The following is a 288,358-nucleotide window of genomic DNA, read 5'->3' on the forward strand; positions in this document are numbered from 1 at the left end:
GTAACGTCTGCAAAACAAAGTAAATACACGTAGCATTGCTTTATAGACACACAGAAGCCGTAAGTAAGAAGCAAAATCTAATGTTCTACAATAACTAAGGAAAGGCCGAGATAAAGATATAATAATTATAATCATAAAAACGCCGTGGGGCCTATTTACTACGGACAACTGACAGAGGGAAATGTCACTTTAAATTGCACCTGTGTGCGTCTGTGTACAGCGCTACCCTCAAACTTCACAATTTGCGCCATCCGCATCAATCATTTTCATTATGAATGATTTTTTGACGCACAGGTGTGCGTACCGATGTAAATGGTATGTGCTCAAAACAAATGTTTGCATTGTGTTAAAATCATGCACCGGGGAGAAACTTCGCGTGAAGCCCTAAAACGCCTGTTCACGGTGTCAGCGCAGAATTAAGTTGGTACGTTTCACCCAAAAGTGGATTTGACGTTGCACAGATGGTCCATTATATAGGTTGGCAACATTTTAACAGCTCTCGGTATAAATAAAAAATATGCATAATTTCTGATTTAATTTAATTTGTCGCAATCAGGCATTCCACATCACACAACACGTCCAAATTAATTTTAAACAACGATCTGTCATATGCATGAAGTCACATTCTGACCTTCAATCATTCAATGTGCTTTTTATGATAATGTGTCCTACTTTGTAGCAATAAAATAGTGACACAATAACAGCTATTGTAATGATTGTATTGTTGAGTAAATATAATCTTGGTACGGGGGCCCCTGTATGGTTTGGGAGAATGCTGCTACTACACCAAAAGTTAGAAATGCTCAAGGCAACGCTCCAGAATAAAGTAAAGGAATGAGTGTTCAGACCGTCAGAGCAAAGTATACCTCACACAGAGGGGGAAACAAAGTAGACCTCACACAGAGGGGGAAACAAAGTATACCTCACACAGAGGGGGAAACAAAGTATACCTCACACAGAGGGGGAAACAAAGTATACCTCACACAGGGGGGAAACAAAGTATACCTCACACAGGGGGGGAAACAAAGTATACCTCACACAGAGGGGGAAACAAAGTATACCTCACACAGAGGGAAACAAAATATACCTCACACACAGGGGGAAACAAAGTATACCTCACACAGGGGGGGAAACAAAGTATACCTCACACAGAGGGGGAAACAAAGTATACCTCACACAGGGGGGGAAACAAAGTATACCTCACACAGAGGGAAACAAAGTATACCTCACACAGAGGGGGAAACAAAGTATACCTCACACAGAGGGGGAAACAAAGTATACCTCACACAGAGGGGGAGACAAAGTATACCTCACACAGGGGGGGAAACAAAGTATACCTCACACAGAGGGGGAAACAAAGTATACCTCACACAGAGGGGGAAACAAAGTATACCTCACACAGAGGGGGAAACAAAGTATACCTCACACACAGGGGGAAACAAAGTATACCTCACACAGAGGGGGAAACAAAGTATACCTCACACAGAGGGGGAAACAAAGTATACCTCACACAGAGGGGGAAACAAAGTATACCTCACACAGAGGGGGAAGCAAAGTATACCTCACACAGGGGGGGAAACAAAGTATACCTCATACACAGGGGGAAACAAAGTATACCTCACACAGAGGGGGAAACAAAGTATACCTCACACAGAGGGGGAAACAAAGTATACCTCACACAGAGGGGGAAACAAAGTATACCTCACACAGGGGGAAACAAAGTATACCTCACACAGAGGGGGAAACAAAGTATACCTCACACAGAGGGGGAAGCAAAGTATACCTCACACAGAGGGGGAAGCAAAGTATACCTCACACAGAGGGGGAAACAAAGTATACCTCACACAGAGGGGGAAACAAAGTATACCTCACACAGAGGGGGAAACAAAGTATACCTCACACAGAGGGGGAAACAAAGTATACCTCACACAGAGGGGGAAACAAAGTATACCTCACACAGAGGGGGAAACAAAGTATACCTCATACAGAGGGGGAAACAAAGTATACCTCACACAGAGGAAAACAACGTATACCTCACACAGAGCGGGAAACAACGTATACCTCACACAGAGGGGGAAACAAAGTATACCTCACAAAGAGGGGGAAACAAAGTATACCTCACACAGAGGGAAACAAAATATACCTCACACACAGGGGGAAACAAAGTATACCTCACACAGGGGGGGAAACAAAGTATACCTCACACAGAGGGGGAAACAAAGTATACCTCACACAGGGGGGGAAACAAAGTATACCTCACACAGGGGGAAACAAAGTATACCTCACACAGAGGGGGAAACAAAGTATACCTCACACAGGGGGGAAATAAAGTATACCTCACACAGAGGGGGAGACAAAGTATACCTCACACAGAGGGGGAAACAAAGTATACCTCACACAGAGGGGGAAACAAAGTATACCTCACACAGAGGGGGAAACAAAGTATACCTCACACAGGGGGGGAAACAAAGTATACCTCACACAGGGGGGGAAACAAAGTATACCTCACACAGAGGGGGAAACAAAGTATACCTCACACAGAGGGGGAAACAAAGTATACCTCACACAGAGGGGGAGACAAAGTATACCTCACACAGAGGGGGAGACAAAGTATACCTCACACAGGGGGGGGAAACAAAGTATACCTCACACAGAGGGGGAAACAAAGTATACCTCACACAGAGGGGGAAACAAAGTATACCTCACACAGAGGGGGAAACAAAGTATACCTCACACAGAGGGGGAAACAAAGTATACCTCACACAGAGGGGGAGACAAAGTATACCTCACACAGAGGGGGAAACAAAGTATACCTCACACAGAGGGGGAAACAAAGTATACCTCACACAGAGGGGGAGACAAAGTATACCTCACACAGGGGGGGAAACAAAGTATACCTCACACAGAGGGGGAAACAAAGTATACCTCACACAGAGGGGGAAACAAAGTATACTTCACACAGAGGGGGAAACAAAGTATACCTCACACAGAGGGGGAGACAAAGTATACCTCACACAGAGGGGGAAACAATGTATACCTCACACAGAGGGGGAAGCAAAGTATACCTCACACAGCGGGGGAAACAAAGTATACCTCACACAGAGGGGGAAACAAAGTATACCTCACACAGCGGAAGAGATGGGGGTCTGTAAACAGCTGGAGGATCTTACACAAATGTAAAGGAACAAGCTATGATTTGTGGGGTTACCAGAAACCTTCATCTTAACAAAAACTTTATTATAGAGGTACAAAAATCAAGCAACAAGAAGCACATATTACTGCTATAAAGGGGATTCTTTCTCCTTACCGCTTGTGGTGCATTTGCATGTCAAAAGATACATGTGCAATCCTGTCTTTCCCCATTATCTCTTAGCAAACAGTGCTTCCACTGCAGCAAGGAGTTCTGGGAATTGACATGCAAATGAGGACAGAGTCACCTTTTGCTTCTTATCCATTTTAACATGGACTCCTATAAGCTAATGCGTGCCGCATTAGGCCACGCTTATCTCGACGGTGACAGCGACGCAATGTTGCATCAAAACAAATGTATTGACGCCGTTGCGTGCGCTTATAGTAGGAGCGGCGCGACGCCTTGGTCGCGATCGCTGGAAGTCACTTCAATCGGATTTTTCCAGCGATCGCACCGTGATGTCAGCGTCGCCGGCACTATAAGCGCGGCCTTTCAGCACAGCCTGGGTTAAATAAGTGCATGGCCACTAACGCTACTCACAGACAGCTGTTTCGACCTTTTCGGTCTCGCGCGGTTGGTGACACTGGCTTTGCAATTTGAAGCCGAGATAGGTTTCCATCCTGGAACCCTATAAACTCATGCCTGCTGTATAGCACAGCTTTTTAGCACGGCATGGGTTAAAGAACACTGACAATGTTGTAGCATTATACAGTTACCCACCTTCCCACACCGAGCTGTTACTCAGGTGTGAAGGACACCTGCACCAAGTCTCCCAGGAGGTTGCCCTGAGATAAGATGAATCATCCAGTCAGGAGATAAGAAGCGTATGGTACAGAAGCTGTCCCAGTGCAGCTGTTCATCTCCAGTTTATTCATTCTTATCCCGGGAGGCGGCCGGATGCATTTTGAGGAACTATGCAGGTAATTGAACTCAATCTAGGGGTTTTCTTTCAGGTTACTGGGTAATAAAAAATGCAGCTCCCCAACTTTCTTTGATTTCCCAATTTTTCCTGCTAATATAGAGGTTCTCAACTCCAGTCCTCAAGGGCCACCAACAGGTCAGGCTTTCAAGATATCCCTGCTTCAGCACAGAGGGCTCAATCAGATGCTCAGTCGAAGACTAAACCACTAGCCGCTGATTGTGCCCCCTGTGCTGAAGAGCTACCTGTGCTGTCTTCGACTGTGCCACTGATTTAGCCACCTGTGCTGAAGCAGGGATATCCAGAAAAGCTGACCTGTTGGTGGCTCTTGAGGACTGGAGTTGGCCATCCCCGTGCTAACAGATATAGGAAAAATATAGGAAAAATACTACTTTTCATGATTCATCAATATAGGTTATATAGATGTTATAATGAACAGGAAACAGTTAGTGTCAGGTGACATTGCGGTAAGAAGGAAGGTGTTTCAGGGGGTTACATTATGAAACATATTTAGAAAAATAAACTAAAAAAAGGGGCTTTGCTTGAGAAAAAAAGATGACTTTGTGTCTCGTTGTCTCACACTTGTGTATCCCGATTTAAATGTCCTCAAAATTAAACAAAAAAGTATGGCTGTATTATCCGACATCGGAACCGCTTATCCGACGCTCACCACCACGGATTAACACGGACCCGCAATCCGACGGCCCGTTATCTGCCGGATACGGGAGGACCACCTGTATGTACGTACGTATGTCTTTATTTATATAACGGTAAGATAGATGGTCCAAGGCACTACGGATTTTCAAAAGATTTATTGCGTCCAAACAGCACGACGTTTCGACCTACTCAGAGGTCTTTCTCCAGTGACTGGCATACCATATAAAAAGTGCCCAATATATAGTCCCACAAATTAAAGCAAACAATCACCCCCCGGTCACCCACGTGAATCCACTAGAACTCTTATCTCCTTCCGCATTCCAAACAGTGCTCGTGTCCGCTCCGGTCATGGTGATGTCATCACGTCGTTACGTTCACGTTCTTCCGTGTGTCCTGATTGGCTCCGAAATCCCGCGAGTGTTCGTCATCAATGATGTCATCGTGGGCGTGGAGATACGCATCCCCGTCGCTGCAGGGCCTGGTCCCGCTGGCATCCTCACGTCACCGCGCCTGGTCCTGAGTTCACGCGCACGTGCATCATCACCGACGTCATCAGTGGGCGTGTCGGTCCGGTATTCATCCCTCATCCATCGCGCCATGTGAGATCCATCTTCGCTCTTGCGCAAGAACTTTGCGCCTGAGAGCGCTTCCTCCTGTCTCCTCACTAGGGATAGCGGAGGAGGGATAGTGCCACGGTTTGTGCTGGTGTGGGGGTCATACGATGCGGATTGTCACATAAGGGAGATATGGAGAAAATCAGCGTGGAATCAACAGTAGTGCTATTAATCCCCTAGGTGCATATATACAATAAAATAAATTAAGTAAAATGGGAAGGCTAGTTCTAATAAATGACCAACCTTATCACAATAGAGGGAGAAAAAAGAAGAGGATGGAGGTCAGCAGGAGCAGCAGCTAGTAGGTGAATCTACACAATATCAAATTATCTAGTGCCCAAAAAACAATTCAGGGACAAAAAAATAATTAAGGCCTGTAGGGAATACTGTGTTCAGTGTGAACATCCAGAACGCTTCTTTTTTTAATAAAGCTAAACGGTATCCTTTTCAGAACCTGGTAGTGTCTTGTGTATTTGATCTATTCCCATTACTTTGAGAGAGGCTACTGTACATTATGCTTAAATTCAGTGCAGTGTTTTATAAGAGCGGTTTCCTCTTTTTTTGCCCCCAATTTTGCTCCTATGTTCGATGAACCTAGTTTTCAACATCCTGTTTGTCTTTCCCACATAAACTAGCCCGCAAGGGCATTTCGTAGTGTATACAGCGTTAATGGAAGTACATGTGATTCTGCTTTTCATCATGTGCTTCTGCCCATTCCTGGGGTGATAGAATACATCACCGATATTAAGGCTGTTGCAGACTGTGCAGCCAAAGCACTCGGGTTTCGGGTTACTGATAACATGTGAGGTGGTGTAATGCTTTTTGTTACCCGCAGAAATGAGGATGTCCTTTACATTTTGTCCCCTTTCATATGCAAATCTGGGCATGTCCTTACAGATGGTACCAAATGATTCCTCCATCTGGAGCACTCTCCAGTGTCTACGGATGCTATTTTTTGATGAACCCGCTGGCTGCCGTGTATTTACTAACAAAACTAATCCTCTCCGGAAGTTTCCTTTCCTGTATTGTGTTGGGTTCTCTTTTGAAGGCTTCCTCTACCGTAGAGCACCTATGACCTCGTTTTATGAATCTGTGCTTAATATCACTCAATGTCTCCTCGACATTATCAGGCCTGTCGACTATCCTAGTCGCTCTAATTTTCTGTGACTAGGGTAGTATTTTGATTAGAGGGTCTGGGTGAAAACGTAATGCATGCAGTGCGAAATTCCTGTCCGTGGGCTTACGGTGCAGATCTGTGTGCAGATGTTGTCCGTCACAAGAGACAAGCACAAAGTAATGGGAATAGATCAAATACACAAGACACTTCCAGGTTCTGAAAAGGATATAGCTTTATTTAAAAAAAGAAGCGTTCTGGATGTTTACACTGGACACAGTATTCTCTTGAGCAGCGGTGGGCAAAGTGGGGGGGGCAGGAAATCTTTCTGGGGGGGCACGGGCGGTTGCAGTGGCCCCGCGCTCTTCCCCACGGCATTTAAATTAAATGCCGGGCATCGCGTGAGGCCTCTGCAACGCTATACTTACCTTGACTCTGTCGGCGTCACTCGTGTCCATGGCAACGTGGTGGGTCGCGTGCCGTGACGTCACACGCGTCAAATGACGCTGCGGGTCAAGTGACGTGATGTCACATGACCCCGCGGCGTCATTTGACGCCGCTTCAAGGCAAGGGAGGGGGCGCGAGCACCAGCGGAAGAAAGGCAGAGCGGTGCAGCTGCAAAAGTTTGCGCCCCCCTCCCCTACAGGCCTTAATGATTTTTTTGTCCCTGAATTGTTTTTTGGGCACTAGATAATTTGATATTGTGTAGATTCACCTACTAGCTGCTGCTGCTGCAGCTGCTGCTGACCTCCATCCTGCTTTTCCTCTTCTTTTTTCTCCCTCTATTGTGATAAGGTTGGTCATTTATTAGAACTAGCCTTCCCATTTTACTTAATTTATTTTATTGTATATATGCACCTAGGGGATTAATAGCACTACTGTTGATTCCACACTGATTTTCTCCATCTCTCCCTTATGTGACAATCCGCATCGTATGACCCCCACACCAGCACAAACCGTGGCACAATCCCTCCTCCGCGATCCCTAGTGAGGAGACAGGAGGAAGCGCTCTCAAGCGCATAGTTCTTGCGCAAGCGCGAAGATGGATTTCACATGGCGCGATGGATGAGGGATGCATACCGGACCGACACGCCCACTGATGACGTCGGTGATGATGCACGTGCGCGTGAACTCAGGACCAGGCGCGGTGACGTGGGGATGCCAGCGGGACCAGGCCTTGCAGCGACGGGGATGCGTATCTCCACGCTCACGATGACATCATTGATGACGAACACTCGCGGGATTTCGGAGCCAATCAGGACACACGGAAGAACGTGAACGTAACGACGTAATGATGTCACCAATACCGGAGCGGATACGAGGACTGTTTGGAATGCGGAAGGAGATAAGAGTTCTAGTGGATTCACGTGGGTGATCGGGGGGTGATTGTTTGCTTTAATTTGTGGGACTATATATTGGACAGCTTTTTATATGGTATGCCAGTCACTGGAGAAAGACCTCTGAGTAGATCGAAACGTCGTGCTGTTTGGACGCAATAAATCTTTTGAAAATCCGTAGTACCCTGGATCATCTATCTTATCTCTATGCTCAGGATTTCCTTAGACAGGTTTTCCCTGAACCAGGAGCACCGGTACAAAATTGCAAGTATCTTGCCCCTTTTTGATTTCTATTCGGTGTGAGCACTGTTATATCTTGTTTATTTATATAGCACCATTAATGTACATACAGTAGGGCTTCACAGTAGTAATACATGTGACATTCATATAAATAACAAATAATACAAATAACAGAACATGGGAATAACTGCTTCAGACATAAACATTAACATTTAGGAAGAGGAGTCCCTGCTCCGAAGAGCTTACAATCTAATTGGTAGGTAGGAAGACCGTACAGAGACAGTAGGAGAGAGTTCTGGTAAGTGCGTCTGCAGGGGAAGCTTTATGTATCAGGTGTACAGTATTAGCCGCGGAGCTACTCGTATGCTTCATTAAGCAGATGTGTTTTAAGGTGGGTCTTAAAGGTAGATAGAGTGAGTGCTAGTTGGATATTGAGGGGGAGGGCATTCCAGAGGTGTGGGGCAGTTAGTGAGAAAGGTTTAAGGCGGGAGAGGGCTTTAGATACAAAGGGGGTAGAGAGAAGACATCCTTGAGCGGAACACAAGAGTCAGAATGGTGCATAGCGAGAAATTAGGGCTGAGATGTAAGGAGGGGCAGAAGAGTGTAAAGCTTTAATTTTGGTTTACCTTGATGTGGTATGCAGGCTTATGACGCTTTGGCCAGAGGGTTTAACTAAATAACCAAGTAATTATTATTATTATTATTATTGAAGTATTTAAACTTTATACTTATTACTTTATATGTTTTGTCAATTGGATGTAGCATTGGGCACCCCTGTCTTTTGTTTTATACATTTGCCACACTCAGTAGCACTCTTTTTGACATAAATATATATTCAAGGTGTGGTGGGTGTGGGAGTTTGAGCTAGCTGGGAATGTGTGTGTTAATCCCAAAAGAATGTAACAATGTATTGTATTTAACCATAACACACTTAAAACATATTTAAAAACAGAATAGCGGGACCCCAAAATAGACACGGTGGAAGTGCATGAATAACTCTATAAAGGCATGGGTCTAACCTCAGCACTAATTGAAAGCTGATGCAGCAGAGGCACAGGTGAGAGACCAGGGAAACAGATTCCCTGAATCATCAAGACCGGCGGGTCAGAGAAATAGAACCCAAAGGACAGAACTAACAATAAATCTGGCTAGATATCTCAGGCAGACACATATACTGTACAGAAAAATGTCATCATGGATCAGACTCTGAAAGGTATAATGCACCGGAGTCAGGAAAAAAAAAGCTGACATTAGATAGTCCGTGACCAAAATCCAGAGAATAAGCACAAAAAACACCTTAATAGGTGGATAGATATAGTGAAAAATCCAGTTATTATGGAGATAATGCACATCAATATATACAATGGTCGTCCAACCACACACGGGAGGGGAGAAAGGGATGTATACTTATCCCCCGTGATGAGCGTGTGCAGTATAGTCCAATGAAGGATCGAGTCAGATCACGAGGAGGAACTAGGCCAAAGTTTCCCCCTCGTTCCAGCAGGAGCAGAGTAGCACAGCCAGAAGAGATGTAAGTCCTTAGGTCAATAATAAAGCACAAACACTTAGATAAAGTCTCGGGGTCCCGCTTCAACTCCCACTCTACACGTGTTTCGCCTTGTGGCTTCTTCACGGAGTGAGGAGTCAGCAGTGTAAGGACTACGGACTTGCTCGCGGGGTGCCAACGGACCGCACTCCTTACCTGACGCGCGCTGCGCGCATGCGCACCAGGATGGCATCATCCGACGCCGCTGACTTAGGCTCTGCCTCCGGATCATGCCGCGTGCTACCTGTGCGTGGTGCTTGCACGTGACACGTGCGCCACGCCCCCAAGCTCTGTGTCAACATTCTTTAGCTGCACAAACAGCTACACCTGCTCGTTGAGCCCTGGACCTATCACAGCTGCCGTGGAGGCCACGCCCCCGCCCACCCCCATGGGGGTTGGCTGATCCAGCCTATATATGCTCACCAATGTCACAAAAATATTGGCTGAGCATAGATTCTTGTTACCTGTGTTCACCCTTGCTGTTCCTGCCTTGTTCCTGTCCTGTTGCATTGTCCCAGTTTTGATCTTCTGTGTACTGAATCGGCTTGCTTTGACTACTCCGAAAAAAGAGCGTTTGCCTGAAACGCGTCAGAGTGGTTTTACCTGGCATTCCCTCATATATGCCATAATTAAAGTTTATTTTTAACCTCTACTTTGGTGTTTAGCCTCAATTTTTCAACAGCTGTGCTCCGCTTCTATCCTTGGATTACTTTATCTCTCGCTTCTATCCTTGGATTACTTTATCTCTGACTCCTCGCTCCTCTCTAATCCTGACCTCGGCATTGTACCTCGACCACTCTCCACTCTCCAACCCTGACCGTCGGCAAAAGTACCTTCTACGCTCCGGATATCTCCTACGTTGAACTAGGCAAGTATAGACTACTCTGATCTCTATATCCCTGACCTGGCTGCCAAGACAAACCTACACTCCGGACGTGGCCCCCGTGCCTGTGGCTGGTGTTTGTTACTACTCCCATTTCAGTACCAGGCTCTCGTCTTGTTTGTGGTGAGCACAGCGTGACAAGCAGGAGACATGTTGCTATTTACAGGAAACCAGTTGATTGAGTTTCGCGCGCTCTCAGCATAAGCAGAATTGCTATTCGCTGCCTTAGCGCGTCATGGGGGCGTGGCTAGTCAGCTGCTGGCCACATTAGTGCCTACAGCCGATCAAGGAGACCTCTCAGCAGCCCATCCAATCACTGCCTACATGTCGTCATGGGGGTGTGACTGACAGCCAGCTGATCTCTTTAGTGCAGGAGAACCGGGGGGTGGAGACCACTCACGGCACGCTATCGGCATTGGTAGTGTGTCCAAACACGGCATGTTATCATAGGAGCGTTGCTAATACCCGGCTGATCTCTTCAGTGCAGGGAAACGATTGCGTTGACCTCTAGCACCCGCATCATTGTTATGCCAACATCAGCAGCACACACGGCACGGTCGCAGACAGCAGGGCCCATCACATGAAATGCAGGCTGATGATATTACTGTGGTCCCACAGATCCTGTTCTAAAGCGTCGCCTTCTTGAAACAGTGGGGCCAGAGCAAGTTCAAAGCTGGAGCATCACTAGACCGCAAAAGCATTTTCCCCATGCAAATACAAAACAGAAAAAACAGAAACATAGTAAAGACATGATAAAAGCATACAGTATGAATGGTATTTATGACACTAAGAAAGGGGGCATATAACAAAGTATCTAACCTCTCCTTTGTAAATGATAATCCAGAGTCTTATGGAAATTTGCCTGGACATTGATCTATCAGAGGAAACCACAATAATGGTATAACAAATATTTCACAATAGTCAAAACTTTAGAGAAACATGGCAAAGCCTACGGAATCGTCCAGCCCCTTGGGTACCATAGTCCGAAGCTGAATGATCCCCCTGGTTTCTCTCTGTAGAGGGGCCTTTTCCAGATCCCCACCTCTGATAACCAAAGATATTTTATCTATTGCCATGGCCACCAATAAACTGGGGTGCATGTCATGTTTCTGCAAAAAGTGCCATGCAACAGTTATGATCTTTTTAAATGCATCTAGGTCCTTTTGTGCATTGCGTATGTTCCTGCCATGTTCCAATACTCCTAATCTAACCTCCCTGGTAGTTATCCCTACATAAATCAACGGATCATTGCGGCTGCAGGGGCTCACTGGTAAGCGTGAGCGCGCCTCAGCACGGGTCAGCGCCTAAGCACTGACCATGCCCGAGGCCTTAGGCTTGGTCCCTGCTGGCTACTGCAGCGCCCGCTATGGCGGATGCTGCAGGGACACGAGCCGCCCCTCAATGAGGCCAGGCCCGCTGCGAGGGGTGGACGCCGCGCTGCGCTGACAGTTTTTCCAGGAGAGTAGAAAATTGAGTTCACTACTAGCGACAGAACGCTAGGCCACGCCCCCCAGCGGTTCAGCCAATGAGGGTGAACCTGCTAGGTGACGTCATGGCCGCGCCCCCTGTCACTCCCCAGTCACGCCCCCCTGTCTTTCCACCTGCAGCTCACTGCTGACCGGGGAACTCGGCTGCACGCGCCTCCAGCCTGGTAGGCGCGCAGACAGCGGGGCCGTAACCTTACCGTTAATACTATGTGAAAATCCCCTGGCTACACTAGATTTACCGTAACCTCTATTGTAAAACCTTTCCTTCATCTCTATGGCCCTTTGGTCAAATAATTCAATGGTTCGTTTTAACCTCAACAACTCACTTGTAGGTATTCCTGAGATCTGATGTTTAGGGTGAGAACTAACGGCATGCAATATAGCATTAGTAGAGGTGTCTTTGTGGAGAATATCAGTGACCACATGGCCAGACTTTACAAAGCCAATCTTAAGGTCTAAAAAATCGACAGAGTCATGACTCCATTTAAAAGTCAGTCTAATGTTACGGTTGTTATGGTTGAGGACATCAATGAAACCCTCAAACTCCATGGCACTGCCCTGCCACAGTATGAGGATGTCGTCGATGTACCTCAACCACAACAGAATATGACCTGTTACAACAGAGTTGCTCTCCGCAAAGACAACTTCATGTTCTCCATCCTAGGATGATGAGGGCGCACATGTCGCCCCCATTGCTGTTCACAGTATAACATGGGTTAAAATCCTGGCAATTGGTGTATGTTTTTTTGAAGTAGACATGGGTATTTTTGTTAAATCACCTTCAGTGTTACTTAGTGACAAGGACATTGGGAACCTGGGAAGTATTTTACTTTATTTAGCTCCTCTTATAGGTTGAGTTGACCTCTCTCTTCAATTACCCTTCACCTGACACCTGCCATTGGCATTTGAGAAAGGCCCTTGAGGCCGGAACGTCATTTATCATTGGCACCCAATAAATTTTCTAAGCAGAAATCCGCAGTGCCCAGGTTTTTCCTTCCTGACATTATAGTGCTGGCAGAGACATGGAGACACAGAATGGACATTTTCCTGTAAGAATAAGACATTTATGAGAGTTTGGCAATTACATTGATAAGTTATTTATAGAAGGGATATCCTTAAAACCTGACCTGTTGGGGGGAGGGGGGTCTTGAGGACTAGAGTTGAGAACCCCTGCACTATTGTATAATCATATTAGATTGACATGGCACTGTCCTCTCCCCTTTCTTCACACCTCTCTTTAGATTATCCACCATCCCCCAAAATGTACAGGGAATTAAAAAAACAGTGATTGGTATTTGTTAGTTTATTTTATCGTTCTCAGGACATCCCCCTGTGCATTACAACAGGGACATGGAATATGGGAAAAATACATGCATAGAAGATTCCCCCCCATACTGTAAAAGATCTTGCAATGGGTAGTGACATCGGAAATCAGAGACGCAATGTATCTGGTTGCAGCTCCGTACAGATAGTATTGAGAGGATGAAAAGGCTGGACAGCCTTTTATTCCTGAGCATATAAAAATAAGGTGTTCAGTGTGAGATGGGCAGGCAAATTATTGGAGATAAGGAAAAAGCAGAGGTAAACTAATTCTTTGTTTTTACCAGGGAAGAATCAATTGCAATAGGAGTGATGCAGGAGGAATCTACAAGCTCTATATTAATGAACAATTGGTTAACTGAGGAAGAAGTTCATACTTGAAGGTTTAGTACGAGGTCATATTCAGGAATACCTAATGGGAAACAAAAGTATTAGTAATGGACAGCATGGATTTAGGAAGGATAGATCATGCCAAACTATCCTTATTAGTTTCTTTGAGGAGGTAAGTAGGAATTGAGACCAGAGTAATGCAGTTGATGTGGTCTACTTAGATTTTGTAAAGGCTTTTCATACAGTTCCACACAAGAGGTTAGTGTACAAACTAAAGCAAATTGGACTCAGTAAAAATATTTGTACCTGGATTGAAAACTGGTTGAAGGATAGACACCAAAGAGTTGTCGTTAATGGAACCTTTTCAGGTTGGGCTAAAGTTGTGAGTGGAGTACCTTAAAGATTGGTACTGGGACCCCTGCTTTTTAACTTGTTTATTAATGAACTTCAGGTTGGCAGAGAGAGCAAAGTCTCCATCTTTGCTGATGATACTAAATTGGTAGTAGAATCAGAGCAGTATGTAATTTCTCTTCAGGCCTGGGACATAGTGGTGTGAGCAAGGCTGAGCCGTGCTGAGCCACGCTCACACTCGGCACTGAGCCCCTGCAGCCGCAATGAGAGCGGCTTTAGCAGGGGCTCACGCACGCTTGCGGAAGCGTGTGTCACACCAAGTTTTCAGATTTTCCTGCTTGCCGGAGCGCAGGGCCGGTCACGTGAGCGGTTCGCCCAATGAGGGCGAACCAACTCCGTGACATCACTGACCCGCCCCCGGACAGCGCGCTGCGTAAGGCCAGGGAAAGCACCGCTTTCCCTGAGCCTCAGCGTGCCTCCACACTGTTTTAAATGACTATGTCCCAGTCCTCAGAAGGACTTGGAGAGACTGGAAACGTGGGCAGGTAAATGACAGATGAGGTTTAATACAGATAAATGTAAGGTTATGCATTTGGGAACCAAGAAGAAACAGGCAATTTACAAATTAAATAGGGATAAATTAGGAGAATCCTTCATGGAAAAGAATTTAGGAGTGTTTGTAGAAAGCAGTTTTAGCAATAGTGCCCAAAGTCATGCAGTAGCTGCAAATGCAAAACAGATCTGATCTTGCATTAAACGGGGAATGGATGGGATGCACGTAAACATAATTACAATTTAGGGCACCACTCCATAGAAAATAAATGATGGAACTAGAGAGTGCAGAAAAGAGCCACCAAATTAATAAAGGGGATGGATAATCTGATTTATGAGGAAAGACTAGCTAAATTTAGATTTGTTTACATTACAAAAGTAGCATCTAAGAGGGGATATGATAACTATATACAAATACAATACAATGAGATTTCAAAAGAACTATTCATCCCACGGGCAGTACAAACGACCTAGCGTCATCCCTTAAGATTGGAGGAAAGGAGATTTCACCAGCCACAAAGGAAAGGGTTCTTTACAGTAAGGGCAGTTACACTGTGGGATTCATTACCCATGGAGACTGTGATGGCAGATACAATAGATATTTTCAAAAAAAGGTTGGACATCTTTTTAGAAAGGAAAGGTATACAGGGATATATCTAATAAGTAAACATGGGAAGGATGTTGATCCAGGGTGTAATCCGATTGCCAATTCTTGGAGTCAAGAAGGAATGTATTTTTCCCCTTATGAGATATCACTGGATCTTTTTTCACTGGGGTTTTGTGTTTGCCTTCCTCTGGATCAATATAATGTGAGTATGGCTAAAGTATCTGTCATCTAAATTTAGCCTAGATTGATCTTGATGGATATGTCTTTTTTCAATCTCATCTACTATGTAACTATGTAACTATCAAGCTGTGATGTGACTGCAGGCTTGCTGATATCTTGTGTGTTCTAAAATGAGATAAATGTTCTTCTTTCCCTGGCTCTAGTATCCATACCACAAAAGAATGTTTGGTTTAGATAAAGACTACTACCCAAAAACCCCTATTCAATAAGCTAAGATTCTAGTTGCATTCATTTGAATGGATCTGAACTCTTTTCCTGCCGAAGATGCATATCAAATAGGGGCTTTAAAGACTCAATGCAGCCTCCTTTATTACAACATGTATAGGTATTATACTTTTAAATTACATATAATAAAGTAGAGTACAGCACATGCTTTGTCCCTGATAGTATCTCCAACAGGTTAGGTTGCCTACATAAGTAGCCAGCAGTATTGTATCTACTGATGATATAGAATACTGTGTTATAATGCAGAATATCACAGTTTCCATAGGATTCAATGGATTCATAATGCGCCAGAGGGAGCAATGCCCTTTTCTACATCTGTATGTAATTTTCTTTGCATCCCTAAAATAGAAATAGCATCACGCCCCTGGAATGCCCATTTGATGCATAGGTTGGTAAACGGGTATCTGTGTTGATATGTTCACCTCTGACGTGTTTACTCTGCTTCAGGACGGGATTAATGTTGTTTCATGGTTTTCTTTGGATTCTCCGCAGACTGGTCGTCCCAAACAAAGGCTATTCCTCTCTAGATCAGAGTCCAGATGAGAAACCCCTGGTAGCCCTGGACACAGACAGGTAACGAGACAGAAGGCTTGCTAACTATTTGCCTATTTATTTATCTGTTGACCTAACTATTGTCCCGAAACACGATAACACTCATCAAAGTGTACTTTAAGGAATGCACCAACCTTGATCTGAAGGTATGTTTAGTGATGAACCTTAAGATCAGGAGATCCTAGCCGGCTGCTCCTATTGGTTAAAGTTTTAAACCTTCAGCTAATTTAAATCAGACAGAAGAGGTATGCCTAAGGGCTGTATTTTAACACACACTTCATCCAGTGCTCACTTATTCTCACAGAGCTTCCTCCAGTATTCATTTGAACTTTCCATATATATAATACATATAATTTTGACACGTTGTCCAAGAAAACCATTATTGATCCTGTTGCACACTTATATTACATTTCTTTGGAATGTGTACTCGCTACGCCTCTATATACACAATATCAGTCTCGTTGGGTTAATCAGAGGTGCGATTCATGTTAATTGAAGAATACCCCCTTCCCCGAAAAAGTAGTAGCAGCAGAATTTCAATGGGAACACAATGTCCTTTCAAAGAATTTATTACCAAACGGCCGTCATCCCGGCTTCCATAGAGTCCCATATTTACTGAGTGTGGCTCAGCCGTACGGTTCGACGCCATCACTGCATGTTTTTGTGCATTAGCCCATGTTAACGGGGGTAATAACACCTGCTACATCTGTAGCGCAGCACAAGACTAGAGAATTAAGGCAGCCTTCTGACTGCTTATAACAGGAGTGGCCAACTCCCGGGCCACCAACAGGTCAGGTCTTAAGGATATCCCTGCTTCAGCACAGGTGGCTCAATCTATGGCTCAGTCAAAAAGACTGAGCCACCTGTGCTGAAGCAGGGATATCCTTAAGACCTGACCTACTGGTGGCTCTTGGTGTTGGCCACCCCTGGCTTACTGTATAATGATATTTCCATTCTTTCTTTTACCAGCGATGATGACTTTGATATGTCCAGGTACTCGTCCTCGGGATATTCCTCGGCCGAGGTGAGTCAATGGCTTGAGCCAAAGCAAACACTGGGGGCGGTTCTTGTTAACCTTTTCTTAAAGACCAACTGCACGTCTTGGCAATTGCACATAATATAAGGATGAAACTGTGTCAAGCCTAAATTCAAACCACACGTCCCACCCCCAACCCCTCCACCTCCACCCCCAAAAACCCTCCCCAAACCCCACACACACCCCAATTCCCCCACGCACACCCCACCCCCCACACACAGACCCCCACCCTTCCCCACACAAACCATTCCCCACCTCACCATACACACAGGAAGATTAAAATATAGACGCTATTGCGTCCCAAAATAAGAACTTTGCACCTACATTTTGCCTTGGATGCATAGAGCCCCAGGTCATTAATCCCCCTTCTGAAATCGCATAAATAAACCCAAGAGATGGAAGTCCCCACAATCAGCATCTTATATGTGGTGGCGGTAAGGTGCGTGCGAGCCCCTCGCTGCCCGTATAATGTAACCTTTCAGCTTGCGAATGCATTCAAAAATAAAATAAGACACATTTGTCTGAAAGGTACAATTCCGATTTTAGTGCCCTTTGAAAAGACAAATGACACTTTCACGTTTTGTAGCCGGGCCTTTCCCTTTCACTCGCCCATAAATGTCAGCTCATCCCCGGGGCTCTGCACAAGCCACTTTGAAGGCTCCTTTTGATGAAGGCTCCCGGGACGACGCCTTTGCTATGATGGATGGACGGGCTGGTGCGGTGTGACTGAGATTTTATTCTCGATGTTTAGGGCTTTGTGCGGACAGTTTGTTTCCAAAAAGGATCACGTTTTGTACAATGCAGCTCGAATTTTCTTTTTATAGGTGTAGACCAGGAGTTTTGCCAACTCCAGTCCTCAAGGGCCACCAACAGGTCAGGTTTTCAAGATATCCCTGCTTCAGCAGAAGAGGCTCAATCACTCATTGAGCCCCCTGTGCTGAAGAGCCACCTGTGCTGTCTTCAACTGAGCCACCTGTGCTGAAGCAGGGATATCCTGAAAACCTGACCTGTTGGGTTGCCACCTTCTACTAAAGGCTAACCCAGAGATCACATTTTTAAATGTAGCGCTTGCCTTCGTCGGCGACGTCTCCTGGCATCCTTACGACATCTTCCCGTCATCTTCCGCTGCAACCCGTCAATATGGCTCCCATGACAACGGGATGCTACGTGACGTCGCACAGCGTCCAGTTGCCATGACACCAGGACGCCTTATGGCGCCGAGACGTCACAAAGCGTCCTGTTGTCATGAGAACAGGCGTCACGTCACACGGGGACGTCACGTAGCGGTCCCGTCGTCGTGGCAACGCGGCACCATGTAACGCCGCACAGCCATATTGACAGGGGAGGATGCTGGGAGACGCCGCTGCCGTTCGTCTCCACCCGGAGGTTTACAAGGTAAGCCCGTAGCCCGGAGATACGTGGCCAAAACCCATAGTCTGCAGGTCAAACCCAGAGTGGTGGCAACCCCGGTGGCCCTTGAGGACTGGAGTTCGCCTCCCCTGCTGTAGCCCTTCTTAAAAATATATGTTTTAAAAATGGGGGGAATACACAAAAAATAGAGAGTGTTGTAGCGCCAAAGCAGCTATTAAACTGGAAGCCAGGTGTACAGATGTGTGTGGGACATAATGGGATATGTGGCAGTATAGGAAGCACAGCGAGGAAGCCAGTCCCAAACCTGTCTGTAAGATCGCCACGGCTATGAACGGCTTGTAGAAAAGGCGGTGTAAGGTGTAGTTAAATAGTATTTGTACCGGAACATATCATTACAAAACACCACAAAGTAACAGGTCGCAGGCGCTGCCGGTTTCTTACCGCGGAAGTAAAAGCTGGAAATAGGGTGGTCACGGTATTCAGCAACGCTGGGGTTACACATTCTCGTATAACCCCCTCTATAATTCCTCCTATTACCCTGTAACTCCCTGTGCTGATCTCTCACTGCCCTCCTCTCACCACAGCAACCCCTCCCCCCACCTCACCTCTAAGGCCTCGGGCATGGTCAGCGCTTGTGTGCTGACCCGTGCTGAGGCGTGCTGCTGCTCGGCACTGAGCCCCTGCAGCCGCAATGAGAGCGGCTTTAGCAGGGGCTCGCGCACGCGTCCGCACGCTTGGGGAAGCGTGTGTCTGATGCAGGTTTGAAATTTGGCGCTCGCCGGAGCGCAGGGCCGGTCACGTGAGCGGTTCGCCCAATGAGGGCGAACCAGCTCCGTGACGTCACTGGCCCGCCCCCAGACCCGCCCCCGACACGCCCACGGACGACGCGCTGTGGAAGGCCAGGGAAACACCGCTTTCCCTGAGCCTCAGCGCGCCTCAGCCCGGATCAAAGCACTATGTCCCAAGCCTAACTCTCCATCTCTCCCACACCCCCCAACTCGCACTCTCTTCCTCAGCCCACCTCTTACTCCCCCACACCCCACCTCTCACCACAGCAACCCCTCCCCCACACCTTACCTCTCACTCTTCTTCTCACCCCTCCCCTCACTCTACTGCTTCCTCCGTGGGCTCTACCTGCGGTACGGGGTCCATCCAGGAACCTGGCGCCGTAAGAGGGGAACACCCAGGCGGCCGATACGGGAAGTTGGACCCAACTTACGACAGGGCTCAACTACCGTTTCAGTGAGCCAGCCGACCCCCCTCCGCCGCAGCCAGACAGTGGGAGTAGCGACGGGGGAACGCAAGGGAGGTCCTTGTGGGCGGCATGCAGAAACGCTTTGTAAATATGGCTCTTAATCCTAGGAAAGTTTTGGGTGTCAATTTCTCTCCTTGTCCACAGCAGATAAATCAAGACTTGAACATCCAGTTGCTAAAGGACGGATACCGGTTAGACGAGATTCCGGACGACGAAGACCTGGACCTGATACCCCCAAAGTCCATCAACCCCACCTGCATGTGCTGCCAAGCCAACTCCTCCACCACCTGCCACATCCAGTAATGAGGAGGGCGCCGCTGATTTGTGCTTTCCACGATAACTGTAAAACTTAACAGCCATTGCTTCCTCCTATGGTAGGACATGCACCTATTTGTGTTCATGGAGCCAGGAGAAACCAAAAAAAAAAAATTATAATAATCCATTCTTTTTTTTTTTTATTTGGTCTGCTAGGCGAGATTTGTATTTATTTTATCGGGGAAAGGAATGGATGCACCCATAGGAGCCTGGGTTGATGGGGTGGCCTGGTCTGGGAACGGGTGTTGATGCTGCAGACAGGCAATCAAATGAAGCTAGTTATATGGAGGGCAGAGCTGTCCACCTCATCTAAGATCTAAGCCAGAAGATGGGTTGAGTACGGTGGTCCATGGGTAGTAAGAAGAGTTTGCCAAGGCCCCGTCTAGTCTTTAGAAGAGAGGGATCGTCGAAACCATGCTACAGTATGTAGGACACGCATGCGTTCCCCCCCCTGCTTTCATTCATTTAGAAGGAACACAAAGGATGTGTTTGCAGAGCAGTTGTTTTAGCACCGGATGGAAATTCTTCATTGTATGAGGAGCGTGAAATGAAACCAGCAATATAATTTGATGTCTTGTATGTATCCCGAAGCACACGGTGAATATGCGCATCTTCCATATGTCACGTTCCTTGTCATGCGTTCCACATCCACTGGCACCTGTCACTCCATGTGCAGATGGAATAGTCCAGGGGGGCTCAACTCCAGGCCTCCAGCCCCCCCCCCCCCCCCCCAAACAGTTCTGGGTTTTCAAGATATCGCTGCTTCGGCACAGGTGGCTCAATCAGTCCCTGTTTCAGCACAGGTGGCTCAATCAGAGGCTCAGCCACCCGTGCTGAAGCTGGGATATCCTAAGAGCCAGACCTGCTGGGGGAGCTTGAGGACTGGAGTTGATCACCTTGGAATACCCCAATATGCTTTCCCTCGGCTTTGTAAAACATACTGGACACCTAACAAGCTCCTATTAAACCCCCAAAATACCCACAACATATATATAAGCATATGAGTGTCAGAGGAGTGCTACTGAGCATGGCAATATGCATTAAAACCAGAGACATAACATAAAACACAGACAAAGCTCAGTTTTTAGCACATCTAGTGAGACTCATACACGGTACAGTGCCTAAATATATATGGATAAATATCTAATAAGTAAATGGTCTTTTAGTTTGACATTTTTGGCCAAAATTGTTGTAAGCCCCTGAGCCAACGCCAAGGCAGACCACATATCAGCGTTAGGGACCCCTGATATGTGGTCTGCCTTGGCGTTGGCTCAGGGGCTTACAACAATTTTGGCCAAAAATGTCAAACTAAAAGACCATTTACTTATTAGATATTTATCCATATATATTTAGGCACTGTACCGTGTATGAGTCTCACTAGATGTGCTAAAAACTGAGCTTTGTCTGTGTTTTATGTTATGTCTCTGGTTTTAATCCTCGGCTTTGTAATGTAGACCTTCACGAGGGGGAAACAGTGTAATATACTATTGGGCAAACCAGTGTAAAAAAAAAACACAGCACTATATTTATCATAACAAGAGGATCCCATTATAAGCAATACCAGTTATTCCTTTGTGACTGTATGTCGGCCGAAATATTTCCCACTGTTTTTGCCTCCGTTTTGCAGCCAGGATACTGTAGTAATTGACCCCTAAAGTTACTTAGTAGGTTAGTTATCAAAGTCTTTCCGCTGCGAAACAGAGGCAAAACATTATGAAATAAAAGCACCGTCATTATCACAGAAATAACCTGTTCCCCTGTAAATAGGACATTTTCCTCCGTGCAATCCAGTCTGGGGCTGTTTCCTGCAACGTTTCGGCCCCAGTTTGTTCCTGAGAAATGTAGATAAATAACCTTTGTAGCGTTAGCAATGTAACACCTTTAGTGGCGGCTGAGCTTGCATCTTACTACGGGTCTCTGTCTGACCCTGAAGGGTTACGTTGTACCAGGTGCAGCGGGTTAGGACTTTTTCACTTGCAAGGAAAACCTGGGGTGGCCAACTGCAGTACTGAAGGGTTACCAACAGGACAGGTTTTTAGTATATCCCTGCTTCAGCACAGGTGGCACAGTCAAAGACTGAGCCACTGATTGAGCCACCTGTGTTGAAGAGAGACCTGTGCTGTCTTCGACTGAGCCACTGATTAAGCCACCTCTGCTGAAGCAGGGATATCCTCACCTGTTGGTAGCCCTTGAAGACTGGAGTTGGCTACCCCTGATATACACTGACTAACATCAGTATGAAAGAGCAGTGTCATCGGCTTTCATGGGTCAACACACTGTCCACTCAACAACACCCAGAGAATCGCAGCGCAGAGCGGGTATAAGGAAAAGGGCCACTTTTGGTTTCTTCTGTCTCCATGCTTAGCGTCCATCTTTTACAAGGGAAGAGAACGAGCAGAGATTATAGCAGTGAATGTGTGTCTGCTGGAAGAGCAGCCCGCTCACTGCCCACGTTCACTCTTCTTCTCCTCCGATGCTTTGCCGGCTCTTATCACGGCTCCGATCTCTCACTTTAGCTTGTATTAAATACGTTGTGAAGCTGACGCCCGTTTGCTTGGGAACACATATGCCCCGTTCAGATGAATGGAGTTTAAATGTTCCGGGTAAGACGGCGTCACTGGATGTTGAACGGGGGACCCTGGGTTCTTGCATGTTGAATGTGTGTGGTTAGGTGCTGAAGGGGGTGGGGGGGGGGAAGGTGGAGGTGAAAGTGGGAATTTAAACTCTATGACGGATATATATCATTGTCATCTTCATCATGTAAGGCAAATATGCAGCTGCAATGTTATAAAAAAAAAACAGTCAAACTATTGCAAATCAGTCTCAAAACTGCCATTTAAGACAGTGCCGAGTATGACATTGAACATACTGAGACATTAGTAGAGATTTCTGTGACTGGAACTCACGCCCGACACTTCCTAACCCAAACCGAGACACCTACATAAAGCTAATGCTGAGAGTGGTAACGTGAGTGCAGCACAGACTGAGCCTTATGAGGCCACGTGAAGCCTTCACTCCACGTTTAACATCTGTTTCCTCTAGCAGAAAATATGTGAGCACACTGTACCATTATACAGTACAGCGCATAGGAGGAGGAGATCAGCATTACGTCCTCATCCCACATACTGAACGATGACCATGCACCTCTCTCCATGTTCGCTTCAGCGCTGACGAAGGAATGAAGGGGAAGCCATTTTCTCTTTTTAAATTGTTGTAGCAATAGAAATATTTCTGCCTTGAGGTACAGTAGGAGACGTGTTAAAATGTACTGATATTCAAAAACACTGTATATTATTATTATTCATTATTTATTTATATGATACCAATATTCAGCAGCATGGTGCAGTAGGGGTGGAAAAGAATAACCATATGATTAGCGCACAAATATACTGTACACTGTGACAGTAGATAAGGAGACCACGGCACAAAGGAGCTGCCTGGTTGGTGGGGTGAACCGGGAGCGGTACTGGCATGGTTGGACCTTGCCGCAGAGACCCTCATTACGTGGTTTCTGCCTCACACCTCCTCATGAAGCAGTGAACACGAGCGAAGGGGAGTGTCACTTTACAGAATGGCTGCGGCTAATGTCGTGGGAATGTGTCTGGCCAGGCTGAGCACGGCGTAGCCGGAACGAGGAATAGATTCCGCTTAGCAATGACTGGATCTGTAACCTTATCTGTTCCTGGCAGGGTGGTTACTGCGAGTGGTGGGAGTGCGATGCTAGCGCAGGGGACTGAGCCACCTGTGCTGAAGCAGGGATATCCCTAATACGTGGCCCTTGAGCAATGGAGTTGGCCGCCCCTGTGCTAGTGTATTCAGAATACAGTAGCACAACTTGTTTTTTCTTTCCTTATTACAGATCTGTAACTCCGTTTACCTTGTTTCAATGTTATATAATCCTTTAAAAAAAATGAGGTAAAAAAAAAGAAGCTCTTTCTTGCCATTATATACGATACCACTACTTTTAAAGTCACTTTAATGTCTGATTACGTATACCTTTCACATCAAGGCAATATAGAAACAGGCCTTATAGAGGACACATGACTTTGCTGTGGAGAGTAACAGTATGTGATGTCTGTATGTATGTTATGTACTGTATATTTAGAGATGCAAGATGACAATAGATGAGTATCAGATAGTACTGTATATTAAGTCGATTAATTGTACCTACTCACTGTAATACCATATATCCTACCGGATCCCCCATTGTTACTCCCTCATACACCCAACCTTCTCCACTTCTCATCCTCTACTGTTTCAGTAAAGAGCTTCTTCAAATCTCCTTCTCAATCCAACTGTCTGAGGCTACAAAGCATCCCCCATCCTTCTGTCTACCTTTATTTATAACCCCAGTGTATCTGGAAGTCTCCACCACAACCACACTCCGTCATTTCCTTCTGTGGCTTTTGATGGAAAGACACTGTTGCTTTCTAATGGTACTGTGGGACCTTTGCGATTCCAGGAGAGGATCCATTGCCGTGTGAGAACCTGCCAGGTTTTATCGTCAGGTTAAATTCTGTATGGTGAAGGATGTTCCACCTTCTGCCTCTACCTTCTTTGCGGTGTTTATCATGCCTCCCTCTCCAGCACTGTCCTGCGTGGGTGGGCCTTTTCTCTATTCATACCCCCCACCATCCAATGGGAAGCGGAGAGGGAAGAAAGGTCAAAGTTTTAATAAAGCCGCCAGTGTTCAACTACGGTCTAACTTTTCTACAAACACCCACCATTCCTTATGAACACACACACATTGGATGTTTGGCCTTGACTCGATCTGAGAGTGCAGCTGCCCCTCTTCTGTTCTTCTGTTTTTCGTACCAGCGGTGGCCTCCTTTAGTTAAACACACTTCATGCCATGCAGTCCTGTCTGATTGGGGGGGAACACTTGTTAGCTGAGTAACCTGCGTAGTGTTCTGACATCTTCAGCTAAGACAGTGTATTCTTTGCAATCAATGATACCTGTTTATTGGATTAACCTAACCATACAGCATAGATGTTGTACTGTGTAAGGCCGTGCCTATAGTGCCGTCGACGGCGACACGGCGGGTGACGTCACCCGTCGCCACCCGCGAAAGTTATGTTTTGCCGGGCGGCGGCGCGGGATTCTGGCAATTTCATTTGTTCAAGGGCCGTCACATGATGTGACAGCCCTTGAAAAATCAAATTTGGCAGCTACCAGTTTCCGCAACGGCGCCGTCGCTTTCTCGCCGTCGCACGCACTATAAGCGCACGCGGCGGCAGCAATGTATGTGTTTTCGGGCGACGTCGCCATACGCGCGGCCTAAGAGTAGGTGTTTTGAGATCGCTATACCATTGGCCTCACTTATAGGAGTTGTACATGGGATCTGTTCCAGTTATGACTTGGCAACTGATCACTTTGTGGATGATGTGATATTAGCTTTTTGACCCCTGGAAAGCCACAGGACACTGCATTGTGTCAGCAAGCAATTCCATCTTGTTTCTGGCGACCCATGCAAAGATGCATCCAAGCTGCCCGCCCAATCACAGCCTGGCTCAGCCCATGTAGCCAGTGTCCTCATGTTCTCTAAAGGCATCTCTGTAATAGAAGGTTGGTGCATCAGGGAGAAGCAGAGCAACGTTGGGTCCCCAGATCCTCAATAAGGCATTTTTGTTTTACTTGGTTGCTTGAAATAAAAGCAGCAAAGTCGAATATGTTATCAAGAGCAAACAAAGCCAGATAAAGATGACAAGTCCCAGTTCTTTCCAGCAACCCCTTCCATGAGGAGTCGGTAGAGGGATCATGTCTAGATGAGGTTAGGACATGGCAGGGAGTGAGTGTTGAGATATTCCTCAACTGTAGCCATGTTTAAGAGGCAGCACAAAATATCATTGTACGTCAGTAATTCTCTGGAATTAAAAGTACACAGCATATTGAATTAGGGCCTAAAAATCCAATCCCCATTGATAATCTGAGTGTGTGTCCTCAGGTGATCCATAGCTGTAACAATTACCACACTTGTCAACCTTACTAAAAGGTGATGTGTAAGTGGCACTGCTGTTGCAACACATCACAGCGAATGTGAGTGTCACTGAAAGTACAAGCATTTCCTTATTCACATCACAAGTACTGTAGCTCGCCTGCTGTCTGGGTACTGCTGCCTCCAACACACAAAGATGCCTATTCATCTATTGAAGCCTCATTGATCTTGTGCTTAGAATGTGCAGCTCTGCTTACCAAGCAGAACACTCACCAGCTACAATTCCCAGGCGGAATTCTGTATCTCCAAGAGTTCCAGATGGGTGAACCCCGCCTAATGAGTCTGGCTGTTGCAGCCACTTTTTCTGCAGGTGAATGTACACTACAATAAGATCTTTCGAAGCCAGGTAGCAGTAGGAATGAACGCTGGAAATGAATGATTAAAAAGGAAAGGAGAAATCGGACAAAGGAACCGCGCAGCAGCAGCAGAATAACCAAGCTACTTATTTCACACCTGGAATCAAACGTGCACTGAGAAAGACAAAGGGAATCAGAAAATAATGTCAGTGCAGTCTCCTCCAATAATGCCCCTACTCAATATGCTATCAAGTTCTCATCACTTAAAGGGATCTGGAATTTGCCAAGCAAGGGGGGCGTCTGTGCATCAAATGTGAGTGCAATTCATGTTACGATGCAATCTTTTATTCCAATCACCTTTTGTCTTTTTCAGGAATTGCTCAATATGATATTTTTTTTTCTTTGGGTTTATTACTTTTTGGAAGACAAATGTAGCGAGGCTGACCGTCTCCGGTGCCGCGGCTGGAAAACCGGGACGCAGCTGCTCCGGAGACGGTGTCTGCCGCGTACATGCTTCCGTGTCAGCCCCACCTCCCCCCCCCCAAACAGTATGTAATTTACATAGCAATCAATGGAGGCCATGTTCACTTATCTCTGGGACTTTATACTTCAGGCTCTCTGTCTCAGGAATTGCCGACATTATCCCCAAAATAAATTTGACTAGAGCAGGACGACTTGTTTTGAGTAGAGTCCTACAAAGATCAAATTCTATTTTGGAGGTGGGTTGCGTTAACCCATTCTGTTCTTGAATGCCGCAGGCACCAGTGCTATGAGATTGCTAGTGTATAACTTAGCCGGGTCAGGAACAGATGAGGACGTTCTCATGCTATCTTCTGATAGGAAGCCTGGCTCCCTGGGGGCTGTTGAATTAATCTGCCGCTGGTCTGGGAACAATACAAGGGCCATGTGTGTCCCAATCCTTGTGCCACTCCCAAAACAGCAACAAGGCAGTAAAAGGTTAAGGGGGATAGTGGTGATACCCCATGAGACCAGCACCAGAAGACACCTTACAGCCTGTTTAATGTAAATGGTAAGATGTCTTCTTGCTCTGAATGGTGTTGTATAGAATAGCACCACCAAGTGGGGAGGGTGAGTAGAGCAGCAGTGTTTATGCAGAAATGCACTTGGGATCATATTTACTAAGATTTCACTTGTGGTAAACGGAGACTTCCAACTGGCTGATAGCTCTCCTGAAAAAAAGAGAGCAAAAATGCCAGATAAAGCTGGCGATTCACGAGTGTTGACAGTTCTTGTCCGGCGACCCCTTTCCCGATGAGTTGGTTGAGCGTTCATATCTAGATGCAGTTAGGACACTGCAGTGAGTGAGTGTTGAGGCAGCACAAAATTCCTGGTACATCAGTAATTCTCTGGCATTAAAATTGCACAGCTTGTTTTGTCCATACCCAGCGCCTTCTCACGCTTAGACCAGCGGTTCCCAATCCTTTCACATTGTGTACCCCCTGCTAGAAAATATTAGTTCTGCAAACCCCAATTAACAAATCTTATTGCCGACTCATCAGACTACCGCTAACAAAACTGACCGATCCCAGGCAGTGTAGTATCCTGAGCTCGGGCGGGGGAACACGCACTTAATAATCCCCCAAACTGTGTGACCGATCCCAGACAGTATATAGTATCCTGAGCTCCGGCGGGGAACACGTGCTTAATAATCCCCCAAACTGTGTGACTATTCCCAGACAGTATAGTGAGTATAGTGTCCTGAGCGCGTGGGGGAACACACACTTCATAATCCCCCAAACTGTGTGACTGTTCCCATGCAGTATAGTGTCCTTAGCGTGTGGGGATAACAGGTGCTGAATAATCCCCCAAACTGTGTGACTGATCCCAGACAGTATAGTGTCCTGAGCGCGTGGGGGTAACACGTGCTGAATAATCCCCCAATCTGTGTGACCGATCCCAGACAGTATCGTATCCTGAGCTCCGGCGGGGAACACGTGCTTAATAATCCCCCAAACTGTGTGACTGATCCCAGACAGTATACAGTATAGTGTCCTGAGCTCGTGGGGGGGGGAGGAGGAGGGAACACACGCTTAATAACCCCCCAAACTGCATTTAGCCCTTCTCTGGTGAGTGGGCCTGCAACACATTGCAAGCGTTCCCCGTATACTGCCCAGAACTGAAGGGTATGACGTTTTCGAACAGCTGACCGTTACTGCTCACTTGTTCTTAACAAGAGCAATGGGGGGTGGTTAGTGCTGCTGCTTAGTAAATATGGCTCCTCATGGACAATTCTTGTAGGCTGTATGGTATCGTCCAGTGCAGAAGGAGCCTTTTGGGTTGGCACTTCTAAATAAATAAGACCCTGAATGTCTGAATGAAATCCTCATTGTCACACTGTCACCAGATGGCTCCCAGACACCAGGGATAAACTCAGTCGGGCCGGTATGTTTTTCCCCCCGTAGATATTATTTTAATGAACCTTGCAGTGCTTACAATATGGTTTTTCCTAATGGAAGCAGAGCGGTTCCCCGGAGGCCTGAAGCCATCTGCTAGTGTTAAATCTACAAAATTAAAATCGTTATCTTCAATCCACTATTCTGTTGGCATTTGCTAGCTGTAATAATCACAGCAAGACGCGTCGGGGACTGGATTAAAAAACGATCTTTCTGAGTTGTAATAGGCAAAGAAGCCTACGAGTCAAGGCAACAATCTGAGTTATTGTTACGTTGCTGCTAATAGAGAGAATTCAACCCTAAACCTCTGTATTACTGTATTAGGATCATTTGCACCCTCAGGCTACAATGTTATACTGTATATCTGATAATGAATCTGTCATTGGCACTCTGTTTGTAATTTTCACAAGCACCCCTGACAAGTTTAAAGGAGGCGTAAGCTATCAGTTATCCCGATTACTGATTTGGGTCAAATATCAGACATATGATCATTACTTGTAGTCTTCTTGGATATCCAGGTCCTGGGTTGTCATCATGAATTAGATCTAGATAGAGAATATAACTACTTATTATATAATTGTGTGTGTGTGTGTGTGTGTGTATGTATATATATATATATATATATATATATATATATATATATATATATATATATATATACAGTACATGGTATAACTTGAAACTGGTGACCATCTGCTGTCCTAGGTATAGTGTACTAACTGGCATTAAATACTTGTTAAAGTCAGGTAGAAAACCTGAAGGTTTCTGCTTATCTCAGATTTGCGGGTTATACAACGCAAGACAAATAGGAAACAAATATTTTTTATTCTTTCATTGTTATTTTAGAAATCCTAACAAGTTTTACATTCATTTAAGGGTACCATTTTTTTTTTGTTGCTCCAGTAGAAAGTACTAAGTGCAATGGAAGAAGCAGTTGTAGATGTAGGTGTAGAAACTACCTAGAATATGTGGCTTGCGTTGCCAGTCTGCAATAAGGCACGGTGAGCAGCCATGTCCTGAACCCTAGTGCACGGGTAACACGTGCTGGTTACTAGCTCATGTAAGAGACTGGGCTGTGTCACGTTACAATATGAAATACGTTTTCCCTCTTTGAGCACCGCTTCTGCCCGATGTTTTTATTCAATAATGTTACGTTGAAAAATACAAACTTGCCTTATAAATCGGGCCCGCCCACTTTGCGAGCCAATCAGCAGTCAGATATGTGAGGTAGGAGGGTAAAACTGAGGACGCTCCACCTTGGGGGCTTGAGGCAGCCATGTTGCTTGTGGCAGGAAGGAGAGAGAGAGAACACTGTTTTTCTTTCCAGCAACTGTTGAAATGAAAGGGCCGCCTTATATTCAGGGCCGCCCTATAATCGGGCAGATACAGTATTCTGTAAACATGTGCACCCTTTACCAATGCATATATAAATGCCTGTACGTCGGTCCCTGTGCTGTTCGGATCACTCAGATCTCTGGGCGGACTGTTTGCACCCTGTTTGTTAAAGCAGTGAGCACCCTGTAAAAGGTTTTATACATTTGTCTTTATTTTTTTTTAAACAGGAGATCACTCCCCCAAGTAGTCTTGCCACCAGGAGGTGCACTTTCAGGAAATAGTTATCTCCATCATTCCGTCACATTGGGGGGTGCTTTAAAATAGTTTTAGACAAAAGCAATGGAGGTTGCTACGTTGGACTGTCTCTTATCTTTTCCCTGCACCTATGATGTTAAAGAGCTGGCATCGTCATGGAACGTATGATGTTCACGGAACGCCAAACTATTTTTGGGTGTGAGTAGGACCTTCGAGTTTCAGCTGCCATCAGAACTGAAGACCACAACTCGTGGATAGGTGTAGGGCCTTATTTTGGCTTCACTGGTTAACCTGTGGACACGCTGGCTCTGAAAGCTCATGAGATATTCCGGGCTGACGTTGGAGGCTGGTGCATATGCAGAATTATATGAATGAACATTTTTTTTTTTACAAATTTTGTAATATAATATAAATGAGAAACATCAAGTTCCTTGTCAATTTATAGCTCCACATGCACCTTAATAAAACTCACTACCTGTGCACACAAGCTGTCTTCTAATTCATTACAGCAGGTGAATTATGCACATTCAATTGATGTTTTGTTCCCAAATGTCAATTACAGCAGGTTTCGAGACATAGAAGCAAAATTAGTGTCTGAATAAAATTAAGCAGTGGAAATCACATTTTGTGGTGTAGATGTCATAGCTGTGATTAATTGTAATCCCCGCCTTGTTCTGCAGAGCACGTATTCTGCACGTCGATAATTAGCTGGCTATTAATGAGCGGGTCATTTCCACATACCTGTGTGGCTATCTGTACATTTCTGTCTCACTGCTGCATTGCCAGTTACCCACGCCTCTTCTCTTCCCCTCTCCCCATATGTGCGTTAGCTGTTAATACCCGGTGGGATTAGGTCTCTTCCATTCCTGAGTTATATCCCAGTTCTGCCACTTCAGGCATTTTTTTGTGCCACATGTAATCTCTTATCTGGTGATTTGATTTCAGCGCAAACGTTTCTGATTCCGTAGCTCCTGGTGCCCGGGGAAAACGTTTTCTGTAGAGATAGCGAATTAGATTGTGTATGTGCTGTTCCTGGCAATGACATATTGTATATACGTGTGTGAGTGAGAGAGCGAAAACGCGGACTAAGGATTCTTTGAACACTATTTCCATCGCAGAAATAAAACAACTAACTTGTTCTACACACCGTAACATTATTATAGCCTAGTTACAATCTCAACATGATCAGCTTTGCTGCAGGGCTAGTGGCATTGCTTGTTGCATCCAGGACACTGGTAATACCATCTTTACATTGCTGTGGGTTGCTAAATATAGTATATATGTTCAATTGACATTGGGGGTTAATGATTAAACTGTGATAGTGCCATTAGAGGACTATCATGTAGAAACTACTTGCATTTACTGAATAACCCTCAGTGATTCCAAAGACCAGTCTTTTCTCTAAGTCTGTTTAGAAGAGACCAGGAGGGAGAGGTGGAAGAAGGCTTAGTCTAGTTTCAAACTTCAAACACAGTAATCCACAGTGAGTTCCGGAGTACCAGCGCCAGGATTTAGATGAGTAGAAACTTCCATACAAAGATGGACTAGGAACCACTTGCATTATAACTAGAAATAACTATGCCTCCTGGAAGTCCTGGTTTAGCGCCTGTGGGATTCAGTGTTTGGTAACACAAACATAAACATGAAAAAGGTAAAAAAATAAAAAAAAGAGCCTTGAGATGCAAAAATGGCTGAAGTCACTTTTACATCTCAGGAGGTCCAAACTGTCTAGTCACAGGGACTAGGGACAATAGCCCACCTTTCATATTCCAGGATTTTCTACATTTGTGTTAGTGTTGACCTTGTCGCATGCTTAAAGTCTACGGTTTCAGGTCCCATAATATGGTCAGATAATGCACTAACTGAGGCTACTCTGTTCCTTTCTGACCTCCCTTGTATCTCCCGTTAGTAGAGGCTAAATAATTCATTCAGGAGTGTTCCAGAAATGTTTACAGAACTTTCTGATGCTATTAAGGATTATTTCACCTTTAAAGCAATTCCAGATTTTTAAGCCTGTATATATCTGTCCTCTGGGGAACCAATATATATCTGTGACGAGGGTTCACATCATTGGCATAGCCTCATCGAGAGACACAGAGAGCCAAAGAACTACATGTACAAGAGCAATTCCATGAGTGCTCTCCTCTGCACCGCTTTTTCCAGGTCATCAAAAAAAAGACCCTAGAACACGAACTTTGGCTAAAATTTTCTCATGGATCTTAAATCAGTATGCTGTATCACAACAGCTGCAATACAAACAGGCCCAGACATTTTGAACCCGATTGACCTACACAATGGAGCCAGACAAGGTTGCCCTTTCTCCAATCTTGTTTTCATAGAAGTCTTGGCTATCCAAACTCACTACAACCACAACATTATGGGCATTGGTGCTGGTTCAGACTCAAGCTACTGTGGACCAGTGTGTTTTTAACCTTAACCTGGTTTAGGAACCCTATAATTATATTGTGAAATTCTGTGGAACCCCAACCCTCTCTAATATCGTGTACGTATGAGAACAGATGCATTCTAAGGAATCCCAACCCTCTCTAATAGCGTGTCTGATATCAGAAGCATTGTAAGGAACCCCAACCTTCCCAATTAGCGTGTCTGGGATCAGATGCATTGTAAGGAACCCCAACCCTCTCTAATAGCACGTCTGAGATCAGATGCATTTAGAGGAACCCCAACCCTCTCTAATAGCGCGTCTGAGATCAGATGCATTGTAAGGAACCCCAACCCTCTCTAATAGCGCGTCTGAGATCAGATGCATTGTAAGGAACCCCAACCTTCTCTCATAGCGCGTCTGAGATCAGATGCATTGTAAGGGACCCCAACCCGCTCTAATAGCACGTCTGAGATCAGATGCATTGTAAGGAACCCCAACCCTCTCTAATAGCGCGTCTGAGATCAGATGCATTGTAAGGAACCCCACCCCTCTCTAATAGTGCGTCTGAGATCAGATGCATTGTAAATTCTTCTGTATTTGGTACAATTTTTCAATGACCTGAAAATTTCAGGGAACCCTTTAGGGATGTCTGGGGAACCCAAGGGCTCCTAGTAACCGCTGTTGGAAAACACTAGATATTCTGCTCACAATCTCCAATCCGCGAACATGTTCAATTATCCCCAATTATTAATCTCGCTTGCTGGAGCAATCTGTAGGGAGCCTATGTACATAAGTTTACAAATTTGCGTTGGGTCAAAAATGTCAGTGCTTCAAAGTAATACAAACCGTCATCATGTGTGCGCGTTGTATGTTCAATGACTTCATACATGACGAATCATTTGCTGTTTGAAATGATTTCTGACTGATCGCCTCATGTTGAAAACCTGATTGAAACAATTGAAATGAAAACAGAATGAAGTGTATTTTTTTTAAATTATAACTAGTATTAGTAAATGTAAATTATTAGTGCAATATTATTTATTATAGCTATACTGTGAAAATAATATTTTATTATCCTATATAACATATTTATGTTACAGGAAATACATGTTTTGGTTGATACATAGCGATGGCCCTGAGAAGGAATATGGTGCTCTAATACAGGGGTATGCAAACTTTCTGTGCTGCGCCACCCCTGCCTGCCAGCCCCCGTGCTCGCCCCCCTCCCCCCATACCTAATATCCATCTTCAAGTGACGTGCAGGATCATGTGACCACCGCGGCGTCATTTGACGCGCTTTGCTATGGCGACGCGCCCGTCATGACCCCGCGGCGGCAAAAATGTTGCCATGGCGACGCATCGCCAAAGATAAGGTAGGAGATGTCCGCGCCTCCCCAGAATAATCTTGCGCCCCCCCGCCCCGCTTTGCGCACCCCTGCTCTAATACATTGCAACTTCTTTCTTTTTAGGGCGTACTCGAAGTTGAACATGGCGGACCATTTTGCCCTAAAAAAAGCCATTTGCGGTGTACTGTATAGAATATATATGCCCCTATTCAACTTTATCATGAATATTCCCTGGGTTTGGTTTACATCTTGCCAACTCTGTCCTCAATCTGCCCAACATCTCACAAGTTATAGAAGACCTTTTGGTATGAATAAAGGCAAATCCAATCAAATCGGACTTCTCGGCCATTGTGAATGGCAACGTTAATCTCCTTATGACCTGAAGGGCCTAATGTCTTTGCTGTACTGCACATTGGCACTTGTGTCATTGCATAATTGGAAACGGACCTTGGGCAGACCCGCTCAATGAAGGGCTGGGAGATGGAATCTAAATGTTCTGTTTGTGTCTTGGTTAAGGAGAATTCATACAAGCTAATTTGCAATGGTACCTTATTTCTGAAAGACTCCACTCAATTTAAGACATACATTCCATCTCTGTTGGGGGAATGATCCAAAAATGTTCCACTTTGACGTAAAATCCCTACTCTACCTCTAAGGTAATACGTAGGCCTATGTCTCGATCCCAAAACAGCGCTAGTGGGTTTGCCCAAGACAGGCCTTCATTATTCTGAAGACAAACTTCAATATCACATCATACTGGCCACCAGGTGTGTTATTTTGGCCTCCTGAAGGAACCCAGATCCTCCTTCCCTTTGTCAGATCAGTTCCAGAATCTGGTTTGTCATGACTAGGTTAAAAAAAAAATCATACGTATTTTAACTCCTGGTCATGTCGTTACTATTCCAGCGATCACATTTCTTCGATCTCTTCCTCTCACTTCACTCAATGGAATTGAGAAGGTCTTCATTTCCATTAAAGTCCCGACCACGTCTTTCACTGGGATGGCTAGTTACCATATGATGTTTAGGGAACGTCATGTGATATTCCGAGGGTTAAAGGGACACGTCGAGAGAGGGAGAGTGAGACCAAGTTAGGAGTAGGTCCGTTGGTCTATATTCTCTTTCCCTCATTCGCTTAACCTTAGGAGGAAATTATACATTTATTACATCCAAAATGCACACATGCCTGGCGGTTCGGTCCCCAGGGGGACCTTCTTCAGGGGTCCCCAGGGGACCGTTGGGCTTGTGTGCACTTTGGATGTAATAAAGGTATCTTTTGCCTTAGGGTGGTGCCGGTAATATAGCCTAGATCACTTGTGATCTTATTCTGACTATTGTATCCCTTATCTCTGTTACCGTGCACCGCGACTTGTTGATATATCTGTAACCTTAGGAGGTGAGATTTTTGGCTGTGACACTCCAGCCGATATGCAGTCTCACAGTATAATGAAGAGTGCGTGAATATGTCACTTTGATGGTGTGTTTCATTTGCATGTCACACGGAATTGTAAAGCCAGAAACAAATTGTGGCTGGAAAGGCCATTTTCGCTGGCTTTGGACAGGCGATCACTGCATAATGAATTTAGCGGGATTCAATTCTGAGCAAAAACAGACTCATATGGACAAGAACATAATCATTACTTTTTACAACACTGTGATCCATTCCGTTCTTCTCTCTTGTACAACAATACTACAATATGTAGGAAGTGTGGTTTGTGTGTGCAGCGCACAGCCAAAGGGAAGATAGCAGGTCTGGCAAAAAAATCTTTATTGAAGTGTCATAAAAACGGAAGGCTGCAACCTTCTACGCGTTTCGTGCACTCAGATGCACTTTATCAAGAAGTGAAGTGATAAAGTGCATCTGAGTGCACGAAACGCGTAGAAGGTTGCAGCCTTCCGTTTTTATGACACTTCAATAAAGATTTTTTTGCCAGACCTGCTATCTTCCCTTTGGCTGTGCGCTGCACACACAAACCTCATATTGGACTCTTCCTACTGGAACAGCAGCACGCCTATGGAGAGAAGGACTGGTGACACAGAGTTGTGAGTATACTCACGGGGGCCAGCCCAATGAGGTAAGGGGGGGTGTCTCCGTGCATCCACCCCTGCCTTCAGGGTATTTGGAGCCCCATATGCTTAAGGCTTTATCCTATTGATTTCCCAGTATACCTTTCTCTCCTATCATTACCTACGCATATGTCTCTGTGCTTGAGCACCATATACTAACTACAATATGTAGGAAGTGAGCAGAAAGTATATACCTTCATCAGGGATACCATGTTAGATTTGGGCAATAAAAATTAGCAATGCAGGGTTTTGAAAGCATCTGTAGCTTTGTTCCTACGGTACCTTCTCCTCTCATCGCCTCCCAGCTTCTCCTCTCATCACCTCCCAGCTTCTCCTCTCATCACCTCCCAGCATCTCCTCTCATCACCTCCCATTCCTCTCATCACCTCCCAGCTTCTCCTCTCATCACCTCCCAGCTTCTCCTCTCATCACCTCCCAGCTTCTCCTCTCATCACCTCCCAGCTTCTCCTCTCATCACCTCCCAGCTTCTCCTCTCATCACCTCCCAGCTTCTCCTCTCATCACCTCCCAGCTTCTCCTCTCATCACCTCCCAGCTTCTCCTCTCAACACCTCCCAGCTTCTCCTCTCATCACCTCCCAGCTTCTCCTCTCATCACCTACAGCTTCTCCTCTCATCACCTCCTAGCTTCTCCTCTCATCACCTCCTAGCTTCTCCTCTCATCACCTCCCAGCTTCTCTCCCAGCTGCTCAGACAATACGGGGATGGGGTCATGTATCAGTCGCCGTGTATGTTTGTGGCTGTCAATCTAGCACATTTGGTCACGGTCATTTTGCCGCGACAAAATCTCTGCTGGCGTCTATCCATTACTTGCCGCGCCACACTGACCTCTAGCCACCAAGGTAAGTCCCTAACCTTACCCTAAAACCCTAATCTTAACCCCTATCACTAACGCTAACCCCTACCCTAAACACCTTACCCTAAACATCTTACCCTGACCCCGTACCCTAATCCCCTACCCTAAACACCTTACCCTGACCCCTTACCTTAAACACCTTACCCTGACCCCTTATCCTAAACACCTTACCCTGACCCCTTACCTTAAACACCTTACCCTGACCCCTTACCTTAAACACCTTACCCTGACCCCTTACCCTAATCCCCTACCCTAAAAAGCTTAACACCTTACCCTCATCCCTTACCCAAAAAGCTTAACCCTTTACCCTAAAACACCTTACCCTAATCCCCTACCCTAAAAAAACGTAACCCCTTACCCTGCACCCCCTTATTCTAGTACCCCTACCGTAGCCTCTAAATTAACCCTTAAATGAACTTACCTTGGCGAAGCGGGCGACGACTGAGTGTCCAGCGGCGGAGGGCCCCTACGCGGCTGATCGCCGGCAGAGACGACGGATTACCCTGGCTGCAAAGTGCACCCAGCGTTACCGCAGTGTATGTACAGTAGGGAGGAGACGCTCATTATTGGGTATACAGTTGTGTGAAAAAGAAAGTACACCCTCTTTGAATTCTATGGTTTTACATATCAGGACATAATAACAATCATCTGTTCCTTAGCAGATCTTAAAATTAGGTAAATACAACCTCAGATGAACAACAACACATGACATATTACACTGTGTCATGATTTATTTAACAGAAATAAATCCAAAATGGAGACGCCATGTGTGAAAAACTAAGTACACCTTATGATTCAATAGCTTGTAGAACCATCTTTAGCAGCAATAACTCAATAACTTGAAGTAATCGTTTTCTGTATGACTTTATCAGTCTCTCACATCGTTGTGGAGGAATTTTGGCCCACTCTTCTTTACAACATTGCTTCAGTTCATTGAGGTTTGTGGGCATTTGTTTATGCACAGCTCTCTTAAGGTCCAGCCACAGCATTTCAATCGGGTTGAAGTCTGGACTTTGACTGGGCCATTGCAACACCTTGATTCTTTTCTTTTTCAGCCATTCTGTTGTTGATTTGCTAGTGTGCTTGGGATCATTGTCCTGTTGCATGACCCAATTTCGGCCAAGCTTTAGCTGTCGGACAGATGGCCTCACATTTGACTCTAGAATACTTTTGTATACAGAGGAGTTCATGGTCGACTCAATGACTTCAAGGTTCCCAGGTCCTGTGGCTGCAAAACAAGCCCAAATCATCACCCCTCCACCACCGTGCTTGACAGTTGGTATGAGGTGTTTGTGCTGATATGCTGTGTTTGGTTTTCGCCAAACATGGCGCTGTGCATTATGGCCAAATATCTCCACTTTGGTCTCGTCTGTCCAAAGGACATTGTTCCAGAAGTCTTGTGGTTTGTTCAGATGTAACTTTGCAAACCTAAGCCGTGCTGCCATGTTCTTTTTAGAGAGAAGAGGCTTTCTCCTGGTAACCCTTCCAAACAAACCATACTTGTTCAGTCTTTTTCTAATTGTACTGTCATGAACTTTAACATTTAACATGCTAACTGAGGCCTGTAGAGTCTAAGATGTAACTCTTGTTTTTTTTTGCGATTTCTCTGAGCATTGCACGTCTGACCTTGGGGTGAATTTGCTGGGACGTCCACTCCTGGGAAGATTGGCAACTGTCTTGAATGTTTTCCACTTTTGAATAATCTTTCTCACTGTAGAATGATGGACTTTAAATTGTTTGGAAATTGCCTTATAACCCTTCCCAGATTGATAGGCAGCAACAGTTGCTTCTCTAAGATCATTGCTGATGTCTTTCCTCCTTGGCATTGTGTTAACACACCTGAATGCTCCAGAACAGCAAACTGCTAAAACTTTGGCTTTTATAGAGGTGGTCACACTTGCTGATGATCAATTAATGAAGAGCATTTGATTAGCAGCACCTGTCTGCTACTTAGCATCTTAATTCCTATGGAAGCACTAAGGGTGTACTTAGTTTTTCACACATGGATTCTCCATTTTGGCTTTATTTTTGTTAAATAAATCATGACACGGTGTAATATGTCATGTGTTGTTGTTCATCTGAGGTTGTATTTACCTAATTTTAAGACCTGCTAAGGATTGTTATTATGTCCTTATATGTAAAACCATGGAATTCAAAGAGGGTGTACTTTCTTTTTCACACCACTGTGTGTAAGCACACAACACCATTTTTTTTTTATTGCGTTGTTTCAGCTTTAAAATTGAAAGACAAATATATCGGTCAGGGTTGCAATTTTATCAGGATACCAATAAACCTGGCTTGTGCCATCGGGGTGTTATTGTGCTCAAATAAATGGCCTTTTTTCTAAGACTCGTGAAACCAATTTTTGAGGGTTTTTTTTACGGGAAAGCTAAGCGTTTAATGACTCTCGTGCTGCAATGAATCAGACTGGTATCTCACGTCATGTGACCGCGATAGAAAAGTGCGGCCCGTCTCTCCTGGGACTAGGAATACGTGGAAACCCATTGTTTGTGGCGCGAGTAGAAAAGCCACACACAACCGTAGTGGCTTCATTAAAGCAGATATGGCGCGGCGGTTATTTCCTGGGAAAATCCAGCACACACGTGGCGCCCGGCGTGGGGTAGTATTTGGGAATAAAGTGTTTTCTGCACACTCACAAAGTAATAGCGGCGGCTGAAGTGGCTTACATAAAAAGTACCCCAAGTCTAGTCATATTTATGAGCAGGACTGGTCCGGGATGGAGTCGGGCGGCCTCTCTCTGACTTATGCTGCAACCGCCATGTTATTAACCGCGTTGCAACAGTATGGAAAGGGTTTGAACAGTTTCTCTTAAAGCAGGGGCGGCCAACGCCAGTCCTCAAAGGCCACCAACAGGCCAGGTATTGGGGATGTCCCTGCTTCAGCAAAGGAGACTGAGACACTGATTGAGCCGTCTGGGCTGAAGCAGGGATATCCTGAAAACCTGACCTGTTGGTGGCCCTTGAGGGCAGGAGCTGGCCATCCCTGTCTTAAAGGGACAGTCCTATTTTGCAATGGGTATTGTGTCTGCAATACCCAGAGCCCTCAGCAATATTACACAACTCTAAGGGCTGGTTATTCTACGTGTCTGAGCCGGATTTAGGAAAACTTTCGTGAGAACAGCTCAATGACAAATATATCAGAAAACCTATTGCATGCTGCTTGTACAGTACCCAGCCCATCCCAGTTAAGTTGCGGTTAGGAAATCACGGTGGCCATTTTTAATATGCCCCAGAGAAAGTATCTTTGCATACATATTTCTCCAAGACGGAAAATTATTAAAAAGTTTTACAATGCGTCAGCGTCTTGAGTGGAAATTCTTGTGGGGGTTGGTGTAAAAGCAGAGCTTGAAGCGGCTTACAAAAAGTAGTGGTACTGTGTGTAATTTACAAAATAATATATGTTTAATAACTATTGGCTGCAGTTTTTAGGGGGTTGTATTTTAGAAAGAGTTCAGCTATAAAAAAAAACCGGAAGGCCTGTGGGGCACTTAAATAAATATACATTTTCTTCAACACGCAGAAGTGTACATTTGTGAATAAAAAAAAAAGTACTGTAATAGTACTCTGGTCTTTAATAAATAAATAAATAAAAGTAGTGGTAACTGTGTCCCCTAGTAGCATCAGTCTACGACCTAGTAACATAGGTCTGGCGTTGGTGGTGACCCACCCCTGCTGCCGCCATGTGAAAATAATACATGAAAAACAGACGCTACTGCTCTTAACTCCAATGCACCTATAGCACAGGGGTGGGCAACTCCGGTCCTGGCGGGCCACCAACAGGTCAGGTTTTAAGGCTATCCCTGCTTTAGCACAGGTGGCTCAATCAGTGGCTCAGTCAAAGATTAGGCCACCTGTGCTGAAGCAGGGATATCCTTAAAAGCTGACCTGCTGGTGCCCGTCAGGACTGGAGTTGGCCGCCCCCGGCCTAGAGTATTGTTATCACGTAACGTGCAAACACCGCAGTTGGAATGACATACTGTAGCACCGATGTTTGTAACGCCTGACCAGGGCCTTCTTCAGGGTCGGGACTGGGTAATAACATTATTTGCATTTGAAAATAAAAATCACACTTTTGAGCCCATTCACACGTCTCCGACAGATCCGCCGCCCTGTATTCCCCATTATCTCTTAGCACGGGTGCGCAAACTGCCCTGCGCCCCCCTGACTGCTCTCACCCAGTGCTCACGCCCCCAATCCCCCATTACCTTCTCTAGAGCGTCAAATGACACCTTGGGTTCATGTCACGTCACCCCACGGCGTAATTTGAGGCCGCGTTGCCATGATGACACAGCGTCAAACGACGCTGCGGGTCATTTGACGTCGCGTGACCCACGCAGCGTCATTTGACAGCATGTTGCCATGGCGACGCATCGCCGAAGCCATTTTGAGTCAAGCTAAGAGAGAGTTACATAGGCCTCGCGCTGTCCCGCGTAATTTAATTTAAATGCTTTGGGGAAGAACGCAAGGCCTATGTAACTCCCCCCCCCCCAAAAAAAAATCTCACGCCCCCCCAGTCTGCACACCCCTGTCTTAGCATACAATGCTTACACTGCAGCAAAGGATTCTGGGTAATAACATTTGTATTTGAACTAACTGCAGTGGCTCATGTTCTCCTTTGGATTTAACAGGAGATGTGAGAGATCGTGCAACTCGTACAAAGCCCATTTGTATGACTGACTGCCTGGGGTGTGGGCAAAGAAGAAAGAATTCATATCTAAAGTACAATAAATAATTCAGCTTTCAATACAGAAATGTGGTAGAGAACGCATGTGTTCCCTCCCTGTGAGTATTCCCTCCCTGTGAGTATTCCCTCCCTGTGAGTATTCCCTCCCTGTGAGTATTCCAGCCCTGTGAGTATTCCCTCCCTGTGAGTATTCCAGCCCTGTGAGTATTCCAGCCCTGTGAGTATTCCAGCCCTGTGAGTATTCCAGCCCTGTGAGTATTCCCTCCCTGTGAGTATTCCAGCCCTGTGAGTATTCCCTCCCTGTGAGTATTCCAGCCCTGTGAGTATTCCCTCCCTGTGAGTATTCCAGCCCTGTGAGTATTCCCTCCCTGTGAGTATTCCAGCCCTGTGAGTATTCCAGCCCTGTGAGTATTCCAGCCCTGTGAGTATTCCCTCCCTGTGAGTATTCCAGCCCTGTGAGTATTCCCTCCCTGTGAGTATTCCCTCCCTGTGAGTATTCCAGCCCTGTGAGTATTCCAGCCCTGTGAGTATTCCAGCCCTGTGAGTATTCCCTCCCTGTGAGTATTCCAGCCCTGTGAGTATTCCAGCCCTGTGAGTATTCCAGCCCTGTGAGTATTCCAGCCCTGTGAGTATTCCAGCCCTGTGAGTATTCCAGCCCTGTGAGTATTCCAGCCCTGTGAGTATTCCAGCCCTGTGAGTATTCCCTCCCTGTGAGTATTCCCTCCCTGTGAGTATTCCAGCCCTGTGAGTATTCCAGCCCTGTGAGTATTCCAGCCCTGTGAGTATTCCAGCCCTGTGAGTATTCCCTCCCTGTGAGTATTCCAGCCCTGTGAGTATTCCCTCCCTGTGAGTATTCCCTCCCTGTGAGTATTCCCTCCCTGTGAGTATTCCAGCCCTGTTCCTAATAATTACATTTTCACTCTATGGATTGTTGTTATTGTTGATTCGTTAAAAAAAAAGCGGGTGTGAAATTCGGTTTCCCTGAGTTCCCCATCCAAAATAACACTGCACATACTGTATTTGGCAATTGATTATGACAACCAGCTAAATACAACGTTTTCAACGTGGTGTAATATTGGCACAAAGAAAAAAGAGTCACCAGATTTGTCATAAAGGAAATAAATAAATAATACTTGGCTTTCCATGTGATCTTTGGTGATGAAGGTGCGGCATTTTTTATTTCTTCTGTACCAATTGTTAAATACTGTACCACGTATAGGAATTGGGTAAAGATGGCGGATTCCGGCGCAACTGCGGATGACTGACTCAGAGAGGCTGCTGGGATACTTCAACAACTTTATTATTCTCCTGAGGGGGAGAATGCGGTGTTAGCCCTTGTGTGTTTGGACTAATAAAGTTGTTGAAGTATCCCAGCAGCCTCTCTGAGTCAGTCATCCGCAGTTGCGCCGGAATCCGCCATCTTTACCCGATTTTCTTCTGACGGTGGCACGCAGGAGTAGCTGAGGTGAGCAGGCCCCAGACCGGAGATGCAGGTGAGGTAAGCAACCAACAAACCCCCTGCACCGGTCAATTCCGTGGCCCAGCGGAGCTCCCTCATGCGCTACCCCAGTGACTGACAGCCATACAGTTTGCCACACTGCATACGGAAGCGCAGGACAGATCTCCACAAACTTTGCACGTATAGGAATTGCCTGCAGGTAGGGAGCTTTTGGCTCAACCGGGGGCGGCCCATTCTCCTACAGGGCTGTAAAGTATCATACATCATTTGGGGTCATATTCACTGGGAAACACCTTAAGGCTAGGGGTGGCCAACTCCAGTCCTCGAGGGCCACCAACAGGCCTGGTATTAGGGATATCCCTGCTTCAGCACAGGTGGTCCAAGGAAAGACGGATACATTCATTTTATAAACATTGTCAGAAAAGGTCATTATACATTGTAGTACCAAATCAAAAATGCGTTCATACAAATACATTCCATGTCTGGTCAGTAAATACCATTTCTACAATCACCTATGTAAATACCTTAGAAGAAGAAGAGAGAGCAATAGAGAGAAGAAAACAAAAATAAAGAGAAACATTATCATATTCCAGAGGGATAGAGGCAGGAGAGACTGTCGGCACCCAAAGCATTTTTTAAGTTGTGTATCTGCGTTAGCCTTTACCACCTCTGCTGGAAGGCGGTTCCTGGCATCCTTTACTGCTTTAGTGAGCCAGATAAAGTACTCCCAGTAATATAGCACCCAGTATATCTCGCCTGATGAATAAGTCTCCGGAGATTGTACTGCAGACCAAGCTCTAGTTTCCATGAGTTCCGTGTGTCGCTTAATGGCTCTTGTGAGGGTCTTTATTCCTCGGGCTTGGCAGGAGCAGGACCGCTGGTACGACGCTGAATCAGGGGTTTCCCTCCCATCCCGCGAAGAGTCTGCCCTCTCGCTCAGCCATATCATATGTAACATATTGTAAAGTTAGGATGTAAAACACGGGGTGGCCAACTCCAGTCCTCAAGGGCCCCCAACAGGTCAGATTTTCTGGATATCCCTGCTTCAGCACAGGTGGCTCAATCAGTGGATCAGTCGAAGACAGCACAGGTGGCTCTTCGGCACAAGGGGCTCAATCAGTGGCTCAGTCTCTGACTGAGCCACTGATTGAACCCCCTGTGCTGAAGCAGGGATATCCTGAAAACCTGACCTGTTGGTGGCCCTTGAGGACTGAAGTTGGCCACCCCTGATGTAAATGATGTGGGAGCCCGGCGTCACACATCCGTTTGGGTATTTATTTCCACCCTTCACGCTTCTGCCTACACCCGTTCAATTCTCGTTTTGCTTTCCTATGAATAACACGTGGCACATTGCTGTATTTCAGTTACCATAATGTAAGATACTGCCTTAACCCATCCACGGCCAGAGGGGTGGCAGGCCCCTCTGACTCTGAAGGGGTTAACCCTTCTTTACCCATGGTGCAACATATTCCTAATACGCATTTACAGAACTCTATGGCATAGAAGAGGTTAATTGACTCGTTTTTATTTTTTACTCTTTTATGTATTAATTTATTTGAAAACAAGGTGTGTGCGTGTGTGTGTGTGTTTGTTCTTCCCTTCGGAATATGAAAACATGTATGATATTTTTTTAACATTTCCATTGCAGTATTTATCAATGTTACTGGTGTGTGTAGTGTAACATAATAATATTAAAGCATACCTACAACACCGTGTGTAGCGGCTTCTTTTATTGCACGCGGTTTTCTACTCTGCATTCATTCCGTGAGCGTCACTGGCAAGGCGAGGGGACCGTTTGGAATCGGTTCTAAGGAGTGACACAGCTTCAGCAGATCACAGCAGATCACAACTTTTACGGAATTTAACGGCAACATCCGGGCCATAACTATGGTCTTTCTTTTATTTATATAGCCCCAGCAATATATACAGCACTTTATAAAGCAGTCAGAAGTATAACTCAGATAGTGCATCAAGGGAAAAAGCACACGGTAGAAATATTCGCCCCGGCAGATCACACTCTAAGTCCGGGATCTTCAAATTGTGACCCCTGAATGCCCTTGATGTGGTCCTTGGACTCTCGGCTCCGGCTAATTTAACTCTAGTTTCTTAGGAAGGGAAATGCAATTTTTCCCACTAAAACGCACGTGTAAGTCAGGGTCATGTAAAGATATATTGTACAGATGTTATAAATGCTGGCAAAATGTTAAAATATCATTGTTATGTATCTAAACTGACATTTACAATAAGCCTGTGGCCCTTCTGCTGCTTGCTGTTTTCTGATCTGGCCCTTTGCAGAACTAGTAGAAGAGCCGTGTTAAGTGGGGAGACTTCCGGAGACCGTGGGAAGCTAAGTGCAGTCAATGACCGTGCCAGATCGTGGCGCTCGGTCAGTGCCTCTGTGTGTGTGTAGGGAGTACAGGCGATTGAAATGCTTTGTTCGGAAGGTGTGTGTTTAGTTTTGAGGGTGAAAATAAGAACGACCAACCCTGGGCGAGACTTAGCGGTCCATCGAATACCAGAGACTCCGCGGTGAGAGCATCACCCACTGTCTCCAGATGTGGCCATGCTGATAGTATCCACCTATTGACTTTCTGACCAAGAATTGGTCAAGTCCTCGGTTAAAGATATTCATTTTATTTGTTGCCGCAACTTCCAGTATTAGCGAGACCCAGCGGTGAAGGAAAGTGCTGTTTTCCACGGTACTGTATATCCGATCATATATCCGATCATATCACGCCTGCTACTGTACATCTGTGTACTGTACTGTATGTCTTCTCATGGAAGCTGGGGACAGTCCAGCATAGTAGGCCTATAACACATACAGTATACAGTGTAGTGTATGTGTCTCCCGTACAAAGTTTTAATCATTCTTAAAATAACATCCCCATTTAGTTACATAGTTACATAGTAGATGAGGTTGAAAAAAGATTTCCGTCCATCAAGTTCAACCTCTGCTAAATTTAGACAACGGATATTTTATCCTATATCTATACTTGTTTCCTGTCTTAAAATGAACGTTTGTATTTTCCTTGGATCTGTGTAATTCTAATGTTACCTGGTAATGATTGTTCTTTACATTTATCTCTTTGGTTAATGAAGACAGTATAATTAGTTTAAACAAAACAACCGAAGTACAGAAAAAAGTCTGGATAAGCGATGTACTGTACTTTGTAAACTGTTGTATGTACAGAGTTTTTAACACAAAAGGAGGTTAGGAAAGAGATATGTATCTGGAGGCGCCTAGAATGACAATTAATACAAAAAGGATATATGAAAACCAAGCCTGTTGGCTGATGGAATGTAGCTCCTCACGATGTGCTTTAAAAGAAGAAAAAAGCACAACACATAGCGTAATACTGTTGACAATGGGACAAACAACACTTAAGACAACATATAACAGCTGAGAAACAGTTATGTGAAATTACACAATAAAAGCATTTAATAACAATTAATAATATTCATAATACACATGGACATATAATAATATGGACAGATTAAAATGAATTAATGATATAAGTACTCCGCAGCACCGATGGTGACATTTGCAATGCCCACTCACCAGATGGAATAAGTAAGCAGGCAGTGGATAATTTTGAGAGTATCCCCTCTCGATTCGGTAAGCTGCTTCCTTTTGGCTGGCGTCTCCGTTGATGCGTGTGTGTTGGTCTGCATGCAGGATCTCCCGCGGCACGCTGGGAAGGACGCCCTGATGGTTAGGAACGGCAAAAGCTGATTCAGCTCTCCATCAGAAACAGCATGCTAGCTGATTAGCAGCAAACACAGATTCGGCAAATGCGTGGAGGGAAATCACCAAAGGCTATGGTGCAGGAGTACTAGAATCGCCACCCTACGCGTTTCGAAAGCGCTCTGCTTTCTTCCTCAGGGGTATGTGAAGTAAAAAGTCCAACAAAGTCCTTTAAATAAAGAGTCTATAATTATATGAATTAATTTCACCTGCAGTCTGATGCACATGCGCAATGGACAAGTGAAGTAGTTCCTAGGCATGATTATGCAATCAGGCACATACATGCGCAATGAAATGTTCATGTTGATACTAGAAAGTGCTGCTGCAAGTCTGTATACTCAGCTGATACACGGAACAGACATACTAAGAGCTAAGACATGACAGAATGATACTACAAACTACAATAAACATCTAGTGACTATCATGAAATATGAATATAATGTGACTATTTAAGAAATAGATATAAATGAAAATTGCTAAATCCTAAAAATATTCTAATGTGTTAAACAGACATAATAGTGCTATTAATATAGGCTTAGTGAATGCAAAATATAATAAATTAATTTACATATCAATTACAATTGTAGAAATAACAAAAAACTGTGCTCAATATCATACAGATTGTTTTTACACAAATAATATGACATATAAAAAATGTTTTTTTTATATATGTGTAGGGGAGCCTGATGTTAGAAACCAATACATGGACAATTAGATAATATTGACAATATACATGCTGACTATATTGATGCTATATATTTCTATCCTACCAAGAAGGCTTTCAAATCAAATTCCACATTTAAGCCCATTGGGGATAGAGTACGTAATTCATAGATCCAATAGGATTCTCTTCTCCCCAATAGGCTCAAAGTATTGCCTCCTCTCCAGTGTGGAATAATGCTTTCTATTGCGATGCATTTCAAACCGTTTGGATCTCGATTGTGCACTTGAAGAAAATGATTGGACACATTATGTGTAACTAAACCAATTTTAATGTTGTATATATGTTCATACAAACGTCTTTTAATAGCTCTAGTGGTCATACCCACATACTGCAGACCACATGGACATTCAAGTAAATAAATAACAAAGGAGCTGCTGCACGTGATGTGTTGCTTAATTTTATAATTTTTTTGAGTGTTGTTTGATGCAAATTCAGATTTTTTGATGCTGTATTTACATGCCGTACATCTATTACATATGAAGTATCCCCTACAGAATGCCATTCTACGATGGATAGGTTGCAGTGATGGACAGCTAGGTGCCAGTCTTTGCCCTATATTGGGGGCTTTGGTGAATATAATGTGTGGATACTCGGGTAAAATACCCTCTAGTTCTTTATCCTTTTTTAATATTGGCCAATATTTTCTAAGGGTTTTGCGTATATTTGGGGCCATTTGATTAAATTGAGTTATAAATGACAGATTGCCTGTTTTATTAATATTTTTATATTTCAAAAGACTGGTTCTGTCCATCGCTGCAACCTCTGTAATGGTTCTATCTAGATCCTGTGGGGAATATTTCCTCTCAATAAATTTGTTTTTGAGATCTTCAACTTGGATTTTAAATGTGTCTGGATGCGAACTGTTTCTTTTCAGTCGAATAAATTGGCCTTTTGGTATATTTTTGACCCATGTGGGATTATGGTGACTTTGTGCATGCAAATAATTATTGGATTGAACTGGTTTAAAATATGTGCTAGTGTGAATACAGTCATCAACGATCGTTATCTCTAAATCTAAATATTCTATTTTATTGGGACTAGTGACAAATGTGAATTTCAAATTATTATTATTATTCATATATAACTGAAAATCTGCTAACTGTGCTAATGTGCCTGACCAAATAAAAATAATATCGTCTATGTAGCGCCGCCACAGTACCAAGTTTGCACCATAAGGACAACTGGACCACATGTGTTGTTCCTCCCAGTTGCCCATAAATAAATTAGCATAGCTAGGTGCAAACTTGGTACCCATGGCGGTGCCACATACCTGTAAATAATAAGATTTATCAAAGTGGAAAAAATTGTGACAAAGAATAAATTTAATCCCTAAAATTAGAAAATCCTTATATTCTTTAGAAATAGACGGGTCATTATTCAAGGTACTCAAGACTGATTCGCATCCTTGTTCATGGTTGATTATTGTATATAAAGAATTAACGTCAGCTGTAACAAAAAAATAATGAGGTTGCCATTGAATGTCCTGGAGGGTCTGCAGTATGTGGGTAGTGTCCCGTAGATACGAAGGTAATTGTACCACATATTTTTGAAGCTGTCTGTCAATGTACTGAGATAAATGTGATGTTAAGGACTGAATGCCCGAAATGATTGGGCGACCAGGGGGAAAATTTATGTTTTTATGTATTTTGGGTATTATGTAGAAAATAGGTAATTTGGGGTAAATATTGTAAAGAAAATCAAATTCTTGTTGGGTGATTAACTGTTGGTCTAAACCTGATGTTAAATAATTGAATAATTTCTGTTGATACTGTGTAGTAGTGTTTGAGGGGAGGAGTTGGTAAGTGGACCTGTCACCTACTGCTGCGACACACTTTATTCGAGCAAATACCCAGTATGTACCTGGCAGATACCTGGAATGCGCCGCTCCTCACCTCTGACAAGCCCCGTTGCGTTTGCCTTCCCAGCCTGGGTTCATGCCTGGCTGATGGGCGGCTGATCTGTTAAATGATAATGATTAGGATTTAATAGGCTGCAATGCTTCGCGTGTCTACCAGATGGCATAAATTCATGAATTGTAATGCAGTATATATATATATACTGTGCAGTATTGCAGCCAGCGGGAATAAAATGCTTCAATCCCTGCCTGGAAAATAACTCAATGCACTCGGGCAGAAAACAGTCACAAACCTCAATACACCCGGGTTTACCCGAATTCGTGGGACTAGCCGAGCTCGAATAAAGTGTGTCGCCAGTGTAAAATTCTCAGTGACTCATTGATGTAATAGGATTTGTCCATAATGACCAGCCCCCCCCCCCCCCTTTGTCTGCCGGTTTTATGATTATGTTATCATTTTCCTCAAGTGCACGTAACGTCAGTTTTTCATCTTTACTGAGATTGTCTGTTTTGATTTTAAAATTACGGCTTAGGGTCTCTAGGTCATCAGTGACCATTTGGGCAAATGTGTCCACAAAGGGGCCACTTACAAACTTGGGAAAGAAGGTAGAGGGATTCCTGAAGGTGGATGTACTGGCAGTTATTGGTAAGTTGGTATTAGTGTCAATTTTAGATAAAGCATCTCTTTGAAAATATTTCTTAAGACAAGGAGGTTAGGTAATGATTGTAAAAAAAACAAAAAATAAATAAATCATTTGGTTGCTATGCAGGCATTACAAGTAAAAAACAGATTTAAAAAACACTTCTATCTGACTTGTGTAGCCAGATATCACCTGGGCTACTAATTTCCCTGCCTAACACATAAGCTCTGGTACCAGCGCAGGCAGTGTTAGGGTTAAATCTATGCCCTGCTGCAGTAAGCAGCTCCCATGAGTGACAGGGGGTGTGTGTCTAAGGCCTAGACACAGTCCACACCGGGGCTAAGGCCTGGAACCCTCCCCTGGTAACAAAAAGGGGCTGCAGCTCCAAATTTAGAGTGTTAGAAGTGTGGAGCCAGGGCTCTGGTCAGGGGAGTGGGAGCATATACCCATACTCCATCAGGGAGCATGGGAGGCATGCGGAGACTCCTGGGGCCACAAGCCCTGGGTTGTCTCCAGGGACACAGAGAAGAACGTGTATGCTGTTTGCTGTGCTGTGATGTGCTCTCAATAAAGACCCAAGTTATGTTTTACTCCTCCTGAGGCTGCAGTCTTTCAGGGGGAGGGAAAGAGGCTTTCGGCAGGGACTGCACCTATCTCTGATAGGCCCCGTGGGAATGGAGGCGCTGCATCGGAGAAGATAAAGGAGCTACAGATCCAAAAGCCTGTCCTGTCTATCCCCACTAACATGGGCGGAAGCTCGGGCCCTTCTGTAAACCTGCTGGTGAGCACCACAACACCAGGTAGCAGCGAATCTCCCTTAGGCTAGGGCCCCGCTGCACGCGGGAGAGCCATGCACGGGAGGGGGGAGAGGGAGAGCCATCCACGGGAGGGGGGAGAGGGAGAGCTATGCACGGGAGGGGGGAAGAGGGAGAGCTATGCACGGGAGGGGGGGGGAGAGGGAGAGCTATGCACGGGAGGGGGGAGGAGAGGGAGAGCTATGCACAGGAGGGGGGAGAGGGAGAGCTATGCACGGGAGGGGGGAGAGGGAGAGCTATGCACGGGAGGGGGGGGAGAGGGAGAGCTATGCACGGATGGGGGGGAGAGGGAGAGCTATGCATGGGAGGGGGAGAAGAGGGAGAGCCATGCACAGGAGGGGGGGTGGGGAGAGCTATGCATGGGAGGGGGGGAGAGGGAGAGCTATGGAGGGGGGGGGGAGAGGGAGAGCTATGCACGGGAGGGGGGCGAGAGCTATGCATGGGAGGGGGGGAGAGGGAGAGCTATGCACGGGAGGGGAGAGCTATGCACGGGAGGGGGGGGGAGAGGGAGAGCTATGCATGGGAGGGGGGAGAGGGAGAGCTATGCACAGGAGGGGGGGGGGGAGAGGGAGAGCTATGCATGGGAGGGGGGAGAGGGAGAGCTATGCACGGCTGCTTAACTAACAGACTTCCCTCCCGTAGCCCCTTCCGTCCGTCCTCATTGGCTGACTCGTGCACCACGTGACGCGTCAGACCTGCAGAACACAAGCCGCTGGTAGCTCTGGCAGGCTGACGCGTCACAGCACGCAGTAAGCCCTGTCAGAAGGAGGCAGCGGGGACAAGCACACATCAGGTAAGGGGCTGGTGGCCGCGCGTGCCGCCGACCGCAGCGGGCCCTCAGCTTCAGGGAGGGGAACACCGATTATACTTGTTTAAAAATGGTGTTCGTGAACTGTATTTAATATAGTAAACGTGAATAATATGAGTTGCCTTTGATCCTGGGAGGCGCTATCTGTGAAGTCACAAAGTATTTTGGAACAGAGAACTCAAAAATATTCACTCATATGTTTAAAAATAAATATATATATATATCAGCTTCTTGATTAAAAGTCTATGAGCTATCGGCCATGAATTGCCCAGTAACATCACACTAAATAATTCTGTAACTCCCCTTCCACAGTTTCGAAGAGTGTCACGTTGACATCAGATACCTCTATAATGTACGTGCTCAGTCTCTCAGCCATGTAGAAGGTGCGGGGCAAGTGTTGGCTGGGCGTGGGTGAAAGTGTAGCATAGAAATTGGTGCCAGGAACTGTTATAAAACAAAGTGTGTTTATTGAACATTGTCCATAAACACTTCACATAGATATGCACAGATAACATGAAACAATACATGTGGCAAATAAAACCTTGGGGAATCATCGTCTAGTAGGTTCAGGTCCCATCCAGACGAGGTACTTATCTTGTTACCCGTTGTAAGAGGAGGAAGTGGAAACGTCTCACATCGAAGACTGTGATGCATTAAGAACCTTCAATATTGGTCAATTCAACGTGCTCGGGTTACAGTGGTACAACCCTACAAGAACCATGCTGCATACGTCACCCATGAGTATATAGCACCCTGATCCTATAGCATAGAGGTGTACATTCTTTTTCCCCTGTGCCCCCTGCCTGCACTCCCCCCCCCCTGCTCACGCCCCCCTCCTTACCATGTCTCCGGTGTCAAATAGCGCCATGTTGCCATGGCAATGCAATGTGATTCACTTGGACCCTTTGATGTCGATTGGGCATAAGACTATTTTCTGGAAGAACCCCATCCCCTTTGGAAGCTCTTCATGAGTGAAACGCGTGGGGTGTATCTCCATGCGAAGAAAGGCCCTTGAGGCCGAAACGTCAACTATTGGCTAATAAATTTTCTATGCAGAAATCCGCAGTGCCCAGGTTTTTTCCTTTCATACATGATATTGGGAGTACCTAGCAGAGATTCCTGAACAAGGAGCACCGGTATTTATATCTTTTTTTCCCTTGGGGAGTGCAGCATTACCCTTCAAACCGTGTGTATCACCATGAGAACCTTTGGACTGCACAGATGACAGCGAGAGTTCCATCCCAGCCCCCAGCAGTGATGTCATTGTCCGGAAGTGCCATTGTGTATGTTACAGCGCAGTTCCAGTGATTCGTTTTTAGACCATACTGGTCTTACTGTCTATTTTCCTGCTCAGTCTGTGAGTTAATTACGACTTACATGCTTTTATATTATAAAACAATATTGTACTATGTTTGTCTCTTTCTACTTTCATTTACTGAGAGTTGCAACCGTTCCTGCACATTTGAAGGTCCATTGAACTTGAGTGTTCACATATGAAATTATACTGTACAGAGCTTTCCAAAGCACACTGGTCTCCAAAGTACACTCGAAGAAGAGACCTGTGAGGGTTTGAAAGCTCAGTACACTACGTTTTCTCCTATGAAGTTTGTCTATTAAAAAGGTACCACAACCTAAAACAAAGGGAAATAAATAGTAGAAAAATAGGTTATACAATGAAGTTAGAACAGCCTCTGTTCTGGCCCAGGCTCACTGTAGGTAATGAGTAGGCTCAGGCAGTTAAAATGTGTCCCTTTTAAATGCACACAGACTCCTATTTTCTTTAACTTTATTGGAGGGGGGTTAACAGAAACATAAAAAAAACTTGCAGCTAGTATTTGTAAGAGGAAGGTAGAAAATGATTGCCTTGTTCTGGGATAACAGTGAGAAGGTGTAGTACTCACAAGGCTGTAGGTTCCAAAAGGAAGCATGCTTGCCTGGCCAAGCAGGAAATAAGGCACACGCTACACCAGCTTAGCAGGGGAGAGGAGGGGCAGCCCAACTCACTAAGGTATTACAGGGGAGCTGCCAAGGCAACAGGCTGAGAAGCCAAACGGGAAAGTTACTGTACATTTGTAACAAGTTAAGACTGGGGAATGACATCAGCCTCAGAACAGAGAAAATATGCAAACTTTTTCCAGGACAAATCCAAAAAGATGTAACGCACCGCCAAAGAGTGTGGGTCAAAAAGTAGGTAAAACATAAATCTTTTATTGGTCCATAAAAAACAGAAGTGTAGACCTCCTACATGTTTTGTGCGTATACTGTAGCACTTTATCAAGGAGTATCCCAACACACAAAACTCCATCCCTTTTAAAGTACATTATTATGCAACCCCTCGAAACAGTGCTGTGGATTTATATGGACAATCATTATCAGTGATATTATGCAGATCCGGCACTAGAGCGCTTATACCACTTAAACATTTTCATATATGGTTCCAGGACAGCCTCATAGCAGAAGTACTGTAGTGGAGGTGGATGGAGTTAGGGAATTCAAAAATGCTTGTTGACAGACACCAGGTTACCATTCACTGTCAGAGGTATTAAAAATACCCCCTTAAAGTTTCACAAAAATGTATTACTAATTGGGATTGTTGGTCAAAATCACCGCCCAGCTCCATGAGAAAGAGATACCAGTAAGAAATACAGCAACACAGCCATTTTGTAAGACTAGGTTGTATTAGGAATGAAAAAATGTCCAACAAGATGGTCTCCTAGGGAGGCGCCATGAGGAATATGAAATTATAAATACAAGCAGTTTATTAAAGTGTACAGAAAGCTAAAAGATTCACTCCTTACTGTAAGTTACTGACAAGCACAACATCCAATAGAGAATAAGTGGAAATGACACTAGAATAAATACACACACACAAAAACAGGACAGGCACTCCTATGTTCATTGGTTATATTGTACGTTATTTACAATAATGCTTTTCTGAGATGACCGCTTTAAAATAAATTATATAAAAATAAATAAAATGCAAAATTCTGTATACTTTTGTAGTGCTTCCTTTTTTTATGTTTACCTCGAAAACAAATAAAATATGTTTGAGGCTTGCTGTACTGTGGCAGTTTTGCAATCTACATTAAAACAGACAGTGTGATTTACTGCAGTCAAACTCCTCAGGTCTTCTCACCAAGCTACCCAAGGGGGTAACCAACCTCGCACTCCTACCACTGGGAAATGAGATGGGCAAATGTGCTCTACAGCACAAAATTGGTCTCCGTAATTGCCCCGTGTAAAGTATTCCCCTTGCCTTGCCTGTACAGTATATTACAATGATATTTATTTTCCAGTCAACCAGCTATCAGTGATAAATTAAACTGTTGAGCCATAGACTGAACAATGCTGGGAATGTCTGAATCTATCATTTTTATGTCGATACAAACTGACTCTTTCTGTACACAACAGGCAGATCAAATTGAAGTTCATTTGCTATAACGTTTGTCAGTGTCTCTCCCTTTCTGCTTGGAGATCCCCTGCTGCCAATTTCTTTTTTAGAAATGTGGTCTCACAGCCCATATGCTGTCTCCTTGTAGACATGCTACAGATGCGCTCATTTTATGCGAGGCGTCCTGATGGCGACCTTCTGGATATCTTTACCAGAAATGGGCTTTGTAAACTTCTGTGACCGCAGCCTTCTCAGGGGTACCCCAGGGGCACCAAGAACTGCAGACAGGTTCGGTGAGTATCAAGGAATCTTTATTGCGAGTGCACAAGGAGATGACACGTTAGCAAGCGGCTTCAGCATAATCTGGGGTGGGGTAGTACCAACCCCAGTATTTATAGCCTTGGTTACAGAAGATAAGGCTGCACTGCCCTATTATAATCTATAAACTCTACATATGCGTTATTTGAGCTTGGTTAGCATAAAATACCTCCCTCCCATGATAGTTGTTTTTACCAAAGTTAAGTTTCAATTTCTTTAGGAAGCACATGATATTCTGAAATAGTCTCAGAGCAAACCTTGCCCACTCATGCATTCTGTCATACAAAAATGGTACAATAACAAATTACGTCAGGGTACTGATAAATTGTATCGCAATAATCCTGGGTGTTAAGCCACAGGCACAGCCTTGGAACTTCTATTGTTTTTTTTTTTTTTATAACTTGTATTTTATTGTGAACAAATGCATGGTATACAGAGTGAACATTATATGCATGCACAATATAAAATAGCACATGTAATGTGTGCTTTGGATCACATATATGAGAATCGCACAACTTTTCGAGCCCTACTCGGTCGTGCGAGTGCAGGTGAACAAATAATAAATAATAATAATGAAAAAAAAAAAAAAAAAAAAAAAAAAAAAAAAGGGGAGGGAAGGGTTGGGGGGGTAGAAGGGAAAGGGGGGGAGGTAAAGGTGGTTGGTAGGGAAGGATATAACAAGGCTAGTTTTTCTTGAAGCATAGATGGCCCATGAGTTGTAAGGCTATAACTAGGGCTTTATTCAGCTTTAAGTAGTTGATCCCATTGTGTGTGTGGGGGTAGTTATTTTACTCTCCTGTAGGAGAACGCATTTCTTACTATTAAAGCCAAATTGTGTCACGCTCTACCCCAGGGATGTCTGTCTGTGCTAACCAAGGGGTCCAGACTTTTAGAAAGTTATCGCCAGTATCATTAACTAAACTTGTTAATTTTTCCATCTGGCAGATAAACCAAATACGATTCCGAATCTTTGGGATAATTGGAATATCGGGGCGTTTCCATAGTGCTGCAATCTCACACCGTGTGGCTATTGCAAAATGAGCAATTAATTTGTTATGTGACTTTGATAGATCCTTTAAAGGTCTGTTTAATAGAAACAGCCAAGGGTCAGGGGGAATAGAGAGGTCAAAAATCTTCTGAATCCAATTTCTAATTTTTTCCCAGATTTGGGTTATCAATGGGCAAGACCACAGCATATGTAACAGATCAGCTGTTCCTCCACATTGTTTGGGGCACAATGGGGAGGACCCTGGTATGTATTTCGATAATTTTAGTGGGGTGAGGTACCATCTCATAAGAACTTTATATGCGTTCTCCTTCAGTGTGGTGCATATGGAACTTTTGGCAGTGGCTAGAAATATGGAGTCCCAATCCTCATCATCTAGGGATTCCCCTAAATCTATCTCCCATTGGTTCTGGAATGAAGGTGTTTGCTGTTTAGATCTAGCAGATTCGACTACCTCTCCATAGATCATAGATATAAGTCCCTTAGTGTCGGTTTCTGCCCGGCAGAGCTTTTCGAATTTCGTCAGGGGAGGGTACGGGGCAAATTTGTTATAGAATGCTCTAATCTGGAGGTATTTATAGAATTCTGAGTGGGGCAAATCTTTTTCTAATCTGATATGGTCGAATGTTTTAATTTTCAGATTATATCCTTCCATATCCTTGATTCTATTGTATCCTTTTAGTTTCCAGATTGAACTATTTGTACCAATTAGGCCAGGTGCAAAACATGGGTTATTCCAAATGGGGGACATCAGAGAACGTCCTGATGTGAGTGAGTTTTTTATGTTTGTTGCTTCCCAAACCGATATGGAGTTGGTCAATGAGGTGAGCGGTAGGGCAGCGGTTTTCCTCGCTTTTTTAGGTAGCCAAATCAGGTTGCTAAGCTCTAATGGAGAGCAAGCAGAACTTTCCAATTCCACCCATCTTTTCAATTTAGGGTCTGAATGCCATTGTATAATTTGACTTAATTGAGCCGCTTTGTAATATGATAACAGGCAGGGTACCGCTAAGCCACCTGCTAAGGTAGGTCTTTTCATATTTAGTTTATTAACTCTCGGTTTTTTTCCTCCCCAGATAAAGTTAGATATTGCAGACTGAAGTGAGAGTATATCCTTCAGTTTGAGTGGCACAGGCAATGTCTGGAAGAGGTATAGGATACGGGGAAGTAGATTCATTTTAACGCTATGTATCCTACCTATCCAAGAAATCTTCTTGGAAGACCATCTGATAAGGTCTTGTTTTAATGTCCAAATCAGGTTGGGATAGTTTGCATTATAGATGCTTTTTGCATCTTTGGTGATGTGGATCCCTAGGTATTTTATAGATTTCATTTGCCAATTAAATTTAAAATTTAGTTTCAGTAGTTTCTCCGTATGTCTAGGGAGATTGATATTCAAAGCTTCGGATTTGGATTGGTTTATTTTGAACCCAGAGACCTTAGAAAATTTGTCTAGTAGGTCAAATAGGTTAGGTAGTGAAGTGAGGGGTTTTGAAATGATTAGTAGGATATCGTCTGCGTACAGGGCCGCTTTATGTGATTGGGAATAAGCGTTTAACCCTGAGATGTCCGAATTATCTCTAATGCGTGCCGCCAGGGGTTCTATACATAGGGCGAACAGGAGGGGAGATAATGGGCATCCCTGTCTTGTGCCACTTTGAATTTGGAATGGGAGTGAGGGGAAGCCCTGATGTATAACCCTGGCGGTTGGGCCCGAGTACAGCGACATAATCGCTCCACTCAACCGATCCCCAAAGCCAAATGCTGCTAGCGTCTCTTGAAGATATGGCCAGTCTATCCTATCAAAAGCTTTTTCTGCGTCCAGACTTAATAACATGGTTTGAGCATTATTTTTGTTTGCCAATTCTAGCAGATCAATAAATCGTCGAGTGTTATCCGCTGCCTGCCTCCCTTTGATGAAGCCGACCTGATCTGGATGTATTAGTCTGGGTAGGATTAGACTTAATCTGTTGGCCAACAATTTAGCATATATCTTTATATCGGTATTGATTAAGGAAATTGGCCTGTAGCTTTTACAGTTCAGCGGATCCTTGCCAGGTTTATATATTAATGATATAGACGCCCGCAGCATATCTCCGGGGATAGGTGCTCCTGCTAATATAGCATTGAACATGTGGAGCAGCCGAGGGGCAAGTAAGATAGAGAACTTCTTATAATATAGCCCCGAGAAACCATCTGGTCCTGGCGCTTTTGATGGTTTAAGTTCTTTAATGGCTTGTGACACCTCTTCTAATGTGAAGTCGGCGCCCAGAGCCTTTCTGTCCTGCTCTGTCAATCTCTCCAGTTTTGAGCTAGCTAAGAAATCTCTTAATGCTTTGCTCGTATTGTTATTATGTGCCACTTTCCTTCCGTCATATAAGGAACCATAAAATGAACCGAATTCTTCTACTATCTTTTTGGGATTGGCTGTTTGTATGCCCGATTTTAAGCGTATAGCTTGGATGTTAAACTTAGATTGCCTATCTTTTAGCGCTCGAGCTAGCATCGTATCCGGCCTGTTAGCTTTTTCGTAAAACTTCCTCTTGGACCAACTTAGAGAATTATCTGCCCTGGAAGTCAATAACATATTCAATTCTATATTTGTATCTTTTAGATCCCTTGTTGTTTGTGGATCAGGGTTGGTTTTGTGGTTTGAGAGAAGAGAATGTAGTTTGGTTTGGAGTGTTTTGATTTTGGAATCTCTTTCTCGTTTTCTCTTAGCTGTGATACTGATTAATATGCCCCTTAAGGTTGCTTTATGAGCCTCCCAGAGAATCATATGGGATTCCACAGAGCCTGTGTTTATCTCAAAAAATTGAGCTATTTCTTGATCTATAACATCACAAATTTCAGGTATCTTAAGAATAGATTCGTTAAGTTTCCAGTTTGCACCTGGTCGATTGGCCCGGATATTGTTGCACCTTAGCTCTATTGGTGCATGGTCGGACCATGAAATATCATGGATCTCTGAATGAGTGACCATAGGAACCAGATGGCACGAGATAAAGAGGTAATCAATGCTACTATATGAGGTATGCGGTTGGGAATAAAAAGTATAATCTCTGGTAGATGGGTGGAGTTCTCTCCATATATCCACTAACTGGGTATCTTTTAGGCCTTTGTGAAGGGCGAATTGCGTCTTTTTATTGTCAGAGACTCCTCCTCCTGATCTATCTAATGCCGAATGCATTGTAATATTACAATCTCCTGCTACTATGATGCATCCTTTAGCTACTGAGTTTAGTATTTTGAAAAACTTTTCAAAGAAAATTGCATCTTGTATGCAGGGGGCGTATAGTGAAGCCAATGTGATAGGCTGTTCATGGATCGTTCCAATTACAATAATAAAGCGGCCTTCAGCGTCTTTTTTAATTGTCTGGGCGATAAATGGGACACTGTTACTGAACAGGATGGCTACTCCTCTTTTTTTGGCTGAGGCTGAGGCGGTGAAATATTGGGAGAAGCTCTTATCTAAGAATTTAGGTGGATTTTTGTTACTGAAGTGTGTCTCTTGTAGGAGCAACACATCCGCCTGTTTTCTCTTATAGTCCGTAAAAGCTCATTTTCTTTTGATTGGACTATTAAAGCCTTTTACATTGTGAGATATTAGTGTTAACGCCATGTGTTGTAGTAAAAGAGGTAACTAGTGTAACAACTCATATACTCACTTTTAGCTATATCACCGGTGAATCTGTCTGTTGTGTTTGTAGTTCTCATGCCATATAGACCCGTCTGCAGGGCTCCGAATGTCCTTAGGAGGGGAGGGAAGGGGAAGGAGAGGGGATAGGGAGACAGAACAGGGGAAGAGACAGGAGGGATATCACAGGGAAGGGAAAAAAAAGTAAAAAGTAAACAGAAAACAAGGGCATACCACGGGAGCCCCCGAGGATAGCCCCTGCGCCCAGAGGATAGGTCTTTTGGTTCCACCAAATGGGTGGGCCAAACTCCTGTATTGGAGACAGACCTCTCTGGGTCTTGTGGTCGGTCCACAACAATTGGGGACCGAAAAAAGGAACACATGCGCGACGCCGGGGATACTCCCCCCGGCACAATTTCCATATATTTATTATCTTGTTAATTGCGACAGATAAAACTGGGTGTTATAAATGCCAAATAGAAATAGAAACCTTAAAATAAACAGGAACCATAGAACAGAGAATCGTTACAGCTGTAACTTTAGCCGTATGTAATAACAACTTTTGTGATAAATAATAGACTGACCTAAATAACTTCTAAGAACTGCCTGACAAGTGGGACAGGGAAGACATATGATATGATATGATATGACAAACAAGACATATGATCTACAAGACAAATAAGCTATATGAGACAGATATATAGGGCATATAATATAGGTATGGTGCTAACGTTTCTGTGATTTAAATAAACGTGTCTAAATCCCTTACTATGTACAGAGAATTAAATATATTAGCTGTGAAATTGATCATCTAAAGTTTATATGAGACATAACAAAATTACTTATCTCTTGAGTAATGTTTGGGGTGTAATAACTATATAGATATTACGCCAGAAACTGAAAGCCTCTAAATCCTAATAATATATCAGCTTAACCAACTGTCTTTTAACTAAACCTTCCCTAACGTAGGTATATTGATGGTAGGGATAGAACTGCTACTCATACTGGTAAAGGAAAATAGGAGATAATAGTATACAGTATATATAGCCCCATATACATATACATATATGCCGTCTTCATCATGTAGTACAAAGTACGGCGCATATTAGTACAACGCATAGTATATGTAGTCCCTATGGTATATAATATATAGTATATACTGTGTATGATACATAGAACATAGTGCATAGCTTACAGTATATGACAGTATATATAAAGCGCTTTATACGCGATGTAATATATATTTCAGTATATCACATGTATATATCAACCATATATCAACCATATATATATATATCAATGTAACATATGCATGCAGCATGCAACAATGCAACATATATGTAATAATATAATATCACACATACCACATACACACATCACACAACACACCTACATATATATACAACATAACATGCAATATGTTTATACTATTATTATTATTATTATTATCCTTACATTATTATATATGTATAATGCAACAACGCAATAGTGCAACAATGCAATATATACATATAATGCAATACAAATATGCAACACATGCATCATGCAACACATACATGCAATACATACATGCAATACATGCAACACTTACACATATACACACAACATAACATGTAATATGTTTATATTATTATTATTATTATTATTATCATTATTACATCACTGCATATGTACAATGCAATACCGCAATACACATATGCAATAAAACTAAACATATGAACTTACATGTATACAGATGCCTACAGAAGCTTTTAGGAACATATATACAACAGTACCTACATATATAGTATACAGCACCTTGGCCATAGTGTACAATGTATGTATGTTTTTATTAACTGTGTGCTGGTTTATGAGACTTTATTTATTTATTTTACCCAAGGTGTAAGGTGAATGGGAACGAGTCAAGTATGGGACTAAAGGGATAATATGGGACACTGGATGGAACTAATTAAATGTTGTTCATTAAGTCTATTGTAAGTCTCCGGAGGTGCTGCATCTCAGAGTGTGCAGCCTCCTGTGATGTGTCCCGTCTGTGCCAGAAATACCCGCACTTCAGGAAGTAAACCAGATCTCGCGAGAGGGAGGTGCCCGGCGATGACGTCAGATCACTCGCGCGGGAAAAAGCCATTCTGTTTCCCGCTCGGCTTGGAGAAGGATCGTGAGAAGATGGCTGCCGTTCTGAAGTTGTCGACAGAGCTGCTCCGCGATCCCGTCCCTCTCCCTTGGTCTTGGAAAGGTCGTCCTCGTGTCAGATGGAGAGTGAGATGTGTGTTTGAGTCTTAGAAGGTTTAAGGGAGGTTTCATATGGAACACAGCTGCCTGGGACGGACTCAGTCAGTGTCTGGAGTCGCGGGTGCCTCTGCGCCATTCTTGGAACGGGTTGAGCCAGCTTTGTTCCTGGTGGGAGCGGGGCCATTCGGGTTAGTTGGCGGGGGGTGAGACGGATTTTGGTGAGATCTTGGAACGCCGATTTTTGCTAGGAAGCTCTCCTCGTCTTCTGGACTCCTCAGAGTATGTGCCACGCCATTTTTAATAGAAAGTAAAGCGCAGGGGAATAACCACCTGTATTTAATGTTATTGTCTCTGAGTATTTTTGTGACGTGAGCCAGAGCCTTTCTTTTAGTAAGGGTAGCAGGGGCAAGGTCCTGGTAGACCTGGAGTTTGACTCCTTCGAACTCCAGAGACCTTGCTTCTCTGGCAATCCTGCACACCTCTTCTTTGGTGCGATAGTGATGAAAACGGGCCACAATATCTCTGGGGGGATCGCTTTGTTGAGGCTTCCTTCGTAAAGCCCTGTGGCACCTGTCTAAACGTATTTCATATTCTGGTTTGTCAGGGAAGAGATTTTCTAGCCAGTTATTCGTGAAGTCTTCTGGGTCCAGGACGCTTTCAGGGACCCCCCGCAGTCTAATATTACACCGTCTGTCACGGTTTTCTGCATCTTCTGCTTTATCTTCAAGCAGTTTAATCCGATCATTTAGTATGGAAACTTGATCTTGTGTTTGCGATATGGCCGCTGATGTTTCTTCCGTGGTTGTTTCTAGGGTGGCCGTTCGCTCACCCAATGCGTCTACATCCTTCCTGATGACCCAGAGTTCTGTTTTAAAGAATGTTTGCATTTTGGAGCAAAACTCTTTTAAATCTTTGCATCGGACCATCTCTTCGTCTCTGTCCTCCTCAGCAGTTGGATCGATTTCGGGATCCATGTTATTAGCCCGCGCGGGAGATTCCGGCTTGTCCGGTGGGGTCACCCCCTTTCTCTTGAAATATGTGGAGACCGGCTGGCTCCTGGTCCGCGCTGCTTTGCTGGATGCCATCTGTGGGTGTTAATGTTTATTATGCTGTGTGCTGAGCCTTGATATATTCGTTTCTGCCGCTTTTATTTAAATTATAAGTGCCGGTGGGAGCGGAGCTCAAGAGTTAGTACTCCATTCTCCTCCACGTCGCGCATGCGCTCTCCGGAACTTCTATTGTAAGCGAAACTCATACTTACCCACAAACACTTATCCCACGTCCACATAAAACAGAAGAGACAAAATGGATGACCATCAACCCCAGACCCTCTTTCTTCTTTATAGTCCCCCCTGTCCATAATTCTTTCACACGTGACTCGTGTAGTATGGGAAAGGATAAGAGGGGGTGGGAGAAGGTGACCAACTGAGCTGTCCAGGAGTATAGGGGGAAGAGGGGAGCGTCCGACTGAGTTAGCTGGGCGGGCAGGACTATTTTTATCATGTTAAAAACTCCGGCACCTGGGAGGGCAGGAGAAAGAAGGGAAGAGAGGAAATTGGCTGCTGACTAAGCTACAGTAGCCAGGAGGCAAAGGGACCGGGTAGGTGGGAATATATTCAACACATGAAGGGCATTGTAGGCCTCATCCACAAGGAAAGGGTAGTGATAGTTTGTGAATGAGGATCTATTATGGGACAAGGAAACACATCCATTCCTAGCCTCCCATGAAACACTCATTCATTCCCCGCATTACACTATCACTCACAACCCAAACACACAAGCAGAATTGTAGCACGTCCTCTTTCTTTCACATCAGGTGCTGGTTTCTACTCTTGGTGAGAAACGCCAGATTCCCTCCTTCAGAAGAACAACTACCAGATAAACCACACACACCGGAGAAACCCTTTGTGATTCAGCCAGATGAAGATTAGAATTTATATGAAACACATCATTTATTAACCTTTACAGAGCCCTTCTGACGTACGCCATAGGCACTTGCTTGTTTTCTAGGTGGTGATCGGGCTGACTGTTCTGATTTAGAAGCCAGCCTGACTGATGTGAGAGTGGCATCCTCTGCCCTTCCATTACCAGCATCCGGGCGCCGATCGCAGTATGTGACCGCTCCGTGAGCGCTACCGGACCCCAGCACTCTGAAGGTTAAGAATCAATTCAAAATTGTCAATTGAATGCAGCCCACCCAACGGTGTTTCACTTTGCCCTTCAGCTGGGAATCCCCCCTCACCCTCTGTGTGGTTCATTGGTACAGTAAACTTGAATGATTTGCATAGGCGCCACAATACCTTAATATTCAACAGTGTATTTGAAAATAATAATAATATTAAAAGAAATAATTCAAGAAATGAAAAATATATATATGAAATATTACACAATGGGATACTTCTCAACCTTACCAGGGAAATGTGCTATGATTTCCCACAAAAGCAGTTATGGTTTGGAGTTGGAAGGGAGCGATCCAATTGGGTACACCTCATAAGAATGAAAAACGTGAAAAACCACTGATGCAATTTGTAATCTTAAAATCAATAGTTGATTACAAACAACTTGTCTATATAGAAATGAGTTACTTATCCAAAAGTTATGTTAATAATAAAGTACAACCAGGAGGTATGTGGGTAGTTGTTCTTCCTTTCTGATGTGTGATGGCACCACTCTGCTTTCACATAAGGAGACTGTTCCAGCGATTCAGCTCCCAACAGGGTATATGGAAAAACAGAAGACACAAAACGGCCCAATAGTGCAGATTGCAATTCACTTGATTTATGTAAAAAAGAGGTAAGAGATGTACTCACACTAAGTACAAGGGTTCTGTACACATAATGGTTTCTTTAGCATGTAAATGCTCACTGTCTTTGCGGTGTATGCTCCCGGGTCTTCTCCCCCTCTCCTCGCTGTGCCGACGGCGGTGGCGTGTGACGTCACGTCCTGTTCGCGGGTAACCGCATCCGATGGAAATGGATGGCAACCAGCAATGCTGAGGGGTCTGCGGGAGCGTCCTAGCTTTCGGCGTCTTCTCTTGGAGGCAGCTGCTGCAAACTCGTTGGCTCTACGCGTTTCGCTGTGGTGCACAGCTTCGTCAGGAGCAATAAATGACTAGTGTGGGTGTCATGTATTTATATGATGATCTCTAATTACTTTACTAGTGCGTCCAATCTAATTTAAAGGTTACACAATTTAACCCACAGGATTGCCTTTACAAAGGCACAATTCTTTCTGTGGTCCAAAAATAAGAAAAATAAAAAAATAAAATAAATAAAATAAAATAAGATGGAAATGGTTTCATTTATAGTACTCTTAAGTACAGTTAAAACATGATAAAATAAACTTTATTTAATAACATATAAAACTAAAAACTAGCAACAAAAAAAATTTAGCAACAAGAAAATTGTGGAGTCTGCTTTGTTTAGTATAAAAACCCTCTATTAGTAATATCTATTCAATCATATTAAAAGTTGTTCTTGGTAAAGGTAAATCTCGTTAGATAATAATGCCATAAGAAAAATATATGTAGTAAGGTGCATATTGGAAGAAAAGAGAGAAACAGAGAGAGGTTATCAGTTTCATTAGTACCATCATATCTATATATAAAAAACGTTATATTATCAAAATCATAATTTTATTAAAAATTGGCAAGGTCAGGATAAGCTCTACTAGCTTAATATTCTAAAATAATATTGTATAAAGTATATATAATTGATATAATTTACGAAAAATTTAGAAAATCTACTCGATATAATTTATATCTCTAAATTTCCAATTTGTATAAAAAATACTTATCACACGACACACATTGATAAGAAAGTGCAATAGACGCAATATGATAATATAATCACAGGCGGTGACACACTGATAGAGATACATTGCCACTGTACTGTATGTCATGGGCACATCCTGACACACACTCACACAAAATACAAAACCTTGGGTTGCCTCTGGAGTTTAAGAGGAAGACTCCAATAATCTGAAGGATAAAGCAGGAGTGGAGGGCGAGCAAAGAGGGAAGGGGAGACTGGGGCCATGGAAGAGAATGATGCATGTGACAGAGAGCGCTGATGGAGGGAGAAGAGGGCAGAGAGGAAGAGGGAAGTCAGGGTCATAAAAAGGAAAGGGTGTGAGGTAAAGGGTACAACTACCAGTCACCAGCACATGAGATTATTTGTGCACCTAATGCAGTGCATTACATATTACTATTATTATCGCTTATTTGTAATGCATACTGTATTCTGGGACACCAGTCATTTCTTGATCAGAGGTTAATTGACGCTTATTGCAGGCCCATATCCTATGTCTCTGTTGTACACTCAACCATTGTAGAACGGAGGCATTTTTATGTGTCAGGTCAGGGCAGCTAACTGGTTTGAGCTTCTCTTCAAGGTATTATTGTCTGCTCTGACCGTAACCTGGACAAACGGCCACATGCAGCACTTATCATCTGAGATCAGACTCCAAAAGACTGTTCATGGTTCAACAAAGTATCCGGCCGCTCCTTCTCTTATCGTGCACCCCAAAACTGGAACAACCTACCGGAGACTCTCACATCCACCACCAGTGTAAGTTCTTTCAAAACTAAAGCTGTCTCACATTTTAATCTGGTCTGTAATTGTTACATATGCCTATAATATACATCTTCTTAACTGTGCATGCAATGTATTGTATATAATGTGTACCCTGTTCATTTATGTAACTGTATTTGTAACCATGTATTATTTGTCATTTTAACTCTGTGCCCAGGACATACGTGAAAACGAGAGGCAACTCTCAATGTATTACTTCCTGGTAAAACATTTTATAAATAAATAAACACCTGAGAATAGAGCCCATGGTTTAAAGGACATAGGTGGAGCTGCTGTGCCAATAGGTTACATCTGCAATCTCAGAAAATACATGGGAAAAGTTGGCATGAACGAGGAGGGATAGAAGAATACTGTACCTTCCTACCAAAAACTCTCCTCAAATAGATTGTTCTGGGAAAGAAATGGGGCCTTTTTTTTATAGCAGAAATAACATTGAAAGAAAGTGAACACAGAGTAAAATAAGGTTTAAAATTAGAAACATGAAGTGCCTTTCCACCCAAAGATTAATCAGACGGTGTAATTATCTCCGAGGGTGTGCTGCGGATCATTAGGAGGATTTAAGAATACATTTGTTCAGTTTCTTAAGGAAAGTTAAGTGTCAAGTTATTAAAATCTGAAGGCTACGCAAAGTGTATCTATAAATAAATAAGTACTCTACAAGAACATTAAACGTAGTAACTAAGCAAAGAGAAACATTACATTTGTTCTTGAGTTTTACTGATCATTGATTCTCAGATTAAATTGGCTATTCTATGGGGGGGGGGGTATTATGTTTGTTATGTGTATGTAACACCCTTTCCCCCACCTAAGGGAGATTTGGTGCTCACCTGTCAGCTCACAAGAGACCTGTGCCTCCGCTCTTGGCGAGCTTGGGGTGCATGGTGCAGCGCCTCCACCCATGAGGATCCCAGCATTGGTGGGCTGTCTCCTCACGGGAACATGTACAGTAATAACACAACCACACAGCAGTAATAAACAGTATTCTTTACCGTCAGGTCCACTCCTGATGTAGATACAGCAATACACAATAACAGTAACAATAACCCCTCCCTTTCCTTGAGGGGCCCAACCGTACCCGATCCCTTGGGCACTGGCATACCGAAGTGTCCCACATAAGATCCCTTGCCAAATGTATTTGTGACGGCAGCGCTGCCCTCCCCGGTGTATGGTGGTGCACGTTGGTACCTTCCTGGTTATAAAACAAAGAACAAAAAAAGCCCAAATGCCACTTCCAATATGACAAAAAAACACAGTAAAATACTTAGATATTCTCTTGAAAAAGGGTCATTTAGTTTAACCCTTTGGCCAAAGCGTCGTAAGCCTGCGAGCCACATCAAGGCAGACCCTGCTCACAGGTCCTAACACTACCAGATAAAATACTAATACACCTATACTACGATTCAAATTCTCATTTACCTCTATTATCAGGGAGAAAGACCAACATTGGATCTATATCCAGTAAAAGGAAAGAGACCTGCTCACTAGGGCAGTGGGGAGGGCTGAGCTTGACACCTGGGAGGGAGGGGACCAATAACTTCCAACAAGTGGCATTGGGCTTTTTTTGTTCTTTGTTTTATGCATCTGCCACGCTCAGTAGCACTCCCTTTTGACACTTATATACAGCACCGGCATCTTTTATTCGAACACTTCCCGCACGGCAGGATGCGTGCGGGAAGCGTGGTGACGCGGCTTGTTGCGGCGCACTGTGACGTCACTGTCACGTGACGCGCCCGGCTTCCCCGGCTTTTCCGACACCCCTCGAGTGTAAATTGAGGTAAGCGGGGGTGCGGGGAAGCAGAGGGGCAGAGCAGGAGCCGGGTTCGGGGTCAGGAAGGGGGGCGAAAATGCGCCCGAAGGGGAAGGGGGGTGCGTGGTGAAACCGCGGCGGCGCACGGTCTTGACTGGCGCCACCCGGAGTAGACCCCGGCATGCCGCCGGCATTACATAGAATAAAAGCTGCCGGTACTGTACATATATATTTTTGTGGGGGCTCAGGGGTTCCCAAAATGAGCTTCTTGGGGTTCTGTGTGTTGTTTAACTTATTGTCAGCTGGTTCCCCTGCTTCACACTCAGTGCCAGAGTCAGTGTCTTTACTCCCCGAGCCGCTCCTTCATGGCATTCGCCTTATGTGCTTTTATATGTGTAGCCCTTTTTGTGAACCGGCCGACCCACCCAATCCCACATTGGCCCCTCGTGGTCTAACCGGTCCCTTTCCCTGTAACACACCTGCTCTAAGGGACTACTGGTACTGCATAACCTGTGTGGCTCCAGGAGATCTGAGCCTCCGCTAGCTGGGAGCCTGGGGAAAAACCCTTACCCTTACTTGGTGCAGCGCCTCCACTTACCCAGGATCCCCCGTGAGGAAAGATAGCCCTGAGTAAGAAATACAATAACACACAGATACGATAACCAATAACTAACACTTTACTTAACACACATATAACACATTACATAACATCACATAACCAGATGCTCTACCCGCATCACCTCAACCCAATATCTGGTATCCCCACCCAGTGTCCTGTGATCACCCCACACCCAATGTCTCGTACTCCTACGAAAGGTCGTGGGTGACTGCGCAGTCACTATATTAAGCTAGGGCCCAGTTGGTGCACTTTATAATATTGAAGATACCTTCCGAGCACTCCGATGCTCGGGACCGCAACTTTCTTCTCAAAGGGTCAGACGTCCGTCTGATCCTTTCCAGGTACTCTGCCGGTGGACCCCAACGAGGGTCCCACCGCTCAACGGGAACTGCAACCGGACCACGGCAACACCAACCGCGTGGGAACAGCAACCGCCGCTATCCCTATCACTAACCACTGCTAGAGCGACAGCAACCCTAACCTAGGGCCTGTCCCTGAGGAACCGCAACCTGGGATGGCTTGGGGAAAACTCCTAGGGCCTGTGGACAATAACCTGCCCCCCTTCCCCTAGCTACCCAGTCCTAACTGTAACTGCTAATCCTAGCAGCCTAACACACCTGCAGCCAACACTCAGCTTACACTGTCAGCCTGCAGGGATTCACACCGTGCACACACACTGCACGCACTGCGCACAGCACATGCAGCGACACACACCCAGACAGCTGCAATCACACACAGCCACCCGGATCCCGCAGCAATCCCACTGCTAGCACACCGTGCCTCTTTGACAGTGCCCACAGCACTACCCGCTGCGACACTACCAAACCAGCACCTTCCACACTCAAGGGTCACCTCCCTAGCTAAGGCGTCCCTCTTCAGTTGCCCCCTACCCTTTACCCGGGAATTGGGGCCTGCCTGGGAATCTAGGGAGAACCCTTACCTGATGCAGGAGCCACGAGCTCCCTGCACCCTTCCTACTCCTTCCTCTGCTTCTTCCTGACTGCTGTTGCAAAGCCCGGGAAATGTATCTCTTTTCCCGGGCTGAGCTTCCTTCAGCCCTATTGGCCACTAGGGAGCACCTGACCTCTGCCTCCCTAAGCCTCCTGGGAATTGTAGTTCCCAGGGGCTGCCTAATGCATTGGGGCCGCGTGCGCGCTTCCCTCGCGCATGCGCGAACCCCTAATGGCCGCCTCACTCTCTCTACTGCCTTCCCTACTCTCGCGCGACCTCTCCCTATCCCTGGAGTCCCATCGCGCGCTTCCGCCCAACTGCGCATGCGCGAACTAACGCGCAATGGCGGCGCCCTCTGCCTAAGCCGCCCAGCCGGTGGCAACGCGATCGCGGCCTTAGCGACGGCCCGATCGCGTCCCCGGCAACCAGCCTGCACCGCTATGCCCCGCGCTGCTCCCTGCTCTGGCCCCCACCCTCGCGAAGTGCCGGCGGGTCCGTCGCAGCCTCCGGCGGCACCCGCTACCGCACGGCACTCGCGGAGGGGGGCCAGAAAGTGAAAATATACCTCGGGGCTACATATGTATATACTAATTGTATTATTATACCGTACCTCTATGTATTCTATGGAGGGCTTTGAAAGTTGTTGACGTTATCAAAACACACATACTGTACATACAGGACCATGCGAGAACAAAGTGCAAGTTTTAACACCTAAACCAGGCTGGTGTTATGGCTATTTTGCTAATTGATATAATGACAGCTGTATACACAGCCAAGCTGAGCGCATACAATGTGAAGGAGGAAATACATTTAAAAAAAATGTAAAATAACAATATTACCATATTTCCTCGATTCTGAGACACTTTTTTCCACATTTTTATGTTTCTGAAATGGGGGTGCGTCTTACAATCGATGTCAAAAGAAACTTGCCAGTCCATTATTGAGAGTTACAATATTATGAGTTCCAAATACCATGCATTTGTCATCATACATAACTCTGTGCCCAGGACATACTTGAAAACGAGCGGTAACTCTCAATGTATTACTTTATACCTGTTAGCTGCATGCTGTAAGGGGTTAATCTGTGGGCTTGTGACCCCTACCCATGTTAATCTATGATGGGCAGGAGAAGGGTGGTGACTCATGGCCTGTGTAAGCCTATCAGGGATAGGTATAGACCCTGAGCCCGCCCATTCTATCCTAACTAGGGGAATGCCAAATTTAGTATCAGTCCTGTTCCTGCTCTGGAGGAGTCTCTCCCATGGTGGGATGAGCGTGCTCAACCTCAGCCTAAGACCAGGGGCCATCACCATCCAGAGGTCTGGGACCTTTGCAACTCTGCATCGCTGTAAGGAGATCTGCAGTGGATGCCTGCCATACAATAAAGACCCTTGTTATCACTCCTGTCTAAGTATCAGTCCTTGAGCAGGAGGGAGAAGTATGCAATAGTGGGGGCTGACTTCTGGACACCCTGGAACCCACTACTGCTGGAGGCGCTAACACCAGTAAGAAGAACTCAGAGAAGAACCTAAGCCTGTCCTGATCTCCTACCATCACAGATCAGACTCAGCTCTCCTGACCCTAACAGGTATCGCACCACACACACACACAGGTAGCAGAGGCTGTGTATCTCCCAGAGTGTGGGGGAAACAGTACTATATGTATACATATTTATATTGGGCATAATGAGTACATCTTTTCTTCAGAATGCTTTAAAGCAATTACAAATACTGTACAATGTCACGGGAGACCAATGCTTTTAACACTAAAATACCTGGATCCTTTGATTGAGCAAAGCAAGAGATAAAATAAATTGTAATTTATTTACACAATGAACATACACAGCTTGATTTACAATTACAACAAAATAAAATACACTTACTAGTTCTGATGTTGAGTCTTGTTACAAGATGGATCTTTCACTGCATGATAAATCTTAGGTGAATCTGTTACATGATGGAACTTAGATGGAACTGATCCCTGATGGGCTGCACATATTATTATAGGGCTAAAACTCCCTATGCCTAACCTGGCCAGCCAATCTCTGCATGGGAATAAATGATCCCACCTATCCTGGAGTTTGCTAGTCCTGTGTAGCCTGTCACTTGTTGCTTCAGCATAGCAACTGGGCATGTGCGACAAATGCCATCTTTTCCCCACTTGTCACTTAGCATATGTGACCCTGCCCTCTTCCCTGGTGACAGTTTGTCTGCTTTGGGCCGGACATCTGGACATCTGCTAAGATGGAGGTGTTTGCATCTGCCCCTCCCCACTTAAAACTTTACTTGGCTAACTCTTTTCAACTACAGGCTTTTTCCTGACAGTGGAACCGAATCAGCGGGGTGGCTTAGAAGTCTGAGTTATATATGCATTGCTCACCTCACAGGAATCTCCTGTTCTACACGTCTAAGCACAGTACTTACAACGTAAGTGTTATCTCCTGTTCCGGACGCCTGAATGAAAATCCCCTTATGTCTATAATGTTAAAACAGTTAAACTAGGGGAACTTTAATTCATCAATTTTTATAAGGCTTTATAAAAATTGCGTGATAACCTTTTTAATGATTTTACTCCAGCAGCACTCACAGCAAATCTCGATCCTAGCCGAAGTTAGCTAAACGCTGTGCGCTGTGCTGTAAGCTGCTGCTTTTTAAAACCCTTTTTTCCTTTGCGCGGTTTACAGGGAAACATTGTTCCAATAACCCATACATTTAAAACATAATATGATTCTCGTCACCTTATCCCTGGTGGGAGACGCACAGACGGGTCATGTGACTGCATTAGCTGTATATAACTAAGACCCTTCCTGCATTTGCAGGAACTGCATTGCCATGATATAGTGAGCCATTTAAAGTGAGCTTTTTAAGTGAGAAGTTATAGTTAGACTATAGTTTGACTAGAGGTGACTGGGGACGGCATCTTTCTGCAAACTCTTTTACTCACGACAACAAACGGTAAGCTATTCAGATCACACTATTATCCCATGCTTGCTAACCTGCATATTTTAACCCCCCACCCCTTTACAACTTATTTCACTGCAGCCTCTCCCAAAACTGAGTGCACAATACACTGAAACCCTGAACTGACTCTAGCATTGCAATGCACCAAAACATTTGACAAGGAACAGGCACACCCCTGCTGTTTAGTCTGCACACACTCACTTTGTTCACAACAGCTCCTTGCAGCACTGCCTACCTCTGGCATCATGAACCTGCTATGTATTTTAACTTTTTTCTTTCTCCTGGCCTCATGGAGATGTTACTCCCTTTATACACTACAAACTCCTCCATCCTGGCCCACACCCAACATCACCATACACCCTGGACTACTCAAAAGCCTTGCACTATCTACTGAATGTTGGTGGAGAACTCTAAAAAGCAGCACACCAACCACTGCTCACTCTAATAGCTTACACAACAAATTTACAACCTACAAACAACTACCCAAATTCCTACTTGTACTGTTACTCTCTTTAGCAGGTGATATTGAACCTAACCCAGGTCCTCCCATTTCAGCTCTGTCCCATGCCCCTGAGAATCCCACCTTTAAATTCCAAAAAGGGCTATCTGTCGCCCATATAAATATCCGGAGCCTGCTGCCCAAACTGGACGAACTAAGGGCATGGTGCCTTATGCATAAACCCAAAGCCATCATTCTTACAGAAACATGGCTATCCCCTAAAACCCCTGATGCAAATATCGCCATCCAGGGATACTCCATTTTTAGGAGAGATAGGTCAAAGAGAGGAGGAGGGGTGTTATTTTATATTGCAGACACCTTACAATTTACAATGTTAAATTGCCCCCCAAGACCATCCTCTTTTGAAATTCTAGTTGGCAAAATCTGCCTCCCCTTTTCTAAGCCAATCTTACTTGCTGGCATCTACCGCCCCCCTAAAGCCCCTCTACAATCCCTGACTGATATCACCCAATTTCTTGGCTCCATTTCCTCTCTGAATGAGAAGAGTGAGCTGCTAGTTCTTGGAGATTTCAACTTCAATTGGCTTGACCCTAAAAACCACAAAATCCAGATACAACTGAAGTCACTTAACCTATCGCAACTCATTTCCCAACCCACACGGATAAACCTGAAATCGCATAACCATTCCTTGCTAGACTGGATTCTCTCCTCAAACCCCAGCAGAATCCAATCCTCTGGCATCCTTCCTGACATTTTCAGTGACCATGCAATAGTGTACTGTGTAAGGAAAATTAAAACGCCCCAATCAAGCCCTAAAGTTCTCCTCACTAGAACATTTAAAAACTTTAACCCACAACAGTTTCTGGATGACCTTACCAACTGCCCATGGCACAGAATCGATTTAATTCCCGACCCTGATTCTGCGCTTGACTATTTCCAATCAGAGTTCTTAAAACTCTGCGATACCCATGCTCCACTACGCAAAATAAGGGTACGGGGGGCCCACCTTCCATGGGTTACAACTGACCTTATTGCACTCTACCAGCTCAGGGATACCTTGTGGAAAAGCTACAAAGTAACTGGCACTACCAAGGATCTCAATCACTACAGATGCATGCGGAACATGTGCACAAGGCAAACAAGCCATGCAAAAGCACAATATTACTCTGACAATCTCCACCAAAATACAACAAACCCAGCTAACTTCTGGAAGGTTATCAACAATATATTCCAGCCTCCTAACCATCAACAACCAAGTAATATCACTAAGGGGGATATTACTCTGACAGACCCCACTGACATTGCAAATGCATTCAATGATTATTTTGTGGGGTGCGCCACTAACTTATTAGCAAAACTCAGCCCAAACCACAAACCTGAATCTCATCCTGGGAGAACCCCTATAGTCCCACCGCCCTCCCAACACTGCCCACAATTTTCAATTTGGCCCAGTATCTGAAGAGGAGATTATACAAGCGCTCCTCAAACTAAAACTAAGCAGCCAATGTGGACCCGACTTACTACAATCTAGGTTCCTACGACTTGGTGCCCCAGACATTGCCAAACCAATTGCGTCCATAGTCAACTCTATCCTGTCTGCAGGCCATATCCCTAAGACCTGGAAAACTGCCAGAGTTGTCCCAATCTTCAAAAGTGGGGACAAAAACACTGTCTCAAACTACAGGCCAATCTCACTTCTCCCAATTCTATCCAAAGTCATGGAAAAATGTGTCCACTCCCAATAAAGCGATTTCTATACCAAGACAAATTTCCCTACCCAATTCCAATCTGGGTTTCGTCCCAAACACTCCACCGTAACTACCCTGCTAAAAGTTTGCAATGAAATCCAGTGTGGAATGGAACGGGGACAACTCACTGGTGCAGTATTCCTAGATTTTGCAAAGACTTTTGACACAGTTGATCATGCTTTCCTGCTCCAAAAACTCCAGAGCTCTGGAATAGGGAAGCTTGCTTTAAACTGGTTTCAGTCCTACCTATCAGGAACATCCCAACATGTGTCCATCTCAGGCTCTAACTCCAACCCCCTGGAAATCACCTGTGGTGTCCCGCAAGGCTCTGTTCTGGGGCCCCTACTCTTCTCAGTGTTCATTAATGATCTTCCCACAGCTTATAAGGGAGCCTCAATACACATGTATGCAGACGACACAATCCTATATGCACACAGCCATAGCCTCTCTAACCTTCAACACATACTTCAGTCTGACTTTTTGAGACTCGAAAACTGGATTTCCCAAAACAAACTGTTTTTAAACACTGACAAGACTGTAACAATGGTATTCGGGACCAAGACTAAATTTTTAAAGCTTCCAGTGACTGAGCTCCTGATTAGAACCAACGCTAACACCACCCTAACCCATGTCACTAGTTTTAATTACCTGGGCTTATGGTTTGACTCCCACTTAACATTCGGGATGCACATTGATATCCTGACAACCAAGACCTATGCCAAACTAGGGGCACTTTACAGGAACAAATCCTCCCTAAGTCTCCTGGTCAGAAAGCGTATCGCACAGCAGATGCTAATGCCAATTATTGACTATGGAGACATAGTATACGGCTCGGCACCTCAAACCCACCTTAGCAAACTTGACACCCTCTACAATTCAATTTGTCGTTTTGTTCTCCAATGCAACTACAACACATCACTGCGAAATGCTCAAAGAACTAGATTGGTCATCACTCGAGTCTAGGCGCAAAGTTCACCTTTCCTGTCTTGCCTTTATATTCTTCATGGGCAAGCTACCCAGCTACCTGAACAAGCTCCTCACCCCTACCACATGCAGCACCTATCACCTGAGATCAGACTCCAAAAGACTATTCATGGTCCCAAGGCTCAACAAAGTATCCGGACGTTCCTCCTTCTCCTATCGTGCACCCCAAAACTGGAACAACCTACCAAAGACTCTCACATCCACCACCAGTTTAAGTTCTTTCAAATCTAAGGCTGTCTCACATTTTAATCTGGTCTGTAACTGTTTCATACACCCATAATATATATTTTCTTTAACTGTGCACGCAATGTCTTGTATATAATGTATACCCTGTTCATTTATGTTACTGTACTTGTAACCATGTATTATTTGTTTTCCTCTGTGCCCAGGACATACTTGAAAACGAGAGGTAACTCCCAATGTATTACTTCCTGGTAAAACATTTTATAAATAAATAAATAAATAATACAATTACAGTATTGCAGCCATCACTGGGTCACAGAGCTGACACTCTACACTTTAAATTAAAACACCTATAACTCTCTTCACCTTATACTTGGTGCGAGATGTACTGAACCCCACACTGGTTTCTGGGGTTTGGGCATATACCGGGACCTGTAATGTAATTCAGTTCCCTGCCCGTTCTTACTGTCCTGGTCTGAGCTGAAGCAGAGAGATTTGGCGGTGAACTGCAAACTGCTTTCTAGGGAGGATTTTATCCAGTGGCCTGTGTTCCTCATGTCCTCAGGAATCTGTGGAGATTCCTGAGTGCATGTTTCGGGGTAACCCACAACACTGGCCCCCTTCTACCCAAACACACCCTGACAACATTTTACGGTAAAATCACCCCTGAAACTCACGCCCTGCACATCTCCGCTGGTCAGCACCCCTGAAACTCACGCCCTGCACATCTCCGCTGGTCAGCACTCCTGGAACTCATGCCCTGCACATCTCCGCTGGCCAGCACTCCTGAAACTCACGCCCTGCACATCTCTGCTGGTCAGCACTCCTGGAACTCACGCCCTGCACATCTCCGCTGGTCAGCACTCCTGGAACTCATGCCCTGCACATCTCCGCTGGTCAGCACTCCTGAAACTCACGCCCTGCACATCTCCGCTGGTCAGCACTCCTGAAACTCACGCCCTGCACATCTCCGCTGGTCAGCACTCCTGAAACTCACGCCCTGCACATCTCCGCTGGTCAGCACTCCTGGAACTCACGCCCTGCACATCTCCGCTGGCCAGCACTCCTGAAACTCACGCCCTGCACATCTCCGCTGGTCAGCACTCCTGGAACTCACGCCCTGCACATCTCCGCTGGTCAGCACTCCTGGAACTCACGCCCTGCACATCTCCGCTGGCCAGCACTCCTGAAACTCACGCCCTGCACATCTCCGCTGGTCAGCACTCCTGGAACTCACGCCCTGCACATCTCCGCTGGTCAGCACTCCTGGAACTCACGCCCTGCACATCTCCGCTGGCCAGCACTCCTGAAACTCATGCCCTGCACATCTCCGCTGGTCAGCACTCCTGGAACTCACGCCCTGCACATCTCCGCTGGTCAGCACTCCTGGAACTCACGCCCTGCACATCTCTGCTGGTCAGCACTCCTGAAACTCACGCCCTGCACATCTCCGCTGGTCAGCACTCCTGAAACTCACGCCCTGCACATCTCCGCTGGTCAGCACTCCTGAAACTCACGCCCTGCACATCTCCGCTGGTCAGCACTCCTGAAACTCACGCCCTGCACATCTCCGCTGGTCAGCACTCCTGGAACTCACGCCCTGCACATCTCCGCTGGCCAGCACTCCTGAAACTCACGCCCTGCACATCTCCGCTGGCCGGCACTCCTGAAACTCACGCCCTGCACATCTCCGCTGGTCGGCACTCCTGGAACTCACGCCCTGCACATCTCCGCTGGCCAGCACTCCTGAAACTCATGCCCTGCACATCTCCGCTGGTCAGCACTCCTGGAACTCACGCCCTGCACATCTCCGCTGGTCAGCACTCCTGGAACTCACGCCCTGCACATCTCTGCTGGTCAGCACTCCTGAAACTCACGCCCTGCACATCTCCGCTGGTCAGCACTCCTGAAACTCACGCCCTGCACATCTCCGCTGGTCAGCACTCCTGAAACTCACGCCCTGCACATCTCCGCTGGTCAGCACTCCTGAAACTCACGCCCTGCACATCTCCGCTGGTCAGCACTCCTGGAACTCACGCCCTGCACATCTCCGCTGGCCAGCACTCCTGAAACTCACGCCCTGCACATCTCCGCTGGCCAGCACTCCTGAAACTCACGCCCTGCACATCTCCGCTGGTCAGCACTCCTGAAACTCACGCCCTGCACATCTCCGCTGGTCAGCACTCCTGAAACTCACGCCCTGCACATCTCCGCTGGTCAGCACTCCTGAAACTCACGCCCTGCACATCTCCGCTGGTCAGCACTCCTGAAACTCACGCCCTGCACATCTCCGCTGGTCAGCACTCCTGAAACTCACGCCCTGCACATCTCCGCTGGTCAGCACTCCTGGAACTCACGCCCTGCACATCTCCGCTGGTCAGCACTCCTGGAACTCACGCCCTGCACATCTCTGCTGGTCAGCACTCCTGGAACTCACGCCCTGCACATCTCCGCTGGCCAGCACTCCTGAAACTCACGCCCTGCACATCTCCGCTGGCCAGCACTCCTGAAACTCACGCCCTGCACATCTCCGCTGGTCGGCACTCCTGGAACTCACGCCCTGCACATCTCCGCTGGCCAGCACTCCTGAAACTCATGCCCTGCACATCTCCGCTGGTCAGCACTCCTGGAACTCACGCCCTGCACATCTCCGCTGGTCAGCACTCCTGGAACTCACGCCCTGCACATCTCTGCTGGTCAGCACTCCTGAAACTCACGCCCTGCACATCTCCGCTGGTCAGCACTCCTGAAACTCACGCCCTGCACATCTCCGCTGGTCAGCACTCCTGAAACTCATGCCCTGCACATCTCCGCTGGTCAGCACTCCTGGAACTCACGCCCTGCACATCTCCGCTGGTCAGCACTCCTGGAACTCACGCCCTGCACATCTCTGCTGGTCAGCACTCCTGGAACTCACGCCCTGCACATCTCCGCTGGCCAGCACTCCTGAAACTCACGCCCTGCACATCTCCGCTGGCCAGCACTCCTGAAACTCACGCCCTGCACATCTCCGCTGGTCGGCACTCCTGGAACTCACGCCCTGCACATCTCCGCTGGCCAGCACTCCTGAAACTCATGCCCTGCACATCTCCGCTGGTCAGCACTCCTGGAACTCACGCCCTGCACATCTCCGCTGGTCAGCACTCCTGGAACTCACGCCCTGCACATCTCTGCTGGTCAGCACTCCTGAAACTCACGCCCTGCACATCTCTGCTGGTCAGCACTCCTGGAACTCACGCCCTGCACATCTCTGCTGGTCAGCACTCCTGAAACTCACGCCCTGCACATCTCCGCTGGCCAGCACTCCTGAAACTCACGCCCTGCACATCTCCGCTGGTCGGCACTCCTGGAACTCACGCCCTGCACATCTCCGCTGGTCAGCACTCCTGAAACTCACGCCCTGCACATCTCCGCTGGTCAGCACTCCTGAAACTCACGCCCTGCACATCTCCGCTGGTCAGCACTCCTGGAACTCACGCCCTGCACATCTCCGCTGGCCAGCACTCCTGAAACTCACGCCCTGCACATCTCCGCTGGCCAGCACTCCTGAAACTCACGCCCTGCACATCTCCGCTGGTCGGCACTCCTGGAACTCACGCCCTGCACATCTCCGCTGGCCAGCACTCCTGAAACTCATGCCCTGCACATCTCCGCTGGTCAGCACTCCTGGAACTCACGCCCTGCACATCTCCGCTGGTCAGCACTCCTGGAACTCACGCCCTGCACATCTCTGCTGGTCAGCACTCCTGAAACTCACGCCCTGCACATCTCCGCTGGTCAGCACTCCTGAAACTCACGCCCTGCACATCTCCGCTGGTCAGCACTCCTGAAACTCACGCCCTGCACATCTCCGCTGGTCAGCACTCCTGAAACTCACGCCCTGCACATCTCCGCTGGTCAGCACTCCTGGAACTCACGCCCTGCACATCTCTGCTGGCCAGCACTCCTGAAACTCACGCCCTGCACATCTCCGCTGGCCAGCACTCCTGAAACTCACGCCCTGCACATCTCCGCTGGTCAGCACTCCTGAAACTCACGCCCTGCACATCTCCGCTGGTCAGCACTCCTGAAACTCACGCCCTGCACATCTCCGCTGGTCAGCACTCCTGAAACTCACGCCCTGCACATCTCCGCTGGTCAGCACTCCTGAAACTCACACCCTGCACATCTCCGCTGGTCAGCACTCCTGAAACTCATGCCCTGCACATCTCCGCTGGTCAGCACTCCTGGAACTCACGCCCTGCACATCTCCGCTGGTCAGCACTCCTGGAACTCACGCCCTGCACATCTCTGCTGGTCAGCACTCCTGGAACTCACGCCCTGCACATCTCCGCTGGCCAGCACTCCTGAAACTCACGCCCTGCACATCTCCGCTGGCCAGCACTCCTGAAACTCACGCCCTGCACATCTCCGCTGGTCGGCACTCCTGGAACTCACGCCCTGCACATCTCCGCTGGCCAGCACTCCTGAAACTCATGCCCTGCACATCTCCGCTGGTCAGCACTCCTGGAACTCACGCCCTGCACATCTCCGCTGGTCAGCACTCCTGGAACTCACGCCCTGCACATCTCTGCTGGTCAGCACTCCTGAAACTCACGCCCTGCACATCTCCGCTGGTCAGCACTCCTGAAACTCACGCCCTGCACATCTCCGCTGGTCAGCACTCCTGAAACTCACGCCCTGCACATCTCCACTGGTCAGCACTCCTGAAACTCACGCCCTGCACATCTCCGCTGGTCAGCACTCCTGGAACTCACGCCCTGCACATCTCCGCTGGCCAGCACTCCTGAAACTCACGCCCTGCACATCTCCGCTGGCCAGCACTCCTGAAACTCACGCCCTGCACATCTCCGCTGGTCAGCACTCCTGAAACTCACGCCCTGCACATCTCCGCTGGTCAGCACTCCTGAAACTCACGCCCTGCACATCTCCGCTGGTCAGCACTCCTGAAACTCACGCCCTGCACATCTCCGCTGGTCAGCACTCCTGAAACTCACGCCCTGCACATCTCCGCTGGTCAGCACTCCTGAAACTCACGCCCTGCACATCTCCGCTGGTCAGCACTCCTGGAACTCACGCCCTGCACATCTCCGCTGGTCAGCACTCCTGGAACTCACGCCCTGCACATCTCCGCTGGTCAGCACTCCTGGAACTCACGCCCTGCACATCTCCGCTGGCCAGCACTCCTGAAACTCACGCCCTGCACATCTCCGCTGGTCAGCACTCCTGAAACTCACGCCCTGCACATCTCCGCTGGTCAGCACTCCTGAAACTCACGCCCTGCACATCTCCGCTGGTCAGCACTCCTGAAACTCACGCCCTGCACATCTCCGCTGGTCAGCACTCCTGAAACTCACGCCCTGCACATCTCCGCTGGTCAGCACTCCTGAAACTCACGCCCTGCACATCTCCGCTGGTCAGCACTCCTGAAACTCACGCCCTGCACATCTCCGCTGGTCAGCACTCCTGAAACTCACGCCCTGCACATCTCCGCTGGTCAGCACTCCTGAAACTCATGCCCTGCACATCTCCGCTGGTCAGCACTCCTGGAACTCACGCCCTGCACATCTCCGCTGGTCAGCACTCCTGGAACTCACGCCCTGCACATCTCTGCTGGTCAGCACTCCTGGAACTCACGCCCTGCACATCTCCGCTGGTCAGCACTCCTGGAACTCACGCCATGCACATCTCCGCTGGTCAGCACTCCTGGAACTCACGCCCTGCACATCTCCGCTGGTCAGCACCCCTGAAACTCACGCCCTGCACATCTCCGCTGGTCAGCACCCCTGAAACTCACGCCCTGCACATCTCCGCTGGTCGGCACTCCTGGAACTCACGCCCTGCACATCTCCGCTGGTCGGCACTCCTGGAACTCACGCCCTGCACATCTCCGCTGGTCGGCACTCCTGAAACTCACGCCCTGCACATCTCCGCTGGTCAGCACCCCTAAAACTCACGCCCTGCACATCTCCGCTGGTCAGCACCCCTGAAACTCACGCCCTGCACATCTCCGCTGGTCAGCACTCCTGAAACGGTAAAAATACACATTCATCTTTATTACACATGCAGTTACATGCCATGATTGGGTTGAAGAGCTGACAATCACAATTCCCCCATATGGCTCAGGGGCACCCAGCCGGGCCAAATACCTTTATTAAACCGTCACATACAAATTGAAAGAAACCGAAAGAACCAACCACATCTTGGTCCATCCTTTCCAGACGGTCGTGGTTATTTGCTATAATTTACAGTATCAGCGCTTTATAAGAACACAAATCAGCCTAATAATAATGTGCGGTGTATATATATATATATACATTATAATATACTGCATTATAACATGCTGGTGTAACCCATATCCTCCCCCCCAATCGCAGATAGGGTGTATATGAGGGGATCTATATGCATTACCCAGCGTGGTGCTTTACCTGTTAGGCTCACAGGAGGCCTAAGCCTCTGCCACGGAGAGCCTGGGGCATGTATGACACAATATGAATAACCTCGTACTTGGTGCAGCGCCTCCACCTGCGATGGCTCCCACCAGAGGGGGAGTGGTTCCTCACAGGACACTATATATATCACTCCACACACAGTATGTAAAACAACCAATGACTTTACTTGTGAGCATAGGAAACGTACTTTTGCATATAATAACAGGTGTCCCTCCCTAGAGGAGACACTAACTACTGCGTCTCGCAGGACGCTACCTCCACCTCCACCGGATGATCCCACCCAGTGTCCAGCAACCCCACACCGTATTACCCCACCCTCAAGTGAGAGAGATATGTGTGACTGCGCAGCCACTATGTCCCTTGTGAATGTGATATGACTCGTTGGTGCACTTGCAGATTACCTATCGGCCACTCCAGTGCCCGGGCCTGCCAAGGAACTTCACAAAGGATCCTGATGTCGACTTTACACAGGAACTACCGTCCGGGGCGATCCCACCCGGATGGCTGATGCAGCGAAGGTCTGAGCCCAAACTTCTGGACGGACGCGCAGCGTTTGCTGGGCCCCTAACTGACTCTAGATAGTAAGTGGCAGGGTCCCTAACCTGGGGGCTGTCCCTGACACAACTCACACTACTGGGTGACTCAGGTCACTGACTCCTGCACCCTACCTCCTTCCCCTAGCTTCTCCTGGCGCCAACTAACGTGCTCCTCCAAACCCCGCGAAATGTATATCTTTTGGTCTGCAGGGCAATCCTTCAGCCCTATTGGCTCCCTGGCGTCACATGGGGCGCTGCTGGGGCTCATGGGACTTGAAGTCCCTTCCAAGAGCCCTCTGCTAACTGGCTGTCTCTCGCGCGCTATCACTGCGCATGAGCAATGTCCCTGGCTTGCCGCCGCATGCGGGGACTCCCTGCGCATGCGCAACCACATAAGGAATGGCGTCGCCCTGCACGGGGAGCCGCCGAGAGCCCTAGCGACGCGCCCGCGGCCCTGACTACCAGCCGCTCGCGTCCCCGGCAACCTCCGCTCCGGTTCCCGTCTGCCCCTCATCCTGGCAATCGCCGACGGGTCCGCCATTGGGCTCGGCGGCACCCGCGATCGCCAGCCTAGGGAGGGAGGGCGACGGGCAGAGGGGGACCTGGCTACATCGGTTTGAAAGAAATATAATAATTGAATTATTATTGTTAGACTATGTAATAAAAACCCTATGACAGTGAACAAACAAACATAGCATATTATAAATATTCTGCCTATAATGTGATTGTGTTACATGGTTATATTATGGGGGGTGACACAGGCTCATTTAGACAGAGATGATTAGCATTGTCAGCTTCAGACAGATTAGACAGCTGGTGTCAGTAGAGCAGTGAGACAGTGACCACGCAGACGGACTTTCAGATTTATGCTGCCGCAGATAGTGCGGTCTGAGCACTCAGCAGTTGAGCGATGCTGAGGTCTCGCAGTGGGTCTGACGAGGTCACTGCTGGTGGCACCTTCTCTGCCCTGATGATGGTGGAGACCCTGCTGGTGATAATTCTCTTTCCAGCACCTATGACGTCTCTGGAGTTTACAGTTTACCGCATGCAGCAGTACAGCCTGCTGGGCCAACCTCATGGTGAGTGCACCCAGAAATAGGACTTGTTATAGAAGCTAAAGCAGACGCCCGCTAAACTCATCAGATAGAAAATGTTGTCTCCTTTTGTTTTACTGATTGAAAGCAGCAAGAACAATGTCCAAAAGGATCCGGTGCTCAGACACAGCAAGATCTGTGTATAAATGAGTAGCATAAAGTCCAGAACCCCATTTCAAGAGAATCCATGTAGTGCACATAGGATAACTATTTTTTGGGGACGAATAGTGCCTAATGGTGTATAGAAGAGATCAACACAGATGAAGAAAATGTTACAATAAATATCTCCCATATTATGGTATTTAGAATTTGTCACACATAGCTCAATGTGGTATCAGAAAAGGAGTAACTCGCACATATTCCGGAGTGCCCATTGTCTGTCCTTGTAATCTGCCTGGAGGTCCTCAGGTGTGCAGAATCCGCTGTGATAGAGATCAGTGGTACAGAGGGGTGGAGCTGCGGAGCGCTACCAGTATCCAGCAAGGTATAACAAGCAATGATCCAGAAGGAACTCCCATAAAAAGATATTTACTGGATCACATGAAAGCGCATTGTGTGTGAAACGCGTAGGTGCGTTATTTTACCTCTCTTGGGGTCACATGTGATCCAATAAATATCTTTTTATGGGAGACCCCTCTGGATCATTGCTTTTTTATACCTTGCTGAACACGGGTGGTGCTTCTCAGCTCTACGCCTCTGTACCGCTGATTTACCGATGGGAAGTCTTTTCTCTGTTTTGTTTTATTTAATTTTAAGCAATACCTTTTTGAATAATTTAGTTGCATTTTAAAGATTTCCGTTTCTAAATGTTTGCTTTCCAGGGAAGTTAAAATGGCTGCTGCGACTAATGCCTATTGTACCGCAGGCCTCTCCAGCAGCAAAAGGGTTAAGTCAGTGGAGGTTGCTGTGGTAATAGCAGCACAATAATAAACAGGTAGAATACACAGGGGGAACGTTTTTTGTTGTTGATGAAATACTACAAATAGATCAGCACCACTAGAACAATTAATATATATTATTTCATGTAGTAACAAGGAGGGAGAGGGAGGAGGGGGTATGATACCTATTATTGGACCAACAAGAAGTTGATAGGTTACCAGCTTTCGAAGCTCTCAGTGGGTAACCCGAGGAAGGGCCCTGAGAGGTGGGAAAGCTTGTAACATCTCAACTACTTGTTGGGCCAATAATAGGTATCATGCCCCCTACTCGCTCTCCCTCCTTTGTTATATAGCTCAGCCTCCGGCCGCTATTTCTTCTCTTGGGCCCTAACAGTTTAACTCCTGCTAGGGACAGGCACTAGAAGGGTTAATTCCTCATGAAGGCCTAGTTTTCTATTACAGCTTTTGATATACTTACTGTATCCAAGGGCGGGCCTAGCAACAACCTGAGAGTGTCAGCCTGGTGGGAGGATACTGGCTTGGTCACAGGCCATTAATGTGATGACTGTCAGTATCAGACCTGCCCTGTTATGGGACAGGGTTACAAGCCTAACCCCCAGGGTATATACTGACACTCTCCCAGAAGTCAGAGTCTCTGCCCTTCCCCTGTGGAGTGGGTACCATCAACCCTGTATCCCATCAAGGGATACAAGAGGAGTACAGGAGGGAGCCTAGATGGGCCTAAAGCCTTAAGGTGACTTTCAGGGGAATCATGGAAGCTGTGACTTCTGCTGTAAGACAATAAAGAATCATGGAACCATCTAATAGTGTGGCTTACTGTCTGGGCCATAAAAGAAGCATGGACCATCCTGGGGCTCCAGGATCCTCGGTGACTGGAGGCACTGCCAACAGAGAATAAGCACCCTGAAAGCCTGTCCTGATTCTCCGCACACCACCGCGGAGCAACTCAGAGCCTCCTGTACTACCAACAGGTATGCACCTCACCAGGAATACACAGGTAGCGACCCAAATCTCACATAGGGTGAGGGAAAAGGTGCTACAGTTACTACCTGGAAGAAAGGACCAACACGACTACCTACCCACCTTTGCTCTATATTATTACTTCATTTTGAAACTCTTTTCTTTATTTGGTAGAAGAATGTGGAATATAATTGAGAAAAGAGAATATTTGCCTAAGCAGCGCTGTTTCAAGGAGTAATGAATCCAGGTCGGAGGTTACATTAAATACCTCCTCTAACATGAAGTCATGATTATAAACAACGGAGTCTAATAAAATACATAGTAATGATCCCTTATATTTAGATATAAAATACATATAATGTCTGTTACCCTGAATTCTACCATGTATATATAATACATGACATATACCGTAATCACTATTATAGGCTAAAGAAGTAACATTCCGGGCATTATTGAAATCCCTGCCCTCTGATTGGTTAAAATTCCAGGCATTATTCATTCAGTAATGCCTGGAATTTTTGGCACTTTGCCAATTAAGCTTTCAGAGATGCAGGGGCGCGCACACACACAGCTCGGCAGCATACTGTATGCAGGCCCTCTTTTACAGCACATGCAGGCTCTCTCTCACAGCACATGCAGGCTCTCTCACAGCACATGCAGGCTCTCTCTCACAGCACATGCAGGCTCTCTCTCACAGCACATGCAGGCTCTCTCTCACAGCACATGCAGACTGTCTCACAGCACATGCAGGCTCTCTCTCACAGCACATGCAGGCGCACTCTCACAGCACATGCAGGCTCTCTCTCACAGCACATGCAGGCACTCTCACAGCACATGCAGGCTCTCTCTCACAGCACATGCAGGCTCACTCTCACAGCACATGCAGGCTCTCTCTCACAGCACATGCAGGCTCTCTCTCACAGCACATGCAGGCTCTCTCTCACAGCACATGCAGGCTCTCTCTCACAGCCTCATCTCTCTCTCTTCCCCTCCTCACTTCTCTCTCTTCCCCCCTCACCTCTCTCTTATTCCCCCTCACCTCTCTCTCTTCACCCCTCATCTCTCTCTTCACCACTCACCCTTCTCTCTTCACCCCCTCGCCTCTCTCTTCCCCCCTCACCTCTCACTTCCCCCCTCACCTCTATCTCTTCCCCTCCCCTCCTCACCTCTCTCTCTTCCCCCCTCACCTCTCTCTTATTCCCCCCTCACCTCTCTCTCTTCACCCCTCACCTCTCTCTTCACCCCTCACCTCTCCCTCTTCACCCCTCACCTCTCTCTCTTCACCCCTTACATCTCTCTTCACCCCTCACCTCTCTTCCCCCTCACCTCTCTTTCCCCCACTCACCTCTCTCTCTCCCCCCAGCTTTCTCTCTCCCCCCTCACCTCCTCACCTCTCTCTTCCCGTCCTCACCTCTCCCTCTTCCCCCCTCACCTCTCTCTTATTCCCCCCTCACCTCTCTCTTCCCCCCTTACCTTTCTCTTCTCCCCCTCCCCTCTCTCTCTCTTCACCCCTCACCTCTCTTCCCCCCTAACCTCTCGCTCCTCCTCCTCACCTCTCTCTCTTCACCCTCATTTCTCTCTCCCACCCTCACCTCTCTCTCCCCCAGCTCTCTCTCCCCCCTCACCTCTCTCTCTTCCCTCCCTCACCTCTCTCTTCCCCCCTAACCTCTCTTCCCCCCTCACCTCTCTCTGTACCCCCCTCACCTCTCTCTCTCCCCCCTCACCTCTCTCTCTTCCCCCCTCACCTCTCTCTTCCCACCTCACCTCTCTCTCCCCCCTAACCTCTCTTTTCCCCCTCACTTCTCTCCTCTAACCTCTCTCTTCCCCCCTAACCTTCTTCCCCCTCACCTCTCTTCCCCCTTCACCTCTCTCTTCCCCCCTCACCTCTCTCTCTTTCCCCCTCACCTCTCTCTCCCCCCTAACCTTTCTTTTCCCCCTCACCTCTCTTCCCCCCTCACCTCTCTCTTCCCCCCTCACCTCTCTCTTTCCCCCTCACCTCTCTCTTCCCCCCTCACCTTCTTCCCCCCTCACCTCTTCCCCCCTCACCTCTCTTCCCCCCTCACCTCTCTCTCTTCCCCTCACCTCTGTCTCTTTCCCTTCACCTCTCTCTTCTCCCCCTAACCTCTCTTCCCCCTCACCGCTCTCTCTTCCCCCCTCACCTCTCTCTTCACCCCCTCACCTCTCTCTTCCCCCCTAACCTCTCTCTTCCCCTAGATTCTCTTCCCCCTAACATCTCTCTTCCCCCAACCTCTCTCCCTCCCCTAACCTCTCTTCCCCCTCATCTCTCTCTTCCCCCCTCACGTCACCCCTTACCTCTATCTCCTCCCTAACCTCTCTTTCCCCCCCAACCTCTCTCTTCCCCCTAACCTCTCTCTTCCCCCCTAACCTCTCTTCTCCCCTCACCTCTCTTCCCCCTCACCTCTCTCTTCCCTCCTCACCTTTCTCTCTTCACCCCTCACATCTCTCTCCTCCCTAACCTCTCTCTTCCCCCCTAACCTCTCTCTTCCCCTCAACCTCTCTCTCACCCTAATCTCTCTCTTCCCCCCTCACCTCTCTCTCCCCCTAACCTCTCTTTTCCCCCTCACTTCTCTCCTCTAACCTCTCTTCCCCCCCTCACCTTCTTCCCCCCTCTCTCTTCCCCTCACCTCTGTCTTCCCCCTCACCTATCTCTCCCCCCTAACCTCTCTCTTTCCCTTCACCTCTCTCTCTTTCCCTTCACCTCTCTTCTCCCCCTAACCTCTCTTCCCCCTCACCTCTCTCTTCCCCCCTCACCTCTCTCTTCACCCCCTCACCTCTCTCTTCCCCCAACCTCTCTCTTCCCCTAGATTCTCTTCCCCCTAACATCTCTCTTCCCCCAAACCTCTCTTCCTCCCCTAACCTCTCTTCCCCCCTCACCTCTCGTCACCCTTTACCTCTATCTCCTCCCTAACCTCTCTTTCCCCCCAACCTCTCTCTTCCCCCTAACCTCTCTCTTCCCCCTAACCTCTCTTCTCCCCTCACCTCTCTCTTCCCCCCTCACCTCTCTCTCTTCCCTCCTCACCTTTCTCTCTTCACCCCTCACATCTCTCTCCTCCCTAACCTCTCTCTTCCCCCCTAACCTCTCTCTTCCCCTCAACCTCTCTCTCACCCTAATCTCTCTCTTCCCCTCCTAACCTCTCTCTTACCCCACCTCTATTCTCCCTCCCCCTCACCTCTCTCACCTCGCATTACTCCCTCTCCCCCCTCACCTCTTTCCCCCATCTCTCCCCTCCTCACCTCTCCCCCCCACCTCTATTCTCCCTCCCCCTCACCTCTCTTCTCCCCCCCTCTCACCTTTCTCCCCTCTCCATTACTCCCTCTCCCCCTCACCTCTTTCCCCCCTCTTTCCCCTCCTCACCTCTCTCCCCCCGCACCCCTCTCCACCTCTATCCCCCTCACCGCTCCTCACCTCTATCCCCCCCACACCCCCTCACCTCTCTCTCCCCCTCACCCCTCTATCCCCCCTCACCCCTCTATCCCCCCTCACCCCTCTATCCCCCTCACCCCTCTCTCCCCTCCTCACCTCTATCCCCTCATCCCCCTCACCTCTCTCCCTCTCTTCCCCTCACCTCTCTCTTTCCTCTCCCCTCTCATTCCTCTCCCTCTCCCCTCCCCCTCTCTTCTCCCTTACCCACTCTCCTCCCCCCTCCCCTCTTTCCCCTCCTCACCCCCACACCCCTTTCTCCCCCCTCACTCCTCTATCACCCCTCACCTCTCTCCCCTCACCTCTCTCCCCCTCACCACTCTCCCCCCTCACCCCTTTCCCCCCCCTCACCTCTTTCCCCTCCTCACCTCTCACCCCCTCACCCTTCACTCCTCTCTCCCCCCCTCACTCCTCTCCCCCTCACCGCTCTCTCCTCCCTCACCCCTCTCTCCCCTCACCACTCTCCCCCCTCACCTCTTTCCCCCCTCACCTCTTTCCCCCCCTCACCTCTCTCCCCCCTCCCTCTCTCTCACCTCCCCTCCCTCCCCCCTCACCTCTCTCTCAATTCCCCCCTCCCCGCTCTCTATTTTTGTTCCATATACTGTAACACATCTACAAGTTACTAATACTATCACCAAATAGATATATTTGCTACAGTAATAAAACACCATGATGAATAGAACGTTTCATCTCAAAATGTCAACATTTCTGTGATAAACAACTTGAAAACATCATTTTTTTTTTCAAGAAAGAGGCTATGATAGGTGTACAGTATATTCTTGGGAGCTTTTGAAAATGCGCCATCACGGGACAGGAAGGATCTGATTGCCTCCGATTCACTTTTCTATTTGGATAAGAAAGATAGAAATAGAAATAAAGCTGATCCCCTTCTTTCATCACACAATATAGCAAACCAGCCATAGCTATTACATCTCTAATCGGAAGCATTGGAATAATATTTTATCCTGGGATCCTTTACTGAAAAATATTGTTTCTTTTGATCCCAAGTTTGTTTTCAGAAGATCTCATACAGTAAGCCAGGGGCGGCCAACCTCAGTCCTCAAGGGCCACCAACAGGCCAGGTTTTCAGGATATCCCTGCTTCAGCACAGGTGGTGCAGTCACAGCCTGAGCCACTGATGGAGCCACCTGTGCTGCAGCAGGGATATGCCGAAAACCAGACCTGTTGGTGGCCCTTGAGGACTTACAGTAGGTGCAAAACGTGTAGGAGCATTTTTTAAAAACCTTTTTGACTTTTGTTAATTACCTTAATAAAGTAATTTTTATATTTTTCCAATAAAAACATATTTGAGGTCTGGCATGGCTGGTGCCCCATGATGTCGCTACGTTATCTCGCCTTTTGTTAACCCAGTATGCCCTCACCCCGAGGCATACCGGGGCATGTTTAGGATGGAGGATAAGCGGCCCTGGGAATCCTACGTGCGGTTAGCCTCACGCATGATATTGCATGGTGCTCAGTGGGTGGAGGGGTGTGATGCCCTAAGTACAGTATCACCGTCTGCTGGACTGGATGTTCACGGAACAATTTTTGCAGCAGTGCCCACCGGATTTAAGAGACTGCAAGCCAAAGACTTGCCTGGATGCTGCTAATATGGCAGCTGAGTTCATCTCCAGTCCGGGCAGTGTCCGCTGTGGTCTCGCTGGCCGGCGAGTCGCCGATCCATGGCGGTCCAAAGAAATTGACGTCGGATCCGCAGCTTTTGTTTATTCTCTCCTCTCTCTGTTTTCTCTCTGTGTTTTTTTTTCTCTCCCTTATATTTTGTAGGTTCCACTATATGTATGGCTGTATCTGTGATTCGGGGTCACCTTCCTTGTGATTAGTTGATAGGGTTTCTCTGTGGAGGGGAGAAGCCACCTCGTGGTATCTCTAAATGGAATTTTTGCACAGAGCTGGGAAACATATGGATTGAGGGTCCAGGCGGTGGGTGAGTGGGCCCTGGTCTCGAAAGAGATGGTTTATTTGAGGGGTTGCGCGCCACACTCAAGCTACAGATATAAAGGTCATTCAATCTCTACTAAAGGACAGTAGCAGCCCCTGCCTGTGAAATTAATCGTAACAGTTATTGAATGTTTACAATGAGAAATATTAAGTGCGATGTACAGGCATACCCCACATTAACGTACGCAATGGGACCGGAGCATGTATGTAAAGCGAAAATGTACTTAAAGTGAAGCACTAACTTTTCCCACTTATCGATGCATGTACAGTACTGCAATCGTCATATACGTGCATAAATGATGTAAATAACGCATGTGTAACAGGCTCTATTAGTCTCCCCGCTTGCGCACAGTTTCGGTATAGGTAGGGAGCCGGTATTGCTATTCAGGACGTGCTGACAGGCGCATGCGTGAGCTGCCGTTTGCCTATTGAGCGAGATGTACTTACTCGCGAGTGTACTTAAAGTGAGTGTCCTTAAACCGGGGTATGCCTGTATATTGTTTTCCAGGTTGTTTGCTTTTTCTTCTCTCCACCGGTGCTATACTATTTTACGACAAGCTGTATATGTTTAGGGGTTTTAAAATGGTCAGGAATTTACCTATTTCTTAAGGCATATCTATAATTAAGGTGTGAAAGGAGGATGAGAGTAAATGGGTACGGGGTGTATGGGGTGGAAGGGAGCCCTGTATGCCTGGCATCAAGTCGTCCCCAGTAGGGCCATATGCCCGCCCGCCAGGACATTTAGGGACTGGCCGCAAAATTGGGATGAGTGGCTGGATACACTCATCTTATTTTTCAATTTAATTTTTGTTTGTTGTTTTGCTTTTCTCCAAGTTCCCGGTATGGGAAATCCCCCCCCCCCCTTTTCTTTCCCCTTCTTCCCAGTTGTCCATTATAACCGTTAACATTTTTCGAGCACCACTTTCACGAGGGATAGAGAGACACGTCACTGGGAAGGACTAGTCAAACGCCACTGGAGTTAGTCTCTCTGAATGTTAAGGGCCTGAATAGTAATGGTAAGCGTAGATTGGCCCTTAAAGAATTTTAGGAAACTGAAAGCAGATATTGTTTTTCTGCAAGAGACGCATTTTGACACCCAAGAGCCCCCGAACACTTACAGCGGGATATACCCTGTAGCATTCTATTCGTCTTTTTCCACTAAATAAAAAGGGTGTCGCGATTTTGATAAAACATGATATCCCGTTCCAGATATTGGAGGTTAAGAGAGACCAAGGTGGGAGGCCCCTTGTGGTTCATGGACTTCTTTCAGGTCTACATATCATTAATGAATGTATATCCACCTAACGAGGGACAAATTGATTTTTTTAAGGGAAACATTGGAGTCTATTGGGGATAGCGGAGAACATTCTATGATTTTTGGAGGCAATTTTAATATAGTACCGGACCCGGATCTGGACAAATCCACACGTCCAGGGCAGCCACACTCTGCACTAACATATAGGGTAGCGAAGAAATTTAGATTGCAAATGAAAGATTTTGGTCTGCTCCATGCCTGGCATCGCTCGCATAAAGGACAAGGAGATTATTGTTTTTACTCGCCCCCCTCACAACTCGTACTCTAGAATAGATAATATATTTGTAACCCCAAACATTTTGGAAGTATTGGTTCATTCAGAGATAGGGCCTATTACGTGGTCGGATCATGCTCCAGTTGCGATTTTGTTTTACCCCCCATTTGCCAGGATTCAATCATTTCACCGGAGGATGAATGATTCATTACTAAATAACCGGGAGATTAACTCACAAAATTGGAGACTCACTCAAAAACTATTTCCAAACTAATAATGGGTCAGAAGAATCAAAGCAATATTATGGGAGGCACATAAAGCCACGATTAGGGGATAGCTTATTTCAATAGTATCTTAAAAAAAGAGAATGAAAATGGAAAAGCAAAAATATTTAATGGACAAAATTGTAACGGTGGAAAGAGCACATTAAAAAAACCTGTCTAGGAAAATCTATAAAATTCTTAGCCAGGTAAGGGAGGAACTCAAGAGGTTACAACTGGAGGATGTAGAGTAGCCCCTTACGTGGACTAAGCAAATATACTATCATAAGGGAGATAAGGCAGACTGTATATTGGCAATCAATCTTAAAGCGATCAGGTCTAGGGTATCACTTCCCGCTATTAAGATAAAGGGGGAGAAGTGACATATAATCCCTCAAAGATTGATGAGGAATTAGGTACATTTTATACGGAGCTCTACGATGTAGATAACTCAATCCCGAATACTAGAATCCCTTGTCTGACTCAGATCGAAGATTATTTAAGAGATTGTAATCTCCCAAAATTGACAGAGGATGACCACAACATTTTAAATGCAAAGATAACTCAATTAGAGTTTGGGAGGGCGGTCGGCTCATTGAATCCATCGGAGGCCCTGGGTCCAGATGGTTTTTCAAATTTGTACTATAAAAATTTTATAGGAATTTTAGGGCCTTGTCGGTTAGACTTATTTAATGGTTTTCATAGCGGAAAATAAATCCCCCCACAGATGACGAAGGCCAATATAGTTGTGATTCCAAAAGAGGGAAAGGATCCTCTATGTTGTGGTAGCTATAGACCGATTTTGTTGCTTAATACGGATTTGAACGTACAAAGTACTTGCCTAGGCAAGTGAGAGAACCCCTTTTGAACAAGCACTCATATTAGGATTGATACAAGTAATTAAAAATACCTTTATTAGTGTATGTGGGTAAAATAAGTGAAATACATAAACACTCAACACAATTAAAATACGTATTAAACTTAATGTCTCTGAGTCTGAATCGTAGACTAATGGAGGTGGTGTTTGAAGGAATATAATGTATCTGACACCATGTGCAATGAAATCAAAATCAAAATTTATTTTAATATTGCTGTGTAAAATAAATAAGTAGGGTGCCTCAGTGTGGTGTGTATATTGTAGTTGAAAGGGTCTGGTGTGTATTACGTAGATAAAATGTCAATCACACCACTTTCAAACCACATCTGATTAATATGTGGTTCTCTGACAGTATGCAAAGTGTAATATAGCTAGTACATTACTGGCCAGACCAACATAATAAATGCTGAGTGTGGCCTAATTCAAATCAATTGTCAGAGAGACCACCAAGGGGTTAATGTATATCCTTCAAAACAACGCTGGATAAAATAAAATGTCAAAGAAGAAGGCTACTATGTAGCTAGGGGTAGTGAGGCTATATTGTGGGAACTATTAGTGTATAAAGTGTAGAACACCGCTGGTCATCATTTTAGGCACTGTCTCTGGTTTTAAATAAATCCGAGAGAAGTCCCAAGTTTTCGGCAATGTAATCATCCCTGTCCTATCCCTATGTTCCCTCCTTTGACAGAAGGTTTGATAACTATGGTGTCGTTATCTCTGAGATTAGAGAGGGCTTGTCTTTCCTCCTTAGGGGCTTGTCTCTCTGTGGGACCGAAACGTTGGCTTACGTGTATTTCATGTTGTGAATATAGATTTTTGGATTAACCCCGTGCGGTGTGCTGTCTCTTTACTGGTCTTTGGATTGGTTCGTATCATATATATATAGATAGATATCTTTTGAATAAAAATATATTTAGGCACTGTAACGTGTATTAGTGTCTTTGGATGTGCACTGAGCTCTGTCTGTGTTTCATGTTCTGTCTCTGGTTTTAAATATATATTGCCATGCTCTGTAGCACTTCTCTTTGACACGTATACGCATATATATATATGTTGTGGTTATTTTGGGGGTTCAATATGAGCTTATAGGGGTCCTGTATGTTTTGCAATTCTTGTTCAGCTGGTCTTAGCTGATTTGGAGGGTGGCTCCTCCTTCCCTAATTTGAAGCTCACCCCTCCCACTTTTAAATGGTTAAAGCTCACTCCTTTGCACCTTCCACACCCATGGGAACTTGCATCCAGTTTGATTGCGACAAATCTAATACAAAGTGCTTTTCCTGGTATTGTACAGGTTAATAAGAGCTTCAATCACACTTAGAACTATGCAACTAATTTTGACCGATTTATTATAAATCATTGTTCCTGGTAATGTACAGGTTATTAAGAATCTATTTTAGTGTTAGGACCCTTGAGATGTGGTCTGCCTTGGAGGGGTTCAAGGGCTTACAACACTTTGGCCAAAGAGTTAAACTAAAAGACCATTTAATTCAAAAGATATCTATATCTATATATATACAATATATATATATATGTACAGTGCCTATATATATATAGGCACTGTACCGTGTATTAGTGTCTTTGGATGTAGCACTGAGCTCTGTCTGTGTTTCATGTTCTGTCTCTTTTTTTAAATATATATTGCCATGCTCAGTAGCACTCCTCTTTGACACTTATGCGCATATATATATATTGTGGTTATTTTGGGGGTTCAATATGAGCTTATAGGGGTCCTGTATGTTCTCTCGGATTTAACTTGCTATGAGGTCTTAGCTAAAGATCCCACCATTGAATAAAACAAGGAGCTTCTAGGGATTTTGAATAGTGGTCTGACTAAGAAACTTATTAACAAAAGAGAACACAACTGTACACTGGCGACACACTTTATTCGAGCTCGGCTAGTCCCACGAATTCGGGTATACCCGGGTGTATTGAGGTTTGTGACTGTTTTCTGCCCGAGTGCATTGAGTTCTTTTCCAGGCAGGGATTGAAGCATTTTATTCCCCCTGGCTGCAATACTGCACAGTATATATATATACTGCATTACAATTCATGAATTTATGCCATCTGGTAGACACGCGAAGCATTGCAGCCTATTAAATCCTAATCATTATCATTTAACAGATCAGCCGCCCATCAGCCAGGCATGAACCCAGGCTGGGAAGGCAAATGCAACGGGGCTTGTCAGAGGTGAGGAGCGGCGCATTCCAGGTATCTGCCAGGTACATACTGGGTATTTGCTCGAATAAAGTGTGTCGCAGCAGTATGTTTAATAAAACACCGAAAATTGCCACCTTTTACAGCCTGCCGAAGGTACATAAAATGAAATATCCACCTCCGGGCAGGCCAATTGTATCAGGTATTGGCAACCTGAGTGAGCAGGCCAGTGTATATGTCGACAAAATCTTACGTACACCCTTTTGTAGAATCCCTACCGTCCTACCTGAGGGACACAAAGGATATCCTGGCCAGAATAGATGACATAGTTATCGACACAGACACTATTCTAATCAGTATCGACATAGAAACTTTGTATACAAGCATCATACACGAGTATGATATACAGGCTACGCTACACTTCCTAAGTACTATGGGCCTCCTTTACAACACACATAATGAATTTACCAGACAACGTCTGCAATTCATTCTTACTAAAAACTACTTTCTTTGTAACAACCGCCTTTACCACCAAATACAGGGTACAGCGATGGGGACTACATGTGCCCCATCATACGCTAACCTGTACCTGGGATGTTGGGAATCAGAGAGAGTATTCTGAGAGGACAATCATGTCTACACAGCCCACATATTACAGTGGGCTAGATACATCGATGACATAATTGTCCTCTGGAAGGAAACCAGGGAAGTCTTCGTCGAATTCATTATCAAATTGAATCAAAACCAACTCAACTTGAAACTGACTTATGAAATAGGTGGCGATACTATTGTGTTTCTCGATCTTAAGATAAGCCGTGGCATAGATTGTCATTTAGAGACAACAGTCCATAGAAAAACCACTGCCACAAACAGCTTACTCCATGCCAATAGTCATCACCCTAGAAATCTGGTCAAAGGCATACCAATTGGCCAATTCTTCAGGGTCAGGTGGAACTGCTCCACAGAAGAAGCATTCGAGCTCCAGGCAAAACAGATGACAGAACGTTTCTTGGCCAGAGGCTTTAGTAAAAACACTTTGAAGAAGGCATATCAGAGAGCAAAATATACCAAAAGAACATCCCAATTGTGCAATAAACCACGACAGGCACAGTCCAAATTAATCAGAATGGTTGGCACATACAACCAACAATGGCACCGGATCTACAACATACTCGAACAACATTGGCATGTGTTGATGGAAGACACTGATCTCCAACAGGTATTGCAAACCAGACCCACCATGGTCAGCCACAGATCTTCAAATATCAAGGATGCCTTGGTCCACAGTCATCTAGAACCACCAGATAGAAATACCTGGCTGACCAAAAGAGTTCCTGGAAGCTACTGGTGCCAAGGCTGTCGGGCATGCCAGTTTACCAACGTTTCAAAAAAAACTTAGGTAACTGGAATGACCGTAAGATATTCCCATGAAACAATTTGTCAATTTGTTCATGAATACACCTTGCTGATCCACTAACAAACATTTTCTTCGCCAGAGCTAACAATCTTTTTACTCCATTTCGCTTATGGTCAGCATTAGTAATCATACCTGTATGGTGTTCATAAATACACCTTGCTGACAAAATAAGAGTAAGCTAAATTACAATACCTATCTCATCCAGTAAGATAACAGTCCTTATATAGATGATGCTATCAACATCTATATATATGTGGGGCTATATACTGGAACTGTCTTTATATATTATATACATAAGATCAGGAATACATTTATATTATATGCCTAATTTTTATAGAGCTAACAACTCTTACTCAGCCTAGGATCAGCATTATTAACTACAAGTCCCTTTTTTACTAAATGTACTTGGCTGATCCTGCAATCTATAATTTATAGCAAAGATATTAGGCAGCATTTATCTGACACCCTGCACTAAGATACATCCCTCAGGCACTACAGTAATCAGATACAGCTTATTGCATCATTCTATCTCTGCCAAGAAGGTTAGGAATAACCTGTCTGGTTATCGGCATTCACAGACCTAATCTTATTAAGGACAGGTGTTCATAAATACACCAAGTGAAGTGCCTTATCACCAATAACTGCCTGCTCGAATAGCAGGTGCCTGAATACACACCACAACGGACTATATAAGGACTATATGCCTATTCTATCATTCGAAGCTAGAGACAGGGTTAATATGATTTAACTAACCTACCATAATCACTGACAATCTAGTATTTATCGACTTTATATCCCAGTATGCTCCCAATACCCTGGGAACATATGTCTTACTACCAAAGAAGCAAAATACTTCCAGTATGGACAGACTACACTGCTATCATTAATAGGGGAACAACCATTAATGTATCTCCATTAACACACTGGTGTTCAGACTGCCCTTAGGCAATGGGTATTTTAACCCTTTTCTAGCCCTATCACCATCCAGTATTTTATATTTTACATTTCATTAGGTCATTATCTTGGAGCTCCAACATATCCTAGATGGACCGACCACTGATTAACATAGTGGGATCGATTTCATCCAAGTGATCTAATGTCCGCACCACTATATCTTAGTCACTTCATTCCCACCATTGTCCATACGTGGCTAACTCAGTGGTTCACACAGCTATCTGGCTGGGAGCCCTTGACCTTGCTATATTTAATATTTAAGTAATAATCCCTGAAGAACAGGGCATTACTGACCAATAATGGCCTGTTCTGAGGGGATTATAACTATTATAGGCTAAATGTAGGCTTATTTTTAATTTTTCATAAAAAAGATAATTTTTTGTAATCATATTGATTTTTATCAGCATGATCGTCTACATTCTTATGCTTTTACTGCAAGTTTATTAAAAGGAAATTTTATTAAAAGGAAATTGTACATACACACAGACCCCGCCACACACACACACACACACACACACACACACACACACACACACACACACACACACACACACACACACACACACACACACACACACACACACACACACACACACACACACACACACACTCTGCAACCCCCCTATACACAGAAACAAACTCTGAAGTCTCCCCTACACACTGTGCAGCCCCCCTCCTCTGCACCCACAAAACACACTCCAGCCCTCCTCCACCCTCTACACTAACAAAACACACACTACACACAGCAGCCCCCCCCCTCTACACCCACAAAACACACTGCAGACACACACTAAGAAAACAGACTGCTGCCCCCTCTACATCCATAAAACACACACCAGAAGCCCCCATCTACACCCACTGCAGCCCCCATGTAAACCCACACACTGCAGACACACACACACACACACACACACACACACATACACACACACACAACACTCTGTACCCCTCCTCCACCCACAAAACACACACTGCAACCACCCATCTGCACCTACAAAACACACACTGCAGACACACAAATCAACAAAACAGACTCTGCCACCTCTACATCCACAAAACACACACCAGCAGCCTCCCTCTTCATCCACTGCAGCCCCCTGTAAGCCCACACACTGCAGAAACACACCAACAAAACACTCTGCACCCCTCCTCCACCCACAAAACACACACTGAAGCCACACACACTGTAGCCCCTCTACAAGAACAAAACACACACAGCAGAAACACACCAACAAGACTCTGCTGCCCCCTCTACACCCACAAAACACACACCAACAGAAGACACACACTAATAAAACACTCTGCTGCCCCCTTTACACCCACAAAACACACTCAGCAGACACACAACCCTTTCCCTTCACTCTCCTGAGCAGAGCTCTCTGCAGACAGGGTGGGGGAGGAGTCAGTGCCTTGCTGGTGTATTCTGTCCAATCACCTCCCCTGTCTAAGTGCAAATTTCACTCTTTGTGAATGAAACCTGAAACCTGAAAGCTGATTGACTGAAAAACTTGGAAGCTGCCAAAAGTTCCGGGCCATTACTGATTGGATAATGCCCGGAATTTTAACCAATCAGAGAGCAGGGATTTCAATAATGCCCTGAATTTACCAGCTTTAGCCTATAATTTGTTTTCAATCACTTCATTGTTATATCCCGCTGGTGATATCAGTTTGTATTCCCATTATTTTATTTGCTATCACTACCATTAAAGGTTAAGTTTTATATTAATTACCACATCCTACATACCTACCTTCACTTATGAGTGCTAGTACTGTATATAGGGGCTACTTTAGGTCTTGCCTAGACAAGACTTTCGTTTTGCAATGATGCCCCATAGTGTAGCTAACACATCATGAGGTCTCGTATGGCTGGTGCACAATGATGTAACTAATACATCATGAGGTCTGCATGGCTGGTGCCCAATTGTATTGTATGTCTTTATTTATATAGCGCCATTAATGTACATAGCGCTTCACAGTAGTAATACATGTGGTAATCAAATAAATAACAGATAATATAAATAACAGATCATGGGAATAAGTGCTTTAGACATAAAAGTAACTAAGGAAGAGGAGTCCCTGCTCCGAGGAGCTTACAGTCTAATTGGTAGGTAGGGAGAACGTACAGAGACAGTAGGAGGGAGTTCTGGTAAGTGCGTCTGCAGGGGGCCAAGCTTTATGTAACATGTGTCCAGTATTATCCCCAGTGTTATTCATACGCTATTTTAAGCAAGTGTGTCTTAAGGTGGGTCTTAAAGGTGGATAGAGAGGGTGCTAGTCGGGTACTGAGGGGAAGGGAATTCCAGAGGTGTGGGGCAGTCAGTGAGAAAGGTTTAAGGCGGGAGAGGGCTTTAGATACAAAGGGGGTAGAAAGAAGACATCCTTGAGAAGAACGCTAGAGTCTGGATGGTGCATATCGAGAAATTAGGGCTGAGATGTAAGGAGGGGCAGAAGAGTGTAAAGCTTTAAAAGTGCGGAGAAGAATGGAGTGTGAGATGCGGGATGTAGCTAACACATCATGAGGTCTGGAATGGCTGGTTTCCAATGATGTAGCTAACACGTCAATAGGTCTGGCATGGCTGGTGCACCATGATGTAGCTACTGTATCTCGTGATGATGTCTGGCACAGCTGGTGCCTAATGGTGTAGTAACTACGTCTTGGCTTTTTGCGCTCTTTTGGATGAGGAACACCTCGTCTTCGTGACTTTGCGATCATGTGATCTCTCCGCAGGAGGGAGCACATGAAGTTGACGTACTGTAGGGGCTGTGTCACTCTGGTGCCATGGCCCTTTCAACATTCAAAGGGTTAACCCCGTGTTTCTCAATCAGGGTTCCTTATAACCTAGAGGTGCCTCAGATTAACCTGACGGGTATCCACATGGGATACAATTTAGGATTTTTGTTTATTGCTGTTGACAGATTTGATGGTCTAGTTACTTATATCTCCAGGCTGCAAAACTGGGGAGTTTCTGTGGGGCAGTTCTGGTGGCGCAGTTCCTGTGGCGTAGTTTCTGTGGTGCAGTTCTGGTGGCGCAGTTCCTGTGGCGTAGTTCCTGTGGTGCAGTTTCTGTGGCGCAGTTCCTGTGGCGCAGTTCCTGTGGCGCAGTTCCTGTGGCGCAGTTCCAGTGGCGCAGTTCCTGTGGTGCAGTTCTGGTGGCGCAGTTCCTGTGGCGCAGTTTCTGTGGCGCAGTTTCTGTGGCGCAGTTTGGCACCCGGGAGAGTTGGATAAATGACCCCCTCGCTCCCCAAATGTTCTGGTTTACCCCGTACAGGGTCTGCAGTACCATCTTAAGGCGTGTGCTAATTGGGCAGGACTCCCGGTCCCAGGACCTTTCTGAGGCTCCACAAATACTACGGCCCAAATGTGATTTTAAATTCGTAGTTCTAACTGAAAGCAGCGAACTTTACGTAATTATCTTTTTTATAAGGGGCCCCAAAAATTCTCAAGACAGCTCTATGGGTCGGCAGAAAATAGGTCAAGAATAATTCAATAAACACAAAAATAGATGACATAACCCGGCGCTTAAATATGTGAAAAAAATGGAAAAAAATATAGTATATATAGTCCCAAATGGTGCCAAGTGATGAAATGATAGTTCAATGGTTACAACCTGGAAAGTCCGGTTGGGCACAAACTCAGTTCACAGTTCATCAAAACAGATGGTTCTTCTCATATGTTGTGCTTGATCCTGCATATTAAAGATATCAAGCAGAGAACAAACATTGCGCAGTATATTGAGACAAACAATAATATTTCCAAATGATGATGTGTATCTGAATTGCCTACTTACTAGAAGTAGCTAGATCACGTGCAGGGGAGAGAATCTGTTCTTTAAGCCTTCTTGCCCTGGAAGCCTCTTGATGTCGCACGAACCCCTCGTGGTGTTCCTGGCCTCCGTGGGTATAGAAGGGATCTTTCTGCAGCCCCTGTCTTCAGGAATCCTGTACCTCTTACTCCGTTTAGGGAACAAAAAGAAGAAGGACAGAGGATTGCGCAGCACAATAAATCTTTAATGGCACTTGCCCAAAACCACGATAAAATACTCACAGAAGAAGGTGAGTTTAAAATACAATAAAAAGGTGCTCGGCCCAGCACACACACACAGCCGCCTCAGTCACTGGTAGTCCGCTCCGGTACCGCGTGTACCTCGCATGTATCCGGCGCTCTAGTGTGACGTCACTGTCTTCAGTAAGACTCGCGGCTGGGATGACTGGGACACTGCTCCTTAGGCTCCTCCCACTCTCTGCCTGCATTTGATTTTTTTCTTTTTTCCTGTTCCTCCTCTCTTTCCTCGGAAACGTCTGCCCGTGATCTTTTTCTTTCTATCTCCCTGGGTTCTTGCCACTCTCTCCTGCTCTCTCTTTTGGCTTCGTGAAAGGGCTTGTGACCTCTGCGTTGCTCTCAGTAGTAGAATGAGTGACTGTCCCAGTCTTCCGGAATCCAAAGGAGATGAGTAAAGGTCCCAAGAACGTCCAGGCAGGAACAGCATGTGATGGTAGTACTTGCAGAATAATTCAATGACTTATTTATAAAATGTGTTACCAGTGAGTAATACACTGAGAGTTACCTCTCGTTTCCACGTATGTCCTGGGCACAGAGTTATGATGACAAATACACTACCGACACACTTTATTAAAGTGTGGCCGGTACCGCAAGCCGGGAGATTTCCCGGCTTGCTAGTGGCCGCCCCTCGGCGTGCCGCGCGTCATAGACGCGCGGTCACGCGTCTTCGGGAGCCTGCGCCCCCTGCACGCGCGTCCAGGGCTCCCCGAGGGAGCCCTGTTGTCCCGCGATCTGCGGGACGGCGGCAGGGGGTTCCGGGGGACCCGGCGGACCCGGTAGCGGTAGGGAGAGCGCCCCGATCGGAGGGCGCTCTTCCGCTGCTTCGGCGCACGCCCGTCACACTCGGGTGCGCGCCAGGCTACTGCTGCGGCCAAGAACGGGCAAATGCTCGAATAAACTTGGCCGCAGCAGTACATGATGACAAATACATGGTTACATTAAGTGAACGGGGTTATACATTATATACAAGACATTGCATGAACAGTTACAGATAATATATGGTAATAGGCGTATGAAACAGCTACAGTACATACAGTACTGTATTAGCCGCTTGCTTTGCCTCATACATTGCTGGCTCACATAAACCTGTAAGTGTTTCTGCAATGTGTCACCTTTACAGTATCTTTAAAATAAAAGCAAAACAGGAGCTTACAATTACTGCACATTTCTGAACAGTCACCAACATAACTCTGTAGATGTTAATTCACAAGTAAGTATTAACAACGGCTATTTCACTGCAGTTTTTAACCAGTTTATAGGACCTTTAATAAGCATAATTACTGATAAACTGTTGGGGCGTCTCAGCAATTGGACCATATAATTAGGCAATGTGGGATAAAAGGGTGAGAAATGAAATAGTTACATATGTAGCAAGACTTGCTGTCTCTAGAGCCGCGGTTGGAAAAGCATAAAGCCGCAGTGAGCCTCGCTACATCTGTAAGGGGCAATTAGCAAGACAGGCAATTAGCTCCTAGATTTAGTGTGTGCTGGCAGTCAGTGGCACAAAAGGTAAAATAAACAAGCGCCTGGAGATAAAATAGATGGACCGATTGAAAGTAAAAATGTTTAGGGGGTTATCATTTACAGATGCAAGCGCCAACTTCCCGAAGCTTCACAGTCCATTATAACGCGGGGGGAAAGCGGAACAGGAAGTTTATGGCAAAGAGGCAAATGTCTGAAAAGCGATAACATAACATCTTCGCCCGTCTCTAATTACAGCTGCATTATAACAGATGGGCTGAATCCAGTGACTGTGATTGATGACTGTTTTTAGAACGTTGAAGGTTATGCCCAAATATTTGGTAATATCATAATAATAATATTACTACTAAAGCTTAATTCACAGGACTGTCAAGGGAAATGTGTGAGCTCTCTTTACCTTCGCTTGATTTGTGAAAATGATACGATTAGTGGGAATAAAACAGAGAAATTATACATTTTTGATAGTTTGGGCTATAATGATTATTGTTGTTCTGATACATGGAGAAGATCTGAATAGTTACAATATGACGAGTTTGTGAGTAAGCTTTATGAATAACTTCCCCCAGGCTGCAGAAGCTCGTCGGTGCACGCGGAGAGCAGAGCGCTAGAGGCTGAGCTGCTAACCCGTCGCTGTGTGGCATCAGGTTCTTAACCAGTCTGCAGGGGCCGTCCTCATGCTGCTTCCACACAATGTGTCCACAGTACTGAAGGGCCCCGAGCAGGTAATCAACGTGTCCGTGTACATCTGCTGCATATGTGTTTTATTTAAACTTGTATTTTTATTGTTCTTTTTTACAAGTTATATTTAGGAAGGGAGGGGGGAGGGGTACAAAAGAAAAATAGGTAGGGGAAGGAGGGGGTACACTTCCATCTTATCTTTGTTTTCAGTACAAACATTTATACTTTATTACACGTACATTTGCATTTTGACTTGGTTCCTATAACAGTCACATATTTTTGTGTTAAAGAGAAAATGAATAAAATATCTTTAAACATTAGCTTCCCAGTGTTTCATCCGTGGTACCCATATCTTCAGATATCCTTCATAAACTGCATACGTTTTGAATGCATTGTTTTTTGGCGATAAATGTACCGACAGAGTCGAACGTCATCATTTTTCTGATATGATTTTATTTGAATTTTTCAGATAACAAGCAAGGTCTTCCCGGTGATGATATGGCTTGTGGTGGGACCCGGGGGGAAATATTGTGTTATCTGACTGGGATGTTTGCAACCTCAAGGACTTTAACACTTAGAAACACGTGACTGAAAGTAACAAAACACAAAGAATAAAGAAAATAAGAAGAATAAACTGACATGAGTTATCCTAATGCCGGGATCAAGATAAACATTTAGGGCCACATAACTAAGCAGTGTTATGCCATGGGATCACTGGCAGACACCTTACGGCTAGAGATGGACGAACCTGTCTGACTCCGATCCGGGGATTTCCCAGAGTTTTGGCAACTGTGGGATGTGACTCATTTAAATATACTTTGCCTAGGCATTTGCATATCTCCCAGGGTACCTCAGGTGTGCTTTTCAAGCACAAGTGTCTCTCTCTAAATTATTTAGCGAGAGGTTTGAGGGGATATTTATACAACTGGAGACAGTGCCAAATTCAAGTTCTCCTCCTCCTGCCCTATGAAAACGGTTTAAAAACTTGGATAATCCCCTTTTACAAATATCACAATCTGCCCAAAATCAGAAGGAAAAAGTCTCTGCTGCTCCCTCATAGGCCTCGAGGACGTCAACCCGACTTTCCTATGTGGGTCTAAATCTTCACCCGTTCCCTCCAACAACCCAACACGATGCCATTGTCAGGTGGGATCCCGGGACCACCTCTGTCAGCTGAAGTTTTGCCTTTAAAGTTTAAAGGGAGAAGGAGCGGCTCAGTGAGCAGAGACACTGACTGTAAACAATGACACTGAGCGTGAAGCAGGGGAACCTGGTTCTATTCCCGGCGTCGGCTCCTTGTGACCTTGGGCAAGTCACTTTATCTCCCTGTGCCTCAGGCACCAAAATCATAGATTGTAAGCTACAGACTCAGTCTGTAACAATCCTGTGTCCTGCGCACTATACTGTAATTGTGAAGTGCTTTGAGTCCCATTGGGAGTAAAGCGCTCATATAAACCCCTGGTTCCCAAGCTCACACATGCCTCGCCCGGCCTGCACCTATATCTCTACTACTGCCACCTAGTGGCCGCATGCCAGCACTGCTACAACAGCCGTTGCGGAGAGACTCTCCCATCCAAAGACACATTTGAGGAACTAAAACGCCATAAAAATCACTCTGTTGCCAATAAGCATCAGTGAATCAGTGGAAAAGTGCTGCTGTAATTGTAATTCTGTATCAGGAAACAATATATTTAATATGGAAAGAGTTTGGTGCAAGCAGGTATAGTTTATTTATTTATGAAATGTGTTACCAGTGAGTAATACACTGAGAGTTACCTCTCATTTTCATGTATGTCCTGGGCACAGGGTTATGATGACAAATAATACATTGTTACAAATACATGGTTACACTAAGTGAGCAGGGTATACATTATATATAAAGACATTGCACGAACAGTTAAATATAACATATATTATATGGGTATGTAATAGTGACAGATCAGATTAAAAAAGTTAGTTTTGAAAGAACTATAGGTACAGTATATGTTTGGGTTAACTGAAAATAAGGAAGCTGGCAATATTTGAAAAAGAAGAAGAAAAGGACTCCAGATAACAATCAATTATATATTTCGGTGAAAGGATCAAACTGTCTGTCCCCGCTGAGTCCTTAAGCTTCTTCATAAATATCCCAGCTGGGGAGGGAATTTTATTTAATAGACTTCCTTCTTAAGTGGTTGCATGGAGCAATAGGATGAGTTAAGGCAGGGGGGGCGCAACTCCAGTCCTCAAGGCCCCCCACCAACAGGTCAGGTTTTCAGGATACCCCTGCTTCAGCACAGGTGGCTCAATCATAGGCTCAGTCTGATTTAGCCACCTGTGTCGAAGCTGGGGTATCCTGAAAACCTGACCTAGGTCACGTGACGCCGTGTTGCCATGGCGATGCATCGCCGAAGACAGGTAAGGGCCATTGCAGAGGCCTCATGCGGTCCCCCGGCATTTAATTTAAATGCTTTGGGAAAGAGCGCGGGGCCTCTGCAACCGGCACGCCCACACCCCCCCCCCCTGGAAAATATTGCGCGCCCCCAGTTTGCGCACCCCTGGGATAGAGTTTTAACAGGAAAGAAGGCAACTAGCAGAGAAAATACGTCATTTGAATTGTTTTTGGTTGAAGTTAAACAGTAGAAAGCCATAAGACACCTCTCGGCTTATTCATGTCCTGGAGAAAGTATCAGTGTGTTCTCTGCAGGAAAAGAAAAGTGCCTGATAATATACAGTATTATTATGTGTACTATCCGTGTAATATGGGGCAGATCAGTGGCCGGGTCCCGATAACATACAGTATTATTATGTGTACTATCCGTGTAATATGGGGCAGATCAGTGGCCGGGTCCCGATAATATACAGTATTATGTGTACTATCAGTGTAATATGGGGCAGATCAGTGGCCGGGTCCTGATAATATACAGTATTATGTGTACTATCAGTGTAATATGGGGCAGATCAGTGGCCGGGTCCCGATAACATACAGTATTATTATGTGTACTATCAATGTAATATGGGGCAGATCAGTGGCCGGGTCCCGATAACATACTGTATTATTATGTGTACTATCAGTGTAATATGGGGCAGATCAGTGGCCGGGCCCCGATAATATACAGTATTATGTGTACTATCCGTGTAATATGGGGCAGATCAGTGGCCGGGTCCCGATAATATACAGTATTATGTGTACTATCCGTGTAATATGGGGCAGATCAGTGGCCGGGCCCCGATAATATACAGTATTATGTGTACTATCAGTGTAATATGGGGCAGATCTGTGGCCGGGTCCCGATAATATACAGTATTATACAGTATTATGTATACTATCAGTTAGGGTTCTTTACAATGCATCTGATATCATACGCGGTATTAAAGAGGGTTGGGGTTCCTTACAATGCATCTGATCTCAGACACGCTATTAGAGAGGGTTGGGGTTCCTTACAATGCATCTGATCTCAGACACGCTATTAGAGAGGGTTGGGATTTCTCAAAATGTCACAATATAATGATAGAGTTCCATAACCAAAAAAAGGTTGAAACCACTGCAATAGAGGAAGATAAAATATGCACATCACATCCTGGAGTCTGTTTCACCTTGGTGCAACATTGTAAGAACCTGCCCTGCCAATTGGAAAAAGGGCTGGAGGCCATTGTGACTGGATCCACACACAGCACTGCACCCTGCAGACTTCCCAGGAAGCTTTACCACGCCCTGGCAATACTAGCTCCGATCTGGTAAAACGTACGGGCCCGGGAAACGAAAGAAATGAAACGACATGCACACAATGTTTCAAATTCTTTGTCTCTGTTTATTTAGTATAGAGTAAAGATATTTATACAGAAAAAAGAAAACATTGGTTAAAGGCGTAACTTAGGTATAACTTAGGCGTGACTTAGGTTAGAGGCTTGATTTAGGGGCAAGACATGTTAGTGGAGTGATCTTGGGGCGTAATTCTCCCAAGACAGGCACTGTCTGAAATAAATAACTTTCTCATTGTCTACGTTATCTACAACCTTGGTTTCTCTGGCAGGTATGTGGGGTGATTCTGCCTTTCCCAGAGAACTAGTCTATTACTACTGTTTAAAACAGCAAAAAGCTGACAGCATAAGAAAATGTATCTCAGCAAAAAGCTGACTACATGATTTTAGCAAGCCAGTGCAGGCAAAATGGATGGTTTAACACAAATACAGCTTCTGGCCTTCTCTACTGTCCCTAACAAACATGCTCACAGTTCCCACTGACTTGTTCCTCTGGTGTTAGCGTTCACCCAATGTCCGCGCTCTATGAGACGCAAATGTTCCAGTTAACGTCACTTCCGTTAGTTTAGTGGGACAATCCAGAGAGGTTGCAACTTTGGAAATAGAAGTGCTCCACTTCTTGCAACAGTATCAATAAAACACTACTCGTTTTGTGGTGGTGCAGTATCTACTTCATCAGAAGCAGCCATGTGGTGCTATCTGACTATGATACATATTGTTGCCCTATTTTACATTGGTCCATACCCTTGTTTATATATATATATTTTAAATACGTGTTTTAATTAAATCTCTATGATTGCAAAAAGTTACAATGTAACTACACGTAATCTATATATACAAAGTAATTATAAAATAGTTTTAAAATAATAATACCCTGATGATTTGGATTCTGTTACAAAACGCGTTGGGGTAGTTTGATACCCATGTCTCTGCCCTTGCCTCTCTGCCATCCCTGGTCCCTCTGTCTTTGACTTCCTTCTCTGATTGTGTCTGTAGCCCATTTATCAGGTTTTGTAGTCTCTAGAGCAAGCATGTCAAACTCGCGGCCCGCGGGCCGCATGCGGCCCACAACGGACATATTTGCGGCCCAGCCCAGTGGTTCCCAATCTGTGCGCCGTGGCTTGCCTAGAGGGGCGCCGCGATTATTCCTCCCCACCATCCCTCCGATTATCCCTCCCCATTATCCCTCCTTCATGCTGGCCGGGCCGCAGGGGATTGGCTGCAGGCAGAGAGGAAGCCGGGGCGGAGCTTCCGCTTTGTGCAGAGCACACGGTGAGTGTGTGTGTCTGCCTTCCTGGCTCCTCTGCCTGCTGGTGGCTGAGCGGTGTCCCGTCCCCTTCTGCCCCGGGTGATAGGAGAAGGTAGGGGGGTGCTGGGGGGGTGGGGGGGAAGTTAGTTGTACATTTGCCTTTCCTCCTCCCCCCTCCCTCTTCCCCCAGTCACTCACATCCGTCGCTGCCTCTGCTCTCCACTGCTCTCCTGTGTGTGTGTATTTGTGTGTGTGTATGTGTGTGTGTGTGTGTGTGTATCTGTGTGTGTGTGTGTGCATATCTGTATATCTGTGTGTGTGTGTGTGCATATCTGTGTGTGTGTGTGTGTGTGTGCATATCTGTGTGTGTGTATATCTGTGTGTGTGTGTGTGTGTGTATATATATCTGTGTGTGTGTGTGTGTGTGTGTGTGTGTGTATATGTGTGTGTGTGTGTGTGTGTGTGTATATATCTCTGTGTGTGTGTGTGTGTGTGTATATGTGTGTGTGTGTGTGTGTGTGTGTGTGTGTGTATATATCTGTGTGTGTATATATCTGTGTGTGTGTGGGTGTGTGTTTATATCTGTGTGTGTGTGTGTGTGTTTATATCTGTGTGTGTGTGTGTGTGTGTGTGTGTGTGTGTTTATATCTGTGTCTGTGTGTGTGTGTGTGTGTATCTGTGTGTGTATCTGTGTGTGTGAGTGTGTATCTGTGTGTGTGTGTGTGTGTGTGTGTGTGTGTGTGTCTGTGTATGTGTGTCTGTGTGTGTATATCTGTGTGTGTGTGTATCTGTGTGTGTGTGTATCTGTGTGTATGTGTGTATGTGTATGTGTGTGTGTGTGTCTGAGAGAGAGTGTGTCTGAGAGAGTGTGTCTGAGAGAGAGTGTGTCTGAGAGAGAGTGTGTCTGAGAGAGAGAGAGAGAGAGTGTGTCTGAGAGAGAGAGAGAGAGTGTGTGTCTGAGAGAGAGAGAGAGAGTGTGTGTCTCCTGAGAGAGAGAGTGTGTGTGTGTCTGAGAGAGAGAGTGTCTGAGAGAGAGTGTCTGAGAGAGAGAGTGTGTCTGTGAGAGAGAGAGAGAGTCTGAGAGAGAGAGAGAGAGTCTGAGAGAGAGAGAGTCTGAGAGAGAGAGTCTGAGAGAGAGAGTTTCTCTGGGGCTCTCCCTGCGCATGCGCGACCACTGCACATGCGCGAACTAAGGAGCAATGGCGGCGCCCTTACCGCCAGCCACCGGGACCTTAGAGACGCGATCGCGGCCTTAGCAATGGCCCGATCGCATCCCCGGCAACCGGCCGCATGTGGGGGAAGCCGAGCTGCTCCCTGCTCCAGCCCCCACCCTTGGAAACAGCCGTCGGGTCAGTCGGCACCCGCGATCGCGCTGTAACAAGGGAGGGGGTCTCCAGGAGCCACGGGAGCTCCATGCTACATCTGCTTCAGAGGACAAAGGCTGCTTTATCCCATTAAGTGCCAGAGGGTCCGGGGCACCAGAATCCCTTGCTATCGCGGGACCTCCTCCTCCTGTTCCACTTCCTTATAGATTCCATACTTTCAGTGTCTTGTTTGCTAGCACCTCCTCCTCCTCTCTCGATCTCTCTGTAGGGGAAGTCCATGTGTCTGTCTGGGAACTCTTCTCTTTATTACACAGTCTCTATAGGTGACCTTATCACATCTGTTAGGTTCAAATATCACTTCTATGCTGATGACACACACATTTACCTTTCAACTAATGTTAATCCGCGGCGGTGAACGGCGGATAACCCATTCCGACGTCGGATAATGCGCTCAGTGGAATGCATTATCTGGCGTAGGATAATCCTTTCGATGGATAACGGACCGATGGATAGCGAGGACCACCTGTGCACACTTCTGCGCCTGCGTACATCTCAGCCCTAATTTCTTGCCAAACACCATCCCGACTCTTGCGTACTGCTCAAGGATGTATTCTCTCTACCCCTTTTGTATCTAAAGCCCTCTCCCACCTTAAACCTTTCTCGCTGACTGCCCCACACCTCTGGAATGCCCTTCCCCTCAGTACCCGACTAGCACCCTCTCTATCCACCTTTAAAACCCATCTTAAAGTACACCTCTTTAACAAAGCATATGGGTAGCTTCGTAGCTGATACATCGACCTTGGCCCCTTGCAGACGCACATGCCAAACACCTTCTTACTGTCTCTGAACGTTCTTCCTACTTACCACTTAGATTGTAAGCTCTTCGGGCAGGGATTCCTTTTCCTAATGTTACTTTTATGTCTGAAGCACTTATTCCCATCATGTGTTGTATTATTATGCCCCGTGTATTACTGCTGTGAAGCACTATGTACATAAATAGCACTATATAAATAAAGATTTACATACATACGTTCCATAGCAGAACAGAACACAAACTCCCCTAGAAAGTGAGTAGGGAGATAATGACGTAGCCCCTAGGAGTAACATATTCCATGATGTACTGTAGTAGCTACGTGTAAATGAAACAAGAAAAGTCTAGCATTGTATGTCTGTTACAGATGTAAGCTTCCAGTGTCCTGATGGAGGTCTCCTGAGCTTACACTAACAGTTTCCCTGTCATTATTTTCAGCTTGTAGAAATGTATTTTTATAGTGTTTTTTCTATATCCCCGCTCTGTATTCTCTCTTCTCTGAATATATAATCGCTTTCTCTGGGAGTGCTCCCCATCCAGGAAAAGAGAGAATATATATAGTGCAATACAGCAGAATATTTATTCTACAATCACTAAGATAAGCAATAGGAATCACACTCGTGAATTCCAAAGACTTTGGGCACTTGATTTAAACTGCACATTAGCAGCATTCAAGGCATAGTCAATTTGTGAGTCCAGTGGGGGTCTGCTGGCGCCCTTCACCTTCTCAACTCGCTCATGCTGGCGTCTCTTGTCATGTCTTAGCTACACTCCTTGATAACGTAATGGAATCTCCCCAGATACTGAAAGGTAGCAACCCTGAGTGCTGCAGTCCTCTTTTAGGCTCCGCCCAACGCATTTCACAATGATTTCCGGTTGCTTTCAGAGGGATATTGGCCTCCGTGAACTTCTGAGCCTTTGTGGCCATGGAGAAAAATGCAAAAACCCACAGCCCTATCCGCGGCCACAAGGTTTGCGGCCCGGAAATATTAACACTGCGTGGGTCCATGCTTTTGAATGGGACACCCGCCGCGTTAATCATTTGCTAGAATGGGAGAGAAATATCGATAGTCACCTTCCAGATGAGCTGCGCAGCCGTCTGCAGCCATGTCCCCATCTCTCTGCCTGGACCATGTCATCTCCGCTGTGCTGCTAAGATGCAGGGCTGTAATGCCTTCCCCCCTGGGTGACATAGATACCCTTATATGGGGCTCCACATCATCAGGGAGAGGCTATATGTCCATATTTGGTCATCTACGTCATCAAGTGGGCTTGACAGGACACGTAGCACTATCCAGCAACCTTGATGATGTAGATGTCCATGGCCATATAGCTTCCCCCTGATGATGGGGACACGGAAGGTAAGTATCAGTATTTCTCTCCCTGCAGATGGCCCAAAAGACTTACCACTGCGGCGTCCCATTGAGAAGCATGGAACCCAGCAGAGTTCATCCTCCTGGGCCGATTCCTGTCCTCGGGCCGTGAGAGCTGCAGCCATAGGGCAGCTGCCCCAGGACAGTGAAAGACCCGGCACTGAGGAGAGTAAGTCTGGCTACAGCTGTACAAATAAAGGTGTTCATATCAAACATGACATTATGATCAATATCATCAGTAATAAGCATAGCTACACATAATAATAACAAGTCAAAATGGAAAATTAGTGCAGACCGTAACAAGGCTCAATCTGAAAATGAAATCAGCACTGTGCTTCAAAGAAATTCATCTTTAATAAGATACAAAAGATAAACAATGTATACAAAAACTATCATAAAGGGACAATTTAAAAAATAACTATTAGGAAACAGACTTTTCTATTTGTTGCATTTAGATCATAATTTCTCTCCCATCCTCTATATTGTCGTATTTCTATTTAACTCCCAATTATACTGTGGGTTTGCAGAGTGACTCACCGTTGTTCCCTCACACTGTAATGACTGCACCTGGTCTATAATGACATTTGCTGGCTCCTCTGAGATATTCGGTTGGGTTGTAATGGTAATGGGGCACTGCAGGGGTGTGGTTACATTACTGTTCCTAATTACTCCTGCAGGTGTGAAAATGCTATAAAAGTCCGGGAAGGATAAATTACCCCACGGCCTGGATACTGTATGTGAGCAAAGAAAACACTCTGTGTTTTAATGACAAGGTAACTACATATATTACGTGTACTTTTTGTTTTCAACATACTAACAGTACTGCACATCTTGTATGTATATTACAAGTATATGTGTATTAATATATGAGTCTGTACAATTTAAAAGAGGTATTAGTGCAGCCAGCTCTGGGCATAATTTTGGTAGCCTACAGTATTTCATGCAAAGGCAGCGTGCTCAAGTACTAAAAGGGAACACTCAGTACTCAGTGAAGTAAGCTGAAATAGTGGCCTCCCTTTTGAGTGGATGAAATAAGCAATACAATATTGCAGGGGTCTAACATCCTATGAATGGATTATTTGATTGTCCTTAGAGGTAAAGGTGTGCAAACTGAATGAATCTACACTCCAATAACCTCAAAAAGGTACCGATAAATACAGTCCTTCAGTGAGACACCATTTAGTATTTGAGAGAAAAAAGACTTTATCTTCCACACCCAATCAAGGATTCTCCGCCACGGCACGATCAGCTGCCAACAAGTAAAGTCCATGATCAACAAGAAAAATCGGGGAGCGCACAGCCAGAAGAATCGGGGCAGTGCACAGCCAGAAGTATCAGGAGAGCGCACAGCAAGAAGAATCTGGGCAGTGCACAGCAAGAAGAATCTGGGCAGTGCACAGCCAGAAGAATCTGGGCAGTGCACAGCAAGAAGAATCTGGGCAGTGCACAGCCAGAAGAATCGGGGGCAGTGCACAGCCAGAAGAATCGGGGCAGTGCACAGCCAGAAGAATCGGGGGCAGTGCACAGCCAGAAGAATCGGGAGAGTGCACAGCCAGAAGAATCGGGAGAGTGCACAGCCAGAAGAATCAGGGGCAGCGCACAGCCAGAAGAATCAGGAGAGCGCACAGCCAGAAGAATCTGGGCAGTGCACAGCAAGAATAATCTGGGCAGTGCACAGCCAGAAGAATCGGGGGCAGTGCACAGCCAGAAGAATCGGGGGCAGTGCACAGCCAGAAGAATCGGGGGCAGTGCACAGCCAGAAGAATCGGGGCAGTGCACAGCCACAAGAATCGGGAGAGTGCACAGCCAGAAGAATCGGGAGAGTGCACAGCCAGAAGAATCGGGGGCAGTGCATAGCCAGAAGAATCAGGAGAGTGCACAGCCAGAAGTATCAGGAGAGCGCACAGCCAGAAAAATCGGGAGAGTGCACAGCCAGAAGAATCGGGGGCAGTGCACAGCCAGAAGAATCGGGAGAGTGCACAGCCAGAAGAATCGGGAGAGTGCACAGCCAGAAGAATCGGGAGAGTGCACAGCCAGAAGAATCGGGAGAGTGCACTGCCAGAAGAATCGGGGGCAGTGCACAGCCAGAAGAATCGGGGGCAGCGCACCGCCAGAAGAATCGGGAGAGTTCACAGCCAGAAGAATCGGGAGAGTGCACAGCCAGAAGAATCGGGCAGTGCAAAGCCAGAAGAATCAGGAGAGCGCACAGCCAGAAGAATCTGGGCAGTGCACAGCCAGAAGAATCGGGGGCAGCGCACCGCCAGAAGAATCGGGAGAGCGCACAGCCAGAAGAATCGGGGGCAGCGCACCGCCAGAAGAATCGGGGCAGTGCACAGCGAGAAGAATCGGGGCAGTGCACAGCCAGAAGAATTGGGGCAGTGCACAGCCAGACGAATCGGGGCAGTGCACAGCCAGAAGAATCGGGGCAGTGCACAGCCAGAAGAATCAGGAGAGCGCACAGCCAGAAGAATCGGGGCAGTGCACAGCCAGAAGAATCGGGAGAGTGCACAGCCAGAAGAATCGGGAGAGTGCACAGCCAGAAGAATCGGGAGAGTGCACAGCCAGAAGAATCAGGAGAGCACACAGCCAGAAGAATCGGGGGCAGCGCACAGCCAGAAGAATCGGGAGAGTGCACAGCGAGAAGAATCAGGAGAGCGCACAGCCAGAAGAATCGGGAGAGTGCACAGCCAGAAGAATCAGGAGAGCACACAGCCAGAAGAATCAGGAGAGTGCACAGCCAGAAGAATTGGGGCAGTGCACAGCCAGAAGAATCGCGAGAGTGCACAGCCAGAAGAATCAGCAGAGCGCACAGCCAGAAGAATCAGGAGAGCACACAGCAAGAAGAATCTGGGCAGTGCACAGCCAGAAGAATCTGGGGCAGAGCACCGCCAGAAGAATCGGGGGCAGCACACCGCCAGAAGAATCGGGGCAGTGCACAGTGAGAAGAATCGGGGCAGTGCACAGCCAGAAGAATCAGGAGAGCACAAAGCCAGAAGAATCGGGGCAGTGCACAGCCAGAAGAATCGGGAGACTGCACAGCCAGAAGAATCGGGAGAGTGCACAGCCAGAAGAATCGGGGCAGTGCACAGCCAGAAGAATCGGGAGACTGCACAGCCAGAAGAACTGGGAGAGCGCACAGCCAGAAGAATCAGGAGAGTGCACAACAAGAAAAATCAGGGGCAGTGCACAGCCAGAAGAATCGGGGGCAGTGCACAGCCAGAAAAATCGGGGGCAGTGCACAGCCAGAAGAATCGGGGGCAGTGCACAGCGAGAAGAATCAGGAGAGCGCACAGCCAGAAGAATCGGGGCAGTGCACAGCCAGAAGAATCAGGAGAGCACACAGCCAGAAGAATCGGAGCAGTGCACAGCCAGAAGAATCGGGAGACTGCACAGCCAGAAGAATCGGGAGAGTGCACAGCTAGAAGAATCAGGAGAGTGCACAGCCAGAAGAACTGGGAGAGCGCACAACAAGAAGAATCAGGGGCAGTGCACAGCCAGAAGAATCAGGGGCAGTGCACAGCCAGAAGAATTGGGGCAGTGCACAGCCAGAAGAATTGGGGCAGTGCACAGCCAGACGAATCGGGGCAGTGCACAGCCAGAAGAATCGGGGCAGTGCACAGCCAGAAGAATCAGGAGAGCGCACAGCCAGAAGAATCGGGAGACTGCACAGCCAGAAGAATCGGGAGAGTGCACAGATAGAAGAATCGGGGCAGTGCACAGCCAGAAGAATCGGGAGACTGCACAGCCAGAAGAATCGGGAGAGTGCACAGCTAGAAGAATCAGGAGAGTGCACAGCCAGAAGAACTGGGAGAGCGCACAGCCAGAAGAATCAGGAGAGTGCACAACAAGAAAAATCAGGGGCAGTGCACAGCCAGAAGAATCGGGGGCAGTGCACAGCCAGAAGAATCGGGGGCAGTGCACAGCCAGAAGAATCGGGGGCAGTGAACAGCGAGAAGAATCAGGAGAGCGCACAGCCAGAAGAATCGGGGCAGTGCACAGCCAGAAGAATCAGGAGAGCACACAGCCAGAAGAATCGGAGCAGTGCACAGCCAGAAGAATCGGGAGACTGCACAGCCAGAAGAATCGGGAGACTGCACAGCTAGAAGAATCAGGAGAGTGCACAGCCAGAAGAACTGGCAGAGCGCACAACAAGAAGAATCAGGGGCAGTGCACAGCCAGAAGAATCAGGGGCAGCGCACAGCCAGAAGAATCAGGAGAGCGCACAGCCAGAAGAATCGGGACAGTGCACAGCAAGAAGAATCGGGGCAGTGCACAGCCAGAAGAATCGGGGCAGTGCACAGCCAGAAGAATCAGGAGAGCGCACAGCCAGAAGAATCGGGGCAGTGCACAGCCAGAAGAATCGGGAGAGTGCACAGCCAGAAGTATCAGGAGAGCACACAGCCAGAAGAATCGGGGGCAGTGCACAGCCAGAAGAATCGGGAGAGTGCACAGCCAGAAGTATCAGGAGAGCGCACAGCCAGAAGAATCGGGAGAGCGCACAGCCAGAAGAATCGGGAGAGTGCACAGCCAGAAGAATCGGGGGCAGTGCACAGCCAGAAGAATCGGGAGAGTGCACAGCCAGAAGAATCGGGGGCAGTGCACTGCCAGAAGAATCAGGAGAGCGCACAGCCAGAAGAATCGGGGGCAGTGCACAGCGAGAAGAATCGGGGGCAGCGCACCGCCAGAAGAATTGGGAGAGTGCACAGCCAGAAGAATCGGGGGCAGTGCACAGCCAGAAGAATCGGGGGAAGCACACCGCCAGAAGAATCGGGAGAGTGCACAGCCAGAAGAATCGGGAGAGCACACAGCCAGAAGAATCGGGAGAGTGCACAGCCAGAAGTATCAGGAGAGCGCACAGCCAGAAGAATCGGGGGCAGTGCACAGCCAGAAGAATCGGGAGAGTGCACAGCCAGAAGTATCAGGAGAGAGCACAGCCAGAAGAATCGGGAGAGCGCACAGCCAGAAGAATCGGGAGAGTGCACAGCCAGAAGAATCGGGGGCAGTGCACAGCCAGAAGAATCAGGAGAGTGCACAGCTAGAAGAATCGGGGGCAGTGCACTGCCAGAAGAATCAGGAGAGTGCACAGCGAGAAGAATCGGGGGAAAAGCACCGCCAGAAGAATCGGGAGAGTGCACAGCCAGAAGAATCGGGGGCAGTGCACAGGCAGAAGAATCGGGGAATCGGGGGCAGTGCACAGCCAGAAGAATCGGGGGCAGTGCACAGCCAGAAGAATCGGGAGAGTGCACAGCCAGAAGAATCGGGAGAGTGCACAGCCAGAAGTATCAGGAGAGCGCACAGCCAGAAGAATCGGGGGCAGTGCACAGCCAGAAGAATCGGGAGAGTGCACAGCCAGAAGTATCAGGAGAGCGCACAGCCAGAAGAATCGGGAGAGTGCACAGCCAGAAGAATCGGGGGCAGTGCACAGCCAGAAGAATCGGGAGAGTGCACAGCCAGAAGAATCGGGGGCAGTGCACAGCCAGAAGAATCGGGAGAGCGCACAGCCAGAAGAATCTGGGCAGTGCACAGCCAGAAGAATCGGGGGCAGCGCACCGCCAGAAGAATCGGGAGAGCGCACAGCCAGAAGAATCGGGGGCAGCGCACCGCCAGAAGAATCGGGGCAGTGCACAGCGAGAAGAATCGGGGCAGTGCACAGCCAGAAGAATCGGGGCAGTGCACAGCCAGAAGAATCGGGGCAGTGCACAGCCAGAAGAATTGGGGCAGTGCACAGCCAGAAGAATCAGGAGAGCGCACAGCCAGAAGAATCGGGGCAGTGCACAGCCAGAAGAATCGGGAGAGTGCACAGCCAGAAGAATCGGGAGAGTGCACAGCCAGAAGAATCAGCAGAGCACACAGCCAGAAGAATCGGGGGCAGCGCACAGCCAGAAGAATCGGGAGAGTGCACAGCCAGAAGAACCAGGAGAGAACACAGCCAGAAGAATCAGGAGAGTGCACAGCCAGAAGAATCGGGGCAGTGCACAGCCAGAAGAATCGGGAGAGTGCACAGCCAGAAGAATCAGGAGAGCGCACAGCCAGAAGAATCAGGAGCGCACACAGCAAGAAGAATCTGGGCAGTGCACAGCCAGAAGAATCGGGGGCAGCGCACCGCCAGAAGAATCGCGGGCAGCGCACCGCCAGAAGAATCGGGGCAGTGCACAGCGAGAAGAATCGGGGCAGTGCACAACCAGAAGAATCAGGAGAGCACACAGCCAGAAGAATCGGGGCAGTGCACAGCCAGAAGAATCGGGAGACTGCAGAGCCAGAAGAATCGGGAGAGTGCACAGCCAGAAGAATCGGGGCAGTGCACAGCCAGAAGAATCGGGAGACTGCACAGCCAGAAGAATCGGGAGAGTGCACAGCTAGAAGAATCAGGAGAGTGCACAGCCAGAAGAACTGGGAGAGCGCACAGCCAGAAGAATCAGGAGAGTGCACAACAAGAAGAATCAGGGGCAGTGCACAGCCAGAAGAATCGGGGGCAGTGCACAGCCAGAAGAATCGGGGGCAGTGCACAGCCAGAAGAATCGGGGGCAGTGCACAGCGAGAAGAATCAGGAGAGCGCACAGCCAGAAGAATCGGGGCAGTGCACAGCCAGAAGAATCGGGAGACTGCACAGCCAGAAGAATCGGGAGAGTGCACAGCCAGAAGAATCGGGGCAGTGCACAGCCAGAAGAATCGGGAGACTGCACAGCCAGAAGAATCGGGAGAGTGCACAGCTAGAAGAATCAGGAGAGTGCACAGCCAGAAGAACTGGGAGAGTGCACAGCCAGAAGAACTGGGGGCAGTGCACAGCCAGAAGAATCGGGGCAGTGCAAAGCCAGAAGAATCGGGACAGTGCACAGCCAGAAGAATCGGGGGCAGCGCACCGCCAGAAGAATCGGGGGCAGCGCACCGCCAGAAGAATCAGGAGAGCGCACAGCCAGAAGAATCGGGACAGTGCACAGAGAGAAGAATCGGGGCAGTGCACAGCCAGAAGAATTGGGGCAGTGCACAGCCAGAAGAATCAGGAGAGCGCACAGCCAGAAGAATCGGGGCAGTGCACAGCGAGAAGAATCGGGAGAGCGCACAGCCAGAAGAATCGGGAGAGTGCACAGCCAGAAGAATCGGGATAGTGCACAGCCAGAAGTATCAGGAGAGCGCACAGCCAGAAGAATCGGGGGCAGTGCATAGCCAGAAGAATCAGGAGAGTGCACAGCCAGAAGTATCAGGAGAGCGCACAGCCAGAAAAATCGGGAGAGTGCACAGCCAGAAGAATCGGGAGAGTGCACAGCCAGAAGAATCGGGGGCAGTGCACAGCCAGAAGAATCGGGAGAGTGCACAGCCAGAAGAATCGGGGGCAGTGCACAGCGAGAAGAATCAGGGGCAGCGCACCGCCAGAAGAATCGGGAGAGTGCACAGCCAGAAGAATCGGGAGAGTGCACTGCCAGAAGAATCGGGGGCAGTGCACAGCCAGAAGAATCGGGGGCAGCGCACCGCCAGAAGAATCGGGAGAGTTCACAGCCAGAAGAATCGGGAGAGTGCACTGCCAGAAGAATCGGGCAGTGCAAAGCCAGAAGAATCAGGAGAGCGCACAGCCAGAAGAATCTGGGCAGTGCACAGCCAGAAGAATCGGGGGCAGCGCACCGCCAGAAGAATCGGGAGAGCGCACAGCCAGAAGAATCGGGGGCAGCGCACCGCCAGAAGAATCGGGGCAGTGCACAGCGAGAAGAATCGGGGCAGTGCACAGCCAGAAGAATTGGGGCAGTGCACAGCCAGACGAATCGGGGCAGTGCACAGCCAGACGAATCGGGGCAGTGCACAGCCAGAAGAATCGGGGCAGTGCACAGCCAGAAGAATCAGGAGAGCGCACAGCCAGAAGAATCGGGGCAGTGCACAGCCAGAAGAATCGGGAGAGTGCACAGCCAGAAGAATCGGGAGAGTGCACAGCCAGAAGAATCAGGAGAGCACACAGCCAGAAGAATCGGGGGCAGCGCACCGCCAGAAGAATCGGGGGCAGCGCACCGCCAGAAGAATCGGGAGAGTGCACAGCCAGAAGAATCGGGGCAGTGCACAGCCAGAAGAATCGGGAGACTGCACAGCCAGAAGAATCGGGAGAGTGCACAGCTAGAAGAATCAGGAGAGTGCACAGCCAGAAGAACTGGGAGAGCGCACAGCCAGAAGAATCAGGAGAGTGCACAACAAGAAAAATCAGGGGCAGTGCACAGCCAGTAGAATCGGGGGCAGTGCACAGCCAGAAGAATCGGGGGCAGTGCACAGCCAGAAGAATCGGGGGCAGTGCACAGCGAGAAGAATCAGGAGAGCGCACAGCCAGAAGAATCGGGGCAGTGCACAGCCAGAAGAATCAGGAGAGCACACAGCCAGAAGAATCGGAGCAGTGCACAGCCAGAAGAATCGGGAGACTGCACAGCCAGAAGAATCGGGAGAGTGCACAGCTAGAAGAATCAGGAGAGTGCACAGCCAGAAGAACTGGGAGAGCGCACAACAAGAAGAATCAGGGGCAGTGCACAGCCAGAAGAATCAGGGGCAGTGCACAGCCAGAAGAATTGGGGCAGTGCACAGCCAGAAGAATTGGGGCAGTGCACAGCCAGACGAATCGGGGCAGTGCACAGCCAGAAGAATCGGGGCAGTGCACAGCCAGAAGAATCAGGAGAGCGCACAGCCAGAAGAATCGGGGCAGTGCACAGCCAGAAGAATCGGGAGAGTGCACAGCCAGAAGAATCGGGAGAGTGCACAGCCAGAAGAATCAGGAGAGCACACAGCCAGAAGAATCGGGGGCAGCGCACAGCCAGAAGAATCGGGGGCAGCGCACCGCCAGAAGAATCGGGAGAGTGCACAGCCAGAAGAATCAGGAGAGCACACAGCCAGAAGAATCAGGAGAGTGCACAGCCAGAAGAATCGGGGCAGTGCACAGCCAGAAGAATCGCGAGAGTGCACAGCCAGAAGAATCAGCAGAGCGCACAGCCAGAAGAATCAGGAGAGCACACAGCAAGAAGAATCTGGGCAGTGCACAGCCAGAAGAATCTGGGGCAGAGCACCGCCAGAAGAATCGGGGGCAGCGCACCGCCAGAAGAATCGGGGCAGTGCACAGTGAGAAGAATCGGGGCAGTGCACAGCCAGAAGAATCAGGAGAGTAAAGCCAGAAGAATCGGGGCAGTGCACAGCCAGAAGAATCGGGAGACTGCACAGCCAGAAGAATCGGGAGAGTGCACAGCCAGAAGAATCGGGGCAGTGCACAGCCAGAAGAATCGGGAGACTGCACAGCCAGAAGAATCGGGAGAGTGCACAGCTAGAAGAATCAGGAGAGTGCACAGCCAGAAGAACTGGGAGAGCGCACAGCCAGAAGAATCAGGAGAGTGCACAACAAGAAGAATCAGGGGCAGTGCACAGCCAGAAGAATCGGGGGCAGTGCACAGCCAGAAGAATCGGGGGCAGTGCACAGCGAGAAGAATCGGGGGCAGTGCACAGCGAGAAGAATCAGGAGAGCGCACAGCCAGAAGAATCGGGGCAGTGCACAGCCAGAAGAATCAGGAGAGCACACAGCCAGAAGAATCGGAGCAGTGCACAGCCAGAAGAATCGGGAGACTGCACAGCCAGAAGAATCGGGAGAGTGCACAGCTAGAAGAATCAGGAGAGTGCACAGCCAGAAGAACTGGGAGAGCGCACAACAAGAAGAATCAGGGGCAGTGCACAGCCAGAAGAATCAGGGGCAGTGCACAGCCAGAAGAATCGGGGGCAGTGCACAGCCAGAAGAATCGGGGCAGTGCACAGCGAGAAGAATCGGGAGAGTGCACAGCCAGAAGGATCGGGGCAGTGCACAGCCAGAAGAATCAGGAGACTGCACAGCCAGAAGAACTGGCAGAGCGCACAACAAGAAGAATCAGGGGCAGTGCACAGCCAGAAGAATCAGGGGCAGTGCACAGCCAGAAGAATCGGGGGCAGTGCACAGCCAGAAGAATCAGGGGCAGCGCACCGCCAGAAGAATCGGGGGCAGTGCACAGCCAGAAGAATCGGGGCAGTGCACAGCGAGAAGAATCGGGAGAGTGCACAGCCAGAAGGATCGGGGCAGTGCACAGCCAGAAGAATCAGGAGACTGCACAGCCAGAAGAACTGGCAGAGCGCACAACAAGAAGAATCAGGGGCAGTGCACAGCCAGAAGAATCAGGGGCAGTGCACAGCCAGAAGAATCGGGGGCAGTGCACTGCCAGAAGAATCAGGAGAGCGCACAGCCAGAAGAATCGGGGGCAGTGCACAGCGAGAAGAATCGGGGGCAGCGCACCGCCAGAAGAATTGGGAGAGTGCACAGCCAGAAGAATCGGGGGCAGTGCACAGCCAGAAGAATCGGGGGCAGCGCACCGCCAGAAGAATCGGGAGAGTGTACAGCCAGAAGAATCGGGAGAGTGCACTGCCAGAAGAATCGGGGCAGTGCAAAGCCAGAAGAATCAGGAGAGCGCACAGCCAGAAGAATCGGGAGAGTGCACAGCCAGAAGTATCAGGAGAGCGCACAGCCAGAAGAATCGGGGGCAGTGCACAGCCAGAAGAATCGGGAGAGTGCACAGCCAGAAGTATCAGGAGAGAGCACAGCCAGAAGAATCGGGAGAGCGCACAGCCAGAAGAATCGGGAGAGTGCAAAGCCAGAAGAATCGGGGGCAGTGCACAGCCAGAAGAATCGGGAGAGTGCACAGCCAGAAGAATCGGGGGCAGTGCACTGCCAGAAGAATCAGGAGAGCGCACAGCCAGAAGAATCGGGGGCAGTGCACAGCGAGAAGAATCGGGGGCAAAGCACCGCCAGAAGAATCGGGAGAGTGCACAGCCAGAAGAATCGGGGGCAGTGCACAGCCAGAAGAATCGGGGAATCGGGGGCAGTGCACAGCCAGAAGAATCGGGGGCAGTGCACAGCCAGAAGAATCGGGAGAGTGCACAGCCAGAAGAATCGGGAGAGTGCACAGCCAGAAGTATCAGGAGAGCGCACAGCCAGAAGAATCGGGGGCAGTGCACAGCCAGAAGAATCGGGAGAGTGCACAGCCAGAAGTATCAGGAGAGCGCACAGCCAGAAGAATCGGGAGAGCGCACAGCCAGAAGAATCGGGAGAGTGCACAGCCAGAAGAATCGGGGGCAGTGCACAGCCAGAAGAATCGGGAGAGTGCACAGCCAGAAGAATCGGGGGCAGTGCACTGCCAGAAGAATCAGGAGAGCGCACAGCCAGAAGAATCGGGGGCAGTGCACAGCGAGAAGAATCGGGGGCAGCGCACCGCCAGAAGAATCGGGAGAGTGCACAGCCAGAAGAATCGGGGGCAGTGCACAGCCAGAAGAATCGGGGGCAGCGCACCGCCAGAAGAATCGGGAGAGTGCACTGCCAGAAGAATCGGGGCAGTGCAAAGCCAGAAGAATCAGGAGAGTGCACAGCCAGAAGAATCGGGAGAGTGCACAGCCAGAAGTATCAGGAGAGCGCACAGCCAGAAGAATCGGGGCAGTGCACAGCCAGAAGAATCGGGGCAGTGCACAGCCAGAAGAATCAGGAGAGCGCACAGCCAGAAGAATCGGGGCAGTGCACAGCCAGAAGAATCGGGAGAGTGCACAGCCAGAAGTATCAGGAGAGCGCACAGCCAGAAGAATCGGGGGCAGTGCACAGCCAGAAGAATCGGGAGAGTGCACAGCCAGAAGTATCAGGAGAGCGCACAGCCAGAAGAATCGGGAGAGCGCACAGCCAGAAGAATCGGGAGAGTGCACAGCCAGAAGAATCGGGGGCAGTGCACAGCCAGAAGAATCGGGAGAGTGCACAGCCAGAAGAATCGGGGGCAGTGCACTGCCAGAAGAATCAGGAGAGCGCACAGCCAGAAGAATCGGGGGCAGTGCACAGCGAGAAGAATCGGGGGCAGCGCACCGCCAGAAGAATCGGGAGAGTGCACAGCCAGAAGAATCGGGGGCAGTGCACAGCCAGAAGAATCGGGGGCAGCGCACCGCCAGAAGAATCGGGAGAGTGCACAGCCAGAAGAATCGGGAGAGTGCACTGCCAGAAGAATCGGGGTAGTGCAAAGCCAGAAGAATCAGGAGAGCGCACAGCCAGAAGAATCGGGGGCAGTGCACAGCGAGAAGAATCGGGGGCAGCGCACCGCCAGAAGAATCGGGAGAGTGCACAGCCAGAAGAATCGGGGGCAGTGCACAGCCAGAAGAATCGGGAGAGTGTACAGCCAGAAGAATCGTGGGCAGCGCACCGCCAGAAGAATCGGGAGAGCGCACAGCCAGAAGAATCGGGGGCAGCGCACCGCCAGAAGAATTGGGGCAGTGCACAGCGAGAAGAATCGGGGCAGTGCACAGCCAGAAGAATCGGGGCAGTGCACAGCCAGAAGAATCGGGGCAGTGCACAGCCAGAAGAATCAGGAGAGCGCACAGCCAGAAGAATCGGGGCAGTGCACAGCCAGAAGAATCGGGAGAGTGCACAGCCAGAAGAATCGGGAGAGTGCACAGCCAGAAGAATCGGGGGCAGCGCACAGCCAGAAGAATCGGGAGAGTGCACAGCTAGAAGAATCAGGAGAGCACACAGCCAGAAGAATCAGGAGAGTGCACAGCCAGAAGAATCGGGGCAGTGCACAGCCAGAAGAATCGGGAGAGTGCACAGCCAGAAGAATCAGGAGAGCGCACAGCCAGAAGAATCAGGAGAGCACACAGCAAGAAGAATCTGGGCAGTGCACAGCCAGAAGAATCGGGGGCAGCGCACCGCCAGAAGAATCGGGGGCAGCGCACCGCCAGAAGAATCGGGGCAGTGCACAGCGAGAAGAATCGGGGCAGTGCACAGCCAGAAGAATCGGGGCAGTGCACAGCCAGAAGAATCGGGAGACTGCACAGCCAGAAGAATCGGGAGAGTGCACAGCCAGAAGAATCGGGGCAGTGCACAGCCAGAAGAATCGGGAGACTGCACAGCCAGAAGAATCGGGAGAGTGCACAGCTAGAAGAATCAGGAGAGTGCACAGCCAGAAGAACTGGGAGAGCGCACAGCCAGAAGAATCAGGAGAGTGCACAACAACAAGAATCAGGGGCAGTGCACAGCCAGAAGAATCGGGGGCAGTGCACAGCCAGAAGAATCGGGGGCAGTGCACAGCCAGAAGAATCGGGGGCAGTGCACAGCGAGAAGAATCAGGAGAGCGCACAGCCAGAAGAATCGGGGCAGTGCACAGCCAGAAGAATCAGGAGAGCACACAGCCAGAAGAATCAGAGCAGTGCACAGCCAGAAGAATCGGGAGACTGCACAGCCAGAAGAATCGGGAGAGTGCACAGCCAGAAGAACTGGGAGAGCGCACAACAAGAAGAATCAGGGGCAGTGCACAGCCAGAAGAATCAGGGGCAGTGCACAGCCAGAAGAATCGGGGGCAGTGCACAGCCAGCAGAATCGGGGCAGTGCACAGCGAGAAGAATCGGGAGAGTGCACAGCCAGAAGAATCGGGGCAGTGCACAGCCAGAAGAATCAGGAGACTGCACAGCCAGAAGAACTGGGAGAGCGCACAACAAGAAGAATCAGGGGCAGTGCACAGCCAGAAGAATCAGGGGCAGTGCACAGCCAGAAGAATCGGGGGCAGTGCACAGCCAGAAGAATCGGGGGCAGCGCACAGCCAGAAGAATCGGGAGAGTGCACAGCCAGAAGAATCGGGGGCAGTGCACAGCCAGAAGAATCGGGGCAGTGCACAGCGAGAAGAATCGGGAGAGTGCACAGCCAGAAGAATCGGGGCAGGGCACAGCCAGAAGAATCAGGAGACTGCACAGCCAGAAGAATCTGGGCAGTGCACAGCCAGAAGAATCGGGGCAGTGCACAGCCAGAAGAATCGGGGGCAGTGCACAGCCAGAAGAATCGGGGGCAGCGCACAGCCAGAAGAATCAGGAGAACGCACAGCCAGAAGAATCAGGAGAGCGCACAGCAAGAAGAATCTGGGCAGTGCACAGCCAGAAGAATCGGGGGCAGCGCACAGCCAGAAGAATCAGGAGAGCGCACAGCAAGAAGAATCAGGAGAGAGCACAGCCGGAAGAATCAGGAGAGCACACAGCAAGAAGAATCAGGAGATAGCCCAGCCGGAAGAATCAGGAGAGTGCACAGCAAGAAGAATCGGGAGAGCGCACAGCCAGAAGAATCGGGAGAGCGCACAGCCAGAAGAATCGGGAGACTGCACAGCCAGAAGAATCGGGAGACTGCACAGCCAGAAGAATCGGGAGACTGCACAGCCAGAAGAATCGGGAGACTGCACAGCCAGAAGAATCGGGAGAGTGCACAGCTAGAAGAATCAGGAGAGTGCACAGCCAGAAGAACTGGGAGAGCGCACAACCAGAAGAATCGGGAGAGCGCACAGCCAGAAGAATCGGGAGACTGCACAGCCAGAAGAATCGGGAGAATTCACAGCCAGAAGAATCGGGAGACGGCACAGCCAGAAGAATCGGGAGAGCGCACAGCCAGAAGAATCGGGAGAGTGCACAGCCAGAAGAATCGGGAGACTGCACAGCCAGAAGAATCGGGAGAGCGCACAGCCAGAAGAATCGGGAGACTGCACAGCCAGAAGAATCGGGAGAGTGCACAGCTAGAAGAATCAGGAGAGCGCATAGCCAGAAGAATCGGGGCAGTGCACAGCTAGAAGAATTGGGGGCAGTGCACAGCCAGAAGAATCAGGAGAGCGCACAGCCAGAAGAATCGGGAGAGTGCACAACCAGAAGAATCGGGAGAGTGCACAGCCAGAAGAACTAGGAGAGTGCACAGCCAGAAGAACCAGGAGACTGCACAGCCAGAAGAATCGGGGGCAGTGCACAGCCAGAAGAATCGGGGGCAGTGCACAGCCAGAAGAATCGGGGGCAGTGCACAGCCAGAAGAATCGGGGGCAGCACACAGCCAGAAGAATCGGGGGCAGCACACAGCCAGAAGAATCGGGGGCAGCACACAGCCAGAAGAATCTGGGCAGTGCACAGCCAGAAGAATCAGTGAAGCGCACAGCCAGAAGAATCGGGTGCAGCACACAGCCAGAAGAGCCAAGGTCAAGGTAAGTGTTGAAAAATCTTTATTCTCTGAACATGGATAAAAAAAGAGGCACAAAAACTCTGCTACATGTTTCACACCAACTGGCACTTTATCAAGGAGTATAACATGGTCTGGCACCAAATTCTTAAATACCCTCCAGTAATCCAGGTGTCCTACGGGTCTGTCATGACGTGACACACAATAGAATGACGTAAGAACGTCGGACGTCAGGCGCACTGCGTGAGACCACCGGCACCTAGGTGCTTTCAGTCATCTTGGTAACCCGAAAATAAGTAGCTACAATATTAAAAAAAAAAAAATTATACAAAGCAAGCATCAGACAATTACTGTTCATTTCAATGAATGACCAACTAGGTGCCAGTGGTTTTGTGCAGTGCGTCTAACGTTGGACGTACTTACGTAATTCTGTTACGTGTAGCCTCATGATGGGCCACCTGGATTACCGGAGGGAATTTAAGAATTGGGTGCCAGACCATGTTATACTCCGTGATAAAGCACCACCCGGTGTGAAACGCATAGGAGGGTTTTGGTGCCTCCTTTTTTTTATCCATGTTCAAACAATAAAGATTTTTTCGACACTTACCTTGACCCTGGCTCTTTGGCTGTGCACTGCACCAATTCTTCTGGCTGGACGCTGCGCCTATTTTTCTTTTTGATCTTGATCTTTCATGCACTCTGGTCTGATGGCAACTTTCAAGGGGAAAAGGGCACCTGTGACCGTTCCTTAATTACAACTAGCATTTGCTAATATCAGAATTCATGTATTTGGTCTACACTGGGACTGAACCTACATCTTTTATAACATTATATTCTAAGAGATTTATGGTCACAATAAAATCCTTCCCCAAAGGACATACAATTGATTCTTTTTTTATTAGTATTAACATGATACCCAATACCCATGTAAAAAGAAGCAGGTAATAAACTTCAAACGGGGCTCTCTGAAGACGGCATGAATCGGGGCAGTGCACAGCCAGAAGAATCAGGAGACTGCACAGCCAGAAGAACTGGGAGAGCGCACAACAAGAAGAATCAGGGGCAGTGCACAGCCAGAAGAATCAGGGGCAGTGCACAGCCAGAAGAATCGGGGGCAGTGCACAGCCAGAAGAATCGGGGGCAGCGCACAGCCAGAAGAATCGGAAGAGTGCACAGCCAGAAGAATCGGGGGCAGTGCACAGCCAGAAGAATCGGGGCAGTGCACAGCGAGAAGAATCGGGAGAGTGCACAGCCAGAAGAATCGGGGCAGGGCACAGCCAGAAGAATCAGGAGACTGCACAGCCAGAAGAATCTGGGCAGTGCACAGCCAGAAGAATCGGGGCAGTGCACAGCCAGAAGAATCGGGGGCAGTGCACAGCCAGAAGAATCGGGGGCAGCGCACAGCCAGAAGAATCAGGAGAACGCACAGCCAGAAGAATCAGGAGAGCGCACAGCAAGAAGAATCTGGGCAGTGCACAGCCAGAAGAATCGGGGGCAGCGCACAGCCAGAAGAATCAGGAGAGCGCACAGCAAGAAGAATCAGGAGAGAGCACAGCCGGAAGAATCAGGAGAGCACACAGCAAGAAGAATCAGGAGATAGCCCAGCCGGAAGAATCAGGAGAGTGCACAGCAAGAAGAATCGGGAGAGCGCACAGCCAGAAGAATCGGGAGAGCGCACAGCCAGAAGAATCGGGAGACTGCACAGCCAGAAGAATCGGGAGACTGCACAGCCAGAAGAATCGGGAGACTGCACAGCCAGAAGAATCGGGAGACTGCACAGCCAGAAGAATCGGGAGAGTGCACAGCTAGAAGAATCAGGAGAGTGCACAGCCAGAAGAACTGGGAGAGCGCACAACCAGAAGAATCGGGAGAGCGCACAGCCAGAAGAATCGGGAGACTGCACAGCCAGAAGAATCGGGAGAATTCACAGCCAGAAGAATCGGGAGATGGCACAGCCAGAAGAATCGGGAGAGCGCACAGCCAGAAGAATCGGGAGAGTGCACAGCCAGAAGAATCGGGAGACTGCACAGCCAGAAGAATCGGGAGAGCGCACAGCCAGAAGAATCGGGAGACTGCACAGCCAGAAGAATCGGGAGAGTGCACAGCTAGAAGAATCAGGAGAGCGCATAGCCAGAAGAATCGGGGCAGTGCACAGCTAGAAGAATTGGGGGCAGTGCACAGCCAGAAGAATCAGGAGAGCGCACAGCCAGAAGAATCGGGAGAGTGCACAACCAGAAGAATCGGGAGAGTGCACAGCCAGAAGAACTAGGAGAGTGCACAGCCAGAAGAACCAGGAGACTGCACAGCCAGAAGAATCGGGGGCAGTGCACAGCCAGAAGAATCGGGGGCAGTGCACAGCCAGAAGAATCGGGGGCAGTGCACAGCCAGAAGAATCGGGGGCAGCACACAGCCAGAAGAATCGGGGGCAGCACACAGCCAGAAGAATCGGGGGCAGCACACAGCCAGAAGAATCTGGGCAGTGCACAGCCAGAAGAATCAGTGAAGCGCACAGCCAGAAGAATCGGGTGCAGCACACAGCCAGAAGAGCCAAGGTCAAGGTAAGTGTTGAAAAATCTTTATTCTCTGAACATGGATAAAAAAAGAGGCACAAAAACTCTGCTACATGTTTCACACCAACTGGCACTTTATCAAGGAGTATAACATGGTCTGGCACCAAATTCTTAAATACCCTCCAGTAATCCAGGTGTCCTACGGGTCTGTCATGACGTGACACACAATAGAATGACGTAAGAACGTCGGACGTCAGGCGCACTGCGTGAGACCACCGGCACCTAGGTGCTTTCAGTCATCTTGGTAACCCGAAAATAAGTAGCTACAATATTAAAAAAAAAAAAATTATACAAAGCAAGCATCAGACAATTACTGTTCATTTCAATGAATGACCAACTAGGTGCCAGTGGTTTTGTGCAGTGCGTCTAACGTTGGACGTACTTACGTAATTCTGTTACGTGTAGCCTCATGATGGGCCACCTGGATTACCGGAGGGAATTTAAGAATTGGGTGCCAGACCATGTTATACTCCGTGATAAAGCACCACCCGGTGTGAAACGCATAGGAGGGTTTTGGTGCCTCCTTTTTTTTATCCATGTTCAAACAATAAAGATTTTTTCGACACTTACCTTGACCCTGGCTCTTTGGCTGTGCACTGCACCAATTCTTCTGGCTGGACGCTGCGCCTATTTTTCTTTTTGATCTTGATCTTTCATGCACTCTGGTCTGATGGCAACTTTCAAGGGGAAAAGGGCACCTGTGACCGTTCCTTAATTACAACTAGCATTTGCTAATATCAGAATTCATGTATTTGGTCTACACTGGGACTGAACCTACATCTTTTATAACATTATATTCTAAGAGATTTATGGTCACAATAAAATCCTTCCCCAAAGGACATACAATTGATTCTTTTTTTATTAGTATTAACATGATACCCAATACCCATGTAAAAAGAAGCAGGTAATAAACTTCAAACGGGGCTCTCTGAAGACGGCATGGTCTTCTCCTTGTCCAAGTCTGGCATCTTAAGCACTATGCCACACCTTTGTATTTACGACACTTACAAGCCAGCCAGACTTTCTCTCACTCTGGGTCTGATTTAATTTCACCTCCATTCAAATTAATGTGCCCTATATCTCCAACATTCGGAATTCACAGAAGGCGTGAAGGCTTCACAGCCCCGATAAGCTGGCATCACAACAGAATGTTCGGCCCTCAGAAGCTTTATGAACGGTCCTGATTCTTTAGTAAACTGGCTCTATACGCTGGTCTATCTTTCACTGGGATTGGTGCAGAGAAATGTGGCCGACGTAAGAGTATAAAGTCTGGGCTCGGTTAATAAACTAAGGGGGTCATTCTATATTGTCCAAAGTGGCTGTTTAATTTTCGGACAAAATACCCCACTGAAGTCAATAGGGATTTTCAACTGGAGACCACTCAAACGGACACTACGAACTATGTAGAATTACCCCCTAAATGTGGACTTTAAGGGTAAAGGACTATCTAATCTATGCAGCCCCTGCATAATACAGTGGTGGCCGCCTTTAGCCTCCTGCGGCAGTTCAGGCGCGAAATTTTAACTTGCGGGCAGATGCGGCATGTTCCGGCCGTGTTCCGGCCATTTTAGGCGCCGCGGTGTTTTCCATTGTTTGGCGCTATTAGCGCTGTCTAGCCGTTCAGCGCTGAATGCGACTGAACGCGTGAAAGTGCGTGGCATGCGGAGAACATCCCCAAATTTTTTCGGGGATGTAGAAGGATAAAAGGGGCCGCAGCAGTAGCCCGACAGATTACTCTAGTTTATGTTTTTAACCCTTTTGCTGACAGAGGGGCCTGCAACACATTGACCTGCAAAGGTTAAATAACTAAAGGAAACAATAAGACTCATGGTTCTGTGAGATGCAAACAGTAATGCCGACCTGGACCCAGGTCATCATACGACTTTGGTTTACCCTTGTGTGTTTTTTTTTTAATTGTAATACCAGTGCGTTTCTACTACTGTATGTATAAAGCTGTTCGTTTATTTGTAACAATATGACATGTTACAGCTATATTATAGTTATCCATCTAGGATAAGTGAGCCGGGATTTAATGTCAAAATAATGTCTTGACGACTTACACAGTGGAAATATATAGTTACAGCAGTTTTGCCGTCTCCGTTTTCAGATTCACAGCTGCGGCTTATTTCTTAATCCCGACTTTGTTTTGTTCGTTTTCTTTCCCTCTGGGTTAAAGGATCCTTAAACACAAAGCCATTAATTTTCAGAGGGTTGATAAGAAATCCATAAAGCTCCAGGCACGTATGCGGTCAGCAGCAGCAGCAGAATGTGAGGGCTCTTATTAGCCGTGTGTTCACTCTAGACATATGCCAAAAATCACTTCTTCCAACCCTACATTCAGTTAAAAATGCAACCCCTGTATCCGGCGAAAGCAGCATAGGAACATGTATGTTAGAAGTGACACGTAGAAAAAAAAGATATCAATGACAATTAAAGCAGCAATCCTGCTTTCCTTTTTTTTCTAGTGTAGCCATGTGTTAAAAATGGTATACAGTTCTCTCTCATGCTGGCAGTAAGCCTGGTAAGTATACAGGGTTGCCAGCATCAATCATGGAGGTTTGCCCTCACACCCTGGTGAGGTGTCATATGTACATGAAGGGAGTGGTAACAGACCTTGTGTTCATTGTTAGTGACACAGGAGGTGGAGCCATTTCCTTGGTATATAAGACACAGCACTGCCCAGAGTTAGTGGTTCTGTTATAATGGCTGTTATGTTCAAGGTCAAGTGTGATAGTCAAGAGTGATTCTACAGCAAATAGTCTTATCTGCAGCAGTAAGGCTGGCAGGGCCTACACTGTGTCCAGGGACCTGGCACAGGTGGTGATCTCCCTGAAGGGAGAGGTGATCCAACTCCATTTGGAGGGCAGATAGATCTTCTGAAATGACAGTACAGAAGAAGATGAGCGGCTAAGCTGTTTGCAGCGAGGGGCACTCTGCCTATACCATCAATCAATAAAGATGCCCTTGTTCACAAGAACCCCCATGTGTGAGTGTGAAGTTACTCCACAGAGGAAGGCACCACAGAGGAGTTCCTCATCAGAACCATCTCCTTGCGGACGCAGAGATCCTATGAGATGGAGGCGCTGCACTGTATGTAGGTAGGACTCAAGCACACTACCTCAGCTGCCTGTCTGGGTTGACATTCCCCACACAACATCATGCGGGACTCAGGAGTCCTGTTACCAACAGGTGCACCACCAGACACGACCATGTAATGGGGACCGGTTAGACCACAGGGGCCAATGTGAGATTGGGTGGGTCAGCCAGGCCAGAAAATCCGTTACACTAGTTACTGGAATGAAGCAGGTGGTTCTCCGGAACTGAACCCCATTCATTTCAGCTTTGGGGATCCCCTGCTTCCCGAGATAGGAGTGTCTGCTGGCTCTCCACTTCAGCAAAAACCCTATTTCGGGTTGTGAACAAGAGGAACACCAAGACTGGCATAACGTCACGTTACTGGAAGATAATGCAACTTTTTGCTACACTAAAGGGTTGTTGAGCCTATACAAATGAGGTGTAGTTCGGATGTTGTTTTTGCCTATAATTCGATTTGAGGTTACCATATTAACTCAAAGAATGTCCAGATTCACCAGCAACAAAGGAAAGGGTTCTTTACAGTAAGGGCAGTTACAGTGTGGAATTCACTACCCATGGAGACTGTGATGGCAGATACAATAGATATGTTAAAAAAAAGGTTGGACATCTTTTTAGAAAGGAAAAATATACAGGAATATACCAAATAAGTAAACATGGGAAGGGTGTTAATCCAGGAAGTAGTCTATTTCTCCCCTTATAAAATCATTAGATGAAATTGTAACACCCCTACCCCTGCCCAGCACTTGGGATAGGTTGTACAGTGAAAGTGAAGTCTTTATGGCCTTGACAGGGTTTGTACCTGCTCAAAAGGGGTGTGGCTGCTCAGCGGTTTACCTGTTTATCTCAGGGTTGTTGTAGTAGATCCATGCCAGCTTGTAATAAGGCGTTGTGAAATAAAGAGGGCGCCAGGAACTTGTGAGTATTTATTAGAACAGTAGGTAACTTCTTCAGCATACGCAATGCATTATGAACAGGACAGCTTTTCAGCATACACAGTGCAACACCTTCCCTTCCCTCTCACCATGAGACTGGTAGTGGAGCATCTCATCAAAGAGTTTCTTGCCCCGCCAGGATACAGATCCAAAGTTAACTGGGAATCACCTGCACCCCACCCAGGTCTCTGCCTAGTCCTGCAGCCCACCCAGGTCTCTGCCTAGTCCTGCAGCCCACCCAGGTCTCTGCCTAGTCCTGCAGCCCACCCAGGTCTCTGCCTAGTCCTGCAGCCCACCCAGGTCTCTGCCTAGTCCTGCAGCCCACCCAGGTCTCTGCCTAGTCCTGCAGATGGTGCTACCATGGTGTAGGATACGTCCAGCATATAACTGTAGGATGTTCTCAAGCTGAATTCAGGCCTCTCCTTATGAGATGGCCGAGTGGTCTAAGGCGCCAGACTCAAGCTTAATATCTCCTTATGAGAGCCTGTGTGTCCAGTTCCTCGCTTAAAGGTTACCTATTCTTACAGGGCACTACCCTAACTAAGAAAACAATAAACAGGAGGGGGGGGGGGGGGAGGAGATACTTAAAACTATAAACATGTTGGTACAGGCGGACATCCTCTCCCTCCAGTCAAAAATTATGAAATTTATTTGGAATGGGAAAAACCCACGAATTACTAAAGGGATTTTAAAACGTCCCACACTACGTGGAGGGTTAGCGGTGCCTTGCTTGCAGGCCTACTACAAAGCAGCCCAATTAGGGCAGATTTTCCAATGGCACATAGACCCAAGCCTTCGGAGATGGGTCGAATTGGAAAAGGGATGTTGTGCACCAATTGAAATCCGAAATTTAATCTGGCTACCCAGAGAAGGGGTACGCAAGATGAACAACCCGCTTCAGACCATGGTCAATTCGTTAAAAGTTTGGGAGGCCACAAAGTTTAAATGTAACCTGACAACCAAAGCGTCATTAATGACACCAATAGTGGGCAACCCAGACTTCGCTCCGGGCCTGAATAGCAAAAATTTCTTAATTTGGACTCAGAAGGGATTCTCCCGCCTAAAGGATCTGGAGGGCATAAAGACCATACAAACATTTGAACAAATTAAATCCTCTAAGAATATCCCAAACAGCGAATTTTTTAGGTACCTCCAGATCAGGGATTTCTACAACAAAACGCCAATACGACCGGCACGAACAAATTTTGAGCAGCTGTGTTCTAGAGATACGGACACTAGGGGACTCACGTCTAGAATGTACAGGGAAGTGATCTGCCAGAAGTTGCCCAATGACAATAGACTGAGTTACATGAGACAGTGGGAATCTGACCTAGGAGAGACTTTAGAGGACGACGAATGGGACAGAATTATTCAGGCGGCGGCAAAAAGCTCAATCTGCACCACATTAAAGGAGAACGCATATAAAGTCCTAATGAGGTGGTATTACACTCCGACGCGCTTAGCGAAATTTGTAAAAGGCTACTCTCCTCTCTGCCCTAAACAGTACGGGGAGGCAGCAGATCTCCGACATATGCTGTGGTCTTGCACTAAGGTGGCCCCTATTTGGGAAAAAATCAGAGATTGGATTCAGCGGATTCTCGATTTGGAGATCCCCCTGGACCCGTGGCTGTTCCTATTGGGCAGACGGATCCAGGGTCTATCAAATGTGTTGAATAAATTAATCGCGCATTTTGCCACTGCCACAAGATGTGAGATCGCAGCACTATGGAAACAGCAGGAGATACCCATTATCCCTAAGATCAGAAACAGAATTTGGCATGTTTGCCGGATGGAACAATTAACGAGTTTAGTTAATGACTCCGGCACAAATTTTCTAAAAGTTTGGGATCCATGGTTAACCCAGGAAGAAACCCCAGGAGTGGATGCCGCCTCAATCTTGCATTAATTAAATCAAATGCGTTCTCCTTTATGGACAGATTAGACAAAACGACATAGTGACGCACAGCTATCAGATCTCCCGGTAGCCATAGACAAGAGGAGAACATTGGTAAGAAGGGTAATAGAATCTTTGTAAAGCCCGTCAAAGTTAAAATTCGTAGCGAGGGCCGAGAAATTCGAACACGACAAGTCTTCACACCCTCTCCAGAGCCTGGAAACATACCACCTCCCTCCCCCCCCACCCCCTCCCCCCTCCTACCCTCTATCCCTGTCTTCCTGTCAAGTCTGTCTGGTCTTGTTTGTCCTGTGTTAAGTAGTCACGTCTAAATGTTGTCACTACATGTGGTTTGACAAAAATGGAAATGTAACAACGGGCTGTGGAATATTGGTTGTAATTGTACTTTCCAATAAAAACTGAAAGTTGAAAAAAAAAAAAAACTATAAACATGTGAGATTCCCTCTTGCAGTCACATGTATGCCCCTTTTATAACCTCGGTAGGGGTATAACCCCACTCTCAGTTACTGGGCAGAATACATGTTGCAGAAGGCCTCACCATATACAGTACATGTGACTTTCTGGCGATGTCCTTAATATGCAACATATCAGTAACTATTATTACAACTAAATCACATGTCTGAGCCTGGAGAAGACTGTCACTGTAGACCAGGTCTCTCCAACACTTTAATACCGGGATTCTGGACTGAGCACACAAGATGAGTAAAATAAATTGTAATTTATTTACTTTTAAGACAAACACACAATACTTCACAATTACAGTCAATATACACTTACTGGGATGGGGAAATTAAATAAAATGTCCACAGAACGAATCAAAGTCTCTGGGCACCCCTGCACGCATGCAAGTGGGTGCGTGGTTTGAGTCCTGCGACAGTCCTTGGCTAGAGGCGCAACTTGCTAGCCCTCTATCTCCGCCAAAAGGAATTCTTTCGTAAAGTCCTTTCAGGATTAGTTCGGGAATCCTTAGCTCAAACGAATTCTGGAAGAGGGGTGCAAATCTTCGTTACGACGTAGGTTAACCCCTCACACTCCGGAACCACTGACGCTAAACCTTGGACGTTTCTTGGTTGATCTTAGGTGAATCAGGTGAATCTCAATGGGAATTGGCTGCAGGCATTTTTGTAGGGTTAAGGGTCCTATACCTAACATATACACCCAATCCTCTCGTGGGAATAATTTTCCCCACCTATCCCCGACTTGCCTGTAACTTACAAAGAGGGCAGAAGTTGCTTCCCGGTTTGCACAGAGCATGTGCTAACCTCACACCTGAGCTACTTAGCATACCGGGCCCAACCTCTTACCTGGCGACAGTAAGTCTGGGGTTTGGCTACCAAGTGTGAAGTGCCCATACTTCCAACCGGTATCTGGCAATTAACAATATCCTGGCCATCCTAACACCTAGGGTCTCTGAGGCTTTTCAACTCCGGACTTCTCATAGACTCTGGGGCACCACCTTAGCAGGGTGCCTTTTGAAGTTCAGAGATGAAAAATCCCTCGGCTCATTCATCCATAACATATGGACATGTTAATGGATTCAAGACAGGAAAGTATTCCTGCCTCAACATTTTAAAACACCATTACAATACAGTTTATTTATAAATGTATGTTCTGCTTATGCAACAATTATAAACTTAATATGTATGTTTATGGTTTCTTTTTACCTAGCTGCACTCCAAAAATTAGAGTGCTAGCTCTTTGCCAGCGCAAGTTATCCACTTAATTGAACGGGCTCTCTGATGTGGGTTGAGATTTGACCTATAATCGGTCTGGGTTACAAGCCAGCATACAATGTATCCGTGCTGGTTTTGATCTGTAACCGCAGACACACGCCAACAATTTCAGCTCAAGTGGTTAATGAGCCCGGTGGATACATTTTGACAAGAAGGCACTTCAGCTAGACCGCAAACCACTTATCCAATTGCCTTTGCGGTTTAGAGGTCTACGGCTTAGGAAGTGATCCCTATACTTCAAAGCGGCCACCGATTCACAGGCACACTTCTTCACTTAGCGCTTGGTTCAGCGCTAGAGGCTCCCCCTTGTGACACAAACACAGTTAGATTTAAAACCAGAGACATAACATAAAACACAGACAAAGCTCAGTGCAAATCCAGAAAAACTTATATACGGCACAGTGCCTAAATATACATGTATAAATAATTAATAAATAAAATGGTCTTTTAGTTTAACATTTTGGCCAAATTGTTGTAAGCCCTTGAGCCAACTGCATGGCAGATCACGTTTCAAGGGTCCTCCCCTTTCCATCCCCCCCTCCTCCCCTTTCCATCCCTCCTCCCCCTTTCCATCCCCCCTCCTCCCCTTTCCATCCCCCCTCCTCCCCTTTCCATCCCCACTCCCTCCCCTTTCCATCCCCACTCCTTCCCCCCTCCTCCCCTTTCCATCCCCACTCATTCCCCCCCCTCCTCCCCTTCCCCTCCCCTTTCCCCCCTCCTCCCCTTCCTCCCTCCTCCCCTTTCCCCCCTCCTCCCCTTCCCCCCCTCCTCCCTTTCCCCCCTCCTCCCCTTGCCCCCCTCCTCCCCTTTCCCCCTCCTCCCCTTTCCCCCTTCCTCCCCTTTCCCCCCCCTCCTACCCTTTCCCTCCCCCCTCCTCCCCTTTCCCTCCCCCTCCTCCCCCTTTCCCCCCCACCTCCCCTTCCCCCCCACCTCCTCCCCTTTCCCCCCACCTCCTCCCCTTCTCCCCTTTCCCCCCTCCTCCCCTTTCTGCCCCCTCTCCCCCCACCCTCCTCCCTTTCCCCCCCCTCCTCCCCTTCCCCCCTCCTCTCCTCCCCTTTCCCCCCCTCTCCTCCCCTTTCCCCCCTCTCCCTTTCCCCTCCCCTTTTCCCCCTCCCCTCCCCTTCCCCCCCTCCTCCCCTTTCCCCTCTCCTCCCCTTTCCCCCCTCCTCCCCTTTCCCCCCTCCTCCCCTTTCCTCCCCTTTCCCTCCCCCTCCTCCCATTTCCCTCCCCCCCTCCTCCCCTTTCCCTCCCCCCTCCTCCCCTTTCCCTCCCCCTCTTCCCCCCCTCCTCCCCTTCCCCCCCCTCCTCCCCTTCCCCCCCCTCCACCTCCCTACACCCCCCTTCCTTCCCACCCCCTTCCCCCGCCCACCCGCCTCTGCCTTTCACCCGCCCTTACTCCGGCCGCCTCTGCCTTTCACCAACCGCCTCACAGCCGCTGCACGCACTCAACAGACACCCGCCACACGACACATACCTGCCGACATACACACCTGCTGCCTCCCGCCCCTACGCACCGACATCACTGACCCACCGCCTCACACCCTAGCAGGACCCCCACTCACAGACAGCACTCACAACCCACGCGACAACTGCCGCCTCACACCCTAGCAGGACACACGCCTCACATTTTTACATCTGTTATGTCACCAAAATATACATTGTACTGTGGTGTGTTTACAATAAACCATTTTTAAACAACATCGTATTACATTTTATTCCATCTTTCTTTTCAACATTATTATCCAACCTTTACAACAAATAGTCACCTATTGTTCCATGATTTATAAATAATACTACCTATTACGCATTTACATCCCGGGCAATGCCGGGTCTCTCAGCTAGTACATGTATATTTAGGCACTGTACCGTATATAAGTTTTTCTGGATGTGCACTGAGCTTTGTCTGTGTTTTATGTTATGTCTCTGGTTTTAAATATATATATATTGCCATGCTCAGTAGCACTCCTCTGTGAAACTTATATGCTTATATATATGTTGTGGGTATTTTGGGGGTTTAATATGAGCTTGTAGGTTTTCTGTATGTTTTATAATTCTTGTTCAGCTAGTCTTAGCTGATTGGAGGGTGGCACGACCTGATAAATTGCTGCACAGTGTCCTCCGTAACCAAAAGCAGCTCTACAACAAGAGAATATCTTCCCAACGCGTTTCATGCGCATGCGCGCACTTCTTCAGGGGTGGGAATACCCCTGACACTTGATAGTATATATACACTCTCCGTGATTTCAATTGGCTAATTGCATAATTAAAATTTGTTTAACACTGCAATTGCCATGGTCAGGGTCTCACAACGGACAAGCCTTACTATACATATAACAATACAGACATGACAATAAACATAAAACATTAAAACATTAAAATATCATGAAATATAAATTATTTAAAAGTTTAAGTTAAAAAAATAAATAAACAATGGGGCTTACAGAGGATGAACACAATATATCACCTTATAAAAGCTGCAAGGTTGATTGTACAGGAACAAGCAAATGTAATGTCTCTGCTACAAGATTGATGTATATTGCAGAACAACACACAACCTGAAACGCCCCTTACCCTTCTCCCCCCCCCCTTCCCTCTCCCCCTCCCTCCCCCCTCCTCTCCCCTGCCCCCTCCTCCCTCCTCCCCCCCCTCACCCCAGCCCCCTCTCAAACATAACATGACAAAGAACTGAACCAGGGCAAGGAAACAGAGGGGGGAAAGTGCAGCACATAAGCAACATAGGGTATGGACCTCTCTGTTGCGCACCGGTCGTCGGCACCGGACCCACCCCAGAAGGGCATGTTAGCCCAAATGCCAGTCGCCCAAGGACCAGGCAGCACCACGCTAGGACCTAGAAAGGACCTAATCCTATCTACTCTCTATCTGCTGACCCTGTCCCAGCAGATCTTTACCCCTCCCCCCCGCCTCCCACCCCCCTCCTCCTTGGCAGGCCATGCACACCCTCCAAAGAAAAAGGGCCCACCCAGCGTATGTGCTGAGACACGACGAGACCCCAGGAAATAAAAGCAAGATCCCTCCTAGTGGGAAAGGAGGGGTTCCAAGACCCCGAACCATAAAAAACCATAATGACATCCATAGCCCCAATTAAGATACTGTCGCTAAATGTTAAAGGCCTACAAAATAATAGGAAAAGGAGGTTAGCCCTCCAGGACATGAAAAAATCAGGGGGAGACATCATATTCCTACAGAAGACCCACTTCACATCACAAGACCCCCCAAATTTATTCAAAAAAGTGTTCCCAATGTGCTTTTTCGCATCATTTAGTAGTAAAAAATGGGGAGTGGCTATCCTAATCAGACAAGGCACCCCATTCAATCATGTCAAAACAACAAAGGACCCAGAGGGTAGATTCGTAGTGGTATACGGCTCTCTAGCGGGCTCGACAATTGCTCTGATCAATGTGTACGCCCCAAACGAGAACCAAACGGAATTCTTACAATCAGTTCTCGAGGGCGTTGACCCAGGATATCTGTCGTCGATGATAGTGGGAGGAGACCTAAACATGGTCTTAAACCCCACCGAGGACAGATCGACCACAGTGGGTCCTCCCTGTACAACCCACTCCCAGATCATAGGGAAAAGGTTTAGGGGAATCCTGAGCGAGTTCTCACTGGTAGACGTGTGGAGATCCCAGCACCAGGGCCAGAGAGACTACACCTTCTACTCAGCACATCACCAGACCTACTGTCGAATAGACTACTTCCTGGCCACCAAAAATGTGATGGCGGCGGCCATCGGCTCAGACATTGGCCCGATCACTTGGTCTGACCATGCCCCGATCACCCTGACCCTATCAATCCCCTTTGAAAAAACAACAAATTACTCTTGGAGACTAAATGACTCATTGCTAAACCATCCTGAGATAGAAAGGGAGATTAGAGCCTCACTTAAGGACTACTTCTTTTTCAACACAGGATCAGTTTCCTCCCCAGCAATCCTGTGGGAAGCCCATAAGGCAGCCATTAGAGGGAAATTTATTTCCATTGCGTCCCACAGGAAAAAAGTCCGCAAAAAGCTAATCAAGGAGCTCACAGATAACATCAAAACAATAGAACAAATCCATAAAGCTAACCCCTCAAAAAAAATATATAAAACATTGCTAACAGCCAGAACAAAACTTAGACAAACCTAGCTGGAGGATGTTGAGAAGGCCCTCAAATGGACCAATCAACAATATTATGACAAGGGTAACAAGGCCGACAGACTCTTGGCCAGTAAACTGAGAGGGGTACAAAAAAGATCCCAAATAACGGCGATCAAGAGTAGGTCTGGCGAGATACAATATAGTGACAGTAAAATCGCAGCAGAATTTACAAAATACTATACCGAACTCTATAACCTAAGATCCAAAAATGGCCGACCTGAACCGATAGCAACTGAATTAATAACGCAATATTTAGACAAATGTCAACTTCCTACATTAACAGAGGAAGAAAACACAGTCCTCAATGCTGAGATTTCAAAAGAGGAACTGGAAGAGGCGGTCAAATCATTAAAAAATCACTAAGTCTCCTGGTCCTGACGGTTTCACTAATGTCTACTATAAGAGATTCCTGCCTACTCTATCCACGCATCTCTTAAAAACATTCAAACATTTTATGGAAGGGAACCAAATCCCCCCATCAATGTCCCTGGCCAACCTAGCTATAATACACAAGGAAGGCAGAGACCCGATGCAATGTGGAAGCTATCGTCCAATCTCCCTTCTCAACAGTGACCTTAACTTATATAGTAAAATACTTGCAAACAGATTAAACCCCATCTTACCGAGATTAATAAATATTGACCAAGTAGGATTTGTCGCGGGCAGGCAAGCTTCAGACAACACTCGGAAGATAATTAACATTATCGACCATGTCCATCTCACAGGAACCAAAGCATTACTTCTGAGCCTAGATGCAGAGAAGGCGTTCGATAGAATAGATTGGCTATTCCTGGACCACACTATGCGCAAATTCGGCTTCAAAGACGCATACCTAGAGGGGGTCCGTAGACTATACCAAAACCCGTCAGCTACAGTAAAATTGCCTGGGGGCAGTAACCAGAGATTCGAGATCACGAATGGAACTCGGCAGGGATGCCCCCTGTCCCCTCTCCTCTTTGCACTAACCATAGAACCCCTAGCATCGGCAATACGTACGAATATAGACATCCAAGGAATAGAAATTGGGCACAGGCAGCATAAAATATCCCTATTCGCAGATGATGTCATCTTAACTCTCTCCAAACCCGAAACCTCCCTAGCCAACCTTCAAAAAGAACTGGATTTTGGAAGAATCTCAGGGTATAAAATTAATAGTGACAAGTCGGAAGCCCTGAATCTAAGCCTGCCAGAGCCAGAGGTGAAACTCCTCAAATTAAACTTTAACTACAGTTGGAGCTCCTCTTGTATCAAATATCTCGGAGTCAAGATATCGAGGACCTACCAATCCCTATATCAACATAATTACCCGGCCCTGTTTCGGAAAATCAAACAAGACCTAGATAAATGGGGAGGATATCAGATATCATGGATCGGGAGAATGATCTCGGTTAAAATGAACATACTCCCTAGTCTACTATACTACTTCCAGACTCTCCCGGTCCACATTCCTGGCTCAGAATTGAAGAATATCCAAAAACTAATTTTCCATTTTATTTGGCAGGGTAAAAAACCCAGAGTCACCAGAACAGTTCTTTTGGCCTCAAGGGGGAGAGGAGGACTTGGAGTCCCAGACATTATAAGATACTACCAAGTTACCCAACTGCGACAGGTAGTAGTCTGGAATGCTAACCCAAACCAATACTGCTGGCTAGATATAGAAACGTATTATGCCGGGACGCCTTCACTGCCGGCTTGCCTTTGGGCCCTGAGCAGGGAAGACATGCAGAATAGCAAATTCAAACTAGGCCCGATGAGACACACATGGGAGACCTGGACGAAATGCAAACTCAAATTTAAGCTCACAGCACCTCATTCGCAACTTACACCAATTCACAAAAATCCAAAATTCCCACCTGGATGTGAGCCCAGACTATTCAACCAATTTAAAACAAAAAACATCAGAGTAGTTGCCGACCTCCTGAGTTTTGGGCAGTTCCTGAGCTTCCAAAATATACAAACCAAATATGAAATAGTAGGGTTGAACGTCTTCAAATACCTACAAATTCGACACTTTATTCAAACATTATCCCCAACGTTGGAATTTCCCCCTCTCACTGGCTTCGAGCGGCTCTGTAGAGACACAGCCCACCAGAAAGGTCTCATAACGCAAATCTGTGCAGAATTGGAGAGGGCCACAGAAGCCCCCACACACGACTATATGCTACATTGGGCAGCAGAACTGAATATAGTTATAGACCGAGAGGATTGGGAAAGTATTTGGGAAACAGCTTCAGGAACTTCCATATGTACCACAATCAAAGAAAATATATACAAAATACTGTTTCGCTGGTATCTTACCCCAGTTAGAATAAATCAAATCTACCCCCTGGCTTCTGATCTATGTTGGAGAGGCTGCGGTCAAAAGGGGGACATGGCCCATATCCTGAAATTCAGAAATACTGGGAAACTATACAAAATTTAATAAAAGAGGTCATAGACCTCTTAATACCCATTGACCAGCTAACCTACCTGTTGGCCAAGCCCTTAGAAACATTGGACCGACCAACAGGCAAATTAATCTCCTTCATTCTCATAACAGCTAGGTGTGCGGTGGCCGCCGCCTGGAAAAAGGTGTCTCCCCCCTCCAAACAAACAGTAAAAAAAAGGGTACAAGAGGTGATGGAAATGGAGAGATTGTCAGCCTTTTTGAAAAGGTCCACCGTCTCTTTCTATAAGACATGGGACTCATGGTTGACCCAAATAGCACTCCAACACTGAACCACCTAATAAGAATAGAAAGGGAGCCAAGACAGAACAGGGATCCCAGCAATGGAGGCTGAGGAGAAGGGAGGCAATGGGCTCCCCCCTCAATCCCCCCCCCCCTCCCGCCCCACCCCCTACCCCCTCTTCTCCTTTTTCTGTTTCCACACTCACGTCGCCCCTGTGGACCCCGGAGGGTCAGGGGAACGTTGAGGCTTTTCCCTGACAAACACCAACAAAAATGAGAAAACCTAGTATTAGGCCAAAATATTTTCTGTACCTGTAATTATGTGAAATGTATAAATGCCTAATAAAAAACTTTGAAACAAAAAAAAAAGTAGTTTACAGCAGTGGTCAAATGTCTTGAAAGGTGCATATATTCTTACATGCTAAAAACATACGAAGAGGCTGTTTTTAAATGTAATCCCTTTTTCATTGATGTAGGAGAGATGTAGCTTTATAAGGCAGGCTGTATTAGGTAAGAATTTACCCAAATCAACTGTATCTGATCTTTCTACAGAGAAGAAAGTTCACATCACTTGTCATGTAAGGATAATAACTGACACAAAGTGCAAAGTCCCAGAAACTTTGTGGTTGCGTTTCAGTATCAAATTAGGTTAATAAAACAATATAATAATGCTGCTCACATTTTAATTCAGATTTAGTGCAGATTTGGCTTTCTTTAGAAATACCTAACAATGGACAAACATTAGAAATCTTTGTAGTGGCGAAGGCAGAATACTAATTTAAAAAAGTTTGTGAAGAATGACAGAAATCCAATTACAGTTAAAAGGGAAAATTCGCCTCAACCGCCTGAAAATATCTGTATTCAGAGCATAGAAAAACATATCGAAATACAATGTGTCTCTGAAGGTCGTGATTTAAAATACGCTTTGACCCAAATGCACTAAGCTCCGTTGGGTTATTTAACCTACTGTAACGCTAACTTAAATTAACGTTAGTAGTAACGCCTACACATAGAAGAGTATAACCTAACATTAATCTTTGACATTTATGGTTACAGTTTTCTGGCCGTTAGTGCTAATGATATGTAAATCAAACCATACCAGGGCCTGTAACTCGGGAAGCAGGGGCTCTCTGAGGCTGAAAGTAATGCGGTTCAGCTCCGGAGACCCCCTGCTTCAATACCATGTCATTAAAATGCAAACATTGTGATCACCTGTTAGAGGTGCGCAGGGAGAGGGGCTGCGTCTGTCTGCTCTCACTCTCTCTGTGCATCTCTTCCAGACTGGTGTGGGAGCAGAGACAGGGAAAGAAGTGATAAAGGCAGACGAAAGAAAGGTAGCCAAAGGGAGAAAGGCAGAGCGATGACAGAAAACGGAGAGGTGAGGAACATGACAGGAAGAGAGGACTTTTTACATATCCCCATTTTCTCCCTACTTCCTTCTGGCTGCAGTTTTGCCCTTTGTATCAGGATGACTGAAAGGCTGAGTCCCCAGTCAGCACTGTGGCACGCGCGCCCGGCGGGGGGGAGGGGGGGCGGCGCGTGCACAGCGCTGCGATCTGCGGTCTGAGGGAAGGTTTGCGATGGGAGGAGGCGTGGCTGTGGGTTTGCGGGGGTTCTGGCCATGACGTCCCATGGCTGGTTCGCCCTCATTGGCTGAACCGCCGGCGGGGGCGTGGCCACGCCTCCTTCACGAATGCCAAACTCAAATTCCCCTGCCTGCCTGAAAACCTGTCGCGCACCGCTGGGGAAAGGTGCGTGACAAGGTAGGAACTGGGACCGGAGTAACTGGGGGGCGGGGCTTGATCGTACAGCGCACGCCGAGTCGTGCGCTGTAGTAGTAAGTGGGACCGCAGCCTAAATGAAGAAGGTGACACATATTGTTGTACTGTACGTCTCACTGGCAAACCCATGCACACACATAGGAGGGTTGTAACTGGGCCCTACTATTGGAACTAAGTGGATTCAGAGTGCTAATGCGAACGGAATGTGCTTTGATACCTCAAATGAGTGTAAAAGTGAAATAAACAGATATTAAACACACAAAGATTAATATAACTGTGAAACAAAGTGCAAGGATTTTTGAACCACCCCCAGTGCGGTAAAAATTGTGTGATAATAAATGAAAAGCAGCTCAAACAACCCTTTTTAGCCCGTTCCCAGGTCCATATGAGGTAACGATGTCTTCCAGGTAAGGGGAGCGCAGGATTTTCATGACGTGGATATATAAAATGAAAAATGTATATAATAGTGAAGCCAGTTAAGTGATGAGTCAATAATAATATAGGGCTAAGTGTTCCACTCACAAATTTCCCTTTAAATGTGTGGCATATCAGAGATCCCATCTCTCTGATGGGAGTATTGATGTAGTTCACCAGTGGATGACCAGTAGATGCAGCGGCTTTTCCCTCCAGTGTATCTCAAACTTAAGAGAGACTCAAGAAGGTGTAGTACTGTATATCTACAATATGTATTAGAGAATAAAAAGATATGCAGATGTGTACTCACATTTTGCACAATAACAATGCGCATTGGAACACAGGGAGGGGGAGATCCCAGGCGGTTCTCCGCCAGTTCCTGCTTTCTCGATCACCTCGTCCGTATTCTGACGTCACTTCCGATATCACTTCCGATGACGCCTGGCCTACAAGAGGAAGAAGCTGGGCTGGAATCTCTCGGCTGCCATGACTCTAAATTTCAGTGCTCTCGCGCAGACAGCCGGTTCAACGCGTTTCGCCCGGGGCTTCGTCGGGAATCATTCAGAGCAGCGACACTAACATGTCAAAAACACCCACAGTTGATAGCAATACCATGATGATTAGAAAATGATATATTTACTTATTATTGTGATAGTATTAACATTAAGGCATTATGCCCAACTGTAGTCCTTCTAAAAATATGGCCTTCAAAATTGAACCCCTTATTCCAGGTGGCATTACATTAGTTCTGGTAAAACTTGTCTTTATAACCAAACATTATACTGTCTTTCCCCGTAATACTTTATTACATTGCTTGGCATTTTTTTTTTTTTTTGCTTCATAAATATTATATTTTGGGGCGTTTGTTCCATTATATGGTTTCTCTTTATGTACTGTAGGGTCAATTGCCAGGTCAAGGAGAAGTTGGAGAAATGCCCACAGTGGTTATCGTTGCCCATTATGACGCTTTTAGAGCCGCCCCAGTAAGTTATTTGACAGTTTCTATCTCATAAAAGGAATAATATCGTAAAAGTGAACACAAAGTAACATAGCAAAGAACATTCCCGAAGATACCGATGCAGCGCCCGTTATTTGAACAAATCACGGCTCAGTTTTCGTGTGCTCTGCTGTACTCCACGCGGCATTCACGCAACCAATTGCCCCAGGCACACATGTTTATCGCGGTTGCTTCTGCTTCTTTGGGTGCAATTCTTTGTGTATCCATGGCAGAAATGAATGAATTGTAATGTGTACAGTACTGTGCCAATTTCAGGTGTTTAAAAACCAGAACCCTAAAATGCCATTTTCTGCACTCGCGTCTTAAGGCGGTACGGTTGGAAGAAATCCAGCGCCTTGACATTGGTATTACGAGGTATGCAACGCGTGAAGTGTTCGAATAACGGCTGCTGCATCTGTATATCTGGAAAATCAAGGTAATAAGGCATGTAACTGTGAGAACAGGGTTTGCAGACGACTTGTTATGCTTTTGCAGAGGATATTATCTATGATTCCTGATCCACAAAGAGTGATAGGCTGCCAGTTGCCTCTGATGCAAAGCTATGGGGGCTGAGACATTGTTTATTTCATCTTTCTTTACTCTGGTCAAGGACAAGCGCACACACAAGTCTCCCACATCTGTTATTTAGATTCCAGGAGGATATTCTTTTAACCTTGGGTTGCTGCTCCATGTTTCAATTGTGTGGGTCACGTGGGTGTGTACGTAGGATTGTCACTCTCCCCCCCTAATTGAAACAAATACTTAAGTCAAGACAATTTCTTACAATGGGATGGAAGACTTAAAATCTGAAACGCAATCTGTGCTTGAAAGGGGAAGCGTTGGCTACTTTACGGTCTTGGATCTTCCATCCATATAGAATGTAACAAACAGCACTGTCTGAAGCAGACCTTTTATTTAGAGACATGTGCCAATCTTAAGTAACCCACAGTGACCACACAAGTATTACTTTTGTGGGTTACAATAGTGTTTATTAGAACATACTGTAGTACGAATTATACATATTTTGATTAATAGCTTTTTAAAACATTATAAGTTCTTACAGCAGATTTGACCGATCAATGTTTCTCCTCAAAACGTGTACACCATGATTTTACAATGTACACCATGATTTTACAATGTACACCATGATTTTACAATGTACACCATGATTTTACAATGTACACCAGGATTTTACATGCGTTTTGTGATTTACTTTTTTGACACACTATGTTGGTTTGTAGAATATAGTACACATTTTTATGAATGAATTGAAGTTTTAATAATGTGATAATTTTCTGATTACGAAAATCATTTTGATAAATTTGCCAACATTTCAAATTGTGAATATATATATATATTCCATTATAACTCATGATGATATGACTGGTATATTCCTGTGCTGCTCTCTGTATCTATTTATCAGTGCTGCAGATTGATATTAGTTCCGTCTCACGTGTCTGTATCCCACAGTGACTGGCCTTTGGTGCAGACTCTAATGGCAGTGGAGTTGCAGCCCTGTTGGAAATGATGTGTCTCTTTCATATATTATACAGTAGCCCACTGAGCCATGCCAAGTGAGTCAATTATGGTTTATTTGTTGGATGCTATCAGTAAATGCTGCTTCAAATGACTATTGTAGCAAGAGCAGCAGAAGGACACACAAATAATACGTTTTAGGTTTTGCACACTTGAACAACTTTAAAGAGCTAATTTGACCCTAAAAAGGTGATCGGGCAGCGGGATTATGTAAACAGAATAAGATGAAGGGCATCTGGGGTATGCTTTAACAAAGAATTCACATGTTGCACACCACAGCATAAAACTTATCGTTTACTGAATAAGATTAAAACATATATCCCTGGGTATAAATCTGAACAGTAATTATACAATGATGGTAGGCTGAAGTGGTAATGCTATAAAGCACAATTGACAGTCAAGCTCAAGATACTCAGCAATTAGAGTAGAAATCTTACTCAGCGCTTGAGAGGTGGAGTAATAAACCTGAATAGGCATATTGCAATACCACAATGAATGGCTAATGAGCTGTGAGTGTAAATATACTGTATATACTGTATATATATATATACTAGCGGAATTACCCGGCGTTGCCTGAGAGGAAGTGTCCAGAGAAGGGAGAGTTCTAAATATTTCTAGCACTAGTTGGCTGCTTCTTGTCTCAATCTTTGTTCTTCGAGTTGATTTCTCCTTTGTTCTTCCGTTTCAGAATTTCGGACGGCATCTTGTCGTAATCTCTGTTTTTCAATGAGTTTGTCCGTTAGTTCTGAGCAGCCTTACTGTACTATTAAAATATAAACAAACTAACCCTAACTCTATCATAACCAATTGCATCCTATCAAGTAAAGAATATAATTGAGAAGGGCAAGAAAACTGCAGACAGGCTACACTTAGGCTAAAATGTCGAAATTAAAGCTCTTTATTCACATGCTTTATTTCGTTCGTACTGTTCACAGTGGAACGTAAGTACGAAGCGTGAGGCATTTAGCTTAAATCACATTCTTACGTTCCCCTCACGTGTCAACTGACTTCCTCTCTTTCTCTCTTTGTCTGCTTTCTGTGTAAACTTTATAGCTATCTGACTCTTTATGATGTCACCAGTATGATGTAACGTTCCAGATACATAGCCTACTAGTTGTTGAGTGTTTGAGAGGGTCCAAACCACGACAGCTCACATTAGGTTCATACATAAAGGACTCCTTCCAAGTTTGGTGTAAGCTTGGAGTAAGCATGGGGATTTATATAGCCAGACAAACAAACAAATAAACTTTCAGAATTATATATGCAGTATATAGCTGCGGGCAGTGGAGGTTTAGCATTAGTATTTTAAATGAATGAAAACCACAAATGGAGAAATCATAGACTGCCTCCTGTAACACTCTCTAATTATGATATAACAAAGAGATAATAGTTGACTCAACAACTTAGACACATTTAGTAACAACAGACTCACACCGCATACAATGTAGCAGCAGTGGATTTCCCAGTGAGGTATGTGTACTTTGGAAACAAACTAATTCAGAGTTTTGCACCTACTGCAATTACTTGATTATATATTATCCAGCACACAAAATCCCAGCAAGCTCAAGAAACCCCAAAAAACACTATATATATATATATATATATATATATATATATATATATATATATATATATATATATATATGAAAAAATCATCTCAGTTGGCACACTGTAAACATAAGTAAGATGCTGATGCTAGCCCCATATGCACATGTAAAAAGTAGATTTTACCAGATTGGAGTCCGGAAAAAACGAGACAGCACACAGTCCAGTAGTTCCAATGAAGTTGTATTCAAAGTAACATGGCACCACCTCCAACGTTTCGGTCCACTCAATGTGACCTTCCTCAGGGACGTGCAATAAGTGAATGCTAATCCACCACTTTATATACCCAAACTAATCAAAATTAAATTGAACTCACCCGTGTAGGGGCAACATTGCCCGCGAAACCGCGCCGCTGTGACACGCATACAAATGCTGGAACACATCGCCATCTTGGATTCACTAATATGAAACATCCTATTAAACTATGGTGGCCTCAATGGTCCGCCCGTGGGTACAATCGCGCATGCGCGGACTCCTAATGCCGTGACCCGCAGTGTACTGCTGGAACGCATCGCCATATTGTATCCAGAGATGCTACCTCTTTAACCTAGCTACGGTGGCCCAAATGGAGCATATGTCCACCATAGTGGCGGTTCGCGCATGCGCGAAGCAACCCTGGCGACTTAGTAAGCACAATTCATTGCAATGCAGGATCTTTACTGTCTTTAAGCTAGCCCCACTATGCGCATAAAGGCACCCTCACACATAAACAACCTCAAGAACATATAGGAGGTTATGCCATAATAAATGTCCAAACACTATAAGGAAGGGCACCTAACAAATGGGACCGTTTGAGAAAGCTCATATACAAAGGCTCAATAAAGCATGTTATGTTATGTGTTGTTATTGGCTTAAAAAATACTCGAGTATTTTTGGGCATTTATTATGGCATAACCTCCTATATGTTCTTGAGGTTGTTTATGTGTGAGGGTGCCTTTATGCGCATAGTGGGGCTAGCTTAAAGACAGTAAAGATCCTGCATTGCAATGCATTGTGCTTACTAAGTCGCATGGGGAGCTTCGCGCCTGCGTGAACCGCCACTATGGTGGACATATGCTCCATTTGGGCCACCGTAGCTAGGTTAAAGAGGTAGCATCTCTGGATACAATATGGCGATGCGTTCCAGCAGTACACTGCGGGTCACGGCATTAGGAGTCCGCGCATGCGCGATTGTACCCACGGGCGGACCATTGAGGCCACCATAGTTTAATAGGATGTTTCATATTAGTGAATCCAAGATGGCGATGCGTTCCAGCATTTGTATGCGTGTCACAGCGGCGCGGTTTCGCGGGCAATGTTGCCCCTACACGGGTGAGTTCAATTTAATTTTGATTAGTTTGGGTATATAAGGTGGTGGATTAGCATTCACTTATTGCACGTCCCTGAGGAAGGTCACGTTGAGTGGACCGAAACGTTGGAGGTGGTGCCATGTTACTTTGAATACAACTTCATTGGAACTACTGGACTGTGTGCTGTCTCATTTTTTCCGGACTCCAATCTGGTAAAATCTACTTTATATATATATATATATATATATATATATATATATATATATATATATATATATATATATATATATATATATATATATATATATATGTGTGTGTGTCAATGAGTGGGCCAAATGTATACAACAAAAGTCAGAAAAGCCTAATGCTACATCCAATATAAAAGAAATACACAGTGAAATACTTATATATTGTCTTGAAAAGGGGTCATTTAGTTAAACCCTTTGGCCAATGTGTTATAACAAGAAACAAAGAAGCCCAAAGCTACATCCAATATGTGAAAAAGACACAGTGGAAGCACTGTATGCTGGGGATAATGGTGAAAGGCAGGGTTGCAGACCTGCCCAAGACATGTGATCTTTTTATTTGCTATATGCAATATGGTGGAGGTTTCTTGTTGCCTTTTTCACCCACCATAACTTAAAACGTGATGGGATATATATATATTTATAAAGCAGAAAATAGCCGTGTTAGTCCAGTTGCGATAGTGCAGAATAAATGAGTTCTTCAGTATTCGGTGATACCTTTTTTATTGGACTAACAATTTATGTCATAGGACAAGCTTTCGAGAGTTATCCTCTCTTCTTCTGGTCAAGCAATATATCCAAAATATATACAAAAGCTTGATATACAAGCAATTGTATATCAGTATTGCTTGACCAGAAGAAGAGAGGATAACTCTCGAAAGCTTGTCCTATGACATAAATTGTTAGTCCAATAAAAAAGGTATCACCGAATACTGAAGAACTCATTTATTATGCACTATATATATATATATATATATTTTATATTGTGTGATAATTGTTGGTGGTTTTTAGAGCTTGCTGGGTATCTGTGTGTTTATTAACCTTGGCCAGCTGGTCTCAGCTGTTTTTGGAGGTTAGTGCCCCCCCCCCCGTGTTTAAGCTTGCCTCTCCCCACTTTACAAGTTAGCAGGTCAGTTAGCAGGGGTGAGCTTAAACACTGAGGGGGAGGGGCCACTAACCTCCAAACAGCTGAGACCAGAGGTAAATGAGAATTTTAATCAGGTAGTGTTAGGACCTGCTAATGGTCATGCATTGATGTGGCTTGCAGGCTTGTAACACTTTGGCCAAAGGGTTGAACTAAATGACCCCTTTTCAAGAGAATATATAGGTATTTCATTGTGTAGTATTTGTCATATTGGATGTAGCATTGGGCTTTTCTGTCTTTTGTTGTATACATTTGGCCATGCTCATTGGCACTCCTTTTGACACTTATATACATATATATTATGTGGTGGGTTTGGGGGTTTCTTGAGCATGCTGGGATTTTGTGTGTTTGTTAAGTTTTGTTTGCAGCTGGTCACAGTTGTTTTGAGGTTAGTGGCCCCTCCTCCCAGGGTTTAAGCTCGACCCCTCCCCACTTTCAAAGTTAGCAGGTAGTTAGCAGGTCTTTTTCATTTTACTGGGTTTGGACAGATCCAATGTGAACATTCGCCCTCCAAAATTCAGGTAGTTTTAGGACCTGCTAATGGTCATGCCTTGATGTGGCTTGGAGGCTTATAACGCTTTGGCCAAAGCGTTTAACTAAATGACCTTTTTTAAAGAGAATATATGGGTATTTCACTGTGAATTTTTGTTATATTGGATGAATCAATGGGCTTTTCTATCTTTTGTTGTTTATATATTATCCACCATAGTTAATTAGGTGCTAAATTAGTTGATTATTCACTACACCCCGCCCCTTTTAGTTAAGTTCAGTTTGCGTGGGGACCTCTTGAACCCCCTCAGTAGTTGATCCTTATTTACCCCCAATCATGACAGGCTTTCTTTCTAATGGGATTAATATCTCCCGCTGGCAAAATGAAACTAAAAAAACATGTTTCCAAAGAATCACCTCAGAAACCAACCCAGGTGTAATCGATTATTTCCGTAATGTCTCTAAAATCCTTCGCTCACAGACACAAATATGGTGGTACTGTAGGTGATCAGCCTGCAGAACTATACATATTGAGCACAACATGATTCCGTGAGAATTTAGAATTAGATTAAACCCCTCACACCATATTACATCTACTGAGTTTATTAAAACGCTAGGAGACAGCATTATCAAACTGCTCTAAGGAATTAATTGATCGTTGACAAGAAAATTAGACTTGAATCAATTAACACGGAGTTAGACACAACTCTCAAAGACATTTATCAATTTAGCATACAGTACACCGGGATTTTGACAACTTTGAGAAAAATGTTAAACTCAGTTAATAGATCGGAAGCATCGTAAATTCGTCCGTGATAGCTAGGATTGCGAACTATGGAATGTCTATAGATGGCCCCCTATACCAAACAGGCGAAGTAACACTGGTGACTACTCTTCATCCACAGCAGAAATCTCAGAGGGTGAATCATTAACAAATAAACCACGTGATATTCTGTGAAATAAGTGCCACTAATACCACCTCACAGGCAATGTGGATTTTTTAGAGACAAATCTAAATGTCAAACCCGCAGAGGGACAAAGAACCATAAGAGAAAGGAAAGGCAACAGCATGGGAGGAAACAACAATGCTGATCAAATGTCAGACTCGCTACAGATTTTCCATTTGTCCAAGATCACCTTTACCAGACAATTGAGTTTATTGAAGAAGGGACTGTCATTTTCCCCCTCTCCCCCTCTCATCTCATCTTCCCCCTCTCAATGACCTCAGTGAAGGGTTTACGTTTCCCTCATTCATTGATTAAACATCTCTATTTTACAATACCAATGCATCAATACAATTGACAGTTTCCCTTCCTCCCTCTGTCGTCATTGTGAACCTATATAATTATTAGCAGGACCAGCCTGCTTCACTAATTCATGATGTGACGTCTGAGCAGGATATTAATGTTCCTGCCTTATTTATTTATTATACATCATCCCATTAATTATTTATTATATTGGATGATTTTATGTACATGGCATACTATAAATAATGTACTGATCTCTTTTATTTTGATACCCTTTGCTGTATGTGGTGCTCTGCATTCCTACCCAGTTATGTTACAGCACTAGCGCTGTCATCTGCATTCGCATGCAGGCGCCTCCAATGTTCAAGTGGTTACCTTAGCAATGTCCCCCTCCTTAGGCCGTGATTATACCTTCTCCGGCGGGGCGGCAGCGCGTTCCGGTGATGTCATCCTTGCGATGCCGCCGAGCGGCATGTTGAACTGCAGGCAGGAGACAAGCAGAGGAGACGGAGGCTTGGTGGGGGCGTGGCCTTGAGCGGTTCGCCCTCATTGGCTGAACCACTCACGTGACGCGGCCGTCGCTCCTGGAAAACAAAATCTCCTGTCTGCTGCTTTGCAGTTTGGCGCTGTCCGCGCGTTGCAAGCAGTATGTTCGCTTTCATTGGATTACTGCATTTTGTTTTTGAGCCGCACGGCATCGCGCCACACAATCCCGCTGGATGTTTTGGTATAATCACGGCCCTAGGACGCATATGCTACAACCAATGGTACACACATGCGCATACTGTACAACCATTGGTATGCGCATGCTCCACCTTTCCCTCGCCAATGGACAACTTGGGAGTAAGCGCGTGCTTTTTAATTGATACACACATGCGCAAGATATCCCAATCGGGTTACTATGGTGATGAGTTACCTTTAAAAGTCTGGTGGGAATACAGATACATACTCCCCCTGATAAAGCTCCTTTGTGGGAGGGAAACATACGTCGGGCACGTAGCATTACGCTACACGCAGCAGGCACTGATATGTTTCTGCAGTAGGGGTGCTGTATCTGGTGGGTGTTTCACTGAGCTATAGGGCTTCTCAAGCAGGATATTTGAGATACAGTAGCAAGTGCTCCGTGTAGCTTCTACCTTTGGCTAGAGCTGTTAGCATTTGCTACTTCAGTCTGGCACTGACGCATTGCTGCCTTTCGGCTCTCCTCCTATCATAGAGGATCCCGTGACTCCGCCTTTGCTCAGCCATTTCGGCTGTTTACAGAGGACACAGACCTCAATGGGGAATGCACTGCTGCTACATTGTGTGCAGTGTGATACTGTTGTTACAAAACGTGTCTCAGTTGTTGAGTCAACTATTAATCGGTGGTTGACACTCTCTTTGTTATATCATAATTAGAGAGTGTTACCGGCGCCAGTCTGTGATTTCCCCATCTGTGGTTTTCATTCATTTAAAATACTTATGCTAAAAATACTAATGCTCATTAGCCCATATATTAGCTCATTAGCCCCTCAATGTGGTATTGCTATATGCTTATTCAGGTTTATTACTCCACTCTCAAGCTCTGAGCTCCCTCCCCTTTTAGCGGGATTATGTACACCAGTTAATTTAATTTTCCAACCCATGTAAAATTACCAATTGTTATCACTTAAGCTTTGTAACATGTGCAGTAACTGTGTAGCTGAGCATGAGTACGGTTAGTGTATAAGAACTAGGATTATACCAACAAGTACTTGGTGAGAGAGAAATTGGTATTTCTACCCAAATTTATGGTAGTTCAGCTCAATGTTATTCCAATGTATCTGGATATTCAGTCATTGAGTCATCATACAACATGCTGGGTTCCACCAAGATAGAATCCAACCTGTTTACCAAAACTAAAACAAATCTTCCTGTACAGTATGATTCGCCACTTACAGATGGTAAGTATCCACTTTTACAGAACAACAGAGTTTCTTAAACAAACAAAGTCGTGTGTGCCGAGCTCGCGCATTTTAAGTGAAACTTCTTTGTCTTTGGTCACGGTTTTGTCACAGATAATGTATTTGTGATGGTGATATTTTTAATTAAAATTCAAACCACAATGTCAGTAAACGCAAAGAAGCTTGACTAAGAACGCGCGTGCTCGGCACATACCTCTGTTTTAGCTATTTTCACTTATACTAACTGTCTCTGTGTGTGTGTGCGCTCGCCTCTCTGTGTGTGTGTGCGTCTGTGTGTGTGTGTGTGTGTGTGTGTGCTTGTGTCTCTGGTGCCTCTGTGTGTGTTTGCCTTTGGTGCCTGTGTGTGTTTCTGCCTCTGTGTATATGTGCGTGTGTGTGCCTCTGTGTGTGTGCCTGCCTCTGTGTGTGTGCCTGCCTCTGTGTATGTATGCATGTGTGTGCCTGTGTGTGTGTGCGTGTCTGCGTCTGTGTGTGTGTGTGTGCATGTGTCTGCCTCTGCCTGTGTGTGTGCCTCTGTGTGTGTACACATCTGTGTGTGTGTGTACACCTCTGTGTGTGTGTCTGCCTCTCTGTGTGTGCCTCTATGTGAGTGTGTCTGCCTCTCTGTGTTTGTCTGCCTGTGTGTGTGCATTTGGGTGCCTCTGTCTCCCAAGCGCTGAGTCCGGTCACCACTGTGCATGTGCGCCAGACTCCATCCACCACTGCGCATGTGCGCCAGACTCCAGCCACCACTGCGCATGTGCGCCAGACTCCATCCACCACTGCGCATGTGCGCCAGACTCCAGCCGCCACTGCGCATGTGCACCAGACTCCGGCCGCCACTGTGCATCTGTGCCAGACTCCGGCTACCACTGAGCAGGTGTTTTTTGTGCATACGCGAGCAAGACGGCAACGCACGACAGGCGCGAGTGATGGCTCACGCCTATTAGTATTGTGACATCACTCCTGTCACGGTTTTTCATTACAACGCAAGGATTGTTCCCCATGAAAACCCTGTAGGCGCCAGAAAAGACGTTTCACTTCAAAAGCAGGTTCTGAATGGTAACAGCATACTTTATTTTCAATGTTGTGCTTTAGATTTAGGTCATCACAAAAGTGAATAGCTTGTGGGTACAGAAAGTTTTCAGAATCTCATCCCAAATCCTAGAATGTTCTTAGTAAAAAGGGAGGACTTAAGCACTCACATGCTCCAAACAAATGAACAGGGTCTTATTTATAAGGGATAAACTAAACAACAATAGGCCTACCGTCCCTATAAGAAAACAAAGCATAAAATAAAGACCTACTCCTATTTAGGAGTCTGTCTACACAGCAGGTCCCTCTCTGCTTGACTGGCCAGCTAAACTGGTTACCAGCTGAAAACACACTCCTGTTTAGGGTTAAAGTCTATGCCACAACATCAAGTCCTTAGGTGTAGACATATACATTATTAAGTCCTTATCTGTTGTTGGGGACTTGGACCCACAAGAGTCCAGTAAATCCCTCTGGATCCAGCAACCAGGACAGGACAGCCCTGCTCCCACAGCAGTCTCTTGTCCTTAACTCTTCAGCGGGCTTGTTCTTCCTGGATTTCCAACCCAGGCAGTCCCAGCAGGCCCTGTGTCCAGTGTCCAGCAGGCCTGGGGAACTGTACCAACCAGCTTCCTTCCTTGCTGGGGAAAAAGCTTCTCCCCCTCTCTGGGAAAAACATGGACCCTGTAAATAAAGAATATCTGAAATTGGGAAGAACACTGGGCATCTTAGCACCAATGGGTTACGCCACCTGCTGCTTCCCGTGGCGGTGGTGGTGTAATGATACCGGCGGGTATGCCGAGTGGTGAATACCACTACATATTAATTTTCTAATCTAATCTTGCATAGGGTTTTGGAGACAGTGGATGTGCAATTTGCATTTGTTCTTACAGAATAAATCAAGCACACAACCTTTATGATAATTGGGCTCAAAGAACTTCTCCTAATATTACAGGATCAGCCTCTCCTGAAATGAAACATTACAAAACTCACACGCACCTTTAGATGTTCCCCCAAATACAACGATGTGGCTGTACCCATATAAGAAATAAAAAAATAATCACGGGGAATCCGTAACAAGGACAATACAAAATAGTGTCATATAACATAATACATGTATTATATTATATATAGGAGTAGACACTTCCTATGTCGATGCTGAGAAGATATTCAGAAGGTTTTGATGCAGTTTTAGCTGCATTCACTTTCAAATGAGAGCTATAAATACACAGAGGTATAAATGATGTAAATGAAGTGATGTTTTATCTGCTGTAGACATTTTGGTATTAATATAATATTCACATACAATCCCCTCTGACAATCTGACTTGTAGTATAAGTGTAATCTGTAACCATTGTATGTGTTGCTCACCTTGATTTCAGAGACCAGCCTTATTCATGAAAACGTGGCATTTCTACTTTGTTTGGATACACTGGCCAAAGGAAACTCACTCCACCTCCATGTCTCAAAGCCCCCGCAGGAAGGAACGGCTCAGTGGGAGTTTGTGAGACAGCTTCAAGCGGTATAAGAATAATACTAGATGGTGGTTGTGCTTGTTGTTGTGGGTATGGTGAGGGCTTGTTGTCAATGTGTATCACTTTGAAGCAGCTTGTGAACCACCAGTGGTTCTCATACTGAGGGCTTACTTGGCTTATTTGGTTAAGTATTCGCAAAACAATGACTGCAACGGTCCTGGCTACCTGCAATCCCGAGTCTCCAGAAAAGGTATACACAGTATACATTGAACGAAGGTTGAGCATAAACCATCCAGGTTGGAATCTTATACAGGCAGGTGGTGGGTCAGGTGTTACTTATACTGTAACCCATGAGCAGTAGCACATGATGGGATGAGTGGACACGGCCATTTTCCCACAGACTTTTATCCGCCACTGCCATTTAGCCGCTGAGGGACACCTTACTGCTGCCTTTTTGCCGTTGGCTGTTTTGGCCCCAAGGTAGGTAATTAGCGTTAAGGAAAGGAGGTTTTGTGTAGGGGCCCAGGGTAAGTTCTTAGGCCAAGAGGTTTTTAGGGTAAAGGGACTTGGGTAAGGTTTTTAGGCTGAGGGTTTTTTAGGCTAAGAGCTAAGCTTACAGGGTTACCTTGATGGCACAGTGGCCAGCAGCGAGATGTCCCTGCGACGAGTTAAGTGACAGCTAAATGCCAGTGGTGACTTTGTCGCGGATAAACGTCCATGACCTAACATCTTGGACTGGCAACAGCAAGAACACGTGCTCGATAATCAATGGATTGTTCATGCTGGTTCTTTTTATTCTTTTTAGGTGATCAACTCGCCCCCTTTTCTTGGTGTCAACTTCTCTTTGGTCCACAAGAGAATTAATTTGGGGGAGGAGCTTCTGGGATGGGAACACGAGCAGTTCAGTCTTCGCAGTGTCCCTGCTTTCACTGTGTCACACCTGGATAGTCACAAGTATGGATCAAAGAGCACCATCTTAGACACCAGGTAACCAAATCAATAAGTGCCAAGGATTTATACAGCAATAATATTGGTAACTTATCCTTGGTAGCCATACTTCAGAACAATCTTTGTGTAAGACTGTAAGTAGGGATATAGGATAAAGTATCTGTCACTACATTTGTATGTCTTTTTTCAACCTCATCTAACATGTAACTATGTAACTTTGTAACTATGTAACTTTGCAACGATGTAACTTTGTAACTATATTGTGCACTTATAGGACGGGTGTAATTTGTCAGTTGTGGTGGAATCTTCTGGTAGTGAAGGGAATCTGATTTATTAACAGGAGAAAACAGCTCTCAGATGTCTCATTTTGCAGATGCAAGTTGCACAGGATTACAGACGTGTTATTCAATCAAGGTCATTAGCTCCTTTTCTATAAAACACTTTCTTATTTGACATCTGTTTGTGTCTCCCAGTTGACCACTTTAGATGAAAAGCTGAAAGGGGCAGTTAAAATAAACGCATGCGTTCTGGATTACTGCCCGTCCCTTTATATTTCCTCTCTTCCTAGTGATTCTCCATTACCATCGGCTATCCTGAGCGCCTTTGCACATACGCTCACTGTTAGTCAGCAGGGAAGAAGCTTAAGTAGTTATGAATGAGTATGGTTTTATTTATATAGCTCCAACATTGTACCGAGCGCTTTACCGAATTACAATACAAGGTAAAGAAAGTGCAAGCAATAGAGATAAGTGCAATAGGTACATGACCACATAAGGCAAAGGGAAATCCTGCCCTGAAGAGCTTACAATCTAAATGATATAAGAGAGAGAGAGAGGAAGAGAGTGAAAGAACTAGGAATGAGAGAACATTTATGAGTTATCCTGGGAATATATAGAGTGTAAATCTGTGCCCACTTTGCAAACATGAGATACATCGTTATTCAATAATGCAAAGATATTAAAAAGTGGAATCTGAGTATTACAATAATCTGCCTTTATTAGTTTTGATGTAAAAATGAAGGTAAATGATACATAAAGAACATAACACTATGTAAGAATTGTGATTAAAAAAAAGAGAATATAGCCACACTCAGTCAGCACCATTACATTGAGAGAAAGAACTCCTTGGGGATAATTTGTGAAAGTCTTCCAGCTGCGAAACCAGCGCACTAACACTGCCCCAGATTGGACAATAAGAAAGCCCAAGTATTGCAGGTGGGAGACTTTATAAAGGGCTCATTTTAGATCAATGCTGGGCACATTTTTAAATGAATTTATTGATTACATTTCTAGATCTAACTTATAAATCTACAGCACAGGGTTTGAAACCACTGCTACTAACAACTGTATCATTGTCCCCTCAATATCTCGAGGGATAAGACATCTTTAGCTCTAGAAATAACTCTAACGTGACAGAGCAATTACTTAGCTCAGCGGTGCGCAAAGTGGAGGGGCACCAAGATTATTCGGGGGGCGGGGGGTGTGGCGGTTGCAGGGGTCCCGCGCTCTTCCCCCAAGGCATTTAAATTAATGCCGAGGGATCGCGTGAGGCTTCTGCAACGTCACTTACCTTCTCTATTGGCGACGCATCACCATGGCAACGCATCAAATGACGCCGCAATGTCATGTGACATCACGTTGGCATGGCAACATAAAGTCACGTGACCCTGCGACTTCATTTGACGCCAGAGAAGAGGTAAGGGAGGGGGGGGGGGCGCAAGCAGGAAAGATTGCGCAGCGCTGATTTATCTACAGTCAGAGTAAGACAAGGAGAACTAATATATATGTAGCGCACTTTCCCCCACCCCCTGGGAGATGTGTAGCTACAGCGTGTGTCGTGCAATATCTGGTGGCTCACAGGAGGCCTGAGCCTACGCTGCTGGGAGCCTGGGGTGTATCCTGGAACGATGCTTAGTAGCGCCTCCACCTGTACGGGATTCTATCGTGTAGAATAACCGCGTTACAGGACCCACATACAATAAAACACACACTTAATGAAAAGATAACAGTTTTACTGCATGAACTGTATATGTACACACCACCAGGTCAAGCATGACAATATATATCCCACCATCAATGATACAGTCCCACACATAAGGGCCCTCAGGCACCTAACCACCCTGGTGTCCCTGAGTAAGTAGTCCCACCCAAAAGTGTGTAGGTCAGCGCTGCCCACTAGAACTGTTTGTTGGTGCACGTGAGTAGTTGGGTACCTGCCGTGTGATGCCACGCCCGGGCGCGCTGTAGAATATAGGATCCACTGATCTAGCGATGAGTCCGCCTCTGCGGTGGGTGGTATCCAGCTGGAGGGTCCCACACTGATGATAGTCTCTGATGGTCTGGTTCTGGACCGCAGTCACCTTGCTGCGTCTCACTGTGTCCCTGACCCTGATAGTGCTAAGCCGGGCAATGTCCCTGTCTAAGGGCAAGTCCCAATAGCAGCCACAAGCTATGTGGGAGTTGGGGCCTAGCTGGGCCTAATAGGGGGTATCTGGCCTAGTGCAGGTGCCACAGACACCTGCACACATAACATACCCCTTCCTTGTCCCAGCTCCAACTGGCGTGGCTTGCAGCGTGGCAAATGTATCGATCTCTCCCTGCAGGAGACGCTGCAGCCCTATCGGCTGTCCGCACTCATGTGATCGCAGCCCCTGAGGCGGCTGGGGGTTGTAGTCCCTATGCGGAGCTATTCCCAACATTGTCCGCCTCTCCTGCACTCGTTGCGCTTGCGCAAAACCCTGACTTAGCTACCGCACCTCTGGTTCCATCTGCGCATGCGTGCGCAAGTAAAGATGGCGGCCCCCGCTAGCCGGGCGCACCGCAAGCTCCCGGTGACTGGCTCGCCTCTCCTGCCCCATTGATGCGCGCACACGCTGCGGCTGGCAGCGCACGCCCCCGCAGTGGAGGTAAAAGGGGCTTCCGGGGGAACCAGAGGGACCTGGGTAACGTAAATATTGTGTTTTATGCCAGATTTCTAAACACTAAATTGTTGTGTACTACTATTTAAGAACTTTTATTAATGAATAAGAATGATAATGTGCTTTAATTACCTAGTTCTACAGTCTATGGTGCACTATACATAACGTTTAAGTACCTGCTTTGCAGAACTCACCATCTAGTCTTTAATGCCATAGGCACATGGGAGAGAGTGAATTGCCCAAAATGACAAGAAGCTGACGCTAGTATTCTGTGTGTGTGTTTACCTGCAATTACCAACTAAAAATGATCCCATGTTAAGGAATGGTCTGGTGATAAAAAAAGCACATAGGAAACATACAGTAAGCTATATTCCATCTAGTTACAGGGTGCTATATATTCAGAAAGTAAACCAGTATGCATAGCAAAGTATTGTGGAAAAGGTGTGTGTCACACAATGTGAGAGACAGATGTTAGCACAGATGCTTGGAACCTAAGGCACCGATAGCTTAACTGATTAAGGTTACACAGATCAGGGTTCCTCTCCTGGGCTTCCAAATCACGGCACGTTCTTTAGCTACCAGACATATTCTGCATTTGGGACGATTCCATAGGTGGTTGTTAAACTACAGCCCATGGCACATATCACTTCGGAGTGCACCGTAATCAAAGCATTGGAAGATGCTCCTTCCCACAGCGCCTTCTGCCCTTCCAAACAGCTCTCCTGGTAATCATTACTTTTACAAGAAAGCTCGGGAAACTTCCAGGGGAAACAGACAGGGTAAATATTTTTTAAGCACATATTTTATATTTAATTGCTACTGACATGCAATGCCAGCACATTATACTCTTTTACCACACCACGCACATTATTTCATTCACACTGATACACACAGTCTGAACACAGACATAGATTTGGACATGGAACTCTGATACGCACAGACACACAAATTCAGGGAGAGATCTGAAGCAAGTCTGAGCAAACTCTGCCAAAGTAACAGACAATCTTGTGGTACAATGCTAATAAATTCATATTTAACTTTTGAATGCACCAAGACATACCGTGCACGTCATAAGGACTGGCACATTAGCCACATACAGGGTACGTCATGCTGAGAATGCTTGTTTTGTAATGGGAGACCGTATTCACCACCCCCACTTCCATTCACATCTGGGCGGCCCGCTCCGCGAATACGTGATCACAACATTAAGGGATCACGCGGTCGAGGGTCCGTAAACCGGCATTGAAAGGGTTATATATATTTATATTTTGTATAAATGTATAAAAATAATGTATTCCATTCACGTATACATCGAATAATTTTGGGAGGTTTCATTGGTGTTTTGATTCTGTTATGTCCCAGAAGAATGCTTAAAATGAGTATAAAACAACTAAAATAATCTAACTGAAAATCAAACAAATTATTTAAAACGATACGCCGAAAATCACCCTACTGTAGCTTTTCAACGCCACTATTGATAGGCATCACCGAGGAGGGGCCTACACCAATTAGATACTAGCATAGTAATCTTCCAGATCATCCATGTACCCAGGGCCATCTTAACAACATTAGGGGCCCCCGGGCAAGGCAGTGCACGGGGCCCGGCCTACACTGCCGCTCCCAGCCTCCCGCGCGCTCACTAGCAGCAGCAGGCACCGGAAGTGCTGCACGGCTAGGCTGCGAGCGGTTGTTACGCGAGCCGGGGTGCCGGCGGGCGGAGCTGGGGTGCCGGGTAGGGGGAGAGCGAGCTGAGCCGTGGTGCCGACGGGGGGGAGAGCGAGTAGGGTTAGCCAGGTGGCTTGTCCAAAAATACTGGACAGAATGGTGAAAGGTGCGACGTGCGCGGGAATCGTTGGTGGGGAAGAATGTTATTTATAAATTACCTGACTTATGTCATTTGTTCTAAATTTCACTCCAAGTATTCACCAATTTGTACCAATTTATACTCTATTTCGTAAAAAATCTGGGGAGGAGTCTTGGGAGGGAGTGGGTGGGAGTGGGAGGGAGCGCCCTCCCGAGGATTGTTTTAGGAAATAGAATATGAAATAGTGCAAATTGGTGCAAATTGGTGCACGCTTGGAGTGAAATTTAGAACAAATGACGTAATGGTCAGATCATTTATAAATAACTGACCGGCAGTCATACTGTACATGGCGAGCAATACTGATCTTACTGCTCCTCCCACAAATTCCAAGATTTTTGCACCCACTCATCATCCTCTCTCTCTCTCCCCTTGTCCTCTCACCCCCTCCCTTCATCCTCTCCCATCCCCCACCCCCTCTCCCTTCATCCTCTCACCCCCTCCCTTCATCCTCTGTTACCCCCCATCCCTTCATCCATTCACCCCCCATCCCTTCATCCTCTCCCCCCCCCCTTCTCTCTGTCATTATCAGTACAGTAGCTTTCAAATTTAGACTTCAAAATCCAGCTTTAAATTGCATATTAAATCTTGCCAGTGAATAAGTAACCTGCTCTGCCTTCTTGGGGATGATCTGTAAGTAAGGGTGCTGCAGAGATTGCAACGCTGCTGGGATGAGAGCTGAGTTATGGAGCCTTACTGAGAATTTACAATGCTGGTTATTTTTAATAGATCTTGAAAATGGGAAGACTGTTAGTATAGTAAACGAAAAGTGAGGGTGAGTGAGCAATTAAACAAAGTTGCCAGTACTGTATGTCACACACACACACACACACACACACACACACACACACACACACACACACACACACACACACACACACACACACACACACACACACACACACACACACACACACACACACACACACACGCAGGACACAGACAGAAAGACAGACACACTGAGACACGCACACACACACACAGATACACACACACACACAGATACACACACACAAAGATACACACACACACAAAGATACACACACACAAAGATACACACACAGATACACACACACACAGATACACACACACATACACTGAGACAGTCACTCACACACTCACTCAAACACACACAGGCAGGACACAGGACACAGATAGAAAGACAGACACACTGAGACACACACACTGAGACACACACATATACACACACACACACACACACACACACATATACAGACAGGACACAGATAAACAGACAGACACACACATATTGTCACGCTGTGCAGCCCGCAGACCAGACCAGTCCCCTGTACTGAGGTGGGATGTAGAGTATACGCACCGACAGCAGAGGGGGCGTGTCCGGGATGTGGTGTAGTAGCGTAGCCAGGCCTGGATGTAGATAAAGAATGGTCAAGTAGTTACTGAGTCCGAGGATACATAAAGTTGCGTAGTCAAAATCCGTAGCAGAGTCCGAGGGTCTTAGAGGTTAGAGTAGTCTGTAGGAAAGCCGAGTTCAGGAGCCAGAGGGGGTATTCAGACGAGCCGGGTCAGTAGCTGTAGGAAATAAACACAAGAGAGCACAACACATGTTTCAGGCAACACAGGTAGCAAGGAGCTATGCAGAGCAAGGAAGTGAAGGCAAAGCAGGATATTTAAAGCAACAGTGACCAATCTGGATGAGGGGCGTGGCGGAGGCGTGTCGAGGAGCTGCTCGTGAGTGGCTGAGAGACCAGGAAGTAGTAGAGCACAGCTGAGAGTCTGTAACACCAGTGCCAGAATCCAAGATGGCGGCGGCAGAGTTCAAGGTATGCACTGGGCGGCGGCTTGGGGAGCGACGGTGGGCAGGGGCAGCAGTCGCTGCAGTACTGGTAGTGGGTAAGGAGGGGTCACGCCACAAGGGACGTGGTCTCCAATTCCTTACAGTACCCCCCCCTTCAGGATCGACCTCAGGACGATCCATCCAAGGCTTCTGTGGAAATTTCTTGTGGAAGCGTAGAGCTGGAGCATGAATGTCTTCCCTTGATATCCAGGAACGCTCTTCTGGACCATAGCCCTTCCAATGTACAAGGAACTGTACTTTTCCCCTGGATATACGAGAATCCACAATGGACTGTACCTCGAATTCAGAGTGTCCTTGGACCGTAACAGGGTTGGGTTTACGGGCTTTTGCAGGGAAGCGATTGCTCTGAACTAAAGGCTTCAGCAGGGATACATGGAACGCATTGGGAATGTTCATGGATGAAGGCAACAGTAAGCGGAACGTGACAGGATTGATTTGTTCCTGAATCAAGAAAGGCCCCAAAATCCTAGGTGCCAATTTTGGGGTAGGAGTCTACAGTCTTATATTCTTTGCTGAAAGCCAGACCCGGTCCCCTTGCTTGTAATTGGGAGCCTGTTGACGACGACGATCTGCTTGAGATTGGAACCCCTGAGCTGCCCTAAGGAGTGCGGATTGGATCTTGATCCATGAGTTCTGTAGCGTTACCCGTTCATCGGCTGCTGGCACTCCTGAAGGAGTGTTGGAGATTGGAAGCCGACTTGGATGAAAGCCGTAATTCCCGCAAAATGGAGATTCTTGCGTAGATTCATTACGGAGAGAATTGGAAGCAAATTCCGCCCATGGTAACAGATCAACCCAATTATCTTGGGTATCAGAAATAAAGCATCGTAGATAATGTTCAAGGCTTTGATTAAGTCTCTTAGTTTGCCCATTTGTTTGGTGGATGATAGCATGAAGAGAAGGATAAGGCCATACCAAGCCTCTTGGAGAAAGCACGCCAAAACCTTGATATGAATTGCGATCCTCGGTCAGAAACTATGGACGTAGGGATCTCATGGATACTAAATACTTCTTTGGTAAAAATATCTGCCAGGGTGGGAGAGGAGGGAAGACCCTTGAGGGGAAGAAAATGGGCCTGTTTTGAAAATCGGTCTACTATGACCAAAATGGTAGTCATACCTCTGGAGGGCGGAAGATCTACAATAAAATCCATTGAAATATGTGACCACGGACGCTCAGGTACTGGAAGAGGCATGAGTAACCCGGAAGGCTTTTGATGAAGTCTTGTTCTGTGCACAGCAGGAAGATAGGTGAAGATGTGTTGCACTGCCTCAATTTCCAACTCCCAATGAGACCGGAAAAAATACAAAGTGAGCACTCAACTGAATAACACATCACTTTGTATTTTTTCCGGTCTCATTGGGAGTTGGAAATTGAGGCAGTGCAACACATCTTCACCTATCTTCCTGCTGGCTATCTACCTGGATGAACTGCACGCCCTGGATATCTGGAAGTACTGCAAGCACTAAGGTAATAGGGCCAGAGCGCCCCCACATATATGTATATGTTTACCAGTGCCTCTGTTCATTTTATATTGGTTACTAGGGGGGGCTGTTATGGTGTTTCAACTGTGGTGGTCATGTGGACCCCACTAGACTCCTAGCCCGCACCTGATAATTGCCATATCATTCATGGACTTTCCATTGCTATCCAGTATTATTTACATATATCATTGAGGAACTTTGACCAATCTGGATGCATCACTTTTTTCTTGTTTTTGTTCTGTGCACAAACTGGACAAGCACGTGTAAATTCGTGAATGAGTTTTTCCATATTAGGCCACCAAAAGGTGCGATTAATGAGATCCAAAGTTCTCTTGAAGCCGGGATGGCCGGCTGACCGGACGGAGTGACCCCATTCCAAGATCTTCTGACGAAACTTGGGGGTGGCATAAAGAGTTCCTTCCGGTACCTCTAGACCACTCGGAATCTGTGACTGGGCTTCTACGATCTTTTCAAGAATATCAAAAGAGTTGGCGGAGACTATGCATTTCGAAGGTACAATTGTTTCTGGGATTTCTTCGGATTTTCCTCAGGGGAAAATTGTCTGGACAAGGCATCAGCTTTTATGTTCTTCATGCCGGGGATGTACGATAGAGTATAATTAAATCTTGAAAAAAAAAGTGCCCAGCGGGCTTGACGAGATCCTAGACGACGTGCACTTTCGATATAGAGAAGATTCTTATGACCTGTCAAAATAGCAATTGGTTCACGGGAGCCTTACAGGAGGTGTTGCCACTCCTGTAAAGCCATCTTGATAGCCAGGAGTTCTATATTGCCGACATCATAGTTCTTTTCAGCAGGGGAGAATTTTTTCGAAAAAAATCCACATGGGTGCAATTTATCTTGAGGGGAGAGTCTCTGGGAGAGAATGGCACCCGCACCACAATCAGAGGCGTCCACTTCTAACGTAAACGGAAGACTAGTATCAGGATGATGAAGCTTGCTTCAAGGTTTCAAAGGTGGAGACGGCCTCTGGAGGCCACACAGATGGGTCGACTCCCTTCTTAGTAAGCGCAGTGATGGGAGCCACAGTGGTAGAAAAATTCCGGATGAATTTCCTATAGTAATTGGAAAAGCCCAAAAACCGCTGAATGGCCTTAAGAGAATTGGGCAGGGGCCAATCCAAAACAGTCTTAAGCTTTTCTGGGTCCATCGAAAATCCTTTATCCGAAATGATATAGCCTAAGAAGGCGTTAGAAGACTGATGAAAAATAAATTTCTCGAACTTTGCGTTAAGATTATTGACACGGAGACGAGAGAGGACAAGTCTAGTATGCTGGACATGATCTTGAAGATTCCCAGAAAAAAATTAGAATGTCATCAAGGTAAATAATTACGAAGGAATTGAGGACATCGCGGAAGACATCATTCATAAAATCCTGAAAGACAGCAGGAGCATTGCATAAACCAAATGGCATCACGAGATACTCGTAGTGTCCGCTTCTTGTATTGAAGGCGGTCTTCCATTCATCGCCTTCTCGAATACGTATGAGGTTGTAGGCTCCTTGGAGGTCTAGCTTGGAATTTTTTTGGCCCCTTGAAGCCTATCAAACAGTTCCGAAATCAGAGGCAGGGGATACCGTTTTTTTGACAGTAATGAGATTGAGGCCCCGGTTGTCAATGCATGGTCTCAGGGATCCATCCTTTTTCTTCACAAAAAAATAAACCGACACCGGCAGGAGACGAAGAGTTGCGAATGAATCCCTTCTCAAGATTCTCTTTGATGTAGGTTGCCATGGCTTCAGTCACTGGGAGAGACAAGGGGTAGGACTTAGACTTTGGCAGGACGGCACTAGGGACCAGATCAATGGGAAAATCATAGGGTCTATGAGGAGGCAGGACGTCTGACTGAGACTTACTGAAAACATCGATGAAATCAGCATATACTTCGGGAAGAGTGGAGTTGCTCTCAGAAGGCGTTTCCATTCCTGCGATAACTGTGGCAGGAGCTATGATCGGCGAGGATGAGGCGCCTGACTCTGGCTCCCATTGAATCGGTTTGCAGTCCCTCCAATCTATGCGTGGGTTGTGATGCTGTAACCACAGTAACCCTAGTAACTGAAACCTCAGGAGAGTGTATTACGTCAAAGGAAATAATCTCGGTGTGAGAACCGGATAAAGTGAGAGGAAGAGTCTCTAACGTGATAAAAGCAGGTTGCAAAGGACGTCCATCAATAGCCTTGAGTCCAATTGGTGCTTTCTTGGAGATAAGAGAAATCTTGTTACGGGTGGCGAACTCTTGGTCCACAAAATTACCACCGGAGCCTGAATCGAGAAAAGCAGCAGTAGTTACACGAAAATTCGGGCCTTCGAGCGAAACTGAGAGCATAATCCTCTTAGGGAGTTCCTCTTTAGAGAGGCAGCAAGAAGAAATTGATCCGAGGGTAAGTCCCTCTAGCATGGCTGGTCCTGTTTGTTCCTTGGGCCTCAAAGGACAAAAACGTACCACATGATCTGGTGATCCACAATAATAGCATAGGCCCTCATTCTGGCGGCGAACCCTCTCGGCCATCCTGTCGGGAGTACGGATCAGCTGACTGCCGATCTGCATGTGTTCCACAGCGTCAGAAAAAGGCCGAAAAAACGGAGGAGGCCTAGGATAAGGAGAGTCAGTAGGCACGAACCTGGGACGTTGGCGTTTGTGACGTTGCTCCTGGAGGCGCAGATTCACGCGTATGCACTGTGCGATCAAATCCTCCAATGCTTGGGGTCGGGGCTGGACTGCAAGTTCATCCTTTACAGATTCGGACAAACCTTGCCAAAATATAGCAGAAAGTGCCTCTTCGTTTCAACGAGTCTCTGCTGCGACGGTCCGGAATTCCAGTGCATATTTGGCTACGGACCTACGACCCTGAGACAAATGAACTAAAGAAGAGGCAGCAGTATCTTTGCGAACAGGAATATCAAATACCTGCTGGGATTCTTGGCGGAAAAGCTGGTAATCCGATGTGGTTTCCGGATGCAGCTCCCAGATCGGAGAAGCCCAGGCCAAGGCATCCCCTGTTAAGAGAGAGTAAACATAGGCTACCTTGGTGCGTCCGTTTGGAAAAAGGCTTGGAGATATTTCAAACTGAATTTCACTCTGGTTCAAAAACCCTCGACAGGCCAGAGGGTCACCCGCATATGCTTTAGGCGTAGGGATTCTTAAAGGTGTGGCTGCTGCTGGTGGCGGAGTGGGCTGAGCGAGAGAGTGGATAGTTGTTGAATCAAACAGGTAATCTGCTCTCCATATATGTAGCCCTGGTAAGAAATGGGGCTATAGTTCTATCCTCCTCCTGGTATAATCCCTGCTAAGGGCAGGTTACCAGGAGTTATCATGGGTTTCCCCCACTTCAAGCACTTGCCCTAAATGGTGGAGGTAGGTCACCTGACCCTATGTCCAATCAAGAGACACAGGGGCGGTGCCTGCTGATATCATAAAGAGCAGTGCATTTCCTATTTAGGTGAGAGTTCAGACAGTGGAGAGAGACAGAGTTTGGAGTTAGTGTTAGGGAGGAGAGGAGTGAGCAGCTCATGAGTAGGGCTGATAGAATATAGTGAGATGGACCAAATACCTCTCACCCTGCTTAGGGGGTGAAGGAAGAGATAGCCCCACTCTGGATGGCCCTTGGGTCCAGAGTGGAGGCAGGGACCATCACTAAGGAGAATAGCTGGTGGCAATATAAATCAACTGTACCTGTCTGCTGCTGCGGGAGACTGAATAAAAGAGTCTGCTGTTTAAAGAGAACCTTGTGTGAGACTGGAATCTCTCATCCCTGGGAGGGGGATTTCTGTGGTAGGGATTCCACCCCGCATCCCTGGGGCTTACTACAGATGGAGGCGCTGCACCATTGAACGAAAACGAAGGCATCCACCCCAGTAACCTGTCCTGTTGCCCCCCATGTCATCGCGGGAGACTCATGCCCTCCTGTTGCCAGCAGGTATGCACCACACAGAGACATGTAGCCAGACCCCAGAACAGCTTAGGGGGCCCGATCTGCGACCGGGTGGGGGTCCATGGGTTATAGATGGAGGCGCTGCTGAAATAATCAGGACAGGTTTTCAGCGAAGCAGAGCTGAAAGTAGTATGTACACTTTCAAAGCAAGTGCTGCAGAAGGATGGGCATTTTTTAACACTAGGGGTAGTCAGGAGAGACAGTCCTCTCGCACAGTACACCCTAGGTGCCCTAAGAGGGTGATGTAAATTTGGGTACAAGTGGCTACAGCTGTCCTAGTCGCCTTGAGGCAGATAGTGTAGGATTCCTGTGGGGGCTAGCCTGTTAACAGAGGTCAGGGACTTCAGCATAGGGTCTGCACTATGAGTGGCCAAAAGTAGGTTGACGCCAAGTACTTAGGAATGCCAAGTACACTAGCCAGTATCCAGAAAACACACCACAGAGTGCTTGTAATGAACCGTCAGCGAGTGCGGTGTACAAGGAGAGAGTTCTGCTTAGCCTGGGGTATGCCATGCGTTATATTCACTGGTTAGAGCACCATTGAGAGTAGTAAGTGTCTAGGAACGAGTTGCACCATAGGCACTGAGAGTAGCACTATCGTGGGCTTAGAGGGCTCACTAAAGATGGCGGCAAGAGATACATGTGCTCTGCGGGGCATGGAGGAGGTTAAAATGGCGACTGCTGCGCCATTCACTGCAACGCGTGTTGCAGCCGATCCAAAATGGCGACTCCCGCCAAGCCTAGATCGCGCACGTGCTGCGTGCAAGCAGGCTAAACGAGAAATGTGGCGAGAGATGTGCAAGGGTTTGGCACCAAAACCAGAACCCCAGCTAAAAGAAGGGAGTGGCGCGAAAGCTGTAGCCGCACCCACCTGTGCTGTGGTTGGCCAAAGGACGACGCCACGTCACACAAAGAGAGAGTGCCCCTCCTCTTGTTTCCACCAGAGGGAGGGGGCACACTGAGAACCAATCCCAACAGTCCTCCCCAGCGGAAGGAGGGACAGGAAGTGAGCCTGAGGAACTTCACTTCTGCTTGACTGGTGAAAGAGAAAGAGCTAAGTGTTAAACCAGTAAGCTGAGCAAATCAACCCCTGCGCAAAAGATGGCTGACTTAAGCGTGACAACTTATCAGCTTCCAGGAGGCCCCCTGGTTGTGGAGGTTGATGGCCGCGAATATCTGCGGTGCCTGTGCGTCCAATGCAGGTCACCCGGACCGGCTCCAAGTACTACGGCACGGTGCCAACAGTGTGGCACGTTCTACCTCTGGCCTATCGAGCCATGCCCTACAATAGTGACCCCGCGAGATGCCTCTCCAGCGACGCTGATCAAAGTGGAGGAGGCCGATGCGAAGGCAGCCCTGGTCCCATATATCACCCTGCGGTAGGGACCCAGGCCCAGCCACCACGAGATGCCCCGACGGAGGAGAGCGCGACCGCAGTGGAGGTACCGGAGCGGGCCCGTTTCGTACCCATATCCACTGGCGGTGTCGCAAGGACTCGAGGTGATTCCGAGGTGCAGTTGCAGTCCTCGTCGGATGATGAGAGAGACAGCCTGTCATCGGCGGTGATGCGCCGGCCGGCGGACCACCCCAGCTGTAAAGAAGAGGTTCCACTTACCCCTGAGATGGAGCAGACGAGTCAGGAGACCCCCCGACGGCGAGCGCTGGTGTGGCCTGAACCACGTAGAAATCCCACGGCCGTGGCGACTCCCAGTGCGATGGAGATGGGACCCGAGACGGCTCCAGAGGAACCAAAGAGCATCGCAAGACAGCAGAGCGGTAAGAGGACACCACCACCCCCTTATTCCCGCCAGGTGAAGGATGTACCTGTGGAGAGAGACGGGCTTGAGGCCTACCTGCCCGTCCGCGACCCTGATGGTCCACTGCCGCCCCTTCCGGTCCTCGACGCACTTCAGGTGTGGGACCAAGGAGCGGATGGAGATTCCGCGACAACTTCCGGGTCGCACTGGCGCAGAGGCCAGGAAGCTTTGATTGCTTCAATAAGGAGAGATGGGCTGGAAGCAGAGTTCAAGGAATTTAAGGCCCAGTGGCCAAGCGGGGAGCCTGAAGCGCTTCCGCAAGAGACAGTAAGAGAGTACCTACCAGTCGTGGCATCGCCCGACTCAGGGACACTGTAATGGACTATGGCGATCATGTGGTCACCGCCCCTAGCGCCATTGCCCCGGCCACTGCCCGTGCCCCGTCACGTGTCGTGCCACCGGGTCCTAGTGGGAGTAAGCTGGATAAGACGCCCAAGTTTTCAACTGCTTGGCGGGATTGGGTGACAAGTGATGAGGGTTCTGATGGGGAGATACCATTGTCAAGTGTTGAACATGTACCTAACCCCACTGTGTTTAATCCTGTTCCTAGAGGTAGGGCCCGAGGGTCCCAGTCTACTGCAAAAGCGGGTCCCGTAAGTCCCAAACCACCTAAGATGAATCCCACGGTTTATACGAATGTCATTAGAGGGAGGCGTAAAGGCTCGCACTCTACTGAGGCAGCGACTTCTGGTGTGTCCTCGAGAAAAATTATCTGCGTTTGTTACCATTGACAACTCTGAATAGGGATGTAAATCTATAGACTTTAAATTAGAATGGTTACAAATATTTAATGAAATTGAATGAGTGACCTCGCTCAAAACTCTTATACCAGTGAGTGGTGTAGGTCGTGTGCTGCCAGGGATAAGACCATAGACAGAAAGGGATACGTGTGTGAAGAACACACGACAAAAGATCCCCACTAAGGCGCACCGCAGGCCTGAGTTGAATTAAATCCTGGTCCTATGGTGCGCTAGACATACAACATAAATACATTTATTTAAATCCTAATAAAATGTTAAAAAACCCAGAAGCTCTTAGTTTCTCCAGAATAACATGAAATCAAGTCCAATCAAATAAAGTCAAATATGGCAGAGAGAGTGTCTGTGACTCTTCTTATATTCCCCTCTTGCTAGTTGTATTGCCTCTTAAGAAAATCCTGGGTGAGGTATTAATATACCTTTATAGACACCTTATGTTAATAAGAGGCGATACATCAATGAGAGTAGCTAAGTATGTATATAAATATACCTGCTATATGTCATCACCGAGCGCTGGAACGGACTGATCCATGCGCAACTGCTGCAGAAGCCTGTACTACACGGAGCCATTTTCCAGGACTCTAATACAGTTGTATTGAATACCATCTGCCCTGGACATCTGTTGGGACTACGATCCTGATACTGCAAGACTGGGACTGCCCCAAGACGCTGCAGACACTAACCGGATGGTGGTGATTATATCACGCAATGCTAGATTTTATTGTACCCTTGTGAGTGCATTTTTTACCCTCCTTTCCCCCTCCCCTCATTAAAATACAATTTTACGCTATGGGCGTGCGCTCTCTCTTCCCCTTTTTTCCCATGTATATAAATATACCTGCTATATCCCTCTGCTATAACATGAAAGTTCAGAGTGGATATGTGTGGTATCTAGCATGGGGTGGGAACTGAGATAGTTTTAAATACGCTGATAATACTGTTGTGATAAGGTATGGTCATATCTAATGATGGAATAAGTGTAGACATATATACGCCCAGATATAATTAATTTATTCTTTATGGCATATGTACTGTATACACGTTTTTTAATGTTACGTTGCTTCACCCAAAGCTGTCCTAGTCTCCTATCATGTAATACTGTCAAATAGGCACAATACGCTGATGCTGTACGAGCACTGATCCTTATACCAGCGGCGCGGTCTTGCAGACGCTCTGATGGTCAGTAGATGCTCTGTGCATGTAAATAATTATTTGATTGAACCGGTTTAAAATATGTGCTGGTGTGTATGTGATTATTAACTATAGTGATTTCTAAATCTAAAAATTCTATTTTATTAGTATTAGTGACAAACGTGAATTTTAAATTATTAGTGTTGTTATTCATATATAACTGAAACTGTGTTAACTGTGCTACATAGATGATATTATTTTTATCTGGTCAGGCACTTTAGCACAGTTAACACAGTTTCAGTTATATATGAATAACAACACTAATAATTTAAAATTCACGTTTGTCACTAATACTAATAAAATAGAATTTTTAGATTTAGAAATCACTATAGTTAATAATCACATACACACCAGCACATATTTTAAACCGGTTCAATCAAATAATTATTTACATGCACAGAGTCACCACAATCCCACATGGGTCAAAAACATCCCTAAGGGACAGTTCATTAGACTGAAAAGAAACAGCTCACATCCAGATACATTTAAAATTCAAGCCGAGGATTTAAAACAAAAATTTGTGGAGAGGAAGTACTCCCCACTAGAGTTGGATAGAACTATCTCTGAAGTTGCAGCGATGGACAGAACCAGTCTCTTACAATATAAAAATAAAAATAAAAATATTAACTCATCAGGCAATTTGTCATTTGTCACTCAATATAACCAAATGGCACCCAACATACGCAAAACTTTAAGAAAATACTGGCCAATATTGAAAAAGGATAAAGAACTAGAGGGAATTCTACCCGAATATCCACATATTATATTCACAAAAGCTCCTAATATAGGACAGAGACTGGCACCCAGCTGTCCATCGCTGCAGCCAGTTCAAAGAGACACAACACTCTGTGGGGGATACTTCCTCTGTAACAAATGCACGGCATGCAAATACAGTAACAAAAAAATAAATTTTATATCAAATAAAACACATAAACAGTATAAAATTAAACAACATATTACATGTAGTAGTTCCTTTGTTATATATTTACTTGAATGTCCGTGTGGTCTGCAGTATGTGGGTATGACAACGCGAGCTATAAAAAGACGTTTGTATGAACATATATACAATATTAAAACTGGTTTAGTCACACACAATGTGTCTAATCATTTTCTTCAGGTGCACAATAAAGACCCAAAAGGTTTGAGGTGCGTAGGAATAGAGCGCATTGTACCACACTGGAGAGGAGGTAATACATTGAGCCTATTGGGGAGAAGAGAGTCCTATTGGATTTATGAGTTATGTACTCTGTCCCCAATGGGCTTAAATGTAGAATTCGATTTGAAATCCTTTTTGGTGGGTTAGTACCAAATACATCCACATAAGGTGACATGTCATATACATTAGTGTTTAAATTCGCTTATAGCAGTAGGTTCCTCCTACATAAATAAGCACACTATCACTGGTTTAATACATTTTATCTAATCATAATTCGCATATTATATTAAATAATTAATTTAAAAAATTTTTTTTTTTTTTTTTTGTCCTACCTTAAAATTATGCATTTTTTTTTTTTTTTTTTTAATTCATTTATTTTTTGTTTATATACATAAATATATATATGTTGTTAGTAGTATATGTTCATTGTTTATTGTGTCATGTTTAAATATATATGTTGTTAGTAGTATATGTTCATTGTATATTGTGTTATGTTTAATGTTGTCATTATGTATAACAGCTGTACAAAATAGTAAGTAGCTTTTTTGTTCAAAGACATTCTCACTGTGCAGTGTCTGATTGCAAACACACTAAGAGCAACTTTATTACAAGCACAGCACATGTGCAATTAGCTACAGGTGGAACTATTTACCCAAATGGTGAAGTCAGTATTTAAAGGACATTTTGGACTTTTTTATTCATATACCCCTGAGGAAGAGAGCAGATCGCTCTTGAAACGCGTAGGGTGGAGGTTCAAGCCCCGCACACATTGGTGTAGTACCCCCGTACATCGGTGAATCAACGTGAGCTGCCAGCTAACCATCTCTTATAGCCGCCGACGAGTTGAACCAGCTGTTGCGGTTTTCCATTATTCAAGCGCCCTGCTTGGCGCCCTGCAGGAGTACCTGCTGACAAGTTGCGTCCACGAGCGGATAGAGACGCCAGCTAGCAGTGAGCAGCAGATAGACTAGCTCACGGTGGTCCGTGGCTGACATCGTGCTGAATCAGCTGCAGCTGAGTTCCATCTGCTCAGACGTGCTTCCTGGAGCTGCAGGAGTCCCCGCTGATGAGCTGCACCCACGAGCCGACAGAGACGCCAGCTAAGCAGAGAGCAGCACACAGATGAGAGGGGATACTCTCTAAAATATCCACTGCCTGCAAACCTATTCCATCTGGTGAGTAGGCATTGCTATCATCAACATTGGTGCTACGGAGCAGTTGAACCACCTATTCAGATTTTTAATTGCTTAAATCTATGTGTCCATGCAAATTGTGCATTATAGTAAATATTAATTGTTATTAAATGATTTTATTGTCCTAAAAATACCATTTAAGTATTCAGCTGTTATATGTTGTCTTATATGTTGTTTGTTTAATGTTTCAACAGTATTACGCTATGTGTTGTGCTTTCTCTTTGTTTTCAAGCCCACCGTGAGGATCAACAATCTTCACAACCAACAGGCTTGGTTTAGGTATATTTATATACATACTTAGCTACTCTCATTGATGTATCGCCTCTTATTAACATAAGGTGTCTATAAAGGTATATTAATACCTCACCCAGGATTTTCTTAAGAGGCAATACAACTAGCAAGAGGGGAATATAAGAAGAGTCACAGACACTCTCTCTGCCATATTTGACTTTATTTGATTTGATTTGATTTCATGTTATTCTGGAGAAACTAAGAGCTTCTGGGTTTTTTAACATTTTATTAGGATTTAAATAAATTTATTTATGTTGTATGTCTAGCGCACCATAGGACCAGGATTTAATTCAACTCAGGCCTGCGGTGCGCCTTAGTGGGGATCTTTTGTCGTGTGTTCTTCACACACGTATCCCTTTCTGGTTACAAATATTGCCAGAATAACCTTTCACATACAGTATGCTTTTAATATACGTATATTTGTCCGATGTTCTAATTGCATCAGACACATACTTTCACCTGGTAAACGGTTAGTTCAGGTTTGCAATAGATGGAACCTTTAAATTATAGAGGCAAATAGTATGAATATATAACTCGTTATTTAATTTACACCGCTGATTGTGATGCATTTTCTAGGTCTCCGATCGATATAAAGAAGCTTAAAAGAAACACACAGATTCTGTGTGAGGCTCTGGCAAGGTTTATGTTTAAGAAGACAATAAAGGTAAGCCGCTGTAATACTCTTATCTTGCAGAAAAAGTGTCATTTGTTTTATGAAGCAAGCTAACAAAAAAAGCTCCAGAACTATCTGCAGCAAAGCCATGTTAATCTCAAAGGGATCTAGGCGGATTGCCTGCTCTTTGCAATATTTCTATGGGTTCTACAGGTTCTAGACCAGTGAGGTAACCTGTTAGAACAGGGGTGGCCAACTCCAGTCCTCAAGGGCCTCCAACAGCTCAGGTTTAATGGATATCCCTGCTTCAGCACCGGGATTTCAGTCAGTGATTGAGCCACCTTTGCTGAAGCAGGGATATCCTTAAAACCTGACCTGTTGGTGGCCCTTGTGTTGGCCACCCCTGTTAGAAGCCCTGAGACCACCCAGCTCCATTGACAGAAAGCGACTGTGGTATCTTGAGGTCTCAGCATTGTATTCCATCCCCAGGCTGCTTGCAATCAGAAGATCAACTTGAGGCTAATTGTCATCACCAACAAGAAGCACCCCTCACCCCTACCACATGCAGCACTTATCATCTGAGATCTGACTCCAAAAGACAGTTCATGGTCCCAAGGCTCAGCAAAGTATCCGGCCGCTCCTCCTTACCGTGCACCCCAAAACTGGAACAATCTACCGGAGACTCTCACATCCACCACCAGTGTAAGTTCTTTCAAAACTAAAGCTGTCTCACATTTTAATCTGGTCTGTAATTGTTACATATGCCTATAATATACATCTTCTTAACTGTGCATGCAATGTCTTGTATATAATGTATACCCTGTTCACTTATGTAACTGTATTTGTAACCATGTATTATTTGTCATTTTAACTCTGTGCCCAGGACATACTTGAAAACGAGAGGTAACTCTCAATGTATTACTTCCTGGTAAAACATTTTATAAATAAATAAATAAATCTGCCCATGTACTGTATATCCTGTTACTGCCAATTACCCTGCTACCCAATGCGGTCCCGCCAGTTACATGGTTAAGACGATAGACAGAAAATACTGAAACTTACTAGAACAGTTCATTTGAGTCCAAGAGATGCATCATATCCCTGCATAACAGGCAGCCTGCTAATGTGAGCACGTTTATAGGTACTGTATGTGTACAGCAGTATTGTCTACTAGATCAGAAGCACTACTCAGACAGGGTCTTTTATTCGATTTCTTCTGCTTTATTGCAGCTTCTTTGTCGGCGGAAAGCTTTGTAATTCTGTCTTTTATACCTGACCTTTCTCTTGCAAATACCGGGGCTCCTGAAAAATTAATTCTGCCATGAATAGCAGCAAAATCATTTATCTTTGAGAATACACTCCAACCCCCCCCCCCAACAACTCAGAGGAGTACTTTATATCCAAGTAATAAATACCCCCAAACTATCAGTGCAGATGGAGTGTTCAAGCCTCACCACTCGTCCCCTTTTTAAGTGTTCTCATGAAGAAATAAATTAATCTTTTGTAGTGTTAATGCATTTGAAATATGGAAAATGAGATAGAAAGTCAGATTCCTCTCTCTGCCTTTTCCTATTCTGTTACCTCGGAAAAACTCAGGTTTTAACCATTGCAGGGACCCGTGGTCTCAGTCATGTGATGTCTAGACTGCTGCCCAATAACTTCTTCACTCATCAACCGATGGAGACCTTTACGTCTGCCTCCATACAAAGGCTCAGTTTAGACATAGAGAGTACACTAATGTAGCTGTCCCATGTGTCTGAGTATTGCATTCATTTACCCAATTAATCGAGACCAGCTCAGAAGTGGGTGTGAGCCGCAGAATTGAGGTGACCTTCTGAGCCTGCATGAAGTATCCTTTAATATCAGGGAGGGGGGACTGATTTAGGTTTCTGTTGGTGGACGTAAGGGAAAGTTTGCATAGAAACTACCAGCGGGACCCGAAAATCCTTCATTGCTAGTTTTTGTACACTAGTATTCTGCTTAACTTGCTCAACACAAGTCATCGAGGTAGGAGGAAAGAATTTGGGGGTCATGAATCAAGATGACTGGTCTGTAAGTGGACATGAGAACTGGACGGGCAGAGTGAGCACCTGTGACATTACCCGTCTTCCTCTGAGTTACTATAGTACACAGGTTTGGAGAATAGCAGCAGATCAGGCAAACGTTCTGTGATTGCAAGGTATTATCTGTTTTGATATTTGCATCAAACAATGATAGAAAACCTGGAATAGTGATGATGTTTGTGTAACAGCCCTAACCCCCCACTCTCCTCTTCCCCCTCTGTGCTGCCCAATTCTCACCTTCCTTATCTCTGTTTTAACACCCTTCCAGTGCCCCCCCCCCCACACCCCACCTCATATACTGTACAGTACATCTCTCTGTTCTTTATTGTTCCTCTTTTTGTTTTCCAATCCCTGTCTAAGTCATAGATTCCTTTGTATATCAGTATTGCCGACCTGAGGAAGAGAGGAGAACTCTCGAAAGCTTGTCCTATGACATAAATTGTTAGTCCAAATAAAAAAGGTATCACCAAAATACTGAAGAACTCATTTATTCTGCACTAAGAAAAAGGACAAATAAATGATCTTACAGATCCGCCTAGTGGCCTTTTTTCAGCAGTTCAGGTAAAAAGCACTGAAATTACAACATTTTCATTCTTTCAGGAAACCCCAGAGAAAGTTTCCATTTTCCAGGGGGAACTGGTACGTGATCTTTCTACTTCAATATTTACTTTTACGTGAAAATCAGAGGCTAAAAGTGCCTGGGGATTAAGATGGAGCATTGAGGAGTTATACTGCACATTTCCCCCAGCGGGCTGAATTCAAGATATTACTCCTTTTCTAATTTAAAACAAATATCACTCATTATTACTGTATTATTACATTTCACGTCTAATAAGAAGGGACATTGGGTATATATTTTCTGCTAGGTCAGGGTTACCACCCGGCGCCCATATCTATGAAGCTCCGTTATGTAACGGAACGTTAGTGTTACTGCATACAATATCTTCAAAGGCCAATAACTTCATGTTAAGTCATGTTTCGTACCGTATCGAGAAGTAGAGAGATTGGGAGGAGCGCACGCACAAAATGGAGCAGGAAGGGACCTATACCCATCCTTGATAAAGAACGCTGCGATGTTGGATGGCTCTCATGACACATTGAAGTACCCTTTTATATATTTTTGACTCTGGGTCCCTTCCTGCTCCATTTTGTTCGTGCGCTCCTCCCAATCTCTCTACTTCCGCAAATCACCATTGGAAGCTGCACAGCCAGCCAGCCACAACAAGGAAAAGTGAGTACTTTTACCAACAGAGGGGAACCTGCCAATGAGACTGATTGTGAGTGGGCTTGCACTACCCACCACCTGTCTTAAGGAGGACTGTACCCATTATTGTTGTGCATTTTCACTATCTCATATTTATGATTACGGATTCCTTTGGATGGTGGTTCTGGCATTATATATATTATTATTGGCCTGGCATTGGAGTGCTTTTGCCATTTTTCTATCTTCCTACCGTATCGAGCATTGCGTTAATTATAACAGCCGTTAGTGATAATGAGATGCAAAACAGGCGTTTACCGTGATATCACGTATCCATTAACGTCTGATAAGGTTAACGCACAGATTTAAGATTAAGTTAGTTAAGTCTTACCTAAGCTTGACGTCACTGCCATCCACCCCGTGACATAGGGCTTTGGGGAGAGAGTTACGCCTACGCTAATGAGATATATAACGGTTGTTGTGTTTGCATATAACCAGCTTTGAGGAAATGCGGTAACCTCAGGGGTAAAAAACATTAGTTACTATTTTATTTATCTCACGTTAGGCAGCTCTGATTTATTGGAGCTTTATGCATGTAGCCCAAAGTAAATGTAAAGAGGCTGCAACACCATGTCCTATCTGTTATGTTGTAGTAACCACATCACGAGGACCGGATATTAAGAAAGTATTAATTAGTGCAGGAGCGCTCAAACCTTTCCATAAATATTTCCACTGCAGTGTTATTAATCATCTGGAGGATCACCATACTTACACTTAGATCTGATCATACATACATTTTATATATGTGTACAGTATACCATATTTATACATTTCTGGTGGTGGATCAAAAGATCAGACACCGGCAGGGATAGGAAAGCCAATGATTGCAGAAGAGAAGGGAATTTGAGCGGTTTCAGGGACCATCAGTAACCTCTTCAGGGACCAATGGCGGTCCAGGCCACAGTTTGAGATCTCCTGCAATAGGGTGTTCCATACCACTTATTTAATTGAGTACCTACAGGTGTAGCTGCCTGTTCTCCCCCGCTTGCCTTGAGAATTCTGCATTTAAACCCCGTCCCATGCGGCGAGATTACCGCGAGATGCTACCGATGTTCCTTGGCAAGCGGGAGAGAACAGGCAGCTACATCTGTATAGCCGGTCTTTAGGGGCTAACTTGCTAGCTTTATAAATTGCCCCAATTAAAATCACAGGACCCTAAAGGGTCTTTAGGACTGGGCATTACTTGTCAGCCCTATTACATAAGGATGTTACAGTGATATTATTATTTGAGCGCAAACACAATTCTGTCTCTAATGTAGCCCCGGTAATAAATGGGGGCTATATATCTTTCTCCTACTGGTGTAAGTCCTGTTATGGGCAGGCCGCCAGTAGCTATCATGGGTTTCCCCAGCTTCAAGTCCTGCCAGGATTGGTGGAGGTAGGCACCTGACTCTGTGGATAATGCAAGAGACATAGGGGAGGGGCCTGCTGACATCATGATGTGCAGGGCTGTCTCGATTTAGTGGGCTGCTCCTGTGAGTCTGGAGTTAGTACATTTGGAGGAGAGAGAGACAGCAGACGAGGCTGCCCTAGTTCCCCACCCCTGCTGAGGTGGGAACCCAGGCCCAGCCAACAACCGAGCCGAGAGAAACTCCGGCGGAGAAGAGCGCGACCGCAGTGGAGGTACCGGAGCGGGCCCGTTTCGTACCACTAACCACTGGCGGGGCCGCAAAAGACCCAGGTGACTCCTTAGCGGAGGATCCGACCAAGTCGTCTTCGGAGGAAGATGATGGCGTCTCATCGGTGGCAATGAGCCTACCGGCGAACCACCCCAGCTGTAATAAAGATGGCGGTCCACTTACGAGAGAGAGGGAGCAGACGAGTCCGGACACCTCCCGACGGCGAGCGCTGGTGCGGCCTGAGGCCCGTAGAAGTCCCACGGCCGTGGTGACTCCCAGTGCGGCAGAGACGGCATCTGAGACGGCTCCGGAGGAACCAGAGGTAAGGAGAATCCACCACCCACTTACTCCCGCCAGGCGAAGAAGGATCCTGCAGAGGGCGAGAAAGAAAGGCTTGCGGCCTACTTACCCATCCGCGGACCGGATGATCCACCACCGCCCCTTCCGGTCTTCGACGCACTTCCGGTGCGTGACCACAGAGCGGATGGAGATTCCGCGGGCGGCAACGATGACGACACTTCCGGTTCCGGCTGGCACGGAGGGCCGGTGGCCATCTTTGCGGCCCGAGGAGCCGCCATGGCGGCTGTACTTGCCAATCTTGACCACCACGGCGTTCACAGAGGAGCACGAAGCACGCCGGAGAGGGCAAGCAAGAAAGTGCCCAGTGGCCGCGGCATTACCCGCTTGCTGGACATTGATTCGGACATTGCCCCAGCCCCTAGCGCCATCACCCCGGCCCTTGCCCCTGCCCAGTCACGAGTCATGACACCGGGACCTAGCGGGGATAAGTTAAGTAAGAACCCCAAGTACTCCAAGGATTTGAGGGATTGGGAACTGAGTGACGAGGGATCTGATGGGGAAGTACCATATGATAATGTGATACGTGTGCCTAATCCAATGTAATTTTCTCCTGTGTTCAGGGGGAGGGCCCCAGGGTCCCACACTACTGCGGAGGCAGGGCCTGTAAGCAAAGTGGTTTCCAAAATGAACCCCACCATCTACATTAATGCAAAAGGTAGACGCAGCTGCTCGCGCTCTACAGAGGCGGTCACGTCCGGTGTGTCATCCCAAGCTGAGTCAGAGACACTAGGTACCTCTAGTGCATTGTCTGCGTACGAACACCGTGACAAGTGGTGGGCACCCCTGTTCACTGGGTACCACAAGGGTATGGACCGTACCAGGTTCCTGTTAATTAGGAGCAACATAGTAGACCATTGGTGGGCGGTAGGTGCCTATACTCCCCCAGGAGGTGGCGGATGAGCTAGAGCAAAGATTTCAAGAGATAGAACAAAAGATCATCCTTCCTAAGGGGCCTAGTGTTTTGTATGATGACATTGCTCCTGTAGAACCGGAGTTTTGGGTACTGCCAAGCAGGGCGGGCCACAGAAAGCTGCCCAGGTTGAGCCGAGCAGACAGAGCTATAGTGGCTAGGTATAGGCAGACACACGAATATGATTTTCCTTATGTGCCTGAGCCGATAATGAGTGAGATAGAGGAGCACAGAGATAGCTGGCTCAGAGAGGCAGTGCAAGAATACTTGCGTACCAAGTTCGGGAAAGCCGGGTACCAGAACGAGGATAAAATCAGTGAGGTAGTCCGGGCCTGGAGTGTGGGGAGGTGCATATACAAGCAGAGTGTGGTTTATCGGCCAGAGTCTGGGTCTGTACAGCCGTACTATGTCACTGTAACAGACCATAATGGGCGGAAGGTTAGAAAGCCCGACTTGTGGCATTATTATTAAGTTAGGTTCTCCACGTTGGGAGGTACCATTGTCATTAATTACACCATCTGCGTGGATGGTCTGAGTTTTTATACTAACCATATGAACTGTGTTTGTTTCCCAGATTTGTTCATCTGCAGGATGGAGCTGCTAAAGTTAGGTCCACGTGGGGACCATTGGATTCCACCTGAGGGAGAGTGTAGCCCCGGTCAGAAATGGGGGCTATATATCTTTCTCCTACTGGTGTAAGTCCTGTTAAGGGCAGGCCGCCAGTAGCTATCATGGGTTTCCCCAGCTTCAAGCCCAGCCAGGATTGGTGGAGGTAGGCACCTGACTCTGTGGCTAATGCAAGAGACACAGGGGAGGGGCCTGCTGACATCATGATGGGCAGGGCTGTCTCGATTTAGTAGGCTGCTCCTGTGAGTCTGGAGTTAGTACATTTGGAGGAGAGAGAGAGTACTGAAGCAGAGTCTGAGCTTGGAGCATGCCAGTGAGAGGAGAGGAGAGACTCAGCCACCTTGAGTAGAGCTGATAGCACAATAGTGCAGTGGACCAATGCCCCTCACCCTGCAGAGGGTGAGGGGAGAGTTAGCCTCACCCTGAGGGCCTATACCTTGGGGTGGAAGGTGTGGAGTATTGGAGCTCCAGACAGCCCATCCTGAGGGTGTATGTCTGGAGGGAAGGAGAAGGAGGAAAAGCCTGTACCCTGCTGTTGCTGTGTGCTGCTACAGAACCAATAAAGAGACATTGCTGCTTTTATCCAAGACTGTGTGTGAGATTGGAATCTCTCTTCCCTAAATGGGAATTCTCTGTAAGGGTTCCACCCCATATCCTTGGGGCTTATAGAGATGGAGGCGCTGCACCGTTGCTAAGAAGATGGAGGCATATACCCCAGAAGCCTGTCCCTGTTATCCCCAATACCAACGCGGGAGACTCAGGCCCTCCTGTTCCTCACAGGTATGCACCACCAACATGCATGTAGCCAGCCCTCACTACACCCTAGGGGTCCAGTCTGCGACCGGGGGGGGGACATAGGTTACACTAATATTACCCATTATCACTGAATTATTATTTAGCACATGGTTCTCCTAAAGGCTTAACCCGGGTTAGGTAATGCTTTAAGATAGGAGTACTAAAATGGTTCCATAAGAGGACTGGGTCACATCTGATTGCCTTTGTCTAGAGACGTACTGGAAACAAATTATCGATGACTCCAGTGCTCTTGTTTGCAAGAGGTACAGGAGCCCCGGTTACCGGCCATTCTTGACTGGTTGGTGTCTCAGCCCCGTGCGGCCCAGCTGATAGAGAACAACCATCCTCTACTGTCCACCATAGAGCATCTCTTCAGGAGGAACCTGAGAGACGTCAAGCGACATGTGTTCAAGGCAGACGACAGGTACAAATCTTTGTGTAATACGTTTGTACTGCATATTTCAATAATCAATATTTTATTAAACATTTTTGGCAGGTTGTGATATATTTTTAGGGGACCTACACTTGAGTTCTTCATAGATGAAAATATAGTGTACAGAGCTTCCATTTTTCTCAAGTGAAATATTTTATTGAACAAATAAGACATAAAGATCTTCTCTAACCCGGACACTCCCCAGGATGTCTCACCAATCTCCCCACCAATCTCCCTATGACTGGAACTCTGTTCAGGCGCATACACCATACCATTACTACACTTTGGCAGAGAAACCTATTGCATTACTTATTCATCACAGGTCTTCTCGACCTAATCTCCATGAATTCCTCACAAAGGATCCTCTAATGTTGAGGGATAAGGAAGGCTATATCTTGACCAAAGTGGTGCTGCATGCTTTCAAGTCAACCTACGTCTCACCTCTTCCAAGGCTTCTACTGGGCTCAGATAACAGATGTCGCGCACTTTCCCCCATCCCCTGGGAGATATGGGGCTACGGTGTATGTGGTGCGGTATGATACCTGTGGCTCACAGAAAACCTGAGCCTCCACTGCTGCGAACCTGGGGTGTACCTGAGTTGGTGATCGGTAGCGCCTCCACCTATACGGGATTCCGCTGGCAGAATTACCCTGTTACAGGACAATAACGAATACACACGTATAAAGCATAACAGTTTTATTATATACCTCATAAAACCAATAATAAAGATAAGACACACACTCACAGAGGCCTTGCAGGGCCGTACCCCCTCACCGTGTCTTTCAAACACCGTGTCCATACCCCGGTGGGGTTTACCCCAATGTACTGAGGTGCTCCTGGCATCGGACAGTCCCAGTGTCTCCCAAGAGCCAACCCACCCAAATGTGTGAGACAGCGCTGCCCCACTAAAGTGTTGAGTTGGTGCACTGGTTCGTTGCGGTACCAGCCGGGTGTGTCCACACCCGAGCGCGCTGTAGAAGATAGGATCCACTGATCCAGCGATGTCAGCAATGAGTCCGCCTCCGCGGTGGGTGGTATCCAGCTGGTGGGTCCCACACTAATGATAGTCTCTGATGGTCTGGTTCTGGACCGCAGTCACCGTGCAGCGTCTCACTGTGTCCCTGTCACTATCAGTGCTAAGCGGGGCAATGTCCCTGTCTAAGGGCAAGTCCCTATAGCAGCTACAAGCTATGTGGGGGTCGGGGCCTAGCTGGGGCCTAACAGGGGGTATCTGGCCTAGTGCACGTGCCCCAGACACCTGCACATACAGCCTACCCCTTCCTTGTCCCAGCTCCGACTGGCGTGGTTCAGCCGCGCCAAAAGTAACAATCTCCGAGACCAGAGGATTGCTGCAGCCCTTTTGGCTGGTTCCTGGCACCTAACTGCCCCTGTGCATTGTGGGGCTGTTGGGTGTAATGGCCGCCACTTGTGCTATACTGCGCATGTGCGCGGGTGAAGCAAGATGGCCGTTGCAACTCCACTTGTTCCTGTGCATCCGCGAAGCGTTGTGCATGCGTGACCACGCGCAAAATGGCTGCGCCCTGCTAAGGGAGCCGCCGGCGATCCGATCGCCGCTCCAACTGCCCGTACTCTCCCCATCCTCCGCAGCCGCAGTGGAAGGTAAGGGGATGGAGGGGGACTCAGGGGGGACCGGGTCACACAGATAAATACAGTATGTTGTCAAATTAATACAAGTCATTTCAGTAACAGTGGCATTTTTCAACAGAAACAATTGCGTTGCGAGATGAATTTCATTTAGGATTCTGCTACTTTCTTGTTTTACTTCATTTAAAGGAGAAATGTACAGTAATTTCAAAGGTCAAGTAGCGGTTCTGGAGAATTGTTGTAAGTTACGATACCTTTCAGGTCACAGTGCAGGCGAAGGATACAAGAAGAAGAAACCTGTGATGTTCTGAAACTTCTAAACACAATAGTTTCATTTATGATGAAGACATATCTTGGTGCCTAAAAGTTATCACAACCTACAGAAAGGACAAAGAGAACGCACAGTAAGAGCAGTGGGTCAAGCAGCAAGGTATAAGCGGCAGAAAATGCTAAGCACAGGAATATGTTAACATCTGAAATACTCTATGCACAATGAAACATATATATACAGTATATATTTATATATAAATACAGCTCAACCCCGTTATAACGCGATCCGTTACAACGCGAATCCGCTTATAACGCGATGCAAGTGTGGCTTCCGATTTTCATATTTATGAATACTTTACAACACGATTATTGGTATCTTAAATACTTTATTGTACAATGCATACAACCGTACATCATTTCTAACGCAATCCGCTTATAGCGCGATGTGATTCTTTGGACCCCAAGCACAGCGTTATAAGGGGGTTGAGCTGTATATATATTTAAAAAAATTACATCGTTCTAACAATGTATACAGTGCTATACAGACAAAATCAGACTTTGCCCCAAAGAGCTTCCAATCTAGGGAGATAAAGTCCCATGGCCAAGGTCACAAGGAGTTCAAAGCCAGTGTCCATACCTCTAACGTAATCTTTTTTTAACATACAAAATAAACTTCTAATATCTGCACATAGTAAATCGATGGCCACAAAGTGAATGTATCTACTTCCCAGTGTACTTTTCTCAATCAGTTATAATATTCCAATCTATCTGTATGTTATTTTTCTGACAGGGAACCGGAGTTTGTTTTCTATGACCAGCTGAAGCAAACAATGACATCACACAGGTAAGGAGATGTGCACAGCAGAACACAGGTTGCCTATGGCAGAAGGACATGGCCTCATCAAAACACTTGTGTGCTGTGGTGGAGATACCACATTCCAGACCTCCAATTCTATGACTACTTCTGAAGGCCACAACTCTAATAGAACATAAAACACATTTATGTGATGTAGGACAGATAAAATGTTGCAGCAGGTCACCCAAGAGAAAGCTACAACAACATCTCCTGTGTTTTGGAGAAGGTTGCTGCTGTAACGTGTCTGTACCTTGTAAAAGATTCTCACCATATGAAGGACTCTCCTTAGTACCTTTTGTCTGACAAAATATTCTAGTCTGATTGTTCCCAACCTTTAGCTTTACGGGAATCAATAATCACTGGAGTACTAATTCTACAGTACATACACAAAGCCTCCTAACATTGACCTCTCCACATGTAATCCTTCTTTAAAACTCATAATGAACACAAACAAAACAAAACCACCACAAACAAAACTCTGTATTCCATTCAGCTACTGTATGTATAGGGTTAAGCACAAAGATTCTTTAAGGGACGGGTACAGTCAAAGAACTGGTGCTGGGCCCCATACTAATAGCTGGTCACCACTCTTAAACCTAGTACTTGTCTAAGGTATTCTATGAGGACATCAACACAGCTGTCAATGTTGATGGGAGAAAGATCAGGATAAGTATGGTATTTTTATATAGACAATGGTGGAAAAGAGCAAGTCTGTCAGTCAGTAGGAAGAGGTTAGGTAGAATTCCAAATATGCTGTAAAATGAGACCTAGAAATATTTATTGGACATTCATATATATATATATATATATATATATAAATATATATATATATATGTAACCCTTTTTGTGAACCGGCCGACCCACCCAATCTCACATTGGCCCCTCGTGGTCTAACCGGTCCCTTTCCCTGCAACACACCTGCTCCTAAAGGGTTACTGGTACTGCATAACACCTGTGGCTCCAGGAGATCTGAGCCTCCGCTAGCTGGGAGCCTGGGGAAACCCTTAACGTTACCTGGTGCAGCGCCTCCACTTACCCAGGATCCCCCGTTAGGAAAGATAGCCCTGGGTAAGAAATACAATAACACACGTAGATGATAAACCAAACTAACACTTTACTTAACACACACACATAACCTCATTACATAACATAACATGACATCACCTGATGCTCTACCCGCATCACCTCAGCCCAATGTCTGGTGTCCCTCACCCAGTGTCCTGTGATCCCCCACACCCAATGTCTCGTACTCCTACGAAAGGTCGTGGGTGACTGCGCAGTCACTATATTAAGCTAGGGCCCAGTTGGTGCACTTATATTTCAGAGGTACCTTCCGAGCACTCCGATGCTCGGGACTGCCACACACTTCTCAAAGGGTCAGACGTCCGTCTGATCTTTATTCAGGTACTTCCGCCGTGGACCCCAACGAGGGTCCCACCGCTTCCCGGGAACTCCAACCGGATCACGGCAACACCAACCGCATGGGAACAGCAACCGCAGCTATTCGCTTTCTATCACAACTACTTCTAGAGTGACAGCAACCCTAACCTAGGGCCTGTCCCTGAGGAACCGCAACCTGGGGTGGCTTGGGGAAAACTCCTAGGGCCTGTGGACAATAACCTGCCCCCCTTCCCCTAGCTACCCAGTCCTGTCTGTATCTGGCTAATCCTAACAGCCTAACTCACCTGCAGCCGACACACAGCTCACACTGTCAGCCTGCAGGGATTCACACATGCTTCACACACACTGCACGCACTGCGCCCAGCACATGCAGCGACACACACAGACAGCTGCAATCACACACAGCCACCTGGATCCCGCAGCAAATCCACTGCATGCACACTGTGCCTCTTTGTCAGTGCCCACAGCCCTATCCGCTGTGGCACTGCCAAACCAGCACCTTCCACACCTAAGGGTCACCTCCCTAGCTATGGCCGTCCCTCTTCAGTTACCCCCTGCCCTTACCGGGAATTGGGGCCTGCCTGGGGATCTAGGGAGAACCCTTACCTGATGCAGGAGCCACGCGCTCCCTGCACCCTTCCTACCCCTTCCTTCTCCTCTGCCTGACTGACGCATGCAAAGCCCGGGAAATGTATCTATATTCCCGGGCTGAGCTTCCTCCAGCCCTATTGGCCACACTCAGGCACCTGATGCCTGTCTCCCTAAGCCTTCTGGGAATTGTAGTTCCCAGGGGGCTGTCTAAGCATTGGGGCCGCGTGCGCGCTTCTCCCGCGCATGCGCGAACTCTCAATGGGCGCCGCAAGCTCTCTCTTCCCTGTCCTGCCCTCGCGCGATCTCTCTGGGGCCTTCCCTGCACTTTGCGCCTACTGCGCATGCGCGAGCTAACGCGCAATGGCGGCGCCCTCTGCTTAAGCCGCCCAGCCGGTGGCAACGCGATCGCGGCCCTAGCGACGGCCCGATCGCGTCCCCGGCAACCGGCCTGCGTCGCAAAAACTCGCGCTGCTCCCTGCTCTGGCCCCCACCCTCGCGAAGTGCCGGCGGGTCCGTCGCAGCCTCCGGCGGCACCCGCTACCACACGGCCTTCACGGAGGGGGGCCAGAAAGTGAAAATTCACCTCGGGGCTACATATATATATATATATATATATATATATATCACAACAAGAGAAGAAATATATTAGCGCCAACCTATCACTATATAAAATCTCTATAGAGTAAAAATATAAATAAAAGTGAAATGGAAAATGTTATTACAAATAAAAGTAAAAAACCTATGCTAAGCACAGTGGATGTAGTAAATTTTTTTTTTAAATAATGAACCAATATAATACACTAGCTGAGAGCCCCGGCGTTGCCCGGGATGTTTGTGGTGTGGGTGTGGCATTTGGGTGAGGAGTGGTCAACGCGGCCCATGTGCGGTGGTAGTGCTGCTGTGGCTGTACTGATGGTGATTGTATCGGTGTGCTGATTTTGGAGGGTTTGGTGCTGATGTGGGGGTGCGGATGTGGGGGTGCGGATGTGGGTGTGCCGATGGGGGAGGTGCAAAGGTGCCGATGTGTGGGTGCTGATGGTGTTGATGGGGGCTGGGAATGGCGGGGAGCCGAGAATGCCAGTGTGCTGGGGGGGCATGGGATAGCGGTGTGCTGATGTGGTTTTGCTGGGGATAGTGTGTGTGTGTATACGTGTGTGTGTATACACACGTGTGTGTGTATACACGTGTGTGTGTATACATGTTTGTGTGTGTGTATACATGTTTGTGTGTATACATTGTATGTGTGTGTGTGTGTGTGTATACATGTGTACGTGTGTGTGTGTGTGTGTACGTGTGTGTATACACATGTGTGTGTATACACATGTGTGTATAGACGTGTATACACATGTGTGTGTAGACATTGTGTGTATGTATATATTGTGTGTGTGTGTGTATACATGTGTACGTGTGTGTATACACATGTGTATACACATGTGTGTATACATAGTATGTGTGTGTGTGTGTGTGTACATTTGTGTGTGTATACATGTTTGTGTGTGTGTATACATGTTTGTGTGTGTGTGTACATTTGTGTGTGTATACATGTTTGTGTGTGTGTGTATACATGTTTGTGTGTGTGTATACGTGTGTGTATACATGTGTGTGTATACACGTGTGTGTGTGTGTGTGTGTGTATACATGTGTGTGTGTATACATTATGTGTATGTATACGTGTGTGTGTATGTGTACATGTGCGTGTGTGTATGTCTCCATGTGTGTGTATACACATGTGTATATACACATGTGTATACACGTGTGTATACACGTGTGTATACACGTGTGTATACATGTTTGTGTGTATACATAGTATGTGTGTGTGTGTGTATACATGTGTGTGTGTACATTTGTGTGTATACATGTTTGTGTGTGTATACACGTGTGTATGTGTGTGTGTGTGTATACATGTGTGTGTGTATACATGTGTGTGTGTATACATGTGTGTGTGTATACATTATGTGTATGTATACATGTGTGTGTGTGTGTACGTGTGTGTATGTGTACATGTGCGTGTGTGTATGTCTCCATGTGTGTGTGTATGTCTCCATGTGTGTGTGTACGTGTACATGTGTGTGAGTATACGTGTACATGTGTGTGTGTGTACGTGTACATGTGTGTGTGTGTCTACGTGTACATGTGTGTGTGTCTACGTGCGTGTGTATACGTGTGTGTGTGTCTACGTGTGTGTGTGTATACGTGTGTGTGCGTATACGTGTGTGTGTGTGTCTACGTGTGTGTGTGTGTCTACGTGTGTGTGTGTGTCTACGTGTGTGTGTGTGTCTACGTGCGTGTGTGTACGTGTGTGTGCGTGTGTCTACGTCTGTGTGTGTGTCTACGTGTGTGTGTGTACACGTGTGTCTACGTGTGTGTTTGTACGTGTGTGTGTGTTTGTACGTGTGTGTGTGTGTGTGTATACGTGTGTGTATGTGTGTGTGTGTGTAAACGTGTGTGTGTGTATACGTGTGTGTCTGTGTGTATACGTGTGTGTCTGTGTGTATACGTGTGTGTCTGTGTGTATACGTGTGTGTGTGTGTGTATAGGTGTGTGTGTGTGTGTGTATAGGTGTGTGTCTGTGTGTATAGGTGTGTCTGTGTGTCTACGTGTTTGTTTGTGTCTACGTGTGTCTACGTGTGTCTGTGTGTCTACGTGTGCCTGTGTGTATACGTGTGTGTGTGTGTATACGTGTGTCTGTATAGGTGTGTGTGTGTGTGTGTGTGTGTGTGCGTGTGTGTCTGTCTACATGTGTGTGTGTGTCTACATGTGTGTGTGTCTACATGTGTGTGTCTGTGGACGTGTGTGTGTGCCTACATGTGTGTGTGTGCGTGTGTGTGTGTGTGTGCCTACATGTGTGTGTGTGCGCCTACATGTGTGTGTGTGTGTGTGGTCTCTGTGTGTGTGTGTGTCTCTGTGTATGTGTATGTGTATATATATATATATATATGTGTGTGTGTGTGTGTGTGTGTGTGTGTGTGTGTGTGTGTGTGTGTGTGTGTGTGTGTGTGTGTGTGTGTGTGTGTGTGTGTGTGTGTGTGTGTGTGTGTGTGTGTGTGTGTGTGTGTGTGTGTGTATGTATGGAGGGTTGAGGCTGGCAATGAAGGAATGGGGGGGTGTGGTGGGAGAGCTGCTTACCTTGCAGTCGGCAGCATGTTCCTCGAGGTGAGGCCTCCTGCAGGGCGGGAGCCCCCCCGCTGCCTCCGGCTCGAGGTGAGGCCTCCTGCAGGGCGGGAGCCCCCCCGCTGCCTCCGGCTCGAGGTGAGGCCTCCTGCAGGGCGGGAGCCCCCCCCGCTGCCTCCGGCTCGAGGTGAGGCCTCCTGCAGGGCGGGAGCCCCCCCGCTGCCTCCGGCTCGAGGTGAGGCCTCCTGCAGGGCGGGAGCCCCCCCGGCTCGAGGTGAGGCCTCCTGCAGGGCGGGAGCCCCCCCGGCTCGAGGTGAGGCCTCCTGCAGGGCGGGAGCCCCCCCGCTGCCTCCGGCTCGAGGTGAGGCCTCCTGCAGGGCGGGAGCCCCCCCGCTGCCCACCGGCTCGAGGTGAAGCCTCCTGCAGGGCGGGAGCCCCCCCGCTGCCCTCCGGCTCGAGGTGAGGCCTCCTGCAGGGCGGGAGCCCCCCCGCTGCCCTCCGGCTCGAGGTGAGGCCTCCTGCAGGGCGGGAGCCCCCCCGCTGCTCCCCGGCTCGAGGTGAGGCCTCCTGCAGGGCGGGAGCCCCCCCGCTGCCCTCCGGCTCGAGGTGAGGCCTCCTGCAGGGCGGGAGCCCCCCCGCTGCCCTCCGGCTCGAGGTGAGGCCTCCTGCAGGGCGGGAGCCCCCCCGCTGCCCTCCGGCTCGAGGTGAGGCGGCGGTGCCGAGGAGCGTTGCAGGCGGCGCCGGGTAGGCTGGTCTTTGCTGTGAGGGGGGTGGGAGAGGTGAGCCGGTGCCGAGGAGCGTGCGGCGAGGCCCGTGGGTATGCTGCCTCACCCATCCGGCCGCTCCCACGTGGATGTGAGGCGGGAGGCAGCGTGTTGTGGCCGCTCCCCCGCGTGTGTCCCGGGCGCTCGCTCCGCTCCCCCGCTGACTGTAGCGGCGCCGGGGTGTGAGCTTGGGGGGGGGGTGTGAGCTTGGGGGGGGGTGAGGTGTGTGTGAGCTTGGGGGGGGGGGGCGTGTGTGTGTGTGTGTGTGTGTGTGTGTGTGTGTGTGTGTGTGTGTGTGTGTGTGTGTGTGTGTGTGTGTGTTTTTTTTTTTTTTTTTTTTTTTTTTTTTTGTGGACCTTTGGCCCGTCACTCCGCCTCAGGCCAATGCGAGGTGTGGGGGGCGGGCCAAGGGGGTGGTGTGAGTGTGTGAGGCCAATGAGAGGTGTGCGGGGGCGGGCGGCCCATGGGACCAATGAGATTGCCGCTAGGGACACCGGACATCCAGCAGGCAGGCAGGCAGGCAAACATACAGTGCTTTCACTAATATAGTATAAGATAATAAAACATCAAAAAAGAAAATGTCCAGAAAAATATATGTAAAAGATATACAAATCCCAAAATGTTCCAATTGCTATCCAAAAGAGTCTCTGCAGCCCGAATGAAGGGAACACCACTTCCTTAGGATATCTACAAAAACACAGAAAAAACAGGCGCACTCATAGCGTAAAATTGTATAACAATAAATTTATGGAGTAAGGGATAAAAATGCACACTCACAAACAAAGCTGAAAAAAATGCGTTTTTGAGTACAACTCAGCCCGTTCAGACGCAGGAACCCAAGAAGGAGGACTTCGGTGTGATGTCCGCGGTGTGTCTTGCCACAATAGCCCCTCTAGGTCCTGGCAGGGACCGAAAGCCACGAGGGACGCCGCCTTCCCCTCTCTCCGGTGCTACACAGAGCATACACTGAATAGAGTCTCGCGTGAACTCGATGATGTCAGCGAGGTTTCAGCCGGGGAGAGTTCACAGTGTAAACAGGAACTTGAATGTCTGAATGGCTGGTAGCAAAATGCTAGCAAAGCAGCAGGAGTGCAATAATGTAGATGAGTGCAAATAAAATATATAACCTGGACAGTAGGCTCCACAGCAATCTCTACGCGTTTTGTCTCAAGCGAGACTTCATCAGGAGAAGAGTAAGCCACGGCTCGTTTATAGGGGAGGGACTATGATTTAGCACTTCCACCAATCAAAATAGGGACCTACAGTATATATACACTGCTTTATTGTTCAGGGACATTCCCTTTGATAAAGTTGCATTTGTTGCGACGAAACGCGTCAGGGGCGTACTTCACGACATTACGTCATCACGCTGTGTGCATCCTTTACGGCCGGGGAGCACATGAAGTGATTTGAAGGCCTTACTCTGATGCCAGAATTTACTGGATGATTTCGAGTGAACCGAGTGAACCGGAGGGATTGCGCTGTTCGTGAGATCAACTCCAGCCTGCTTTGGACACTCTGCTGCGGTTTGGACACACCTTGGTGGTGATTATATATCACATACTGCATATATTTTACTTGTCTATTGTGAGTGTTTTTAATCCCCCTTTCCACCCTTCCCCACATTAAGTGTTACAGTGTTACACTATGGGGCATGCTCTCTCTGTTTTGTTTTTCTCATATATATATATATATATATATATATATATATACTGTATATATATATTGGAAATATTTGAAAATATTTATTGGATACATATATATATATATTATATATTGGAAATATTTGATGGAAGATTTAAAAAAGTCATGAGAGGATAATGAGGTTCATGGCGAAACATTTTGGGCTAAACAAACAATTCTGTGAGTTTTACACCCCTCGCTGCTCCTAGAACATCTTTCATCGCACACATCACCTCATATCTTGTAGCAGCTAAGTGACAACATATGTCATCCACTTACATTCTTATTATAATACAATATTGGACACTTTGTACAAACACATTTAAAAAAAAAAATACCTATACAAGATAAACTTCAAAATATTAGAATCAGAACGAGACACAGATTATTCAGTGTGTGAATAAGGACATTTCTTATGACTGGATATTCCTATGAAGAGGACTGCCTGGGGATGTCCAGCAGCAGAGCTGGAGAGCAATGATCTTTCTTTACTGTACATAAAAAGAAAGAAAAGGTGCAGAAGGCTTGAAATAAATCATATTCATAAAAGTAACTCATAATGGTAACGATCTTTCAGAGGGGAGAGAACAAGTGCCAGCAAATTGAGATGACCTATATATTTGTACATATGTACATATATTTGGTCCAATTAAATATAGATAGTGCAATACACAAAGTGGATGCTAAAAACAACTCTCTCCTGCTTTGAGACAGAACAATCATATATACAAGCTCCAGTCAAGCACACAAAGAACTAACGATAAAGTTAGTAAAATTGCGTCACGATCAATTTAACGAGTACAAAATGTAATAAGCAGCATCCAACGTTTCAGTGCATGCAAGCTCATTCACCACGGGTACATAAGGATCTATCAGAACAATAGCATGGACACTGTTACACCAAGGTATGGTAACCGTACTGGAGGTACTGGAGGAGAACTTTGGCCGTAGAGGGGGAATGCTCAAGGTGGCACCTAAGAACTAGTACGTGTTAAACATCTACCAGATGGCCGAAATGATCTTGGAAAAGTAACTAAGTGATTTCCTATACATTCTCTGTTACTTAAGGGTGAAGCCTGCTGCCTTTGACCTGTGTGTGGCCCTCATCATTGCTGCATACCTCAGTGTGATCCATCAAGCCATCCAGGTGAGAGAGGTTGAAGAACCTTGATAAACACGTTCAGAGCTGCAACAAAAACATGAACTGATCACCTGTGTTTATAAAAAGGCACATGTCTGAAGACGTCATCTTGAGTAAAACATCAGCTCACAGAGAAGTTGAAATGTCATGTTTCTTGTTGGTAGGCACAGTCGTGCCAATATATGTCTTATCTCCAAACATACAGCTTCCCACTTTCAAGGAGGTCTGTTTGAACTCTCTTACTTACAGAGAGGCTGACAATGCATTGCAAGGGTTTACAGAACTAAATCAGGTAACAGGAAGTGCTACTCGAGACCTGTCTTTCCCGCTTATCTTCAGCTGCACCAATGATATGCAATGCACAACCTCATGGGGCAAAGAAAAGCATATTTAAACCCTTTGCTGCCGCTGGGGCCGAAGTCACCAAACTAGCATAAAATGTGATGTAAATAGCAGAGCGAATCCAGCATATGAATAATTTGCTATTATTCATATGCTGGATGCTGGATTCGCTCTGCTATTTACATCACATTTTATGCTAGTTTGGTGTTATTTGGACTAATAAGAGACTCTAAGGGACTTGTTTCCTCCTTCCCGCCGATCCCATCACCGCTGCGGAGACTGTGACGTCATCACGCAGTACCACGTGACGGAGCGGCATCGTGGCACGCTGAGAGTGCCCCTGCAAGTTGCGGTTTGGCGTCCGCCTAGCGGGACTGTGTGCCGAGCCACTCCAACGGCCCCAGACTGCTTGTAAGTCTGAGTGGCCTTATCGAGCAGTGATCAGCTGCAGGAGAGACGGGTTACGCAAGGGGAAATCCCCCTGGAGGCGGCACATCATCGGATGAGGAGCGGTCCCACTGAGTATCTGAATCTGCAGCGAAGCTTGGCTGTTTAAAGGAAACCCCCCCTGGGAGTGACGCCCTGCTAGCTGAGGAGTGCAGGAAACAATTCAGCCCCAGAACCATTGCAGAGGCTCCTGCAGAGAAAAGACAAGCATCAGACCTTCCTGTTAACAGCTACTGAGCGGTAACAAGTGTGGTATACACTAAATGCACCAATTTTATCAATTTGATGTACGCAGATATATTACCTATTAATTATTAATTACATATTAATACTTGCTTCACTATTTGGCGTTGTGCGCTGTTTTCTTTTTGTTTCCATTTCCTAGAGTGTGTGGGGTGCTGAGCCACCCCCAGTGTTTATAGCAGCAGACGCCTTTATCAGCCACACGGTTATGTGATTTATATTTTTATTATTCAAACACATATTGTCACTGTGGTTATTGTGGTTTATTTCACTATTTATATGGTTTAGTCACTGCACTGTTCCCATATATAAGTACTAGTTAGATAGTAGCGCACGGTTATTTTTTGTTTTTTCTCGGGGTAATATACCTTTTTTCCTGTGCCGCGGGTGGAAGTGAGTCGGGCTTCATCAGTAATAATATTTCAGTATATTTCCCCCCCCCCCAGACATAGCGCTGTCAGTGTACACCGTGCTTTACATGTCATTACCACTTAATCACGTACTTAGAGTAGATACTTCTTTAGCCCAACATATATCTGGGGATTACATCACAGAAAAGGATAGTATATCTGCCTTACTGTCTCAAAAGTGTATTAGCATAGTGTTCCCACCAATGTAATGAGTATTACCAGTGTAACACGTCCCCCCCCCCACATTAGCTCGCTGGCATGGTGCTCTACCTGTTGGTTTGCAGGAGGTCTGAGTAGTCTGCTTGATGGTATGAGACATGACAGGACTGGCTCGCACATGTCTCTGGGTTCATCTTGGTGGTGTCAGCGCCTCCAGCAGTGATGGATCCCACAGAGCGTAGGTGTCAGCCCCATCACTACACACTTTCCTCCCTCCTGCCCAGGAACTGACACCTAGCCAGCCCAAGTGAGCAAGCTTACCCCGCCATGGGGAAGACTCACAGCTCCCACCCTGTTCACCCTCCTTCACACTAGCCAGGGTTCAGAGAGTAACACTCTAACCCTCCTTACTCCAGGAGGAGCAGGGGGCAAGCACAACCTCACTCCCTGAGGAACAGGGAGCAAAGACTCCTAACTTTAGGCTACTCCCCATGAAACGTCTGGAAGGGGCGTGTACACAGGCCATGACTGTACCCACTTACAAGGGGCTGTACACAGGCCATGAGGCACCACCTACCTTCCTTCCCTTTCTGGGGAAGCAGAAGTGGGGTCGATGGCCCATACTGTAGATTAAGTTGCTAATGCCTGGATTTTAACAGGACTTACATAGCAGATACATTATGTGGAGAGAAACAGGTACAGCTGGACATACCCTGTTACACCGGGAACAAGCTACACTGTACCTTCCTACAGCCTAAACCTTACACTGCTGGTTATCTGCAATATAAAGGGATCATTCCTCCTGCTATGTTGTACTAATTGCTTTTATAACATAATGAGAAACCAGGAGAATTTATTGCAGTGCCAGTTGCAGTTATTAGCCTAGCATTTGCTGTTATAGTCATATTATTTATTTATATTCCCTGCAGTGCGTTACAGTCTAAGCATAGATAATTTAATGTACAAAACAAGGGATAAGAGTTATTATTAAAAAAAAAAAAAAAAGGCAACTGAGTTTAATTTCCCAGAAGTGCTCACAAGCGAAGAACAAAGTTCTCTCACAACAATAGCCCACTAGTGATGCATTAATGATGCCCAACGCAAAGAAGGCTCTGTGACGGTGAGGGGGTAACCAGGAGCACAACAACGGTTAAGCCTGTTTGGTTACCTCTGGTCCATGTATTGGGGTTCGGGAGTGTCAGCTCTTGAGCCCAGTGATTGTATCTGCAGTATATGAAATGATGCAGCAATAAAGAACTGATGTGTTTTTACCTTAACCGAGCAAGAGGGAGTAACCTGGTTTGGGCACTCTGCCGCTACCTGGATGAATAGATGAATTAGTTACAAAATAAACTTTAATATGTATCCAATTTAAAATAGTGGGTGTTAAAACGATAATTAAACGCTTAGGTGATCCTGGTGTATGATCATTCAGCTAGGTATTCTGGATCGATAATACTCTACTAATTTAGGATACTAGTTAGCCGATTAGTAGCCTGGTGGGTAAGAGTAACCACTGCCCCTTAAATAAGAGCTAATCCTGCCCCTCAATGAGGGTAAAAGGTGTAGGGTTTAGCCAAATCACTGTCACTAGGGAGGTGCCATATACGAGCACCCACCTTATTCCTTAAGTGGTGTGCTTGCTGATACGAGTTCGCTCCCCTTGCCTGGTCTGCCACATTGATCCTGTGTGACCCATATACACAAGCAGTTCAGCAAGAGGAGCCCTACAGTGGGGATGACACGCCAGTGTGGATACATTGGCTAGATGCACTGATTACAGGAAGCAACTGAAGCGCACAAAACGTATCAGTGTGAGGATGCAGACACCAGCGCAGTGTAGGCACATACACGAACAGGCATAATCGGTGTCTGCTCGTGACTCTGCGCGGTCTGGTGATTAACAGGGTGAGATCGGGGCTGGTGTGAGACAGCCAAGTATGCCCCGTATGTCACTGTAGAGACGATGTAGGTACACCTAGAATGAGTATGCGCATACAGGGTCAGAGCCCTCTTTATCTAATAATGTATTCTGCTATATAATTCGCAGTGTACATATATTTATGTATATAGCCAAATGATCAAGAGATGATCACAAAGTGAGATATTTTATCTACATTTTATTTTTTCACATATGATACACTTAGAAGAGTTTATTAATAAAATGTTATTATTTTTGGATTTTAACCCTCCTAGATATATTCATTGTTGTTTTTCATTATTACTACTATTATAGGCTGTGTGCAAGATTTTGGCGTTTCTTTTTGTGATCATCTCTTGATCATTTGGCTATATAGTTATTTATTCCCAATGCACCCCTTACATAAGCACAACATATAAATATTAAGTTTGAGCATTGTGTGATCCTTTTTGTGTATGCACATATATTTATGACCAGACAATGTCTTAATACAGTAAACAGGCTGATAATGAGTTACCCTAGTCTGGTCTGGTCTGCCACCTAAATCACGTTCGCTGAGTATCGGGACCTGATATAGGAGTGGTGTAGCAAGAAAAAGAGCACCAGGATATAGGAAGTGAGCCAGTAGCGGACTGATGTAAGAGTTGTAAAGGAGTTGCTTACAAGTAGCACACAACTAGAAATACACGCTGCTGAGTGATGTAAGAATACCGGCTCCAGTGTAGCTTTAAGCAGGCTAACGAGTAGACTTAGATACAAGTCCCCGCTCGCGACACTGCAAAGTCTGGTGACCAACAGGGTGAGATCAGTGCTGGTATTAATCAACCCAAGGACGCCCTATGGAGGTACCAGAAGCACGCGGAGACCGACTATGAGCGATAGGGATCAGGGCCCTCTACGTCTCCGAAGGTGCTCTGCTCCATTACCTGTGGTTGCGATCAACTAATTAGTCAAGCTCAAAGGTAGCTTTAAATAAATAAGTAAATGTGGTAACGCAAAGCCTTGGGTTTGGGCGCACAAGGGTTGATCAGAAGGTAAATGGGGCATAGGGATGTGAGGTGTCCCTGAACTTGTGAAGCGGTCCCTAGGTTATGGTGGATACCCAAGTAATGCCCAGGTCACCCAGAACCTGTATAGGGGTTCTGGGGTACTCCAACAATACGGTTGTGAAGGATTTTATAAGTCCATTTTTATAGTGTGTGGGGAATATGGCTAGTAAGAAATAAAGTGCAGCTTTTCATTCTATTCCCCATACCAGCAGACTTAGAATAGTTTAAAGTGTATATTTTTTTATTAAACAGTTTGTTTTAAACATATATGATTGTGCACAATATAATGAGTTGGGACTTTCATATCTAAAGTTCTGAGTGAGTCACTGGGCTACCAACTTTGGTGCCAGCGTGTCTACTCAGACTCCGGACTTGAAAGCCATAGAGGACACCAGAGGTGTGAAGACCATCTGGGTAAGATGGCTAGGTGAAGTATCCACGTCCTGGGATGAATGAAAGTCCTCTGGACTGCTTTTTGCTTTCGCAGACGTGGAGGCACCTAGCTCAGCAGGAAACCTCTGAATACCAAGTGGCTGAGGTGGCAATCTTGCGCATGCCCGTGGCTGATTCAGATGATTCCCGTGCCCGGCTTCAGAAGACTGGCATCGTTCTGATTGGCTGGTAGTAAAGTTCCCACGCTGTGACTGGCTGAGGTATTTCATGCATGAACTCAGAAATACTATAAGAAACCCTCAGCCAATCCGGATATGAGATTCTAAGCACCAGAACAGCAGCGGCAAATTTGAAACGTCCAAAAGATGCTCCGAAAGAAATAGCAAAGACACCGGCTTCAGAAATTTGACTTGAAATAACAAGTTCTCAGAAAGGGTCGTAGCGGTCGCGGCTGGTTTTTTATGCCGATTTCAGTTCCAGGGAATCAGTGGTACCTCCCGGTCAAGATTTTACAAGTCCTCGGAAGTCTACAGAGTGGTGGTGTCTGGAATTGCTTGCCGATTTCAGTACCAGGACATTCCGGGCTAAGTCCCGGTCAACTAAAGACTCTTGTTTCATGTCATATTAAGCTAGGAAAGTCTCGTTTTTTGCCCCAGGTCCCAAGTAAGTGTGTTCTTCTTATGTAGTTTGTGTTCCGTTGTGTGTTTGCCTGTTTATGCGAATACATTTCCAATTTATTTCACTTGTCTTGTTTTGCTCAATGCATGATCCCGGTATAAAGGTGTAAATGCCTGGTCTCCCGTGACAGGTCCAGCCTGACAGAACGTGGAAAACAGTGGGGGTTTTTATAATATGGCTCTAATTTCCTTTTTCCTTGCCAGTCTGGAAGTGCAGGTTGTTCATTGATCTTTGCTTGGTATCATAAGGATATAGAGGCAGGGTTAACTACTGCACTCAATAAAACAAATACAAATATCACTTGTGAGCTCATTAACATGTCTCAGACAGGTCACAGTCTGTGAAGACGGTATTGTTCTGTCCCCTGCATGTGTTTTCTTTCCCCTATAATTGCCATGACCTTTACCCTAGTTCTTGTTACTGTGGAAAGTACAGTACCTTGCTGTCATTTCAGCCTGTTGCCTTAGCAATCCATTCTCTGGCCCCTGAGATAATGGTATATTCCTAGATCCCTAGCACTTGGTATAACCCTGCTTATTTCCTAGTATCAGCCTGTTGCATCAGTCCATTTCAGCTTGCAACAATTGCTAGTGGTCTGCCCCAAACTGCTCTCCCTGTGATACAGTAACATTGTTTTTTCACTATCCCCTCATTTATACAGAAGGTGTAGTAGACAATAGGAGCACAGCCAGAATCCAGGAAACAAATATTCCAGGGCAACTCTAGATAACACAAAAACTATTTATTGCACAAACAGCTCACAAATGGCAGTGTAAACACGCACCAACGCGTTTCGTCCAAAGAGACTTTATCAAGACACTTTGATAAAGTCCCTTTGGACGAAACGCTTTGGTGCGTTTTTACACTGCCATTTGTGAGCTGTTTGTGCAATAAATAGTTTTTATGCTTGTAACAGGGGAGTTATCCCTGTTCAGGTAATGTGCCTCTAATCCAGCAGTGTGGTGGTTAACTGCTTGTAGTCAATTAACAAACACCACCTGCCTGATTAGATTGCTTAGAAAAGCCTGTCTTTTGAGACAGGAAGAGAGACTCCTTAGCTCACACCTGAGCTGAACTTGGAGACAGAGCAGAGATTCCTTAGTCCACAACTGGGCTGAACCAAGGAAGAACAGATGTCTTGAGCGGCAAGCTGACCACAAGACAAAGGGGACAAGATTCTAACCTGGAGCCTGACATTTCCTGTGCACACAAGGTTGTGGTTCCAAGAGAGCAGAGAAGCTTCCCCTACAGCAGCCCAGCTAACAGATAAGACTTTCATTTATAAGACTTTTTATATCTGTTCATTTCATGCTATATGTTTGGGGCTGGGAGACATGCTTATCTAAAGGGAGTGGTGGATTGCATAGTATTTCACTAGAAATACTCCCAAGTGAATAGAAGCTTTGTTTACCCCTTGTTTGGATGGTTTCCTGATGTTAAGGAAACAGGCGCAATAAAAGCCTTATTTAATTTCACCATAACCAGTCTCCCTTGCATACCTCTCTGAGCGTCCACCTACAATGCTACCTGGAGTTGCCCTGGAATATTTGTTTCCTGGATTTTGGCTGTGCTCCTATTGTCTACTACACCTTCTGCTGCTTCTACAAGGATTGCACGCCCTGGAGTGACGGCTAACTTGTCTTTAATCATCACTGGCAGGTAATGGGCAGTAGCACTATATTATTTACATAAAACCAGTGCTTGTTATGCATTTAATTCATTAATGGGAAATTTTTACAGTGGACAACTATTGTGGTAGTCAGGTGGACTCCATTAGGTCCTCATCTCCCTTGAATTGTTTCTAAAAACCAGTTATTATGGACACTTCAGAAAATACTCTGGACATTAATTGAAGTTTATTTCAAAAGAATATAGAGCATACATTTGCTTGCGAGCACCATTCACCAATCAACATCCCTAATTTAAGCATCCCCAAAGTTTCTTTTTATTTCTGTTGGTCCTCATTAATAAAGTTTATCAGAAATCCAAGAATGACTCTATGTGCAAGCAGAAAGAGTCGTGTTTGCCTATCTGCCAAATCTCCCTGAGCCCGAGGGAGCCGAGGACAGAGCAGTTATCTTGTATTATATAATAATATAATACTGACATCCCTTGTCTATTTATGTTTTTCAGAATTTCTGTCATGTGTACAACAGGCTTGTTCATCTGGTGGCGAAACAAAAATATACATTGAGGAAATATCGGCAGGAGAATTCCATTCTAACCGGGATGGTGTTAACCAAGAGGGAGAGAGTTATCTTTAGTTAGGAAGAAGAAGAATCTGTGTAGCTACAGTACGCATTCTGCATCTAATGTGGCTATTACATGTGGCCATATATGTCCCCGAAGAGGGAGCTAGCAACCAGCATTTATTATTTCAAGGTGTTTCCTTGGCTCCAGCTCTGCTCCCTGGGCTTGGTGAATTACTGTAAGATAAAGTGACGCATCTAAAATAAAATGGCCTTGGGAATCGGGGACACGTTGCTTTTGGTTTTTAACATGATATGTTTGTCATTAAAAATAAATAAACAGCCCTAAAGCCCCAATGCGTTTTGTGACGTTGGGTCACTTCCTCAGACGGATATTTGGATCTTTGGACTGGAGCTGCTGAAGTGCGGGTTGCTGTGGGTGCATCGTCTTCTCTATCTCATACAGTAATAGCCAGCAAGGGCTCCCTCTTCCACTGATTGAACTGACCAACGCACTCGCTCACACACCTTTCTGCTTCACAAAGGACTTACGAAATTCAAGGGAACATCCGGGGAGAGAATTGGAACAGGACCTCATACCTCTACTGAAGCCTATTGCTGATGTAATGGTGGATTATTCTTTCTTTAATTGTTAACTTTTCTGCAGGTTTTATTTTTATTGGAAAAAAAATATTGATCTGGTGGAATAGCCACAGTATTGATCCTGGAGGTAGAATTGATGCTGGACAATTAAAGAGCCTAAGCAGAAATATACTGTATTAATGACGCGCTACCCCACTGGATCATCTTTGCTGGATGGGACATGCACATGTAAGTCTTCGTCTATAGTGGAACACGCTAACGTACGCGCTCTCAGGCGTCCCGGCGTTGCGCTTGCAAAACAAACTTGTTTGTATTGCGAAGCGCCACTCTCCCTGTAGCGCATATGGAGGCACTAGCGCGCGCGCACTATGCACTACGACATTGCCGTCCTAGTGTTTGTTTGTAGCCTGCACTATGGACGAAGCCTAAAGTGTTAGGAGGCTGTGTTTTCTATTCATCCTCAGCACTGAAGAAGGTCATACACTGTAACAAGTAGGGTTCTTGTTTACATTTAAATATTTTTTTTATAAAGTATATACAGTAGGTGCACAACAGAAAGAAAAGACTCCTGAACCAAAATAATATGAATGTGTGTTTACATTAGAAATTCAAGTATTTCTTTTGAACTGCATTGGAAGCTAAAACTAGATAGTGTAGCAAAATACCTTTCATTAGTCCATCTTGAGAGCTCTTAGTAAATAGCAGTGTGTGCATTATGGTTAATGTAGATTTGTGTGTCTCTAATACAGGAACCATAAGCAGTTTTGTATTTACAGTATAAGAACAGAAAAAAGCTGTATGGTGCTCTAACATAGACCCGAAAAGCTGCCAGGCTTATAACAACATTTTAGCCATAGTTTGTATCCTCGAAGCATCCCACATTATAAAGTGACCATCTGCAGAATGATAACACCAAATCCAATGATACCAATAAACTGGAAGAGTACCACCTCTTGAATGGTGAATGCTCACACTTGCTAGTGTCCAGCCTAACACATTGACTAGGATTATTGCGGTGTAAAACGGAGCAAATCACTCACTGTTAAGCAGAATGGTCTCCAGTGGGTTTAATCTTCATAGGTGTGTGCTGTCGGTAATCCAAAGAATTCAACAGGTTTGACGAAGGAGAGATGAAGCACTTCTACAAAAAAAGATGATTGCTAGAGAGTGGGTCCCCAATGAAAGGTTTAATGGATCAGAGCATGGTACAAAAAAACGAGCACTAGGGCCCCCACCAACGCGTTTCGAGCTTCTGCTCTTTCTCAAGGTGTATAGACTATACACCATACGCGTTGGTGGGGGCCCTAGGGCTTGTTTTTTTGTACCATGCTCTGATCCATTAAACCTTTCATTGGGGACCCACTCTCTAGCAATCATCTTTTTTGTAGAAGTGCTTCATCTCTCCTTCGTCAAACCTGTATTTACAGTATAAAGTGCTTTCATCTTAAAATAATAGATTAATAATAATAACTTTATTTTATATAGCACTTTTCTCCCAATGGGACTCAAAGCGCGTCACAATTACAATATAGTGTGCAGTACGCAGCATTGTACATAGGAATGTTACAGACGGAGTCCCTGCCCAGATGTGTTTGCAATCTATGTTTTTGGTGCCTGAAATAAAGTGACTTGCCCAAGGTCACAAGGAGCTGACACAGGGAACAGAACCAGGTTCCCCTAATTCCAGCTCAATGTCGCGGTTATCAGTCAGTGTCTTTACTCACTGAGCCACAGAAAGAAGGAGAATGATACAAACCCATATTCGAGTTTAAAATTAACTAAGCCTGAGTGCATCTTTTAAACAGTGCAAACCACTTACTGGACTTTCAGCAGAAAGACAAGGTGAAGGTGTTACAGTATAAGTCATATACAGCACAGTACTTAATGCATCTGTAGCTCTATTTCTGGTGCATTTACTTTAGCATTTATACACAGCCAGACTCACTACTGACATCTAGTGGAGTTTTATCTAATGTACAACATGTTCAGTGTACTGTGATTTAATATAGAATAAATGAGTTCTTCAGTATTAGGTGATACCTTTATTATTTGGACTAACAATATACTGTATGTCATAGGACAAGCTTTCCAGAGTTCTCCTCTCTTCCTCAGGTCGGCAATACAGATATACAAAGGTTTCTATGACTTAGACAGGGATTAGAACAGAAAGGTGGGGGAGCGGGGGGAGGGGGGGGAGGGGGGGGGAGGGGGGGGGAGGGGGAAGAACAGCGAGATGTGATACAAAGGAGAATGATACAAAACCATTTTCGAGTTTCACAGAAAACAAGTCTGAGTGCATCTTCTAAACAGTGCAAACCACTTACTGGAGTTTCAGCAGAAAGACAAGGTGTTATTATTATTATTAAGTCACACTGTATGCTTAATGTGCATCTAGCTTTGTTTTCTTGTGTTTTTACTTTAGCATTTATACACAGACAGACTCATTACTGACATCTAGTGGGTTTTTCTAATACTTATCTAATGTACAACATGTAAGGTCTACTGTGATTTAATAATACTAACTTTATTTATATGGCGCTTTTCTCCCACTGTATGAGACAGACTATTCCAAAGAGTGGGAGCAGCGTGGTTAAAAGCTCGGGCCCCAAAGGAAGTTACAGAGATTCTGGGAACTGGTAGGAGTCCTTTATCTGCAGATGGAAGTGAGCGAATGGGAGTGTAGGGAACTAGAAGGTCTCTCGGGTAGCCGGGGCTCTGGCCATGTACGGCTTTGAATGTCAACAAGCCAATCTTGACATAAATTGGCCATTTTACAGGCAGCCAGTGCGGAGAACGGAGAACAGGTGTCATGTGGCAAGAACGAGTCTGGTTACTTAACATCCTGGCCGCAGCGTTCTGCCCCAGCTGCAGGCGGCGCAGCTGTTATATTTCTGGAAGACACAGGTAGAGTGCATTGCAGTACTCCGGGTGTGAGGATACAAAGGCATGAACAAGCATAGTCAGATCCTCTGTGGGAATCAGGTGCTTAACCCTGGCTATGTTCTTTAAGTGGAAGATTGAAGATTTGATCTCGACTTACATCTGATGTTTTAGGGTCAAGTCACCGTCAAGAACAACACCAAGATACTGCACCCAGACAGAGTTTAGCACCTGGGAGACCCCAAGCTTAGGGGAAGTGTGTTGACCAAGCTGCACTCGTGTTGTCTTCTGACAGTGAGCATCCACCACGAGCACTTCTGTCTTATCAAGACTCAACCTCAACCAACCAGAACTCACCAACTATAGGAGCTCAGATACAGTAAACATTTACTGAAGATAATGGGTGCTTAGTGCCTGATGCAAAGGACAAGTAGAGTTGAGTGTCATCTGCATAGCAGTGATAACGCAGGCCATGCCGGCTGATTGTCACCTAGTGGCAGCATGTATACTGTGAACAACATAGGAGATAAGATAGAACCCTGCGGCACTTCACATGGCTGGGTCATGGGTACAAAGGAGTAAACTCCTGAGGATACACTCTGTGACCTGTCAGGGAGAAAGGATCTGAACCAGCTGAGAACTGTGCCACCCAATCCACAGAAATCCTTCAGGCGCTCCAGTAAGATCATTTAGCACAGGGACCAGAGCTGTTTCAGTACTAAGCCATCTTCTGAATCCTGACTGGAATGGGTCAAAAATGTAATGGCCTGATAGACGGCTTTCCATTTGGGTTGCCAACACTTTCTCAATAACCTTCCCTAGGAAGGGAGGTTTGCTAAAGGCCTGTAATTAGAAATGCAATCAGGGTCTTATGAAGGCTTTTTAGAAGAGGGCTGATGACTGCTTCCTTCAGAGGGCCAGGAAAGATCTCCATCTGCAAAGAGCACAGGACTTTTGGTAAACACTGGGCCGATTACATCAACACAGCCTAAGAGAAAGCGTGTAGGGACTGGGTCCAAATCACAAGTAGTGGGACACATTCCCTGGATTGTTTGTACACGGTCTTTTATATCCAGATCGTCAGCGCTAGTCCATAATGCCAGGGAACCGGCATTTTCCTGCCTGGAACCCTGACACTTATTTGATAGCATAGTTGGGACCCCAGCCCTGATGGAGTTTAATTTATCAGAGAAGAAGAGAGCAAAGTCATCACAACGGGACTGAGAAGGTTTCACCAGGCTGCAGACATGCTGGTTTGAGTCTCTCCACCGTGTGGAAACGCTGAGCTGGTCTATTGTCCTCTGGCATGATTTCACGTGAGAGGAACTCTGACTTCTTACTAGTAATTGTGGACTGGTATTTTGTGATGTGGTCAATCAGTTTCAGCCAGTCCTCAACCCTGCAAGACTTCCGCCAGCATCATTCAAGCCTGTCACCCTTCTTCAATTCCCTACTAGAATTGTCAAACCAAGGGGTGTGGTAGTGTGAGGTGAGGGGTCATATGCTAACAAGAGCGATAGTATCCATTGAGGCCCCAAATTTCTATTGTAGTAACCAACAAGAGCAGTGGGATTCACCCAGGCACTTAAAATGTTTGAGAAATCCCTTGAGGGTCACACCTCTCAATGGTTAATATCTGGTCACCTCCACAGGAGAGGGCCTACTTGGGGGGAGGGAGAAGGAGCTGTGATTGAGAACATAATTGAATGGTGGTCTGACCAGACAACTGGGTCTATTGTTAGGTCAGAGATTTCTAAACCGGTCTGGAAAACTAGATCAATCAGTTGTTGGGTTATACAATTCAATGTATCCAATTTATTCCCAACTTCTGGTCAACTCTCTTGAAAATTCTCCTGATAGGCTTAAGAAGACAGACTTAAAAAGACTATTCCAGATATGGTAGTCACTGCTACCCCTGCAGTCTATGACGTGTAAAATATGTTCTCAATTAAATGTTTAGCATTCTTAATAAAGTGCTCAATGTTTTATATGTTATAATCTGTAATGTTCACAGTTTCCATTAATGTGGCATCTTACTTTGAATAATTCCTAATATATATACTTAGATTCTATTGTGAGTCATAAAATCAATGTTTCTTCTCTTGTTATTTTTATCTTATCATATTTGTGTTCTGGTTCCTCTTTATTGGTTTATTGTTTAACTCTTGATGCACTTTTTTCCCATTTTCTTTTAAGCTTGTGTTTAACTCCTACTGAAACATGGCAATGCTTTTCCTCATTCATCATCAACTTTGTTACCATCTCATGTTTCAGTTTCCACCAATACCTACAGTATAACACCGAACAATTGGCTATAGATGACTTTGAACATCTGCTTTAAGTCGTATATTTTTTAACTTAAGACTTTTGAATTTAAGGATATCAGAAAGGAGGACTGGAAATATAAAAAGGTTTTATCCTTTTTAACGCAAACTTGTTTTTGGTATAATTAAGTAATAAAACATCATCAAATAGTGGCACAGAGATAAAGAACCAGCATTGATTTAACAGACGTAAGTCTGAGCACTAATGAGTATAACCCTTTATTATATCCGAGACACAATCTTTATTGGCTGATAATTAATTGTTGGGAGCTTTCAGGCCTGAGAAAGTATCTTCATCAATAATAACAACAACTGTGATACTGTATTTGTATGTTGACGTTTTCAAAGCACGTAACACAATACTGTATTAAGGGTACACATTCAGTGACGCCTTCGTTAGAATCTAAACGTAGAAACATACAACTTGACATCAGATAGGAAGCACATGTCCACCTGGTCTGCGGTTTCCTATCTGATGCCAGGTCTCAGACCATGACTTGGTTTCACAGTCAGGATACCCTAATGTCTATCCCAAGCATTTCTTTATTCCCTCACTGTACTAGCCTCTATCACCTCTGCTGGGAGGCTATTCCGCAAATATACCATGCTTTTTTGTGAAGAAGCACATCTCCCCATTTCCCCTGAGCCCCCTCCTCCCCACTCTCCAGCTTCAGCGCACAACCTCTTGTTGTAGCACTTTTCTTTCTTTGAAATATACTTTCCTCCTGTACCTTATTGAAACCCTTTGTACTGTAGATGTCTATGTTGAGGGCAGTGGATATTCACACTCCAGTGTAAATAACCGCTTGGCTATTCACACTGGAGTGAAAATAAAATAACTAAATGAAAGAAATTATCATCCGAGCCGTGAGTTGAACCTGGATCACTCAGTTCATGGGCAGCAGCGATACCACTCAGCTATAATACATAGCTTATTTTTGACCTGATTTATTCACTTAAAGGTATCACCAGAAACTGCTGCTGTTTAGTGAATAAACGGGTTTAATTGCTGACAGGTAGGCAAAAAACTCCATGGCACCCTAGAGAAGAAAACGTGTTTTTAAAAAAAAAAAAAAAAATACAATAGCTCAGATGGCAAAATACTATCAATGAATGGAAAAAAAATTATGCAATGAAAAAATCATCCGACCCATGAATTAAACCTGGATCACTCAGTTCATGGGCAGCAGCAATACCACTCAGCTATAATACCTTGCTTATATTTCTCCTATGTTTATTCAGTAAACAGTCTAAAATCACCATGGCAATCTAGATTTTTTTTAATACAATAGATCAGAGGACAAAATACTATCTTCGCGTTAAACCTGCTTCGTTCTCTGAAGTTGTCCCTTATTGCCCCTCATGTTTAGCAGTCTTCCCTGTGCTGAAGAAGATTTTATTCCCATGTATTTGAAGGGAGCTGAACTGAACTCAATCACAGGCAGGACCTCTTCCAATCTATTCATGTTGAGGGGACAGCACCTGTTCTGAAAATTTTAGTTTTTACCAACTTATACGTTATATTGTTTATGTATATATATCTTGCTATTTTTCAGAATATCAAGCGAACTCAAGCCAAAAGTGCCCTGTTTGTTAATCTTCCGCCAGTTTTACCACGACCAGACTGCGAGGGAAGAATTAACAAGTACAGTTACATTTTTTTTTTACAAATATAGGGCATCGAAACAAGACTAAAGGATTGTAGGAACAGACATGGGCGTGGAGGGGGCTTTGGGGGAGGTGGGGTCTTTTGACCCCTCCATAATGGCTGCTGACCAGACATGGGCGTTGGGGGTTGGGTTTGAGAGTGATGGACGTGGGGGGAGGGGGGTTCTTGACCCCAACTAACCGCCCCCAGAATTGCCATTTTTTTGGAAGACAACAGGTGACTGGGGTACACCAGAGCTAATATCTTGTATTGTGAAACAGTGAAACTCACAATTAAGAATGCCAGCATATAATACTGAGTCTAAGTCTCTGTACAGATATTCCTCAGACCGTGATGGTACACCAGAGCATGCATTTGTGTCTTCTACCAGGAGCTCAGGCCCCCTCCAGTGACGTAGCTCCGCCCGCCTTCTGTTTGCATGGCAAAGGACTTCCGTGTGTGAAGCCTAAGGCCCCGCTCACACAGCGTGCTACACGACGTGCGCGCATTCATCACGGATTCCTAGCGGCCAATGGCAGTGTTCAGTATTGAAACTACCATTGGCTGCAAAGCACGGCGTCGACGCTGCTACAGTCGCGGGAGTCTTTTGAAACTGTGATCTCCGGCTGCAGCAGCGCGACGTCAGTTTCAGCAGCCAATCAACGTCCAGACGTTTAAATTGATTGGATGTTGCGAACAATATCACGACCGAGTAATTAATTTGCAGGGAAACAATAGAAGCCAAATCTTTGCTTTTAGCATGATGACACTATTCTGAGAAAGCAAGCAGATCGCTGTATACCAAAGGTTGTTTATCCTTTGGATGGCTAAGTGAGCTTGCACCTTCACTAGCCAGCGCTGACCGAGGAGGCTGCAGAGACTCACTAGTCTCCTGAATGACAGGGCGTCAGGAGGCAGAAGTGAGCGCGTCACGTGGGGGGCGTGGTGTGTCGGATCATTCTGTCTGCTGGGGATGATCGCACATCGCCCAGCAGACAGGCGCAGACGGACGTACGCACGCTGCGTTGCGAAGCCCCCGGTGTGAACGCGGCCTAACTCTTGTCTCACTGGCTGAGCGTTAAGTCGGCTCCAAAGAGTTCTGCTCCAATTCATGCGGCTCAGTCACGGGGGGGTGTGTGTTCGTTCCGCCTGACTTTTGCAGGTGGAAGCTGGCAAATTTCAGTGGCAGCGAATTTAGCTGACGGCCTCTTCTGCCAGCAGTGACATCACTTCCGTCACCCCTGACTTCCGCATCAATCAACTCCATTTACTGCCACTGAATTTTGCTCATGTGGTAGGTGCCGCTAAAGAAATGTAACTTCAAAAACGAGAAAAACGCATTTTAAAAAATAATGGGTAGCCGTCCTGTTTTCTTAGTACTTAAATTTCAGCTGAGTAACATGTTTCATCGCTGAAAAAAAGTACAACTGATGATCATTACTTAAACAAGTACAATCTAAATGACACGGAAATATAGCTGGTCGCCCGACGGACATTTTTCCGCACTTGAAATTTAGCTCACCTAAATTTCTATACTGAATTGCTAGTGACCTGAATGTTTTTTTTTTTAACTTTTAGTATTTTTGGAATTTATACTTTCCGTTATTTTTTATTTATCTGAAAAGATTAGGAACACATCTATTGTTTTGAGTTGTAAGAAATAACATGCAATGACAACACCGAAACAAGTCATCATAACAGCGAGCAAAACGAATACTTTTTTTATGTATTTTTTCGTTATTTTGTAGTTGTATTATACAAATCTTTTTTCTACAACTTACTAAAAATGATATAAATAATGTAGAAGAAATGGAAAGTAATGAATTAACAGAAATATACTAAAAAACACGTACTTATTGATAAATGAAACACCCAAAAAATTAGTGACTGGCAAAGCAAGTGCAGGATGCAAATTAAACACCAATGAGCCCCTAATCAAGTTTGGGGATATTTCTGCACATTGATGTAGAATGAAAGAAAAATGAAAAATGCCAAAAAATAAATAAAACGAAATACCATGCACACAAAGGCGATTTTATTTTTTATTTGAGACTGTAGTGTTTTTTCTGTACAGTTGGTCAATTACACATTTTTAGATATTTAATATTATATATTGAAATGGCCAAAGATCTTCGCGGTATAGTACTACTGTACAGTAAGTGTATAGACATTAAAAACATGAACACCCAAAAAAGTATATTTAAAGAATAAAAAGTTTTATTTGTATGTGATAATAAAGGGAAAAGGAATAATACAAAAACACAACGTCGCCTCTTCTTCAGAATTTACAATTTTGTCTCTTCTTCGTAATGGCTTCTTGGACATCAGGATCTGGAAAGAAAGAGATATTATTCCATATTATAGGCTAAAGCAGTAAAATTCAGGGCATTATTGAAAACCCTGCTCTCTGATTGGTTAAAATTCCAGGCTTTATCCACAGTAATGCCCGGAATTTCAGCAGTTTGCAAAATGCAGTTTTCAATCTGTTTATTTCCAGCCAATCAGCTTTCAGAACAGATGAGACAGGGCAGGGGATTAGTTTGAATTAAGTAAAAGCTCTGAGACATGGCAGGGGATTGGTCAAAAAGTATCAGCCATGGGTTGACTCCTCCCCCGCCCGAGCTGACTGAGATTTTCTGAGCAGATTCAGTTGAATTGGAGGGGGGCGGGGGAGGAGACGGAGACTGCACAGAAGTAAGTGTGTTGTGTATAGAGGTGCAGTGTTGTGTTGTGTGTGTGTGTGTGTGTGTGTGTGTGTGTGGGGGGGGTGTAGAGGTGCAGTGTTGTGTGTGTGTGTGTGGGGGGGGGGGGGGTGTAGAGGTGCTGTGTTGTGCTGTGTTGTGTGTAGAGCTGGGGGGGAGAGTGCAAAGTTTAGTAAGTGGCTGCATTTTTTATTGTGGCTGCAGTGTGTGTATTGTGCTGTTGTATGTGTAGCAGCAGTTTGTGTGAGTGTAGAGCTGATGTGTGTGTGTATATAGAGCTACTGTGTGTGTGTGTGTGTGTGTGTGTGTCAGTAGCAGTGTTTATGGGTGTAGCATGTGTGTGTAGCAGCAGAGATTGTGTGTGTAGAGCTGCTGCTGCTGTGTGTGTAGAGGTGCTGTGTAGTGAGTGTAGAGGAGGTGCTGTGTTGTGTGTCTAGAGCTCCAGTGTGTGTGTATGTTTGTAGAGGCTGTGTGTGGTGTGTGTGTGTGTGTGCTGTTTTGTGTGTGTGGGTGTGTGTGTAGCAGCAATTTGTGTGTGAGCTGCTGTGTGTGTGTGTACACAGAGGAGGCGGCAGTGTGTGGATATAGATATCTGCAGTGTAAGAGTATATAGAGGTGGTTTCATGTATTTACCATTTTATTTTAATAAAAAAATCTATTTAACTATACAAAAGTGTCTATTATTTATGAAATAAGCCTACATTTAGCCTATAATAGTAATAATCCCCTCAGAACAGGGCATTACTGGCCAATAATGCCCTGGCTGGGTTAAAGTCCCTCGGCTTCGCCTCAGGCCTTCAACTCTTCCAGCCAGGGCATTATTGGCCAGTAATGCCCTGTTCTTCGGGATTATTACTTAATTAAGAATCTCACCGAACAATATTGTTAAAATACTGTATGCCTGCATCTTGTATCAATTTTATAGCATGATCTACTGTACACCAAGAGTCACTGACTTATTGTAATTGGCTACTCATACAGGACTTATTTAGCCAGTGTGTATTATTGCTGCTACTGTACAGTACACTACAGTTTGTGCCAGACTCGCAAGTTACGGTAGTACTATATTACATTCTATTGGGAAAATTTTTACTCTATATCCTCGGCTAAAAGGAGCTCTAATAAAATTGGTTTTGATAGAGGTAAACATTAGGTTTGGTGGGTTTTGGGCAAATGTGAATGTCAAGTATTAACCCCAAAAACACGCATACTTGTTTCGTTCCTCGACAAGGGCTTAGTAATTTAGTGATTTAAAGAAACAATTATGTGATACATGGTATTAATATTTGATCAATTTTGACAATTAAAAGCACTTACTTTTTTTCCACACATTCTTATTCTCTTGTATTCTGTGCTGTACTGTAGTTAATTTGTCATTGAGAGAGGGGGGAGCATAGGGTGACCATTCGTACCGGTTTTACCGGGACAGTCCCGTTTTTTTGTGTCCTGTCCCGGTTTTAAGTCGTCCCGGTTTTTGTACCTGGTCCCGGTATTGCGGGGCAGCGGCGGTGAGGAGAATGCGGCGCGGTAAGTATTTTATGCTGCCGGGGGGACTGAATGAAGGAGCATGCCGGGGGCGGGACTTAGAATGCCGCCGGGCAGCATGGGATTGGATGGAGGATGCGGGGGCGGGGCTTTGAATACCGGGCCGCAGGGGATTGGCTTAAGGTAAGCGGATGCCCCCCCCCCCCCCGGCACTCCAGCCCCTTCGGCCCTTCCCCGGCTCTCCCTCCCCAAAACTCCTCCCCCCAGCACTCCGGCCCTCGGTCACCAGTTCTCCCTCCCAGCACTCCGGCCCTCCCCCTCGGTCCTCCTTCCGGTCCCGGCACTCCGGCCCTCCCCCACCGGTCCCCGGCTCTCCCCCCCGGTCCCCGGCTCTTCCGGTCCCCGGCTCTCCCCCCGGTCCCCGGAACTCCCCCCGGTCCTCGGCAGTCCCTCCCTCCGGACCGGCACCCCAGCCGCTCGCTAGCAGTGTGGCACCTCAGGTGCCTACTGTTAGTGAGCGCGTGCCAGAGCTTGCCGCCTCCTACCTCAACCCGCCTCTGTAGCCACCTCCGCCGAACCCCAGCCGCCTGTGGTAGGCATATGGGGGAGATGCAGGGGGGGAGAGACATGGGAGACACATGGGAGATGGGGAGGGGGGGGAAAGACACATGGGAGATACGGGGGGGGGGGGAAAGACACATGGGAGATAGGTGGGGGGAGATACACAAGGGAGATGCAGGGGGGGGAGAAAAATGGGAGATGCAGGGGGGGACACATGGGAGATGCAGGGGGGGCACATGGGAGATGCAGGGGGGGCACATGGGAGATGCAGGGGGGCACATGGGAGATGCAGGGGGGGCACATGGGAGATGCATGGGTGGGGCACATGGGAGATGATGGGGGGGGCACATGGGAGATGATAGGGGGGGCACATGACATCGGAGATGCAGGGGAGGGGGACACATGGGAGATGCAGGGGAGGGGGACACATGGGAGATGCAGGGGAGGGGGACACATGGGAGATGCTGGGGAGGGGGACACATGGGGGATGCAGGGGAGGGGGACACATGGGAGATGCAGGGGAGGGGGACACATGGGAGATGCAGGGGAAGGGGACACATGGGAGATGCAGGGGAGGGGGACACATGGGAGATGCAGGGGAGGGGAACACATGGGAGATGCAGGGGAGGGGGACACATGGGAGATGCAGGGGAGGGGGACACATGGGAGATGCAGGGGAGGGGGACACATGGGAGATGCGGGGGAGGGGGACACATGGGAGATGCAGGGGAGGGGGACACATGGGAGATGCAGGGGAGGGGGACACATGGGAGATGCAGGGGAGGGGGACACATGGGAGATGCAGGGGAGGGGGACACATGGGAGATGCAGGGGAAGGGGACACATGGGAGATGCAGGGGAGGGGGACACATGGGAGATGCAGGGGAGGGGGACACATGGGAGATGCAGGGGGGACACACATGGGAGATGCAGGGGGGGAGAGAGATGGGAGATGCAGGGGGGGGAGAGAGATGGGAGATGCAGGGGGGGAGAGAGAGATGGGAGATGCTGGGCAGGAGAGAGAGAGATGGGAGATGCGGGGGGTGGGTATATGGGGATGATGATGATGATTTTACCTGTGCGGCCCAATTTTTTTTAAAAATGTATTGGGGCGGCAAGGGTCTTTTTAATATGTATTGGCGGGGCGGGTATTTTTATTATGTATTGCGGGGTGGGGTTTTTGGTATGTATTTTGTGGGGGGATTGTGTGAGCAGAGTGTGGTAATTGATGTAAGGTAGGGGCAAGTGAGAGGGGGAGTAAGACACAGGGGAGATAAATACATGCGAGGCGGGAGGGGGGAGAGGGAGTGAGACGGAGGGGAGAGATAAATACATGCGAGGCGGGAGGGGGGGAGAGTGAGTGAGACGGAGGGGAGAAATAAATACATGCGAGGCGGGAGGGGGGAGAGTGAGTGAGACGGAGGGGAGATAAATACATGCGAGGCGGGAGGGGAGGAGAGTGAGTGAGACGGAGGTGAGATAAATACATGCGAGGCGGGAGGGGAGGAGAGTGAGTGAGACGGAGGGGAGATAAATACATGCGAGGCGGGGGGGGGGAGAGCGAGTGAGACGGAGGGGAGATAAATACATGCGGGAGGGGAGGAGAGCGAGTGAGACGGAGGGGAGATAAATACATGCGGGAGGGGAGGAGAGCGAGTGAGACACGGGAGATAAATACATGCGAGGCGGGAGGGGGGAGAGTGAGTGAGACGGAGGGGAGAGATAAATACATGCGAGGCGGGAGGGGGGAGAGTGAGTGAGACGGAGGGGAGATAAATACATGCGAGGCGGGAGGGGAGGAGAGTGAGTGAGACGGAGGTGAGATAAATACATGCGAGGCGGGAGGGGAGGAGAGCGAGTGAGACGGAGGGGAGATAAATACATGCGAGGCGGGGGGGGGGAGAGCGAGTGAGACGGAGGGGAGATAAATACATGCGGGAGGGGAGGAGAGCGAGTGAGACACGGGAGATAAATACATGCGAGGCGGGAGGGGGGAGAGTGAGTGAGACGGAGGGGAGAGATAAATACATGCGAGGCGGGAGGGGGGAGAGTGAGTGAGACGGAGGGGAGAGATAAATACATGCGAGGCGGGAGGGGGGAGAGTGAGTGAGACGGAGGGGAGAGATAAATACATGCGAGGCGGGAGGGGGGAGAGTGAGTGAGACGGAGGGGAGAGATAAATACATGCGAGGCGGGAGAGTGAGTGAGACGGAGGGGAGAGATAAATACATGCGAGGCGGGAGGGGGGAGAGTGAGTGAGACGGAGGGGAGAAATAAATACATGCGAGGCGGGAGGGGGGGAGAGTGAGTGAGACGGAGGGGAGATAAATACATGCGAGGCAGGAGGGGGGAGAGTGAGTGAGACGGAGGGAAGATAAATACATGCGAGGCGGGAAGGGAGGAGAGCGAGTGAGACGGAGGGGAGATAAATACATGCGAGGCGGGAGGGGGAGGAGAGTGAGTGAGACGGAGGGGAGATAAATACATGCGAGGCGGGAGGGGGGAGAGCGAGTGAGACACGGGAGATAAATACATGCGAGGCGGGAGGGGGGAGAGTGAGTGAGACACAGGGGAGATAAATACATGCGAGGCGGGAGGGGAGGAGAGCGAGTGAGACGGAGGGGAGATAAATACATGCGAGGCGGGGGGGGAGGAGAGCGAGTGAGACACGGGAGATAAATACATGCGAGGCGGGATTGGGGAGAGTGAGTGAGACACAGGGGAGATAAATACATGCGAGGCGGGAGGGGAGGAGAGCGAGTGAGACGGAGGGGAGATAAATACATGCGACGCGGGAGGGGAGGAGAGCGAGTGAGACACGGGAGATAAATACATGCGAGGCGGGAGGGGAGGAGAGTGAGTGAGACGGAGGGGAGATAAATACATGCGACGCGGGAGGGGAGGAGAGCGAGTGAGACACAGGGGAGATAAATACATGCGAGGCGGGAGGGGGGAGAGTGAGTGAGACACAGGGGAGATAAATACATGCGAGGCGGGAGGGGGGGAGAGTGAGTGAGACGGAGGTGAGATAAATACATGCGAGGCGGGAGGGGAGGAGAGCGAGTGAGACGGAGGGGAGATAAATACATGCGAGGCGGGAGGGGAGGAGAGTGAGTGAGACGGAGGGGAGATAAATACATGTGTGGCTCTGTGTGTGTGTGGCTCTGTGTCAGCGTCTTTGTGCGTGTCAGTATCTCTGTGCGTGTCACTGGCTATGTGCGTGCGGGTCAGTGGCTCTGTGGGTGTGGGTCAGTGGCTCTGTGGGTCTGGGTCAGTGGCTGGTGGTGTGTGGGCCACTGGCTCTGGGTGTGTGGGTGTGTGGGTCAGTGGCTCTGTGTGTGGTTCAGTGGCTCTGTATGCGAGTGTGTGGGTGAGTGGTTCTGGGTGTGTGTATGGGTCAGTGGCTCTGTGTGTCAGTAGCTCTGTGGGTGTGGGTCAGTGGCGTTGTGGGTGTGTGTGTCAGGGGCTCGGTGTGGGTCAGTAGCTCTGTGTGTGTGTGTCAGTGACTGTGTGTATGTGTCAATGGCTGTGTGTGTGTGTGTTTGTGTGTGTGTGTCAGGGGCTGTGTGTGTGGGTCAGTGGCTCTGTGTGTGTGGGTCAGTGGCTCTGTGTGTGTGGGTCAGTGGCTCTGTGTGTCTGTGGGTCAGTGGCTCTGTGTGTGTGTGGGTCAGTGGCTCTGTGTGGGTCAGTGGCTCTGTCTGTGTGTGGGTCAGTGGCTCTGTCTGTGTGTGGGTCAGTGGCTCTGTCTGTGTGTGGGTCAGTGGCTGTGTGTGTGTGGGTCAGTGGCTCTGTGTGTGTGTGTGTGGGTCAGTGGCTGTGTGTGTGTGGGTCAGTGGCTCTGTGTGTGTGGGGGTCAGTGGCTCTGTGTGTGTGTGTGTGTGTGTGTGTATGTGTGTGTGTGTGTGGGTCAGTGGCTCTGTGTGTGTGGGGGTCAGTGGCTCTGTGTGTGTGTGGGGGTCAGTGGCTGTGTGTGTGTGTGTGTGTGTGTGTCAGTGGCTCTGTGTGTGGGTGTGTGGGTCAGTGGCTCTGAGTGTGGCTCTGTGGGTCAGTGGCTCTGTGCGTCAGTGGCTCGGTGTGTGGGTCAGTGGCTCTGTGCGTCAGTAGCTCGGTGTGTAGGTCAGTGGCTCTGTGCGTCAGTGGCTCGGTGTGTGGGTCAGTGGCTCTGTGGGTCAGTGGCTCGGTGTGTAGGTCAGTGGCTCTGTGGGTCAGTGGATAGGTGTGTAGGTCAGTGGCTCTGTGGGTCAGTGGATCGGTGTGTAGGTCAGTGGCTCTGTGGGTGTGTGGGTCAGTGGCTCTGTTTGGGTGTGTGGGTCAGTGGCTCTGTGTGTGTGGGTGTGGGTCAGTGGCTGTGTGTGTGTGGGTGTGTGGGTCAGTGGCTCTGTGTGTGTGGATCAGTGGCTCTGTGTGTGGGTCAGTCGCTCTGTGGGTCAGTGGCTCTGTGTGTGTGGGTGTGTGGGTCAGTGGGTGTGTGGGTCAGTGGGTGTGTGGGTCAGTGGCTCTGTGTGTAGGTCAGTGGCTCTTTGGGTGTGTGGGTCAGTGGCTCTGTGTGTGTGGGTCAGTGGCTCTGTGTGTGTGGGTGTTTGGGTCAGTGGCTCTGTGTGTGTGGGTCAGTGGCTCTGTGTGTGTGGGTGTGTGGGTCAGTGGGTGTGTGGGTCAGTGGCTCTGTGTGTGTGGGTGTGTGGGTCAGTGTGTGTGGGTCAGTGGTTCTGGGTGTGGGTCAGTGGCTCTCTGTATGTAGGTCAGTGACTCTGTGGGTCAGTGGCTCTGTGTGTCTGTGTGGGTCAGTGGGTGTGTGGGTCAGTGGCTCTGTGTGGAGATCTATTTATTATATATTTATCTTGCCTTTGGCTGTATCCTCCCCTCCAAATTCCGTTAACATGGCCGCGCGACGTCACGTAATGCACATTGCCATAACAACGAGCCGCTCCGTGACGTCACGCAGCATCAAGTTGACATGACAACGGGACGCATTATGGCGCCGAGGCATCACGTGATGCCACATTGTCATGGCAACATGTCACCGCCTGACGTCAGTGTCTCGTTGTCATGGCAACAGGGTGCGTCATGTGATGTAATTTGTTTTATAAATAATTTTTTAATGTGTCCCGGTTTTTCATTTTGAAAATCTGGTCACCCTAGGGGAGCAGAACAAACGATTGACTGTTATTACAGTATGCACACAGTTCAATAAGTTTGCACGCCCCGCCCCATCTCCCTTCCTGTACTGCTGAATCTCTGAAAGACAAAATAATTTCACCAGGATTAGTGCATGAAAGGCCTTGAGTATGTCTCAAGTATTGTATTGTACTATAACTGTACAGTATATACTGTACAGTAACTGTGGGGGTTGGATTAGTCAAGGGAGGGCATTAGGCATTGGGAGGGTTGGAGGTCCTTACATTATGGTTAAAATATGCCTGCAACTTCTATAAAGTTTACAGCATGATTAGTGTGACCAGATTTTGAAAATGAAAAACAGGGACATAAATTTTTTTATTAATACAACAAATAGTATTGCTAATAGAATTAACAAGTACAGTTACATTTTTTTTTTACAAATATAGGGCATCGAAACAAGACTAAAGGATTGTAGGAACAGACATGGGCGTGGAGGGGGCTTTGGGGGAGGTGGGGTCTTTTGACCCCTCCATAATGGCGGCTGACCAGACATGGGCGTTGGGGGTTGGGTTTGAGAGTGATGGACGTGGGGGGAGGGGGGTTCTTGACCCCAACTAACCGCCCCCAGAATTGCCATTTTTTTGGAAGACAACAGGTGACTGGGGTACACCAGAGCTAATATCTTGTATTGTGAAACAGTATCTCACTCACAATTAAGAATGACAGCATATAATACTGAGTCTAAGTCTCTGTACAGATATTCCTCAGACCGTGATGGTACACCAGAGCATGCATTTGTGTCTTCTACCAGGAGCTCAGGCCCCCTCCAGTGACGTAGCTCCGCCCGCCTTCTGTTTGCATGGCAAAGGACTTCCGTGTGTGAAGCCTAAGGCCCCGCTCACACAGCGTGCTACACAACGTGCGCGCATTCATCACGGATTCCTAGCGGCCAATGGCAGTGTTCAGTATTGAAACTACCATTGGCTGCAAAGCACGGCGTCGACACTGCTACAGTCGCGGGAGTCTTTTGAAACTGTGATCTCCGGCTGCAGCAGCGCAACGTCAGTTTCAGCAGCCAATCAACGTCCAGACGTTTAAATTGATTGGATGTTGCGAACAATATCACAACCGAGTAATTAATTTGCAGGGAAACAATAGAAGCCAAATCTTTGCTTTTAGCATGGTGACATTATTCTGAGAAAGCAATCAGATCGCTGTTTACCAAAGGTTGTTTATCCTTTGGATGGCTAAGTGAGCTTGCACCTTCACTAGCCAGCGCTGACTGAGGAGCTGCAGAGACTCACTAGTCTCCTGAATGACAGGGAGTCAGGAGGCAGAAGGGGGCGTGTCACGTGGGGGCGTGGTGTGTCGGATCATTCTGTCTGCTGGGGATGATCGCACATCGCCCAGCAGACAGGCGCAGACGGACGTACGCACGCTGCGTTGCGAAGCCCCCCGGTGTGAACGCGGCCTAACTCTTGTCTCACTGGCTGAGCGTTAAGTCGGCTCCAAAGAGTTCTGCTCCAATTAATGCGGCTCAGTCACGGGGGGGTGTGTGTGTTCGTTCCGCCTGACTTTTGCAGGTGGAAGCTGGCAAAATTCAGTGGCAGCGAATTTAGCCGACGGCCTCTTCTGCCAGCAGTGACATCACTTCCGTCACCCCTGACTTCCGCATCAATCAACTCCATTTACTGCCACTGAATTTTGCTCATGTGGTAGGTGCCGCTAAAGAAATGTAACTTCAAAAACGAGAAAAAAACGCATTTTAAAAAATAATGGGTAGCCGTCCTGTTTTCTTAGTACTTAAATTTCAGCTGAGTAACATGTTTCATCGCTGAAAAAAAGTACAACTGATGATCATTACTTAAACAAGTACAATCTAAATGACACGGAAATATAGCTGGTCGCCTGACTGACATTTTTCCGCACTTGAAATTTAGCTCACCTAAATTTCTATACTGAATTGCTAGTGACCTGAATGTTTTTTTTTTTAACTTTTAGTATTTTTGGAATTTATACTTTCCGTTATTTTTTATTTATCTGAAAAGATTAGGAACACATCTATTGTTTTGAGTTGTAAGAAATAACATGCAATGACAACACCGAAACAAGTCATCATAACAGCGAGCAAAACGAATACTTTTTTTATGTATTTTTTCGTTATTTTGTAGTTGTATTATACAAATCTTTTTTCTACAACTTACTAAAAATGATATAAATAATGTAGAAGTAAGGGAAAGTAATGAATTAACAGAAATATACTAAAAAACACGTACTTATTGATAAATGAAACACCCAAAAAATGAGTGACTGGCAAAGCAAGTGCAGGATGCAAATTAAACACCAATGAGCCCCTAATCAAGTTTGGGGATATTTCTGCACATTGATGTAGAATGAAAGAAAAATGAAAAATGCCAATAAATAAATAAAACGAAATACCATGCACACAAAGGCGATTTTATTTTTTATTTGAGACTGTAGTGTTTTTTCTGTACAGTTGGTCAATTACACATTTTTAGATATTTAATATTATATATTGAAATGGCCAAAGATCTTCGCGGTATAGTACTACTGTACAGTAAGTGTATAGACATTAAAAACATGAACACCCAAAAAAGTATATTTAAAGAATAAAAAGTTTTATTTGTATGTGATAATAAAGGGAAAAGGAATAATACAAAAACACAACGTCGCCTCTTCTTCAGAATTTACAATTTTGTCTCTTTCTTCTTCGTAATGGCTTCTTGGACATCAGGGTCTGGAAAGAAAGAGATATTATTCCATATTATAGGCTAAAGCAGTAAAATTCAGGGCATTATTGAAAACCCTGCTCTCTGATTGGTTAAAATTCCAGGCTTTATCCACAGTAATGCCCGGAATTTCAGCAGTTTGCAAAATGCAGTTTTCAATCTGTTTATTTCCAGCCAATCAGCTTTCAGAACAGATGAGACAGGGCAGGGGATTAGTTTGAATTAAGTAAAAGCTCTGAGACATGGCAGGGGATTGGTCAAAAAGTATCAGCCATGGGTTGACTCCTCCCCCGCCCGAGCTGACTGAGATTTTCTGAGCAGATTCAGTTGAATTGGAGGGGGGGCGGGGGAGGAGACGGAGACTGCACAGAAGTAAGTGTGTTGTGTATAGAGGTGCAGTGTTGTGTTGTGTGTGTGTGTGTGTGTGTGGGGGGGGGGGGTGTAGAGGTGCAGTGTTGTGTGTGTGTGTGGGGGGGGGGGGGTGTAGAGGTGCTGTGTTGTGCTGTGTTGTGTGTAGAGCTGGGGGGGAGAGTGCAAAGTTTAGTAAGTGGCTGCATTTTTTATTGCGGCTGCAGTGTGTGTATTGTGCTGTTGTATGTGTAGCAGCAGTTTGTGTGAGTGTAGAGCTGATGTGTGTGTGTATATAGAGCTACTGTGTGTGTGTGTGTGTGTGTGTCAGTAGCAGTGTTTATGGGTGTAGCATGTGTGTGTAGCAGCAGAGATTGTGTGTGTAGAGCTGCTGCTGCTGTGTGTGTAGAGGTGCTGTGTAGTGAGTGTAGAGGAGGTGCTGTGTTGTGTGTCTAGAGCTCCAGTGTGTGTGTATGTTTGTAGAGGCTGTGTGTGGTGTGTGTGTGTGTGCTGTTTTGTGTGTGTGGGTGTGTGTGTAGCAGCAATTTGTGTGTGAGCTGCTGTGTGTGTGTGTACACAGAGGAGGCGGCAGTGTGTGGATATAGATATCTGCAGTGTAAGAGTATATAGAGGTGGTTTCATGTATTTACCATTTTATTTTAATAAAAAAATCTATTTAACTATACAAAAGTGTCTATTATTTATGAAATAAGCCTACATTTAGCCTATAATAGTAATAATCCCCTCAGAACAGGGCATTACTGGCCAATAATGCCCTGGCTGGGTTAAAGTCCCTCGGCTTCGCCTCGGGCCTTCAACTCTTCCAGCCAGGGCATTATTGGCCAGTAATGCCCTGTTCTTCGGGGATTATTACTTAATTAAGAATCTCACCGAACAATATTGTTAAAATACTGTATGCCTGCATCTTGTATCAATTTTATAGCATGATCTACTGTACACCAAGAGTCACTGACTTATTGTAATTGGCTACTCATACAGGACTTATTTAGCCAGTGTGTATTATTGCTGCTACTGTACAGTACACTACAGTTTGTGCCAGACTCGCAAGTTACGGTAGTACTATATTACATTCTATTGGGAAAATTTTTACTCTATATCCTCGGCTAAAAGGAGCTCTAATGAAATTGGTTTTGATAGAGGTAAACATTAGGTTTGGTGGGTTTTGGGCAAATGTGAATGTCAAGTATTAACCCCAAAAACACGCATACTTGTTTCGTTCCTCGACAAGGGCTTAGTAATTTAGTGATTTAAAGAAACAATTATGTGATACATGGTATTAATATTTGATCAATTTTGACAATTTAAAGCACTTACTTTTTTTCCACACATTCTTATTCTCTTGTATTCTGTGCTGTACTGTAGTTAATTTGTCATTGAGAGAGGGGGGAGCAGAACAAACGATTGACTGTTATTACAGTATGCACGCAGTTCAATAAGTTTGCACGCCCCGCCCCATCTCCCTTCCTGTACTGCTGAATCTCTGAAAGACAAAATAATTTCACCAGGATTAGTGCATGAAAGGCCTTGAGTATGTCTCAAGTATTGTATTGTACTATAACTGTACAGTATATACTGTACAGTAACTGTGGGGGTTGGATTAGTCAAGGGAGGGCATTAGGCATTGGGAGGGTTGGAGGTCCTTACATTATGGTTAAAATATGCCTGCAACTTCTATAAAGTTTACAGCATGATAAGGGTGACCAGATTTTGAAAATGAAAAACAGGGACACATAAAAAAAATTATTAATACAACAAATAACATTACTAAAAAATTAATATTATAATTATATTTATCTAATAGTCACCATTGATGTTGTATTATTAATTCTACCTCTTCCCATTCACTCTCTACCTTCTACCCCATTAGGGCCACCAACAGAAATCAGCCCCCCCCCTCCCACCCCCTCAAAAAAATATATTCACCCAACCAAATGGCTGGGAGGGAGGGGGGGCGGGTGCGCGGCTCACGGGGGGATTGTGGGGGCGGGCTGATCGGCATGTGGGGGGGGCGGCTCATGGGGTGCGGTCTGATCAGCAGGGTGGGCGGTCTGATCAGCAGCGGGAGAGGCTCACGAGGGGTTGGCCGGATCGGCAGGGGTAGGGGACGGGCTGAGCCAGAACACAGCGCAGCCTCAACTGCCAGCACTTACTTCACTGCTGCCTTCCAGCGATGACGTCACATCCGTTTCACTTTCTGTCTCCACAATGCAGATTTGTCCCATCAAGAATGTGGTACATGCCACTAAAGAAGTTTCACTTCAAGAATCTAATCGCTACCTAGCCCCACACCTAAAAAAAGAAAGAGAATAAATTCCAAGTTAGTACTAAGAACAGGATTCGTTTTTTTACATAACAGTTTATTTATTGTATTACAATTATACTTTACTACAATTAGTCCTTTTAACATAGTTACGTGCGTGCGTGTGCGTGTGTGCCGGATGACCTCACTAATCAAGGGGGGGCGAGAGGAAAGGCCGGTGTTTCGAGCAGACGGCTCCCCGCCTCCCCCTGCACCCATCGCCTGCCAGTGACAGTGACCGCGCCCCACCACTGCGCCCTGCGCCCATCTCCCGCACCAAGGGGACCGGGGGGAAGGGAGCGCCAGGAGGCAAGGAACAACCCCCCCTCCCCTGGTGGGCACCCCTGCTACCACCTCCTATCACCCCGTGCTGGCAGCCACAGGGACCGGGAGCAGAGGGGGGACACACCGCACCGCACTGCCACCAGAAGACGCAAGCCAGAGGTGACACCCCCCCCCCCCCCGCCGGCATCCTCTGACCTCCAACCAATCCCCTGCGGCCCAGACGGTATTCCACAAAGTCCCGCCCCCGGCATCCTCCTTCATCCAATCCCATGCGGTTCATTCATTCTACCATAGAAAATACTCACAGGCTGCCGCATCCTCCTCGTCGCCGCCCCGCTCCGCATCTAAAAACCAGGATTAGGGCCAAAAACAGGAACATTTTCGTGACAAACCGGCAACCGGGACAGGACAGAAAAAAAATGGGACTGTCCTGGCAAAACCGGGACGTCTGGTCACCCGAAGCATGATCCAAAGTACCGTACTGTATGGCAAGAGTCGCTCATTTACTGTAATTGGCTACTCACTATAGTATGACTAGAGGTTTTACAGTACCTCAGGTTTGGAGGGGGGAGGGGTTTTGGTGGAAATGGGCATGACATGGGGAACAGTACTTACTGTAGGTTTAGGAAGGGATTTGTTTTGCATGGATTGGAGCACTGCGTCTTACCTGGCAGTATTGTTGGGAAACTTTCCTGCACCAACGGGGGGTGGGGGGGGGGGGTTCATGAACGTTGTCTTCGCCCAGCTTCAGACATGCCAAACAGAAATGGAAAAAAGCATTAAACATTAAAAACATTTGCGGCGCATCTACTGTGTATGTGTAAATATATGTATAGCTAGCAGTCCTCTAAAAAGTAATTGGAGCCCCTGGGAAGAGCCCTTGTATGCCTCAGAAGGCTGTTGATGCTGTCTCTGATGATTCTCAGAAGAAGACTGGTCATATTAAAATAGCGCTTCACTTCTTCCATAATTGTGCGCCATAAATCTTCTGGAAGCGCCTTCTTGTCTCTATTGTGCAGATGATTGACATTGTGGGGCCACCCGCTGTACATCTCGACACTGACTAGGTGTTTAAAGATGAACGGGGCATATTTCTGGGGTAGACCAGCACATCTTGTCTTGTATTTCTCCCGGGCGCTCTGTGTCAGGTCTCTCGGGATGATGTCTGGGAGCGTCACAATCCTGGGTACGGGAGCGGGTGTGCTTCTGGCAGCGGGCGCTGGTAGATGGTCTGGGAGGATGCTTTCCGCCAGTCGTGGCCTTACTGGGGTTGTCATCTCCTCCGCCAGAAGGGTATATGTCGACTCCACTGAAATCATTCCTCATTGTGAGGATTCGCCATCCTTTTTTAAACTTTCCTATTTTTTAAGTTTCTAAAGGCTCTTTGTTCTACTGCTTATTGTTGCATCACGCCGTGTCCTCTTTGTGGTAGAGGGGGCGTGGAACCACAAGGTTGAGGGATCTTCACAGCATGGGCTAACCCTCATTTATACTTAACTACTTCAAAATATAGATAAGCTATTTCGGATCTTTCTAGGTCCTTCTTGCTCTCGTCCGCTGGAGCGGAGCTAGCTTGCAGCTGCCCAGCTCGGGGTATTGGCCACGTCCTCGATATTTTTTTAATGTCTTTTGCTAACATTTTCTCTTAAAGTCTACGTGCCAAAAAATTAGCACGTGGCGAAGCAAAAGCAGGTGCAAAAGAGAATTCAGCATCAACGAGCCCATACTCATGTTTTGAGCTGTTAATGCACATTGATGCATAATTCAAAGAACGAAAAAAAGAACAACTCACAGTAAACATGCTCCTACTCAAGTTTTGGGAACTTACTGCATGCTGACTGAGGGCATTCCTACTAAAAAATGTGAACAAAAAAAGGTGTGCAAAACCTGTGACTGCTTAGTTCTGTACCGCCAAAATCAATGCAAAATATCCGACTTTAGAATAAACTAGCTGATATACCCGGCGTTGCCCGGGTGTGGAAGGGCAGGGGGCAAGGAGTGGAAGGGCAGGGGGGGAGGGGCGTGGAATTCAAGGGGCGGGGAGGGCAAAGGGCAGGGAGGGGCAAAGGGCAGGGAGGGGTGGGGGCAAAGGGCAGGGAGGGGGGGGGCAAAGGGCAGGGGGGGGGGGCAAAGGGCAGGGAGGGGCGGCAAAGGGCAGGGAGGAGCGGGGGGGGCAAAGGGCAGGGAGGGGCAGGGGGGGCAAAGGGCAGGGAGGGCGGGGGGGGGGCAAAGGGCAGGGAGGGCAAGAGGGGCCAAAGGGCAGAGAGGGGCGGGGAGGCTAAGGACAGGGAGGGGCAAGAGGGCAGGGAGGGGCAAAAGGGCATGGAGGGGCAAAAGGGAAGGGAGGGGCGGGGGTGGCAAAGGGCAGGGAGGGGCGGGGGGGGCAAAAGGGCATGGAGGGGCAAAAGGGAAGGGAGGGGCGGGGGTGGCAAAGGGCAGGGAGGGGCGGGGGTGGCAAAGGGCAGGGAGGGGTGGGGGTGGCAAAGGGCAGGGAGGGGCAAGGGTGGCAAAGGGCAGGGAGGGGCAAGGGTGGCAAAGGGCAGGGAGGGGCGGGGTGCCAAAGGGCAGGGAGGGGCAAGGGTGCCAAAGGGCAGGGAGGGGCGGGGGGCCGAAGGGCAGGGAGGGTGGGGGCGAAGGGCAGGGAGGGTGGGGGCGAAGGGCAAGGGGGTCTGAGTGAAGGGCAGGGGCGAAGGGCAGGGAGGGCAGGGGCGAAGGGCAGGGAGGGCAGGGGCGAAGGGCAGGGAGGGCGGGGGCGAAGGGCAGGGAGGGTGGGGGCGAAGGGCAGGGGGTGTGTGAGTGAAGGGCAGGGCCGGAGGGGGCGAAGGGCAGGGAAGGAGGGGGCGAAGGGCAGGGGCGAAAGGCAGGGCCGGAGGGGGCGAAGGGCAAGGCTGGTGGGGGTGGGTGCGAAGGGCAGGGAGGGTGGGGGTGGGTGCCAAGGGCAGGGAGGGTGGGGAAGGGCAGGGGGCAAGGAGTGGAAGGGCAGGGGGGGAGGGGCGTGGAATTCAAGGGGCGGGGAGGGCAAAGGGCAGGGAGGGGCAAAGGGCAGGGAGGGGCAAAGGGCAGGGAGGGGGGGGGCAAAGGGCAGGGAGGGGGGGGCAAAGGGCAGGGGGGGGGCAAAGGGCAGGGAGGGGCAGGGGGGCAAAGGGCAGGGAGGAGCGGGGGGGGCAAAGGGCAGGGAGGGGCAGGGGGGGCAGGGAGGGGTGGGGGGGGACAAAGGGCAGGGAGGGTCGGGGCAAAGGGCAGGGAGGGCAAGAGGGGCCAAAGGGCAGAGAGGGGCGGGGGGGCTAAGGACAGGGAGGGGCAAGAGGGCAGGGAGGGGCAAAAGGGAAGGGAGGGGCGGGGGTGGCAAAGGGCAGGGAGGGGCGGGGGTGGCAAAGGGCAGGGAGGGGCGGGGGTGGCAAAGGGCAGGGAGGGGCGGGGGTGGCAAAGGGCAGGGAGGGGCAAGGGTGGCAAAGGGCAGGGAGGGGCAAGGGTGGCAAAGGGCAGGGAGGGGCGGGGTGCCAAAGGGCAGGGAGGGGCAAGGGTGCCAAAGGGCAGGGAGGGGCGGGGGGCCGAAGGGCAGGGAGGGTGGGGGCGAAGGGCAGGGAGGGTGGGGGCGAAGGGCAAGGGGGTCTGAGTGAAGGGCAGGGGCGAAGGGCAGGGAGGGCAGGGGCGAAGGGCAAGGAGGGCGGGGGCGAAGGGCAGGGAGGGCGGGGGCGAAGGGCAGGGGGTGTGTGAGTGAAGGGCAGGGCCGGAGGGGGCGAAGGGCAGGGCCGGAGGGGGCGAAGGGCAGGGGCGAAGGGCAGGGCCGGAGGGGGCGAAGGGCAAGGCTGGTGGGGGTGGGTGCGAAGGGCAGGGAGGGTGGGGGTGGGTGCCAAGGGCAGGGAGGGTGGGGGCGGGTGCGAAGGGCAGGGAGGGTGGGTGCGAAGGGCAGGGAGGGTGGGTGCGAAGGGCAGGGAGGGTGGGGGCGAAGGGCAGGGAGGGTGGGGGCGAAGGGCAGGGCCAGGGGGGGGTGAAGGGCAGGGCCGGGGGGTGAAGGGGCGGGCCGGGGGGGTGAAGGGCTGGCCGGGGGGGGGGGGGGTGTTAAGGGCCGGCCCGGGTGAAGGGCCAGGCCGGGGGGGGTGTGAAGCGCCGGGCCGGGGGGGGGGGGTGAAGGTCTGGGGGGGGTAAAGGATCCCTTCCCCTGCGGTTACTTACCACGCACCGGGCCGCGCTACTCCTCGGGTTCCTCGGCGGTCTCTTCCCCCCGGCGAGGCGGAGCTGAGACGCTCAGGTCAGGAGGTAGTGTGGGCAGCCGGCCCGTACAGCTCCCGACTGAGAGAGCCGGAGCAGCGCTCGCGGGGATGGTGAGCTGGGGGCGCGGCCTCTAGGCCTGAAGGTGAGAGCGGCGAGAGCGTGCTCTGGGGGGGGGGGGGGGGGAGCGGTCTGTGGGAGGGAGCACCGGGGGAGAGGGAGCACCGGGGGAGAGGGAGCCCCGGGGGAGAGGGTGATGTTCAGGTCCCGCGGAGTGGTGATAGGGGGGTTTCCGTTGTTGCGGGCCAGCCGCGGGGGGGGGGGAGGGTCAAGGCCGGGCAGCCGTTAAGGAGGGTGGAGTGTGTGTGTGTGTTGAGGGTGGAGTGTGTGTGTGTGTTGAGGAGGGTGGAGTGTGTGTGCGCGTTGAGGAGGGTGGTGTGTGTGTGTGTGTTTGGCCCGTCACTCCGCCTCAGGCCAATGAGAGGTGTGCGGGGGCGGGTGGCCCAAGGGACCAATGAGATTTCCCCTAGGGACACCGGATATCCAGGCAGGCAGGCAGGCATACAGTGCTTTCACTAATATAGTATAAAGATGCTACGGAGGCAGGCTCTTCCCAGGGAGTTTGGAACAGCGTTTTTGACCTGTTATCGTAATATAACCGAGAACCTTTGAAAACAACCGAAATGAGAAAATTATTTGTGCTGTGATGCACAGTTCCTACGAATTCAAACTTACCGCCCCAAAAATTCCAAATGTGCAGGGAACACATCTTTCAATGAGCACAAATCACCAGTCTGTAAAATGAGAAAGGGTGGCATTTCGGAAATGATTTCACGGTGGGAGTACCGCCTTATCCCTGGGCAGCTTCTAGTTAAATCAACGGTAGTTTCACCGCATGTTGTAGATTCAGGAAAAATAGAACTGGCAGTCTGCTGAGTAAGGCTCAGCCCACTGCTGCACAGCGTTTTCTAAAGTGCCTTGGAATGAGTTGGTGACCAGACGAGTGAGTGCTGCACCCTTTTCAATGTTTTCAGATTCCAAAAAGTTGCACGCAGAATTTGTGTAAACGCTGAAAACTTCTGTCTGAACTAAATCTTGAAAAAAATGACGTTAAATTGTTATCCAAATCGCCCCACACGTCAATCACATTTCCTACAGGGGTTTTCGCTATGTGATTCAACCAGCGCAGTTTGGCTTCACGGAATCGCCCTACTCTTGCCAGAGATAAAACTTCTCTCAGTTTTTCCACAGACTTATTTGCATGCGATAAAAAGTAACGTTCTTAGGCCCACAATGATTCAATATTAAGCACGCGAAAGGGGATAAGGCAAGCGTCAATACTGCAAGTGTTTTGCATCACTACACTATCACTATCAGCCAGCAGCTGTAAATATCCCCCCTTGAGCAAATAGCAGCAAATCTAGGGTAGGGGAGCAGGGCACAGGATGTTTCAATTTTTTAGCGGCAGGCTCATCACTGCAAAATTTGCATACCCAGGAGTAGCTCAAATCAAGCCAAACACGATGGGAAGTAGGAGGCACATCCGTGCATTCTGGGTGGTACCAATCATCACACATTTGACAGTTAATCATTTTTATCAAGCCTGTCTCAGGTTGTTTGCAAATGCAGAAAAGTGCTACTCGAACTGAACTAAGTTGTGATATCCTCTCAAAAAATGTTGACGATGGAAAGATCAAAAAAATGCGAGTGCCTAAAGCAGTGAATGGCATATTCGGATAATTTTTTGCCTAGGTTATACACTTTTTGAACTTGGATCAGCCCCTCTACATAAATCAACCGCACATGCTACAGCTATTAGTGCCTGCTCCCGAGGACAGTTTGATTCAGTTGTGGGCCAGGCAATAAATTCAATGCACGAACCAAGCGATCCAGGAAAGGTGAACAAGGAATTCGTCCTGGAGTACAAACTCTTGAACCTATTACCCGGTTTGTCACTATCAGCCACATCTAGCTTTTTGCCACAGTACAAACTAATTGTGTTGGCTCCACTGGTCTTAACAGTAACATACGTGTTTTCAAAAGGTATAATCTGCACAACAGGCTCACAGCTACTTGTAAAAAGCGTACGTTGGAAAGCCTTGCGAGGGTCCTGAGGATGACTGTGACCAGGCCCTAGTTTAATCAATTCAGCAGCTTTAACAATTACCGTATCAAGAACAGCTGAACCCACTTTCAATGAATTTTCTTCAACATCCGTTAGCTTAAGATGGGACAAATTCTTCTTTCGGTTGAATGATCGTTGAGAAGCAGTTTAACCCCCTGACGTTTCCCACAATTTCCCGTTGCTTTCGAAAGAAAATTTGGCTTAAATCTGGTTTTGGTTGCACGGCAGAAGGTGAAACTGGTGAGCCTTGATGTTTATTTTAAATCAATGGGGGTTCTTTGGCTGTCTGTCCACTTTCCATTGAATTGGGAATCCCAGAATCTTCATTTACAGTACAATCACAGCTTCCCTTCGTGTTTCTGTTTCGGATGGAAAGCCGCCTTCATTCTAGCTCAAGAAAATCTGCTGCACAGAAGCCAGCTTCCGATTCAAATCTTCGTTACGGAGCTTGCTTGCTAAGTCACAAATACGCTTGCACACTGAAGACATCGTGGAATACTTTTCCGAAACTGCCAAGGGGTTTTTTGGTATGACCTTTTTAACAGCAGTCACAATGCTGTTTTCCTTTGCGGGTTTACAATAACTAGACAAAATGGTGGTGAAATCATTTTGCCTTTTGAAACGATTGGAAACAACAGCCACATCAATAAGCGGCAAGTAAAGGTGGTCCCTGGCAGCAAACATATACTTACAAGGGAGATTCAATTGACTGAAAAAGTTCACAGCAACAAACTGAGAAAGAATTGCCTGTTACATAATGATCATCCGAGCCAAACGTAACCCTAGCACCATTACCATCCATTTTCTCTAAAAACATGATACTGTTGCAAAATGTGCCCGGAGGCAAAGTCGAAAAAATGTTTCTTTACAACGTCAACATGCGCATCGGTACTCGCTTCGAGGATAATCGCTTTGCACTTTCTTAAATAATCACGATGGTCCACATTGAACTGATGCAAGCTACAAAAAGTAAACAATCCTTTCACACATTCAAACACGCACGAGTATTTGCGCGCCACATCTTTTATGTGCTTGTTCTGAGCTTCAATTCGGTTGGCATCCTTCACCTTAAACGTTTTTATTTTTTTTTGCGAAAACAGTATGCCCACATTTTCCGACAACTGTACCAATTTTTTAGTGAAAAGGGTTTTGAAGTCTGCGGGTACCAAGTCATCAGACAAAAAGTTGCACCAAACTTTATCAAACAAACTGGAATCATGGGTAAACAAGAGATTTTTCAGGCATTTCAGAATGCGCGTTTTCAAGGACTCAACGCTAACGTTCGCCATGCTGAGCGCAGACAACTCCATCTGATTAAGATGCAATCCTTTAAGCAGCAAATGAGAGTTTTCGCTCCACGTGCACTTGGCACAAAAGGACTTCAGCATTAGAAAATGTTTCGTGGGTACAATCTACCGACTCAAAATCTTTATCCAGAAGAACAACGGTAGTTTTGCCAACAACTGAATCATTAGACGTTCGAAATTCCTCAAAACACAACCTGACATTCTCTCGCGTTTCCCTACTAAGAAAACACCATGCAACAACCCTACTAATGCCGTTCCCGTCCAGCACAGTAAATAGGTATAAAACTGTAACGTACGTGCTTGCCACAAACTGGTACCGGACCGCGGGGCTGAGGTGGGGATGTATAAACACCGACCTTAGGCCACGGAGTCAGGTCCAGAGTGCGGATTCCATAATCAGACATAGCCAGGTCAGGATTGGAGAAGGTAGGGTTAACGTTATCCAGGCAGGGGTCAAGGCAGGCGGCACAGGAGCGGTGGTCGAGGAAACAAGCCGAGGTCATCAACAGGAAATCTTGGGTGAAGGTACTTCAGGAATAGGTACAGGAACTGGAAATCCAGTGCTTCAGCACAGAACGGCACTCCCTAGCCGGGTACAGCCAAGAGTGGTGGAGACCACTGGGAACAGGAACTGCAGAATCCAGTGCTTCAGCACAAAACGGCACCCCCTAGCCGGGTACAGCCGAGAGTGGTGGAGACCACTGGGAACAGGAACTGCCAACAGGAAGGCCACAGGAACCAGGGGTGCAGACACGCCACAGGAAACACTTGGGACACCAGCGTAGCCGCTACAGCGCGGCGGCGAAGTCTGCCAGGAACAAGGAAAGCAGCGCCGGGGCTGCTAAGCAAGAAGGCCTTGTGAAGCAGGGGACTGGAAGCAGGACACCAGGCACAAGGGGGCCTAGCAGGCCAAACAGGGAGTCTGTGACAAGCACAGTCACTTGCAACTTGGATTGCAAAGTCTATGTCCAGCAACTTCCTGAGGGCGGGGCAGGCACTAAATAGCACAGGCCAATCAGGCCAGAGCTGCACAGGAGGCAGCAGGAGGCAGGTGATTGCAGAAGCAGGGAATAGTTTGTCTGGAACCTGCAAAGCTCCGGATGGATGGGCTCCAGCCAAACCCAGGAGTGGATTCCTGACAAAAACATAACTCGAGTCATTCAGCCTATACAGTACGTGCCATCAGGCTCCACAAGTTCAGGAAACTGACTATACCAAGTTCGCATTTCGACCAGATTGAGAGAAAATCACATCAACCAAGTTAATAGCATCGTCGGTTATGATTTTCAGATAAGCAGCAGGGTCCCTTAGAGGAGCGCAGTGAAGAGAATCAACCACTTATTCTACCTCTGACAGTGCAACATTTTTGCGATTCTTAGCAATGCAATAGGAAATGTCACGCGAAGTCGCATGTTTGCCGAATAGTGTCCGCACCTGTTCAGCGACTAACTTCTGATTAGCGCGCAAGGCTGAGGCATTACACACGGAAGTGGCAGCTTCGTCGGTCAGCCGCCTTTGCTCCGGATAAAACAAATACACAGACGGAGAAACTTCACGATTGTGCTTTTTTTATAGACAGCTTATCGACTACCTTGTCGTAAACAACCACAATTTCACTCTGATATCCTAGGCCAAAATAACTTTGGTTGGGTCGCAATCCCTTTCCTTTCGGGATTTAATACCATTTTTGCATCGGTAATTCATTTTTGTATAAACAAGGCGATCGTCGCTTTTTGGAAATTTTCAGCTTGAACGAATAGAAAACAGCCTCTTTTAGCCTATCGTAAGATTCGAAACAACGGCCGACAGAAAACTCCAGACAAGACTCAGTCAAGTTAACATTTGACATTGCGCAACGTTAACGCGCAAAGCGCGTGTCCTTTATTCAGCGCTGCTAATACAGGAACACACAAAATGTGTATTTTTATCCTCAAGTCACGGTTCTCTGACCGTGTCCATTTATAGCCTCTGATAGTGTTTGCTGCACTGTATATCTGACTGGTGCTTCCTAATGCATACAGCAATGCTTAGCTGGTTCAATCCACCTGATATTATGCATGTAGATATTAAGATCAATGGTGTACAGCACATATATCTTAACCCAGTTTAGAATTGGTATACATCATTATGCATATAGTGGCACTTATATCAGCATGGCCAGTTCAGTTATTTATATGAGTATCTGATTTAAAATATAATATGGTACTCTATGTGTTTATTCAACATTGCAATGAGATTATTATAGAGCACATCATGACCTCTTACAACCACAGGAATGGTGAACTCCAGCAGAGAGGAAGAATGGTGAACTCCAGCAGAGAGGAAGAATGGTGAACTCCAGCAGAGAGGAAGGATGGTGAACTCCAGCAGAGAGGAAGAATGGTGAACTCCAGCAGAGAGGAAGAATGGTGAACTCCAGCAGAGAGGAAGAATGGTGAACTCCAGCAGAGAGGAAGAATGGTGAACTCCAGCAGAGAGGAAGAATGGTGAACTCCAGCAGAGAGGAAGAATGGTGAACTCCAGCAGAGAGGAAGAATGGTGAACTCCAGCAGAGAGGAAGAATGGTGAACTCCAGCAGAGAGGAAGAATGGTGAACTCCAGCAGAGAGGAAGGATGGTGAACTCTAGCAGAGAGGAAGAATGGTGAACTCCAGCAGAGAGGAAGAATGGTGAACTCCAGCAGAGAGGAAGGATGGTGAACTCCAGCAGAGAGGAAGAATGGTGGACTCCAGCTGAGAGGAAGAATGGTGGACTCCAGCAGAGAGGAAGAGGAGGAGGTTCTCTGCCATCCACATCCTGTGAAAATTGTGGCAGGGGATCTAAACTAGAATTTTCAAAAAATGCCCCACAAATGGATAATAAGTTGCCTGTAAGCTCTGAAAACATTGTTTTTGAGGGACAACTTCAGAGAACCAAGCAGGTTTAACTCCAAGATAGTATTTTGTCCTCTGATCTATTGTATTTAAAAAAAAAACAAAAAAAAACGTGTTGTTTTCTCTAGATTGCAATGGTACCTTTAAAAACTGTTTAGTGAATAAACTTAGGGCTCGGGTGATTTTCATTTCATTATTTTTTTCTCATTCAATGATAGTATTTTGCCCTCTGAGCTATTGTATTTAAAAAAAAAACAAAAACATGTTTTCTTCTCTAGGTTGCCATGGTACCTTGAGGGCTCGGCCAGGGTGGCGCTGAGCGGGCGGGCTCACGCTGGACACATTGCGACAATGTGTCTGGCCAGCGTGAGCAAGCGCCTGCGACTGCTCGGGGCTTGGGACGCTTGCAGAGCAAGCACAATTGAATTTGCCGCCTGCAAGCGCTTCACATGAGCGGTTCGGCCAATGAGGGTAAACCAGCTCCGTGACGTCGTGGCGCACCCCCAGATGAGCACGCACCTAGCCGGCCACAAATTGCCTGGCCAAGCAGGGTGCAGGGCACGAGCGCCGGCACACGCCCGCTCCCTCCCGCTCCCTGCCTGGCCACAGCCTAAGGGCTGTTATATAGTGTGTGCGACCGAGCACGAGCGCGTGCCTGTTCGAAGGCGCGTGGACGTGGCACATGCTTTATGTAAGTATACTGTAAGAGCTGTGAAGGTACAGTGTTTGTGTGTGTTTGTGTGTGTATGTATGTGTATGTATATGTGTGTGTATGTATGTGTAATTTATTATTTATTAAATTTGTGCAGACACACACACACACACACACACACATATATATACACATACACACACACACACACACATACATACATTCAGCTCCGGTAGCGGCGTGAAAAGACGATTTTCCCCGTCTTCGCCGCTGTCTGTCGGCTCCCCGCTGTGCGCGCGTGCACGCAGCCCTTGTATAGAAGGGCTGACTAACCTCACCCATCTATAACTACCATGCGCGCGCACAGCGTAGCACGCCCCGCCACTATAGAACGGCCCTTAGACTGCTTGGGGAGTGTTTTGCCTACCTGTAGGCAATTGAACCCCTTTATTCACTAAGCAGCAGGAGGTACTATATCTGAGTGGTATCGCTGCTGCCCATGAACTGAGTGATCCAGGTTCAATTCACGGCTCGGGTGATTTTTTTTCATTTCATTATTTTATTTTCACTCCAGTGTGAATAGCCAAGCGGGGTTATTTACACTGGAGTGTGCATATCCACTGCCTATGTTGAGGTCTTTCAGTCGTCGCTGATACGTTTTATGATGTATAGCTGGGGTGTTCAACTCCACCGGCAGGTCAGGTTTTCAGGATATCCCTGCTTCAGCACAGGTGGCTCAATCAGGGGCTCAGTCTTTGACTGAGCCTCTGGTTGATCCACCTGTGCTGAAGCAGGGATATCCTGAAAACCTGACCTATTGGTGGACCCTGAGGACTGGAGTTGAACACCCCTGGTGTAGACCATTAACCATTTGAGTAGCATTTCTTTGTACAATCTATAATGCTGTATAAGCCCTTCTGTACATCTACTGTAGGTAGCACACCTACCTACCAATTTGCACTTCCAAATTGAAACAATGTCCCCATTATCCAGTTGCAGGTAGTGTAAGAGGAGACACAGGGAGGTGAATGTAATTGGCTCAAGATCACAGAGTGAATGTCAGGGGCTTAAGACTACAGTAGGTGCGAAAATTGTGTTTCAATGTGAAAACAGGCAACGATACTGCATGGAAACACATCTCACTGTACTCATTAAACCCTTCTCTCAATACCCAAACCACGTGATACTGAACGTATTCGTTTTGTAGATATTTTGTTTTGGTTTGTCGAATCCCATGCAATATACAAGTGTGTTATGCAAGTTAGGAAATCTCACCACATTAAGTAATTGCAGGCATACCCCGCATTAACGTATGCAATGGGTCCAGAGCATGTACAGTATGTAAAGCGAAAATGTACTTAAAGTGAAGCACTACCTTTTTCCCACTTATCGATGCATGTACTGTACTGCAATCGTCATATACGTGCATAACTGATGTACTGTAAATAACGCATTTGTAACAGGCTCTATAGTCTCCCCGCTTGCGCACAGCTTCGGTACAGGTAGGGAGCCAGTATTGCTGTTCAGGACGTGCTGACAGGCGCATGCGTGAGCTGCCGTTTGCCTATTGGGCGACATGCCCTTACTCACGAGTGTGCTTAAAGTGAGTGTCCTTAAACCGGGGTATGCCTGTATACGCTATTCAATCAAGTGTGAGGTTTAATTGACAGGTACAATTTTGCTTATTTTTCTCAATTCTTTATGTATAATCCGAGAATGTTAGACATACGGTGTTAAAGGTGATTTCACACACATATGAACACTTTAAACAAATTTTAAGAATATGTTTATTAATACGTTAAAACTTGGTGATTGATGATTTAATATTTGTAATTAGTAATTGAAGCAAGAAAATAATATGAGGATTAATGGGAAAAAGCTAAATAAATGTAAATGTAAAAATTAGAAAAATTAGTCTCTGCACAGAAGAGTTTACTGTACAATCTCCAAGTGGTAAGTAGGGAAAACTTACGGACAGTGGGAGAGTGTTATGGTAAGTGCGTATGCAAGGGGTGAGTACTTTGGAGCTACAAAATGCTTTGTTAAAGAGGTGAGTGTTGATCATGGATGTGTGAGGATGAAGAGAGGTGTTGAGTGGATATTGGTGGAAAGAGAATTCCAGGGGTGCAGGACAGGTAGTGGAAGAGGTTTTAGGCGGGAGAGGGCATGAGATACAGAAGACATTCAAGAGCAGAATGCAAGAAGCAAGCAGTGATATAGTGAGAAATTAGGGCTGATATAAGGGGTGGCAGGGGCATGAGGACCTCTGTAGAGTGCATCCTCTCCTTCTGTGAACCACTAAGTTCACCTATGCCATATCGTGGGACCCTATCTGAAGGGGCACTGTCCCGAGCTAAAAACACAACAAACAGGACTGTCGCATCCCATACACTCAAGAATATACTTAACTATATACACTGAGGCTCCTCCACTCTCACCTCTCCAGGAACCTAACCTCTAGAACCTTTTCCTTTCTATTTATATATCTCCTGTTTCATCCCTGTCTCCAGGCAACACTGGGCTTAGTATCGTCTTGACTCGCTCCCAGCCCCATGTAATAGGAAAAGGCATTACTCTCTATGCGGATCTGCACCAGTAACCCCTTAATGCCATGGTAATCTCAGTGGGCAAATGACGGGTCTTTGGGTGCAATGTTTGTGTACTGGAAAATGTTATTGAATACAGTGAGTTTCCACTTTTGTACTGCTACATATTACTTATACATCTTGCATGTTTTGTCATTTACTTACAGTTTAATGAGTACTGTAGACCCTAGGAGTAAATATTTACTTATGCATGTAAAACTAAACGCACAGGCACTACTCCTCCAAGGAAGGCTCCAGGTTATCAGCTCTTATCAAGTGGAGGAGAAATTAAATTAGGAAAGAAGACTATTCCCATGAGTTACCATTGGGAAACTAAATGTCAAGGGGGGCGGCTACTGCCGGATAGTATCCCATTGGCTGGAAAAGCAGGGCAGGTAGGAGACGGAGTTGGATTAACAAGCAGGGAACAAGGCAGGCGGCAAAGGTTCCGTAGATGCGGTAACACACATAAGTCCAGGGCAGGCAGCAAGAGGCATAGTCAGGGTCATGAGTCAAGGTCTGGTTGTAAGCAACAGGGAGGCAGCAAGCCAGTTTACAGGGTGAAGCAGTATAAAAAGGCAAGGGAGAGAAGGGAAGAGGAGGTTTATATATGGCTGTCTGGAGGGAAAGGACAGGTGCAGGTGATCAAGTAATAAGAGCCTTCAGACAGTTCACAGGAGAATACAGACAGGCAGAAGATCAGTGGCAGAGAGGGAGAACTGCCGGGTGGGAGCAGGACGTTTCGCTGACACTAAAATATCATATCTTAGTGTAGCCCGTTTTCCCTCTGACAAAGGGAACTATGCGTGCTGATATACCTGCTTGCTCACAGGAGGCCTAGGCCTCTGCCACGGGGAGCCTGGGGTGAGCTCTTTCTCCTCTAAGTACAGCGCCTCCACCTATGAGGGATCCTAGCGTTGGCGGGATAACCCCTCACAGGAACCAATATAGTGATGAATAATACACACACAGGTACATAACAACTGTTTACTGACACACACATACAGTATAATATACACTAGCAATAACAATAGTAACTCCCAAGGTACACCCAATATAATACACAACACCCGGTGTGGTCCCCCCAAAGTACTGAGGGTGCCCTAGGCACCTAAACACCCGGTGTCCATGGAACAGTCCCCACCCAGAGTATGAGGTATAGTGCTACCCCTGTGTATATTGTTGGTGCATGTAATACTTCCAAGGTCACTCCTGTACCCAGGTACCGCTGATAAAATATAGAGCAGTCAGGTCCCACACAGCGGGGCCTCCAAAATAAATCCCCTCACACCTGAGGGTCCTGATCCGCCTTGTGGGTGAGCTCCAGCAGGAGTGCCTCATGTAATGTCTATGATGGGCTTGTGGCCTAGTCACAAACCGCAGGGCACTGCATGGCCGTCCGGTCACTGGTGTCACACACTACTACAACGTAATGGGGAAGAGTCCCTATCTGGGGCCTTCCCTACAAAACTCCGCTGGGGATGATTCATAGCCTAGCTGTGGCCTGAGGGGCAAATCTAGGCCTAGTCCAGGGAAGCACAGCTCTCTGGACACTACCTACTCTGTTGCCTCCCTCCAACAGACTGGCGCACGGTCCGTTTGCGTGCCAAAACTATTCCCTGCCTCTTCGAGCCCTATTGGCTCATACGCCCCATGTGGTCTCCCTCTCTGATGACCCTGGGACTTGTAGTCCCATGGGGCGTCTTGCGGACCCACCTAAGATGGCCGCCACATTATCTGACTAGCTGTGCATGCTTGAACCTAAAATGGTCGCCCCCACCTCCCAGGTCCGTTGCAGAGCTCCGGCAGCTCCAATCAACCCGGCAGCTTCCTCCCCCCAGCACCAGAGGTAAGAAGGGGGCCTTGGCTACATCCTATCCCTGGTAAAGAATCCAACATTCCGCTTGGGAACAACATACTATACAGATTTTATAGAATGAAAAATGCATATCAACATACTGTATATACTTATTAAGTACAATAGGCATCTAAACCATATTAAACACTTCAGTGAGCACGGTTATTATGGAGGCAAACCGGCTCAGGGACAGCTGCCATCGGCTACCATCGGCTTGAGGCCCTAGCCCTCTCATAAGGTGTGAATCTGAAACTAGATAGTCTATATTGGGGATGAAACTCAGACTCCTTGGGTCGAGTGGTCAGCTTGTTGAAGCCACTGGGGAGGGTACATGGGGCCCTAGCCCATTACTCGTTACTTCTTCGGTGATGCCCACCAGTCTTCATTTGTGTTGGCGGAGGTTCCTTCCAAAGGATCCTGAGTATTTTCTGCTACTGCAACCGGAGTTTCACCGGACTCTTCTGACTCACTTGCCAGCACTACTGAAGCTGGTTCAGGTTCACTTTCCCCCACTTGAGGAATAGGTAGCAAGTGATTTAAATGAAAAAAAGAAATATGTGTCTACAGCGCTAATGCTCAAATAAAAAAAATGTAATATGATTAATACTACAGTGACTACTATAAACTTTTACTTAAAAGTGAGGCTGCCTAGGCAAAAAATGATCAGGATTCCCCTGACGAAGTGACTTCCATCACGAAACGCATAGGGTGGTCATATTTGTGCTTGAGGATGTGGACATTAAACCCTCATTCCCCCATAGAGCTGTGAACAGCCAGGGGTTTCCTTATTCCGAGTGCCAGGAACTTTACAGGCTTCCAGGACCTTTTGGCATTGTTGCGCTAGCTAGTGACGTCATCCGCTCACCACGTGACCAGCGGGTCTGCGAGCGCGGCGGCGGTGATCGTCAGAGCAGCACAGAGCTCCGGAGGACTCGTGTGGCGTTCCCCTAAGAGGTTCTTACACCAAGAAAGGAAGGCGATTTGGTTTATGAAAAACAGAAAAAACAAGGGAGCAAGGGGTTAATACTTGCAGGTACAAAAACTAGCAAATATTCGTAGATCTTAGTGATAATCACCCTCCTGATAAGGGATGATATGGGTGATGGTAATAATAATAGACTTACACGGCCCTGTGTAAGCGTGGGTACACAATGGTATCTTTGATATATCCTCCAAATAGTCCCAAGGGGAGGAGGAGGGGTAGTGGTGGTATTGGTAGTAATATCGAAATACTTACACGGCCCTGTGTAAGTAAAGATGTGGTAAAGTGGTCTGTGGGGTTCAGCTTAACCCTTCCAGGATGTAGACCAAAATCAAGGCACCAATAAAAGTTCTTTCAATGAGAACTGCAGTCAGGACTCCCCTCTCAGGTGCTTGGGGTTAGACAGTCCTTCTTATTCTCCCCGATCCAGCAGTTCAGTGGTTGAGTGAGGCACGGTATCAGTATAGAGTTTTAAACAGAATATTTATTAGATTAAAACAGCCACACAGATAAACACAAAGATAGCACTCACATAAAATAATCTTCTTTAGGCTTTTCTCCATATGCCAGTGGAACTCTCTAGCCGCAAGGGCTGCTCAGCTTCCGCGTCCGGAGTGCAGGGAGATGATGCGCCTCTGCTCGGGAGCAAGCTGTGGCTGTCAGAGTGTTCACTGGCTACGGAAGCCTCAACTGGTCAAAAACAGCTACTGTTGGAGCAACGCGTTTCGCCGTGAACACGGCTTCGTCAGGCTCTGGTTTGGTTTATGAGCCTGTTACTTCAGTCCTGTTGTAAGTAGAATTTCAATTTTACCCCTTCTGGATGGACTGATTCTGCCTGTGTCCCAAGTTATGTTAGGCAATTGATTGTCTTTTTTATATATTATTTTGCATTGTTTTTATTAAATTGTAATAGCTATTTGGTTATTCTTTGTATGTGTTTCATTTTTTATATTTTATTTATTAGTGTTACACTATGGTTTTTTTTCTTTGTCTTTTTTGTCTTTCATGTTTGTTTACATGTGCTGTGAGACTACAGTCAAGATCCTTTTCAGGAACTGTTTCAACACCATGATTGGACATTTGGTCAGAGTATATTCACGGAGACACTTTATTTTTATTTTATTTAGGCGCCGGCTGTTTGTTTTTATTGTTAAGTGATTTCGATGCCAGACCAATACATCGGCATCTCTGATACGGTATACAGGGAGGCCCGGAATCGGTGACTCTACCTCGAAGGGAGCTTCTCGCCAGTGGTCCCCTAACTTATGTTTTCCGGGAGTTCCTAAATTCCGCAGGAGAACTGAGTCTCCAAGCCGAAGTTCCCGATGGTGGACCTTGTGGTCATATCTTCGCTTGTTATTCTCGTTCAGTTTGGCGGCGGATTTCTCCGCCAACTGATATGCTCTATGAAGGTTATCCTGGAGCCGTCTCACATACTTGTAGTGTGTCATGTTTGGCCCTCCATCGGTGGATACTCAGAGACGAATGTCCACAGGCAGTCACGCCTCTCTGCCGAACATCATGGAGTAGGGTGTGTACCCCGTGAATTCGTGCCTGGTAGGCATGTACCAACGGCTCGACATGCTTGCTCTATTCAGCCTTCTCGGAGCCCTTTAAAGTGCCTAGCATATCCAGGAGTGTTTGGTTGAACCTTTCTGGCAGGGCATCTGCTTCAGGGTCATAGGAAGTTGTGCGAGACTTCTTGATGTTGAGCAGGTTTAGTAGCTCTTTAATTAGCTTGCTCTCAAAGTCTCTCCTATCTCTAACTAGTCCGAATATTTTGTCCACCCCCAGGTGTCTGTGCTCGTCGTGCAGAGAGCATAGGACATCGTACTGCATAATTCTGGGCAGGATGAGTTGTTTCCTATCGGGATGGTTGTGATAAGGGACCACTCGGTAGAGAAGGCCATGGTCCATGCGGAACTTGTCCCATTCCCTCATGATGATGGCGACCGTGTCAGCAGGAGCACGCTTCACTAAGGAAGGGTTTTTCTCTTGGATGGCTCAACGGATGGTTCTGGGCACCGGGTCTTGCATCTGATGTATCACTATTTCTTTCCACCTCATTATGGTATCCTGCGTGATGGACATGTCTTCTGGATGGCACTATGCTGCTGGAAGTGGCTTTGACCGACACCCCAATGAGTCCGCTACGATGAGTTCAGAAAAGGCTACTTTGTCCTCCACTATAGCCGCTGTGGAGCACATGGCCCGAATCCCAGTGCCAGGGATTTCTTCCCACTGGCCATCATCTGGCACTGTATTCAGTTCAGGCCTTCTGGATAGAGCATCAGCTCCAATGTTCAATAGCCCGGCTTGTACTTCAGCGTGAACTTGTAGTTGGACAGGGCAGCCAACCACCTGTGGCCGGTGGCATCCAATGTGGCAGAGGTCAGGATATATGTCAGGGGGTTATTGTCTGTTCGCACCTTCAAGGAGACCCCATAAAGAAAGTCGTGTAATTTATCGACTACAGCCCACTTGAGCGTTAGAAATCCCAGTTTGTGGACTGGATAGTTCTGTTCACTTGGTGTCAAGCTGCGATTCACATATGCTACTGGGCAAAGGCCGGCAGGGTATTTGGTGTAATACCGCTCCCAGTCCGTTGAAACTGGCATCCACGTGTAGGATGTATGGTTGCTCTGGGCCGGCATGGGCCAAGACAGGGGCTTCGGTGAGACTCTTCTTCAACCATGTGAAGGCCTTCTCGCAGGCGGAAATCCATTTGTCCCCGAACGGTGTTCGCTGGGATGCGGCTTTTTGTGGAGGCTAATCTGGATAGATCTTTAGATTGTTGAGTACCTTGGCCTTGCTGGTGTACCCCTCTATGAATCTTCAGTAGTATTCGCAAAACCCCAGAAAGGAGTGTAGTTCCATCATGCTAACTGGTCTGGGCCAGTTAACCACGGCTTCGACCTTAGCGGGGCCAGTAGCCACTCCTTCTGCAGACACTATGTGGACACTACACTGGCGACACACTTTATTTGAGCGTGGCTTGTCCCACGAATTCGGGTATACTCGGGTGTATTGAGGTTTGTGACTGTTTTCTGCCCGAGTACATTGAGGTATTTTCCAGGCAGGGATTGAAGCATTTTATTCCCACTGGCTGCAATACTGCACAGTTTAAATATATATACTGCATTACAATTCATGAATTTATGCCATCTGGTAGACACGCGAAGCATTGCAGCCTATTAAATCCTAATCATTATCATTTAACAGATCAGCCGCCCGTCAGCCAGGCATGAACCCAGGCTGGGAAGGCAAACACAACGGGGCTTGTCAGAGGTGAGGAGCGGCGCATTCCAGGTATCTGCCAGGTACATACTGGGTATTTGCTCGAATAAAGTGTGTCGGTGCAGTAGGTGACTGAAGTGCGGCAGAAATAACATTTGTCCAGGGACAACTTCAGACCTTCTCTTCCCAGTCGATTTAAGACCCTCAGAAGGCGTTCTTTGTGCTCTTCTAGCGTTCTTCCGAACACGATGATATCGCCCAGATATACCAGACATTCCCAGGGATTCATATCACCAATGGTCTTTTCCATCAACCTATGGAAGGTTGCAGTCGCACTACAAATGCCTTGGGGCATCCGGATCTTTTTAGAGACCACTTCCACCTTATCACCTGCACATATTATTGTTTTACTTGACAGCATTCACTTTTTACTCACGCACAATTATTTTCTTTTTGATGATCATTTCTATCACCAAACACGTGGAACAGTGATGGGCACTTTATTTGCCCCATCATACACAAACCTTTCAAGGGTTGGTGGGAGATGTCCCACGTGTTTGGAGATAGGAACCCTTTTTGTGACAATGAGATATTTTACAAGTGCTACATTGACGACTTGCTTATTGGAGTGGTTCAATTGAAGGTCTGTTGCAGTTTTTTTTTAATATACTGTATCTAGAAGACAATGTATATAATCTGAAATTTTCCCATCCATATCATCAACATCACATTCAGTTCCTGGACCTTTACCTCTTTGTGGATATGTGTAAATCTGTCCAATCGGACATCTATTGCAAAGAGAACTCTCGAAACTCTTTGCTACTGTACACGCAAAGAGTTATCATATTTGATCTTTATTTGGGGGTATTCCACGAGGTCAATTTCTGTGTTTGCGTCTAAATTGTTCCTCTTTGGGTGACTTTTTCATTAGGTTCAAAGATCTGAAGTATCGTTTTCTAAAGAGGGGATACTGTATGAGTGGGATTTGTCAGAAGCCTTTGATTACGCTTTATCAGTAGATAGAACTGATCTAATTTCTTTAAAAAATATTGGAGTCTTCTTTCTTTAGATCCTCTTATTCGTAACATAGTATCCTCTGATCCCAAGGCTGTCTTTACAAAGTCACAAACATGAGGCAAGTATCCCTAGTACAGTAGCGACATACTTTATCGCACTAAATGCCGGCGGCATGCCGGGATCTACCCCAGCTGCCGCCAGTAATATCCGCGCGCCGCCGCGTTTCCCACACGCACCCCCCCTCCACCTCGCGCGCAATTTACTATCCTTCCGGACCCCGAGTCCGGCTTCTGCTCTGCCCCTCTGCTTCCCCGCACCCCCGCTTACCTTAATTTGATGTCCAGGGGTGTCGGGGAAGCCTGGGGAAGCCGGGGAAGCCGGGCGCGCCTGTGACTGTGACATCACAGTGCGCCGCCACGCGCCGCGGCTACCCGCTTCCCAGCCTCATACAGCCAGCGGCATTTGCTCGAATAAGAGCTGCCGCTGCTGTATGTTACATGCACAGAAATCTGTCCATAACATAACAGTTTTTTTCCTCATTTGAAAGGTTCATTCAAATGTGGCCATTGCAGAATCTGTCATTATTTACAGAAAATAAAAACAAGACAAAAAATGTTACAATAAAATCCTTTATGACATGTCTGACTAACTATGTTAGAACAAAGGGGGGGGGGGATGGGGTGCTCAACCCCAGTAAACTTCATCCAAATGTATTAAGAAGATTCCATAGTAGAATGAGTTGGAGTGGGTACAAATAACATGACCTGTGAGTCACTCAAAGATATAAGTAATCAAGTATCCTTTTCAGAGTTCTCAACTATATACAGTCATAAGAATAAATTCTTACCCACTCTCGCACTCTCTGCGGATCCATAGTGGCGTGCCAGCCATGATAGGAAAGTCCAACGGTAGTAGAAAAGAGCAAATAGCGCACAGCCAGGGAGTCAGGTGGTAAAAGATCAAATCCATTTATTTCAGTCCATGACCAGAAAAAACATCACCCCACGAGGGGTGATGTTTTTTCTGGTCATGGACTGAAATAAATGGATTTTTATCTTTTACCACCTGACTCCCTGGCTGTGCGCTATTTGCTCTTTTCTACTACCGTCAGACTAACTATGTTGTTTATCTATTGGTTTGGGGCTGCCAAAGACAATATGTAGGATTTGCCACTAGATAATTGAAAATACGTGTAATGAAACACTTGAGTTAATTACTAAGAAAGATTCTAGACACCCAATGCCTAAACATTTTAAATTGGGTGACTAGAATCTTTCTGTCAATTGGGTTCTCCCCATTGGTTTAAGTGCATAGCTTTAGAACACATTCCTGTCCCTAAACGGGGTGGCACTAGGACTGAGTCACTTTACGAAAGGGAAGCATTGTGGATCTTCACTCTCAATACCCTGCAGCTGCATGGTTCAAATACAAAGTGGGATCTAAAATGTTTCCATTAAATACGTTTGGTTCTTCACTTAATAAATGCATTCTGCTCTATGAATTTGGTCGTTAGATTTGTTTAAAAACATTTCTTTCATTTCATAGTGATCACCAACATTTCCACTGTCACTCTATATTCATGTTCACTATATACATTCAAGTGCAGGAATGATTTAACACTGTGTGTTCATTATATCTATGTACTGTAATATGTGTTTATCCTTACTCAGTTCCTTTATAAATGTATGGGTATACTATTCATTTCATTTCCTTACAGTACTTCGTGTACATATTCCTGTATTCACTTTACAGGAATTAGAATAGAATTGTTTATATCGTGATTGATTTCAGCTACTGGCATTCTGTGACATTCACTAACATTCAGCCTAATTGAATGCATGAGTTCAGGTGGAGAGTTTGAATACATCATCTCATTGGACGGGTTTTAATTGTATGATGAATGTATGTTATACTGTGCTCAGCTGTGAAGGGATATTAAGCGCAAATTAATTTTATACAGACATTAAATGTGGAAATAGGGGAGTAAGTGTGAGGCAGTGGTGCAGCACCCAAAAAGACCCAATCCCTGTGTCTAGAAGATACAAAAATGGCAAATAAGGGGCGCAAACAAAACTGGAAAAAATGTGTTAAGGAGAATGGCTTACACTGTACAGTAGGTGAATATCTGGGTACTGGAATAATTCCCTTGAATGAAAAGAAAACAATAGTGTGATACTGTAGGTAAAATTGTATTAAATGAACAGATTTGCACTCTCAAACGTCAGTTGATAGAAGGCAGTATGATAGTTAGGATATCCTGACTCATAGCCTCTCCTGGTCCCAGGTAGAGTCTTTAGTTGTGTGCCGACAGGAGGGACTTGTAGCCTGTTTCGGTGTCCGTCTCTGTCTGTGCTCCCTTATGTTCCTGATTCCTTGTCCTCCGTCGTGACGTCACCCGCGAGACTGGAGCACAGAAACCCGGATATGCAGTACAAGCAGTCTATGCTGACAGGCAGTGGAGACAGGAGTAGTGCCGGCTCTCTAGAGGATAGGCAGACTCTCTAACTCCTGGCACAATCCAAATCCTACGCGTTTCGTTCTGACAGAACTTCCTCAGGGATTATGGGTGATGATAGTCACAAGTGTCTTTATATACCCAATATGATTGATAGAACCCAAAGGTGCAATTAATAATGCATTAAATAAATACATTATATATATTTCTTCCAGTGGTCAGGCATTTCAGGACACTTAGGCACGTTTTATCCACCTTAAGATGCATGCCAATTCTTCAAGCCAATACCCCTGGACGGGGCGGAGATATAAATAGACTGCTTCTCCAACTTGAGGCTAAAATGATATTTAAATTAAAGACTGTGGCTCCCCATGGTCTGAATGAAGACCTTAAATTAGGCTGCTTCTTATAGCCAGAAGGTCACCTATAGTAATCTCAATGATCTTACTAGGGACTGCCAGTGCCTTCATATTATATATCAGCAGACTATATTCTGGGTCCATATGTTCTGGTTCTATATGTTTTCTGTCTACTAAGTGTAATGCTATGTTCTCTTTGAGCTCCCCTGGTCACTATTGTATTCTCCTACTTGATTGACTAGTCTCTATGTGGCTTTATCGGGAATACCCTGATACTCCCAAGGACTTTTTCATTGTATATATATGTATTCTATTTGTCCCCTTTGATTCCCCAGCCCCTCCTTACCCATTTACTCACCCCCCCCCCTTTTTCCCTCACCTCCCGGGGGTCCCAGCCCAACAGCCCCTGCTGCTCTTGCGCTATGTGTGCGCATTAGCAGAGTCTACTATGGACTCTGCACTGATACTATGCTGCAATTGCAGTCATGACCACCACTATGTTATAGCGCTACGCATGCGCACAAGCCGGAGTGACGAAGGAACCGTCTCCATGACGACTGCAGACGCTATGTGAGCCGGCAACACGGAGATCAGCTGTTCTATTCCTGGTCTTGGACTACAGTGATCACGTGACGATGCCTGCAATTAACACAGGAGTTAAAACAGCTGCACTGACTCGCGGGCTTTCTATTGATTGGTCCATCAGTCTTGTTTGTTGCAATGGTTGATGGGTATTTATATGTGGGTGTTAGTCACTTTGTTTATGCACCTCCTTGAGAAAGGTCCCGTTTAAAGGACCGAAACGTCGGTGTGCGTGCCATCAATTTTCAATACAATTTGTATACTATATTTCAATATTGCAACTGAGTGCTGTCTCATTCTTACTGGAAGCTTTCATGGATTGTCTGCCTGGTGAGGATACCTTTGATTATATATATATAATTATATATATAATTATATATATGGTATATATAATATATATATATATATATATATACAAACAAAAAATTGACTGCGCTCAACAGGTACTCGAGATCTAAATATAGTAGTGATATTAAACAATCTTGATTAGCAAAAATGATCGACTAAACATACATAGATGGTAGTTCAATAGCTGAATTAATACTGGTATTTACTATACAAGCTTATAATAAGTGGGTGTATTGGTGGACCATAATACATAAACCTAAAATAGTTAAGAACCCTAAATCACTGTTGCAATTATTAAAATGTATTATTATGGTAAAAAGCAAATTTAACTCAAATGAAAAATTAAAAATGAATTGAATTTTTTTTTATATATTAATGAAAAAAAAAAAAAAAAAAAAAAAAAAAAAAAAGCAAAAATGGAAAAAAGGGCTCAAAAATAGGATCTGGCAGCTCTCCACAAGGACCAACGACCTCCCCAGAATCTGCGAACAACAAGAAAAGAAAGCGCCCGATCCTAGTGCAACATGAAAAATACACTTTTAATAAAAAGATTAGGTCCAACAAAGATGCACTCACAAACAAACAATAAATAAAAGCCTGTAATGAGTATACTCATTCGCCTTCACGTGTTGCTCTGGCTCCCTTGGTGTGCTGCTCTCCCTTGGATGAGGTGTCAGCTACTCCGGTAATCTCCACTGGATACAGGAACAGCAAATGTCTCTGGATCCCTGACCCGGAAGTACAACAGGTCACACGGCCGGACTGGATACCAGAATGGTAAGTATATACCCCCGTAGTTAGATGATGAGACCCATTATGTCACACTGGATGGAGACCCTCTGATTGAATATCAATCACAGTTAAAAACTTTACTGTTGGATGCACAAATGCAGAGTATAATTAGTAAATCAGAATTTGAATTTCTCTATAAACGCCATCCAAGAACACCGGTATTTTACCACATACCGAAAATACATAAAGATATAAATACACCCCCAGGAAGACCCATAGTTTCGGGTGTCGAGTCGATGACGTCTAGCGTGTCCCAGTATGTAGATTATTACTTACAACCTATTGTGGCAAAATTGAGGTCTCATATCAGGGACACGTTACACGTCATCGACTTGATTTCACATATCCCCTGGAAGTCCACGTATATATGGGCCACGTGTGACGTGGCCTCTTTGTATACATGTATTAATCACGATAAAGGTATAGAGGCAATTAATCTAATATTAGAGACAGATACCAAGTTAGAATATATACAAAGAGAGTTCATCCTGAAAGTTATTAGATTTATTTTAGAACATAATTACTTTTTATTTGAGGATCTTTATTATCTGCAGATCTGTGGAACGGCCATGGGCACGAGGTTTGTTGGACCTAATCTTTTTATTAAAAGTGTATTTTTCATGTTGCACTAGGATCGGGCGCTTTCTTTTCTTGTTGTTCATATATATATATACCATAATACTGAGTTAAGTTATGGTGAGTAAAAAAAGTGACAAAAACCCTCCACAGGAAAGCAAATATGCAAATACAACTGTATGCTCATCTGCATGTCTTAGGCAGGTCTGCAACCCCGCCTTTCCCCATCATCACCCAGCATACAGCACTTACACTGCAGCAAGGGATTCTGGGAAATGACATGCAAATGAGCACACAGTGTCACCTTTTGCCTCAAAAACCATTTTTAACATGGTTCCCTATAGGCTTAAGCTTGCTGCATGGTCACAGCTTTGAGCACAGCCAGGGTTAAGGTGCATACCCAGAAAACCACCCACAGACAGCTGTTTCGACCTTGTATATATATATAATAATGATGAAAACACAAACTATCTATCTAAACATAAAATAATAACAATATTAACAACACCATTTAATCTATACATCAATAACATATTTAAAAAAAAGGATTAATATAAATACATAATCAACACACTCAGACAATATTATAATTTGGCCACTAGATGGCACTGTGTATTAACTTGTAAAAAAATATGTGAACTCAAGAGTGACAAAAACATGTAGACATGAGGGACGGGAAACGGAGAACCACAGATAGGGACAAAATAACAAGGGGAGAGAAAACTTAACACAGAAAAATGCAGATTAGTGGATAAAATAATTAATGTCGATATCATTGTTCAAACCACTAGGATACAATGTATTTAAATGATAAACCCAGGAGGATTCTCTCTGTGACAGATCAATTAATCTGTTTCCCCCTCTCCAGTTTGGAGATACTGACTCTATCCCTAAATAGGATAGGCCTCTGGGGTCAGATTGGTGATGTTTTTTTAGGGATAAAGTCCAAGACCCTTTACAGTGTGTTAGGAGATTTGGACCTTGGCCTCTATATCCCCTATCATGTATCAAGTAATAAGACTATTTGTAAGCTGACTACTGAGCGCACGACAGCAGACATTTTCATTTGTCATCTACTAAAACCTCATGCTCCTACTATAATCCCTACACTCACACACATTTTTAACTCCTCCCTCTACTCAGGTATCTTTAACTCCTTCAAACATGCAACAATTATACCATTACTCAAAAACAGCAAGCTTGACCCTACCTGTTTTTCTAACTATCGTCCTGTCTCCCTCCCGCCTTTTGCCTCTAAACTCCTTGAACATCTTGTATTTTCTCATTTGTTCCATTTACTCACCACCTATTCTCTCCTAGAACCTCTGCAATCTGGTTTCCGCACTGCTCACTCCACTGAAACAGCCCTCACTAAAATAACGAATGACCTCCATGCTTCCAAAGACAAACGTCATTACACTCTGCTCATATTACTCAACCTCTCTGCAGCATTTGATACTGTGGACCACCCTCTTCTCCTTCACATTCTCCATACTTTTGGTATTCGTAACAAAGCCCTGTCCTGGATCTACTCTAACCTCTCCCACTGTACTTTCAGTTTCTCCTCCTCTATCGATATCTCTGTGGGGGTACCCCAGGGCTCTGTCCTGGGACCTCTTTTCTCTTTACACACTTTCTCTAGGTGACGTAATCACATCTTTTTGGGTCAAATATCTCCTCTATGCTGATGACACACACATTTACTTTTCAACCCCTGACCTTACACCTGATGTACAGACCAAAGTTTCTGAATGTCTCTCTGCTATATCATCCTGGATTGCCATCTGCGGACTTAAACTTAACATGGCAAAAACAGAGCTCCTGATATTTCCTCTGAAACCAGGTCGAGTAACAAGGAATCATATGGTTCTGTGCAGCATGTTCTGATGTCCAAAGTTCAAGTAGCAATACTTGTTCTAAAAAAAAATTGTATATCTGTTTCAGGTTGTCATAGTGTGTCTGGTGATGGATTAACAAGTAACAAGACTTCATAGATTAATATTATTATAATCTATTTTAACACCCCAGCATATTCTATATTGCAGAACAATTGGGGGGGTGAAAACAATGGTGCTGATGTATCAATTGGTGAACATTGGGTCATTTTCACCTTTCTTTTTGTCAAGGTGTTTGCTCCCGGTTTTGCCACTGCGTGTCAGCTTGCGATTTAGGGAGTTACAATAGGGAGGAAAAACATGACACTCAGATTATAATGAGATGTATTAAATGCTTTGCCTCTGTGTATCACTTTTTTCATCTTGTGTTGAAAACGTGGTGCGGCTAATACTTAGTGTCACAAGCGGGAAACTCGTTCTTAATTGTGATTAGTCATTGTTGTTGTGATACCTTTTAAGGGACCAACATTAATGGTTCTTCATAGATGAAATGATAGCCTGCTGAGCTTTCAAAACCTCATAGGTCTCTTCCTCAAATATACTTTAACAGGTGATGCAAACGCAAGCATAAAATGGAGCAATGCTAAATTAAACTGTCTTTACATTGATACAGTTCCCCAGAAAAACACCATTAACATACACTGTACACACAAAAATAACACTACGCTGCACACGCTATATGAAGGGGATATTCAAGTAAATAGACCTGGAGAGTGTGTATGTACCCCAACAATATATATAAATATATATATATATATATATATATATATATACAGTGTTCGACAAACCTATACATTTGCACGCCCCGGGCGAGTGGATTTAACATCGTGGCGAGCTCCTATTGGCCCAAGCAGCACACGTGTGGTACTAGGTGGCGAGTAGATTTTTTTTTTTGGCGAGTAGATTTTTTGGTGATTTGTCGACCACTGTATATATATATATATACATGAATAGTAGCGCCACACTAATGTAAATATGTGAATATAAATAATAATTATTAAGTGCTAAATATAAAAATTGTGCAAAATACAATAACAAATAGTGATACAAATACAAACAACAAAGGATATATAAAGAACCAGTCCCTTTCAAAGATAGTCCAATGTGAGTAGATAGTAAGGATCCGGTAAGGGGATCTCCGGCTGCTCTCGATGGATTACCCAGTTCCAATTAGGATGCTAAGGAAAAAAAAGAGAGGAGAGAGCGCACGCCCCAGGAGACGATGCTGTCCGGAGCGCCTGTAGAGCTGTCGTGCAGATTTTCTGAGGAATTTACAGTGGCGATTTCTTGGCCTTCTGGACAGTGTGCTTGTTTGTCCTTATTCGTTATGTGACTCTCTTTATGTAATTTACATAACTCTTTAACCCCATTATTCCGTGCGGTGGAATATGTTGTGCTTTACAAATAAATGATAATAGTAACCCCTCCTCCCCCCCCAAAAAAAATTAAAGCCCACTACATGGGTCTTATTTTGGGGAATGGGGTCCCTATTGCATTTAAGAACATCCATGATGAAGATAAGATCCTCAGTTGCTCTACAATGACCTTACATTTTCTTCTTTAAACTTCACGATGATTTGAACAGGTCATCGTGCGATCAATAATTGAGGTATTATGTGATGCGTGGCACCGTTACATAGACGACATGCTGTCACATAACATGCTGTTGAATCACGTGGTGCAGCGACTGATGTGATTGACCGATCTGTAGCCCATGTTGGCACCATATTACTGAAAATATCATTTGGAAGGAGCCAAACATATAAAAATATAGAATCTGATGGCAGATAAGAACCCCTTGCCAGTCTTACGCTGTCTATCTGTTCTAAGACCTCAGACCCACCTTGATCATTGGATTTCTTTTATATTAGGGATAGCTTTTGTCTATCCCAAGCCGTTTTTCATTCCTTTATTGTATTAGCCTCTACCACCTCTGCTGGAAGGCTATCGAGGACTAATCCCCATCCTTTCTGTGAAGAAGTACGCCCTCGTGTAGCTACTTAGTGTGCTACCTTTCAGCTTCAGAGCATGACCTCTTGTTCTAGCACTTCTGGTTCTCTGAAACACGCGTTTTACATATGTAGCAGGCAATACTGCATTCCTCGGCGCATGCCAGTATATTCAGCAGCGCGTTAGCCCAGCCCCTTGTTCACATGCTGCTAATGCATTGAGAATGGCGGCTTCTTCTGCTGGCGCATTGTGTGTCCTGCTGCAACACTCCAGCAGGAGCAATAACGGCTGAAACATCTGTATGCTGTACATTGGCTGATATTGCTCTTTGACATGTCAGCCATCAGGCTAATCTCACTGACTATGACATCACAGGTGATGCAGGCATGTAGGACCCCCAAGATTTATAGTCTCTCTCTTTAATTCAAGGGACCGTGTCTGGTTTTGAAAAACTGAACAGCTCTTCTCATTCTCAACAGTGGTTGCTCTTGTACTGTAGGAAACTGTTTTGAGAATGTTGTCATCTACCAACCCTATACTGATACCAACAATTGGAGTTAGCACCTACACTGATTCTTACAGAGATCCTGCAACCTGGGGAATACCTGCAATTAGAAGACCAAAGCCAGTGAGTATATGCCGTGGACAGGTGAATCCTGGATTTCTCCAGTCTTCATAGAATATGTTCTGTATGCACTAAATATAACCCCCTGCACTGTATCAGCAGGATCCAGCAGAGGTCTTAGAATAGTGATATGTTGCTCTTTTTGCGTTCGTTACAAAATGTAATTTAGTTTTGTTGTTAAAATATCAAACTTAGGAGCAAAATTGCAAATTAAATACACAGCTGCTTGTTACATTGTAAGCTCTTAAAGATTTATTGGCAACATTAAGGTTAGGATTTTAGCTAGGGCTAGGTCACTATAAAAATATATATATATCATTGTCTCTGCTGCCAGGACTGCCAAGCATTGCCACACCATTTAAGTTAAACTTTTAGAAAGTGGAGGTACTGTTGGAGTTTTAGAAATATAGGCTCTGATTCACTGGCCAACTTTGAATGATATTGACTTGAATATCATCTAGTGCGAGATTGAGTTCAGATACCACGTATTAGAGATCAGAACATTTTGCATCCCCCATTACATTACTAAAAAAACAAATACATCAGGAAAAGAGATGTTATGCTTTTGGGACAAGAAACATTTATGATAATAGAAACTGATTGTACGACCAAAAAGATGCAGGGTCTTTAGTAATGTGCTCTGGTGGTAAATATAAGAACTTAACATTATGATGGGACATACTGTACTTTTTAAGAGGCCAAGAGCAGTAGTCAGAATTTATTATAATAATAATAATAACACATTTATTTACAATGGAACTCAAAAACGCTTCACAGTTACAAAAAGGGTAAAAAAAAGAAGAAAACATGTAAGGCTATAAAAGAGACAAAACACAAGGAAAGATACAATACAGGGTGGGGTGGTGCTGTAGTTATTAAATGCCGGAGTTTAATGGTATTGAGGCCAAGTTTTAAGGGTACTAAATTCCAAGTAGCATTTGCATATTATTTACAAACCGAAACATTAATTTATTTAAATTAATTTAAGAATGATACTTCCAGTTTGTTCATAATGCGTTTACAGTAAGTGCAGCTGATCTGTTAAAAAAACAAATTGCCTTTGGGGTGCTTCATCCAAGTTGTTGCAAGCTGCATCAGTTTTAAGTCAATGTACAGCATTAACTGTCCGAACATTTCCAGATAATATTATTAAAAAGGTTCCAGGTGCACCATGCAATTTTTAAGTGCAACACACAACTAAGACAAATTATACCCATTAAGTTTTTGTGCCGGTTTATACCATCAATAGTTAAACTATTTTATATTTTATTTCTCCAATAAATTCCCTCTCAAGAAACACCATTCATGTAAACTCTCCCCATTCTGTGACATCTCCAGCCACACAGGAGTCATAGTTGACATTATTTTGCGCATCACCATGATCGTGCTAGAAAGTAGTACAAAGTTTCGCAAACTGTGCGGCGTCGTATGTATAGTATGGACCATCCTTATCAACGTTAAAGTCTTATACATTGGCACAATTAGGTGGAATACAACAAATGTTTTTGTTGTACTCAAATAGAACACAAAATAATAATGTGGTGAATCCTGCAACGCGGATTTAATGGACCCCGTGTATTTGTATGATCACTGCATGCATGTGCAAAACCAGTTGCAGAAAGGGAAAGCGCATATTTACTGAGCAGTATGTGGAACACGTCTACTTTATGGACTCCCGGTGCTATTTTTTCCTCTACGCGGTGTCATATTGTAACGGGTCATTCTTTTCCGCCCATCTGATGCCTCATGAAGAGGTTATTCTATACTCTCAGTAATAGGTCACCTTATTATGATGTTGCATTTGTGGAATGGCCGCACATTCTGTTGAAGAATATAGTGGGGACAATAAGAAAAGGGGTCGAGAGTAGTATAATATAAATCAATATATGATATTTATTGTAGTATAACAATGATGATAATAAAAATCCGTAACATAAAGCAGAGTGCGGTAATTAGTTATATGCTTGCAAAAGATTATATACCAATGAGTCTCAAGATCGTCTCTCTGGTCTGTTCCCACTTCCCTTCCCTCAGACTTTCTTATATACTGTTTATCTACGTCATAGTTTACTTGTTTGCTGCAAACTCGCAATACATCCATATTGCCAGTTTCTGGCAAATCTTTGCTCAGATGCAGCAATATTTTTCTGTTTTCTGGCAAATATTCGCCACTTGTTGTTCAAGTTTCTTACATCTCTCACTGGTTGTTATCCAATGAGGATTATACCATCTCTGAATTGGTGGTTTTTATGATGCACAAAGAAGAGAGAAAAATGAGGTGCATAATCTTTACAATACATGTATCACGCAAATCTTCCGAAATCCTCCTTCTGATACTCTAAGCACATGCTTATGCATTTGGAGCAAAGCCTCTTGATACACTGCAAGTTATGTACTAAAGTTTCCCGGCTACAAAACTGGGGCAAATATTTAAATAAATTATGAAGAGTCTAGAAGGAATACATTGGGGTGAAGTAAATGTAGAAGAAACATTGGCAGTGTAAATGTGCATATAAGGGGGGACTCCATTTTGATTGCTGGATAACCATTTTTCTATAACTATTCTGTACTAACGTTTAAGTCTCAGGAACTAATCACATGCCATATGCAATTGTGCTGTGCAGGCAGGTCTGAGAAATGTGACTTGACCTGTCACCTAATTATCTTTAGATGAACTATGTTTGTTCAGACTTATTCAGACTTATTTTTGCCCTGTAGAAAACAGGAACTTGTCTTCAGCCGTACCGGGCATAAGTTACACAACAATGCATTTCACAATATACTGCCATTTCCTTAACGGCCTCCTAACTCTATTGAGCCCCTTTCTCAGACCATCTGTAAAAGATGGTTAGATAAGTACACTTATCAGAGTAAGTAATAAATACAAAATAAACAAGTCTACATCAACGTGGCTAAATAAACAGGTCCGGGAAGAAATGGACAGGAAGAGGCAGGAATTTAGATTCAAAAGTCAGAAGGGACCACGTCTGTGCAAAGGAAATGTAGCAGATTTATCAAAGGAAAAACTTCCCTTACTCTCAGTGGGATTACTTTACATTGATGAATATACAGTGGCTCTGCTTTCAGCACTGGGTTTGCCCTACGTTTGCAGCTGGGAGACTTTTATTAAATAGACCTCGTTGATTCGAAGAATCTCAACATGAGAATGACTCGCTGCATCAATTTAGCTCCAACGCTGGCTTGATACATAGATTTAATTCAGACTTCATTTAGTTATTCATTTTGTTATTTTCGGAATAATCCATGGTCGCCAATTGCCAGCTAAACGCAGTCAACATTCAATGTTAATAGTTGTAAAACCCTTTCACTGATGGTCTTCCAGGATTGCTATGATGGGATTGCTTGGGGAAGGGTGCACATGGTCGCCACCGGCCCCCAGTGATGTGAATGGAAATGATGGGTACTCCGCTTCCATTCCGATCGTGATCACTATTTTGATGGAGCGATGATTGAGATCTCCCGCTAGGAGACGAGCAAAAATAGCACAACCCATACTTCAGGAACAATTTTGGGGGTTGGGGGTGCTGTACATACAAACTCAGTAACATGCATACATTACTATAAGATAAAAATGTATTAACCCAAGGGGTCCTGCAGCACCCCCTGAAGCCATAGTTCCAGCACCCATGAGCATAACAAATCTAGTATTTCGTAAGGGTCCCTGGCACGCCAGCATCCATGAACTAAAGGATATGTCATAAGTGCTAGTTAAGGCTATGGCCCCAGTGGTCACGGCTGCACGCGGGACCGTGCACCCGTTTCAGCCGCGACCTGTGGCCTGAAGCTGTGCTTGGAGTGGAGAGCAGGAGATCCGAAGGGGGGTGGGGGGGCGTAGCCATGACATCACGTGGCTGGTTCGCCCTCATTGGCTGAACCGCCCCTGTGACGTGGCTAATGCTCAGCCGCTGCGCCAAAAATCTTGTGTTTTGGCCAAGTTGGTCACGCATCGCGGCTTGTGCGCTCAGACACGCCGACTGGGGCCTGCCCCATAGAGGGCTGTTGAAGGAAAAACTAAGGTGCTCTCTTTGGTAAAGTGGGAAAATGGGTAATATTACTGGAATAAAGGACCCTTACATGCACCCAAATATTAGTGCAGCATGGTGGAGTCCAATTTCTGCTGCTCAACCCAATAGGATCTTTCCAGGATCCTCGTGAAAGTGGGTGAGACGGAAATGAGGGGAGCGCAGAATCAGATAGAGGTATAAATATACACATATTTAGTCATCCAATCCCAGGGTGGGATTGCTATCTGATTCTGCTCTCCCCTCATTTCCTTGTCACCCGTAGGGGTCTGTGCCTTGTGTGTGGCGCGCACGCTGTAGCACGCGCCGCAGTGGCCCCTGGGGACCTGGCCTAAGGGTCACAGAAACAGCAACTATACAAAGTATAAAAACACAGCAATCAAATGCTGTCCAAAAGAGCTAGCCTAGTTATGTGGGTACCTGCGGCACAGGGGAGATCAAGTAATGTGCACAGAGTCACAGGGAGTTGATATTGGTCTTCAGCGGTAGTGTAGCATTCTCCCAGCCTACATGTTAGTCTCAGAAAGATGTATTATCTCCCATTGCTTGAATGTTGCTGTATTGTCACATTGAGATGGTTAACCCATTTCAGAAAGTGAGACCATTAACGCTGAGACATAATCTTCAAAAGTATCAGAGTTTGTCCTCCGCTGGAAGGTGGAACACAGAGAACCTCCAAGTACAGAACCTTGATGGGAACCATAGTGATGTCATGGCTCTCAGTCTTCTGATTCCACAATTAAAAGGCTTTAAAGGGCTGTCCTTATCCAATCAAGTAACAATTTTGCTTATTTGTATCCTGTGAAACGTTGTATGTTTTCCTTTTCCTTTCAATTTAGGAATATCAGCTAACTGGGTACATCTGTTTGTCTAACGATTCTATATTAATTACTATACCAAGAACCAAACAAAAACAATTTAACTGCAGATCTGTGTATTCAAAAACAAGCCTATGCACCAAAATATATTAGCTGAAGCATGTTTTACTGTGGAAATGTTACAAGTGTCAACTGCGGTTAAGATGTGGGAGATCAGGCATTTTATGTGATGGTTGATGCCTTCAACTGGTTTGGCTAGTAGATATATAAGAGGGTCAAGGGGGATCCGACTCCCTATCATCTCCTTAATAAACGTTTGTATCAGGGACCAATATTCTTGGATGGACTGACATTTCCACGAGATATGGGCCATGTCCCCAGTCTGCCCGCACCCTCTCCAGCAGAGCTCTGAGGTCTCGGGATAAATTTGCTTTAATCTTTTAGGTGTTAGGTACCATTGGAACATAATTTTGTATAAGTTTTCCTTTGTTGTAGAACACATGGAAATTCTGGAAGCGTTGTCCCAGATATCTTCCTAGTCCTCCCCTGTCTATTTCTATGTTTAGATCTTCGGACTATTTTGTTATATAATTATGTTCAGGTGAATTACCGGCTGATTCTAAAGCTGAATAAATCTTTGTTATTGGGCCCTTTTCATGAGTTATCTTTTTACATACATTAGGTTCTCAAAATTAGTCAGCTCTTGGATACTCTGAGAATTCTTATTAAGCAATGATCACTTCTCTTCCCGAATGAGAACAATCTTGGGCAATTATTATGGGCGCTACTATAGAGGGCACTTTCCTCAACTGGAAACAATAAATGGTGACAGGACATCCTTAATGCACATAACTATACACACAAATCTATTTACAGGACTCACAGTGAGGCTTCAGTCTGAACTCCGAGGATCCTGTTTCTAGAACAGATCTAGAAAATCTATATATACCCTTCTATCTCCTGATAGTGACATCACTGGTCACAAGACATACAAAAGAGGGGATATCCCTTTCTGCATTGTCATCCTGCATCACATGATGGGAAGGGGAGTAACCTGAGGGATCCCAAACTGTTAAACTATTAAGGCTGTTAACCCCTTATTCCAACGAGTAGTAATACTAATAAACTTCTAAAGACTAAAATCAATGGAAGTAGAAAGCCGGGAGCAGATAGGCTAACAATAGCACAGACTGGTAACAACCTTAAATGCATGTGTGCTAATCCAAGAAGCCTGGTAAATAAAATGGGGGAGCGTGAATTAAAAGCCATAAAGGAGCAATATGATATACAGTAAGTAATAGGTATTACTGAAACATGAAACTCATGACTGGGCAGTTAATTTACAGCGTTATTCCGTTTCGGAGGGATTGAGCAAATAGAAGAGTTGGTGGAGTATGTTTATATGTTAAACCAGATTTAAAACCTATTATATGGGAAGATGTTTATGAAGGGAATGACAAAAATATAGTTACTTTGTGGATAGAAATTTGCCGTGGAGATAAAAGCACAAAAAAATATGTTTTCTAGGGATATGCTATAAACAACCAAATATCTGTAAGATTGAGGAAGCCAAACTACTTTTGCAAATGGAGGTGGCAGTAAAACTAGGTCTTGGGTGAGTTTACTGTACCTATCTGGACATCGACTGGAGTAATGTGATTAGCAGTACACCTACAGTAAAGGAAAAAGGTTATAGGGTATCTAAAAATCAATTACATGACCGAAATTATTGAAGAACAAACCAAGAGAGGGGCATTTGCTAGACTTGGAAATATCAATGTAGAAGTACTAACAAATATTCAAGTTAGGAAGAATGTGGGAAACAGTGATCATAGCATGGTGGATCTCATTTGAAATAAAAATCATATTACTGTATATGGGATTAACAAAGACTTTTAATTTTGGAAAGGCAGATTTTAATAAATTAATTAGAGTCTACAAGAAATAAATTGGGATGAAGTAAATATGGAAGAAAAATTGTCAGTCTGTAAAACATTGTTAGATAATTACACATATCAGTGTAAGTAATAAATATAAAAGAAACAAGTCTAAACCAATGTGGCTAAATAAACAGGTCAGGGAAGAAATGAAAAGGAAGAGACAGGCGTTTAGATTCAAAAGTTAGAAAGTGCAAAAGGGCAATCAGATCAGAAAAATAGAAACGTCGGAAGGATTGCAATAGAAAGTAAGATCAACCCTGCAAAGGATTAGAAAATATAGGACCCTTTCAGTGTGAGAGGGGCAGGCAAATTATTGGAGATAAGGACAAGGCTGAGGTATTAAACAAATTATTTGCTTCCGTACACTATTTAAAATGGAGTTAATTGTAAAAATATTGCAACAGGAGGTAGCCAAAAACAACCTCAATATTAGCTAACATTTTGTTATTATAGGAAGAAGTACAAATATAGCTTTATAAAAATAAGGTAAATAAAGCAACTGGCAACTGGCCAATGGCATACATACAAAAGTTCTTAAGGAATTAGTTCAGTAATAGCCAAACCATTACATTTAATATTCAAGGAATCCATTTCCGCAGGCTCAGTACCACAAGATTGGCATAAAGCAGACGTGGTGCCTATATTTACAAAAGGAGCTAGATTACAACCAGGGAATTGTAGACCTGTAAGCCTAACTAACATACATAGTGGGGAAGCTACAGTACTTGAAGGTTTAGTAAGGGATATTATTCAGGAATACCTAATGGATAACAAAGTTATTCATAACAGTCATCATGGAATTATGATATTGTAACGGAGTGTTCATCACAAACAAGGCGTGACCGCGAGGCTGAGGTGGGGGTTTGATAATACACCAACCCACAGCCGCGTGGGCGCGTCTGGAGTGTAGATTGGTTGAGGTAGCCGGGTCGGGGTAGGAGAGGTCTGGATGGTCAGTAATACTTGCCGAGGTCGTTGTTGGAGAGTAGCGGATCATAGGAGGTGCTTAGCCGTGGTCTGTATTGGAGAGAGGTGGAATATCGTGGTACTTTGCCGAGGTCAGTATTGGAGAGGAGCGGATCGTCGAGGTACTTTGCCGAGGTCGGGATGGAGAGGTGCCGATCGTCGTACGTAGCCGGGGTCAGGCGAACAGAAGTGCGGAGTGCGGAGGAATAGCTAAGGTCAGGAGCAAAGATCAGGAAGCACAACAAGACTGTGGAGGCAAGACAGCAGTGAACACTTTGCACGTAGGAAGGTTTATGCTCAGCCGATGAACCAGTGGGACGGCTGAGCCTATAAGGCATACTGGGACCAATGAGGACAAGGCGAGAGGGGGCACGTTCGGAGCGCCTGCTGTGGGAAGGTTTACTGATGGGGATTGGTGACGTGGTATCTGCGCGTGTAGAGCGCGCTTCCCGAGCGTACGTGGTGTACCGATGACACCCCCGTGCGGGCGCCACCCGGAGGCAGGACCAGAGGAGTCTGCATTAATTCTCGCGCGCGTAGACCGGCAGCTGGTAGATGGCCCAGGTGACACGCTGCAGGAGGCGGAGGAAGCGGAGCACCCGATAGTGGGTTGAGGTAAGCAGGAAGCGCGCCGAGGGTATATATAGGTTGTGCGAAACTAACCTTATCAGTTTGTTTGAGGAGGAAGTAGGAGTTTAGACCAGGGTAATGCAGTTGATGTGCTCTATTTAGATTTTTCAAAAGCTTTTAATACGGTTCCACACAAGAGGTTAGTGTACAATATAATGAAAATTGGACTCGGTACTTATATTTGCACCTGGATTGAAAACTGGTGGAAGAATAGACAACAGAGAGTTGTCATAAATGGAAATTTTTCAGGTTGGACTAAAATTGTAAGTGGAGTACCTCAGGGATCAGCACTGGAGACACTGCTTTTGAATATTTGTTAATAATGTCCTTAAGGTATTAGGCAATTACATACAGATGCTGCTGCCACCAGTATCCGATCACTTGCCTTGGAAAATCTGGGGCAATCTCCCAATAAACTCTAACATTTCTGTGAGATTTCTGCAGCCAGACTAATGGCCCATCGGATTAACACAGCGGGTGGTCCCTGCAGTCCCATTCAAACTGAATGGGCCTGCAGGGACCCCTGCTGGGTTAATCCGATGGGCCATTAGGAATCTCACAGAAATGTTGAGGCATTTACTGTGAGATGCCTTAGTTTTACCCAGGCAAGTGATCGGATACTGGTGGCTGCATCTAGTAGTTACATAGTAGATGAGGTTGAAAAAAAGACATACGGTACAGTACAGTATGTTGCTCAAGTTCAACCTGTGTTGAATTTAGATGATAGATATTCATTCTATATTTCTAGTACTTGCTTGAATTTGTGGTAGACAGGAGAAATTGGAACAAGCTACAGTACAAAGCTTCCATGTACTGTACTTGACTGCATATACAGATGTAGCAAGACTTACTGTCCCCTGCTGTGGACAAAGAAGCAAGATGCACCAGGACAGGGTCTGCCGCGAGCGAGCTGCGAAGGTCCATGGATCCGAATAGGACCCAGCTCAGTGATAATCTTCCAGTGCCGTGACAATGGGTGGCAGCGGCACCGAAGACACTTAGGCTTGCTACATCTGTATGTGTTTTGTACTGCTCTTGCATTTGAAAGGTACCTGATAGAGATCAGAGTAGAAAACACTGTATACATATGACTGATTCTGCTAATGATTCGTGTATGTTTGTAATGATTTATGCTGCAGGCACTTCTAATTTAATTCATTCCAAATTCCTTCAGGGGATCATTCTTAGAAAAGGCAGATGGCCTCCTGATCCATCCCCTGTGCAGAAAGATACACACATTCTGCAGGACATGTCCCAGAAAGCACGCCAGGAAAGGGAAGTAAAGGCTGCACGGGCAGAAAAGGAGCCAGTACACTCGGTGCATAACCTGAAGAATCACAGGAAACCTAACGGTGCAGGTATGTGGTAAACGTCACCCATTGAAGAATGATGGGGATGAGGGGCAGGGTAGAGACTTTCTGGGAATATAATAATGTCCATATACCTCAAACACAAAGGCAGAAAGTATCTCTCAGAGAAAAACACAGCAGAGCAAGAGGTCATGCTTTGAATATGGAGGTTTGTAAATTATGGGGGATTTTAAAATAAAGTATGTTTTTTTTTCTACTTAAAGAGCAATAGATGCATGGAGAATCCTTCCAGAAGAAATGGTAGGGGCTGATGTCGTCAAACAATTAAAAATAGCTTGGGATAAATAAGAAGAAACACTATGAGGGTACAATGTGTAGAATAAGGGTCGTAGATTTTATAATGTCTATGATTAGATACAAAAAAGGACAACTATTTACTATAGAATTTTTATATTTCTATGCTTAAACAGTATAAAAAAGCATATTGCAATATTATATTCCAACCCGGCTGCTTAACCCCCCCTCATGTATTCCATGTTAATTAAACCTACATGGTCTTTTGTGCCTATCCAAACAATTTAGGGTTTCTTTTATTGTATTTATATCCCATTAAAGGCTTTTTTTGGGGAGCCTATCTGGTGATCCTCTCTTTAATAATGGAAATATTCCTGTCTCCCTTGTCTACTGGCAGAAAGAAGGGTCCAGTCAACTGCTGGAAACAGACATCCTGCAGTTACATGGGATAGAAACCTACCCATTTTGAAACAGGTGCTGGCAGAAAATGGAGCTTGGAAAAATGACACAACTGGTATATCAAGACCACATGAGGTAACAGACGTTACAGTAGTAGAAATAAGTTGAAAATTGTATTAGTTATTAGTGTAAATTAGAACTTACAGATCAAAAACAAAGACTTCAATCGACATTTTCTGTTTTTTGACATTCTCTTGTACAGTTTCATTCTATAAAATAATTGTAAGATTGATACTTAATTATCAAGAATACATGCTTAAAGTATACTGTGCTCGCTCCAGTCTATGTCTTTGAATTGAGGTGCATGCGTGTTCTATGGAACGCATATGAGGATATTTTGGGAATTACAAGTTATATGTAAACCTAAATTTACCTTAATTATCCTTGGGCAGAGGCTGAAGATTGGGTGGCAGCAACCCTTTGAAGAAGTTATATCGCTGATGAAAGAGGTGTGGTACCCACAGTTGTTCGACTTGATCATGTAGTTGGGATGTAGGTTCATCTTGTTTTTGGAATTGGTCAGTCCGTACCTGGTAATGGTATTGAGCCAGGTACTCGGGTGGTAGCAGGTACGCACTCAGGTGGGAGTAGATTGGAGTGATCAGTTTGAAACATCTAGTCAATCTCCTCTGTCGAAAGTTGCGATATTCGCCCATCCATGATGTGTGCAGTTCTTAAGTTGTATCGAATTGTACTTCCAGCCTGATATCTGATATTAGCACATAGTGCTAATGCAGTTTTATTGTACTCACCTTATTATTACGGTCCAAATATTTTAATGCATACCCAATAAATAATCATTTTAAATTGTCCAATTATACAATACATCCAGGACCAGTACCACTATTTTTCATTGACATCTCATATTTCTGTTCATGCACTTTCCCCTATACAGACATTGAGTGCACAGTAAATTGACTTATCCTGTGGTAGTGTCTTTGCTCCATCTGTGTTTTCTTTGATGTCTATGCATTTGTGAAGCAAGAATAAACAGGCGACTTACAAATTAAATGGGGATAAATTGGGGGAATCCTTGATGGAGAAGGATTTAGGAGTGCTTGTAGACAGCAGGCTTAGCATTAGTGCCCAAAGTCAGCTGCAAAGGCAAACAAGATCTTATCTTGCATTAAACGGGCAATAGATGGAAGGGAAGTAAACATAATTATGCTCCTTTACAAAGCATTAGTAAGACCACACCTTGAATATGGAATACAATTTTGCGCACCACTGCTTAGAAAAGACATTCTGGAACTAGAGAGAGCCACCAAATTAATAAAGGGGATGGACAATCTAACTTATGAGGAGAGGCTAGCAAAATTAGATTTATTTACATTAGAAAAGAGGCATCTAAGAGGGGATATGATAACTATATACAGGCATACCCCGTTTTACGTACACCCGCTTTACGTACACTCACAAGTACGTACATTTATTTTTAGTTGCACCATACCCCTGTGTACGTACGTGTGCTTCGCGAGTATGGACACCAGGGGGCGGCGTGCGCACCTCAACAATCCCGCAACCTCCTTCATGCTTGTCTTTATTATGGTGCGCTCTATCTTCCTGTTCCCTCTGCCCTCCCATCTGTCTCCGTTCCCCCTCCGATCTGTCCCTGTTCCCCCTCCCATCTGTCTCCGTTCCCCCTGCACTCACGCTCCATAAATCAGCAGCCAAACCAGTGATTCCGTGCCGCACTTCAGCCCGTGACTCTGCTTCCACCGATCTCCCCCTCCTCCCTCCTCAGAGCTCGCTCCTGTCTGCTGCAAAACTTTGCATGTGATGTGAACTACGAGCAACAGTGAGGGGGAGGAGAAGATCTTCTGCTGCAATCTTTGCGTGTGTGTGTGTGTGTGTGACTGAGTGACAGTGTGTGTGTGTGTGTGTGACTGAGTGAGTGACAATGTGTGTGTGTGTGACTGAGTGACAATGTGTGTGTGTGTGTGTGTGTGACTGAGTGACAGTGTGTGTGTGTGTGACTGAGTGAGTGACAATGTGTGTGTGTGTGTGTGTGTGTGTGTGTGACTGAGTGACAGTGTGTGACTGAGTGACAATGTGTGTGTGACCGAGTGACAATGTGTGTGCGTGTGTGTGACTGAGTGACAATGTGTGTGTGTGTGTGTGTGTGTGTGACAATGTGTGTGTGTGTGTGTGACAATGTGTGTGTGTGTGACTGAGTGAGTGACAATGTGTGTGTGTGTGTGTAACTTAGTGACAGTGTGTGACTGAGTGACAATGTGTGTGTGTGACTGAGTGACAATGTGTGTGTGTGTGTGTGTGTGCATGTGTAACTGAGTGACAATGTGTGTGTGAGTGACAATGTGTGTGTGACTGAGTGTGACAGTGTGTGACTGAGTGACAGTGTATGTGTGTATGTGTGACTGAGTGACAGTGTGTGACTGAGTGACTGTGTGTGACTGAGTGACTGTGTGTGACTGAGTGACTGTGTGTGACTGAGTGACTGTGTGTGACTGAGTGACTGTGTGTGACTGAGTGACTGTGTGTGACTGAGTGACAGTGTGTGACTGAGTGACTGTGTGTGACTGAGTGACTGTGTGTGACTGAGTAAGTGTGTGACTGAGTGACAGTGTGTGACTGAGTGACAGTGTGTGACTGAGTGACAGTGTGTGACTGAGTGACTGTGTGTGACTGAGTGACTGTGTGTGACTGAGTAACAGTGTGTGACTGAGTGACTGTGTGTGTGACTGAGTGCGTGCGCATGTGTGTGCGTGTGACTCAATGCGTGTGTGACTGACTGAGTGAGAGTGCGTGACTGAGTGCGAGTGCGTGACTGACTGAGTGAGAGTGCATGATTGACTGAGTGAGAGAGTGTGTGACTGAGTGAGAAAGAGAGAGACTGAGTGAGAAAGAGAGAGAGACTGAGTGAGAGAGACTGACAGAGAGAGAGAGAGAAAGACTGACTGAGTGAGACTGCGAGAAGGAGAGAGAGACTGCGAGGAGAGAGAGACTGCGAGGAGAGAGCTGCTATACAGTACTGACCCGCGTGCGCCTCTCATCTCCTTGCTTGCTCCCATTCATTTTATTTGAATAAAGCCTACTGTAATTATTTTGGTTACAAATGCGTTATTTACATCAGTTATGCACGTATATGATGTTTGCATTACAGTACATGCATTGTAAAGTGGAAAAAAGGTAGTGCTTCACTTTAAGTAGATTTTCACTCTACATACATGCTCCGGTCCCATTGCGTATGTTAAAGCGGGGTATGCCTGTACAACTTTATTTCGGGGACAGTACAGGGAGCTTTCAAAAGAACTATTCATCCCACGGGCAGTACTAAGGACTCAGGGCCATCCCTTAAGGTTGGAGGAAAGCAACAACCAGCAACAAAGGAAAGGGTTCTTTACAGTAAGGGCAGTTACAATGTGGAATTCATAACCCATGGAGACTGTGATGGCAGATACAATCGATTTGTTCAAAAAAAGGTTGGACATGTTTTTAGAAAGGAAAGATATACAGGGATATACTGTACCAAATAATTATACATGGGAGGATGTTGATCCAGGGAGAAATCTGATTAGCAATTCTTGGAGTCCTTAAGGAATTTATTTTTCCCTTTATGAGATATCATTCGATGAAATAACACTGGGGTATTGGTTTGCCTTCCTCTGGATCAATAAGTAAGTATAGGATAAAGTATCTGTTGTCTAAATTTAGCATAGGTTGAACTTGATGGACCTACGTCTTTTTTCAACCTTATCTACTATGTAACTATGTAACACACATATTCTTATTGGCTTTTGACATTTCTTGTCCTTTAGAGGAGTCAGTCATGGGGTTCCCCGCTATTTTATTTTTTCTCCCTTGTTTTTACTGTGTTTATCAATAAATTGTTATATTTTCGTTGGTAACCTGCGTGCTACCCTAGCAAATCTTTTTTGTTGTTGTGTGTGTATATATATATATATACTGTACATACACATTGCCTTTCATGGCCTTCTCAAGAAGGTCAAAAACAGCAATTATTCCAAAATGATACGCTAGATAAAGATGTGGCGTGAGAGGTGCATCTATACACTCTTTGTGTTATATGTCTGTATCCAGCAGTAGAGAAACTGAGAGAGAAATACTGTATATAAGTAGTAAATGTGTACTAACTAGCAATGGGACTTCTCTGACAGAAAACCCTCCTCGGGGAGAAGACGCGACATGACACAGCCGCTGGAATTCCCGAGGACAGATTCAGTTCTTCAGGTATTGTACAGAATGTGTATTTGTTTGGTTACATTCCCTCCGGTGTAGAGATTTTCTGCTCAAGTTTGCAAACCGCGCAAAAAGTTGCTTTAGTAGGAAGGGATTTCAGGGTACAAGAGAAGCCTGCTTTATATATAATAAAATAGAATAAAAGGAAATACTCATTGGGGAATGGTGTACAGTGTAATAGATTTGGTGCAATGACCAATCCGGTGTTTTGGATTTAATAAAAATGTCGCTCAAAAGGAATGCATCCCACCTCCTAGTGTAGTAATATCTTCTATACTATCCGATGCCAGAATTGCTGTTTTTAACCTCATAATAGAGACCTCAAATTCCCCAGCACCTTGGCCTCAAGCCCCTTCCCCCCTAGTTCTAGAGAACGGTTATTTGAATGGGTATTTAAATACTGTAATGACGGGGTTAACCCCTCCCGCAACCTTCCAGGTAGGCCTAACCACTCACCCTGGGGCAACTACACCCTTCACCCAACCCCTCTACCCCCAATAAACCAGGTACTCTGGCTTAACCCCTTCATTCCTTTAGCGGTCAGCCACTAAGGTAATGAAGCTGCTTTTATGTTATTTTGATAGCAGAGTATTGAAGCAGGGGGTCTCTGGAGCTGAACCGCATTAAACTTCAGCCTTGGGGACCCCCAGATATCTGAGTTACAGGCCCTGTTATGGGGTGCCAGTATCCCTCTGCTTTATTTAAATGTCACGTGGGCTGTGATGTGGGAGAATTTAAACACGGCGGGGATAGCCTGTAACTCTGGAATCAGAGGGTCCCCAGATCTGAAATTAATGCTATTCAGCTCTGGAGACCCGCTGCTTCAATACTGTGCTATTAAAATAAAAGCCCCGTGATCGCCTGTTAGAGGCGCGCAGGTAGAGTGACTGATTCAGTCTCACTCAGTGTGCATCTCTTACAGACAGGTGCAGCCCGGTAGGATTCACACAGTGCTAGTCCCATTCAGACGGGGGGGACCCTACTTTGTTAATCAAAATGGGCCATTACCAACTGCTAGGCGGTGTGTCGCGGACTGTCAAGGCATTGCACATGGTTGAAAAGACCATGCTCGCAGGCAAGCGACTAACCATAGTGCTACATCGGTAAATCCCAAGTCTACTTTGTCTTGACTCCATATAGGAGTTGATCCCCCTTCTTCTGTTCTTGCTGCACAGAAGAGATGTGAAAAAGTATCCAAATGCAACATTTTTAGCATTTTCCCCCCTAAAGTTTCCTTTCTTGCTAACGATTTTGCCAGCCGTCAAAGAGTTAATCCGTTTTAGATATAGCAATATCACAAGCTTTCAGAGAAATATAACCAGACACTAAGTGAAACATGGTGTATGGGCCCTATTTATAGCCTCACCATTAGGAAAATCTAGCGATGTTAGAGATTTTAGAAAATTAGCATGTTTAGCAGAATTGGATTGCACATTGACTTAATGCTCGGCAAATCGATTTTGAAATCTGACTAGGTCTCAGTTTTTGTTCACTACTGAAAATATCCATAGTCTACCTGACTTTCGACCTTGGGTGAATCTTTTGCACATTTCTACTGTAAAGCTTTGACGTGAGCAGCAGGGATTGAACAGTCAGGTGCCTCAACTGAGCAATAGGGATGGGCCAGTAAGGTGCCTCAACTGAGCAGTAGGGATGGATCAGTCAGGTGTCTTAACTGAGCAGTAGGGATGTACCAGTAAGGTGTCTCAACATGGGCAGTAGGGATGGACCAGTCGGATGCCTCAACTGAGCTGTAGGGATGGACCAGTAAGGTGCCTTAACTGAGCAGTAGGGATGGACGAGTCAGGTGCCTCAACTGAGCAGATCAGATCTAGTGGTAACTTTCAGATAAATTACTCATACACATCTCCTAACAACAGATTATGTTGTAAGCTCTCTATTTCAGTTAAGGTTACAAAAACCATGAACAAGGGTCATTTTCATCCTTAACATATTCCTGTCAACCTGTAATGTGTCACATTTAATGACATTTCTTGGAAAAGAGAGTGGTATAGAACCTTAGCAGATAGTAAAAACGCATTGCGGATGTATGAGAAGACTTTGTTGGTCTTTATTTTTAATAATGTTACTGTTAGCAAATTACTCTAAAGACAAATATACAGTACGTTGACTTTGCTTTTCTTTAGGAAGACATACAGTAATTAAAGGCTCAGCCCCATGTAGGTCCACAGTGAATGAATAACACAAAAAGATAGTTTTTTTTATCTTGGTTACTGATACCTTAAAAAACACACAAGTGTTTTCAATTAATTTTGAAGTTGGAACGTTTCCATTTACAGTTACAGTAGGTCTTTGAGTTAAGAGGGTTATTGACCATCTTGTTTCGTTCACCCCCAATGATAATATTATAAGATATGTACGCTTTTCCCTTCTTGGAGATCAAAAGATATGGGGTACGGAACACGCAGTAAAAGAAATAAATGGTGGAAGATAAGTCAAAATGATTTAAACATATTTTCACATATTCACGTTCAGTTGGAAGGACAGAAGCCCATGTTTACTAAACAGTGTTATTCTGTAAGACACTGTGCAGCACCAAAGGACACTTTATAGGTTATTCCCTTGCCTTCTGGCAGTAGAAGGTGTCTTATGATCTAGAACCACTAGCAAATATGGGCTTGCTTCCTTAAAAAAAAAGTTATAAAAGAGGCCAAATATAAAATATCTGAAGTATTTATATACTGTATCAACAATACATATCAATGTTGATCATTGACACTGAGTTCTGACCATTTCTCTGTTATATTCCACTCTCATACTCGGCGTATAAGAAAAGTTAGGGCACGGTAATTCATAGATTATATTTTAAAAAGCCCTTTCATTTTTAATGTAATAGTTAGACATACACAATCTTAGCAAGCGCAAAACCCAGTGCCACAGTATTATACAGGATGTATCTATATGTGCAGTAATTGTGGTATCAGGCGTGCTACTGGGAAAGTGACCTCAGATACACAGCAGTAAACAAAAACACCCCAATGCACGTCCAATGTGGCACCTCGATTACGTTCTACGTTTTTTCTTCTCATGAGTATGGGACATTTAGTTGAATCTTTTGGCCAAAACATGTGAAGCTGAAACCACATCAATGTATACAGTAAACCCTTTCAGCAGGTCCCTATGCTACCCATGTTATACTGTGTCCTGTGTGTTTCCTGCACTAGAGAGAAGCGGAAACAATACAATGATATAGTCATTAGTTTAGGATGTGTGGCATGTACGCGGTGCCTAAGGCCTCGGCCAAGCTCCCCGCTGGCGTGCTGAGGCTCAGAGAAAGCGGGTGCTTTCCCTAGCCTTAGACAGCGCGCCGTCAGGGGGCGTGTCGGGGGCGGGCCAGTGACGTCACGGATCTGGATCTGAAAAATCTGCTAAGACCCACGCTTCCGCGCGCGTGCGGAAGCGTAGGCGAGCCCCTACTAAAGCCGCTCTAATTGTGGCTGTAAGTTCTCAGTGCCGAGTGGAAGCGCGCCTCAGCCAGCAAGCAGCAACCCTGGACGAGGCCTAAGGGGTTAACATTTAGGAGCGCTATATGTGCTATGTGTGAGCTACAGCATAGTGCAGTTATAACTGGTTAGATAAAACAGGCGTGCCCTAAGATATATAGTGATCCTTCCCCCCCTCCCATGTACCCGGAATGCAAAGAGGTGAGTCTGTTTGTAAGAACTATCCCGGTTCTGAGGCTTACGGGTTTTTCCTTTTTCCAGAAAAGGAAACGATTGTGAAGATGTTGCACACTTTATCCAAGAATCATTTCCCTCTATCTGAGACTGAAGCTGGAAGGAAGGGCGTGAAAGGATACTACAACCAGGCTTCTGGTCGGTATTATCGACTGAAAGGGATAGACCCGCGTGTTGATGCTTCACCAGCCAATGAAAGACATTTAAACCACACGTTGGAGCAGATCGAAAGGTATGTACAACCGTTTAATATTGCTGGGCTATGATGCAGAAGATGCTGCTGCTTGACTCATCTACCTCATTCACCGCTCCACTAAGCATATCCCTACACTGGCTTCCCATAGCCTCTAGATTTAAATTTAGAATCTTAGTAATGACTTACACAGGTCTCATTGATCCCACCCCCTTAAATCCCAGCTGTCATCCATGAATACATACCTACATGCCCCCTACGTTCTACCCACGACATCTGTCTTTCCCCCACCTTATAATGGAATTGTGCATCTCCCAGACTTTTGAAACAGTCTTTCTACAGGGTCGAGTGATAAGTTGTTGTTGCCTATTTACTTATTTATTTTTTTATTTAGTTTTATTCACTGTTCACTGTTGTTTAAACATATTGTTTATTCATTTTTTATTGATATATATTTTTCACATCACTGTTTTTTGGGTGTAGTAGGTCGCCATCTAGCGTTCTTTTTTACTTTCCCCCACCTTATACCTGTTCTCACTCCCACCTGAAAGACTTCTCCCGTGCTTCCCTCTCTCTGTAATTCCCCTACTACGCACCACCTGACTTCCCCCCACCAGCTTTCAGATGTCTAAAAACTCTCTGAAAACTCACCTTTTCAAGGAAGCCTAATCGCCTTACCGCTAACATCCAACTCCCCCCCCCTCTAACCCCATTGAGACCAGCTCTGTGGCTGGACCAATCTCCACCCTATGTAACATTCCTCCCCCCCCCCCCCGAAAAAACAAAAACTTAATGGCTTCAGCTTCTTGTTTCAACATTGTCCCTCGTTCCCTCTAGATTGTAAGCTCTCACGAGCAGGGCCCTCATTACCTCTCTGTATCTGTTTGTGCATGTTTGTCCTCACTTGTATGTAACCGTCTATGTAATATACATAACGGTACCCCATTGTACCATGCTGCGGAATACAGTATGTTGGCGCATCATATAGAAACGATAATAATAATAATGACAATATATATTTATTAGAGGCTTTAAGACAGTAAGACGGTTCCTCTTCCTTCTTCAGAAATATTCCATGCTATGATCCAATGGAAGGAAGAATTAGATATGGAGCTCCTGTTCAGCGTTCCCATCGGATGCCTTCCAAGAACCCCAGGTATTATCTTATTATCTTAAATTAAGCTACATTATTAATTGAATGAAAAAGGTTACGTCGATACAGCACACATACACCAACCTCCACATGCCAGGAAAATATGTAAACATTGCAAACACATCACATATCGGGAAATGGATCACATACTGTAGCCTATCCTATGTCATCTCTCTCCCGATGTGTGATGTAAAAATAACATAGTCCATTGAAAATAATATTAAGATTGTTCAAAGATGATGATATCCTTGTGAGGAAGAAAGTTCCTTATGTTTGAAATCGTGTATTTGCTCTTATCCAATATAAAATGAAATATCTGAAAACAGATGTCTTGACAGTTCATTTATTTATCGTTAGGCTGGGTCCATAAAGGGGGAAGACGCGCTGAGCTGTGCGGACGCTGCGCGCTGAACCCCGTCATCCTCAATGAGGATGTCTTTAGAGGAGGCTTCCGCGAGCGTCCGCAGGCGTGCTGAGGCGCAGGGATTTTCAGCCGACAGACGAAACTGTTTCTCGGCGCGCTGTCGGCTGAAAACACCCAATCAGCGCAAAACAGCGTCATTACGTCGACGCCGTGACATTGATGCTTCGCGGGCTATTGGCCCAGCGACGTCACTGCCCTGCCTCCCCATTGCGCACGCTGGCTTGCCTGCCAGTCCATGGAATCGCTCCTGACCGATCAGGCGAGCCTCAGCGTCAGCGCGGAGGAGCGCGGCTGGACCCCTCTATGGACTCAGCCTAAGACAAAATAACAATGAGCTTCCCCTACATGTACAGGCTAAACAAACACATACTGTGGATGCAGAACTGAGCATTCTTGATTGCTTGATGGTATTGTTGGTTCGTTCATTCTTTATGTCCGGACGTATCTACTGTAGAAAAAAAATCATATAGTAATTCCTTGCTACTAATGTAACCTATGCATAGCTTGTTAGCATGAACCAGTAATACAATGAAACAACCTTTGGGAAAGTCTGGAGACAAAGCCCATACTCGTATCTTGGCCTTGGACAGACTCCATCTGGTACCCAAAATGTACTACAAACAATTCACTTGTTCTAACTTTCCTACAAATCAATTATTTTCCTTACATGTGTTTTAATAGCATGTTCTTGTATAGCGCTGCTAGTTATACGCAGCGCTTTACAGAGACATTTTGCAGGCACAGGTCCCTGCCCCGTGGAGGTTACAATCTATGTTTTTGGTGCCTGAGGCACAAGGAGATAAAGTGACTTGCCCAAGGTCACAAGGAGCCGACACCAGGAATTGAACCAGGCTCCCCTGCTTCAGACTCTCAGTGCCAGTCAGTGTCTTTACTCACTGAGCCACTCCCTCTCCTATTCTTATATTCCACAATCTTTCTAAGTTTCGCTTGAATAGTCTGGGGAAACCAAGCAGATTCTAACAGACAACATGGATTCCAAATCACTTCCATGTACATGATGTATTTGGAATGTTTGCATATTTTCCTGGCATGTGGCGGTTGGTGTGGATGTGATTTATCTACATATTCTCTTAATGTTTATATACTGGAAAGTGGCGTTCTTAGTTTTTGGATAAGAAAACGGATTGATTTCATGACTGGGGCACCCATCCTCTTTTCTGTTGTATTATCAGCTATGCGATATCATCTACTACTGTATATACTGTATAAAAAGATTATACTGTAGAGGAGTGCCTGGATGCATGGTGTACAGTATGTACAACATGTGGGGTATTAGGAATCACCCAATAAAGAGTGACAGAGTGTATGGTGGTCCAATAGAGAATGAGATTGGATAGTGAAGGAGTGTGTGATGTGAAATTATGTAAGAAAAGATGTTTAATAGCACATGGTATAATGCTTTTTGTTCTGTCCCAGGCTTACTGTGGCAATGAGTTTACACAATTCCTTCTTCTATACAAAATGGAGTCTTCTTAACTTCTGAAGTACAATATTTATTAGAATAAGAAACAGAAATAAAAGGGGGTACATTTTTTTGGGGGGTGGGGGATGTATAAAAATAAGGAATAGGTAAGAAACAAAGCTCTCTCACAGGGAGAACCTTTGCTGCCTCTGCTATGTCTAAAAGAAAGAACTAAAACACAGTGCCAGAAGGAAACAGCTTGGACTGTACCAAGTCGCATGGGGAAAGGAATGGCCCAAAGCTTGAGGGGGTTGAGATAGGAAAGGTTGCTAAGACAACAGACAGAAAACAGCAAGAGGACAGAACAGGAGACAACACTTTTTACTTGTTGGGAATGCTAGCGTTTTGACATGTCTTGGTCAGACAGTTATTGTGTTTGCTACATATCCCATATACAAGAAATACTTCCGGTTTGCAAGAAGAAGGAGTTTGTGTCTTACTACTGTATATGAAAAGGAAAGATGAAAATCAGTCTAGTTTTTATATCTACTAATAATATGAAGAACATAACATAAGAACAAGATGATACTCTTATCTATCAGTAAATATGTCGGGCTGTCCAATGCTTTATACCTAATTTAGTTCTCCTTCTCCATAGGTGGGATACCTGCTTTTTTCAACCGGTCAGGTTTACTCAAAGAAATTACTTTACAATCCACCCTGAGTTTGTTTCCGAGTCTGGTTCCATGTCCTGGTAGCGATGGGTTCTTATTAAAAGCCTGGCCTGTACCATCTATTTGTGCTACTGTCTGTGAAAAAGGAGATGGAACCACGTTCTCCATGCCTCACACGGAATCTAAACATATTAATATGTGACAGCTTAATATATAATGAAACAAGAATACCTTCTGCATTTTGCTTTCATTAGAGTCCAGTTTTTAGGAAGGACAAACCATTCTGCTCAGGTGGGATCACACAAATGTATGTTTTGGAGTAAATTCTACATACTCATGGTCCCAAGGTTCAGCAAAGTTTCCGGACGCTCCACCTTCTCTTACCGTGCACCCCAAAACTGGAACAGCCTACCGGAGACTCTCACAGCCGCCACCAGTCTAAGTTCTTTCAAAACTAAAGCTGTCTCACATTTTAATCTGGTCTGTAACTGTTACATCCGCCTATAACATATATTATCTGTAACTATCCATGCAATGTATTGTATATAATCTATAACCCTGTTCACTTATGTAACGATGTATTTGTAACTATGTATAATTTGTCATCTTAACTCTATGCCCGGGGCATACTTGAAAACGAGAGGCAACTCTCAATTTATTACTTCCTGGTAAAACATTTGATAAATAAAATAAATAAAAATACTCTGCTTTTTAGGACTGTTTTTGGCCAAAAATCCCCATTCACTTCAACAGGAATTTTCAGCCAAAAATAGTCTGAACAGCACCGTCAGAGTATATAGAATTCGGTTCAAATGGCACTTTCCCCCTAATTTTGCAGGAGGAAAAAGTGATACATTTGCTTCGATGAGAGGTTCATGTTTCAATCACAAGAACACACAGCTGGAAGACTTTGGGGGCGATGTACAAATGTTGCTATAAGCGTCTTTGTCCTAAAACAGGCGCACAGAAGAAACGCCCGTCAGTGCACCTCCTGCACTAATGTATTAAACCGGCTTTGGGACGCTGTCTCTTCTGCACATACTGTATGTAAATGACAAGTAATATTAAACTTCAAGCATGCATCACTTTTGTGCATCGTAAATGCTCCAACATTGTCTGTTAAGTTTTCCGTGCCTTAAAAGTCCAATGCAAACAATTCCCAACGCATTCATACTGCATGAACAGGACACCACCTACGCAGGGGGGACTCTGGAAACGCCAAACCAGGGTCATCTGCCGGTGACAGAAATGCTGGTTAACACTGGATGGAAGTGCAGTACCCAGCATCAGAGCATAGTAACCCCCGGCCAAACAATAAGAAAACATGCTCCACATGGAAGAATATGATTTTCAGGGCCGGCCGGGAGTTTGGCGAGCCCCTGTGCCCCTTACCTACTCCAGAACCGGAATCTCCTCCTGCTACCACGCGTCACCTTAACAATGCAACATCATGTGACGCGCGGGGCCTGTGGTCTGTCCTCAGATCATGGGGCGTTGCGTCGTCACGGTGTCGCTTCGTCGCATGGTAGCCGGAGCACATGCCGGCACTTTTGCTCTCCCCCGGCAACCACAGTTTAAATTAAACCCCCACAACATTTCAACTGTGATTACGGAAGTTGGGCCGGGAAGAGCGCGGGTTCTCTGTAAGCGCGGGGGCCAGGTACAGCCGCGATTACACGAATAATGACACACCAACATACTGTACGCTGCTAATAATATTAGGTGAGAAACAGATTTATTTTTTTTACATAATTCACCCTTTTCAGTTTGTTTTCAAAAAACTATTTTTATACCTCACCCCCCACAAATACATAACCTACAAAGGGTCTGCTTACTAAAGCTGAGAAACTGGGGCAAAATAAGTTAAAAAAAAAGCACCAAAACACAATCTAGTTTTTATTTGCCTCAGTTTTGCACTTGGGGGACCTTTGTAAATAACAGTCACAGAATTGCAGCCTCTCTCTTGTCAGACGTCACGATTCTGTTAGAGAAGCGTTGGAAAAATCCAGCAATTCTTCCAATGCCGGATTGGAGAAGTCAATGTTGAGAAACGCTTTAAACTGAACGACGTACAGCTCAACCCCCTTATAACGGGTTCGCGTTATAACGGGGTTGGGCTGTACTTTTTCTCCACAATAAACCAAAAGAGTTTCTAAAGCTTGACAAATCAAATCTAATGTAATTTACATTGTACCTCAAATATTACGTTTTTATTGAAATGCTTGCTACTATACAGACATTAAAGTTTTTTCCTAAGTATACTCTGCACTTACGTTGATAAAATTGCAGTACAGGCATACCCCGCATTAATGTACGCAATGGGACCGGAGCATGTATGTAAAGCAAAAATGTACTTAAAGTGAAGCACAACCTTTTTCCCACTTATCGATGCATGTACTGTACTGCAATCGTCATACTTTATACGTGCATAACCGATGTAAATAACGCATTTGTAACAGGCTCTATAGTCTCCCCGCTTGCGCACAGCTTCAGTACAGGTAGGGAGCCAGTATTGCTGTTCAAGATGTGCTGTCAGGCACATGCACGAGCTGCCGTTTGCATATTGGGCGATATGTCCTTACTCGCGAGTGTACTTAAAGTGAGTGCCCTTAAACCGGGGTATGCCTGTATCTCTCATGACCGTGACTCTAGCAAATGTTCTGGTACAGTATCTCAGAAAAAAAGTCATGATGAACTTTTCCCACATACAGTACAGTACGAGCAATTAAATCTGCTACATTTGTATAATTTGAAAAATTACTAAGTGGCAAAATTGGTGGAAATTTTAAGTACCTTGACTTTTTGTAAAAATAGGGATTTTGGGGGCGAGCTTATTTGAAGACATTCGCACATCTCTACACCAAAGGGGACAGTGAATTAAGCAGGTTAGATCTGTAAATTCCTTCTCCATGCCTGGTTCTCTCTGGTTCCACATACATTGTATATCATTATATTTATACTATACCTGTAATATAATAGTGAGAGAAAAAAAAAATCACCAAACAAAATGACAGAATTTTATTACATTTCCTGCATGGTATTAGATAGCGCTATAATGATTTTCAACCTTTTTAAGAGCTGTAGAACTCTTTAAAAATGGATTACGACTGAAACCCCTTAAATATATTTGATGTCTCTGTGGAACCCAAGCGTCCTCATCCTATATACCAGCGGTGCGCAAACAGGGGGGCGCAAGATTTTTCTGGGGGGGCGTTTGCGGTTGCAGAGGCCCCGCGCTCTTCCCCCAAGCATTTAAATTAAACGTCGGGGGAAGCGTGAGGCCTCTGTAACCTACTTACCGGATTTCAGCAGGAGTGTTGTGCTGCGTCACGATGGAAACAAGGCGGCATTTGACGCCGCGTTGCCATGGCAACGGGGTCGTGTGACTTCACAACCGACGCCGGGCTAACAGTAAGGGTGGGGGGGTGGGGGGGGGCACGAGTAGCTGCAGGAGCAGGCAGAGGGGTGCAGCTCAAAAAGTTTGCACTCCCTTGCAATATACTTTACGAATAAATACTGTGGTTGGGTTTGTACTGAATTTTTAAAATAGTATTTCACTTACATGTATAACACTGCTGTGCAACATTTAATAACCTGTTTCAATGATTTTATTATAAATTGTGTGGCAATACTCACAAGTGAAAAAAGTATCCACAATTCCCCATTTTGATATGTTTTTAAAATGCAGTGTCCTAATGCAATGAAGGGGTTACAGCAACGTAAATATACCAGACTCGCATGTTTCATATCCCCTATATGACAGCGATGCAGTCCTGCTGTATATTTCATTACATCCTTCTTGGTGGCAAAGTCCCTTACAGGACTGGCATTTTTGCAATAGATGGCAAAACCAGGACAGTCATACAGTATATGGGAACATTTAGCTGAACATGTTTTGTTAGTCCCTTTTAAACCCCAGCACTATCTCAAACTACATCTTTACTACATGTGTGCTCTGTGAGGCTCTGATCAGTTTGCACCTGAATTGTGAGATTAAAAACTGACTGGATTCTCTCAATCTCCTGGCACGGAGTTAGTTTACGTTACAAAAAGCCTATAAAGCGGCAGTGACAAGTTAAAGGCAGCTTTATTTCACTTCTAAAGAAATTATGATAATAAATAAGTCTATGAACACCAGAAAGCGTAACCCCTGCAGTGCCAAATGTGCCCGAGACACAATCATTCTCGGGCCAATTTACCAATGAATAGCTCTTTGCTTGTACAAATGGCACAATGCACATAATACAGCAGCACCACAGGGGTTAAATAATCCAATGTCCTGTAAACAGTTACACTAACCAATAAAGGCTCTATTTATTTTGTCTTTAATAATTTCATGCCCAATTTTAAGATTAATTTTTAATT

General features: G+C 46.1%; 2 protein-coding genes, 2 long non-coding RNA genes and 1 pseudogene across 5 annotated transcripts in view; 4 read left to right on the forward strand and 1 right to left on the reverse strand.

Moving 5' to 3' along the window:
* FAM219A (family with sequence similarity 219 member A) overlaps positions 1–21,159 on the forward strand; it is a 226,100-nt gene extending 204,941 nt beyond the window's left edge. Inside the window, exons 4-6 of one of the 2 annotated variants that reach the window (XM_075582530.1) lie at positions 16,105–16,185; positions 17,134–17,188; positions 19,974–21,159. In XM_075582530.1, the coding sequence (XP_075438645.1) occupies positions 16,105–16,185; positions 17,134–17,188; positions 19,974–20,129 (292 nt within the window). In that variant the 3' untranslated portion in view covers positions 20,130–21,159. Of the gene's footprint in view, positions 1–16,104; positions 16,186–17,133; positions 17,189–19,970 lie in introns of both variants that reach the window. The other variant, XM_075582519.1, reaches the window with a different exon arrangement.
* A 63,424-nt stretch (positions 21,160–84,583) lies between these two features.
* LOC142462826 (BOS complex subunit NCLN-like) lies at positions 84,584–210,027 on the forward strand (annotated as a pseudogene).
* An 18,266-nt stretch (positions 210,028–228,293) lies between these two features.
* Positions 228,294–231,016, reverse strand: LOC142468826 (uncharacterized). The gene is made up of 3 exons (XR_012788878.1): positions 230,885–231,016; positions 230,049–230,214; positions 228,294–228,373 (listed from the first exon to the last, which is right to left on the reverse strand). It is a non-coding gene; the product is annotated as an uncharacterized LOC142468826 (long non-coding RNA).
* Positions 231,017–261,527: 30,511 nt separating this feature from the next.
* Positions 261,528–280,988, forward strand: LOC142469681 (uncharacterized). Its single transcript, XM_075579562.1, has 6 exons — positions 261,528–261,750; positions 271,319–271,502; positions 272,146–272,282; positions 276,347–276,419; positions 280,154–280,358; positions 280,937–280,988. The coding sequence occupies exons 1-6, from the start codon at positions 261,637–261,639 to the stop codon at positions 280,986–280,988; spliced, it is 765 nt and encodes a 254-aa protein (XP_075435677.1). The 5' UTR covers positions 261,528–261,636.
* A 364-nt stretch (positions 280,989–281,352) lies between these two features.
* Positions 281,353–285,078, forward strand: LOC142468828 (uncharacterized). Its single transcript, XR_012788879.1, has 2 exons — positions 281,353–281,475; positions 284,832–285,078. It is a non-coding gene; the product is annotated as an uncharacterized LOC142468828 (long non-coding RNA).
* Positions 285,079–288,358: the final 3,280 nt, after the last annotated feature.

The sequence above is a fragment of the Ascaphus truei genome, chromosome 1, assembly GCF_040206685.1.
Source record: "Ascaphus truei isolate aAscTru1 chromosome 1, aAscTru1.hap1, whole genome shotgun sequence".
NCBI lineage: Eukaryota > Metazoa > Chordata > Amphibia > Anura > Ascaphidae > Ascaphus > Ascaphus truei.

Excerpts from the sequence above, each read along its gene's own strand:
- LOC142469681 (XM_075579562.1), top strand. The coding sequence starts at position 261,637 with ATGTTGTCATCTACCAACCCTATACTGATACCAACAATTGGAGTTAGC. Across the intron at positions 276,420-280,153 it reads GGACAGATTCAGTTCTTCAG|AAAAGGAAACGATTGTGAAG; the intron begins GTATTGTACAGA and ends TCCTTTTTCCAG. Across the intron at positions 280,359-280,936 it reads ACGTTGGAGCAGATCGAAAG|CTTTCAGATGTCTAAAAACT; the intron begins GTATGTACAACC and ends TCCCCCCACCAG.